The sequence below is a fragment of the Schistocerca piceifrons genome, chromosome 5 (genome assembly GCF_021461385.2).
Source record: "Schistocerca piceifrons isolate TAMUIC-IGC-003096 chromosome 5, iqSchPice1.1, whole genome shotgun sequence".
NCBI lineage: Eukaryota > Metazoa > Arthropoda > Insecta > Orthoptera > Acrididae > Schistocerca > Schistocerca piceifrons.
Window position 1 is genome coordinate 118,148,394 of NC_060142.1, and position 288,358 is coordinate 118,436,751.

At 43.3% G+C, this 288,358-nt stretch overlaps 1 protein-coding gene and 1 pseudogene across 1 annotated transcript; both read left to right on the plus strand.

The window, feature by feature from the left end:
* Window positions 1–3,530: 3,530 nt before the first annotated feature.
* On the plus strand, window positions 3,531–143,524 carry LOC124798783 (sodium/hydrogen exchanger 9B2-like). Its single transcript, XM_047262313.1, has 12 exons — window positions 3,531–3,683; window positions 3,765–3,978; window positions 39,032–39,131; window positions 55,330–55,541; window positions 62,526–62,700; window positions 79,121–79,303; window positions 98,370–98,545; window positions 105,590–105,696; window positions 128,539–128,703; window positions 131,444–131,587; window positions 138,586–138,687; window positions 143,132–143,524. The coding sequence occupies exons 1-12, from the start codon at window positions 3,531–3,533 to the stop codon at window positions 143,522–143,524; spliced, it is 2,124 nt and encodes a 707-aa protein (XP_047118269.1).
* A 56,610-nt stretch (window positions 143,525–200,134) lies between these two features.
* On the plus strand, window positions 200,135–200,252 carry LOC124799392 (annotated as a pseudogene).
* The last annotated feature ends 88,106 nt before the right edge of the window (window positions 200,253–288,358 follow it).

Here is a 288,358-nt window from a genome sequence, read left to right on the forward strand (position 1 = left end):
TCAGAATAAAATACAAAAAAGCAGCGCTCAGACGGAGAGCTGTAGGTGTTCTATCCCGCGCGAAATTCGAGAAAAGGAGACAAATAAGTTGAAAGTGGTTCGCTGAACCCTCAACTAAGCACTTGCGTGTGTCTTGCAGAGTAACCATGTACATGTAGATGAAGAATATATGCATTATCTTAGGAGCTTACCTTCAGCACACATCTGTCGTGGTGCTTGGTAAACTTCAATTTTTTCATCCTCGGTTAACTTTCTTAATGTGCGGTAGTTAGCCACCATAAACGTTGCAATTTTATGCAACATACTAACGCACATTTTCTGTTCTAGGAAGGCATCAGCGGCTTGTTTCAAAGGTTTCATGTCCTGAAAATACATTTTCTCAACATACATATTTCACAAGTGGTTCTATAATATTCAGATGGAATAAAATTACAAACCTCTTCATCGTTATCCCGTACGGTAGAGTGAGTTTTTAAGGCATAAAACCACGGTAGAACTAAATGTAGGGTTCGATCCTTGTCACTCTCTAGATCAACTGTGGCTTCTTTAAACGGCTTAAGAAATTCTATAAGCTGGCCAGTTATATGGTGGTCATAACCCAGCATCTTATCAGAGGCACCTTCATTATGTAAAACAGCCTTCACTGAACCAATCTGAGAATGGACTGATACAAGCATGTCAAAATAACTATTCCAACGAGTTGAAACCCACTGCTTTAAAGATGAGTTCAGTCTCACACAGAGACCTCTTCTCTTGAAGTACGAAACCGTAGCCCGCACTGTATTAAGAATGGCTAATATATTTGGAACATTTTCTTTCAAAAACTGTTCGCTCAGAACATGTTTCAAGACTGTGTTTATACTATGAGCCATGCATGGAAGACGCTGATATACTTCGAGAGCTTTGACAATGTTAGTGCCCTGGTCTGTGACAAACGTAATTTTGGCAATGTCTTCACGAGAAACACCCATAGTTTCTAAGCCATCTTCCAACTCGTTTCGAATATTCGAACCAGTTTTTGGGCAGTCAGGAAACGCAGAGCACATTAGTACATATTTATTCAAACGCCAGTCTGAATTTATGTAATGCATTGTCACGGACATGTAATGCACCCCTTTGTAATTGTCTGTCCATAGATCAATTGTACTGGCACATATACCAGAACGAATCGCATGCACTATATCTGGGAGCATTTTGCTGCGCACTTTATCAGCTAAGGTTTGAACTTTCCTAGCTACTGTCACTCGGGAAGGCATAACATTTTTAATATCAACTGAGCCATATTTTTTACCTATGTCGATCAGTGTCTGCCCTAAATTAAGAAATCCTTCTCCCTCTATACTGCTAAATGGTCTCAGGTCCTTAGCACACATTTCGACGCACTTTTCGGCCACTAAATCTTTGTCCTCTTTCAAGATATTTACGGAGTGAGGGAACTGCTTGTCAAATTTGCACACATGTCGTAACATACTCGAGGTTCCCGAATAAGTACTTAAGAGCTTTTTACATAGTTTGCATTGAGACACACCTACCGATTTATTTGAAGCGGCCTCATAAACACACGAAAACGTTTCCCATGCGGCACTTGTGCTCTGTTTCATTACCAGCATGTATTCGCCAGTTGTCAATTTTTTTTCAATCTCACTAAAGTTCGACCTATTCATTGTGCTGCCTCCACCGTTGCGATAAATGAACTGCGGCCTAACTACCTGGCTACAATAGTCACGGTAGCTTGACAGCGCAACCTGTTGTCAGGCGCAGCAAGCTGAGCGGGTCCCGTGAAGCTTGGCAGGCTTGCGGGAACCCAGGTAGCCCGGGCTTGCGGGAGCCCGTATCGCCCGCATTGCCCACTATGCCTCAGTACACGCGCACTCTTGTGTTTACACCTCGGCAGGCTGACCTGCATGAATGGTTGCAGAGGTGCTAGGGGCAAGCAGGCTGCAAGGGGAATTTGTACACCTCTGCAAACAACGCACAACCGCCAACGGCCACGCCGCCGACGGCCACGAAGTCGCAATCGATCACCATCACTACAGAACTTGTGCTGGTACCACAAGACATCTGGTAATGATGCACGAGAGTGTACGCCACCTTGCAAGTGGATACACGAGGCAGCGATAACTTCCAGTGCAAACACTCGCCGACTTTTTGTGACAGACCGCGAAACAAAACTACAGTTTCTCGTCGATACAGGCGCAGAAGTGTCCGTATATCCAGCAAACCGCCTATCATGCCGGAGTTGCGACGACTGTTATCTATTCGCCGCCAATGACTCCAAAATTAGAACATACGGTCGAGTAACATTATTCCTTAACTTGGGGCTACGCCTTGTGTTTGAATGGCAATTTACAGTGGCAGATATATCACAGCCTGTTATCGGAGCAGATTTTTTGTCCTTCTACGACTTACTGCCAGATCTGCGACGTCAGCGACTAATAAATTTGACTACTTGTCTGCATACGACAGGAAAAGTCCGTTGTATCACACCACTAGAGGTACGCACAGTCACGGGCGACACACCATATATACGATTACTGAAAGGATACCCCGAGATCACACAGCAATCGCCTACTCTCCCACCAGTCAAGCATACAACCGTCCACCACATTCTGACCACGCCAGGGCCGCCAACTCACGCTCGGCCTAGACGTTTAACGGCCGAAACGCTAAAAGTGGTGAAGCAGGAGTTTCGCAACATGCTGTCACATGGTATCTGCAGAGTTTCTAGTAGCAGTTGGGCATCCCAAATGCACATCGTGCCTAAAAAGAAGAATGAATGGCGCCCCTGGGGTGACTATCGCCAACTCAATGCAAGAACCATTCCAGACCGGTGCCCAGTTCCACATATAGAAGACTTTTCTGCAAATGTTCACGGTAAGACTATATTTTCTACCATTTATCTAGTTCGAGCTTATTATCAGATTCCTATAGCTGCAGAAGACATTCCTAAAACAGCGGTGACAACACCATTCGGTCTATCTGAATTCACCCGAATGCCATTCGGACTATGTAATGCCGTCCAGACCTTCCAACGTTTTATGGATGAGGTTACAAGACATTTAGATTTTTGCTATGTGTATATAGATGATGTATTGGTGATGTCTGCATCGGAAGAGGAGCACTTACACCATTTGGCACAAGTGTTTGACCGCCTACGCACACATGGACTAGTAATTAATCGTGCCAAGTGTGTTTTTGGTGAGAAAGAGGTCCACTTTCTAGGATATTTGGTGAATGCACAGGGTATTCGACCGCCACACAGTAAAGTAGAGGCCATAAACAAATACCCCCGCCCTGTCACAGTCGGAGAATTACGACGATTCATTGGAGTAGTGAATTTCTACCACCGCTTCATTCGCAATCATGCACTGATAACAGCACCATTGAATGAACTACTTAAAGGCGCACCTAAACCTAACCACAGAGTGTATTGGACTATCGAGGCGGACACCGCGTTTCACGCTATAAAAAAAGTTATAGCAGAGGCTGCACAATTATCGCACACAGTCGCGCATGCTCCACTCGCTCTCATGGTTGATGCTTCGTCCACTGCCATTGGTGCCGTACTTCAGCAACAAATCGATCAGTTACGGCAGCCCATTGCATTTTATAGTCATAAGTTGTCACCATCTCAGCAACGTTGGGCAACATATGACCGTGAGCTGTACGCCGCTAATGCGGCAGTAAAAAAATGCAGACACGCATTAGAAGGGCGACAGTTCACGGTTTGCACAGATCATAAACCGCTTACCTATGCCTTTAAGGTAAAGCCAGAGAAAGCATCGCCCAGGCAGCTGCGACACTTAGATTATATCAGCCAGTTTACGACCAGCATTGTGTATGTGGAAGGGAAGCTAAATGTTCCAGCTGATGCACTTTCTCGCATAGAAGCAGTGTCCACAGTAGCAGATGACATCGCACAGGTGGAAGCAGTGACAAAGGCCATTGATTACGACGCCCTCGCGCATGCGCAACAATGTGATAGTTGCGTGATGTATTGCAACAAGAGAAAGGATTGAAGCTACAGCTCGTGACATTTCCTGAAGCAAGCATTGAGTTGTACTGTGACGTAGCAAGAGGAAAGATACGTCCATTTGTGCCACAGCAATTCAGAACACAGGCAATTGCATCAATGCACAATCTGTCACACCCAGCAGTAAGAGCCACACTCAGATTGGTCAAACAAAAATTTGTATGGCCATGTATGCACACAGACTGTAAAACATTTGTGAAGCAATGCTTGGCGTGCCAGAGGAATAAAATCACACAGCACGTCAGGGCACCATTAGGCACATTCCGTCCACCAAATCAGCGTTTTGACCATGTGCATGTTGACATCATCGGCCCACTCTCGACATCGGAAGGCTACAGTTATTGCCTCACGGTGATTGACAGATTTACTAGGTGGCCTGAGGCATTTCCAATGAAGGACATCACTGCAGAAACTATAGCTCAAACATTTTTTCGTGGTTGGATTGCTCGGTTTGGAGCTCCACTCAGAATTACAACTGATCAAGGACGACAATTTGAAGCCTACGTTTTCAAAGCATTGGCTACGTCATTAGGTACGAAACGCATACGCACCACGGCATACCACCCCGCATCAAATGGCATGGTTGAGCGTCTTCATCGACAGTTAAAGGCAGCACTGAGATGTCACGCAACACCGCATTGGACAGAGACACTACCTATCGTACTTTTCGGTCTACGAACGTCATTCAAAAGTGATCTGAAAGCAACAGTAGCAGAACTGGTGTATGGACAAACGTTACGCCTACCTGGAGAATTTCTGCACAGCATGGCAGATGATACAATCACAGCCTCAGAATTCGCCACAAGATTAAGAGAGCATATACGCCAATTGAGACCAACAATGCCAAGAAACCAGCTTGGAAGACACTCGTTCGTTTTTGCGGAGCTAGACAAGTGCACGCATGTATTCTTACGCAATGATACTGTGCGTAAACCACTGCAGCCACCATATGACGGACCATATCTGGTAGTCAGTAGGGATACCAATACTTTCCGCATAATGGTTAACGGTACACCCACCACAGTTGCAGTGGACCGTATCAAGCCTGGATTTCTGGACGCAACAGACACCACAGCTACCACTAAACACAAACCAGAGACGACAGGAGAAGCTAAAAGATGTGTTCCTGCACCCCATGAACACCACAACGCTCAGCGAACACCAGTCACTGCAACACCAAGACCGACGTCGAGGACTACTACACCACTCCCTGACACAACCACTGACACACGTGACGCACCGCCCGGTTTCAAGAAAGAAGTAGTTACAAGAGCTGGACGGCGTGTGAAATTTAATCTGCGGTATCGTTAGCATTAAAGGGGGGGCTCATGTAGTGACCTATTTCTGACAATCGATCGCTACAAGTGTACAGTGCTTCATAAACATTCCGTGAAGTGTTAATTTACGTGCAGTGATATAGTTATTCTTTGACTTAGCTTCTGTTAGTTATTCCGTGCTGTTCATGTCTACACAATTCATTCATGTGTGTAGTGTTATTGCTAAATATATGTGGGAATAAAGGAATTGTTTTCTCCAACACCCACAGATTCTTTTCGGAGTATGCCGATGAAATAGCTTTGTTTCTAGCAATCACGTAGAACCACTTGCTCGATAGAAGCTCCGAACGTAAGGACTCAGAAGTTGTGGGGGTCAATGCGGATTCAGAAAATCTCGTTCTTGTAGATTTATTCGTGCCAAGTAATGAGTCCTATACGCAGAGGATCTCAAGTAGTATTTATTTGTCTAGATTTTGATACCATTCTTCACAAGTGACTTCTAATTGCGTGAGAGTAAATTCAGGATTTCCTGAGAGGATGCAAGAAATCTACGGAAAAGACTGCCTACACTACGCTTGTGCATCCTCTTCTGAAGTAGTGATGCGTAATATGGGATCCTTCCCAGGATAATGGAGGACATCTCCGGTTCTAGATGTACCCTTGTCCGGTTAGTGACTGACGCTACAGATCTTTATTTATGGAAATATAGAGTACAATCAGCTACAAATTTTACATATTCACATACACCTTTACCTTTAACCCAAATAAATACAGACTCATTTTGCTTGATTTTTCTCTTGCTACGAGTATACAAGATAAGTGGAGAGGTTGAGTCATAGGCTGATTTACCAAAATCTTTATTATCAATTTCAAACATATGGATAAGTACGATAGGCAATTACATCTCTATCGTTAAAACTTTCAAGACCAGGTACACTAGGAACTCCGCTACCACCTCTCACTATGGCAACAGTGAACCATCCATTTCCATGTGAGAATGCGTCGTTTATGTCCAAGCTACAACAGTGAACCATCCATTTCCATGTGAGAATGTGTCGTTTATGTCCAAGCTAAAATTAAGTGAACATCCAAGAAATACACAGGGTCTATCGAAGAGAGCATGAGCTGTGACACTCTTCACGGGAATGCGATTCTTCTTATCTCCTGATGTATACTATATAAGCGAGCGCTCTCTCGCGCTACGCTGTCTGTGTCTTGCTGCTGCACAGGCAACTGCAATGAACGCCGCCAACATGCCCTACAGGAGGTATCGTCGTACTCGCACAACAGTCTACAAAACCATAGAAAACATCGAACTTACAACAACATCAGGAGATAAGAAGAATCGCATTCCCGTGAAGAGTGTCACAGCTCATGTTCTCGTCGATGGACCCTGTGTATTTCTTGGATGTTCACTTAATTTTAGCTTGGACATAAACGACACATTCTCACATGGAAATGGATGGTTCACTGTTGCCATAGTTCGTATTGCATTAACGCGTAATTAGAGGAGAGAGTGTCACGAATATCATAAGCGAGTTAGGGCGACCATCATGAAACAAAGGCGTTACTCATTCTGGCGAGATATTTTCACGAGATTTCAATCACTAACTTTCTCCTCCGGGTCCCTAAATATTTTGTTGACCCCCACTTACACAGGACGAAATGACCATCGTAATAAAATAACAGAAATCAGAGCTCGTACGGAAAGATTTGAGTGTTCCTTTTTCCTCATCAACCACTATTTATAATACATTTTATTTTGTTTTAAATTTTTATGAATTTATTTTTATTGCATTTTATTTTATTTTATTTTTACAAATTTTATGATGGTTTATAAAATTAGTTTTTTTGAAATTTTATTTTACATAAATTTTGTAAATCTATGAATTTTATTTTTATTTTATAAAATAAAATCTATAGAAACCTATTTTTAAGTAGAAGATAAATGCACTGTTCATTCAATGTCGGTAATTTTAAGCATATTTCGATGGTTAATCTTTGCAAGAAAAGAATAGGCAGAAGCAATATATGAAACTCCCACTGAATGGCGTTTTCGGTCTAACGTTATTACGGGCGCTTATAGAACCTCATATGTTTTCGTTTAAATCGTTTTCGAATGAAAGCTCTTGTATTTATCTTACATGTATTAGGTATTTGATATCGTTTCCAGAACTGTTTTTGACAAAACCATGGGTGCCTAGAGGTTTTCGTGTCAGTAGGGGCAAAACATTTTATGTTTGAGTATAGAAACTAGGGCTCGCAGCTGCATATTTATGGTGCTCTGCTAGCGTAGAAATGGAAGTCAGTTTCAACATTTGCTACGACATACTCATGTTAATTTATTGGTGCCAAGTCTGTGTACAACAGAATACTCATTTTTCATTTACGTTGACCATTTTAGGACATAATGAAACATGGACAGGTGACTGTTTCCATTTCTGAAGAAGCGCTGTGTTGTTCGTCAGCTAAGCACGATATACGTGTCTGCGATGCTTTAAGTTTTTCTTGTTCTCATCGTGACGATTGATTACTCCAAACATTTTGTGCATGTACACATTTTCTTTGAATTATGCTCCCGTCAATATCTCAGATTTAAATTATGTTTATGTAGCGCTGAAAATATACTACTACGACCCCTACTTCCTATACTCAAATTCCTTTGTTTGATGCTGTCTTTCTGCACTACACTTCTGGTCAAACTGCTTTTCGCAGAATGTACAGAGTGAATCATGCAAGACGTAACAACCCTTTTATTTCGTGAACAGTGGCACATATCGAAACGCGGTTTTCGGCAAATGTTAGATCGTCAAGGGGCAATTGAAATATTGAAATAAGTAGTTTTTTTAGTGAAACCGTATACTTTTTATAACTGCATTTGATAGCTCGTGAGAAGACAGTTACAGTGATGTAATGTTGACGTTGAAATCAGTCGTAAAAAATTAGAGAAATATCCTGGAATGTGAGAACGCGGTGGCCGGAAACGGCATTTGCGGTGCGAACACTGCCAAACAGGAGTCTCGGATCAGGCTGCTTAGTTGCATACCGTAAAGTAGGCCTGCGGTACGAGAATATAGCTTTATTTCCCATTGAAACAACTTCAGAACTAGATGCAGGTTCATCAAAGAATGTTGTATATAGAAATGAAATGCGACATAGGCTAGAATCTAGCGTACCACAGAGAGTTCGTGAAAAAGTTTGTGTATCCACCCAGATTTACGTGAGCTGAAACAAGAGCCAACTGTTCATTGTTCAAAAATAGAGGTCTTATATGCTGCAAAAAGCAACTACTGTATTAAATATCTAAATGTTAGACGGAAGACGTGACGTATCTTCTTCTGTACGTAGTTGTGTGTTTCTTAGACGTAAAATACGTGCTATCGGACAACTGTCTCTACCTACACTGCTCTAAATTATATGATATGGGATACATTCATTGAACTAGACATTTTATTAACAGTACTTTGGTGTCCACCTGTACACCGCAGAATAAACACGAGGGTAATCCCAAAAGCAAGGTCTCCTATTTTTTTAAATTTTTCGACATAATCGCCATTTCTATCGATGCATTTTTGTAGACGCTGTGGCAGTTTTTGTATGCCCATGTCATACCACCTCGCCACCATGCTGTTCAGAATGTTATGAACCTCTTCTTTCACCTCGTCGTCGGAGCTGAATCGCTTTTCGGCCAAATGTTCTTTTAACCTAGGGAACAGGTGATAGTCACTGGGCGCCAAGTCAGGACTATAGGGTGTGTGTGTGTGGTTATGTTCCACTGAAACTGTTGCAGGAGAGCAACGGTTTGCCGAGCGATGTGTGGGCGAGCGTTGTCATGGAGAATGTGTACGCCATTACTCAACATTCATCTTCTCCGGTTCTGAATTGCCTGTTTGAGTTTTTTCAGAGTTCACAGTACCTGTCAGCATTAACTGTGGTCTCAGTGGGCATAAAGGCGACCAACAGTACACCTTTCCGATCCCAAACAACGGTTGTCATGACTTTACCGGCAGACTGTGTTTGTTTGAAATGCGCCGGCTTTGGCGAAGAAGGATGCCGCCACTGGTATGATTGTTGCTTGGCCACAGGTGTAAAGTGGTATGCCCAGGTTTCGTCACCCGTGACAATTGAGCGCAGAAAGTTGTCCTGTTCGGGTGCAAGGCGGTGAAGAAATGCGCGGTAAGCATCAACTCGTTGCCGCATGTGGTCCTGTCAGCATGCGTGGCACCCATCTTGCGCACACCTTCCGGTAGTTCAGTGTTTCCGTTAAAATTCTGTGAGCGGTGCTTCGGGAAACCTCAGGAACCAACGTGCAGAGATCATCCAGGGTGATCCGCCGATCTTCACGCATGCTTTGCTCAACCTTCAACACTGTCTCCTCAGAAATTGACGGTCTCCCACTCCTTTGTTCGTCGTGAATTTCGGTCCGACCAGCTGCAAACTCTCTACACCACTTACGAACCTTCTTGACATCCATTCACGACTCACGATACACTTCCGTCAATTGGTGATGGATTTCAATCGGTGCAGTGCCCTTTGCATTCAAAAACCGAATAACTGCGCGCAATTCTCACTTGGCTGTAACATCCAACGGGAGCTCCATTGTCAACGGCTGCCAAGCCAAGACTGAGCGCCTGATCGCGGTGTGCGAATGTTTACACACAGCGCGTGAATCACTCTTCATAACAGTGTCACCAACTGTCACACAAAAGAGTCCTGTACTTGTAAAAAAAGAGGAGACCTTACTTTTGGGATTACCCTCGTATTATTGTTAACGAAACGTTGTTTCGTGCTTAACTACCAGCGACGTGCAATACACGCTGTCGGCTTATTTGACATTGCAATGCAATTTCGTAGAGACATAAATGAAGTATACGATTTACTAATAATGATTTGGTAATCACCCAAATCACATAACATAACTTTTGTATTCCAAAACATAATATTATCATTTTTTAAGGAAGTGTTAAAACTATTGAACATGGACTGAAAGGCAAATTTCCAATTCCCGAGCGAAAGAACGGTGAACAGATGTAATTATAGTGGTTGATATGACAGAGCATGCACTGGCGATTCGACGACACGTATCGTCTGGCGTAGTCGGGGCTTTGCCATAAACTGGATCTTTGAATCCTCCCCAAACAAAGAAACCAAGAGGAGCCAAATCGAGGAACCTCCCAGACCATTCCACAACAGAATTTCGTCGTATACAACGTCCAGGAATGTTCTCATTCAGTGTTCGCATTGCAACACGGGACGAGTGAGCTGGGCAACCGTCGTGTTGCAGCCACATACACTATCGAATATCAGTGATACCTCTTATAGAAGAACCGGCAGATGTCCAAAAGTGGCGTACGAATGTCCATTTAGAACGCTTAAGATCAAATAAGATCTCACAATGTAATTTCATATGATGCCGCACCATACGTTACGCTCCTAGGCCGCAGATGCTGCACCTGACGAAGCCAGTGTGGATTTCAGCTGCCCAGTAGCCAGTAACGCATTTACATGAACGTGGTTAGTAGGCTCTGCTTCGTCGGCAAAGAGCACACGTTTGAAAAACGTAGGGTCGTATCTCAGTTGCTGAAGGGCAAACCGACAAAACTCTGTACGACGTTCGAAGCCACGGTCGTCGAGTACCCGATGTAGTGTCAGATGACAGGGATGGTAATTCTGTCGATGCAGGATGCGAATGACACTCGTCTGGCTGATTCTATATATATCATTAATGCAACATCTTTCGCGGCGTGTGCCCAGCCGGTGAGGCCCGCTGTCGTGGTATCAAGGCACGGATGACAGGAGGTCCGCGGTAAGTATATTAGGGTTTGTCACTTAAAAACAAAAGTAAATTACTGACGTTTGGTGAGCAAGGAGGTGCTGGCGCTGCCTCCCTTCGTTGTTCAAGCATTTGCCGCGAGGAGTGGCCGCACGGTTTGAGGCGCCATGCATGTCACGGATTGAGCGGCCCCTCCCGCCGGAGGTTCGAGTCCAAAAAAGAAAGTTCAAATGTGTGTGAAATCTTATGGGACTTAACTGCTAAGGTCATCAGTCCCTAAGCTTACACACTACTTAACCTAAATGATCCTAAGGACGAACACACACACCCATGCCCGAGGGAGGACTTGAGCCTCCGCCAGGACCAGCCGCACAGTCCATGACTGCAGCGCCTGAGACCGCTCGGCTAATACCGCGCGGCTGGTTCGAGTCCTCCCTCGCTTATGGGTATATGTGTTGTTCTTAACATAAGTTAGTTTAAGTAGTGTGTCAGACTAGGGACCGATGACCTCAGCAGTTTGGTGCCTTAGGAATTCACACACATTTGAACACTTTTTTAAGCATTTCTGACACCTGCTTAGGAAATTGCTTCTTAGACTATGCAGTTCCGTCCGAGAAATTGCAGCAGTTTCTACACAAATTTTAGTTTCACTTTCATCTAAAGGATAATGTCCATCGCCCCATCCCAAAGATAAAAGTCGCAGAGGGTTAGATCGCGAGAACGAGGAGGCCATATGTTGTTAGAGAATACTCCAGCTTGACACACTTCATGAATTTCCTGTAATGAGAAAATGGCTGCATGTGCTGTCGCAGAGTCCTGATGAAACGTCTCTAAAGCGTATTCTCTCTAACTGGCAAAAAAACTGCAGTAGTTTCTCGTTTTACATTAGACTTTTCGGGACTCCAGTAACGGTTATTTTCTAAATTAACGTATGCACATATGTGGAACCGTGATTAGTCCTAAAAGAATACTAGGTAAGGGTCAGTTTCTGCGTCATGCTCTCTATTCAAATTCCATTAACAAAACTGCAACGTTTTTGCAGCGTGTTATTTTATAGGACCGTGACTTCAGTAACTATACAGACCCACAATAGCCATAGGAAATACCCATTTGCTGTGAAAGACGTCAAACTGATTTTCTAGGAGGCCTTTCCAGAGCTTACCCAAAGTTATTGAGTATTTCTTCTGTGAGTACTGTACGCGGTTGTGTATGTTTCCTGTCAAAAGCACTTCCAGTTTTACTAAATTTACCAGTCGATGAATAGTGTTCCCATTAGGAACCTGAACATCAGGAAATTCGCATTGAAATAAACTCCTTATGAGACGTGTTGATTGTGTAAAGCCAGACGGTTGCGTTAAGGACTGACCACCCTAACTATAAAGATTGTAACGCATATAAGTCCAGATATTTCTGTTGGTGACAGAGGACGGTGTACTAAACAGCATTGCGTCAGTATTTACGACATTTGCCGGCCAGTAATTGTAGCTATTACAAGTACTGTGTTTTTAGATTGGGTGCTATTTCAAAGTACATGTGGCAAGAGCGAGCCATTAATGCTTATTTCCCTCAGGTAGAATGTCAGCTGTTAAAATGTGGACATGGGGACGCAAAATGATTAGCCTACTCTGACAGATGTAGTTCACTTAGTGGTGCAGCTACAACAATGCAGAAACATCAAGTTCTGAAGTTTGTGGCATGTTAGTGGGAAGACTGTTCGGTGCAGAGAAAAAACAACCAACACACTGATGTGTGTATATTCGAGGGTTGTCCAGAAAGTTCCGATCGGTCGCTAAATTGAAACCACACTGAAAATCAGAAACATTTTATTTGCAGGAGTTAGCTACACTTCCCAGATATTTCTCTACATAGTCCGACTTACACATTTGTCTGAGCGTTATACCAAATTTCCAACACCATCGTCATAGAAGGCAGCCGCCTGTGCTTTCCGATAATTCTCTACGCTGGTGTAAAGCGCGTAGCCTACGCCCAAGTGTTGTCTTCGTATCCAGCGTTTCATGTGAACACAGTTGATACTCAGGACGAGCCAGTTAGGGCTGTGTTGTGGGTGATCGAACACTCCCTATCGAAAAGATTGCAGGAGCGTCTTCACTGCTCCTGCAGAGTGTGGCTGAGAATTGCCATGAAGAAGGAAGTGCGTGGCAGTTGTGTTAGGTGGGCTGCGCTCATTAAGGCGAAGCCTCTCGGTGGGCCCTCCTACTTGGCGGGAGACATCGCTGTTCTAAGCACCTTTAATCGCTCACAGTGCGCTCACAACTGAAAAGAGCGTCTTGATGCGATCGACGGTCATACTAGAGACACTACCCAACACACCTGTGCAAAGCTTTACCGGATTTTCCCAGAGGTTTCCACTTTGCGCATTGTATCATCAGGAATTCCGTTTTACTATAGTTCATATTCCTGGCTCACAAAATGTTGTCGCAGACACTTTATTGAATGCACCCTCTGGCTTGGAAAAAAGTAATATAGGAACGAATCTTGGCAAAAACTTTAGTATACTATACAAACATAAATTTGCCTCTGCCAACTTCATTACAGCCTCTTTAAAAGATATTGCACAGGAATAGGATAAGGATCCCTTTCTGGAGAGACCCGAAAAATAAATGACATAACAAAAAAATCAGAAAGACAAGACAGTGTTACCTTGTACGCAAGGACATTCTCTTCAAGCGATGTACTACCAATGACTCACTTTGGGTCTTATGTATTCTAGATGATTTCGTAAACAAACTCATTTTGGACCACGTAGGTGCCTCGACAAACTCAGGGCATCATTTTATTTCAATGAGAATCAGAAAACTTTTAACTGTATGCCAATTGTGTGAAAGAGCAAATCCATCTGTCATTACACGCCATGCACCACTATTTTCCATCATCCCTCCAAAGTTATAAGAATTATTAGCTAAAGAACTTTTAGGCCATTCGTAAAAAACTCAGAATGGCTTTTCTTATGTTTTTGTTGTCGTGGAGCTATCTTCTTAATTTGTTTCACTCACGCTGTGGCGAAGAGCTACAAGAAAAACTGTATCACATGTATTCGTAAAGCATTCCCTACGTGATGTAAGAAACATTGACATGATAATCTAGGAATCTTGTCAAGAACTTCAAGAAATTAAACCCATACTCATATCTCTCTAGTGGCCACAAGCTAATCCTTCTGGACGCCTGGTGCGAGAAATCAACAAACTTTGGAGATAATACTGTCACTGACAACAGCAGAACTGAGATAGTCACATGTACATGTTTCAGAGCATTTTAAACGAATTGCAGCATGATTCTACTTCATTTCCTCCCTTACTTGCACTTAAGAACGAACAAACACCAAATCGAATCAGAGAGCTTGTACCATTTCCTAACTCATGCAAGCTACGTCACAAAGAGAATAGACTTAGCCATATGGAACATCAAGATACCTGCAGAGCGAAGGAAGAAGTCGCAACACGCTAAGGTAAATGTTGAAAAGCTGCACATAGGTCAGAAAGTACTTGTGAAATCCCATCCATTGTCACACAAAAATTAAGCGTATGAATCATAAGTTCTCCTTGGTGTACAATGTACCTTACAGAATTTGTCGAGTAGTCCATGACAACGCAGTAGAAGTGGAAACAATACACACTAATAAGAGTAAAGAACTGCATCACGTAATTTATAAAATAGTGAATTGTGTATTTTGCTCAGATATGAACATCTTGGCCGGCCGAAGTGACCGAGCGGTTCTAGGTGCTACAGTCTGGAACCGCGCGACCACTACGGTCGCTGATTCGATACCTGCCGCGGGCATGGATGTGTGTGATGTCCTTAGGTTAGTTAGGTTTAATTAGTTCTAAGTTCTAGGGGGCTGATGACCACAGAAGTTAAGTCCCTTACTGCTCACAGCCATTTGAATCATTTGATTATCTTGAAAACTGCCTTCAGGCCTTACTGGTGACATATATTTCTGACATATTGTGTTCCTTATGATGTTTGTAATTTTTTTTTTTTTTTTTACTTTGCTGTATATGGCATGTAAGAATATTATACTGTTGAAGTACATATTCTTTCTGTAACTAACTACACACCTTTCTAACTACACACCTTTCTGTCTATATGCTAGAATTTCCCTAGAGATGGAACATATGAGTGTTTAAACTAGATTTTTGACCACATTTGTTTTCTTTTTCACCTGTGAGTATTGAAATACAGATGTACTTTTGTGTAAAAAATGAGCGTTTAATGAATAATATGCTACCAATCCATAAAGTTTTTCCTCTTTTTTGCATATTAGCACTTATAATTTTGTTGCATAATGTGATTATTGCTTGACATAGCTATTGCTTTATGTGAACCTATGCGTTACACAATTACTGGTGCGCCAACATACCTTTTGACACTGATTTGTTATCGGGATTTTGTGATGACACTGGTATCTTGCATTTATCTGATGGCATATTTTGCTTTAGTTGCTACATTGCACGTTTTGTGTATGATATGCTTTAGCCTAAGAATGTGTACTGTATTTCATTTTATTTGTCACTTCACGATAATGATTTTTGCTACATATGTCTGTGATAAGAAACTTCGCTGCATTGCATTTCTGATGAAATATTTTTCATGTTCGTGTGTGTATGATAATGAATTTGGTTGGTTTGATTTTCTAATGAAATGTTTATGCGAATATAAGTGCATTACAGAGACCATTATTTTATGAGAGTTCAGTTAGGATAAATATTTACTGTTAGAAGTTATAAATATAGTACCATCAGTCCCCTAGAACTTAGAACTACTTAAACCTAACCAACCTAATGACATCACACACACCCACGCTCGAGGCAGGATTCGAACCTGCGACCGTAGCGGTCGCGCCATTCCAGATTGTAGCGCCTAGAAGGAAAGTTGAATAAAGTTGCATATATGCTATGGTAGAAGAAAGATGGTGTTTGGAATGTGGAAATATAAATGAGTAAAAGCAGGTTGAATAATGGTTATATTATGTGGTTATGGTGAAATATTTGAAGAAAGTATGGTCATGATGTTTTTATCAGGTAAATTCAGAGGGAAGGTGTTATGAGGAAAGTATGAGGTTTCAGTGATGGTATTAGTTAATGAAGTAGTTAATGACGTTAGAATGGTGATCAGCACGTTAAAGCAGTAAATGATGCTAGGATAAAATATCGCACAGCCTGACTGAGACTTAGACTCTCAAGTGCACTCATTTCCCTATCCTTTTTCCTTTCGTGAACCATGATATATTTGTTTGGTTACCTTTTCTTTCTAGACTATATACCTTCTTGCTCTTACATTATGTGCCGCGCATGGTAGCCGCGCGTTTTCAGGCGCCTTGTCACAGTTCGCGCGGCTGCCCCCGTCGGAGGTTCGAGTCCTTCCTCGGGGATCGGTCTGTGTGTCGTCCTCAGCGTAAGTTAGTTTAAGCTACATTACTTAGTGAGTAAGCCTAGCGACCGATGACCTCAGCAGTTTGGTCCCATTGAACCATACCACAAATTTCCAAATTTTTTCTTACATTATGTGTATGTTTTTCATGTATGTCAGTTCTGAACGGCGGTGTGTCTGAAATGTACTTCTCGACCAGCCGTGAGAAAACCTCCTGATACCAGCGCCCCACGCTGGCGCAGGGGAGAATTGTGGTGGAATTTGGTGTCAGCGTGGCAGCATTAACCCACCTTAAAGCTCACATGAACTTCTGAGCTGTGGCCTTCTCTCGGCACGTGACGACGCTTTGCTGTCTGAAGCGTCGCCAGGCCAGAGGATGACGCCGCAGGACACCATTCAGAGGAAGGTTGTCCGCACCTTTGTGCCAAATTTCAAAGTTACGCGTCGCAATGGAAGACAATGACGAAGTTTCAAAAACGTGATTCTGTAATTTTGTTGTGTACAGCGAGCAGATGATAAACTAATTCAGGAGAAACGTAGGCAGTGTCTTCAGTATTAATTTCATAAACTTCCGCTCATTTTTCATAAACTTACGATCATCCGTCAGCTTCTTTGTCTATTCTACTGACCGGGTGGGTTAGGTTGTAATGTATCTGACCTATGAGTCAGAGTTTCTTATCCAAGTAACAGACAGTTTACATCAAATTCAAATACAGAATTAACCGTATGCTAAATACGATTTATGTAATAATAAACTTTTTCTAGAAATTTTTTTTCTCAACTTTGTCATTCAGAACTTGTGGGGTACACATATCTCCAAAGGATTTTGGAATTTTTCTTTATTGGATGCGTCTTATGTATAGTGAAGAGCATACTAAACGACGACTGATCCTAAACTGAATTTTCCAGACCATGTCTCCTTATTTTGAATGTCACGATATTCATCGTTTTGGACTGGCGTGCTTATATGTATGTGTTAGTGCTGAGATGGACTGAAGCGCCAAAGGAACTGGTGTAGGCATGCGTACTCAAATGCAGAGATACGTAAACAGGCAGAGTACGGTGCTACCGCAGGCAACGTCTATATACGACAACTAGTGTCTAGCGCAGTTGTTAGATTGGTTACTGCTGCTACAATGGCAAGGTATCAAGGTTTAAGTGAGTTTGAACGTGGTGTTATAGTCGGCGCACGAGCGATGGGACACATCATCTAAGAGGAAGTGATGAAATGGGGATTTTCCCGTACGACCATCTCACGTGTGTACCGCGAATATCAGGAATCCGGTAAAATATCAAATCTCCGACATCGCTGCGGCCGGAAAAAGTCCTGCAAGAACGGTACCAAAGACGTCTGAAGAGATCGTTCAACGTGACAGAAGTCCAACAGCTTCGAAAATTACAACAAATTTCAGTGCTGGCCCATCAACAAAAGTCAGCGTGTGAACCATTCAAAGAAACATCATCGATATGGGCTTTCGGAGCCGAAGGCCCACTTGTGTACCCTTGATGACTGTACGACGCAAAGTTTTACGCCTCACCTGGGCCCGTCATCACCGACATTGGACTGGAAACGTGTTGCCTGGTCGGACGAGTCTCGTTTCAAATTGTATCGAGCGGATGGACGTGTACGGGTATGGAGACAACATCATGAATCCATGGACCCTGCATGTCAGCAGGAGACTGTTCAAGTTGGTGGAGGCTCTGTAATGGTATGGGGTGTGTGCAGTTGGTCATATGGGACCCCTGATACGTCTAGATACGAATCTGACATGTGACACGAACGTAACCATCCTGTCTGATTACCTGCATCCATTCATGTTCATTGTGCATTCCGACGGACTTGGGCAATTCCAGCAGGACGATACGACACAGTGCACGTCTAGAATTGCTACAGAATGGCTCCAGAAACGCTTTTCTCAGTTTCAACATTTCCGCTGGCCACCAAACTCCCCAGACATGAACATTACTGAGCATATCTGGCATGCATTGCAAGAGATCTCCACCCCCTTGTACCCTTACCGATGTATGGACAGCCCAGGATTCATGGTGTCTATTGCCTCCAGCGCTCCTTCAGACATTAGTCGACTCCATTCCACTTCGTGTTGGGACTTTTCTGCGTGCTCGGGGGAGGGGGGAGGGGGTGGTTATGCGATATTAGGCAGGTGTACCAGTTTCTTTGGCTCTTCACTATACTAAGTAACTAGGTATATCAAGTTTCGTGCTTCATAATCAGTGGTAATTTCGCTTCTGGCTGTAACTGGTAAAGATTAACACTCCGATATTATTTCGTAGTTATTTGACACATTCTATATGCCTTCATGTTATATCACGTTTATTGGTTTTGGCAGTATAAAAATTGCGGAGGCATGTTCAGTTTGCTTCACTGTCGTCGCAGTGTTGTCTCCACTATTTCTTTTTGTTGATGCCGAGTGTACAGAAGCAAGTAGATAGGTATACTACGGTTTATTGGACGTCAGAGTCAGCCTATTAGCTGATAAGCGAGAGATGTTACTCTGTGCAAGCTGGTTTGCTGTGTTACTCAGTACCAGACTGGAAACTGTTATGTCAAACCGGCAAACAAGCGGACAATGGAAGAAGCGAGCGAGATTACCGGCCCACTAACCTCACCTGGTTAACACGAGCCGGAGGCGGCGAGATGTGACGCGGGAGCAGCGCATGCGCCGTGGGGGCTGTTCGCACAGACCGCCCTGACAGTTGACTGCAGTCGTCATGGCGCCGCCGGCGGGAGCAGGTAGGTACATCTGCCAGTAAGCTACGCTCTCCGCAGGTACAGAAAACCGCTTTGAACTCTCTATGTCATACAAAAATACCTAAGAAAACTTCTGGAATTCACGAGTAACAAACATCCGTTTAGAATCCCTGTTCTTGTGAAAACGCGTTCTTCATTGTAATTACGGCCTGAGTTACGCTTATTGCTTTTTAAAACGATTCATATTTTATTCTGGGTAACAGTTCCAATCTTATCGCATCTCGAAAACTGTTGACATCACTGAACTACGTTTTTTTTTAGTTTATTACCGAAATACCTCACTCTGCAATGAATCGTTCCAGTGTTCCGTATCACATTGCGTTCGTCATTTATAAGCTTCGGAAAACGACCTTTCTTTTGAAATTTTGCCAACATCTAACTCGCAAAGTGTTCACTGAAATTGTATTGACCGCAACAATTACTAAAAGGTTGACATGTTTCAGCTACTAGGCAGTCATCATCAGAAAATCATTCAGTTTGTTACAGAGTAACGTGTCGCAGTAATGATAGCAGCATACAAAAACTCAATTTGTATGTTGTGACCATTACTATGTAATAAACAGAATAGCCGGCTGGAGTGGCGAGCGGTTCTAGGCGCTACAGTCTGGAACCACGCGACCGCCACGGTCGCAGGTTCAAATCCTGCCTCGGGCATGGATGTGTGTGATGTCCTTAGGTTAGTTAGGTTTAAGTAGTTCTAAGTTCTAGGGGACTGATGACCTCAGAAGCTAAGTCCCATAGTGGTCAGAGCCATTTGAACCATTTTTAAACAGAATAACTGTAGTGATGACTACTTAGCCGGCTGGAGTGGCCGAACGGTTCTAGGCGCTACAGTCTGGAAACGCGCGACCGCTACGGTCGCAGGTTCGAATCCTGCCTCCAGCATGGATGTGTGTGATGTCCTTAGGTTGGTTAGGTTTAAGTAGTTCTAAGTTCTACGGGACATGTGCGGCTGATCCCGGCGGAGGTTCGAGTCCTCCCTCTGGCATGGATGTGTGTGTTTGTCCTTAGGATAATTTAAGTTAAGTTGTGTGTAAGCTTAGGGACTGATGACCTTAGCAGTTAAGTCCCATAAGATTTCACAAACATTTAAACATTTATTTTCTACGGGACAGATGACCTCAGACGTTAAGTCCCATAGAGCCATTTGAACCATTTGACTACTTAGCAAGTAAAACCGGTCAGTCTTCTTACTGACTGTTGCGATTAATACAACTTCAGTAAAAAACTGTAAATATTATATCGCCTGTTCCACAGACAATATATCTAGTTTCCTTTAAGTCGTAACAAATAACGAAATTATGTGTCTCTGTCCCCTGAAAAAAATCCCATAGCAAATTTGAAATTCACCAGTGGTATCTCCACAGTGTCTCTATGCAGGTAAAAAAGTATTCTTAGTTTTAATTAGGGCCCCAGAATTACATTACTTTTATTTTTTTAAGGACTACATTTCGCGTCCAGAATGGTTTGCCACTTGAGAACTGGCAGGGACTATGCTTTGCTCAGCGGAAGTGACAACACAGCAGAAACCGGTGACTCGTGTAGTCCGGTCAAGGAAGGAAAATTAAAGGGAATAATTAGAGTAGTCGCAAACATATGTACGGCGGTAGGCGGGAGCGCCATTAACAACACACTAAAAGTGCTGACCGGTAGGATGTGTACGAGGGATGCAGGGGATCAAAGGTCACCTTTTTATGTTTTTCTTAACGATTTCAGAAACAGCCGCTTCTAGCCAAAATGTTTGACATAAAAAATTCTACGTCACATTTCCTTCAAAAAAATCTCTTATTCATTTTTACTCTAGGACTAATACACTACTGGCCATTAAAATTGCTACACCAAGAAGAAATGCAGATGATAAACGGGTACCCATTGGACGAATATATTACACTAGAACTGACATGTGATTACAAAAAAATGGTTCAAATGGCTCTGAGCACTATGGGACTTAACATCTCAGGTCATCAGCCCCCTAGAACTTAGAAACTTAGAACTACTTAAACTTAACTAACGTAAGGACATCACACACATCCATGCGCGAGGCAGGATTCGAACCTGCGACGTAGCGGTCGCGCGGTTCCAGACTGAAGCCCCTAGAACCGCTGGGCCACCTACGACCGGCATGTGATTACATTTTCACGCAATTTGGGTGCATAGATCCTGAGAAATCAATACCCAGAACAACCACCTCTGGACGTAATAACGGCCTTTATACGCATGGGCATTGAGTCAAACAGAAATTGGATGGCGTGTACAGGTACAGATACCCATGCAGCTTCAACAAGATACCACAGTTCGTCAGGAGTAGTGACTGGCGTATTGTGACGTGCAGTTACTCGGCCACCATTGATCAGACGTTTTCAATTGGTGAGAGATCTGGAGAATGTGCTGGCCAGGGCAGCAGTCGAACATTTTCTGTATCCAGAAAGGCCCGTACAGGACCTGCAACATGCGGTCGTGCATCATCCTACTGAAACGTAGGATTTCGCAGGGATCGAATGAAGGGTAGAGCCACGGGTCGTAACACATCCGAAATGTGACGTCCACTGTTCAAAGTGCCGTCAATGCGAACAAGAGGTGACCGAGACGTGTAACCAATGGCACCTCATACCATCACGCCGGGTGATACGCCAGTATGGCGATGACGAATACACGCTTCCAATGTGCGTTCGCGGCGATGTCGCCAAACACGGATGCGATCACCATGATGCTGTAAACAGAACCTGGATTCATCAGAAAAAATGACGTTTTGCCATTCGTGCTCCCAGGTTTGTCGTTGAGTACACCATCGCAGGCGCTCCTGTCTGTGTTGCAGCGTCAAGGGTAACCGCAGCCATGGTCTCCGAGCTGATAGTCCATGCTGCTGCAAACGTCGTCGAACTGTTCGTGCAGATGGTTGTTGTCTTGCAAACGTCTCCATCTGTTGACTCAGGGATCGAGACGTGGCTGCACGATCCGTTACAGCCATGCGGATAAGATGCCTGTCATCTCGACTGCTTGTGATACGAGGCCCTTGGGATCCAGCACGGCGTTCCGTATTACCCTCCTGAACCCACCGATTCCATATTCGGCTAACAGTCATTGGATCTCGCCCAACCCACCTATAGGAATTTCATGGAACTATAGGGGGTGCAACGGAAATATTTCACGATATTCCACAACAAATTATGCATTTTTTAGCTGGAATTAGGCGAGAAAAAAATGTGTTGCGTTACTTATTGGACTCCCGCCGTAGATTTTTTTTTACATGGAAACATTTTCGCTACAAACCGCGCCTTTCCAGTTATTCAAGAAAAACATGAAAAGTAACCTTCAAACGCCATCCACCTCCCCACACACACACGCACTCATCCTACTGATCAGGATTTTTGGTATGTTGGCTATTACACTCCCGCCTAACATTGTAAAAATATTTCCGGCTATGCGAATTTTTGCTTTCAGTCGTCATATTTTGGTCTTGGTTGACTGAGCTACAATACAGCCGCCATTGATAAGACCTGTTTAAGGCGCAAAGGACACAAGCGGCCACTTTGGGCGCCAGAGGCGCGCAAATGCGAAATTTATATACTGTATATTATATCTATATATTATATATTACATATAATTTATATGGAAATGAGCTTTTGGCGTCATTGGTCGGGAGGCCCCTTACGGGGCAAGTCCCGCCGTCCTGGTGCAGGCCTTATTACATTCGGCGCCACATTGGGCGACCTGTGCGCCGGATGGGGATGAAATGATGAAGACAACACAACACACAGTCCCTGAGCGGAGAAAATCCCCGATCCAGCCAGAAATCGAACCCGGGCCCCTTAGGACGGCAGTCCGTCACGCTGACCATTCAGCTTTCGGGGCGGACTACATATTATATAATTAGTAGCGAAAACCGACACCGACTAAAACACACGATAATAGAAGCAGATACTTGCAAGCCAACACGTATCTTCAAACGAACCGCCACAGACTTCCGAAGCATTGTTCCAGTTTGTATAAACGAAATTCAAATGTAAACTTTCCTATTAACTCCCCATTTAACTACGCTGACATTAAATCCATAGCCCACCATAGCAAGAAATACTATATTGCTTCAACAGTTAACGTATTAACGGTACAATTAACTGTACATTTGTATCTTTTATAGCCGTTCTACGTGTAGTCCTCGCATTTGGATGCAATACTACACTCCTCTTTGCACTGAGTTACGAAATACACTGACGGAAAAAAATCGCAACACCAAAAAAAAATTAACGTAGAGTAATGAAATTTCGGAAATACATATTTGGTGTAAGTAACATATTTAAGTGATTAATATTGTAAGAGGACACGTTAATGAAACCGCGAGATAAGCCATTGAAAACGTGAAATGCTGCTACTTTAACAACCGAATATCATAGTGAACACACTATAATGGTCAAGACAGGCACGAAACGTGTACCAATTAAATTTGTACAAGTTTGTATGACAACCAGCTCCGGAGACAATGAAGAGATTGACAGAATGTATGATGGGATGAAAGAAGTTATTCATATACTTAAGGGAGAGGAAAATTTAATTGTGGTGGGGGACTGGAATTCAATAGCACGGAAAGGACGATAAAAAAAGGAGAATATGAGCTGGGGGAAGAAACGAAAGAGGGACCCACCACGTAGTATTTTTCGCAGAACATCATAATTTAATCACGGCTGACACTTGGTTTAAGAATCTTGTAAGAATGATGTGTTCGTGGAAGAGAGCTGGAGCCACTGGAAGTTTTCATATTAATTATACAGTGTGGTCTATTGATCGTGACCGGGCCAAATATCTCACTAAATAAGCGTCCAACGAAAAAACTACAAATAACGAAACTTGTCTAGCTTGAAGGGGAAAGCCAGATGGCTCTATGGTTGGCCCGCTAGATGGCGCGGCATTAGGTCAAACGGATAATAACTGCGTTTTTCAAGATAGGAACCCCCATTCTTTATTACATATTCGTGTAGTACGTAAAGAAATATGAATGTTTTAGTTGGACTACTTTTTTCTCTTTGTGATAGATGGCGCTGTAATAGTCAAACACACGGCTCACAATTTTAGACGAACAGTTGGTAACAGGTAGGTTTTTTAAATTAAAATACAGAACGTAGGTACGTTTGAACATTTTATTTCGGTTGTTCCAATGTGATACATGTACTTTTGTGAACTTATCATTTCTGAGAACGCATGCTGTTACAGCGTGATTACCTGTAAATACCACATTAATGCAATAAATGCCCAAAATGATGACCGTCAACCTCAGTGCATTTGTCAATACGTGTAACGACATTCCTCTCAATAGCGAGTAGTTCGCCTTACGTAATGTTCGCACATGCATTGACAATGCGCTGACGCATGTTGTCAGACGTTGTCGGTGGATCACGATAGCAAATATCCTTCAACTCTCCCCACAGAAAGAAATCCGGGGACGTCAGGTCCGGTGAAGTGGGGGCCATGGTATGGCGCTTCGACGACCAGTCCACCTGTCATGAAATATGCTATTCAATACCGCTTCAACCGCATGCGAGCTACGTGCCGGACATCCATCATGTTCGAATTACATTGCCATTCTGTCATGCAGTGAAGTAACATCGGTAGAACATTACGTAGGAAATCAGCATACATTGCAGCATTTAGACTGTCATCGATAAAATGGGGGCCAATTATTCTTCCTCCCGTAATGCCGCACCATACGTTAACCCGCCAAGGTCGCTGATGTTCAACTTGTCGCAGCCATTGTGGATTTTCCGTTGTCCAGTAGTGCATATTATGCCGGTTTACGTTACCGCTGTTGGTGAATGACGCTTCGTCGCTAAATGGAACGCGAGCAAAAAATTTGTCATCATCCCGTAATCTCTCTTGTGCCCAGTGGCAGAACTGTAAACGACGTTCAGAGTCGTCGCCATGCAATTGATGGTGCATAAAAATATGGTACGGGTGCAATCGATGTTGATGTAGCATTCTCAACAATGTTTTTGAGATTCCCGATTCTCGCGCAATTTGTCTGCTACTGATGTGCGGATTAGCCGCGACAGCAGCTAAAACACGTACTTAGACATCATCATTTGTTGCAGGTCGTGGTTGACGTTTCACTTGTGGCTGAACACTTCCTGTCTCCTTAAATAACATAACTATCCGGCGAACGGTCCGGACACTTGGATGATGTCGTCCAGGGTACCGAGAAGCATACATAGCACATGCCCGTTGGGCATTTTGATCATACATCAAAACGATATCGACCTTTTCCGCAATTGGTAAACGGTCTATTTTAACACGGGTAATGTATCACGAAGCAAATACCTTCGGCACTGGGCCCGCATCTCGTGGTCGTGCGGTAGCGTTCTCGCTTCCCACGCCCGGGTTCCCGGGTTCGATTCCCGGCGGGGTCAGGGATTTTCTCTGCCTCGTGATGGCTGGGTGTTGTGTACTGTCCTTAGGTTAGTTAGGTTTAAGTAGTTCTAAGTTCTAGGGGACTGATGACCGTAACAGTTAAGTCCCATAGTGCTCAGAGCCATTTTGAACCTTCGGCACTGGTGGAATGTTACGTGTTACCACGTACTTATATGTTTGTGACTATTACAGCGCCATCTATCACAAAGCGAAAAAAATGGTCCAACTAAAACATTCATATTTCTTTACGTACTACACGAGTATGTAATAAACATGGGGGTTCCTATTTTAAAAAAACACAGTTGATATCCATTTGACCTATTGCCGCGCCATCTAGCGGGCCAACCATAGCGCCATCTGGTTTCCCCTTTCAAGCTAGACGAGTTTCGTTATTTGTAGTTTTTTCATTTGACGCTTATTTAGTGAGATATTTGCCCCGGTCACTATCAATGGACCACCCTGTATAATGATGTCAGAGATTTAGAAACCCTATTTTAAACTGTGATAAATTTCCAGGGGCAGGTGTGTATTCTCGGCTATGAACTGCAGTTTAACACTGAAGAAACTACAAAAAGATAGAAAGTTAAGGAGATGGGACCTGGACAAGTTGAAAGAACTCGAGATTATCGACCGTTTCAGAGCGAGCATTCGGCAGCGTTTGACTGAAACAAGGGAAAGGAATACAGTAGAAGGCAATTGGATAGCTCTGAGGGACTGAATAGTGAAAGCAGCGAAGGTTGCAGTAGGTTAAAGGACAAAGCTTAGTAGAAATCGTTGGATGAAGCAATAATATTGAATTTGACTGACGAAAGGAGAAATAATAAAAATGCAACAAATGAAGTAGGTCATAGCGAATACTGGTGTCTAAATATTGAAACAGGCAGAAAGAGAAATGACTAAGTAACAATGATTAGAGGACAAATGCAAAGCTGCAGAAGCACTTATAGCTGTATAAATATCAATAACTAAAATGGCAATCCATAACCAAGGAAAGAAGAAAATTTTGGTCGGTAGAGGGAATATACAGGGAGGACCAGTAAGAGCGTGCAAAAATTTAACGGGACATTGATTCTGCTCCACTGAACAATTTGAGGAAGGGAGCCTGGGGTCGGAAAAGCCAACTCAAGGACATAATAGGAATAAAGTCACGTTACTGTGTACTTTTTTATTTGCATCCGTCACTGCAAATACCACCACTGACGCAATGAACATACCGTTTGTACTGTATCTTATAAAATGTGCTGAAAATGACGGCCATCAATCTCAATGCAAGCATGATGTCGGCGAACAAGATTCTGGCGCACCCTGACAAGTATCCCTGGTGCGTATCGAATTACATCAGAGGCAGCGACAATTCTGGCAACTAATTCCATCTCTGTAGCCATTGGGATCTCATACACAAGTGACTTCAGATATCTCCATAGGAAATAATCAAGGGCATTCAGGTCAGGTGACCTCGCAGGCCATGGAATAGGACCTCCCATTCCAATCCAGTAAACAAAATCTGAGTCATGACTTCCTTGTAATCAGGCTCGTCCTTGTTTCCTTCCAGAAAGTAAAGAATGTACGTGTCAATAAACAGCACAGTACGTGTAAACTTGTACGCTTGTTAGTTGTAAATAAGGTGGAAGACAGTAATGCTAGACAAAGCGGTCAACAAGTTTATTACCTTATCTCCTTAGGCTCGCTTCTACGACACCAGGTTCCCTACCGCAAATTGTTCAGTGGAGCAGAATCTGTATCCCGTTAAATTTTTGCGCGCTCTTAGGGGTCCACCCTGTATAGAGGGGCTCTACAAGAGAAATGACCTTGAACACAACATTATAGAAAGGTAAGAAGAAGTAGATAAAAATGTTTTAAATATGGTACTTTGAGAAGAATTTGACACAACAGTAAAGGATCAAATGGAAACAAGGCACCTGGAGTAGACAAAATTTCTTCATATTTATTGAGATGCTTGGGAGAGTCAGCCTTGACAAAACTATTTCACCTGGTGTGCTGCATATACGGGACTTGCGAAATACTCTCAGTCTTCAAAAAGAAAGTAATGATTCGAATCCCAAAGAAAGGCAGTTCCTGACAGGTGTGAAAATTAGCGAAACATCAGTTTAGTAAGTCATGGTTGCAAAATACTCACACGAATTATTCCCAGAAGAATTGAAAATCATAAAAGGTCGAAGGACATGAACGAGAGCAGAAGTAGCGAAGGAAGTAAGACAGCGATCTAGCTTACCCCGGATGTTTTCAATCTGTACATTGATCAAGCAGTAAAGGAAACGAAAGAAAAATTTGGAAAATTAAAATTTCACGGAGAAGAAATAAAAACTTTGATGTTTTCCAATGATATTGTAATTCGGCCAGAGACGGCAAAGGACGTGGAAGAACAGCTGAACAGAGTTGATATTGCTGTGAAAAGTGGTCGTAAGACGTGCGTCAACGAAAGTGAAGCATGTGTAATGGAGTATAGTGGAATTATTTCAGGCGATGCTGAGGGAATTAGGTTAGGAGACGAGACATTACAAGTAATAGGTTTTGCTGTTTGGGCCGCAAAATAACTGATGAAGGCCCAAGTAGAGAGGACATAAAATGCAAACTGGCAATAGCACGAAAAGAATTTCTGAAAAAGAGACATTTGCTAATATCTAATATCTAATTTAAGTGTCGGGAAGTCTTTTCAGAAGGTATTTGCCTGGAGTGAATGGAAATGAGACGTGGACGATAAGTTCAGACAAGAAGAGAATAGATTCTTCTCAAATGAGGCACCGCAAAAAGAAACCTGATGAGTTGGTGAGTACATGAGTAGTTTGCGTCACTAATGAGGAAGTATTGTATCGAACTGGGGAGAAAAGAAATTTGTGGATCAACTTGGCTAAGAGAAGGCATCGGTTGTTTGGACACATTCTGAGGCATGAAAGAATTGTCAGTTCCATATTGGAGGAAAATATTGGGAGTAAAAACTTGTACAAGAAGACTGGAGGAGGAATGCATTAACTAGGTTGAAATGGATGTAGGTTGCAGTAGTTATTCACAGATGAAGAGGCTTGCACAGGATAGAGTAGCGTGGGGAGCTGCATGAACTCTGACATTGGACAGAAGATCACAGCAACATGGTCTGTTTTCGCTATTACTTTTGATACATCCTGGATATGTGAGAACAAAATTTATATTATGGTGTTTGTTGAAAAACAAATAGTAAATCTCATGTGGCTTAAAGCTCGGTGCAAATTTTTTCGTCTGAAGGCTTTTCAGTTTGATTTGATTCTTTCACCAGTTATCGAACCGAGTTCCACCGCGTGTAAAGCACGAATGCTACCACTTAGCTACGGTGGGCGATTACTGCATTTGTGACACGAGTGAAAATCGAAGCAAAGAAAGATGATGCGTGAATGTGTGAGGAGGGGTGCGAGGAAGGTGTGTCTGTCGTTTGCGTGAAAAAGTGTTCTCCATATGGCTCTGTCCGTAGATGTACTCCTGGTGGGCTCAGCTCTCTAAATCTACGTCTACATCTGAATCACTACTCTGCAATTCAGATCTAAGTGTATCATAGAGGGTATGCAGAAACATTTTCCCGACCGTTCCATTATCGAATAACACCTGGGGAAAACGAACACTTAAATCTTTCGTTTTGAGCTGTGATTTCGCTTACTTTATTACGGTGGTCATTTCTGACATTACAAATCAAACCTCTCCACCAAGAGCAACCCTCTGAGGAAACTGACTGATTCATAGCGGGGCAGTCAAGCTGTTTGGTATAAGTCAACCAATGTCGAACAGGTGGATACTGCCCCAAACGACACATGCAGAATCATAACCGGCTGTTTGAACTCTACTCCAGTCGAATGGTTCTACCACCTTTCAGGAATTGCACCAACTCCTGTTCGAAGAGAAATAGCAGCAAACAACGAAAGAACGAAACTGGTGGAGGTAAAAACGCATCCCATGCATGGGCAACAACTATACTCACAACGACTAAGGTCAAGGAAAAGTTTCCTCAGAACATAGGAAAAGCTAAAAGCCGCTGCAACTTTGGAGGGCTGAGACATCACACCTTCCTGGTTGGAATGGATTTTTGGAATCTTAACGCCATGGTCATGATGAGAATTGGCGAAGCTGGAAGTCCTTGAATAGGCTGAGGTCAGGAGTGGGCAGCTCACGGGTTAACCTGGCAAAATGGGGATACATCGAAAAAAATAAAACCCAATGTACCTGCGGGGAAGAACAGACTGTTCAACATATGCTTCAGTGTCGACTGTGTCCAGACACCTGCACAGAAGATGACCTTCACCAAGCAATGCAAAATGCACTGGATAATAATAATAATAGTTTCTGTTTACATAGGTGGAAGTAAACAAGATATTTTTGCATTTGTAGGAAAATTATGGTAGTTGAAATTTTATGAAAAGGTCTTGCCGAAACGGAAAACGCTTTTGTTGAAATGATTGCACCCTCAACTTGTTCGTCAAATCATTCTGAAATGCTACCTACTTTAAATAGGACTGTGAGAGCCTCCACATAGATGTCACATTAATCCCAGCTGCGAATGGGAAACCGTCATCAGCGCTAGGCAGGGAAATGGAGAGATATAAGAGTTATCCACATCGGCGTACTCTGTTAACAACCCTACAAGGTACATAGCAGAGAGAACCTAGTATTGCACTATGTAGGGTAGAGAAAAAGAGCCCGCTAGTAAGGTCAGAGCAGGGTAGGGGATGTCGAATCGAGCACAATTTTCCAAACATCACGGGTTTGAAGTACACTCTTGTTGGAGCTACGGTCATAAAACGAGATGCAATCAGTGAAGAGCGCGCGGAAGTGCGTGTATTTCAACAAACTTGTCCCATCTAACATTTTAATTTCCTGTTCTGAATTGCTTCATCCCATGAGTAATTCCACCATGGATGTACTTTTTTGACTAGAGGAATTTTCTCTTTCACCTTACTATTTATCTATTTATCTTCTTTATAGAATTTTTCCATTGTCGTGACTGTCTTGTCGCACCATTCGTCTTTGATCCTTGACTTTATTTCGTCATATCGAACTCTGATATCAGCGTGGACTTCTTCTTCATTCCACTTGGTGCCAGTTTCTTTTCGATTCTGTTGATATAGTGATCGCACTCTATGTCTGCCTATGTTCTGACTTCTACATTCATGATTTTTCTGTGGTTCTTGTGCGTAATTGCTACATGGTCGATTTGGTATCTTCTCAAGGATTTGAACAGTGACTTTCACGTCTTGCTTTTCTTGATCTCTTTCTTGAAGTGAGTTGACGTTATTCTCATATTGTGTTGGTAACATTGCTCGTCCAGTCTGCCAATTCTTGTTAATGAATCTGGCTCCTGAGTATTGTCCTATCTTTCCTCCGAAGCTCTTTACTCGGCCTAATTGTGAGTTTAAATCACCTAATAAAATTTTAACATTTCTCTTAGAGATTTTTCTCATGGTTTTCTCTAATTCATCCCAGCAATTATTGACTCCTTATTATCTTGAATAATTGCTGCATGTGTGTTGATTATAGTGTAAGACTTATAAGCGCATTTCAGCCTCGTCATCACTCTGTTGTTTGATGATTTCACTTCTATTACTGATGGGAAGATCCTTTTGTTGACCGCAAAGGTCATTCCCAGAAGTGGAACTCCTTTGTCTATTTTCCCGTTTCTTTTGCTCTTGAATAGACTGTAGCTGCCGAAGCCTAGAGTGTTGTCGTCTGTTATGCGAGACCCTTGAACTGACAATATCAGTATCTTTTGTTCGTCCAGCATCTATTACAATTTTATATTTTAAATATATTTCGTTTCGACCAACTAGGATCGCGTAACAACTTCAGCTCCTCTAATTTCCTTGTTGTTTTCTATTTTTCCATTACTCCATTATCATCTTCCCATGATGTGTTCTCCTTTCTTTTGTATACGTTGCTCCAGATTTCTTATTTCTTCTGCACTAAAAGCCTTCTAAATTTGATATTTTATTCTTGAAAAGATTTCTGTCTGTTATTTCCGGTTTTTTGGTGTTGTTTCTTTCTAGATGTTTCCTTACTTCTGTAATCCATGCTACTGTCGGTTTCTTCTTCCAGAAATACAGCAGCATTTGTTTTGTGAACCTGTTCTAGTTCATTCGGTAGAGGTATCCAAAAGAGATTAAATTTCTTTTAGCCATTACTTCTGACTTTTGTAGATCTCCTCATTGCTTCTCATTTTCCAGCCATCTGTAACTTGTATTACACCTATTATTTTTCTAACTATCCGTTTTTCAGGTACCTCTGTTCCGTCCAGCTTATAATTCATTGTTAGGCATTCACATCCATAGAAACAATCTGGTCGTACCACTGTAGTATAGTGTTTTAATTTGGTTTTTCTAGGTATGTATTTCTTGTTGTAAATATTCTCTGTCAAAACATAAGCTCTCTCCATTTTGTTAATTCTTACATCTGCTAAAATTTTTCAAGTGCATTCTGTTGTGCAATATCTTCAAGATATTTGAATTTACTTATTCGCACAATTTTACGAATCGGTGTTTCTGTGAATTTTGGTGCATGTTTTATGTTTGTCATGAATTTTGTTTTTTCAGCTGAATTTTGAGAACAGTTGCATTTGTTATTTCTGTTAGAAGATTTACCTGAATAACTGCGTCTGTCAGATTTCCTGACTGCAGAATCGTGTGCAAAAGCCAGGCAGTTTACCTTCATTCCATTTTTTCTCTTTCCTAGAATTATTGGTTCAATTTTGTAATTCTTTAGCTCCAAATACCAGATTCTTACAATTTTTTTCTAGAGCTATCCCCTTGTCTAACAACAGTTTTTATTTCAAATGGCTGAGATAGTTCTTCCATAAATTTAACTTTAGACATCGTCTTTGTTAGAGTTTCATGAATTATGTTGGCTAATTTTGCTTTAACACCAAATTCTCTATTGATGTTATCTATTGTCTCTATTGTCCAGCGAATGAAATGGTTTTTTTGAAATCAATAAATGATATTGTTATAAGTTTGCTGGCTAACATTCTGTGGCGAATTATTGATTTTAGATTAAAAATATGTTCTGTGCAGGATGTTCCCTTTCGATAACCTCCCTGATATTCTCCCAATTGGTTGTCTAAAGTTTCTACCACTCTGTCCTGGAGAATTTTTGATAGTATTTTGTATGGCACTGGCAGAAGTGCCACTCCTGTGTAATTGTTGACTTTTGTTTGTCTTCCTTTTTGAATAGCAGGTGGAATATTTTCCACTCTTCTGGAATCTTTCAGCTTTCAAAATGTTGTCTAAAGCAGCTGTAGATGATTTATAGTCTTTGGTTCTGATCATTTCAATAATTCTGCTGCAATGGATTATTATTATTATTATTATTATTATTATTACTATTGTCTCAGGAAACATGAGCTCCAAAAAGTTGTTTCTTAGCTAAAAATAAGAGACAATGAAAAGACTATAATATAGGAGTATATCTGCAAAAACATTATTTATATGCATACAACAAACATATATTACAAGGCTCTAAAAATGCTTCGCAAATAAAAAAGAAGCGATGCCTGTATTGCATAAAAACAAACAACCTTTTACTTAGCTGCATAGACGGACCGCTTCTCCAGAAAAATAATAATAACGGTTTCAGCTGAACAGTCTAAGTTAAGCAAACTATAAATTCACATCCTATCCATGTTACACGTGCATTTTCTCTGATGTTTACTGCGTAAAGCTTGACGATCAAAATAAGTACGCTGAATGCACCGCAATGCCATTAAATTGCTAACATAATAAACTATACTGCAGTACAGCAGTGCGCTAAAATAGAGGATAGCGGTTAGCTGCAGTTTTGTTAATAATGAAATTTAATTGCTACATGTATTTAATTTTGCTAATGTACAGAGAGCGTGAGTAAATTTTTATGCTAGCAAGTACAGTAAATCTGTGAGTGTCAACTAAGAAAATGATGGAAACAACTTAAATTTTAAACACTCCTTTTTTTGTAGATCACATTTTTACGGCAAAAACTGAAAATTACTGTTTGTAGCGTCGTTCAGGCAGCACAGTGACATCCTCGAAGAAATTACTGGCACATCCTCCCGAAAATTTCTGCCAAGTTGCGAACGAAGGTCGCGGCCTCAAAAATCCTAGCTTCCAGCTGTTTGCGGGTGTTGACTGGTGGCTGGTAGGTGCGGCCTTTCACAAAACCAAAAAGTTCGGTGGCGTTGAATTGGTAGACCTGGAAGACTACTCTCGTGGTACACCTGCGCCCCAACACTATTCGAATGAGGTCTTACTCTCAGAGTGGAATACCGCACTCCTGCACACACCCAAACACCTTCACTTCCTGTCGCGCTCTCGCTGCTGATTGGCTGTAGTTTTATGACGGTGTCCCCACAACGGTGCCCTGTCAACCCGTGGTTGCTTCGAATATTGTTCTTGTTTCTTCGTCCCCTACTCTGAGCTGATCCCACTATCAACTTGTTTTCCCTTACTCTGTATACTGTGGCTTCGTCCCGTCCCATACACGAATACACTGCGGAAAGATTATTCTCTGTTGGCTTTCGCAAACCTTTTAATTCGAGTGCCTGCCAATATAATTGTTTGGTATTTTCGGTTATCTCTCTTGTGGAGCAACTAAACTACGGCTGAATCCGTTGACTTGTCTTGTAGCCAGTCCTCGCTCTCTGTGGTCTGACCAGAGGTGGTACGTAATATTACACGTTTTAGCCACTATTTTCCAGTTAGCTTAGTAAGGGCGCTGACGACCACGCTGTCTAACGCATGCTATCACCTCGACCATGGCCACCATTACCACTAGCAGAAGTGGAGTCGACGCACTTAAACTACAGATGATACCCTACAATTGTTGTGTAAGAAATCTGTTTTGAGCAAACTACAGTTTATCCGTATCTTACTCGTCTGCCATTAATTTCATCTGTCACACAGGGTATGTGACCACATCGTTCATGTCTTTTTACAGGGATTTTGAAACATACACTGTATTCCCACGTTATGAAATGCCTGAAAAAAAAAAAACCGATCTAACGGCACTTAACCGAAATGGAATCAGAAGATATCGTTCTTGTGAAATGCAACTGGCTGTTTATTCACACGAAGTAATGAGTGTTACCTATTGGGGACCTCAAGTTGATTCAATATCACTAGATTTCGGGAAGACATTCGATACCGTTCCTCAAAAGTACCTTTGTCAAATTGCATACCTATGGAGTATCATCTCAGTTTTGCGACTGCGTCGCGGTTCGTATGCACATATTTGTCGTTAAGCGTGTAAGAGAGAAAAAGTTCAGAAAAGGTTTGAAGTTGCGTTTAAAGTTTATTGAAAGCCGCTAAGTGCTGTATTAATAACATACTGGACGAGTGTACTCTGGGTAATTTGCTCTCCGTCTTAAGTAAACCTATTTTATCACGCATCTCAGTATTTATGGCGTCATATATCTTGAACTATGTGTCAGACAAGATATAATTTTGCAGGTACACGCAGTTGTATATGTGGATACAGCTCGAAAATGTGTTTCGAATAGATTTAGTAGTAATGAAATAATAAATGAAAACGTCATACCTGATGGTTCAAAATGGCTCTGAGCACTATGGGACTTAATATCTTAGGTCATGAGTCCCCTAGAACTTAGAACTACCCAAACCTAACTAACCTAAGGACATCAAACACATCCATGCCCGAGGCAGGATTCGAACCTGCGACCGTAGCAGTCGCGCGGTTCCTGACTGAAGCGCCTAGAACCGCTCGGCCACCGTGGCCGGCCGTACCTGATGTTACAGGTAACATCGAAAATGTAGCAAGCGGTAAACTTTCTTCCTTTCATCATTTTGTGGGTCGGTGTCAGCGGGAAAATGTTCGTCGAAGGCTAGAAATTGTGTGTACACTATGGTACAAGTCGTTAAGTGTTGTCATTCTCAAATACTGGATGAGTTCAATCGTGGTACTTGTGAGCTGTACGTTACGCTCCTTTTGCACCGTCACCCCTGCCACTGTGAGAGGTAGCTCGTTCTAACCCCTACAGTTTTTCTTTCGAGGTAGCAAGTGTACAAAGTTTGGTTGAAATGGGTCCTGTAGTTTAGGAGTGGCTGTTGAACATACATACATGTATACACATCCACTGATGTGACGAAAGTCGTGGGATAACGATATGCACATTTACAGATGGCGGTCATATCGTGTACACAAGGTATAAAGCGGCAGTGCTTTGGCGGAGCTATCATCCGTGTTCAGGTGATTCACGTGGAAAGGTTCCCGGCTCGATTATGGCAGCACAACGGGAATTAACGGACTTTGAATGCGGAATGGCAGATGGAGCTAGACGCATGGGACATTCCATTTCGGAAGTCGTTAGGGAATTGATTATTCCGAGATCCACAGTGTCAAGAGTGAGCCGAGAATACCAAATTTCAGGCTTTACCTCTCAGCACGGGCACGGCCAACACAGTGGGCGACGGTTAACGACCGAGAGCAGCGGCGTTTGCGGAGAGTTGTCAGTGCTAACAGACAAGCAACTCTGCATGAAATAAGCGCAGAAAACAGTATGGGATGTACGAAGAACGTATTGACGAGGACAATGCGGCGAAATAATGGTCTGTGGTAGCAGACGACTGACGCGACTGCCTTTGCTAAAAGCAAGATATCGCCTGCAGTGGCACTGCTGGATTCGTGATCACATTGGTTGAAACAGAGGCGATTAGAAAACCGTGGCCTGGTCGGACGAGTGCCGATTTCAGTTGGTAAGAGCTGATAATACGGTTGGAGTCTGGCGCAGTCCCCACAAAGCCATGGACCCAAGTTGGCAACAATGCCAACAAGGCACTGTGCAAGCTGCTGGTGGCTCCATAATAGTGTGGGATGTGTTTACGTGGAATGGAATGAATCCTCTGATCATTGACTAGAAAGAATGGAGACCTTTTGCAGCCATTCATGGACTCGATGTTCACGCTGACAGTGCGCCATTTCACCGGGCAACAATTGTTCGTGATTGGTTTGAAGAACGTCCTGGACAATTGGAACGAATGACTTGGTCATCCGATAGCCCGACGTGAGAAGGAAGCTGGTGGTGGCTCCATAACGGTTTGGGATGTGTTTACGTGGAATGGAGTGAATCCTCTGATCATTGACTAGAAAGGTTGGAGACCATTTGCAGCCATTCATTGACTAGACGTTCACGATGACAGTGCGCCATGTCACCGGGCAACAGTTGTTCATGATTGGTTTGAAGAATATCCCGGACAATTGGAGCCAATGTCTTGGGCTCCCAGATATCCCGACGTGAGACGCATTGAACACTTATGAGACGTAATCGAAAGGCCAGTTCGTGCACAAACTCTTGCACTGGCAACACTTTCGCAACTGTGGATGGGTATAGGAAAAGCATGGGTCAATGTTTCTGCAGGGGACTTCCAACGACTTGTTGAGTCCATGCCACGTCCAGATGCTGCATTGCACCTGGCAAAAGGAGTGCCGGCCGCTGTGGCCGAGCGGTTCTACGCGCTTCAGTTTGGAACCGCGCTGCTGCTACGGTCGCAAGTTCGAATCCTGCCTAGGGCATGGATGTGTGTGATGTCCTTAGGTTAGTTAGATTTAAGTGGTTCTAAGTCTAGAGGACTGATGACCTCAGATGTTAAGTCCCATAGTGCTTAGAGTCATGTGTGTGCAAAAGGAGGTCCGACATGATATTGGGAGGTATCCCATGATATTTGTCTTCTCAGTGTATGGAGAAGAGGTATAGAGGTATCACAAAAAGATATCACAAAACGGACGGATGCCCTTTGCGTAAAAGCTATGGATGGATGTGAATGAGATAAGGCTGAGCCGTGGCGAAATTTGCTGTTTTGAAGAGCGCGCCGCAGCGTGTAGTGTGAAGCAGTCGCCCTCCGTTTCTGGCGGTGGCGCCGCTGTGGCAGTCACAGCTTTGGTGTCTCCCTCTGGTGGGAAAGGGGAAAAGTTGCCTGTTCACGTGCATTTAAGGGGCGCTATGAGCTCAGCAGGGGGTCAGTATGTCAGTCTCGGCGAGTCTGATCAGTTGGTCAGCCGGGTAAGTGTGGGGCAGTCAGTGTGTCTGTCGTCCGGAGTGCTATATGTGTTAGGCCGCCAGTCTGCTCGAGTTTGTTCAGGCAATGGTCATTGGCGGTTGGATCGATCGGTTGGTCGGTCGCGCACTGGGACACAAGATGACTTGTCCGCCTTGAGCGTCGGCGCATGTGAGGTCGCCACGTCAGTCCAGTGGGCCGCGCCGTATAGCGAGGGGTAGTGGCTTCGTGGCCAACACGAGAGCAACAGGAGTCAACCCACGACATCGGTCTGGCCGGTGCGAGCTGCGACGCCGTGAGGCGGGAGATCGGCGCGCCTTCTTGCGTCCGTTGAATCTGTAGTCAGCGGACGGTTCGGGAGAGCGTTTTGGGGGGTGCTGCGCCAGGCCTTCGCCAGACATTGCAGTTTTTAGAAATTAAGTGATTCGTGACATGTTGTTTCATTTACTTGTTAAATTCTACTTGTTTTCTTGGTCAGTCACTCGTCCCCATCTTGCTCGTCTGTCTCCCGTCCGCATTTGTTAGGCAGTTAGTGTCTGTCTGTCGGTCTGCCTTACGTTAATAGCTGCCTCTGTCATGTTTGTCGGATTTGGTGTTAACGAATTTACTGCTTAAGGTGTAAAGGCCGAATTCCTGAAAAATGTTTTTATCTTGCCTATCATCTTGAGAGGCGGTATATGTATAATGTAGAGCATTTTTGTACATTTTATATAAGACTGTATTTCATGGGTTTTTATTTAAATGGTCATTTTAGTATATAAAGTTGCCACCCTTCCACCAGAAGTGTTTTCTTTTAAAAGCAAGTTGCACTTTCGGTGGCAAGTAATTTTTTTTTTATGTGAGTGTTTTGTACCATTTCCATCCCTCCTATGGGGTGCATAGTTTATGTGTTTGTGTGAGTTGTTAAAATTTTTAGTTTAAAGTTATCAGGTGTGTTGCAGATTTGCACCAGTGTAATCTTTCAGAGGTTTTGTGAGCGGTCGTGACTACGGCCGTGTCAAAAGGGAGCGGCAAGGTTCTCAGCCCAAAAGCTCATACTGTCAAAAAAAAAAAAAAAAAAAAAAAAAAAAAAAAAAAAAAAAAAAATTCCGTCTCTGAATAAATTGTAACTTGATATTTAGAGGGTGCTCTCTAATTATAATTTTTAAATCTGTTCTTTTTTTAAAAAAAAACAGGGTTTTTAGGAATAAAATTTCCATTTGTTGAAATTTCATCAGTTACCCACTGGCAACTACTTCCTCGCTCACATAGTGTGATTAAATGTGTTAATGTTCTTGATGAATCGTTAGTAAATAAAGTAAATTCTTAAGAAAAGGTTTTGAAAGTAAATTCACGGTTCGAAGGCGTACGTGAGAGAAATATGTGTTTTTTGTGTTTCAGTGGAGGCGCACGAGCCGCCTAGCGACTGCAGGCGACAGCCACGAGGCTCGATCCAGGAGCCGCCGCTGCCACCGCCTCCGACGGAGGATCCTCCACGCAGGTGAGCCGAGTAGGCAGGTCACATGACGACGTAGAACGTGTTAACTGAACACACGGGGCTCGCGTTGTTTCCGTGCTGACGACAGTATCAGGAACGATGGAGAAGGGTTTCCGTATCAGTTTGCTTTATGGAATACTGGTCCGATAACAAGCCAACGGCCTTGCCGCAGTGATAACACCGGTTCCCGTCGGATCTCCGAAGTTAAGCGCTGTCGGGCTGGGCTAGCACTTGGATAGGTGACCATCGGGTCTGCAGAGTGTTGTTGGCAAGCGAGGTGCACTCAGCACTTGTGAGGCAAAATGAGGAGCTACTTGATTGAGGAGTAGCGGCTCCGGTCTCGTAAACTGACATGCGGCCGGGAGAGCAGTGTGCTGACCACATGCCTCTCCATACACGCATCCAGTGACGCCTGTGGACTGAGGATGACACGGCGGTCGGTCGGCACAATTGGGCCTCCGTGGCCTGTTCGGGCGGAGTTTTAATTGTGGTCTTATAACAAATGAGTTGTAAGTTGCAAGCGAAAATTTCAAATTTTTTCGTTGGTCTGCTAAAGAGGTCACGATTTCTGCAACATCTAGATTCTATCGACGAGAATATCCAGTTTACGGAGAAAGATGGCTACCTTCGTTTCTAGACGCCTTAGTCAGTCGGAAAGGGGATGGGTCACTAGGGCATTATGTTTAGCCCAAGCCTACACATACGGACTTATATTTGCACGCGTCTAGCTGACACCACCCTTCACAGACTGCGGGTACATGGCACGTATTGTGTGTGACAGAGGCGACCTTGCAAAGAGGCTGCAACATCTGTGTTTAAAAACGATGGATGTTCTTCTCATCAAATTAGTGAAATGTGGGAGGCAGCTGGTGTTAAGTGGAAAGACAATGTGCCATTATGAATTTGCTAACGTTTCTAAAAACACTAATGAATTTATTTTTAAAAAGCAAAAATCCAATATTAATATTGACAAAGTGCCGCAAGAACTGAGAAGACTAAATTTCAGTAACACAACTGATAACAAACACCTCAAAACGGCAACAGTATCAAATCACTACCTTTTAGTACAGAATATCAAATGTAGCAAAACATATGATCAAATGAATATGCCACAAATATCAACGATCGGCTACTGCCAGTGTTGATCAAAACGCCATTGCCTTCGAAGCAGCCAGAATGACCGGCAAATTTGGTTCAAATTTGTGATGGTAGAGGCGGTGGCAGAAACAACGCCAGTAGCAGTAATTCCTGCTCCTCTACTAACATAGGTCGGCGGTTACCACTACCACAGTACTTGATACCTTCATTAAAAATTTCAATCATGCTAAGCAGGCATCTTTAACTAGACGACAAACAAGAGACACAATCACCTATCCTGCAACACAGAGAAAAGTCCTTAATTATTTAGTGAAAATTAAACATACTAAAAATGCAGAAAGGTACGAACGTTATGCAGGAAAGTTTGACTTGACTACTGAGGCATAAAATTTTGCTTTCTGATTTTTTTTTGTAGTTGCAAACAATTTAGTAAAGAGCTCGAGCTCGTGATAGTAACCAACAGATAACTATAGCCATGCCTCAGAAATAAGGTAGACAGATTAAACAATTTTCACTGACCATAAAGTACTATTCGTAAATCATCTGCATTACATACCTATACATTCTTAAATCAGTTTGAAATAGTGACAGCCACAAACCCACACACACTGACTGAACTGAATCAAGTAGTACCAGGCAAAACCTTCATAAATAACACATGTATATTGTAACCTCCCCGTGATAATTGAAAGTCAATATTAGTGAAATTTTATCCTCCCACAAAACTGCATAATTAAAAATGAGCTAAGTGTAACCTCCCCGTGAAAATTTTAAAAGACAATAATTGAATAAAAATGCAAATAGTGCCAATGTTAGTTTCCCACAATAATAAAACTCAAGGATAATAAAAATGTGCAAAAATGTTAAGTCCCCACAAAATTAACGTTAACATGAACCTGATAAATTTTATAAGGCCAGCTGCGCTGACCTTCGGCCCTGTGCAATAATTAAACCTGAACACAAAAACCAAAATTCTTACCTCAGTAAACTGCATCTATATCTGCTCTTATTTTTCGGCACAGCTCAGTGCAATGCTGGCCCACATTTAATTTTGATTCTTGGAGGGAATGCATAGGAAATATTATTTAACTTGAAATGAATCTTTTTTGTTTAAAACAGTTACTTTAAAAGAAAAATTATTATTGGGGCAATTCTTGAACAAATTAATTACAATTAACATTAGCTGAACGCAATGCTGCTTCATTACCTTCGATAACAATATACCTCGTCCAGAACCGTGACCAGAGACCCATGTCGACACCCGCCTACTCCTCACACACAACTACCGACTGAGTCCATCTCACAACTGCAACTGCCTACTCGCTCTGCCGGCTCGCAACTCGCAACTGCTGACTCCACTGAGTCCAACTCGCAACTGAACCAACTGTCTACTCGCTCTGCCGGCTCGCAAGTGACTACTTGCAACTGAACTCTCGCGCGGTCAAGCGCAGACTAGCCACGATAAATAACTCTCTGGTCAGAGATTCTGTCATGCCTCGCCATCGCTGTTAATGAATACACTGAACACATACGTGTTTCAATATACAGGGTGGTCCACTGATAGTGACCGGGCCAAATATCTCACGAAATAAGCATCAAATGAAAAAACTACAAAGAACGAAACTCGTCTAGCTTGAAAGGGGACACCAGATGGTGCTATGGTCGGCCCGCTAGATGGCGCTGCCATACGTAAAACGGATATCAACAGCGTTTTTTTTAAATAGGAACCCCCAGTTTTTATTACATATTCGAGTAGTACGTAAAGAAATATGAATGTTTTAGTTGGACCACTTTTTGCGCTTTGTGATAGATGGCGCTGTAATAGTCACAAACGTATAAGTACGTGGTATCACGTAACATTCCACCAGTGCGGACGGTATTTGCTTCGTGATACATTACCCGTGTTAAAATGGACCATTTACGAATTGCGGAAAAGGTCGATATTTTGTTGATGTATGGCTATTGTGATCAAAGTGCCCAACGGTTGTTTGCTATGTATTCTGCTCGGTATCCTGGACGACATCATCCAAGTGTCCGGACCGTTCGCCGGATAGTTACGTTATTTAACGAATCAGGAAGTGTTCAGCCACATGTGAACAAATGATGATGCCCAAGTAGGTGTTTGAGCTGCTGTCGCGGCTTGTCTGCACATCAGTAGCAAACAAACTGCGCGAAAATCGAGAATCTCAAAAACGTCGGTGTTAGAATGCTACATCAACATCGACTGCACTCATACCATATTTCTATGCACCAGGAATTGCATGGCGACGATTTTGTACTGCGTGTACTGTTCTGCTACTGGGAACAAGAGAAATTACGGGACGATGACAGATTTTTTGCACGCGTTCTATGTAGCGACGAAGTATCATTCACCAACAGCGGTAACGTAAACCGGCGTAATATGCAGTATTGGGCAACTGAAAATCCACGATGGCTGCGACAAGTGGCACATCAGCGAACTTGGCGGGTTAATGAATGGTGCGGCATTATGGTTCAAATTGAAATGGCTCTGAGCACTATGGGACTTAACATCTGTGGTCATCAGTCCCCTAGAACTTAGAACTACTTAAACCTAACTAACCTAAGGACATCACACACATCCATGCCCGAGGCAGGATTCGAACCTGCGACCGTAGCAGTCGCGTGGTTCCGGACTGAGCGCCTAGAACCGCTAGACCACCGCGGCCGGCGCGGCATTATGGGAGCAAGGGTAATTGGCCCCCCATTTTATCTATGGTGCAAAGTATGCTGATTTCCTACGTAATATTCTATCGATGTTACGACAAGATGTTTCACTGCATGACAGAATGGCGATGTACTTCCAACATGATGGATGTCTGGCACATAGCTCCGTGCGGTTGAAGCGGTATTGAATAGCATATTTCATGACAGGTGGATTGGTCGTCGAAGCACCATACCATGACCCACACGTTCACCGGATCTGACGTCCCCGGATTTCTTTCTGTGGGGAAAGTTGAAGGACATTTGCTTTCGTGATCCATCGACAATGCCTGACAACATGCGTCAGCGCATTGTCAAAGAATGTGCGAACATTACGGAAGGTGAACTACTCGCTCTTGAGAGGAATGTCGTTACACGCATTGCCAAATGCATTGAGGTTGACAGACATAATTTTGAGCATTTATTGCATTAATTTGTAATTTACAGGTAATCACGCTATAAGAGCATGTGTTCTCAGAAATGATAAGTTGACAAAGGTACATGTATCACATTGGAACAACCGAAATAAAATGTTCAATGGTACCTACGTTCTGTATTTTAATTTAAAAAACGTACCTGTTATTAACTGTTCGTCTCAAATTGTGAGTCAAATGTTTGCGACTATTACAGCGCCATCTATCACAAAGCGAAAAAAGTGGTCCAACTAAAACATTCATATTTCTTGACGTACTACTCGAATATCTAATAAAAAATTGAGGTTCCTATTTTAAAAAAAACGCTGTTGATATCCGTTTGACCTATGGCAGCGCCATCTAGTGGGCCAACCATAGCGCCATCTGGCCAAACCAACAGTGAGCAAAGGCACCACTCCTGCCAATGGGCCACGGCAGACGCTTGGCCACAACACGCCGACTCACTCGCGCCCGTCGCCACTCGCGTCACACTCCCCATTTTTTCGAGGTCTCCGCAGCCCTTAACTACACTACTGGCCATTAAAATTGCTATACCACGAAGATGACGTGCTACAGACGCGAAATTTAACCGACAGGAAGAAGATGCTGCGATATGCAAATGATTAGCTTTTCAGAGCATTCACACAAAGTTGGCGCCGGTGGCGACACCTACAACGTGCTGACATGCGGAAAGTTTCCAACCGATTTCTCATACACAAACAGCTGTTGACCGGCGTTGCCTGGTGAAACGTTGTTGTGATTCCTCGTGTAAGGAGGAGAAATGCGTACCATCACGTTTCCGACTTTGATAAAGGTCGGATTGTAGCCTATCGCGATTGCGGTTTATCGTATCGCGACATTGCTGCCCGCGTTGGTGAGGATCCAATGACTGTTACCGGAATATGGAATCGGTGGGTTCGCATCAGTGTTTGGCGACATCGCGGTGAACGCACATTGGAAGCGTGTATTCGTCATCGCCATGCTGGCGTATCACCCGGCGTGATGGTATGGGGTGCCATCGGTTACGCGTCTCGGTCACCTCTTGTTCACATTGACGGCACTTTGAACATTGGACGTTACATTTCAGATGTGTTACGATCCGTGGCTCTACCCTCATTCTATGCCTCCGAAACCCTACATTTCAGCAGGATAATGTACGGCCGCATGTTGGAGGTCCTGTACGGGCCTTTCTGGATAGAGAAAATGTTCGACTGCTGCCATGGCCAGCACATTCTCCATATCTCTCACCAATTGAAAATGTGTGGTCAATGGTGGCCGAGCAACTGGCTCGTCACAACACGCCAGTCACTACTCTTGATGAACTGTGGTATCGTGTTGAAGCTGCATGGGCAGCTGTACCTGTACACGCCATCCAAGCTCTGACTCAATGCCGAGGCGTATCGAGGCCGTTATTACGGCCAGAGGTGGTTGTTCTGGGTACTGATTTCTCAGGATCTATGCACCCAAACTGCGTGAAAATGTAATCACATGTCAGTTCTAGTATAATATATTTGTGAAATGAATATCCGTTTATCATCTGCATTTCTTCTTGGTGTATCAATATTAATGGGCAGTAGTGTACCTTCGCCTCCGACCTGCCCTCTACCGACGATAGTAACGCTCTATGCGCTCTTGCGGCCAGAGGGATTTCCAAATCCGCACGCGAAATTAAACACGGGCGCACGGCACAATTTGAATAGCTTTAAAGAGGCATAAGCAGGACGATGGCGTTGCCTCCATAAGAGGGCGACATTTCTTGTAAATTAGGTAGACACGTAAAGAAACACTACGTCCAAGTGATCTTCCTGTCGCCTTTAGGAACCCGGCGCCCTTCTCGGTTCGGCAAAGGACGATTTCGGTTTGCGAAAGGCTGGGGTCACTGTTTACCAGGCGGCAAACCCACCGGTAGTGAAACTACACCTACAGTTCGTGAAATGTGCTTGGTACGTGATCGCCACACTTGCCAGACTGTAAATCACAGTCGAACATTTTATTTCCATAGGACGTTGTACGTATTATTCTGTTATGGAAATGTTGACCAAAACAAGCTCCTTCTGGGACTGAGTTATTGTTTTTTTTTCCTTTAGTGAGTTTCGATTCCCCCCCGAAGGGGGCGGGCTGGCAGCAGGTTAGTATGCCGCTCTTCAGCCTACAGACTTTGTTTAAAAAAGATGAAGATAATAAAAAATAAAAACAGGCGATAAAATCGGAGACTTAAATGGTAACATGGCGAAACAATCGTGGAACTTAAAACATATAACAAAGGGATGATGATGCTAATAAAATACGTATGAAGCAGACAGGTAAAATAATAGACAGACAATTAAAAAAAACATGGCGACAGTCTGTTTTCTCTTCGTAAAATACATAAAAGTCACACCCAGCGACAGCATGGTTTCTGTTCGCAACACTTTGGAAAGACGAAACAACACTGAACATTCACTTGAACACTGCACTAAAAAGTTGGCAAATATGACATACCACAGCCGAGAGCAGGTGGTGGGAAACTGGACAGATGATGGGAAAATAAAAGTGGGGCAAGGAGAGGAAAAACAGGGAGGGGGGGAAGGAGGTGATGGAGGATGACGACCCATAAGAGGGGTGGGGGTGCTGGGCAGACGCGACAGGGAGTGAGGAAGGCAGATGAGGGGAATACAAAAGGACTCGGGGGGGGGGGGGAGACAGGAGGTAGGGAGAGGCGGGGAGAAAACAGGATGGAAGGGGGGAGGGGGAAGAGGGAGCCCAGGGAAAAGGACGGAGAAAAGGAGGGGGGTGTAAGGATCAGAGGAGGGATAAATGGAGGGAGAGGGAGCATCATCTGGGAAGGGGAGTTGGTGGAAGCCACCTTGGGAAAGGAAATGAAGGGTGTAGAGATGAAGGGTAGGGGGGACACCACAGTGAAGGCATGGCAGGGGGCAGGGACAGGAGAGGAGAGGAGCAACCAGGGGGTGAGGGGGATCAAGGCGGCGGGAGGTGTAGAGTATGTGGATATGTTCGAGGAAGAGGAGCAGATGGGGGAAAGGAATGAGGTCATAGAGGATCCGTGTGGGGGACAGGAGGTGTATACGGAAGGCGAGGCGGAGTGCATAACACTCAAGGATCTGGTGGGACTTAAAGAATTTGGGGGGGGGGGGCAGATATCCAGGTGGGACTGGAATAACAGAGGATGGGATGGATTAAGGATTTGTAGGTGTGGAGGATGGTAGAGGGGTGCAACCCCCAAGGACTGAGTTACTAACGAAACTGTGGAAATACTTTCGGCACAAGATCTTACCAACAGCGGCTCTCAACTAGATAAGGCTTGTGACCTGGTGATGTCTCTGATGTGTTGAGAACGACAGCAACCTACTCCTAATGACACGTCCAGCAATAATTAATTTCACTATTTTGACAACTGAATTTTAACTCCGCAGGCCCAGAGTTGGACAGAAGGCGTGTGTGCTACATCACAGTTCCGAATGTGCCCGCACCTCAGACGGCACAATATGCGACAGAGGGTGCTGAACTCGGCAGAGGGCAGTCATTCAGCGAAAACCTGTTCGCACTCGGCACCCAACAATTTTCAGTAAAGGGTCTGCGACATGCACTGCCAGCCTCCAGTGCAAAACTCACCTCAAGACGGCTAAATGTTTCTCAGCCGAAATATCGTAGCCAGTTACTGACGTCATTCGGTTGCAAGTCCGAAACCTCATGGAACACTACGCTGAGAAAACATTACGAATCACATCCTGTCCTTTCTTCTTGTTATTGTCCCCCACATGTTCATTTCTTAACTTACCAGTATACGTAATTTTCCACGTTACGATTTAGCACCACAGTTCAAACTCTTCAATTCTCTTCTTTCCCGGTTTCCCTGCAGCCCACGATTCACTTGCATGCAGTGCTGTTCTCAAAAGTTTCATTCTTTGACATTTCTTTCTCAAATTGAGGCAGATGTTTGATACAACAGATTGCTTTGGCCAGGAATGCCCTCTTTGCCCGTACTAGTCTGCTTTTCATGCCCTTGCTTCGTCCGTCATGTGTTATCCGTTACCAAGGTAACACGATTCCTTCACTTCGTCCACTTCGCGGCCAACAATTTTGCTATTAAGTTTATCACTTATCTTGTTTCTGCTGCTCCTTTTTCGTCGGTCTCGAGCTTCCTCTCAACCCATTGTGTGCGCTGATTATGCCATTCCACTGTCAACGGACCTGCGGACGTGATTAAACCGGTTCCCGCCAGATCACCACAGTTAAACAACGTCGGGCGAGGTCAGTACTTGGATGGGTGACCGTCCGGACACGGCTCATGCTGTTGACAATCTTCGTGTTTACGGCAGAGGGGACAAGAGAGATAGTGGAGTAAGGTACCTGATCAGCAGTAATTGCGCCAAATGACCTGGATTAAATTCCAATTCTTTCCGCAGTGTGATCTGAAGGCATCTGATACTGTTAATGTAGTAAAGAACGTACACGTCTGTGCTACAGCTTCCATTGGAGTTCATGGGGATAGTGAGAAAATCAGAATGGAAAGAGGAGTCAGACAAGAGGATTCCTTATCGTCAAAACTTTTCTCTGTGGCGGTATAGGGACATTCCAGGTCCGTATCAAGGAAAACGGAGAAAGTATACAGTTTCATGGAACGTATGAGAACCACAATCTCGTTGTCTTTCTCGGCGACATAAATCTCTCCGGTATTTAGTGGGGTGTGTGTGTTGAAAATGATCTGTTTTGAACTGTAGGTCGTGTGAATGATACAAAATTGTAGAGGGTTTTGTGCCATCTTGTTGACAAACTGTCTGTTGGCTTCTGTCTCGGGCTCTTCGACCGAAGTTTGTTTGATGGTTTTTCTGACGTTTCGCTGCCACGAGTGAGTGGCATTGTCAAAGCTTCGTCCTTCATTGTTGGTAACGGACTGGAGTCGATCACGGGGCCGGAGGTTATATGTAACTTAACCGGTCACTTTTGCCTGATCATTCTCCCCTTGCCACCTGCAATGGTCGCTCGCTACATGACGGGAATCCAGGATGTTGAGGTTTTCCTCTTTCTTGTCAAACCTATTGTCATGTTTGTGTCTTTCTGTGGCTTCCGTCCACAGCAAGAACTTCCGTCTCGGCGTATTTTTCTTTAAGTGGTCGGTCTCACAAAGCACGTGCTCCGCCACTGCCGACTTCTCCACGTGAATCTGTAGTACCGTTTATGTTTGACGACCTTGTTGACACAGACTTTTCCATATGTACAGGATATATTCCCGACATTGCAGGTGGGTCCATTTCGTCCTTTGACGCTCTGACATAGTCTATTATCTTCTTTGTCGGTTTGCAAATAGCCTTTACTCCAGGATTGCGCCATCTACAGCCGATTCTGCCCGTCGCCCTGGGGATGTACGGGAGCATGGCTGTACCCAACTCTCTTCTTCCGAATTGTCACTTCGCCGAGTGTTCCATTGGGTGACACTGGTTGTGTACCTGGCGGCGTACCCCATTGGTCCTCAGATCGCTATCCAGGTGCAGCGATTCGCATATTCGTCTTGCGCGCGTTACGAGCGTATTAATCATTTCTCTTTTCGCGGCACGGGTGATGATTTAACAGTTCGTGCAGATATCGGTCTTTGTGTGCGGTATTTGATACAAGCTGTGTCCCTTGATTTCACCATTCCTCATAACGAGTACATCTGGAATGGGTCGCTGTTGTTCCTTTTGTGCTTCCATAGTAAATTTCATGTTCTCATGGGGACCGTTCAGATTACTTAGAAAGTCACCAAGCTCTTCTTCACCGTGGCTCAACAACAAAATGTCGTCGATCTACCTGTACTACAACCTTAGGATTACAAGGCGGCAAGTCCAGCGAGTGTTTCTCGAAAAGCTCCATGAAGAAATGGTCGCTACTGGACTAAGTGGACTACCCATAGCTACCCCTTCCAGCTGTTCGTACACAGAAGGTACCATTCCAAACGTAACACCTCGTGGTGACACCTGTGTGAAAGAGCTCGGTGATGTCACGCGGGAAAAGAGAACTGATGTACTCCAGAGAATCATTGAGTTGCACTTTGGTAAATAAAGAAACAACATTAAAGCTGACCAAAATGTCGTTTGCTCCAAGTTTTAATTTCTTCAGCTTCTCAATGAAATTTCCGGAGACTTCGATGTGTGTGTGTCGGTCTTTCCATCGTGTGGCTGATGCAGAGAGGGCAAGTGTTTCGCCAGTTTATACGTCGGCGAGCCAGGAGCGCGACAAGTAAATAATAATCCTCTGCTGCGATGCTCGACCTAGTCCACCACCGGGAATGGAGGGTGCAGTTTCAACGGTGCCAACTATTTGTGCGGCAGTAACGTCAGGAAAAGCGTCAAACAACACGAGGCACAAGCCAGCAGAATAGGTAGTATGATTGATGTTTAATATGTGTGGGTTTCTGCGTAAGTGGACTACAAGAAAGCCTAAAGGCATTAAAATAATACAGCACTACACACATCAAAAACATCATGTATAAATGCCACAATACACGGAAAAATGATCTTGAAAATATCACGAAACGACCTGCGCAAAAAAAGGAAAAAAGAAAAAATGAAAAAAAGGGAGAACCGTGATTGGTGGCAAAAGAGGTTATTTCACAGACAAACCCATTGTTAAGTTGAAATCCAAGTAATGTTGTGGAAGGAGCCGCCATAAGTATGTGTTTGGTGAAATTCAGTTTGTTAGAGTTAACAATTATGAAGCTACATTTATTAATTTGAACCATTATTTGTTGTAAAATAAAAATGAGTAATATACACAGAGTTTGTAACCTCCCCCTCACTTATCGACCTTAATGACAGTGAAAAATTAAACCGCGTGTACCTAATGGAAATTTGGGAAAAAGCAATCGTCACCGAAGTTAATCTGTCGGTAAAGAGGGAGGAAAGGGTTACATCTAAATGAAAGGAAAAATGCAAATGAAACTGGTGGAAATTAATTTTGAAAAGGGGTAAAGTTAATGAAGAAAGTAAATGTGCGCCGTTACGTTAACAATTAACTAGTGGTAATTAGATATTTGAGATTTGGGGGAAATTACGGTCGCCAGTCCTAAGGACAATTACTATAGTAACTGAAAAAGAAAGGTAATTACACATATAATTAGCACTAGAAGCGTGGCAACTGAAGGTTGACACGTGTAGTGTGAAAACTGAAAGTTTGTCAGAAGTAATAACTTTCGCTGCACTCTGACTTAATTTAGCAAAAGAATTAATAAAACCGGAAAACTGAAAGTTAATTTAGTGACTGAAATTAATAAGAAGCTTTCTTTCTTAAGCACATCGAAATTCAGTAAAATACGGTTAGTCTTGGACTACCTCAACAATCACTTCAAAAGCTTCTTGAATCTACGCAATTTAGAAATAAGAGATTTTACTTTGAACTTGAATTAAATGATTCTGAACAATTAACAATAGTAAAATTTAGTACGTACCAAGCTGAGCTGCAGTCACAGGTAAGCTAAAATACGGAAACAAAACTCGCACTCTTAATTTGTGCTTGTGTAATCTAAATATTGTAGCCAGCTATGAATACTTAAATTGAACTTTGAAATTAAAGCAGTGAAATGGAATTATGCTGGCGTTTGAATTTCAACGACACTCTGGTTCATTTCGGAAAAGGAAGGGACCCTGCTTGGCAATGCAATTGGGACAATGAGCAACAAGTTCAGGAACCTGCACAGAAAATGGGAATAGAGATGAACATAAACATCACATCCACTTTTTTTATTGCTCATGAAAACCACACATTTCATGTTGTACCACTACACAGCGAGACCTTCAGAGGTGGTGTTCCAGATTGCTGCAAACAGCCTTTTCTAATCTATCCCAGGCATGTTCGATAGGGTTCATGTCTGTAGAACATGTTGGCCACTCTAGTCGATCGATGTCTACATCTACATTCACACTCCGCAAGGCAGCTCACGCTGTGTGCGGAGGGTGCTTTGAGTGCCTCTATCGGTTCTTCCTTCTATTCCAGTCTCGTATTGTTCGTGGCAAGAAAGGTTGTCGGTATGCCTCTGTGTGGGCTCTAATATCTCTGATTTTATCCTCATGGTCTCTTCGCGAGATATACGTAGGAGGGAGCAATATACTGCTTGACTCGTCGGTGAAGGTATGTTCTCGAAACTTCAACAAAAGCCCGTACCGAGCTACAGAGCGTCTCTATTACAGAGTCTTCCACTGCAGTTTATCTATCATCTCCGTAACGCTTTCGCGATTACTAAATGATCCCGTAACGAAGCGCGCTGCTCTCCGTTGGATCTTCTCTATCTTTTCTATCAACCGTATCTGGTACGGATCCCACACCGGTGAGCAGTATTCAAGCAGTGGGCGAACAAGTGTACTGTAACCTACTTCCTTTGTTTTCTGACTGCATTTTCTTACGATTCTTCCAATGAATCTCAATCTGGCATCTGCTTTACCGACGATTAATTTTATATGGTCATTCCATTTTAAATCACTCCTAATGCCTACTCCCAGATAATTTATGGAATTAACTGCTTCCAGTTGCTGACCTGCTATATTGTAGCTAAATGATAAAGGATCTCTCTTTCTGTGTGTTCGCAACACATTACACTTTCTACATTGAGATTTAATTGCCATTCCCCGCACCATGGCGTTATTATGAAGGAAGTCATTCAAAAGATGTGCACGATGGGGACGCCAATTGTCGTCCATGAAGACGAATGCCTCGCAGACGATACCGTTGCAGTATCGGTCGGAGGATGGCATTCACGTATCGTACAGCCGTTATGGCGCTTCCATGAGCAACAGCGGCGTACGTCGGCCCCTCATAATACCACCCCAACAGCAGGGAACCTCCACCTTGCTGCACTCGCTGGACAGTGTGTCTAAGGCGTTCAGCCTGACAGGGTTGCCTCCAAACACGTCTCCGACGATTGTCTGGTTGAAGGCATATGCGACACTCATCGGTGAAGAGAACGTGATCCCAATCCTGAGCGGTCCATTCGGCATGTTGTTGGGCCCTTCTGTACCGCGCTGCATGGTTGCAAAGATGGACCTCGCCATGGACGTCGGGAGTGAAGTTGCGCATCATGCAGCCTATTGCGCACAGTTTGAGTCGTAACACGACGTCGTGTGGCTGCAGAAGGCATGGTGGCGTTGCTGTCAGGATTTCTCCGAGCCATAGTCCGTAGGTAGCGGTCATCCACTGCACTGGGCGGCCTGAGCGGGGCATATCATCGACAGCTCCTGTCTCTCTGTATCTTCTCCATGTCCGAACAACTTCGCTTTGATTCACTCCGAGACGCCTGGACACTTCCCGTATGAGAGCCCTTCCTGGCACGAAGTAACAATACGGACGCCATCGAACCGCGGTAGCCGGCCGGAGTGGCCGAGCGGTTCTAGGCGCTTCAGTCTGGAACCGCGCGACCGCTACGGTCGCAGGTTCGAATCCTACCTCGGGCATGGATGTGTGTGATGTCCTTGGTTATGTTTAAGTAGTTCTAAGTTCTAGGGGACTGATGACCTCAGAAGTTAAGTCCCGTAGTGCTCAGAGCCATTTGAACCGCGGTATTGACCGTCTAGGCTTTGTTGAACGACAGACAACACGAGCCGTTTACCTCTTTCCTGGTGGAATGTCTGGAACTGATCAACTGTCGGACTCCCTCCTTCCAATAGGCGCTGCTCATGTATGGTTGTTTACATCTTTGGGGGGTTTAGTAACATCTCTGAACAGTCAAAGGGACTCTGTCTGTGATGCAATATCACAGTTAACGTCTACCTTCAGAAGGTCTGGGAACAGGGCTAATGCAAAACTTTTTTTGGTGTGTGTATTAAGAGGTTGTGAATTTTACTAATATTAGCTTTGGCTCCATCACTGTCAATTGCCCGCACGCTTTAATAAAGTAGACTTCTGCATCTGCATACATATTCCGTAAGCCACCGTGTGGTGTGTGTGGCGGAGTGTACCTTCTACCACTACTAATCATTACCTTTCCCATCCCATTCGTCAAGGGACCGAAGGAAAATCGACTTCTATATCCCTCCCTACGAGATATAATTTCTCTCTTACCTTGTCTTCGCGGTTCTTACGCGAAATGTACGTTCGCGGTAGTAGAACCATTCTGCATAAGCTTTAAATGCCTGTTCTCTAAATTTTCTGAACAGTGGTTCGCGAGAAGAACGTCGTCTTCCTATTTGAGTTCAGAAACATCTCCATAATACTCACATGTTGATCGAACATGCCGGTAACAAATGCAGTAGTAAGCATCTGAACTGTTTTGATGTCTTCCTCTAATCTGGTCTGGTGGGGATCCTAAACATTCTGGCAGAACTCAGGAATGAGTCGCACAAGTGTTCCATAAGCGCTCTTCATTATAGGTGAGCAACGGTTTCCTGAAGTCCCCCAATAAACCGAAGTCGAGCATTCGCCTTCCCTTCTATCGTCCTTACGTCCTCGTTCCATTTCACGACGCTTTGCGACGTTACGTATACATATTTAACGTGCCAATCAGGACATCACTAATACTGTATTCGAGCATTATAAGATTGTTTTTCCTACCCATCTGCATTATCTTACATTTTTCTACGTTTAGAGCAAGGTGACATTCACCACACCAAATACAAGTGCTAAGTTCTACAGTCACTCAACGACGATACTTTCCCGTATACTACAGCGTCGACAGGAAAGTCGCAGACTGCTCCTCGCCCTGTCCATCAGAGCATTTATATGCATGAAGAACAACTTTGGTTCTATCGTGCTTCCTGGGGTACTGCAAACAGTACCCTTGTTTCTGAGGAGCACTTGTCACTAAGGACAACGTACTGGGTTCTGTTACTTAAAAAAGTCTTCGAGCCACTCATATATCTGGGGACGTAATTCGTATTCTCGGACCCTTGTTAACATTCTGCATTGGGCATCGTGCCAAATACTTCCCGAAAACTAGGTATATGGAATCTACCTTTTGCCCTGCATCCAAATATGAGTTCTTAGCAAAGTGTGATAATGTGAATGTCAGAAATTGATCGACAGTCTTTAGATCTGAACGTTGAAAATGTAGGATAGTTGGTATAGTCCAGCTACTGTTGGAACCTGTACTGAGGAAAATGCCTGTAAAACAAAAGAAGTGACTACAGCTGATAAAATCTCGTAGCTATTTACAACAATCCAGCCAAATTCAAGTACCTGGTCCTAGGTAAGACCCTTGCACTCAAGTTACAGTATAATGAACAGCTACAACAATGACTATTCGACTGTAGTGAGAAGACTGATAGGTTATATTATGTAAATTAGAGGGGAGGTCTGAGTCACATTTTCACCTAGCTCCACATATCTGGTCCCGTCAATTCCTCCATCTTCACTAATTTTAGATTTGAGGGAGTGTGCCGAGTTATCCATACATTTGCGAGAAACACTTTGTCCAGATGGTTCAGTGGTCCATGCAGCTGCCTAGTAAGAAGGCTATCCTGGTTTCGAATCCTGGTCAGACACACATTTTCACCCATCGCCACTGATTCTGCATTACGTGTCGATGCAGCAGGTATCATTAGTTGCTTCACTTTCCTTTACTTTCTCTCCTCTCTCCCTTCAATTAATGTAATACGTATCACAGCTTTGGATCCCACGTTAAGAACGGACACCACACATTCATATATCTGATAAGTTATAATTTGTTGTTCCATCTTTTCTGAAATTATTTTTAGCAAAGAACAAAAATATATATTTTATTATTTGACTAAAGTGCACTGAGAAACTTAAATTTTATTGTTAGGTGAGGATAGGCACTTACACATGAGAATGCAGGAGATTTCCCAGTAGGTGGCGGATCTAAATCAATAATTTTATTTAGCTTTTATTATATAATTCGAGATTGCATTTTCAGCTAATTCACTCCACTGAAGCTGCTCCAAACTCCTGTTAACGTCACTGTGACTGAGTAATCTAGTATCGCACATAACGATGAGTGACTGGCAGTGAGCAGAGCTAGCATGGCGGCTGACTGGACGCTTCCACAGGTGGCGGTGGTTCCCCCTACATGCGGCCACTCCACCTGCCCAGTCGCAGTCCTGCCACAACACGCCAGCGCGGACCCCGCCGCAGTGCTGCCAACAAGCCTGGGCCGGGCGTCCCTCGTACCGCCAGGTGGCCCGCTTCTTCGCGCTCTTCGTGCTGACGGTGCTTGCATGGGCCATCGCCTACAGCATCGCCGGACCACAGGCGGCTCCAGGTGACTAGCGACCACCCACAATGCCCATTGCCTCAAGTTATTTGTTGATATCTAGAGGTGATGTTTTACATGGCGAAGGGAGTATAATCTACACTACTGGCCATTAAAATTGCTTCACCACGAAGATGACGTGCTACAGACGCGAAATTTAAATTGACAGGAAGAAGATGCTGTGATATGCAAATGATTAGCTTTTCAGAGCATTCACACAAGGTGGGCGCCGGTGGCGACACCTTCAACGTGCTGGCATGAGGAAAGTTTCCAACCGATTTCTCATACACAAACAGCAGTTGACCGCCGTTGCCTGGTGATACGTTGTTGTGATGCCTCGCATAAGGAGGAGAATTGCGTACCATCACGTTTCCGACTTTGATAAAGGTCGGATTGTAGCCTATCGCCACTGCGGTTTATCGTATCGCGACATTGCTGATCGAGTTGGTAGAGATCCAATGACTGTTAGCAGAATATGGAATAGGTGGGTTCAGGAGGGTAATACGTAACACCGTGCTGGATCCCAATGGCCTCGTATCACTAGCAGTTGAGATGACAGGCATCTTATCTGCATGGCTGTAACGGATCGTGCAGCCAAATCTCGATCCCTGAGTTAACAGGTGGGGACGTTTGCAAGACAACAACCCTCTGCGCGAACAGTTCGACGACGTTTGCAGCAGCATGGACCATTAGCTCGGAGACCATGACTGCGGTTACCCTTGACGCTGCATCACAGACAGGAGCGCCTGCGATGGTGTAGTCAACGACGAACCTGGGTGCCCGAATGGCAAAACGTCATTTTTTCGGATGAATCCAGATTCTGTTTACAGTATCATGATGGTCGCATCCGTGGTTGGCGACATCACGGTGAACGCATATTGGAAGCCTGTATTCGTCATCGCCATACTGGCGTATCACCCAGCGTGATGGTAGGGTGTGCCATTGGTTACACGTCTCGGTCACCACTTTGAACAGTGGACGTTACATTTCAGGTGTGTTACGACCCGTGGCTCTACCCTTCATTCGATCCCTACGAAACCCTACATTTCAGCAGGACAATGCACGACTGAATGTTGCAGGTCCTGTACGGGCCTTTCTGGATACAGAAAATGTTCGACTGCTGCCCTGGCCAGCGCATTCTCCAGATCTCTCACCAACTGAAAACGTCTGGTCAATGGTGGCGGAGCAACTGGCTCGTCACTATACGCCAGTCACTACTCTTGATGAACTGTGGTATCGCGTTGAAGCTGCATCGGCAACTGTACCTGTCACGCCATCCGAGCTCTGTTTGACTCAATGCCCAGGCATATCAAGGCCGTTATTACGGCCAGAGGTGGTTATTGTGGGTACTGATTTCTCAGGATCTATGCACCCAAATTGCGTGAATATGTAATCACAAGTCAGTTCTAGTATGACATCTTTCTCCAATGAATACCCGTTCATCATCTGCATTTCTTCTTGGTGTAGCAATTTTGATGGGCAGTAGTGTACTTTTCATTCCTTTCATTGTATCACCTGTCGTTCATTTCTTCTTGGTGTAGCAATTTTGATGGGCAGTAGCGTACTTTTCATTCCTTTCATTGTATCACCTGTCATTACAGCATGCGTACGAGGTGTGATAAAAAGTAATGTGTATATTTTAATTTTGCGAGCCTTACGCATCTTATTTTCAATTATTTTTATCTTATTGGTACGCAAGTTCCTGATATATGTTTTTATCTTCAACCGTTTTATTTAGTTTATTGTTGACAGTCGAAAAGGTTATACTTGTTTTCGAGTGATCGACGAATGTTTACGTTCGAAAAAGATGGATCAAAGAATCTCCGTTAAATTTTGACTTAAAACTGGAATAAAGTGCAGCACCGCATTCAAAATGTCGAATGTGGCTTTTCAAGAATCTACTACGACTAACACAAGAGTTTACGAGCGGTATGAACGTTTGAAAGAGGGTCGAGAAGACGTTGAAGACGACGACCGTCCGGAACGCACTAGCACGTCAATTACTGACGACAGTGTGGAAGAAGTAAAGAAAATGTTCTGGAAAACCGCTGAATCACCAAGCAATCTTTCTCGGATGTTTTGGGCATGAAATGTGTAGCGACAAACCTTGTTCCGAAATTGTTGAATTTCGAACAAAACCGACGTTGCCTAGACGTCGCTAAGGTATTGCTGAGTAAAGTCGACAACGATCCAGAACTAGTAAAGAAGGTTATAATGGGTGATGGAACACGGGTATACTGTTATGACGTCTAAACTAAGGCCCAATCGTCCCAAAGGAAACTACCTGAAGAGCCAAGACAGAAAAAAAATTCGAGAAGTACGATCACATGTGAAGATTCTCGTCACTGTTTTCTTTGATTGCAGTGGGATAGAGCCTTATGATCGTACGATCAATGAGGAATGCTTCTGGAAGTTATAGGCGGTTTGCGTGAAGCAATCCGAAAAGAACGACCAAAATTGAGGAAACGGCATCCCGATAATGCTCCCGCTCACACCTCAATCCTTGTTCGTGATTTTTTCACAAAAAAACAAAACCGTTATGTTACCCCGGCCACCATATTCCCCGGATATGGCCCCCTGCTACTTCCTTCCACTCTCGAGGCTTAAGAGAAATAAGAGAGGACGTCGTATTTCCACCATTGACGAAATAAAAACAGAATCGCTGAAGGAGCTGAACACCATAACGAAAAGAGAGTTCCAGAAGTGCTTCCAAGATTGCAAAAATCGCCGGCACAAGAGTGTTACATCTGAGAGGATTAACTCTGAAGGCGACAAATTTAACGTTTATGAATAAATAAAGATTCGTTAAGAAAAACAAAATTTCCTGAATGAGATTTTCACTCTGCAGCGGAGTGTGCGCTGATATGAAACTTCCTGGCAGATCACGCCTGGTATATTAATGCTTGGGAGTTTCCTGCTCACTAAACGGTGTGGCAAATACACTGATGCCTCTAAACACTATGCCCATAACATGTTGTGAGACTGACTGCCAGCTAGTGACGTTGCAGGCATGTGATGCAGTAGGGTAAGCGTATACGTGAGGCAGAGCGCCACAGACGGTCATTCCAGGGCCGGCCGCGGTGGCTGAGCGGTTCTAGGCGCTTCAGTCCGGAACTGCGCTGCTGCTACGGTCGCAGTTTCGAATCCTGCCTCGGGCATGGATGTGTGTGATGTCCTTAGGTTAGTTAGGTTTAAGTAGTTCTAAGTTCTAGGGTACTGATGACCTCAGATGTTACGTCCCATAGTGCTTAGAGTCATTTGAACCATTTGAAGTCATTCCAGCGAAGATAAATGCTGCAGTTGGGGAGATTCACCGATTTCCACAAAGGATAGATTGTTATAGCTCTGTGCCTGGGAATGAGCTTACCAACAACCATGGAACCGATCAGCTGTTCAAATCGTACTATTATGAGCAACTGTGGAAAAAGGTTGAAGGAAGATGAAATAACAAGTAGGCAACAGGTTGATGGACGCTCGCGCCTCCTCACACAACGTGGAGAACACAGTCTTGCCCAGTCTGTAAAACAATGTAGTCTGCGATCTGTGGTAGATCTGACGACAGAGTGCAATGCAAGTGCAGGCAGAAGACTTTCAGAGCACAGCATTCAGTGCACATTGTTGAGCATGGGGCGCGCAGTCATGTTCACGAGTTGAACCTACGACATCATCTAATGCGATTGGAGTGAACACGAGGTTATCAAAATTGGACCCTGAATCAGAGGAAATATGTCGCCTCAACAGATCAGTCAGGTTTCTTGGTACACCAGATCAGCGATCGTGTCCGTATGCAGCGCCATCTGGGTGAAAAGCTACTTGAAAATAAATAAATAAATAAATATATGAAATCATGCTGACGGAGGCAATATTATGCTGTGAGGGACATTCAGCTGAGCTTCCATGGGACTCGTACTAGTAAACGAAGGCACCACGACAGCTACGGAGCATGTGAACATTGTCTGGGTGCAGAATTTCCCGGTAAATGATATCGATTAAAAGCACTCGGTTTCCCAACTGGGTGGCGGTGTTAAAATAGCGCGAAGTTTCGAAAGCTGTCATACTCACAGTCTTCAGGCGAAATGATGATTATTACACTTTTCAAAACGTCGTAATGTTTTGACACTACCAGCCATCTGGAAAACTGAGAGCTTTTCATCACTATGTAAACATTATTACGCACCACCTGCATCCCTTCATGCTTGATGTCGACTCCAACAGCAATGGCATCTTCCAACAGGATAACTGTCCGTGTCACAAGGCCATGTACATGACAGTGAAGCCATGTTGATGCCTTCGCCACAAAATTCGCTGTAACAGATGGAACACACCTAAGACCCATCCAGAGGCGAGCCCTATACTCACATATCAATGGCTCGTACTTTGCTGGAACTGCATGCCATATCCGTAAACATCTGGAAAATCTTGACTTGTACAATCCATGTCACTGCTGTACTGTATTCCATTGGAGTAACGACAGCTATTCAGCAGATGGTCACAATGGTTTCTGTCATCCCGTACATATCATTGTACACTCGAACATGCTAACTTCTTTGAATCGTAGGTCGCGCTAGTAATTTTGGCCGGCGGCTTTCCACTTGTGTCTGAATGGGTCTTTTCGTTTACTCCGGCCTAATTGAGCTCGCAAAGCCTGACATGCTAAGCGACAACGTGTTGTGGAGTTGTAAGTACTGTACACGGAGCTGCTTAACATTCTTCATTTTGTTGTTTCCAATTGGTCACAACAGGCACAAATCCCTATTAAGTTGAATTTCACTTTAAAATTTTTTTGAATCGAAAGATGATGCATTGCATACACTAAGGTGACAAAATTCATGGGACAGCGATATGCACATGTACAGATGGCGATAGTATAGCGTACACAAGGTATAAAAGGGCAGTACATTGGTGGAGCTGTCATTTGTACTCAGGTGAGTCATGTTAAAAGTTTTCAGTCGTGATTATGTCCGCACGACGGGAATTAACAGACATTGCCCGCAGAAAGGTCGCTGGAGCTAGACGCGCTGGACATACCATTTCGAAAATGTTTAGTGTTCCGAGATCCACAGTATTAAGAACGTGCCGAGAATATCAGATAGGAGGTATTACCTCTCACCACGGATAACGCAGTGGCCGTCGGCATTCACTTAAAGACCAAGTGCAGCGCTGTTTGCCTAGAGCTGTCAGTGCTAACAGACAAGCAGCACTGCACCAAACAACCGCAGAAAGCGGTGTGGGGCGTATGACGAACGTATCAGTTAGGACAATGCGGCGAAATTTGGCGTTAATGGGCTCTGGCAGCATATGACGGACGCGAGTGCCTTTTGTTGAGAGCACGACATCGTCGGCAATACCTCTTCTGGGCTCGTGACCATGTCAGTTGGATTCTAGACGACTGGAAAACCATGGCCTGGTCAGATGAATCCCGATAACAGTTGGTAAGAGCTAATGGGACGGTTCGAGTGTGGCGCAGTCTCCACAAAGTCACTGACCCAAGTTGTCAACAATGCACTGTGCAAGCTGGTGGTGGCTCCAAAATGGTGCAGGCTGTGTTTGCATGGAATGGGCTGGATCCTCTGATGCAACGGAATCCATCATAGACTGTAAATGGTTATGTTCGGCTGCTTGGAGACCTTTGCTGCCATTTATTGACTTCACAACCAACAATGGAATTTTTATGGATGCCAATGCGCCATGTCACTGAGCAACAGTTACTCGCGGTTGGTTTGAAGAATGTTCTGGACAATTCAAGCGAATGATCTGACCACTCATAACGCCCGACATGAACCCACGGAACATTTTTGGGACATAATCGAGAGGTCAGTTCGTGCACAAAATCCTGCACCGGAAACACTTCGGCAATTATGGACAGCTATAGAGGCAGAGATGTGGTGCTATAGACGAATGTTGAAAATTAGGTGGACTGATAAGGTAAGGAATGAGGACGTTCTACGCAGAATCGGAGAGGAAAGGAATGTGCGGAAAACACTGATAAGGAGAAGGGACAGGATGATAGGACATCTGCTAAGACATGAGGGAATGACTTCCATGGTACTAGAGGGAGCTGTAGAGGGCAAAAACTGTAGAGGAAGACAGAGATTGGAATGCGTCAAGCAAATAATTGAGGACGTAGGTTGCAAGTGCTACTCTGAGATGAAGAGGTTAGCACAGGAAAGGAATTCGTGGCGGGCCGCATCAAACCTGTCAAAAAAAAAAAAAAAAAAAAAAAAAAAGGAGGCAGCATTGCTCAGTATTTCTTCAGGCAATTCCCAACGAGCTGCTGAGTCCATGCTACATCGAGTTGCTGCACTACACCGGGCAAAAGGAGACCCAACACGATATTATGAGGTATCCCGCCACTTTTGTCACTTCAGTGTATACGATAATTTGTAAATCTAATAGAGCCACATAGGACAAGAGAGGTGGAAATCCATATGCATAGACGCTTTCACATCCTTGCCATCAATAGGACGTTAAACCTTATTTTTTCATCCTTCCTTTGTTCTGATATTGTGTTTTTGAATAATTGGTGAAAAAAGTAACTGGAATCAGTCAGAACTCTCATACAGGTTGACTTTTGATGTCTATGAAAAATCAAACGACATACAAATAACGCTGAAAACATTCAAAAATGATGCTTAATTTTTCATGGGAACCAAAATCTGCAGAGGTATCGCTGCTTTTCTGTACATCACAAACGACAAATTAGAAAACCTTAATAGTAGCTGATATGTATAATGATCACAGTCCAAAGATTTAAAAGAGATGGTTAGTGTAAACGAAACTCGTTAGTTGAGATGTCCACGAAAAAATTCAGTTGCGAACCAAACGAAAAGGGTTATAATGCGTTTCTTTGCTTCACACAGTTCAGTCGTTTGCAGAGGACAGGCGTCGATGTCTGGTGGTTACATACCTGCTCGGACACCAGCTGAGTGCCACTGACCCTGCCTGCTGTCTTGCAGCTCGCGTCGCCACCGAGTGAGTCGTGTCTCTGTTTAGGCGGACAACTGTTCGGGCTGGCGGTGCTGGTCCTGGGCGCTCACCTTGGCGGACAGTTGGCAGCCCTGCTGAGGTTGCCCAGTCTGCTCGGGATGATGCTCGTGGGCATGGCTCTGCAGAACCTTCACCTGATCGACCTGGGTGGATCTTACACATACGTCTGCGCCGTGCTCAGGTGAGCATATTCTCCTAGTAATGATAACCCACAGTTATCAGTTTACTAAAATAAGCAGGATAGTACACATTTATTAATAACTTATTAGTTGACCAAAGATTAAGCTCTATGGTGAACAATAGTTTGGGAAAATGAAGCCACCATTTCAGATGGCGCTTGATAATTAGCAACTATGAAACCTGCTATTGATTCTCTATTGAGTACCATACTGTATGTGCATTTGAATTTGGTTCTTGGCATGTTATGTTCTATAAGGCACTAGACAACTCGATGGTTACTATTAATCTCTGTTATACGACGTACTCCCAGCTATGAGATGTATTGTGGCTTAGAGTACATGTAACAGTTTGTTAGCGGTGTAAGTGCAGATGTTTCTGTTGATGACTGAGGACAGTATACCAAACAACATTACGTCAGTGTTTACTTCATTTGCAGACAAATAGCTACTGCTGTTGAGAGTAATATGCTTTTAGGTTGGTTAGTACCTCCAAGTATGAGTCGCACAAACAAGCCATTAATGATTATTTTTCCTGGGCCTTAGGTCAGGTATTGAACTCTGGACCCAGTTATGGTTGTGCAGAAAAGTCAGGTAGTAAATTATGTGACATGTTTGAGGGGAGACTGTTACACGCAGAGAAAAAAAAATGAGACCCTGATAAAAATGTCGGGTAGACCGTTCGCCGGGTGCAAGTCTTTCGATTTGACGCCACTTTGGCGACTTGCGCGTCTATGGGGATGAAATGATGATGATCAGGACAACACAGCACCCAGTCCCTGAGCGGACAAAATCTCCGACCCAGCCAGGGATCGAACCCGGGCCCTTACGATTGACATTCTGTCGCGCTGACCACTTTTTTTCTTTTTTACATGTAAGTAACAACGAATTTTGCAGAAAAATCTTAACTTAAACGAATAACAATGTCTCAGAACGTGTTGCATATATGAAGAGGAAAAAATTTTTTTGGCACCCATCCGTACATTTCGTATCGCGTTCCCGCTCAGCTACCGGGGGCGGAAGAGACCCTGATGTGGGTACGTAATTATTAAGGTATCGATTACCACAATATTTGTAACTATACTCCTAACACCTTATATAGACAAGATGAACATTAATAAAACCGACAACAGAAGGGACGGATTTCTGACTGGAAACGAAGGAAAAAAAGTCCTATGAACACATGTCAGGAAATGTGTTGTTGACATGGTAAATGGCGCTGACGAATGAAAGTTCCTGCTATGTGTTCTTTGTGTGTTGCATGCTGTATGATGCAGCGTACTGTTAGCAACAGAATAGTCTGCTATTCATGTAGGGAACAAGCCGAGATGGGGCTTGTGTACAACCAAGTTTGGAAATTGTCGAGAGGCAGCACGACTATATCAAAACAAGTACCCTCACAGACACCAATCACATCACGCAACATTTCAAGCCCTTTTTAGGCATCTGCGTGATCATGGGTCCTTCCAAACAGACGAACGTGCAGGGAAGCGGCGGACTGCGCATACAACAGTTTTGGAGGACCATGTTCTCCAGGATATTCAGATGAACCCTAGCACAAGCCGCAGGAAATGGCCCGCCAACATGGTGCAAGCCAAAGCACAACCGCTACCATCCCTATAGCCTCAGTGAGTGCAAGGATTGTCAGCTGTGGATTTCCATCTGTGAAAGGTATTTTGTCAATGGTTTTTGCACCAGTCCATCACAATTATGGGATTTCTGTTATCAGTGCTCTTTGCCACGAGTATTGGCATCGTCAGTCTGCATAATCGTCGTCTGTGGGCTGCGGACAACCATCGGGGAATGATTGAGGTGTCTAATCAGCATTAGTCCAGCATAAATGTGTGGGCAGGGGATCCTAGCGACCATATCTTGGACCAGTTATTATTCTAGACACGTCAATGGAGGAATGTACCTCTACTTCCTGCAGAATAATCTGCCTCAGCTGCTTGAGAATGTGATTTTGGTAATACAACAGATTATGCGGTTTCTGCATGACAGAGCACCAACCCACTTCCGCATTACAGTTCGCTGACGCCTCTACAAGAGCTTCCCTTGACGTTGGATAGGATTCGGAGGTCCTCTAGCATGGCCTGCTAAAGCACTGGACCTTTTTTTTTACCTCTGGGGGCATCTGAAAAACGTTGTTTATGCCTGATGTACAGACCCTTCAACATCGTGTTCACAACGCCTGTGACACTATATGGAGAGAGACTGGAATGTGGGAAAGAGTGCGGCAGTCCATGATGCGACGTGTGATCGCGTGCATTGCATCATGTGGAGGCCACTTCGAACATTTGCTGAGACGTGAATGAGATGCATCTCTATATTGTGTTCTGTGATGATTTGTTGTGATTGCACGCACACCATCCATAGGTCGAATCCCCAGATTGACATACAGATATGCAGTCAGGGTGCGTGGGATTACCACGAGATCGCTCCTGCTGTCACACGGAATCGAACCCCAGACCATAACTCCAGGTGTATGTCCAGTGTGTCTATCACGCAGAGTAGTATGTTGCAGGTCCTTCACTGGCCTCCTAATCAACACATGACCATCACTGGCACCGTGTTCCTATCCAGCTTTCATCAAAAACCACATTAGACCGCTACCATGACCTCCAATGAGCTCTCGCTTTACACCATGGAAGCCGCAAAGGACGGTCGTTTGTTGCCAGTGGAACGCACACTACAGGGAGTCTGTCTTGGAGCAGTCCTTGATGTACAGGATGGTCCATTGATCGTGACCGGGCTAAATATCTCACGAAATAATCGTCAAACGAAAAACCTATAAAGAACGAAACTTGTCTAGCTTGAAGGGGGAAACCAGATGGCGCTATGGTTGCCCCGCTAGATGGCGCTGCCGTAGGTCAAACGGATATCAACTGCGTTTTTTAAAATAGGAACCCTCATTTTTATTACATATTCGTGTAGTACGTAAAGAAATACACTCCTGGAAATTGAAATAAGAACACCGTGAATTCATTGTCCCAGGAAGGGGAAACTTTATTGACGCATTCCTGGGGTCAGATACATCACATGATCACACTGACAGAACCACAGGCACATAGACACAGGCAACAGAGCATGCACAATGTCGGCACTAGTACAGTGTATATCCACCTTTCGCAGCAATGCAGGCTCCTATTCTCCCATGGAGACGATCGTAGAGATGCTGGATGTAGTCCTGTGGAACGGCTTGCCATGCCATTTCCACCTGGCGCCTCAGTTGGACCAGCGTTCGTGCTGGACGTGCAGACCGCGTGAGACGACGCTTCATCCAGTCCCAAACATGCTCAATGGGGGACAGATCCGGAGATCTTGCTGGCCAGGGTAGTTGACTCACACCTTCTAGAGCACGTTGGGTGGCACGGGATACATGCGGACGTGCATTGTCCTGTTGGAACAGCAAGTTCCCTTGCCGGTCTAAGAATGGTAGAGCGATGGGTTCGATGACGGTTTGGATGTACCGTGCACTATTCAGTGTCCCCTCGACGATCACCAGTGGTGTACGGCCAGTGTAGGAGATCGCTCCCCACACCATGATGCCGGGTGTTGGCCCTGTGTGCCTCGGTCGTATGCAGTCCTGATTGTGGCGCTCACCTGCACGGCGCCAAACACGCATACGACCATCATTGGCACCAAGGCAGAAGCGACTCTCATCGCTGAAGACGACACGTCTCCATTCGTCCCTCCATTCACGCCTGTCGCGACACCACTGGAGGCGGGCTGCACGATGTTGGGGCGTGAGCGGAAGACGGCCTAATGGTGTGCGGGACCGTAGCCCAGCTTCGTGGAGACGGTTGCGAATGGTCCTCGCCGATACCCCAGGAGCAACAGTGTCCCTAATTTGCTGGGAAGTGGCGGTGCGGTCCCCTACGGCACTGTGTAGGATCCTACGGTCTTGGCGTGCATCCGTGCGTCGCTGCGGTCCGGTCCCAGGTCGACGGGCACGTGCACCTTCCGCCGACCACTGGCGACAACATCGATGTACTGTGGAGACCTCACGCCCCACGTGTTGAGCAATTCGGCGGTACGTCCACCCGGCCTACCGCATGCCCACTATACGCCCTCGTTCAAAGTCCGTCAACTGCACATACGGTTCACGTCCACGCTGTCGCGGCATGCTACCAGTGTTAAAGACTGCGATGGAGCTCCGTATGCCACGGCAAACTGGCTGACACTGACGGCGGCGGTGCACAAATGCTGCGCAGCTAGCGCCATTCGACGGCCAACACCGCGGTTCCTGGTGTGTCCGCTGTGCCGTGCGTGTGATCATTGCATGTACAGCCCTCTCGCAGTGTCCGGAGCAAGTATGGTGGGTCTGACACACCGGTGTCAATGTGTTCTTTTTTCCATTTCCAGGAGTGTATGAATGTTTTAGTCGGACCACTTTTTTTGCTTTGTGATAGATGGCGCTGTAATAGTCACAAACATACGGTTCACAATTTTAGACCAACAGTTGGTAACAGGTAGGCGTTTTAAATTAAAAAACAGAACGTAAGTACATTTGAACATTTTATTTCGGTTGTCCCAATGTGATACATGTACCCTTGTGAACTTATCATTTCTGAGAACGCATGCTGTTACAGCGTGATTACCTGTAAATACCACATTAATGCAATAAATGCTCAAAATGATGTCCGTCAACCGCAATGCATTTGGCAATATGTGTAACGACATTCCTCTCAACAGCGAGTAGTTCGCTTTCCGTAATGTTGGCACATGCATTGACAATGCGCTGACTCATGTTGTCATGCGTTGTCGGTGGAACCACGATAGCAAATATCCTTCAACTTTCCCCACAGAAAGAAATCCGGGGACGTCAGGTCTGGTGAACGTGCGGGCCATGGTATGGTGCTTCGACGACCAATCTAACTGTCATGAAATATGCTATTCAGTACCGCTTCATCCGCACGCGAGCTATGTGCCGGACATCCATCATGTTGGAAGTACATCTCCATTCGGTTTACGTTACCGCTGTTGGTAAATGACGCTAAATAGAGCGCGTGCAAAAAATCTGTCATCGTCCCGTAATTTCTCTTGTGCCCAGTGGCAGAACTGTACACGACGTTGAAAGTCGTCGCCATGCAATTCCTGCTGCATAGAAATATGGCACGGGTGCAATCGATGTTGATGTAGCATTTTCAACACCGACGTTTGTGAGATTCCCGATTCTCGCGCAATTTGTCTGCTCCTGACGTACGGATTAGCCTCGACAGCAGCTAAAACACCTACTTGGGCATCATCATTTGTTGCAGGTCGTGGTTGACGTTTCACATGTGGCTGAACACTTCCTGTTTCCTTAAACAATGTAACTATCCGGCGAACGATCCTGACATTTGGATGATGTCGTCCAGGATACCGAGTAGCATACATAGCACACGCCCGTAGGGCATTTTGATCACAATAGCCATACATCAACACGATATCGACCTTTTTCGCAATTGGTAAACGGTCCATTTTAACACGGGGAATGTATCACGAAGCAAATACCGTCCACACTGGCGGAATGTTACGTGATACCACGCACTTGTACGTTTGTGACTATTACAGCGCCAAATATCACAAAGCGGAGAAAGAGGCCCAACTAAAACATTCATATCTCTTTACGTACTACACGAATATGTAATAAAAATGGGGGTTCCTATTTAAAAAAAAACGCAGTTGATATCCGTTCGACCTACGGCTGCGCCATCTAGCGGGCCAACCATAGCGCCACCTGGTTTCCCCCTTCAAGCTAGACGAGTTTCGTTCTTTGTAGTTTTGTCGTTTGATGCTTATTTCGTGAGATATTTGGCCCGGTCACTATCAATGGACCGCCCTGTGTATGATCTGCTACAGTTGTTTGAGTCACTGTGATGCCAACTTCTGCTCAGATAAAGTACGATGCGCCACAGCCCTAGGCAAAACACGATGGTAGAGCCATGTGGTCGTCCAGAGCCAGGTCTTATTCCGACCTTACATTCTCGTGACTACTACTTCAGCAATCATTTAGAGTGGCTACATTCTTGCCAAGTCTTTCTGTAGTACCACAGCTTCTCGTAACTCTAATACACGACCTGCTTCCAACTCAGAGAGCAGTTGATAACTGCGCCTTTGTCGCCTGAAAGGTATTCTCGACTGACATCAACTAAGCACCTCCAGCCGCAAAGGTAACTAACGCGCACGACCGTTACAGCGTGTATTTAAAGCAAAAGTGATTCGCATCCTCATAGTGGCGTTACTAGCGCCACTCTTACGCGACCAGCGCGAAATCATTTTTCAGAAGTATGGACATGCCTACCACCTTTCATTTATGTCGCCATCTCCTTGACGTTGCGATTTTTTTTATCGATGTAAAAGCTAGCAGTTTGAGTCTTTTTTGTGTATATAGCGAAATGTGTGGCAAGCTTCCTACCTTGAAGTTACAGACTGGAACGATCTTGTCGCAGTTATTGAGCACAAAGAAACCAAGATGATTCCAGAATGATATTTTCACTCTGCAGTGGAGTGTGCCCTGAAATGAAACTTCCTGGCAGATTAAAACTGTGCGCCGGACCGAGACTCGAACACGGGACCTTTGCCATTCGCGGTGAAGTGCTCTACCAACTGAGCTACCCAAGCACGACTCACGCCCCGTCCTCACAGCTTTACTTCTGCCAGTACCTCGTCTCCTACCTTCCAAAGGTCCCGAGTTCGAGTCTCGGTCCGGCACACAGTTTTAATCTGCCAGGAAGCTTCAAACCAAGATGAAACTATTGCATATGCTTGGTCATTAGGTAGCAAATCATCTGTCGCTCTACAAGAGGTGGCCACTAATGAGTTGTTTAGTTACAGTTTTCTGTTTCAGCTATGACTGTGAATAACATTTTTAATTTTTATCTGTATGAAAAGAACGTTTTTATCCTTTGATGGTTTTTTGTTTTCGTTTGTGGAAAAGCATCATACAGAAATGGCGTTGTTAAGGAAAATATAAATTAGAAATGTGTTTGTAGCTAAATTTAATGGAAGTTCACTCTCTCCTGAGATGTTTGAAAGAGATTGAGCAGCTGTTTCTTAGTAGGAATTAACTAGGCCACAGTTTTGTTACAGGAAAGGAAGATCATGTACACAAGCTGTAGAGAGCTCTTAGTAAGAGACTTTTATCAGCATTCGAAGATTATGCTCATTCACAAGTAAGAGTGAAGCCTTCAACTGTGTTGATCTCCGTGTTCTGGTTTCCAAGCTATAATACTATATAATTTGTGGCGAAAGTCTAGAACTAAAGAAATCATGCCTTAATAAAAGAAAGCAGGTGGTGGGGTCAGGGGGTCAGTAATGGAACACACTTGAGTTTCAACATGCAGTACTGCAGGGATCACAATTAGGACCTCTTCTATTCCTCGTACAAATAAGTGACTTACTGGATAATACAGATGTAAAGACTCATATGTTCGCAAATGATACTACTTAGCTGTCTGCAAACTATATATTTGAAGACCTTGTCAAAAGAATAAATTTGGTGGAAGAAAGTGTAGCATTCTGGTTCAATGCAAATAGTATCCTGTTAAACATAAATGATACGCATAATATGTGATTCAGTCAGTCAAACACTGCGAGAATAGAAAAACAAAATGTAAAATATTTAGGCATTACACTTGACAACAAACTAACATGTAACACCATGTAGAACAAGTAACATTTTGGTTGTCAAGAGTAATATACTGGTTGAAGAGACTGATGTCATGTGTCACCTTTGAACACATATGGTGAGTGTATTTTGCCTTTTTTCAATCTGTTTTAAAATACAGATGAATATTCTGGGGAAAGAGCAAAAATATAAATGAGATTCTTGTGATTCAGAAGAAAGCAATTAGAGAAACGGCAAGAGCAGATGCTAGAGCTCATTGCAAGCTTTTTCTCACTAAGTAAATGATTTTAATGCTTATTAATTCACATATGCTAGAAAGTGTTAATTACATACTCGCTGAACTACCTCATTTCAGTGTAACAAATCAAAGACTTGGTTATAATACAAGAGCCAGTACTCCTCTGCTCTTACCAAAAAAATAAGAGTAGCAAAAACAAACAATGGTCATACCTACATGGCAATCAAAAGATATAACAAATTGTGTAAATGTGCCACAGATATGCCAATCAAACCATATAAGGAAAAACGGCACAGTTTCTTACTAGCTAACCCATTTTGTACTCTAGAAGCATTTCAGAAATGCCAAATACAACAATGTAAATAATGGAAATATATACATTGTAATATTAATAAGTAGATTTACTGAGGAAGTCTATTGCATGTTGTTGTTGTTGTTGTTGTTGTGGTCGTCAGTCCAGAGACTGGTTTGATGCAGCTCTCCATGCTACTCTATGCTGTGCAAGCTTCTTCATCTCCCAGTACCCACTACAACCTACATCCTTCTGAATCTGTTTAGTGTATTCATCTCTTGGTCTCACTCTACGATTTTTACCCACTAGGCAGCCCTCCAATACTAAATTGGTGATCCCTTGCTGCCTCAGAACATGTCCTACCAACTTGTGCCACAAATTTCTTTTCTCCCCGATACTATTCAATACCTCCTCATTAGTTATGTGACCTACCCATCTAATCTTCAGCATTCTTCTGTAGCACCACATTTCGAAAGCTTCTATTCTCTTTTTGTGTAAAGTATTTATCGCTCCATGTTTCACTTCCATACATGGCTACTCTCCATACAAATACTTTCAGAAACGACTTTCTAACACTTAAACCTGTACTCAATATTAACAAATTTCTCTTCTTCAGAAACGCTTTCCTTGCCGTGCCAGTCTACATTTTATATCCCCTCTACTTCGACCATCATCAGTTATTTTGCTCCCCAAATAGCAAAACTCCTTTACTACTTTAAGTATCTCATTTCCTAATCTAATTCCCTCAGCATCACCTGACTTAATTCGACTACATTCCATTATCCTCATTTTGCTTTTGTTGATTTTCATCTTATATTCTCCTTTCAAGACTCTGTCCATTCCGTTCAGCTGCTCTTTCAAGTCCTTTGCTGTCTCTGACAGAATTACAATGTCATCGGCAAACTTCAAAGTTATTATTTCTTCTCCATGGATTTCAATACCTACTCAAATTTTACTTTTGTTTCCTTTACTGCTTGCTCAATATACAGATTGGATAACATCGGGGAGAGGCTACAACCCTGTCTCACTCCCTTCCCAACCGCTGCTTCCCTTTCATGCCCCTCGACTCTTATAACTGCAATCTGGTTTCTGTATATATTGTATATAGCCTTTCACTGCCTGTATTTTACCCCTGCCATCTTCAGAATTTGAAAGAGAATATTCCAGTCAACATTGTCAAAAGTTTTCTCTAAGTCTACAAATGCTAGAAACGTGGGTTTGCCTTTCCTTAATCTATCTTCTAAGATAAGTCGTAGGGTCAGTATTGCCTCACGTGTTATAACATTTCTACGGAATCCAAACTGATCTTCCCCGAGGTCGGCTTCTACCAGTTTTTCCATTCGTCTGTAAATAATTCGCGTCAGTATTTTGCAGCTGTGACTTATTAAACGGATAGTTCGGTAATTTTCACATCTGTCAACTCCTGCTTTCTTTTGGATTGGAATTACTATATTCTTCTTGAAGTTTGAGGGAATTTCGCCTGTCTCATACATCTTGCTCACCAGATGGTAGACTTTTGGTAGGCCTGGCTCTCCCAAGGCTATCAGTAGTTCTAATGGAATGTTGTCTGCTCCTGGGGCCTTGTTTCGGCTTAGGTCTTTCAGTGCTCTGTCAAACTCTTCACGCAGTATCATATCTCCCATTTCATCTTCGTCTACCTCCTCTTCCATTTCCATAATATTGTCCTCAAGAACATCGCCCCTGTATAGACCCTCTATATACTCCTTCCACCTTTCTGCTTTCCCTTCTTTGCTTAGAACTGGGTTTCCAACTGAGCTCTTGATATTTATACAAGTGGTTCTCTTCTCTCCAAAGGTCTCTTTAATTTTCCTGTAGGCAGTATCTATCTTACCCCTAGTGAGACAAGCCTCTACATCCTTACATTTGTCCTCTAATCATCCCTGCTTAGACATATTGCACTTCCTGCCGATCTCATTTTTGAGACGTTTGTATTCCTTTTCGCCTGCTTCATTTACTGCATTTTTATATTTTCTCCTTTCGTGAATTAAATTCAATAGATTTTCTGTTACCCAAGGATTTCTACCAGCCCTCGTCTTTTTACCTACTTGCTCCTCTGGTGCCTTCACTATTTCATCTCCCAAAGCTACCCATTCTTCTTCTACTGTATTTCTTTCCCCCTTTCTTGTCAATCGTTCCCTAATGCTCTCCCTGAAACTCTCTACGGCCTCTGGTTCTGTCAGTTTATCCAGGTCCCATCTCCTTAAATTCCCACCTTTTTGCAGTTTCTTCAGTTTTAATCTACAGTTCATAACCAATAGATCGTTGTCAGAGTCAACATCGGCCCCTGGAAACGTCTTACAATTTAAAACCTGGTTCTTAAATCTCTGTCTTGTCCTATTGCGTGTACAAATGCTGAATGACTAATAAAAAACCTGAATCTGTATTTGTTGTGACCCATCTTAACTCATCTTCGAAAGTTTTTATAAGAGGAGAATAGTGCGGCTTTAAGTATTATGAATTTTGACTTAGGCAAAAAAAAATTAGATGAAATAGAAAGCATTTCAGAGATCTTACACAGCTATTGGGGACAACATCCAGCACACATTCAATGGTCAGTTGAGTTCTTACTAAGCACCGATATGGATTAATTCATTTGAGAGTTGTTCAAAGCCTTTTTCTCAATCGGATAGTAGAGGCATCTAAACACGATCCCCTGTAACCCACGTGTGCCGTGTCCAGCGGCACGGTTAATTTCCCTGCCGTTAGAGAGACATTTTCTGTGGGGTGTCACACAGTGAACGCGAAAGGGTGGATGACGCCTCATTGCTGTGAGCGTCGCCATAGCCGAAGTGATCACGAGGCTGTTCGGTGGAGTCATTTGCTGCACAGAGACGAACAAGTCAGTTCTGAGGCCCTATTCTGTATCGTTCATACCGATCGGTGTAGTAGGCTAGTCTCGGTAGTGACGTCATTTTCGGTTGTTTATCGAAATATCCTATTCAGTAAGCTTCTGAGACCGGTCCTCCCACCGTTTTACGACTATTCTACCAAGATGTTTTGGATTTCGGTGTGGCCCTGTCGATTGGTGAGCTGTGTTTTATGTACACCTGTAATTTGTTATTTTAAATATATTTAGCGGTTTTAGCTTTGGATTTAGTGATTGTGTTACTTAAGAATCACCAGAGGACGCATTCGGTTGGAAAGTGATTTCGTAATAGATTATTTTCCTTTGTTAGAAATATGGTTAGGTTAGGTTGTTACTGTGAATGATTACATCCCAAAAAAAAAAGTTTTCTGTCAATATTCTCTCAAAATACGTGTTATTTTTATGCGAATAAGAGTTTAAAGATCATTAAATATCATGACATTGGCTCTGCTTACGTATCTTATATGAGTGTGAACTGACGTTACTAGTGACTTTATGTACTTTTTCCCACAAATGGTTTAGTTAGTAATTACGAAACGTGTTCATAACTTTCAAGTAACAATGGAAGGCTATTATGTGAAGCCTGATATTGGAAACCTTCCAAACTATCTCGTATTTCTGACTTACGCAGCACTGTTTGGCAATGAAGTCAGCGTACGTTCCTCTGCACAGCAGTACCAGAATTGAGCCCTTTGTTTTTGTCGTTTGGCGTGGCCAAGTAGTTAGAGCGCGGGAATGGCATTCAAATGACACGGGTTCGCGCACGGTTGGGTGAAAAAACTTTTTTTTTCCTCTTCATATGTGCAACACATTCTGAGACATTGTTATTTGTGTAAGTTAAGATTTTTCTGCAGTATTCGTTATTGCTTACATATAAGAGCGCGCTTCCTCAGTATTGATTTCGTGATTTCTGTGTGTTTAAAAAACGAAATATGAAATTGCTGTGCATGAAACAACCGACAGTGACCTTTATATTTTTTCTTGTCAGAAATAATACACCACTTTTCCCGAATATGTAGCGATTTCTGAGTTGCGGTTAGACAGGAATCTAAGAGCACAACTTAAATTACTGGGAATGTAACTAGCAGCGGTCATCCTCATAATCTTGCTCGTCACAACTGTTTACCTGCGATCGAATCCTCAACATCAGTAGACAGAGCTTAAAGATCTCTGCCGTAATACTTTTACACTGTAGCATCATATTCGAAACATTTTCATTCGATGAACTACAGGAGCTCTTGAAAATGCATTTTTCCAATTTTGTTTTTAAGACCCAAATCGTTGACATATCATATAAGAAAGTGGACTACTTAATCATTTGGATCTCTAGGAGCGAGTTATAACCACATTCTGTTTATCTTCTTATTCTTTGAAACTCTTAGAATCAATTTTTCGGGTGTTTTGATAGATGTGTTAATACAATGTGGTACCCCACACTATTCTTAACTCATTCTCCGAAATGTGAAATCCAAAACACGATGTCAGTGTGTGTGACAATAAGATGACATAAAGCGGCATTTACGACAATCTTCAAAATACAGTCAAATACGCTATTGTTATTGTGCATGCATGGAAACATGCGGTCAGGGAAACTGTAAAAATTTCTATGCATTTCAGGTGAGAATCATGGAAATGGATATACTGCGCCTGATACTGTCAAGGAGGAGGCAATGGCGATGAAGGCGGGCGAGTCAGCTCGATGGAATGCGGCGTCATGCGTTATGGCAACGTAGACGCAATTTTCGGTACTTGGAAGAATAGCGCGCCTGTGTCGTCTGCTGGCCGCTTTGTGTTCGTGGCGCTGTGCGCGCTGCAATGCGCATGCGCGGATCTGTGGCCGCTTGCTTTTGATTGGCTTGCGCGACGCGACCCGACGACTGTGCTTCAGTTCTCTAGACCCGAACGGTATCGCTACCAAAATGCATACTGAATAATGAAAGGGCTCTAATTCGAGTACTAGACCGTTCAGTGTTCTTGAGTACCGAAACGATCCGCACAATGGAGGAAAGTTACAGAATAGGCACCCAGGGCAGAGGTGAGAGCGAGGGCTCCATGAAACTGGTGCGCTGCAGTTCTGTCAGCTGGACGTTACTACAGTTTGTGTGCGACACGACTGCTGTGTGGGCACAACAGCCCAATGAAGCAGTTAGTGTCTCATGACTGGACAGACAGCAGTCCCTGTGTAGGGGAAGAGAGGAGTTCTGTATGTCAAAAGAGCACTGGCTGAGTTCTCTAGCAGCTGGCGGTTGCACGCTGGTGGGTTTATAGTTGATACAGTGCCCTATGTGGTATATGTGCAGTGCATTTGGCGTATTTGTTAGCGGCAAGAGTCTTCATGGAAGTCTGTGGTTGCTGAATAACAAGTTGTGGTTGTTTATTGATGGCACCCAGGATTACAGACGCCTGTAACTGCGAGTGAGAGCATTGCTGCTTGCGCTGTGAGTGTCATCACCTGTATTAATTCTAAACTACACGCTTTAAACTGCGCCATGAGACTGCTGAGAATTCATCTTGCTACGTGTCCAGTGTGAATAGTCAATTGACCGTATTATTGTATAAGAGTTATTTAGATATATGCATAGGTAATTTTGTAGAACGTTGGGTATGGCTTGTTGTAGTAGCTATCCAGTGAAATTGGTAGACGTAGATCTATGTGTAGTGTTTTATGATCCTAGTTAACACATGTCTTCCCATCTTATGTTTTACTGCTGAAGTTGCCTCAGATATTATGACTGATTAAAGCCTAGGGGCAGGCATTGTAAATCGCTAATGTTGTTGTCCGGTTATGTACACTACTGGCCATTAAAATTGCTACACCAAGAAGAAGTACAGATGATAAACGGGTATTCATTGGACAAATATATTATTCTAGAACTGACATGTGATTACATTTTCATGCAATTTGGGTGCATGCATCGATCCTGAGAAATCAGTACCCAGAACAACCACCTCTGGCCGTAATGACGGCCTTGATACGCCTGGGCATTGAGTCAAAAAGAGCTTGGTTGGCGTGTACAGGTACAGCTGCCCATGCAGCTCTTCAACACGATACCACAGTTCATCAAGAGTAGTGACTGGCGTATTGTGACGAGTCAGTTGCTCGGCCACCATTGACAAGACGTTTTCAATTGGTGAGAGATCTGGAGAATGTGCTGTCCAGGGCAGCAGTCGAACATTTTCTGTATCCAGAAAGGCCCGTACAGGACCTGCAACATGCGGTCGTCCATTATCCTGCTGAAACGTAGGGTTTCACAGGGATCGAATGAAGGGTAGAGCCACGGGTCGTAACACATCTGAAATGTAACGTCCACTGTTCAAAGTGCCGTCAATGCGAACAAGAGGTGACCGAGACGTGTAACCAATGGCACCTCATACCATCACGCCGGGTGATACGCCAGTATGGCGATGACGAATACACGCTTCCAATGTGCGTTCACCGCAATGTTGTCAAACACGGATGCGACCATCATGATGCTGTAAACAGAACCTAGATTCTTTCGAAAAAAATGATGTTTTGCCATTCGTGCACCCAGGTTCGTCGTTGAGTACATCATCGCAGGCGCTCCTGTCTGTGATGCAGCGTCAAGGTTCAAAAATGGTTCAAAATGGCTCTGAGCACTATGGGACTTAACATCTGCGGTCATCAGTCCCCGAGAACTTAGAGGTACTTAAACCTATCTAACCTAAGGACATCACACACATCCATGCCCGAGGCAGGCTTCGAACCTGCGACCGTAGCAGCAGCGTCAAGGGTAGCCGCAGCCATGGTCTCCCAGCTGATTGTCTATGTTGCTGCAAACGTCGTCGATCTGTTCGTGCAGATGATTGTTGTCTTGCAAACGTCCCCATCTGTTGACAGGGGGTTGGGGCGTGGCTGCACGATCCTTTACAACATGCGCTTAAGATGCCTGTCAGCTCGACTGCTAGTGATACGAGGCCGTTGGGATCCAGCACGACGTGCGGTATTATCCTCATGAACCCACCGATTCCATATTCTGCTAACATTCATTGGATCTCGACCAACGCGAGCAGGAATGTCGCGATACGATAAACAGCAATCGCGATAGGCAACAATCCGACCTTTATCAAAGTCGGTTCAAAAAATGTGTGTGAAATCTTATGGGACTTAACTGCTAAGGTCATCAATCCCTACGCTTACACACTACTTAACCTAAATTACCCTAAGGACGAACACACACACCCATGCCCGAGGGAGGACTCGAAGCTCCACCGGGACCAGCCGTTTATCAAAGTCGGAAACGTGATGGTAAGCATTTCTCCTCCTTACACGAGGCGTCACAGCAACATTTCACAAGGCAACACCGGTCAACTGCTGTTTGTGTATGAGAAATCGGTTGGTAACTTTCCTCATATCAGCACGTTGTAGGTGTTGCCATCGGCGCCAGCCTTGTGTGAATGCTCTGAAAAGCTAATCACTTATATATCACAGCATCTTCTTCCTGTCGGTTAAATTTCGCGTCTGTAGCACGTCATCTTCGTGGTGTAGCAATTTTAATGGCCAGTAGTGTAGTTAAAATTAAAATTTAAAACAGTCGTGATCGCAATCTTGTTAAAATATTTTTTTTATTGGAGTGAGTGACCGGTTTCGACTCTATGAAAGAGTCATCTTCAGACTCCAGAGCGGTTGATGGACACTGCTGGATAAGTTACACGAGCGTCGAGGGTTGACGGAACTCACCTTGCAGTGTTCATGCACCGCTCTGGAGTCTGAAGATGACTCTTTCATAGAGTCGAAACCGGTCACTCGCTCCAATGAAAATATATTTTAACAAGTTTGCGATCAAAACTGTTTTAAATTTTAGTTTTAATCATTCTGGTGCCCAAACTAACAGTAGATTTCTGTACAATGTGACTGTTATGTACAGTATACAACTGAAGCCCCAATACATGTTTTGAAAGACTTGAGTCTGCTTGACTGTGCCGACCTATGACTGCTGCCGTGTTGACCACAGATTTAGACTTGACCTAGACTTGGCGCTAGTGATGGGTACTAATAATAATAATGTCATGTGACTAGGGCCTCCCATCGGGTAGATCGTTCGCCTGGTGCAAGTCTTTCGTTTTGACACCACTTCGGCGACTTGATTATTAGGACAACACAACACCCAGTCCCTGAGTGGAGAAAATCTCTGACCCAGCTGGGAATCGAACCCGGGCCCATAGGATTGACAGTCTGTCACGTTGACCACTCAGCTACCGGGAGCAGACAGTGATGGGTACTGGGTTTACCTGACTCTGACGACCTGTGACTACTTCCCACACACAGTCAATTGGTGCCAATGGTGGGTACTGCCTGACTGTGCTGACATGTGAATGCTGCCAGCAGTCACTTGGCGCTGGTGATGATACCGATTTTGTCTGACTGCTGCCCACAGGCACTTGGCGCTGGTGATGATATTGGTCCGCGCTGGTCTAGATTTGGAGGCGCCAGCGCTGCGCCGGCTGGCGCCACACGTGGTCAAGTTGGCAGCCCTGCCCTGGGCTGTGGAGTGCACGGCTGTCGCTGCCACGACGCACTTCCTGCTGGGCCTGCCCTGGATGTGGGGATTCCTCGTGGGGTGCGTTTGCCATATTCATATAGACCTAGCAGATATATATACATATATACTTAATTCGGCAGAGAATTCAATTACGAGGGTCAGTCTGAAAACCGTAAATTTGTAATAACAAATCGAAATTTCGCGCCGTTATCCTGTAACTTGGTAAGCGTGCTAAAAACAGCGTGCAGGATGGCCTGTAGGTGGCAGCATAGTGCAGATGCACACATACCGTCGCAGTATCAGTATAAAGATGGCCGCTCCACTTGCGTCTTGCACCAGGGAAGAACAGCGTTCTGTTATTCGGTTTTTGCGTAGTGAAGGTCTAAAACCAATTGAAATTCATCGACGAATGAAGGTTCAGTACGATGATGCATATTTGTCACAGCAGGAAGTCTACAAATGGAGTAGGAAGTTAGCAAATGGTGTGGCTTCAGTGGAAGATGCTCCTCGTCCAGGTCAGGCACAACGAGCTGTGACTCCACAGAACACTGCAGCAGTTGAAGTCATAGTGAAGGAAAACCGCCGGGTGACACTGAATGGCATTGCAACATGTTTACAGGTTAGTCATGGGTCAGCACAGGACAATATGCATGACGTGCTCCAGTTTCACAAACTGTCTGCAAGATGGGTGCCACGGCAGCTGACTCCTGAAATGAGAGAACGACGCGTTGATGCCTGTGAAAAACTTCTTCGGCGCTTTGAACGAAGTGATGGCTTCCTTGCAAAAATCTTTACTGGAGACGAAAACTGGGTTCACTTCCACCAACCGGAAACGAAGAGAGCGAGCAAGGAATGGCGCCATTCCTCCTCACCAAAACCAAAGAAGTTTCGAACCATCAGCAGGGAAGGTTATGCTGACTCTCTTTTGGGACGAAAAAGGCGTCATTTTGGAGAATTACATGCCTAGAGGGACCACTGTCACCAGTACATTATACACAGATCTCCTAAAAAATCATCTGCAGCCTGCAATCGTATCAAAGCGACGTGGATTGCTGTCAGCAGGTGTCCTTTTGCAACATGACAATGCAAGGCCCCACACTGCCCGTACAACAGTTGCAACAATCACAGACTTGCATTTTGAGTGTCTTCCGTATCCACCATACTTACCAGACCTTGCCCTAAGTGATTTCAACATGCTTGTACCAAAGACGCAATGGGAGGAAAGAAGTTCCGTTCTGATGAAGAGGTACACCACGCGATGCATGAGTGGTTGCGCGGACTACCAAAAGAATTTTTTTTTGAAGGAATTTATGCACTTAGTAAGTGCTGGAGGACTTGCATTGAGCGTGGGGGAGATTATGTTGAAAATTGATACAGCTTTGACCCGCTTCTGCTAATGAATAATTTAAAAAAAAATTTAAGGTTTCATTTGACTCACTCTCGTATAACTTCATTCTGCAGAGAATTCAATTACATTAACTGCCGCAGTCTTCGCCGTCACAGAACACTGGATTATGCACTCTTCTAAGACAACGTGTTGTACCAATGAGACTACTATTTCAGGGAATGTTTCGGTACTTTTGTCTTAAAGGTTTGTGTGTGTATGTCCACAGTGTCTAAAGGCCGGTTTTCTCGACGTCGCGAGTTTGCATATCGAAGTTTGGAATCTGCGCAGCGGCCATTGTACATGTGCTCAGCGCAGTTGCTCAAGCCGCTGTCGAAAAGAAATAGTTTCAGCTAGGGCTGTTTATAAATTATCGATTTATCGATAATTTTCCCAAAAAATTCGATTTGTACTTCGGTGTAAGTTTTCACAGATATGTAGGTATATCGATTTCGAAATGCCAATATCGAGTGCCGATATTTTTATTTTACATTATACTTTTTCGCAATATTAGGTAAATATTTAAAATTGTTCTTTTGAAATTGCAATAGAACGTAATTTTACTTTCACTTTGTGAAATAATCTTACTACTTTTTGAGATTTCATCACTTCCAGTCTTTCTCTTTGACTGTGGGAAACAATTATAGATAGCACAAAGAAGTCCGATTACAGCGGGGGCTGGCGATGCGAATAGAATAAGATTAAAATATGAAGAGATAGCTCTGCGTTATTTCTTTACATTGGCATTCTTCAAAACGGTTGCTGAAAATGATGAACAAAATTCTAAATGACAAGACTGGTCTTTGTGGCCGGTTGTCCCATGTGATGGGAAATGCTGACGTAATCGGCGCCCGGCGCTACCATTAGAAACTGCAACGTTCATGACGCAATTTTGATATTACAGCTGCTAGGTCACTGGCGTTTGCAGAAATGATAAAACTGGAAGTCGAAGTGTTCTAGACAAATCCGATACGTGACGAAACCATACAACGGACCCATCGGACACCTTTTATTGTGCCACTTACATGCAGTTACCATTGTTAGCAAAGTGGTTATTGCCAAGCGTGAACGTGCATCATTCTCCTTTCAATTCTTGCTCTAAGGGGGAAAAGTAGACTACGAGCTTGTTGATGTACAGAATATCTAGTAATAAAACAATACTTAAGTACACAGCTGTAAAACTAGCAGTATTTTTACAATGTGCTGCCGAAATTTTTATAGGCCGATACGTCCTTATTTTTTCCTTCGACATATCGGTAAGGCGATACTTCTTTCAACGTATCGATACTTCTCCTCGCTTTACCGAAGACCGATAATGGTATTATTTTAAATATCGATATTCCGGATTCCCAATATTTTTGAAAATATCATCAGCCTTAGTTTCAGCTTGTTCCAAATTTGGTAGGCTTAAATTAAAATAATGGTTATCATATAAAAAAGAGACTATATGGTTTCACTGCACTGAACTGTGCATATTTCCTACACAGCAAAACAGGAGAATGTATATAATTTCGACTCTATTAGTACTTCACTACTTTGCATTCAGTTCAGTATAGGACATAGTCGAAAGAGATTAGATGCAGTGTAAAAGACATTAATAACACACGACTGGTAACAACGCCTTCACATTCAACCACGCATTACTGCACTGCTATTTATACAGGCTTACTCAGTTACTAGGCGTAAATAGTGAACGAGTGTAGAACTCCAATATCCCTTTAAAGTAGTAAATCTTCGAACTGTCTCAAGTACCTCGCTGGCGCCGTTTTTCTTGAACATCTGACATTACGTTATCTGGGTCTGAAATACTACGCAAACGCAGAACAGATGAAGAAATGAACTCTTTATCCTGAGGTCAACCGTCACCGCTAGCGAAGTATATGTCCACAAAACGTTTCCGCGAAAACTTTTAACAAAGAAAACTCCTCAACGCATCCCCCTCAGATGGCCCAGTCGATAGCTCGTCGAAAACTGAACACGGGTCACGAATGAACACAGGAAGAAGGTCTACCGAACTGTGAAAAAAGAAGCAAAATAGAAACAGCGAACAGTGCAAGCTCCAGATGTGCGACAAAGAGCAACATACACGAATCCTACCGTCGTGGTTCTGTGGTTACGCTGTTGGACTACAGAATAAGAGACCAGTGCTCAATTCTCCCTCATGGCCCCTTCTTTTTTTTTTTTTCACAAAATTATGTACTGGCCGTCCGGTCATTGAAGTGGCTGTTCGCTGTATTCAAATTTATGTCTGTGTCGTGGTGTCACGTCCGTTTGTAACAGCGAAGTGTAACAAAGGGACATTCAGACGTGCGACCTCCTATTTCTTCTGCCCACGTAACACGTTTAATGACTCTTGCGTTTTGTTTTGGAAGTTTTGACGCTTGAATTCCTTTGTTGTAACGTAATTCACATTATTCGTTATTTTGATTTCTCTGATTGGTCTATGCTTTCACTATTCGTCACATTTAGCTGCGAAGGTAATATATTCCTACCACATGACTCATAGTGTATAAGTCTGCAGCTCGTGGTCTCGCGGTCGCGTTCTCGCTTCCCGAGCACAGGGTCCCGGGTTCGATTCCCGGCGGGGTCAGGGATTTTCACCTGCCTCGAGATGACTGGGTGTTTGTGTTGTCCTCATCATTTCATCTTCATGAAAGTGGCGAGATTGGACTGAGCAAAGGTTGGGACTTTGTACGGGTGCTGATAGCCGCGCAGTTGAGCGCCCCACAAACCAAACATCAACATCATCATCATCATATTCTATAACCAGTGTATAGTATGACAACTGCCAAGACTAGAGAAGGATAAAAGACACGTGAATAATCGGACGGATAGTGCATACATTTGTGAAAAATAAATAAATAGAACGCGAAGGAGATTCGAACACAGTCCATCACCGTAACCACATAACCACTACGTCGTCGCGTTTGTGATTCGATGTTGCACATCTTAAGCTTTTCTTATTTTGCTTCTTTTTTCACAGTTCAGTTCTTCCTATTTTCATGCTTGATTGTGTTCAGTTTTTGACAGGATATCCACTGGGCCACTTTACCACTAAATCTGAAAGGGTTGCAATGGGATGTTTCTCTTGTAAGTAATCAAGTCAAGACAGTCGAAGTTACATCAGCCGCAATGTTCTCAGGGAATGCTCGTCCTCGCAGATCAAATATTGAAAAGGTTAATATGACATTAGGAAATAACAGGAGCATGCAATGGAAGAGTTGTAATGCCCAGATTCTTATCAGATTGAAGACGCAAGTGAACAGCTACGAAATCCTGATCTCTGATTGGAATAGTTACAGTAAGGATAGGTCAAACGGTAGTGGCTCAGTTATACAGAGTATCGTTTGCAATTTTCGTGGGGTGAGGCGGGGGGTGGGGGGTGGACACTCACTTCAAATTGCCACATATAGATTGGAAGAGTCATGCTATCAAAAGTAGTGCCAGGGACAGGCATTTGCGTGACATTGTTCTGAATGTCTTGTCCGATAAATTACTTTGAGCAGATAATTAGAGAATGAGAGAATCTTAACCAACAGAAAACAAGTAGCAAATATACGTAACAACCATTTCTTAAGTGTAGGCGAAAAAACTGGTGAGAATAGTTTAAAAGAAAAAGCCAAGCAGTACATTTTTTTTATTTTTATTTATTTATTTATTTATTGTTCCGTGGGACCACATTTAGGAGAAGTCTCCATGGTCATGGAACGAGTCAATACATGAAATTATAACACGATTGTAGAAACAGATAAAATGAAAAATAAGAAACATATTCAGGCGACAAGTCGTTAGTTTAAATAAAGAAAATCAAGAATGTAACACTGGAATTTGCTTAATTTTTTAGCTCTTCCAGGAGCTCCTCGACAGAATAGAAGGAGTGAGCCATGAGGAAACTCTTCAGTTTAGACTTAAAAGTGTTTGGGCTACTGCTAAGATTTTTGAGTTCTTGTGGTAGCTTATTGAAAATGGATGCAGCAGAATACTGCACTCCTTTCTGCACAAGAGTCAAGGAAGTGCATTCCACATGCAGATTTGATTTCTGCCTAGTATTAACTGAGTGAAAGCTGCTAACTCTTGGGAATAAGCTAATATTGCTAACAACAAACGACATTAAAGAAAATACATACTGTGAGGGCAATGTCAAAATTCCCAGACTATTGAATAGGGGTCGACAAGAGGTTTTCGAACTTACACCATACATAGCTCGAACAGCCCGTTTTTGAGCCAAAAATACCCTTTTTGAATCAGAAGAATTACTCCAAAAAATAACACCATATGACATAAGCGTATGAAAATATGCGAAGTATACTACTTTTCGTGTTGAAATGTCACTTATTTCAGATACTGTTCTAATGGTAAATAAAGCGGCATTTAGTTTCTGAACAAGATCCTCAACATGGGCTTTCCACAACAGCTTACTATCTATCCGTACGCCTAGGAACTTGAACTGTTCCGTCTCGCTTATAACATGCCCATTCTGTCGGATTAAATGTCAGTTCTTGTTGAATTGTGGGTTAGAAACTGTAAAAACTGAGTCTTACTGTGATTTAGCATCAAATTATTTTCCACAAGCCACGAACTTATATCATGAACTACATTATTTGATAATGTTTCAATATTACGCACAAGATCCTTCACTACCAAGGTGGTGTCATCAGCAAACAGAAATATTTTTGAATCACCTGTAACACTAGAAGGCATATCATTTACATAAATAAGAAACAGCAGTGGCCCCAGCACCGACCCTTGGGGAACGCCCCATTTAACAGTGCCCCATTGGGACTGAACATCATTACCACTCTCAATATTGCGGAGGATTACCTTCTGCTTTCTGTTCTTAAAGTAGGAGGCGAACCAATTGTAAGCTACTCCCCTTACTCCATAATGTTCCAACTTCTGCAGTAATATTTTGTGGTCAACACAGTCAAAATCCTTCGTTAAATCAAAGAAAACACATAACGTTCGCAACCTTTTATTTAATCCGCCCAAAACCTCACAGAGAAAAGAGACTATAGCATTTTCAGTTGTTAAGCCATTTCTAAAACCAAACTGTACATTTGACAGCAAATTATGTGAATTTAAATGCTGCAGTAACCTTGTATATACAACCCTCTCGATAACTTTAGCAAACACCGATGGCATAGAAATAGGTCTATAATTGTCAATATTATCCCTGTCTCCCTTTTTATAAAGTGGCTTCACTACCGAGTACTTTAATCGGTCAGGAAACCGACCACTCCTAAAGGAAAAGTTACAGATATGGCTAAGTACTGAGCTAACATACGTGGAACAATACTTCAGTATTCTGCTAGATACCCCGTCATATCCATGAGAGTTCTTGGTCTTTAGTGATTTAATTATTAACTCAATCTCCCTCTTGTCAGTATCATGGAGGAGCATTTCAGGTAACAGTCTCGGAACACTTTTTTCTAAGAGCGCTATATGATTCCCTATTGGGACTAGGTTTCTATTTAGTTCACCTGCTATATTCAGAAAGTGATTATTAAGTACTGTACATATACGCGACTTATCAGTAACATGGACATCCCCACTACGCACTGATTCTATATTCTCGACCTGTCTCTGCAGACCAGCCACTTCCTTTACGACTGACCATATGGTCAATTTTGAGAAATCCTAGACAGATTAATTTTCATCTAACAAACTCTTATGAAATAAGGAAAATGATTAAATCTTTGAATAATAAATGTTCTGTTCTAATAGATGACATCTCTAGCAAAATATTAAAACAATGTGGAGCAGTTACAGCTGTTGTTCTGAGTCATATCTGTAATGCATCACTAACTCAAGGTATTTCCCAGACAGGTTAAAATATTCCACTGTCAAGCCTCTCTACAAAAAGGGGTACACCACAGATGTCAATAATTACCGGCCAGTATCCTTGCTTACAGCATTTTCTAAAATCCTCAAGAAAGTAATGTACTCAAGAGTAGTTAGCCATTTCAACAGTAATGGGAAACTTAGTAAATCACAGTTTGGATTTCAAAAACGGTGTTACACTGAGACAGCAATATACAGTTTCACTGCCAACATAATAGAGTCTTTAAATAGTAATATTTCACGAATAGGAATTTTATGTAACTTATCCAAAGCGTTTTAATGTTCGAACAACGACATTATGTTACAGAAATTACAATATGGTATAAATGGAACAGCATATGAGTGGTTTAAGTCATATCTTCAGAACGGTAAGCAAAAAGGTTCTTTATATGGTTTAAGTGATTTAAGGAAGTTTCCCAGTTCATCTAACAGGGGTGAAATTACATTAGGTGCTCTACAGGGTTCGATCATGGGTACCCTTCTGTGCTTGATATATATGAATGACCTCCCTTCTTATCTGAAACAGAAGCTAAACTGACACTGTTTGCTGATGATACAAGAATAATTACTAATCCAATCAAAGAAAGTGCAATAAGAAATGATAAAGATAATGTCTTTGGAAAAGTTATTGATTGGTTTTCTGCGAGTGGGCTTCTTCTGAACTTTGAAAAAACACAGTACATCCAATTTTATACTGCAGGGAGTACAGTTCCTTCAATAAGTATAACACATCAACAGACGTCAGTATCTAGGGTAGAGCATACTATGGTAAGTTTTTGGACGTACATGTAGATAAGAATCTTAATTGGAAAATTCATATTTTGGATCTCCTAAAGCGACTATAAGTTCAGTGACTTTTGCAATCAGAATAATTGCTAATTTTGAGGGTATAGAAATTAGCAAGCTAACATACTTTGCATACTTTCACTCTCTAATGTCATAAGGAATTATATTTTTGGGGTAACTCAACACTTAGGCAAAAAGTATTCATTACTCAAAAGAAAGTGGTTAGAATACTGTGGGGGGCTCATAGTCGCACATCTTGCAGGCATCTGTTTAAAAGGTTAGGAATTCTTGTAACAGCCTCACAGTACATTCACTCAGTAATGAAACTGGTTCTCTACAACGTTAACCAGTTTAAAAACAACAGTGACATTCATGATAATAATATCAGAAGAAAGAAAGACTTACATTGTCGTTTACTTACCTATCTTTGGCAAAAAGGGGTAAAATATGCTGCTGTAAAACTTCTCAATAAATTACCAGATGAAATAAAATGTCTGACAGATAGCAGTAATAGCTCTAAAAATAAATTGAAATCATATCTCCTTGACAACTCCTTCTATACCATAGATGAATTCTTGAATAGGAATAAGTAAATATTTAGGTATAAATTATGCATTTTGTGCCATTTGAGGGAATGAGGCAGGCAATAAAAATTTTAAGCTTTTTAAAAAGTCCTTTGACTGATGTGTGCCTTTCGTGTGCACTTGACATGTTCCACATCATAACGGTTACCGTGAGATTGATCAGTCGAACACGTAACTAACTAACCAATACGTGAATGTTAACGTCTTACACCTCCTAGCAACAAACATACCTGAACTTATCAAGTTAGTTTACGTTTAGGAAGGCATCTGTGATCATAAAAGTGTGATAGCAACTGCGACTACGAGCATTACAAGGAATATTAAGAAAGGTAGGTAGACATTTTTGCTTAGCAAGATTGACAGGACACAAATTGCAGAGTAGCCGAGTAGTCAGCAGCAAATATTCAGTGAAGAGGAAGAAGATGTGGAGCACAAGTGAAAAGAATTAAAATCATGCTCCAATATGCCCTAGACAAGTATGTTCCTAGCAAGGCCTTAAGGAATGGGAAAAACTCACCGTGGTTTCATTGTCGTGTTGGAAAACTGCGCCGTAAAGGAAGAGTCCTGCATCACAAGTCGAAATCTAGCTGAGAAACAAAAGCAGAACGAAGTGAAAATTGGCATAAGGAGAGCAATGAAAGAAAAGTTCAATGACTTTGAAAGCAAAATTTTGTCAACCAATCTGAGTAAAAACCCTAGGAGGTTTGGATCGTATGTAAAAATCAGTAAGTGGGTCAGAATCATTCTATTCATTCGGTCGGAGACCATAGTGGCACCGGAACGGAAGATAACAGAGCGAAGGCCGAAATAATGAATTCGGTCTTCCGAAACAGTTTCACAGTCATTTTAATAATCGTACGAACGTCGAAATGGCAGATACTGAGATAACCGACCGCGGAACAGAAAAGCAGCTACAGTCGCTTAGTAGTGGAAAGGTACCAGGACCAGATGAGATACCTGTAAGATTCTACAGATATTATGCTAAAGAACCTGCTCCCCTTCCAGCAGCAGTTTATTGTAGATCGCTGGAGCAACGAAGGGTACCTAGCGAGTGGAGGAAAACACAGGTTATTCCTGTTTTCAAGAAGGACCGCAGGACAGATACACACAATTACAGATGTCTGCCTGTTGTAGAACTATGGAACATGTTTCATGGTCAAGAATTGTGACGTTTTTTGAGGACGAAAATCTCCTCTACAAAAATCAACATAGATTCCGCAGACAGATATCTTTCGAAGCTCAGCACGCTTTGTTACTGTGTGAGGTCCATAGCGCTGTAGACAATGACGATCTGGTTTATGCGGTGTTCCTTGACTTCAAGAAGGCATTTCACACCACCCCGCACTGCCGCCTAGTGAAAAAAAAAGAATCCGAATGTTGTGGACTGACAAGACAGCCAGTCCACAGTGACGGGTAACCGAAAGGCACGCGCTTAAACTCACGCAGGCTGGCGTGAGGTCTGAAACAGGATACGTAATGAATGCTATAAAGAAAAGTACGTAGCTGCTGGAATACTTAACTTTAATCCACAATTGGTGAACATTGGTCTTGTTACTGTACATGCTTCATTAGATACATAGCAAAGGGTAAATGGCGCCTTGCTAGGTCTTAGCAATTGACTTAGCTGAAGGCTATGCTAACTATCGTCTCGGCAAATGAGAGCGTAATTCTCAATGAACCTTTCCTAGCAAAGTCGGCTGTACAACTGGGACGAGTGCTAGGAAGTCTCTCTAGACCTGCCGTGTGGTGGCGCTCGGTCTGCGATCACTGACAGTGGCGACACGCGGGTCCGGCGTACACTAATGGACCGCGGCCGATTTAAAGGCTACCACCTAGCAAGTGTGGTGTCTGGCGGTGACACCACAACGAACTTATCGAGTATCGGACCAGATCTGTCACTATATTCGGGACTTCCTTGCAAGCAGAAATCAGTACATCGCTCTTAATGAAACAACATCCACAGATGTGAAGGCAATTTCCGGAGCACCCACAAGAAGTGTGATAGGACCTTCATTGTCTATAAGGTGTTTAAATGATCTAATAGAAAGCGTCAGAAGTTCCGTAAGACTGTTCGCATATGGTACGGTTTTCTATAACAAAGTAGCAGTACTAGAAGACGGTATCGATTTGCAGAATGACCTGCAAAAGATTGGATGGTGCAGGCTCTGACTCTTGACCCAGAACGTTAATAAATGTCACATACTGTACGTACATAGGTAAAGAATCCAACCACTGGACAACTACACTGTTGATGAGAAACAAATCGAAACAGTATCATTCGTAAAATATCTAGGAGTAACTATCCAGAGCGACCTTAAGTGGAATGACTACACAAAACAAGTAGTAGGAAAAGCAGATACCAGATTGAGATTCACAGGAAGAATCGTAAGGAAACGTAACTCATCCACGAAGGCAGTGGTCTATAAGGCGCTTATTCGAGCGATTCTTGAGTATTGTACATCAGCATACTATGATTACGAGGTGGGCTGATAGAAGAGATGGAGAAGATCCAACGAAGAGCGGCGCGTTTAGTCACGGGCCGTTTAGTCGGCACGACAGCGTTACGGAGGTGCTCAACGATTTCCACTGGCAGAAGTTACGCAAGAGAGGGGTTGCGGATATCGGAGATGTTTACTATTGAAATTTCGAGAGAGCACTACCCAGGAAGAGTGGGGAAATATACTACTTCCTGCCACATACATCTTGCGTAATGACGACGAGGAGAAAATTCGAGAAATTAGAGTCAATACAGAGCCTTACCGACAGTCACTCTTCTCGGGCGCCATTCGCGACTGGAATGATGTAGCGGGTAGGGGGTATCAGTTAGTGATTCTAGAGGTACACTCCGCTGCACACCGTTAGCTGACTTACGGTGTTTGCTGTAGATGCAGAACTGATTACAATACTTTTTCGCTGAATTAATCATTTTCTTCTTATATGAAAATGTGTATAACTGTTCAGTGAAAGGAAAAGATCGTGTAAAAAGTTCAGGAAAACGTCTCAAGAGTTTGTGACTTTAAATCTTAATTTCACCAACTTGAATCAAAATAATTTAAGAAAATGTATAACATAGCTATTTACCTGATCCACTGATCTCGTACACTACCCTCCATAAGTTTGGAAACATCTAGTAGTTATAGACAATGAAAAGGAAATAAAGTATAAAAATGCATTTTGTTGCTTTCCAAATGTTTATTAAGCTGAAATAACACACAGAAAGCTGCAACAATTAAATTTTCGATTCCTCAAAATAGTCCCCATTGCTTTCACTTCCTTGCCCACTCTCGGCATGCGCTGCGTCAGTTTTGCCAAGGTTTCAGTTGGAATTAATCTCCATTCTTGCTGCAGGACCTCCCACAATTGTGACCCACTCACGATTTCCCGTTTTCGGATCCTCCTGTCCAATTCATCCCACAGCCGTTCGATTGGGTTGCAATCAGGGGAATGTCTTTCAATATTTTACGAACCTCTAGAGACTTCACGTAGTTCTGACACAAGCGAGACGTATGTTTCGGGTCGTTGTCTTCCTGCAAGACAAACCCTTTCCCAATCAGACGCAAACCAGATGTCTTAGCATGTCGCTGGAGAATGGCATGAAAATCCTTTTGGTTCATTTTTCCATCTATTTTCACCAAATCTCCGACTTTATTCCCTCCAAAGGATCCCCATACCATCACAGAACCTTCATGCTTTGCAGTTGGAATTACGGACTGAGGATTCAAGTGTTCATGGGGTAAACGGCGTACAAATTGACGGCGTTTACTTCCAAATATTTCGAACGTGGATTCATCAGTGAATAAGACTTTCCCAACCCTCCGCTGTCCAATGTTGGTGTGTCTTAGCCCACTGGAGCCTTTTCTTCTTGTTAACAGGGCGCAACAGTGATTTCCTTGTTACTGCGTAACGTCGGAGGTTGTTGTCTACCAGGCGTCGTCCTACTGTTGACTCACTCACCGGCGTGTCCCTTGTTGCGTTTAGTTCAACAGTCAATTCACGGACAGTTTTTAACCCTAGGATGCATGGTGCCGAAAACACACGTGAATGCATATGCAGGGCCTCCAAGGCCTTGCCCTAATTTAAAGTTTTCCTCTTTTTATATAATCATTCTTTGGAGTTAAATTTATTTCTGTCAAATTTATTGTCATATTGAAAGATTCCTAAGATACAATAACAGGATCTCGTGGGCCTGATAAACATTTTATTAATTTTGTAAAATAACTCTAAGAGTGAATTTTTATTAGTTACATCCATTTACATACAACATATACAAATAATTTTATTAATTCACCTATAAATTGCAGTTTACATTTTATAACATTTATTACAACCAATTTCTTCAGTTAAAACATACTCATTATTCACAATATTATGTATATAGGCAATATTGTGACCAAATTTTGTATTCATTGTTCACATAAAGTTGCATTTTTCTTAGTTTTCAACATATGACAAACAAGAAGCACAAAGAGCGCCACTATGTTCCTTACAAATGTTGGTTTTACACTTCATGCATGTCATAGCACTTTTCCTGTGTATAGTATATGGACAATAACAGAATCTTCTTTTATCTGAAACAGGTAGTTGGTTCGGCAATATGACATCTTTTTGAACACCACATCTTTGCATGGCATCAACGATTTTCTTTGGAAGATTAGGGATCTGAATACGAAGTTCCATTAGTGGTCTTACCATTTCCTCTGCTAAATCTCTTAGGAAAAAACGCCTTTTATCACTTCTTCCACTATGGTATGTCAGATGTTGGGCGGAAAATAAAATTTCACTGTTCATTGCTGCGAGTCCATCATATTCATCCATAATGCAAATGGCCATCTTCTTGTTTCTCTCTTGCAAGTGTAATAACGAATTTTCTGGTCCATTTGATCTACTCCACCCTTAGTAGCGTTATAGAACTTTATTATATCTGGTTTCTTTTTTGCATGAGTTTTATCAATGTTTCTATCGTGATGCATTGTGCTAATGAGAACTACAGACTTTTTCTTTTTGGGAACATAACTCACCATTGTAATGTCGCCTCTAAATGCAAACAAAGAGGAATGAATCGCTCTTGAGGCAGATGGTTTCATCTAATTAGGAATTTCTGGTTTATTTTGTTTGATTGTTCCCACCACTGTAATTTGCTTCTGAAGCATCTCTTCTGCCAGCTGCACACTAGTAAAGAAGTTGTCAACAGTAATATTTTTTGATGATCCTTCAATGCTTTTAGCAAGATCTTTCACAACATTCAATCCAAGACTTTTATGAATAGGTTCATGGGACTTCCTTCCCGTGTAAACAATTCCGTCTAAAGCAAATACAGATGTACCATCACATAATCAAAATTTTTTTATGCCCTACTTGACTGGTTTAGAGGGCATATACTGGGTGAAGCTGCATCTTCCACGGAATGGAACTAGCTATTGGTCAACTGTGAGCGAAGCGAATCATTGGGATTCAATCTATTTCTACACTTGTCAAGAAATAGTTCCCATACATAGTGAACAGCTGCAAGTTTGTCATCTGCAGGTTGAGCTTCACGGGTACGCGTGTCATCAAATCTAATCATTCTCCTTATATCCTCGAATCTATTTACTCATATGGTGGCCTTATATGTTGGATTTGCCTTTTCATCCAAGAATAATTCTCTAATAGGGCCATCCCAACTCTTCTCAACACCAGAAAGCAGTAAAAGACCAAGAAAATTTCAGCAAGCGAAACGTTCTTCCACGTTTTACCACGTAAAGCAGCCACTCTTTTGCCTTTAATATTTGTGCAGTTGATGATTTCCTCTAGTAGTTCCTTGGAGATGAAATAGTCCCAGGCATCCTTAGGTTTACAGGTTTTAAAACCACGGGCTGGACCAGGTGCCTTCTTTACGATATTATGGACAGACGTACGAAAAGTTGCAGGAGGATCTAATTTCCAAATCTTTCCATTCCGACTAATGTATTTGTGGTCTTCTATACCTTTTTGTGGTGGTTCTTCATTTTCAGACTGTGATGAAGTAATATTATCGGAAGGACTGTCATCTGCCTCAATATTCTCATCTGCAGGTTCATTGGCTGATTCTTCACTACTTGCATCTTCAAAAATATTTCCTTCCTCACAAGAATTATCTTCTTCAAACCACTGAGCCACAACAGTTTCAAAATTAGCTGCATTTGCACGTACTGACTCTCTTGCTTTGCGTGTCGAAGCCATAGCAAAAGGCGTGTCTCTCGAACAGCAGCTTGTGAAGCACTAAACGAGTCATACTCGTAACAATATGGGCCTTGCAGCAACAAACAAACTACAGTAACAATGAGGCTGACAAGAGCAGCACAGGATAACAATACTATGCAATAATAAAACATTTGATAGCAAAACCATCGATAATACACCGACATCGCCAATATGTGAAAGTAGTGTGTATTATTTTTTAGTTATACTATTACTACTACAGCTACTGATGCTGTTGGCACTCCTGTTGCTCGAAATACCACTACAGTTATTGTTGAATTAATAACTGCTCCCAAACAAATGTTGGAGACAATATAGGCTAAAGAACATTTATAAATATGTGAGGGCTTCTGAAGCCCTGCTTATGCATTCACGGTGTATGGGTAAACGTATTGAATTATACAAAAAACTTAAAAAGGTATCTCATTCAGACTTGATAGGAGGAATGTCATAGTGTTAGTGAAAGAGTACTGGAAAGCAGTTTGAAATCAAACAAAAAATTACAGAATTTAAAAAAAAATAAAGACATACAAGGGCCTCGGAGGCCCTGTATATGTATCCTAGAGTTAATCTGTTACGTTTACTGGTCACTGCCAAATACTTTTCCTGGCGTTCTGATATTTTCGTGCCGCCCGCGGTGGCTAGCGGTTCTAGGCGTTTCAGTCCGGAACCGCGCGACTGCTACGGTCGAAGGTTCGAATCCTGCCTCGGGCATGGATGCGTGTGGTGTCCTTAGGTTAGTTGGGTTTAAGTAGTCCTAAGTTCTAGGGGACTGATGACCTCAGATGTAAAGTCCCGTAGTCCTCAGAGCCATTTGAACCATTTGTTTACCGAGCGAGGTGGCGCAGTGGTTAGACACTGGACTCGCATTCGGGAGGACGACGGTTCAATCCCGCGTCCGGCCATCCTTATTTAGGTTTTCAGTGATTTCCCTAAATCGCTCCAGGCAAATGCCGGGATGGTTCCTTTCAAAGGGCACGGCCGACTTCCTTCCCCATCCTTCCCTAATCCGATGAGACCGATGACCTCGCTGTCTGGTCTCCTTCCCCAAACCAACCAACCAACCAACCATTTGTTATTTTCCTGGGTGCTCCAGAGCGAGGACCATAGGAGCCTGTTTCTCGATGCCGGTGTATGGTTTAGACAACTCCGCCGATGGAAATCATCAGTTTCTTTGCTATTTGTCGGACACTAATGCCTTCTTGGTGCAAAGTGATTATCATTACCCGTGATTCATAAGGAATCCGGCACTTGGGGCCATTTTCAGTTACTTTCGCGGCGTGTTATACCTTTATGCAAACGCAGCTACAAGTGAACAGAAATGTAAACAACGTACCTCTACATAGTCATGCGGTGTATTCGCGCCACCTGGCGTGTTTAATAGAACTGCTTGGGCAGGTAACTTCGGTTGACGTCAAACGTAGCAATACTAGTATCTTCCAATATGTATGTATATGTACAATAATTAAGTGTGCGACACTGCACGTGTCATTGCTATTCCGTGCTCTAACCAATAACTCACACAGATCACCTCCATCATGCTCCGTTGTAATACGCAGCATGGTGTTTCCTAACTTATGGAGGGCGGTGTACATGTCACTGTCAGATAGTTTCTGTTACGACAGAGTCACTAGCATGATGATTCTAACTTTATCTCACACTGTGCTGCACATTTCTCCGTTGTTTGGCGCAAATAATACTTGTCATTGTAATTAGAAATTCACACATGAATCCACTTTAAACTGACATGGTCTCCTTGGGCCATAGACTAAAGCAAACCAGATGAAGGCTGCAGTGCCTAACAAGGAAGAACACAGGAGAAGGAGCTAATGAACCAAGTACCAACATGCCGAAGCCATATTTCACCGTCTACTAGGTATCTTTTTTAAATTCCATTGATGGGAAAATAGAGAACGTTTCTCATCTAAAATATTTAGGAGAAACTATTCAGGAAAATGGTCTGGTAAATGTTAGATACAAAATGGAAGCAGCCTTCAGTCTATCTATCTATCTATCTATATCCGAATCCCGCTGCAGCTACTTCCGGGTCTGGCTGCTGACGAGTCATTTCCATTGGCTCGGTCCTCCCACCACTTTTCTTCCTCCACTTGCTGCCGGGTCACACCTCTCCTTTCACTCCCATTTTCCACCGTGTTCTTGGGCGCCCTCTAGGTCTTTTCCCATCCATCTTTAGTTCTTCCATAATTTTGGGGAGTCTCTGTTCATGCATCCTCTTAACATGCCCATACCATCTTAATCTCTTTTTTTCAATTTCTTCTCTCATACTTTCTTGTTTAATGTCCTTTCTAATCTCTACATTCCTTACTCTGTCCATTCTTGTTTTTCCCTTAACTGCTCTGAGAAATTTCATTTCGCCTGCTTGCAGTCTGCTCCAGTCCCTTTCTGTCATTGTCCATGTTTCTCCACCATAGGTGACAATAGGGAAGTAATAATTTTTATACATAAGGAGTTTTGCTTTTTCTGAAACTTCAAGTGTTTCATTGCTTGGTAGAAATTGCCTCTCTTCTGTAACCACATTGAGGGGTTCTCCATCAATGGTAATATTTGCGTTTATCCCTTTCTCTCTTCCAAATACCATTACTTCACTCTCATCTTTATTTAATTTTAATTCATATCTTTTCATTATTTCCTTCCAAGCATCAAGCTGTAATTGTACATCTACCTCTTTATCATCTTACAAAAGATACCTACAGCAAAAAGTGCTTGTCAGATTACACAGAACTGAGACACTACAAGACAAACTAGAGTTTCTTTGTGGGATTCGAGGACTCACTTTAAACAGAAATAGAGACATTGAAGGAATTCGTACTGGACAAGAAAAAGTAGTCACAAAATCTTTTTGGTCCAAATTGTAGTGAAGAAGGAAGATACAGTTGAAGAGCAAATAAAGAAATTGAAAAGTGTACTAACGCTTTCAAGGATATGAAAAACTTATGTCAGCATGTATTAGGAGATGACAGTGGAGCACTCTTGAGGCACGACAATATTTATTGCACCTTCTTTCTTTTTAGTACCTCAGCATGCTTTTCGCCATCTCAGTTTAGCATCGATGGCAGCGGTGGTGTAAGCGCCATACTGCGAGCTGGCTAGCACAGTGTGTGGAGTAGTGATGGGGAGCTCGTGAATGAGTCGTTCAAACGAACGCTTCACTTCCGTGAAGTGTGAACCAACCACTCAATTTCAATGAACTGGTACTTCAAACTCTTCACAGATAGCACACTCCACACTTTTTTCTAGTTCACTCCCTCTCTTCCCCTCTCCCTCTCCCATTACATCGGCGCTACGTCACTCATCCTCCCTTCACTTCAGTCCTCCCTCTGCTGCCAGTCGACGAATCGCGCGGGGTTTGTGGGGAACGATAGGTTTACATGGGGTTGGGCGGTGAGGGGCGAGGGGAAGGCAGCGTCAGCTGTTACCTGCAGTGCTGACATCATTACCCCTGACTATTTGTGCAGTTATACTTCGCGTCTACGGGTAGCCTACCGTTGGCAGCGCTTGCAGACAAATGAATATTAAAGATATAAACGAAGGGGCTTGCTGTGTGAGCACGCACAGCCAACATGAAAATAAAAGGTTTGTTAATAACACTGAAAGAGGGATTTTACCTGAAGTCGTACCAATGACTACAGGTGACAGTTTACGTTTTGAATCTGGAGGGTTATTATTCTCAACAAAAATAAAATCTAAAGGAAAACGTCTGAATAATTACTTAACGTAGGTATATAGACTGTGACAGTGGTAAACGTACTCATTCTATTTTGGATTAAATTTTACAAGGAACATAAAATTGGACTGCATTTCGTTGGTAGCCCTATTTTTCAGTTCATGAATACAACAAATAATATTTCATTTGGCAGATAAAGACTTTTTTGGACGCTTCATGAGGAAATTTCGAGCAAGATTAAATGTAATACCTTCTTTATATGTGACAGGCTTCTGTGTTTATCTTTCCTTTGTCCACTTCGACCATGCTCTATTAAAGTTAACTCAGACGCTGTAAGAGCGCAAAACGTTGCGTGCACGTTACTGCATAGTTCGGCCATCTGTTGGTAAAATTATGAAGTATTACGAAGCTTGATTGTACGAGCGAGGCGAAGCGAGCGTAGCAGCGGCTGAGCGGCGAACTGGGCAACTTTGACAGGCTTCCGTACTTCACGAATGAACTACTTCATTTGAACGCTTCACGGCAAAGGGTGAAATGAATGAAGTAGTTCACTGGAATGAACGAGTTCGACCCATCTCTAGTGTGGAGTGTACAGTAGCGGACACCTGCGCGTTCTGCGGTGGTGACGTGTGGCGCCCCTGTTGACAGGAGCGCTGTGTCGGCGGTGGCGCCTGCCGTGGTGGTGCCCAGCCTGCTGCGACTCCGTGCTCGCGGCTACGGGGCCGCCAAGGCCATCCCCACGCTCATCATCGCCGTCTCCGCCATCGACGACGGCGCCTCTGTCGCCATCTTCGGCGTCATCCTCAGCGTCATCTTTTCGGAAGGTACGCCGGTGATTCTGTATCTTTATCCAGGTCGCTCGTATACTCCGTCCATCATAAGCGCAACTCTCATGTAAACATTACTCTACGACTCAGGACTTAACAACTGGCCGGTTTTGAGCGCGAGTACTCGCGTCTGCTCAGGCACGTGCTCGCGAGCAGGTGCAAGGTCGCGGAGTAGGGAGGGAGGGGAGGGAGGGGAAATGCGCGCGCACGTTTGAATGTGATCTCGCGTTCTTAGCGGATTTAACTAGCCATCTGGATGCTTTGAACATTTTACTACAAGGTAAAGATCTGCTAATCACTCATTTCATAGATCGAATACGAGCTTTTAAAATGAAATTGACACTTTGGGTGAGTCAGCTGGAAACAGGAAACCTAGCTCATTTTCCTAAATTATCATCCATGCAAGATGTCCACAAAGACTGTGAACGTCATTCACATAGTTTAGTTGATCAGCGCTTTCAAGATCTGACAGCACTAGACAGTGATTTTGATCTGTTCTCTCCATATTTAAGAGATTCGTCCTGAGCTGCAGCAAGAAATTATTGACCTGCAGTGTGACAGAGAATACAGAGACAACTTTCAGAACAAGAAAAACATTTTGGAATTCTACAGACACTTCCCTCAGGATAGATTTCCTCGTTTCGCACAAACTGGCGGCTACAATGATATCAATGTTCGGTTCCACGTATGTTTGTGAACAACTGTTCTCTGCAATGAAATGTGACAAGACGCGCCTGAGAAACGCGGGGGACTTATGACCACAGCAGTTGAATCCCATGGTGCTCAGAGCCATTTGAGAAACGCATTGTCTGATCGAAATTTAAACTGCACGCTGTGCCTAAAATGCACAAGAACAATTACTCTGAACATACACGCAATTGTAAAGGGCAAAAAGTGCAAGATAACCGAGAATCCCACACTTCAGTGTCACCTTTTATTGTGTAACAGTTCGCAAATTAATGCGAATGTAGAGGCATACACTAAGCTAATAAAATTATGTGGCATGTGTACATTCTCCTTTATTTGTTTCATTTGTCGCAGTAATAATTCGTGAGTGACATCCCTGCAGGTGGCCGCGGATTTGCATTGACTGGCGGCAGCTGTTGTGTGCCCCACGTGACTTTCCCCACTCTCCGCTCTGGTCTGGTAGTGGGGGTAGCGTGCACGCGCTGCTTCTTGCTCGCGCCTTGCTGCTCACAGCTTGCTCTGCGAGCACGTATGTTGTGAAGCCCTGCTCTACGTATTCTTCCATGTTTGCTGGAACAACATTGGATTTTGTTTCACGTGGGTCAAAAGAAAAGCTGTCTCGAGTATAGTCAGGTACGATAAAGAGGGTACGTTTTATGCTGTGCATTGAGCGAATCTCGACTCAGCGATGATAGGGGGCAACAGCTTTACCGGCACATTTAACCTGGAAAGCACTCGCTGTGGCGCTAATCTGTATCGTTCATACCGATCGGTGCAGTAGGTTAGCCTTGGTAGTGATGTCATTTTCGGTTCTTTATCCGAAGTTGCTATTCTGTAAGCTTCTCAGGCCTGTTAACGATCGTACTCGCGCAGATTTTTCGACAACTGTACCGAGAGGAACTTCGTGGCAGATTAAAACTGTGTGCCGGACTGAGATTCGAACTCGGGACCTTCGCCTTTCGCGGGCAAGTGCTCTACCATCTGAGCTACCCAAGCACGACTCACCACCCGTCCTCACAGCTTCACTTCTCTCAGTACCTTATCTCCTACCATACAAACTTCACAGAAACTTCTGTGAAGATGTGAGTACGTGTCTTGAGTCGTGCTTGGGTAGCTCAGATGGTAGAGCACTTGCCCGCGAAAGGCGAAGGTCCCGAGTTAGAGTCTCGCGCGAAAGGCAAAGGTCCCGAGTTCGAGTCTCGGTCCGGCACATAGTTTAAATCTGCCAGGAAGTTTCATATCAGCGCACACTCCGCTGCAGAGTGAAAATCTCATTCGGTACCGAGATGTTTTAGATTTCGGTATGGCCCTCTCGTTCGGTTCGGGGTGATTTATTTACATCTAGAATTCCTTATCTTAGACATATTGAGCGGTTTTAGCTTCAGATTTAGTGATTGTGTTACTGAAGAATCACCAGGATGCGCCTGGGAGTTCATAACCTACAATTTTCCTTTGTTAGAAACATGGTTTTGTATTGTTGTTACTGTGAATGATTGTAACATAAAACAACAGTTTTGGTCAATATTCTTACAAAATACTGTTGTTACTGTGAATGATTGTAACATAAAAAAACAGTTACGGTCAATATTCTTACAAAATACTTGTTATTATTATGTAAATATGTATTGTTATGTAGTTAGGAGTTTAAAAAATCATTAAATTTCAAAAGGTCGGCTCTGTGTACATATATAGCATGAGTGTGAGCTGAAATTACTAGTGACTTCGCATACTTTTTTCCGCAAATAGTTTATGTATTAATTATCGCAACGCGTTTAAAACTTTAAAGTAACAATGCAAAGCAATTTTGTGTAGCATGAAAGAGGAAATCTTTCAAAATTTCAGGCATTTACGGCTTACTGCCGCATCACTTGGCAATGAAGTCAGTCTGCGTCTCTGTTGACTGGAATTATGTGGAATAAAGTGCAGAAGGCTCTCTGGCTCTGAGCACTATGGGACTCAACTGCTGTGGTCATCAGTCCCCTAGAACTTAGAACTACTTAAACCTAACTAACCTAAGGACATCACAGACATCCATGCCCGAGGCAGGATTCGAACCTGCGACCGTAGCAGTCGCACGGTTCCGGACTGCGCGCCTAGAACCGCGAGACCACCGCGGCCGGCAAAGTGCAGAAGGCATGCGAGTTCTAGTAGCCCAGTGGAAGCCGGTACGGTAGCTCAGCGTGTTCGGTCACAGGGTTAGGTGCCGTGTGTTATAAAAAGAAAACTGACTGAATGTATCAAAGACGAACTTCAATGGCTGTCGTGGGACATCCACCCCAAACAAATACAACAAAAAATTGAGATCAACGAAAAAAAGTGGGTAAGGCAACAGACTGCTGTGTGAAAGGTCGTAGGTTCGCATACCGCTGGGTACGAAAATATTTTTTCCACTTTCTGTTTGTAGCACATTCTGAGACTCCGTTAATCGTCGAAGTTAAGCATTTTTCTGAAATATTCGTTGTTATTTACACGTAAGAGCGTGCTTTGCTCAGTAATGAGTATCTTCGATTTCGTGACTTCCATATGTTTAACAAATGAAAGATGAAATTGCTGTGCATGAACCAACTGACAGTGACTTTTGTACTTTTTCTTGTTACAAATAATTCACCATTTTTTCTGAAATGTAGAGATTTCCGAGCGTGTGGTCTGACAGGAATCTAAGAGCACAACTTAAAGAATGGCAGGATCGCAGGATTCGAAACTGCGAGCGTAGCAGCAGCGCGGTTCCGGACTGAAGCGCCTAGAACCGCTCGGCCACAGCTGCCGGCGGCGTGTGCTTGTTGCCGTATGTACAGGGTGTTTCAAAATCGATCGGTATATTTGAAACGGCAATAAAAACTAAACGAGCAGCGATAGAAATACATATGCTTGGGACAACAGTACATTTTCAGGCAGACAAACTTTCGAAATTACAGTAGTTACAATTTTCAACAACAGATGGCGCTGCAAGTGATGTGAAAGATATAGAAGACAACGCAGTCTGTGGGTGCGCCATTCTGTACGTCGTCTTTCTGCTGTAAGCGTGTGCTGTTCACAACGTGCAAGTGTGCTGTAGACAACATGGTTTATTCCTTAGAACAGAGGATTTTTCTGGTGTTGAAATTCCAGCGCCTAGAACACAGTGTTGTTGCAACAAGACGAAGTTTTCAACTGAGGTTTAATGTAACCAAAGGACCGAAAAGCGATACAATAAAGGATCTGTTTGAAAAATTTCAACGGACTGGGAACGTGACGGATGAACGTGCTGGAAAGGTAGGGCGACCGCGTACGGCAACCACAGAGGGCAACGCGCAGCTAGTGCAGCAGGTGATCCAACAGCGGCCTCGGGTTTCCGTTCGCCGTGTTGCAGCTGTGGTCCAAATGACGCCAACGTCCACGTATCGTCTCATGCGCCAGAGTTTACACCTCTATCCACACAAAATTCAAACGTGGCAACACCTCAGCGCCGCTACCATTGCTGCACGAGAGACATTCGCTAACGATATAGTGCACAGGATTGATGACGGCGATATGCATGTGGGCAGCATTTGGTTTACTGACGAAGCTTATTTTTACCTGGACAGCTTCGTCAGTAAACAGAACTGGCGCATATGGGGAACCGAAAAGCCCCATGTTGCAGTCCCATCGTCCCTGCATCCTCAAAAAGTACTGGTCTGGGCTGCCATTTCTTCCAAAGGAATCATTGGCCCATTTTTCAGATCCGAAACGATTACTGCATCACGCTATCTGGACATTCTTCGTGAATTTGTGGCGGTACAAACTGCCTTAGACGACACTGCGAACACCTCGTGGTTTATGCAAGATGGTGCCCGGCCCCATCGCACGGCCGACGTCTTTAATTTCCTGAATGAATATTTCGATGATCGTGTGATTGCTTTGGGCTATCCGAAACATACAGGAGGCGGCGTGGATTGGCCTCCCTGTTCGCCAGACATGAACCCCTGTGACTTCTTTCTGTGGGGACATTTGAAAGACCAGGTGTACCGCCAGAATCCAGAAACAATTGAACAGCTGAAGCAGTACATCTCATCTGCATGTGAAGCCATTTCGTCAGACACGTTGTCAAAGGTTTCGGGTAATTTCATTCAGAAACTACGCCATATTATTGCTACACATGGTGGATATGTGGAAAATATCGTACTATAGAGTTTCCCAGACCGCAGCGCCATCTGTTGTTGAAAATTGTAACTACTGTAATTTCGAAAGTTTGTCTGCCTGAAAATGTACTGTTGTCCCAAGCATATTGCAACAAACGGTGTATTTCTATCGCTGCTCGTTTAGTTTTTATTGCCGTTTCAAATATACCGGTCATTTTTGAAACACCCTGTATATCTCCCATGTTTTTTCCCGTATTAGTGAAGGTTTGTAAATGGTTAACCATTTTAACCACACTTACCACCAGATTTTCAACGTCGTCGTCCATGCACTCATGTGACAATTATCGTTATCCACAATGAAGAATATTGTATACCAATAATCAATAATTACACCGCTTTTTAAGTGATAGACCTCCTAACGAAAATCTGTAGATTCAAACCGTACAGTGCAATTGTCAACGAAGTTAAGAAAGGTTATGCTAATTAGTTTGAGAAACAAGAGTCTGGTAAAGAGAAATGACTGCATGTAGAGAAGGAAAAGTGCTTTCATCCCAATGGAATAACAAAAAAAACTACCCATAGTGATGGTATGCAAATATACACTGAAGAGCGAAAGAAAGTGGTACACCTGTTTAATATCGTGTAGGGCCCCCGTGAGCACGCAGATGTGCCGCAACACGACCTGGCATGCACTCGTTTAATGTCTGAGTGGTGGAGGGAACTGACACCATGAATCCTGCAAGGGCTGTCTAAGAGTACGAGGGGGTGGAGATCTCTTCTGAAGAGCACGTTGCAAGGCGTCCCAGATATGCTCAATGATGTTCACGTCTGTGGACTTTGGCGGCCAGCGGAAGTGTTTACGCTCAGAAGAGTATTCCTGGAGCCACTCTGTAGCAATTCTGGATGTGTGGGGTGTCGCATTGTCCTGCTGGAATTGCCGAAGTCTGTCGGAGTGCACAGTGGACATGAATGGATACAGGTGACCAGACAGGATGCTTATGTACGTGTCACCTGTCGGAGTCGTATCTAGACTATCAGCGGTTCCATATCACTCAAAATGCACACGCCCTACACCATTACAGAGCCTCCACCAGCTTCATCAGTCCCCTGTTGACACGCAGGGTCCACGGATTCATGAGGTTGTCTCAATACCCGTACACGTCCATCCACTCGATACAACATGAAACGAGACTCGTTCGACCAGGCAACATGTTTGCAGCCATCAGTACTCCAATGTCGGTGTTGACGGGCCTAGGCGAGGCGTAAAGCTTTGTGTCGTGCAGTCATCAAGTGTACACGAGTGGGTCTTCGGCTCCGAAAGCCCATATCGATGATGTTTCTTTGAATGGTACGCGCGCTGACACTTGATGACGCAGCAATGAAATCTGCAGCAATTTGCGGAAGGGTTGCACTTCTGCCACACTGAATGATGCTCTTCAGTCATCGCTGCAGGATGTTTTTCCGGCCGCAGCCATGTCGGAGATTTGATGTTTTACCGGATTCCTGACATTCACGGTACACCCGTGAGACAGTCGTACGGGAAAATCCCCTTTTCATCGCTACCCCGGAGATGCTGTGTCCCATTGCTCGTGCGCCAACTATAACACGACGTTCAAACTGACTTAAGTCTTGATAACCTGCACTTGTTTGAGCAGTAACCGATCTAACAACTGCCCAGACACTTGTCTCATATAGGCGTTTCCTACCGCAGCGCCGTATTCTGCCTGTTTACATATCTCTGTAGTTGAATATGCATGCCTATATCAGTATCTTTGGCGCTTCAGTGTATAACTACAACAACTAATTTTCATATTCTATACTGCTGCGATGAATTGGTTTGAAATTGACAATCAGGCGGATGGATAGCCAATTAGTGGATTCTAATTTCGATTACAGATGAAATAGGTTTAAGTGTTCTTGTTTGTCGCTCCCAGACGTGAAAACAACTTTTATTTTATTTTATGAGGTTTAGGAATTGCAGCCGGATCATGTTGACTGCTTGCCACAATATTTCGGCTGGCAACCGTCCAGCCATCTTCAGGTGAGTATCCTTGGCTGACACTCACCTGAAGATGCCTGGACGGTTGCCAGCCGAAATATTGTGGCAAGAAGTCAACATGATCCGGCTGCAATCCCGAAACCTCGTAGAATATTCGGTACGCCGGCAAAACTTGAAGAATCACAACTTTTCCTTTCTTACACGACATTCGTCGGACTGTATTCTGCCAAGTACAGGTGTACGGACGCCATGTTGCAGGTGGTCTGGCGTTCCGCATCACACAGGGCCCCGCCTCCATTCTCGGTGGTGTTGGCTTCGGCGTGCTGTGGGGGCTGTTGGCCCGATGGGTCCCAGAGAAGGACGACGTGAGTACCACATGTACCTGTAACTGCTGTCACACTCATACTGGGAGGCTGTAATGAAGGTGCACCTAACCACAGACGCCCATTGCGGACTGTAATTTTCGTTTTTGTTGTTGTGGTCTTCAGTCCAGAGACTGGTTTGATGCAGCTCTCCATACTACTCTATTCTGTGCAAGCTTTGAAAGGTATGTGCTGAGATTCGATCAGGATAGAGCCAGTGAAAAATGTCGATAGTTCCCAACCTCAAGGTTGGACGAGTAGTACATCTTCGAGTAGTAAGATCTTTGACAGCTAACAGAGCTAGGTGCACGCGGTAAAAGTTTGAGTAGTGGTGAGGAGATGCGCAGAGACAGTAGACGTGTTTCGAGTCGGAGCTAGATGCCTGCAGGAGGCAGCCGGGTCGTGACAGCATCAAAGTAAGAATTGGCACTACGCACATAATAAGCTATATATTGAGCGAAACTCGACACATACCTGGGGAAACTAGAAAGAATAATTAATAAAATAGGTTTTCTTTGGTTAAATAGTGTCTAAAAGCTAGATAGAAATCCCATTGTTGATGCAATAAGCGTTTTGTGAATCTTTCTCGTAAATCCATGCTATAGAAGGTTTTTTTTTTTTTTTAGTTTTTCACATGTGCCTTAAAAGTTTGAACAATAAATATTTTTTAGATAAAATTAGAGTTTCATCTCACACCTTATGTCGTTCTCCGCACCCTGTGCTTGCATTTTGAACCAAAAGGTACATTAAAGTAAAGTTCCCATGAGTAAAGCTAATAATTTCATTTATCAGAGTAAAATAATCTATATGCCATTGCACAGTTGGCAAATTACTCAGATCAGGACAGAATTTTTATTAAGTAACAAACAGGGTCAAAATGAGTAAAGTTATCTAGAATGACAATTTTATGCCATTGCACTACGGCTGAGTTGAATATATGTTTTATTATCGGCTAAACGGGAAGGAGTGCACGAGCTAAGTCCATAGACACAGTCAGATGCAGGTTGGTGATTTTCATTTATTTTTACCACTAAACTTTCATGCAGTCAGATGTGTATTTTGAGTATTAATTTTCCAACAATATTTTCATGCAGTCAGATAAAGTTCAGTTCAGTTAAATACGCAGTCAGATGCAAGTTTTATTAAAGACTAAAGCAGTCACATGCAGTTCAGTCTAGTTTAAATAGAGAATTTTTATTAACAACACTTTCAGCTTCTTCATCTCCCAATACCTACTACAACCTACATCCGTCTGACTCTGTTTGGTATATTCATCTCTTCGTCTCCCTCTGCGATTTTTATCCTCAAATGGTTCAAATGGTTCAAATGGCTCTGAGCACTATGGGACTTAACAGCTGTGGTCATCAGTCCCCTAGAACTTAGAACTACTTGAACCTAACTAACCTAAGGACAGCACACACATCCATGCCCGAGGCAGGATTTGAACCTGCGACCGTAGCAGTCGCGCGGCTCCGGACTGCGCGCCTAGAACCGCGAGACCACCGCGGCCGGCTTTTTATCCTCCACGCTGCCCTCCAGTACTAAACTGGTGATCCCTTGATGCCTCAGAATATATCCGACCAACCGATCCCTCCTTCTGGTCAAGTTGTGCCAGAAATTTCTCTTCTCCCCAATTCTATTCAATACTTCCTCATTAGTTATGCGATCTACCCATATAATCTTCAGCATTCTTCTGTAGCACCACATTTCGAAAGCTTCTATTCCCCTCTTGTCTAAACTATTTATCTTCACATTTAACTTTCATACGTGGCTACACTCCATGCAAATACAGAAACGACTTCCTGACACTTAATTCTATACTCGATGATAACAAACTTCCCGTACAGCATCTCGTCGACGCCTCCGGTGTAAGGTGTAAGGTGTGGTTCATAATAAAATCAACATAATGCCTGTGTCACTCGCTTGACTTTTTTCCCCACATCCCGTTCCTAATAAATTACACATGGAAACATTTCTATACGTCTTCTTTTTGCATTCACGACACGGTATCTGCATCTGATGGCCATGATCGAAAATAATTTTTTTCCAGCGTAAATCGCTTTCACGGTTTGTTAGAATATCTGTCAAATCCGCAGCCATACGAAAAAAAAAAAAAAAAAGATATTGTGGAGGGTGTCTTGAGGAAGTCACGCCCTGAAACGTCATCCGACACACTGATGAGCGCATAACTTATACGGGTTAAAGTCAGCAGACTGCAGGTGCAGACCCCATCCGCGTATTGTTCACTCACAAGGGTAAACTCTCCATCGCTCCCCCTCCGCCCTCCGCCCCTCTCAGATTTCGTTGTAAGACAGCCCAGTGGATAGCCCATCAAAAACTGAACACAGATCAGGCATGAAACCAGGAAGAAGGTGTACTAAACTGTAAAAAAAGCAAAATATAAGTAGAAACAGTGAACAATCCAAGAAAAAGAAGTGTAATAAACAGCAGCCCGAAACAGCAGCGGCGTCGTGGTAAAGTGGTCATGGTGTAGAACTGCTAACCGGGCGAGCCGTGTTCGAAATTTCTTTGTGCTATTTATTTATTTTTTTCACAGCATTATGAACTGGCCATCCGCTTATTGAAATGTTTGTTCTCATTCTGTAGTCTTGCCAGTTGTCATACTATACATTGGTTGTAGAATATGAGTCATACGGTAAGAATACATTACCGTTGCAAGTAAATATAATGAACAGGGAGCCCAGGCGGGATACCACATGGAGGTCTTGCAGAAATGAAAACAACAAATAAACCGGTATGAACTGCGTTACAACAAAGGAATTCAAGAGACAAGACTTCCAAACGGAACGCCACTTCAAAAACATTAAAAACGTTTTGACAGAGCACAGAAAAACCGTGTGATTGTGAAACTGTTGCGTTCATTTGTCGTAGCTTATGTGACAAACTATTGTGTGTTCATCATTTCGTTGGGAGTGATCGCATTCATATTCATACGTACACCTTAATCGAGCAAAGAGACATATCTCACTCACTTACTAGTCGTACAAATTAGGTGCATCGATAAGTGCTTCCTGTCATACGACACACGTGCTGTCACTAATGCCGTGTATGACACACCAGACGTGTTTTCCGGTGGAGGATTTGGTTGACTTGTCGCCTTGTCTTCAAACATTTGCGTTTCCCATTCGAAAGCCTCTTCCTTTCGGCTGCTAACAAAGTAGTCGTACAGATTCAACCCTCATTATACCTTACATCTCGCACAGGCTTGAATGCTTCTGCCCCGGTTGGTACTCCAACACCGTAATCAGTTAATCACGACCCCACTTTGCTTCCTGATTGCTCTCTATTGCTCATCTTGTGCTTGGACAGTTCACTGCTTCTACTTTTGCTTTTTTTTTTTAGAGTCTACTACACCTTCTTCCCGTTTTCATGCTTGACCGATGTTCAGTTTTTTAACAAGCTGTCCACAGTGGCCTCTTACCACTAAATCTGAGAGGGATGCGATGGGGAATTTCCCCTGTAAGCTGCACTGTGCGAGAGAGCTAGAGTCGGAGAGAGGTAGGGGGGAAGGAGGGAGATAGAGAGAGAGAGAGAGAATGAGCTTAGCGGAAGTTGACGAAGATGACCGTTACTACGTCGCCTAATTACACACCGCCTAATTACACATCGCCCGCTGAAGGGGAGTGAGGCACGACCGTGTGGAAAACGTGTGACAGGGAACGAATGCCTGTCACTACATTTCCCCGCACGGATGCAGTGCTCCAATTAGCACCTGTCACTAGACCAGCACTTCGGCAGCAAACGTGGGTTGAAACGCTGTCACTTCTGCCGTGACTGCGCTGTTCGGTCTCTGCAGTGATGTGGTACCACGTGTGGACGCATTAGACGCCGCGAATGCCGTCAAGTCTGTTCGGTTCACAACTCAACGTCTGCAGCTGGAAGGGTGCCCTAGCAGCAGGCATTTCCCACTGTAGCGTTGTTGGGCGACATTTCCAGAAATGGGTTTCCACTCTCAGTTTGTCCCTGACGCTGCCTTCTGTAGACTCTCGTCGCTTGTTGGTGTATTTTTGGTATGCTCTCTGAGGCGAGTAAAATCAGATGTTAAAATATGTCACATTGACGAGGATTTTTTTTTAATGTCTTACATTCTAGTAGGAGGTAACATTGGTCAAATTAGGAGAAAGGTTTCCATAGCGATACATTCAGAAACCAGTAACTGGCCGGCCGCGGTGGCCGTGCGGTTCTAGGCGCTCCAGTCCGGAACCGCGTGACTGCTACGGTCGCAGGTTCGAATCCTGCCTCGGGCATGGATGTGTGTGATGTGTTTAGGTTAGTTTGGTTTAAGTAGTTCTAAGTTCTAGGGGAATGATGACCTAAGATGTTAAGTCCCATAGTGCTCAGAGCCATTTGAACCAGTAACTGTTGACATCTGAGCAAATCTGTTATGTAGAAGCAGACACTATAGGCATTTCTGCATATGTTCAGCACTCATTCTACCACATACCTCAGCCCTTCTACGCAGTGAACCATGCACTCTTTGAAATACACCCCGCCTTGCTCGAACTGCATCGCATGAGCTGGTCACAGCCTCCTAACGAGGCACATTGTAAATGGTTTGAGCGTACACCAACGGCTTTAATTCTCGTTTCACACTGGGACACTGGTGATGGTCGCCAGTGATGGTCACCGGTGACTTGTAAACACTCCTGGATCACTGGTGCCCGACACCGCAGGTGTTGCCAACTGATTAGTTAGTGAAATGGACTCGTACAGGGGTAGCAACTAAATTTTGCTAGCCCTTTATGGTCCGAAAAATAAGGTATTCAATTTGAAAAAAGAACATACAACTTACCAACTTTGATTTTCTCAATCATGCTCGTCTCATTGAAATCAGGCACAAAATTTGTTATAATTTCTTGCCACGCATTCGTTTTCATCACTCTGTTGCTATAGTCATCGCTTTTCACATTCCAAATAGCAGGACGACTTTCTGCTTCACTTGCAAAATCTTTCATGTTAATCAAATCTGAACTCACGGCTACAATGTGTACAATATAAAATACAATGAAAGTTTCGCGCTACCGTCTCAGAAATGACTGCCTGTCGGTTGGCAAATCTGCAGCTCTGTGTCTGTGATCTGTGTTCCAGTGTGAACACTCCAATCAGACCAATGCATGTCTGGCGGTGACTGCTGTGAACATAGTGACCTTGTCCGTCACATGTGGCGAGGGTGAGTCACTGCTGGGTCACAGTGGCTCGGTGAGGCAGTGTAGTGTCCCGGTGTGAATGCTCCACTTCAAACGAATGTATCTCTGTCGGTGACCGTCGCTGGTGGCCGTCACCAGTATACTAGTGTGAAATGAGCCTAAATGTACCCATAGCCAGAAATCACGGCCAATAGCGAGGTCATCCTGCCAATCCTCATCGATCAATCCATGGACATGAAACGTTCAGGTAAGATACTGTCTCGCGATGTATAGAAAACGGCCTCATACCGTGCCATATACAGGGTGGTCCACTGATCGTGACCGGGCCAAATATCTCACGAAATAAGCGTCAAACGAAAAAACTACAAAGAACAAAACTCGTCTAGCTTGAAGGGGAAAGCCAGATGGCGCTGTGGTTGGTCCGCTAGATGGCGCTGCCATAGGTCAAACGGATATCAACCGCGTTTTTTAAAAAATAGAACCCCCATTTTTTATTACATATTGGTGTAGTACGTAAAGAAATATGAATGTTTTAGTTGGAACACTTTTTTCGCTTTGTGATAGATGGCGCTGTAATAGTCACAAACGTATAAGTACGTGGTATCATGCAACATTCCGCCAGTGCGGACGGTATTTTCTTCGTGATACATTACCCGTGTTAAAATGGACCGTTCACCAATAGCAGGAAAGGTCGATATCGTGTTGATGTATGGCTATTGTGATCAAAATGCCCAACGGGCGCGTGCTATGTATGCTGCTCGGTATCCTGCACGACATCATCCAAGTGTCCGGACCGTTCGCCGGATAGTTACGTTATTTAAGGAAATAGGAAGCGTTCAACCACATGTGAAACGTCAACCACGACCTGCAACAAATGATGATGCCCAAGTAGGTGTTTTAGCTGGTGTCGCGGCTAATCCGCACATCAGTAGCAGAGAAATTGCGCGAGAATAGGGAATCTCAAAAACGTAGGTGTTGAAAATGCTACATCAACATCGATTGCACCCGTACCATATTTCTATGCACCAGCAATTCACATTTAAGTGCTTGGCAGAGGGTTCATCGAACCACAATCATACTATCTCTCTACCATTCCACTCCCGAACAGCGCGTGGGAAAAACGAACACCTAAACCATTCTGTTCGAGCTCTGATTTCTCTTATTTTATTTTGATGATCATTCCTACCTATGTAGGTTGGGCTCAACAAAATATTTTCGCATTCTTAAGAGAAAGTTGATGACTGAAATTTCGTAAATAGATCTCGCCGCGACGAAAAACATCTTTGCTTTAATGACTTCCATCCCAACTCGCGTATCATATCTGCCACACTCTCTCCTCTATTACGCGATAATACAAAACGAGCTGCCCTTTTTTGCACCCTTCCGATGTCCTCCGTCAATCCCACCTGGTAAGGATCCCACACCGCGCAGCAATATTCTAACAGAGGACGAACGAGTGTAGTGTAAGCTGTCTCTTTAGTGGAATTGTTGCATCTTCTAAGTGTCCTGCCAATGAAACGCAACATTTGGCTCGCCTTCCCCACAATATCATCTATGTGGTCTTTCCAACTGAAGTTCGTAATTTTAACACCCAGGTACTTAGTTGAATTGACAGCCTTGAGAACTGTATTATTTATCGAGTAATCGAATTCCAACGGATTTCTTTTGGAACTCATGTGGATAGCCTCACACTTTTCGTTATTTAGCGTCAACTGCCACCTGCCACACCATACAGCAATCTTTTCTAAATCGCTTTGCAACTGATACTGGTCTTTGGATGAGCTTACTAGACGGTAAATTACAGCATCATCTGCGAACAACCTAAGAGAACTGCTCAGATTGTCGCCCAGGTCATTAATATAGATCAGGAACAGCAGAGGTCCCAGGACGCTTCCCTGGGGAACACCTGATATCACTTCAGTTTTACTCGATGATTTGCCGTCTGTTACTACGAACTGCGACCTTCCTGACAGGAAGTCACGAATCCAGTCGCACAACTGAGACGATATCCCATATGCCCGCAGCTTGATTAGAAGTCGCTTGTGAGGAACGGTGTCCAAAGCTTTCTGGAAATCTAGAAATACGGAATCAACTTGAGATCCCCTGTCGATAGCGGCCATTACTTCGTGCGAATAAAGAGCTAGCTGCTTTGCACAAGAACGATGTTTTCTGAAGCCATGCTGATTACGTATCAAAAATGGCTCTGAGCACTATGGGACTTAACATCTTAGGTCATCAGTCCCCTAGAACTTAGAACTACTTAAACCTAACTAACCTAAGGACATCACACACATCCATGCCCGAGGCAGGATTCGAACCTGCGACCGTAGCACTCCCGCGGTTCCGGACTGAAGCGCCTAGAACCGCACGGCCACCGCGGCCGGCGATTACGTATCAATAGATCGTTCCCTTCGAGGTGATTCGTAATGTTTGAATACAGTATATGCTCCAAAACCCTACTGCAAACCGACATCAATGATATAGGTCTGTAGTTCGATGGATTGCTCCTACTACCCTTCTTAAACACTGGTGCGACCTGCGCAATTTTCCAATCTGTAGGTACAGATGTATCGGTGAGCGAGCGGTTGTATATGATTGCTAAGTAGGGAGCTATTGTATCAGCGTAATCTGAAAGGAACCTAATCGGTATACAATCTGGACCTGAAGACTTGCCCGTATCAAGCGATTTGAGTTGCTTCGCAACCCCTAAGGTATCTACCTCTAAGAAACTCATGCTAGCAGCTGTTCGTGTTTCAAATTCTGGATTATTCCATTCGTCTTCCCTGGTGAAGGAATTTCGGAAAACTGCGTTCAACAACTCCGCTTTAGCGGCACAGTCGTCGGTAACAGTACCATCGGCACTGCGCAGCGAAGGTATTGACTGCGTCTTGCCGCTTGTGTACTTTAGATACGACCAGAATTTCTTTGGATTTTCTACCAAATTTCGAGACAATGTTTCGTTGTAGAACCTATTAAAGGCATCTCGCTTTGAAGTCCGTGCCAAATTTCGTGCGTGCGTAAATTATAGCCAATTATCGGGATTTCGCGTTGTTCTGAACTTCGCATGCTTTTTCCGTTGCCTCTGCAACAGCGTTCGGACCTGTTTTGTGTACCGTGGGGGATCAGTTCCATCTCTTACCAATTTATGAGGTATGAATCTCTCAATGGCTGTTGCTACTATATCTTTGAATTTGAGCCACATCTCGTCTACATTTGCATAGTCAGTTCGGAAGGAATGGAGATTGTCTCTTAGGAAGGCTTCTAGTGACACTTTATCCGCTTTTTTAAATAAAATTATTTTGCGTTTGTTTCTGGTGGATTTGGAAGAAACGGTATTGAGCCTAGCTACAGCGACCTTGTGATCACTAATCCCTGTGTCAGTCATGATGCTCTCTATTAGCTCTGAATCGTTTGTGGCTAAGAGGTCAAGTGTGTTTTCGCAACCATTTACAATTCGCGTGGGTTCGTGGACTAACTACTCGAAATCGTTTTCGGAGAAAGCATTTAGGACAATCTCGGAAGATGTTTTCTGCCTACCACCGGTTTTGAACAAGTATTTTTGCCAACATATCGTGGGAAGATTGAATTCCCCACCAACTATAACCGTGTGAGTGGGGTATTTATTTGTTACAAGACTCAAATTTTCTCTGAAATGTTCAGCAACTATATCATCGGTGTCTGAGGGTCGGTTGAAGGAGCCAATTATTAACTTAGTTCGGCTGTTGGGTATAACCTCCAACCATACCATTTCCCACGGAGTATCTACTTCGACTTCACTACAAGATAAACCACTACTGACAGACACAAACACTCCACCACCAATTCTGGCTAATCTATCTTTCCCGAAGACTGTCTGAGACTTCATTAAAATTTCTGCAGAACTTATTTCAGGCTTTAGCCAGCTTTCTGTACCTATAACGACTTCAGCTTCTGTGCTTTCTATTATCGCTTGAAGCTCAAGGACTTTCCCAGCACAACTATAACAATTTACAACTACAATTCCGACTGTTCCTTGATCCAAGCACGTCCTGTATTTGCCATGCTCCCTTTGAGATTGCAGCCCACTCCGTACTTTCCCGAGGGCTTCTAACCTAAAAAACCGCCCAGTTCACGCCACACAGCCTCCGCTACCCGTGTAGCCGCCAGCTGAGAGTAGTCAACCCCTGACCTATTCAGTGGAACCCGAAACCCCACCACCCTATGGCGCAAGTCAAGGAATCTGCAGCCAACACGGTCGCAAAACCGTCTGACCCTCTGATTCAGACCCTCCACCCGGCTTTGCACCAAAGGTCCGTAGTCGGTTCTGTCAACGATGCTGCAGATGGTGAGCTCTGTCTTCATCTCGTAAGCAAGACCGGCAGCATTCACCAAATCAGATAGCCGCTGGAATCCAGAGAGAATTTCCTCAGATCCAAAGCGACACACGTCATTAGTGCCGACATGTGCCACCACCTGCAGCTGGCTGCACCCTGTGCTCTTATGGCATCCGGAAGAACCCTTTCCACATCAGGAATGACTCCACCCAGAATTCACACGGAGTGCACACTGGATTTCTTCCCCTCCTTAGCCGCCATATCCCTAAGGGCCCCATTACGCGCCTAACATTGGAGCTCCCAACTACCAATAAGCCCGGACCTTGAAGACTGAGAATCATCCTCTGAAACAGGGCAGGCAGTTGCATCTTGCTCAGCCGGAGACAGTGCCTGAAACCTGTTTGTCAGATGCACCGGGGAGGCTTTCTGATCAGCCTCCGGGGACGTCTTTCGCTGTCTGCCACGCCTTGGAACGACCTCCCAATCAACCACAGGCGAGGGCTCAGCCTCACTGCGAGACAGCAACCGGGGCAACCACAGCGGCAGACCGATCTGGGAACAGACGGGACGAGGTTGACATTCCCGTGATACACAAGTCCGGCTCCCCACAGTGGTGCCCATTGGCAAGAGCCTCTAGCTGCACGACCGAAGTCAGCGCCGCTTGCAGCTGTGAGCGAAGGAATGCCAACTCAGCCCTCATCCGAACACAGCAATCACAGTCCCAACGTAAACCGGCATAATATGGACTATTGGGCAACGGAAAATCCACGATGGCTGCGACAAGTGGAACATCAGCGAAATTGGCGGGTTAATGTATGGTGCGGCATTATGGGAGGAAGGAGAATTGGCCCCATTTTATCGACGGCAATCTAAATGGTGCAATGTATGCGGATTTCCTACGTAATGCTCTACCGATGTTACTACAAGATGTTTCACTGCATGATAGAATGGCGATGTACTTCCAACATGATGGGTGTCCGGCACATAGCTCGCGTGCGGTTGAAGCGGTATTGAATAGCATATTTAATAACAGGTGTATTGGTCGTCGAAGCACCATACCATGGCCCGCACGTTCACAGGATCTGACGTCCCCGGATTTCTTTCTGTGCGGAAAGTTGAAGTATATTTGCTATCGTGATCCACCGACAACGCCTGACAACATGCGTCAGCGCATTGTCAATGCATGTGCGAACATTACGGACGGCGAACTACTCGCTGTTGAGAGGAATGTCGTTACACGTATTGCCAAATGCACTGAGGTTGACGGACATCATTTTGAGCATTTATTGCATTAATGTGGTATTTACAGGTAATCACGCTGTAACAGAATGCGTTCTCAGAAATGGTAAGTTCACATAGGTACATGTGTCACATTGGAAGAACCGAATTAAAATGTTCAAACGTACCTACGTTCTGTATTTTAATTTAAAAATCCTACCTGTTACGAACTGTCCGTCTGAAATTGTGAGCCATGTGTTTGTGACTATTACAAAGCGAAAAAAGCAGTCCAATTAAAACATTCATATTTCTTTACGTACTACACGAATATGTAATAAAAATGGGGGTTCCTATTTTAAAAAAACGCAGTTGATATCCGTTTGACCTATGGCAGCGCCATCTAGCGGGCCAACAATAGCGCCATCTGGTTTCCCCCTTCAAGCTAGAAAAGTTTCGTTGTTTGTAGTTTTTTCGTTTGACGCTTATTTTGTGAGATATTTGGCCCGGTCGCGATGAATGGACCACCCTGTACAAACCAGGCGCTGTCTTTCTGCTAGTGTAACGCTGTCCCGGAAGCGCTCCTATTTCATGGTGCGGAACAGCAGCTTTTAATGCGTTTGGTAAACCGCATGGCCCCGTGAGTGTGTGACAGGAAGTCCCGCCCATACATTGCTTCTGAAGCGAGCCTGATGTCTCAGCTCCATGATTGCTGGACAATTTTCGTCTGCCCACATGCGCGCATTGTGGTAATTCATTATGCCGTTTCTTGTGGACCCTTCTTCCTCTGCAAATAAATTGCAGGCTGTGAGCTGAGGATCTCCAGCAATCTTTTGTATAAGCAATTTGCAGAACTCTAATCAGGCAATGTGGTCTCTTGGGTGGAGAGGTTGGATGAATTGCATATGGTAGGGATGAAAGAACACTGTCCATGCAGAACTGACCACTAGAACTAGAGTGTGTTGGTTTGATGTGGTCCACGTCGGCTCGAAGTGGCAAAAATTGATGTCCAGGTAGAATGTGAATAACAACTTCTTTGGAATGAAAGAAACCTAAATTCTCCTTCTGGAAAGCGAAACGACCCATCGCAGCCTCCTCAGATTTAGTGGTAAGATTGCCGAGTGCATACCCCTTCAAAAACTGAACACAGATCAATCAAGAACGCGAAGAAGGTATACTGATCTGTAAAAAAAAAAAAGAAAAGCAAAGTAGATCTAATGAACGGTCCAAGAACAACGAGTGCAATAAACAGCACATCGAAACAGCACCTTTGTCGTGTTTAAAGTGGTCATGGTGTTAGACTGCCAAGGAGACGAGCTGTGTTCAAAACTCCCTCGTATCGCTTTTTTTTTATTGCACTACGAACTGTCCGTCCGGTCATTGAAAAGTTTGTTTTCGTTCTGTTGTCTTGGAAATTGTCATACGATACATTGCTTATAGAATATGAGTTATGTGTAAGAATACGTTACCGCCACAAGTAAATGTGATGAATAGTGAGAGCAGGCGAAATTCACATAGACGTCTGACAGAAATGAAAATAATAAGTAAACGGACGTGAACTGTGTTACAACAAAAGAATTCATTAGCCCAGACTTCCAAAACGGAACACAACTGCGAAGTCTCGAGTAGATTTCCCCACCATGTTATAGTTCTGGGTGGAGATTTTAATTTGCCGGATATAGACTGGGAGACTCAGACGTTCATAACGGGTGGCAGGGACAAAGAATCCAGTGAAATTTTTTTTTAAGTGCTTTATCTGAAAACTACCTTGAGCAGTTAAACAGAGAACCGACTCGTGGCGATAACATATTAGACCTTCTGGTGACAAACAGACCCGAACTATTTGAAAAAGTTAACGCAGAACAGGGAATCAGCGATCATAAAGCGATTACGGCATCGATGATTTCAGCCGTAAATAGGAATATTAAAAAGGGTGGGAAGATTTTTCTGTTTAGAAAAAGTGACAAAAAGCAGATTTCAGAGTACCTGTTGGCTCAACACAAAAGTTTTGTCTCAAGTACAGATAGTGTTGAGGATCAGTGGACAAAGTTCAAAACCGTCGTACATAATGCGTTAGATGAGTATGTGCCAAGCAAGATCGTAAGAGATGGAAAAGAGCCACCGTGGTACAACAACCGAGTTAGAAAACTGCTGCGGAAGCAAAGGGAACTTCACATCAAACATAAACATAGCCAAAGCCTTGCAGACAAACAAAAATTACGCAAAGCGAAATGTAGTGTGAGGAGGGCTATGCGAGAGGCGTTCAATGAATTCGAAAGTAAAGTTCTATGTACTGACTTGGCAGAAAATCCTAAGAAATTTTGGTCTTATGTCAAAGCGGTAGGTGGATCAAAACAAAATGTCCAGACACTCTGTGACCAAAATGGTACTGAAACAGAGGATGACAGACTAAATGTCTTTTTCCAAAGCTGTTTCACAGAGGAAGACTGCAATGTAGTTCCTTCTCTAGATTGTCGCACAGATGACAAAATGGTAGATATCGAAATAGACGACAGAGGGATAGAGAAACAACTAAAATCGCTCAAAAGAGGAAAGGCCTCTGGACCTGATGGGATACCAGTTCAATTTTACACAGAGTACGCGAAGGAACTTGCCCCCCTTCTTGCAGCGGTGTACCGTAGGTCTCTAGAAGAGCGTAGCGTTCCAAAGGATTGGAAAAGGGCACAGGTCATCCCCGTTTTCAAGAAGGGACGTCGAGCAGATGTGCAGAACTATAGACCTATATCTCTAACGTCGATCAGTTGTAGAATTTTGGAACACGTATTGTGTTCGAGTATAATGACTTTTCTGGAGACTAGAAATCTACTCTGTAGGAATCAGCATGGGTTTCGAAAAAGACGGTCATGTGAAACCCAGCTCGCGCTATTCGTCCACGAGACTCAGAGGGCCATAGATACGGGTTCACAGGTAGATGCCGTGTTTCTTGACTTCCGCAAGGCGTTCGATACAGTTCCCCACAGTCGTTTAATGAACAAAGTAAGAGCATATGGACTATCAGACCAATTGTGTGATTGGATTGAGGAGTTCCTAGATAACAGGACGCAGCATGTCATTCTCAATGGAGAGAAGTCTTCCGAAGTAAGAGTGATTTCAGGTGTGCCGCAGGGGAGTGTCATAGGACCGTTGCTATTCACAATATACATAAATGACCTTGTGGATGACATCGGAAGTTCACTGAGGCTTTTTGCGGATGGTGCTGTGGTGTATCGAGAGGTTGTAACAATGGAAAATTGTACTGAAATGCAGGAGGATCTGCAGCGAATTGACGCATGGTGCAGGGAATGGCAATTGAATCTCAATGTAGACAAGTGTAATGTGCTGCGAATACACAGGAAGATAGATCCTTTATCATTTAGCTACAAAATAGCAGGTCAGCAACTGGAAGCAGTTAATACCATAAATTATCTGGGAGTACGCATTAGGAGTGATTTAAAATGGAATAATCATATAATGTTGATCGTCGGTAAAGCAGATGCCAGACTGAGATTCATTGGAAGAATCCTAAGGAAGTGCAATCCGAAAACAAAGGAAGTAGGTTACAGTACGCTTGTTCGCCCACTGCTTGAATACTGCTCAGCAGTGTGGGATCCGTACCAGATAGGGTTGATAGAAGATATAGAGAAGATCCAACGGAGAGCAGCGCGCTTCGTTACAGGATCATTTAGTAATCGCGAAAGCGTTACGGAGATGATAGATAAACTCCAGTGGAAGACTCTGCAGGAGAGACGCTCAATAGCTCGGTACGGGCTTTTGTCAAAGTTTCGAGAACATACCTTCACCGAAGAGTCAAGCAGTATATTGCTCCCTCCTACGCATATCTCGCGAAGAGACCATGAGAATAAAATCAGAGAGATTAGAGCCCACACAGAGGCATACCGACAATCCTTCTTTCCACGAACAATACGAGACTGGAATAGAAGGGAGAACCGATAGAGGTACTCAAGGTACCCTCCGCCACACACCGTCAGGTGGCTTGCGGAGTATGGATGTAGATGTAGATGTAGAGAAACTGTGATTCTGTAACTGTTGTGTTTATTTATCGCAGCTTATGTGACGAACTACTATGTTTTCATCATTTCCGTGGGAGTTATCTCATTCACAATCACACGAACACCTAAACCGGGCGAGGAGGCATATGCGTCTCACTCACTCACCAGCCGTACAAGTTAGGTGCGTCGATAGGAGATTACTGTCATATGACACACGTACTGTCACTAGTGCCGTGCCGGCCGAAGTGGCCGAGCGGTTCTAGACGCAGCAATCTGGAACCGCTCGACCGCTACGGTTCAAATGGTTCAAATGGCTCTGAGCACTATGGGACTTAACTTCTGAGGTCATCAGTCCCCTAGAACTTAGAACTACTTAAACCTAAGGACATCACACACATCCATGCCCGAGGCAGGATTCGAACCTGCGACCGTAGCGGTCTCGCGGTTCCAGACTGTAGCGTCTAGAACCGCTCGGCCACTCCGGCCGGCCTGCGCCGAATGAACTGTCATTATAGGTCCCTGCCTTGCACCTCGCTGTTGCAAACGGACGTGACACCACTACACAAACAAAAATTTGAATAAAGAGAACAGCGAAAAAAAAAAATAATGGTGCGAGGCAGCCGGCCGCTGTGGCCGAGCGGTTCTAGGCGCTTCAGTTTGGAAAAGCGCGACCGCTACGCTGGCAGGTTCGAATCCTGCCTCGGGTATGGATGTGTGTGATGTCCTTAGGTTAGTTGAGTTTAATTAGTTCTAAGTTCTAGGGGACTGATGATCTCAGAAGTTAAGTCCAATAGTGCTCAGAGCCATTTGAAACATTTTTGGTGCGAGGCAGGTTTGTATACTCCTTTGTAACCGCTTAACCACGACGCCATTTTACTACACTTCTTGTTCTTGGACCGTTCCCTGTTTCTATTTTGCTTTTTTTTTCATGGTCCAGTACGCTTTCTTCCTGTTGTCGTGCTTGATCTGTATTCAATATTTGAAGGGCTATCCACTGCACCCTTTTACCACTAAGTGTGATGGGGGTGCTATGGGGAGTTTCCCTCGTGAGCAGCGAAATAGGGACTTATTTGTGATTTGTCTTCGATGTGAATAAGGGAAACAAGTCCAGTGGACTCTCAGCGACGGAAGCCTATAACACGTCAGTTCTGGAGCGCCCCAATGCTGAGAGCACGTCTTGTTGTTAGCAAGCTCGCAGCTCCATGTAACGTTGACCGGGGAAATCCGAGTGACTGGCCAGACTTCGGTCGGCCTGCAACCCAAACACGTCTCACGCGTGGAGTTTGGCACGCCGTGACTGGCCCTGTATTTAGGGAATAGAAGGCCTCCACTGCGCTAACAGTACAGTTTCTTGACACAGTACGGAACGACTGACCCTGTTATCTTGACGTAGTGCAACTGATTCATAGAGTTGTTGGATGTCCTCCTGAGCAATATAGTGCCAAATTCTGTCCAATTATGCCGTCAGAAATTCGCGCTGATTGGAGGACTCTACTTATAATGCTCCAAATGTCCTCCTTTGGCGAGAGATGCAGCAACCACGCTGACGGAGGCAGTTTTCGGAAAGCACGAAGACAAGCGATAGAAACTGCCGCTGTTTGCGGGCGAGCATTGCCTTGCTGCGGTTTAAGCCCAGGATGGCTTGCCACCACGGAGGAGAACAAAAGAGAGTGTAGAATATCGGCGACGTACGGCTGTGCTGTAAGGGTGCCGCAGATGACATCCAAAGGGGCCCTACTATGAAAAGAAATGGTACTTACGTCATCAATCCTGGTTGTCGCGCCGTGTAGTGGGCAACTGCATCTACATCTACATGGATACTCTGCAATTCACACTTAAGTGCCTGGCAGAGGGTTTCGAACCTTTTTCATACTACTTCTCTACCATCCCACTCTCGAATGGCGTGTGGAAAAAAAGGAACACCTAAATCTTTCCGTTCGAGCTCTTATTTCTCTTATTTTATTATGATGATCATTTCTCCCTACGTAGGTGGGTGTCAACAAAGTACCGAGTGATCAAAAAGTCAGTATAAATTTGAAAACAATAAATCACGGAATAATGTAGATAGAGAGGTACAAATTGACACACATGCTTGGAATGACATGGGGTTTTATTAGAACCAAAAAAATACAAAAGTTCAAAAAATGTCCGAGAGATGGCGCTTCATCTGATCAGAATAGCAATAATTAGCATAACAAAGTAAGACAAAGCAAAGATGACGTTCTTTACAGGAAATGCTCAATATGTCCACCATCATTCCTCAACAGTAGCTGTAATCGAGGAATAAGGTTGTGAACAGCACTGTAAAGCATGTCCGGAGTTATGGTGAGGCATTGGCGTCGGATGTTGTCTTTCAGCATCCCTTGCGACTTCAGGTAACCCCAAAGCCAATAATCGCACGGACTGAGGTCTGGGGACCTCGGAGGCCAAGCATGACGAAAGTGGCGGCTGAGAACACGATCATCACCAAACGACGGACATTTTGTGAACTTTGTTTTTTTTTTTGGTTCTAATAAAACCCCATGTCATTCCAAGCATGTGTCAATTTTTACCTCTCTATCTACATTATTCTGTGGTTTATTAAGTTTTCAAATTTATACTGACTTTTTGATCACCCGGTATTTTTGCATTAGGAAGAGAAACTTGGTGATTGAAATTTCGCAAATAGATCTGGCCGCAAAGAAAACCGCCTTTGTTTCAGTGACTGCCACGTCAACTCGCGTAGCATATCAGTAACACTCTCACTCCTATTGCGCGATAGCACGAAACGAGCTACCCTCCTTTGCACTTTTTAGATGTCCTCCGTCAATCCTACCTGGTAAGGATCCCACACCGCGCAGCAATATTCCAGCAGAAGACGGACAAGTGTAATGTGGGCCGTCTCTTTATTGGGTTTGTCGCATCTTCTAAGTGTCCTGCCAACAAAGCGCAGTCTTTGTTTCACCTTCCCCACAATATTATCTATGTGGTCTTTCCAAATTAAATTGCTCGTAATTTTAATTCCTACGTATTTGGTCGAATTGACAGTCCTTAGATTTGTGCGATTTATCGTATGCCCAAAATTTATCGGATTTCTTTTAGTACCTATGTGGATGACCTCGCACTTTTCTTTGTTTAGTGCTAACAGTCACTTCTCGCACCATACATAAATTCTCCCTAGATCATTTTGTAATTGGAATTAATCGCCTGATGATTTTACTAGACGGTAAATTACAGCGTCATCTGCAAACAATCTAAGGGGGCTGCTCAGATTATCACCTACATCGTTTATGTAAATCAGAAACAGCAGAGGGCCTATGACACTACCTTGCGGAACGCCAGATACCAGTTCCGTTCTACTCGATGATTTACCAAAAATGGTTCAAATGGCTCTGAGCACTATGGGACTTAACTACTGTGGTCATCAGTCCCCTAGAGCGTAGAACTACTTAAACCTAATTAACCTAAGGACATCACACACATCCATGCCCGAGGCAGGATTCGAACCTACGACCGTAGCGGTCGCGCGGTTCCAGACTGTAGCGCCTGGAACCGCTCGGCCACCTCGGCCGGCTGATGATTTACCGTCTATCACTCTGAACTGTGACCTGTCTGAGAGGAAATCACGAATCCAGTCACACAACTGAGACGATACTTCATATCCACGCGATTTGATTAATAGTCGCTTGTGAGGAACAGTATCGAAAGCCTTCTGGAAATCTAGGAATATGGAATCGATCTGAGATCCCTTGTCGACAGCACTCATTACTTCATGGGAATACAGAGCTAGCTGTGTTGCACAAGAACGATATTTTCTGAATCCGTGTTGGTTATGTATCAATAAGTGATTTTCTTCAAGACGATTCATATGTTCGGGTACAGTACATGTTCCAAAATTCTATTGCAAATTGAGGTCAGTGATGTGTGTCAGTAATTCAATGGGTTACTCTTATTTCCTTTCTTGAATATTGGTGTGACCTGTGCTACTTTCCAGTCTTTAGGAACAGACCTCTCGTCAAGTGAGAGGTTGTATGTGATTGCTAAGAAAGGCACTATTGTGTTTGCATACTCTGAAAGGAACCTGATTAGTATATCATCTGGACCGGAAGACTAGCGTTTCTTAACTGATTTGAGTTGTTTCGCAACACCTAAGATATCTACTTTTATGCCACACATGCTAACAGCTGTTCTGGTTTCGAATTATGGAATATTTATTTCGTCTTCTTTCGTGAAGGAATTACGGAAAACTGTATTTAGTAACTCCGCTTTAGTGGCACCAGCATCGGTAACATTTCCATCGATATCGCGCATTGACGGTATTGACTGTTTTTGGCGCTGGTGTACTTTACATACGACCAGAACAGTCAGGTTGGTATCCCGCTACTGCTCACGACACCTCCAGACACCACTTCGGTGGGCATCGACGCCCAAGTCGAAGCTGGGCTCATCACTGAAGGCAATTCTACTCCACGTCTATGAGATTCCAGGCCGAAGACTTCTCTGCAGATGCCCAGGATGGCAGTCCCATACCAACCTGACTGTCGCCCACCATACTCCCCGACAACCAGTAGTGGTGGTCTGGATGCCACTACTTTTGTAGCACGCCCACATTGGTTGTCACGGGTGGTACACTTACACAGTGGTACGTTGAAACTATTATACGCCCTGTTTTCACAGATAAAACTTCCGGGCTAAGAGGCCGTGATCGAACAGTACAAATCCTTCCTCCTAACGTTTCGTTACCAACTTTGGGCAACATCTTCGGAGGTGGTGGCTCACTTTGGAAGACGTTGCCTGCAGTTGGCAGGAGTTCAATTAATGAAGACGCAGGCCTTGAAGGGCTACACGTTACGATTAGAGGTCCTGTTTTCTTGCTCTTCATGGCAAACCATCCTGGTCCTACATTTCAGCAGAGATTTTCATGCTTGTCTTCGTGTTTGCCAATTCCTACCTCGGCCAGCAAGATCGCTGGATCTTTTCCCATTTGTGAACATTTGGAGCCCTGTTTGACAATCTAAAGCGCCAATTGGACAGCATTTGGCACGATATGCCCCAGGAGGACATCCAGGAACCCTATCATTGCCGAGCGGAATAACTGCTTGCCTTGGGGCCAGATGTGGAGCAACGCATTGTTGACTTTCTCAACCTGTGAAGCACTTTCTCTTGTATATCTCATCCTATTGTTCTGCAATTGTAACCATTTGTTTGTCTCTACATGTACATCACATCTACCGAATTTCATCCTATTAACTTCTAGTTTTGACTAGTAACCCATCCTATAGCAGTATTTGAGACCTTTTAACGCCCTGTATACACGAATGGCCCGACACACTGAAGCGCCAAAGAAACTGGTAAATTGGATTGTTTGGGGGAAGAGACCAAACAGCGAGGTCACCGGTCTTATCGGATTAGGGAAGGAAGGGGAAGGAAATCGGCCGTGCCCTTTCAAAGGAACCATCCCGGCATTTACCTGGAGCGATCAGGATGGCCGGACGCGGGATTGAACCGTCGTCCTCCCGAATGTGAGTCCAGTGTCCTAACCACTGCGCCACCTCGCTCGGTGAAACTGACAGAATACGGCGCTGCGATCGGCAACGCTTATATAAGACAAGAAGTGTCTGGTGCAATTGTTAGATCGGTTACTGCTGCTGCAATGGCAGGTTATGAAGATTTAAGTGAGTTTGAGATAGGTGTTATAGTCGGTGTACGAGCGATGAGACACAGCATCTCTGAGGTACCGATCAAATGGGAGTTTTCCCGTATCACCATTTCATGTGTGTACCGTGAATATCAGGAATCTGGTAGAACATCAAATGTCCGACACCAATGCGGCTGTAAAAAGAGCCTGCAAGAACGGGACCAACTACGACTGAAGAGAATCATTCAACGTGACAGATGTGCAATCCTTCAGCAAATTGCTGCAGATTTAAATGCTGGGCCATCAACAAGAGTCAGCGTGCGAACCATCCAACGAAACATGATCGACATGGGCTTTCAGAGGAAACGGCCCACTCGTGTATCATTGATTACTGCACGATTCTAAGTTTTACGCCTCGTCTGTGCCCGTCAACACCAGCGTTGGACTGTTGATGACTGGAAACATGTTGCATGGTCGGACTAGTCTCGCTTCAAATTGTATCGAGCAGATGGACGTGTACGGGTATGAATCCATGGACCCGGCATATCGGCACGAGACTGTTCAAGCTGGTGGAAGCCCTGTAATGGTGTTAACCGTGAGCAGTTGGAGTGATATGAGACCTCTGATATGTCTAGATTCGAGTCTGATAGGTGACACGTACGTAAGCATCCTGTCTGATCACCTGCGTCCATTCATGTTCATTGTGCATTCTGACGAACTCCAGCAGGACAGTGCGACACCCCACACATCCAGAATTGCTACAGAGTGGCTCCAGAACACTCTTCTGAGACTAAATATTTCCGCTGGCCACCAAATTCCCCAGACATGAACATTATTGAACATACCTGGGATGCCTTGAAACCTGCTGTTCAGAAGGGATCTCCACCCTCTCGTACAGATTTATAGACAGCTCTGAAGGATTCATGGTGTCACTTCCCTCCAGCACTACTTCAGACATTAGTCGAGTACGTCGTGTTGTGTCATTACTGCGTGCTCGCGGGGCCCTACACGACATTCGGCAGGTTTACCAGTTTCTATGGCTCTTCAGTATACAATATACACTACTGGCCATTAAAATTGCTACACCACGAAGATGACGTGCTACAGACGCGAAATTTGACCGACAGGAAGAAAATGCTGTGATATGCAAATGATTTGCTTTTCAGTGCATTCACACAAGGTTGGCGCCGGTGGCGACACCTACAACGTGCTGACATGAGGAAAGTTTCCAACCGATTTCTCATACACAAACAGCAGCTGACCGGCGTTAGCCCGGTGAAACGTTGTCGCGATACGTCGTGTAAGGAGGAGAGATGCTTACAATCACGTCCCCGACTTTGACAATGGTCGGATTGTAGCTTATCGCGATTGCTGTTTATCGTATCACGACACTGTTGCTCACGTTGTTCGAGATCCAATGACTGTTAGCAGAATTTGGAATTGGTGGGTTCAGGAGGGTAATACGGAACGCTGTGCTGGATCCCAACGGCCTCGTATCACTAGCAGTCGGGATGACAGGCATCTTATCCGCATGACTGTAACGGATCGTGCAACCACGTCTCGATCCCCGAGTCAACAGATTGGGGACGTTTGCAAGACAACAAGCATCTGCACGAACAGTTCGACGAAATTTGCAGCAGCATGGACTATCAGCTCGGAGACTATGGCTGCGATTACCCTTGACGCTGCATAACAGACAGGAGTGCCTGCGATAGTGTACTCAACGACGAACCTGGGTGCACGAATGGCAAAACGTCATTTTTTCGGATGAATCCAGGTTCTGTTTACAGCATCATGATGGTCGCATCCGTGTTTGGCGACATCGCGGTGAACGCACATTGGAAGCGTGTATTCGTCATCGCCATCCGGCGTGATGGTATGGGGTGTCATTGGTTACACGTCTCGGCCACCTCTTGTTCGCATTGACGGCACTTCGAACAGTGGACGTTACATTTCAGATGTGTTACGACCCGTGGCTCTACCCTTCATTCGATCCCTGCGAAAACCATACATTTCAGCAGGATACTCCACGACCGTATGTTGCAGGTCCTGTATGGGTCTTTCTGGATGCAGAAAATGTTCGACTGCTGCCCTGGCCGGCACATTCTCCAGATCTCTCACCAATTGAAAACGTCTGGTCAATGGTTGTCGAGCAGCTGACTCGTCACAATACGCCAGTCACTACTCGTGATGAACTGTGTTATCGTGTTGAAGCTGCGTGAGCAGCTGTACTTGTACACGCCATCCAAGCTCTGTTTGACTCAATGCCCAGGCGTATCAAGGCCGTTATTACGGCCAGAAGTGGTTGTTCTGGGTACTGATTTCTCAGGATCTATGGACCCTAATTGCGTGAAAATGTAATCACATGTCATTTCTAGTATAACATATTTGTCCAATGAATACCCGTTTATCATCTGCATTTCTTCTTGGTATAGCAATGTTTTTGGCCAGTAGTGTATGGTAGGCTATGAACGCAGTCGGCGGTGGAGGTGGGTGCGAGTGTTGGTGGTGTGTTGCCGCAGCCGCTGGTGGTGCCTCTGCGGGTGCTGCTGCTGCTGTGTGGGGGCGTGGCCGCGGTGTTCGGCAGCGAAGCGCTGGGGGTGCCCGGCGCCGGGTCGCTGGGCTGCCTCACCGCCGCCTTCGTGTCGGGCATCTCCTGGGAGGCGCTCGGCACGCGACCGGAGGATGTGAGTGGCTGCTGCCGGCGCTGCCGCAAATTCTGCCATCCTCTCTGAGAACTACTTTCCGTCAATGAGAACACTACCGAGCAAAGGAGTTTCAGGCATTTTTCCCACACCTTTCGCACTCCAGAGCGTGACACAGCCCTGGCTGGCTCCAGATTGGTCACAGTTGTGTTCCATCGTTTTACCTGTAAGTTGTACTGACACCGCCGGAGAATTACCTTGTTGGACACGTCAGTCAGGGAGTTACTGTGTGGATGAAGCACTTACTTCCACACAATATTGGACTGGCCTTCGTAACACATAAAGTGTGTAACGTTCCCTGTTGTTAAACATGTCGTGAGAATAAATTATTAAAATACAAAATTTTCAGTTCATTGATCTCGTATGATTCAGTGAGTAGTAGTGTGTAAGCTTAGGGACTGATGACCTTAGCAGTGTGTAAGCTTAGGGACTGATGACCTTAGCAGTTCAGCCCCATAAGATTTCACACAAATCTGAATTTGAATTTTGATGTTTATGGAGCCAATAACGATAACTATTATTCGTCTTTGGAACAGAATTTTTGTTATTCTTTTTAACCAAACGTGTTCCACCTAATTGTGCTAGGAAACTTCGCTATTATTCTAATAAATGAAACAAATAATTGTATACTTTTGCATTTAATTACTCCTTGGGGACACTTTTAGGTTACCTAAATATTCGCATTATTGACAAGTGGGTCCTTGCGATTTTGCACTTACTTTCGCATTTACTAAGGTTTACGTGAGACTAATATCTTCTTTTGCTAATGCCTGAGTCCCGCATGATGCGCAGGGTCGGCATGGTTAAGTCAGATGTGGCATGATTAATTTGAAGGGATGGCCCTTCCTGCCGCCACTCCATACGCCCCGGGACGGAAGCAGTGTACCCCAGCTGCCTGCGTCTAGTGTAAACCATGAAATAGTGCGAACGTGTTTCAAATGTCTGCAAGGCGTGTAACTGAGGCGGGGCTTGGGGAACAGCCCGGTGTCTATTTAGGGGCATGTTGAAAACCGCCTAAAACCACATCCATGCTGACCGGCACCCGGCCCACGTTGTTAATCCGCCGGGCGGGTTCGATTCAGGGCCGGCGCACCTACACGAGTCCAGCAAGCAGCGCATTAGCGCTCTCGGCAAACCTGGCGAGTCGTTACGTGAGTCTAATAACTGTTAGTGAGTAATTCAATACAAGCAAACATCACTGTAAAGATTCCAGTCAACTGCCTGTCACAGCCTTATTGTTCTGCAGTGGTCGCTTCTGTAACAACTTTATTGCTAGGTTATCTGACTAAAGCAAAGTGACTATTAGATCAACAGCACTGATTCTGAGTTATACATTGTTTTAAACCTTAACATCATTTATTATACTTACACTGAAGGGCCTAAGAAACTGATATAGGCATCCGTATTCAAATACAGAGATATGTAAACGGGCAGCACAAGGCGCTGTGGTCGGCAAGGCCTATATAAGACAACAAGTGTCTGGTGCAGTTGTTAAATCGGTTACTGCTGCGACAACGGCAGGTTATCAAGATTTCAGTGACTCTGAACGTGCTGTTATAGTCGGCGCACGAGCAGTGGGACACAGCATCTCCGAGGTAGCGATGAAATGGCCATTTTCCCGTACGAATATTTTATGATTGTACCGTGGACATCAGGAATGCGCTAAAAACATCATATCTCCGATATCGCTGCGGCCGGAAAAAGATCTAGCGAAAACTGGACCAACGACGACTGAAGAGAATCGTTCAACGTGACAGAAGTGCAAACCTTCTACAAATTTCAATGCTGGACCATCAACAAATGTCAGCGTGCGCACCATTGAACGAAACTTCATTGATATGGGCTTTCGGAGCCGAAGGCCCAGGCACAACACAAAGCCTTACGCCTCGCATGGGCCCGTCAACACCGACACTGGACTGTTGACGACTGGAAGCATGTTGCCTGGTCGGGCCAATCTCGTTTCAAATTGTATCGAGTGACATGGACGTTTACGGGTATAGAGACAACGTCATGAATACATGGACTCTGCATGTCAGCAGGGGACTGTTCAAGCTGGTGGAGGCTCTGTAATGGTGTGGAGCGTGTGCAGTTGGGGTGATACGGGACCCCTGATAGTCTAGATACGACTCTTACACGTGACACATACGTAAGCATCCTTTGCATCCGTTCATGTCCATTGTACATTTCGACGGACTTGGGCAATTCCAGCGGGACAATGCGATACCCCATACCTCCAGAGTTCCTACAGAGTGGCTCCAGGAACACTCTTCTAAGTTTAAACACTTTCGCTGGCCACCAATCTCCCCAGATATGAAAATTATTGAGCACATATGGGATGCCTTGCAACGTGGTGTACAGAAGACATCTCCAGTTCCTCATGCCCTGACGGCTTTATTGACAGCTCTGTATAATTCATTGTCAGTTCCCTCCAGCATTACTTCAGACGTTAGTCGAGTCCATGACACGTCGTGTTATCGCACTTCTGCGTGTTCGTGGTGACCCTGCACGATATTAGGCAGGTGTACCACTTTCTTTGGCTCTTCAGTGTACAATACAACAATTAATTAGAAGCTGCTTTGCCCTTCGCATTACATTATCATTTCTAAAATGGGGAACGGACTTCATAAAAATATCCGAATAATGGAATCTGTGTATAAACTAATTTATCATAGTATCTTCTGGGTGCTTTGTTGTTAGCTCATCAGTTTTTTGTGTGTTTCAGAACCCAGTTGCTACAGCCTTTGAAATATTTTGGATAATATTCGAACCGGTGCTGTTTGGAATAACAGGTACCCAGATAAAATTTGAGGAATTAACGGGAAACCTCGTTTCACTGTGCGTTGCCTGTATCATCACAGCTATGGTGGTGAGTACACAAATCAGCCACATTTAGTATTTAAGTGTCTATGTAGTAAAACAGTGACAAAATACTATTATATGGCCAGCATAAACAGAAGAAATCACACTGGAGACTCGACTACTTGATTTCGGAAGTAAGAATGTCTTCATCAATCGTCTGGGCTAACGGAAGAATAGGTTGGAGCAATAGAAACTTTGTACGAATTACTTAAGCAAGTTTGACAGGACATCGAGTCAAGAGGGATACTATTGGAAAATATGAGAGGAAAGTCAGCATTGGAAGCCAGCAATAAACATTACGTTCACATCTGCCAAGTACAGAGTGCACAATCAAAAAGTCAGAAACAAGAAAAAGTAAGACTGAAAACAAACCATAAAAGTAACTAATGATGAAACACATATCTCCAGTCGCTATAGCTGATCCACCTAACCAGTTTTAAAACTGTTCAGAATCGTTGTTAGGAAACAATAGAGAATGACAGGCTGAATAAGAAAACAGAAAAAAGTATAGGTTGCGTAAAACCACTCAAAAAATGTCAAAAACCGTATTATGATGAGAAAGGTAAAAAGCAACTGGAGGTTGTATCTGTATGTTGAGACAACAAAAAAAAAGTTGCAAACCAAAATAGAGTTTGATTTAACTGTGACAATGATTATTTTAAGAGAAAAAAGTTATAATAAAATCTCACATATCTATCATAATTACGCTTATGACAGTAGTGCGAGAGAAAGCGATGCGTCGGTGTATTTACGGCTGATTTATGCCAACAGTCCTCTGACTGGCTTGATGTGGCGCCCACTATTCCCCCTCTTACGTCAGTCTTTTCATCCAGTGTCCTGAACTATATGTTGCGCATATCCCAGTCTTCCTGTTCCTCTACAAGTTTAGCCTGATGTGGCTCCTTCCATCAAGTGATATGTGTACTTAAGTTTGGTTGAAATCGGTCCAGTGGTTTAGGGGGAGATGAGGAACATACATACATTTTTATAATGTGCATGGATGAGAAGTCAGTCTATATTACTAAACCGCTAAAACGATCAATCACCCTATCCCGGTTGCAGGTTGTCTATGTAACAGACTCCACGCGCAACAAAAATTTGGTTTTCATTATTTAAAACAGTAATTGACTGAATATACTGTCATAGCCGACTCGTTAAGAGATATAACCTTACGTTAAAGGGGTAACACAATGAGTCAAGTACTTAAGTCAGGAAGTGTGTACGTATACGACTTGGGGCAGTGTAAGTCACAGCGCGCAAATTCTCCGAAGTCTTTGAGAACAGTTTAACGACTTTCGTCAACAAAAACCTTTTCGAAGCTATTCCTCACTGGCATCGTCCACAAAATAATGAAAGGAAAAAAACTGTCGTTATTACATTTTTGCTGTTCAAGCACTAAAACCTCAGCGTCAGGAATGACACTTTACTTTATTACTTCTTTTCTGTTAATTCCATTCGCGACCCTTGTTGAAGAGAGAATCCACAAATACACTACTGGCCATTAAAATTGCTACACCAGGAAGAAATGCAGATGATAAACGGGTATTCATTGGACAAATATATTATACTAGAACTGACATGTGATTACATTTTCACGAAATTTGGGTGTAAAGATCCTGAGAAATCAATACCCAGAACAACCACCTCTGGCCGTAATGACAGCCTTGATATGCCTGGGCATTGAGTCAAACAGAGCTTGGATGGCGTGTACAGGTACAGCTGCCCATGCAGCTTCAGCACGAAATCAGTTCATCAAGAGTAGTGACTGGCGTATTGTGACGAGCCAGTTGCTCGGCCATCATTGACCAGACGTTTTCAATTGGTGAGAGATCTGGAGAATGTGGCGGCCAGGGCAGCAGTCGAACATTTTCGGTATGCAGAAAGACCCATACAGGACCTGCAACATACGGTCGTGGATTATCCTGCTGAAATGTAGGGTTTTGCAGGGATCGAATGAAGGGTAGAGCCACGGGTCGTAACACATCTGAAATGTAACGTCCACTGTTCAAAGTGCCGTCAATGCGAACAAGAGGTGGCCGAGACGTGTAACCAATGGCACCCCATACCATCACGACGGGTGATACGCCAGTATGGCGATGACGAATACACGCTTGCAATGTGCGGTCTCCACGATGTCGCCAGATACGGATGCGACCATCTTGTTGCTGTAAATAGAACCTGGATTCACCCGAAAAAATGACGTCTTGTCATTCGTGCACCCAGGTTCGTCGTTGAGTACACCATCGCAGGCGCTCCTGTCTGTGATGCAGCGTCAAGGGTAACCGCAACCGTGGTCTCCGAGCTGATAGTCCATGCTGCTGCAAACGTCGTCCAACTGTTCGTGCAGATGGTTGTTGTCTTGCAAACGTCCCCATCCGTTGACTCAGGGATCGAGATGTGGCTGCACGATCCGCTACAGCCATGCGGATAAGATGCCTGTCATCTCGACTGCTAGTGATACGAGGCCGTTGGGATCCAGCACGGCGTTCCGTATTACCCTCTTGAACCCACCGATTCCATATAATGCTAACAGTCATTGGATCTCGACCAACGCGAGGAGCAATGTCGCGATACGATTAACCGCAATCGCGATAGGCTACAATCCCACCTTTATCAAAGCCGGAAACGTGACGGTACGCATTTTTCCTCCTGACATGAGGCATCACAACAACGTTTCACCAGGCAATGCTGGTCAACTGCTGTTTGTATATGAGAAATCGGTTGGAAACTTTCCTCATGCCAGTACGTCGTAGGTGTCACCACCGGCGCCAACCTTGTGTGAATGCTCTGAAAAACGAATCATTTGCATATCACAGCATCTCCTTCCTGTCGGTTAAATTTCGCGTCGGCAGCACGTCGTCTTTGTGGTTTAGCAATTTTAATGGCCAGTAATGTACTACTAAGTGTACCTGAAAGTTATATAATTGTGCGCCACATAGGTCAGGATACATGACGTCATAAACATTCAGATATTTGAAAAACCAACTTTCCTTATAATGAGGTGGAAATTATCAAGACCGCACTCATATAGTGTCTGAATTTATTCTGTGCAGGGGACTTCGACTTATTAAAGAATCTGATGTGGAGGAGTTATTGGTACCCCGATGTTCCAGAATGCGGCAAGTGTCCCTCGCCCACTTACCCTCATTCCTCTGTCCCATACCCTCTTGCTAGCGTCTGTGATCTGCAGTACTGTGCAGTGTAAATGTAATTTAACTAGAGAGCTTCATTAAGTCTAGTGTGTATTTCTTCCACTTGAAGTTGTGGTCTCTTTATTGTAATCTAATTACTGTGTTCCAGTAATTCCATTAACTGAATCGAGTACAGCTATGGACTATGTCATATTGTGATAAGCACTGGGCCCCGTGGTTGTAATTAAAGTGCAGCTGCTCATAAGGGTCCAGTGTCGGCTGTAATTATCATACGGCAGACACGCTAATGCGTTAATGCGAAACCAATCTACGCTGAAAACAAATTAGTTCCACCTTTGGGCACCAGCTAAGAATCTGGTGCTGTAGGGCATCTCGTTGACGTCTACAGCGCTCATACTGAACAAATTATGTAAGTGGCGGTTAAAAAGTCATCATTATGCGTTTCTCACTTGTTCGAACTTTTTTGCCCATGTTCCATTTGTAATCCATTACGTATCAAAATATTTCTATATGGCTTTCTTGCATTCGGAGCGCCGGGTTTGCATCTGATGGCCAAAACTGGAAATAATCTTTTCCAGTATAAATCGGTTCTGCATTACAATATGTACCACGTTTCGCTGCTGTATTCCTCTGTTATGCCAGTCCCACCTGGATATCTCCTTCCCCCCCCCCCAAATACTATAAGTCCCTCCAGAACCTCAAGCACCATGCACTCCGCCTCGCCTTCCGTATACGCCTCCCCACCCCCACGTGGATCCTCTACGACCAGATTCCTTTCCCCCACCTGTTCCTATTCCTCGAACATATCCATATACTCTACACTTCCCCCCACCTTGATCCCCCTCACCCCTTGGTTGCTCCTCTCCTCTCCAACCCACGCCCTCTGCCGCGCCTTCACTGTTGTGTCCCCCCTACCCTCCATCTCTACACCCTTCATCTCCTTTCCCAAGGTGGCTTCTGTCAACTCCCTCTCCTGGATGATGCCCTCTCTCCCTCCATTCATCCCTCCTATCACATCTGATCCTCACCTCCCACTCTTTTCCTCTGTGCTTTCCCCAAACTCCCTCTTCCCCCCCTTCCATCCTGATTTTTCCCCGTGTACCCTCTCTCTGTCTCCCTTCTCGCTCCTGAGTCCTTTCTGCTCTCCCCTCCACTGCCTTTCCCACTCCTTCTCGTGTCTCCCCAGCCCCCCCTTTTCTATGTCCCCTTCCACCATCGGCGCCCCCTTTTCTTTTCCTCTCCTTCCCCATCATAGGTCCGGGTCCTCCCCCTGCCTGCCCCCCCCCCACCCCACCCCCCCATCTGCCGCTGTATCACCTGTATAGTGCTGTTATAAGTGTGTGTTCAGTGTTGGGCATACCCTGTCAGTGTTGTGAACAGCCGCTATACTGTCACTAGTTGTGTTTTATATCTTGGGCGAACGGAACCAGACTGTCGCCATGTTTTTTAATTGTGCCTGTTTACTTCTTCATCCGCATCGTCACCATCACTGCAGTGTTGTTATAGTTTAAATCCCACAACTTACCACCATTTTACAGTTTTTTTACAATGCCAGCGTTTTCTCATTGTCTTTTTTAACTTTTCTGTAGGCTGTAGAGCAGCATATTACGCTGCTACCCTCTTTGGGGTGCGGGGGAATTGAAAACCAATAAACAAAAAGAAAAGCTGCTGTATGAGAATGACAGCCGACAATGGACCTCCATGAGTAGTTACACTTTCATTATAATCACCCAGTACATGTCTTGTGAAAATTCACTGAATGTCCTAAAGATATTCTTGTAGCTTCTGCATTTAGGTTGGCTGGTTCAAATGGCTCTGAGCACTATGGGACTCAACTGCTGAGGTCATTAGTCCCCCAGAACTTAGAACTAGTTAAACCTAACTAACCTAAGGACATCACAAACATCCATGCCCGAGGCAGGATTCGAACCTGCGACCGTAGCGGTCTTGCGGTTCCAGACTGCAGCGCCTTTAACCGCACGGCCACTTCGGCCAGCTGCATTTAGGTGAAAGTCACAGTAACTACTAGGAAAAAATACAAGCACTAACTTGGAAATAGACACACACATGAAACAAAGAAGTCTCGGTAAGGAATCTATTGGTAATACATATTTTCTTCTTGTACGAGGGTGAGTCAAATGAAAACCTTCAATATTTTTTTAAAATATTTTTTATTGTGCATAAGTGGTACAAAGCTGTATCGCTTGTCGACATAATCTCCCCCACGCTCAATGCAAGTCCTCCAGCGCTTACAAAGTGCATAAATTCCTTTAGAAAAAAATTCTTTTGGTTGTCCGCACAAGCACTCATGCACCGCGTGGCGTACCTCTTTATCAGAACGGAAGTTCTTTCCTCCCATTGCGTCTTTGAGTGGTCCAGACATATGGAAATCATTTGGGGCAAGATTTGGTGAGTATGGTAGATGAGGAAGACACTCAAAATACAGGTCTGTGATTGTTGCAACTATTGTACAGGCAGTGTGGGGCCTTGCATTGTCCTGTTGCAAAAGGACGCCTGTGACAGCAATCCACGTCTCCTTGATTTAATTGGAGGCCGTAGATGATTTTTTAGGAGACCTGTGTATCATGCACTGGTGACAGTGGTCCCTCTAGGCATATAATGCTCCAAAATGACGCCTTTTTCGTCCAAAAAGAGAGTCAGCACAACCTTCCTTACTGATGGTTCTGTTTGAAACTTCTTTGGTTTTCGTTACGAGGAATGGCGCCATTCCTTGGTCGCTCTCTTCGTTTCCGGTTGGTGGAAGTGAACCCAGGTTTCGTCCCCAGTAACGATTCTTGCAAGGAAGTCATCACCTCGTTCAAACTGCAGAAGAAGTTTTTCACAAGCATCAACACATCGTTCTCTCATTTCTAGAGTCAGCTGCCGTGGCACCCATCTTGCAAACACTTCGTGAAACAGGAGCACATCATGCACAATGTGGTTTGCTAACCCATGACTAATTTGTAAACATGCTGCAATGTCATTCAGTGTCACTCGGCGGTTTTCCTTCACTATGGCTTCAACTGCTGCAATGTTCTGTGGAGTCACAACTCGTTGTGTCTGACCTGGACGAGGTGCATCGTCCACTGCAGTTACACCATTTGCGAAATTCCTACTCCATTCGTAGACTTGCTGCTGTGACAAACATGCATCACCATACTGAACCTTCATTCGTCGATGAATTTCAATAGGTTTCACACCTTCACTACGCAAAAACCGATTAAGAGAACGCTGTTCTTCCCTGGTGCAAGTCGGAAGTGGGGCAGCCATCTTTATACTGATACTGCGACGGTACGTGTGCATCTGCACTATGCTGCCACCTACAGGCCATTCTGCACGCTCTTTGTAGCACGCTAACCAACTTACAGGACAACAGGGTGGAATTTCGATTTGTTATTACAAATTTATGGTTTTCATTTGACTCACCCTCGTACATTCATTCTATTTGATCCAGTGTGTGGCTAAAATTATCTAGCTTAACAGCCACTGTGCCCATTTTTCTGTATGTCCATGGAAACCGTAACAAAATTAATATTTGATTGATGTCAGCATCTCTGAAATTTTTGCTTTACATTTTTAAACTGTGTGTGAAAATACTTCATGTTATGGAAAGTGTAAATTCTTAGATGGAGGTAGGAACTAGTAATTCAAGTGTTCTGGAGTGTCTATAGCAGTACGATGATGCAACAGGTTCATTATAAAAATTCGGATTGAATGAGTCTTAGCTTTTTATGTAAAGTGTTATGATATATGACTGCATTAATAAATTTAGTTTTGTTTCGGAATGAGTTCGTGAAAGTCGACCAGAAACAAATGACATTCGGTTTAAAAAGTATTTCTCTCTTTTTTTTAGGTACGAATACTGGCAACAATGCTCTTGGGAATTGGCAGTAAACTAAACCTCAAGGAAAAAATTTTTGTCTCTTTGTCCTGGATGGCGAAGGCTGCTGGTCAGGTATGTATATTACCAAAACTAATTTTGGGTGAGTACTGGCAGCAAAAGTTACATGAAACACAGTACGTTAACGATGTTAGAAATGGAGTGTTTAAATCCACAAAACCCTTCAATAGAAATTCTATTGTCAGTAGACTGTTCCGTCGACTCAGCATATCCTGTGACTCTTCACTCTCAATGAGGACAGTAATATCATCTGTAAATCGTATCTTGACTTCTTCTGACCCTGAATCTTACCCCACTCTTGAATCTTCTTTTCTTTCTGCAGTTGCTTTTTCGGTGTACAGCCTGAACATTACGGACTGCATCTCTGTCTTAGGCCCTCCTGAATCCGAGCACTTCGTTCTTGGTCTACTTTTCTTACTGTTCCCACTTGGTTCTTGTAGACATTAAATATTATCCGTCTTTCCCAGTCGGTTATTCCTGTTCTCTCAGCATTTCAGACATCCTGCACAATTTTACATTATTGAATGCTTTTTACAGGTCAGCAAGTCCTACGAACAGGTCTTGATTTTTTGCGCAAGTTTTCCATTCTTAATCGCAACGTCGGAACTGCTTCTCCGGTGTCCTTACCATCTCAAAAACCAAACTGATGGTCGTAACTCCATCTTCTGGTGGAGCATAGGACTATGGCTGTTCACTGTTCAATAAAATCAATACCAGTCGCCGTTATATAGGTTTATTTCTAGCCAACCAGTTTCGACGTTACACTACGTCATCTTCAAGCCAAAACTGCTCCAATTCAGTAACCTTCGTGTTGCAAATATAGCAGTGGGTTGCTGACTATTGTCCAACGAACACGTATACCCGTAATACCTATTACGAGACCAGTTAAAGGCACTGCTATATTTGTAACACGAAGGTTACTGGATTGGAGCAGTTTTGGCCTGAAGATGACGTAGTGTAACGTCGAAACTGGTTGCCTAGAAATAAACCTATATAACGGTGATTGGTATTATTTTTATTGAAAATTGATGATCATCTATCAGACCCTTAATTTTCTTTTACATTTTTCTGCATTTTTTTTTGAACAGGTTGGATGCATGAGCAGTCAAGTTCATTGCGCGATAGTTCTCACACTCATATGCCCTTGCTGTCTTCGGGATTGTGTGGATGATATTTTTCCGAAAGACTGATGGTACGGGAGTTGCACAAAAATATGGAAACAGCGTGAGAAACGAATGACTGCAATAAATGCAGATCTTAGCGAAGCCTACAGGTGTTGTTGTTTTTGACCGCGAATGAACACCTGTGTTTTATCCTCAATACATTGCAAGAGTCAATCGTTGTCGGAATATTGTTTTGTGAAGCTGTGAGTGCGTTATGTTGGGGCTAAGTGAATTTGAACGTGGGGAAATCGTTTCTACTCTTATGCCGGGTGCTTCCGTAACAACAGCAGCCGAAGGGTTTGATGTTTCAAGAGGCACAGTATCAAAGATTTATATCGCATGCAGGGAAGGCGGATAAACATCATGCACTAAGTCTCAATGCGAACTAAATTGTATGTTGGGTGATCGTGAAGGAGGTCATTGAAGAGGATTATGACAAAAAATAAGAGGACGACAGCCGGAAAAGTCACTGCAGAACTGAATGTCACTCTCCCGAACACTTTCAGCACCAAAACAATGCGAAGGGAGCTCCATAGGTTGGGAATTGGAGGGCGAGCTGGAAATCCAAAACTGCTCATCAGTGATGCCAGGAACAGTAAAAAGTAGTGCTGAAGTAATAAAACGTGGACTAGGGAGCAATGGAAGAATGACGTTTAGTCGAATGAGTCTTGTTTCATATTGTTTCCAACATCTGGCTGAGATTACATCTCAAGAGTGATACATGGCGGGCGTTCGGTGATGATTAGGGCAGTGATATCATGGTATTCCACGAATCCCTTGTTTACTCTTCTAGGTCTACTGCCGTAGATTATGTGACGATTTTCGCTGATCAGGTCCATCCCATGGTACAATGTTTGTTCCAAATTTATGATGTTCTCTTCCAAGACGACAACACCCCAGTTCACCCAACTCATTATCGAGGACCGATTTCGTGAGTGACCACGAGAATGAATTTTTGCATCTCTCCCGGCCACCACGCTCGCCAGGTCTCAATGTTATCAAACCTCTGGGGTCTACCTTGGAGGGAACGGTGCATGATCACTTTCTACCTCCAGCATCGTTACTGAACCAGCTAATCTTTTGCAGGAAGAATGGTATAAGATTCCCTTGAAAACTGCACAGGACAGGTATTTATCCATTCTCGGACGACAAAAAACTGTTTTGAATGGTTCAAATGGCTCTAAGCACTATGGAACTTAGCATCTGAGGTCATCAGTCGCGTAGAGTTAGAACTACTTAAACCTAACTAACCTAAGGACAGCACACACATTCACGCCTGCCTGCGACCGTAGCAGCCGCGTGGTTCGGGACTGAAGCGCCAACAACCGCTCGGCCACATTAGCCGGTTGTTCTGAATGCCTACATTGTATTAGATGTGCTAATCCTTTGTGTTTTTGGTGCTTCTGTATTTTTGTCCAACCCCTGTACGGCTCCAGTCCCGCAGAGTCTACACACCAACTTGAACAGTCCCTTGGTTGCCACTTCGCCTTCGATTTCAGAAATTGCAATGGAGTGTTATCCGTTCTGCCTTACTCGATCGCAATTCCATATGCATAGTGAACGAATTGAGACCTGAAAGTTTTTATCAATTTGTTGCCTGTGAATGTGCCTGTGGAGTATCTACAGGGTGTTTCAAAAATGACCGGTATATTTGAAACGGCAATAAAAACTAAACGAGCAGCGATAGAAATACACCGTTTGTTGCAATATGCTTGGGACAACAGTACATTTTCAGGCGGACAAACTTTCGAAATTACAGTAGTTACAATTTTCAACAACAGATGGCGCTGCACGTGATGTGAAAGATATAGAAGACAACGCAGTCTGTGGGTGCGCCATTCTGTACATCGTCTTTCTGCTGTAAGCGTGTGCTGTTCACAACGTGCAAGCGTGCTGTAGACAACATAGTTTATTCCTTAGAACAGAGGATTTTTCTGGTGTTAGAATTCCACCGCCTAGAACACAGTGTTGTTGCAACAAGACGAAGTTTTCAACGGAGGTTTAATGTAACGAAAGGACCGAAAAGCGATACAATAAAGGATCTGTTTGAAAAATTTCAACGGACTGGGAACGTGACGGATGAACGTGCTGGAAAGGTAGGGCGACCGCGTACGGCAACCACAGAGGGCAACGCGCAGCTAGTGCAGCAGGTGATCCAACAGCGGCCTCGGGTTTCCGTTCGCCGTGTTGCAGCTGCGGTCCAAATGACGCCAACGTCCACGTATCGTCTCATGCGCCAGTGTTTACACCTCTATCCATACAAAATTCAAACGCGGCAACCCCTCAGCGCCGCTACCATTGCTGCACGAGAGACATTCGCTAACGATATAGTGCACAGGATTGATGACGGCGGTATGCATGTGGGCAGCATTTGGTTTACTGACGAAGCTTATTTTTACCTGGACGGCTTCGTCAATAAACAGAACTGGCGCATATGGGGAACCGAAAAGCCCCATGTTGCAGTCCCATCGTCCCTGCATCCTCAAAAAGTACTGGTCTGGACCGCCATTTCTTCCAAAGGAATCAGTGGCCCATTTTTGAGATCCGAAACGATTACTGCATCACGCTATCTGGACATTCTTCGTGAATTTGTGGCGGTACAAACTGCCTTAGACGACACTGCGAACACCTCGTGGTTTATGCAAGATGGTGCCCGGCCACATCGCACGGCCGACGTCTTTAATTTTCGGAATGAATATTTCGATGATCGTGTGATTGCTTTGGGCTATCCGAAACATACAGGAGGCGGCGTGGATTGGCCTCCCTATTCGCCAGACATGAACCCCTGTGACTTCTTTCTGTGGGGACACTTGAAAGACCAGGTGTACCGCCAGAATCCAGAAACAATTGAACAGCTGAAGCAGTACATCGCATCTGCATGTGAAGCCATTCCGCCAGACACGTTGTCAAAGGTTTCGGGTAATTTCATTCAGAGACTACGCCATATTATTGCTACGCATGGTGGATATGTGGAAAATATCGTACTATAGTGTTTCCCAGACCGCAGCGCCATCTGTTGTTGAAAATTGTAACTACTGTAATTTCGAAAGTTTGTCTGCCTGAAAATGTACTGTTGTCCCAAGCATAGTTGTCCCAAGCATATTGCAACAAACGGTGTATTTCCATCGCTGCTCGTTTAGTTTTTATTGCCGTTTCAAATATACCGGTTATTTTTGAAACACCCTGTATCATTTCACTGCAGTTGAGGTATTGTCAAGCCTCATTTTCGTTAATTGATAAATCCACTCATTTTGTTCAGTGTAGATCATGGCATTATTTTTTCTGCTTGTTTTAAAAAGATTAAAGTTGAATATGATTTTTATTTGCTTCCACAGGCCGCTCTGTGTTCACAAGCACTTCTCAAGGCAAAGGGTCCCGGAGGCTCAGAAGAGGAAGTTCGCTACGGGAAGTTAACTGAGCTCTTGTGCGTGCTGTCCATCATAATTGCGGCACCACTGTGTGCCATCAGCATCATCGTCTCTGGCCCACACCTTCTGAAGAAGATGGACACAACACCTCCAGAAACCTGGAGTAAGAGTGCACGGCCTTCAATAATGATTATGTCAATAGCTGAAAGTGAAGAGGTACCACGTCCAGAATCTTGGAGTAAGAGTGCTAGGCCATCAATAATGATTGTGCCTATAGCTGAAAATCTGGAAGAGCAACAAGAAGAAGGGAAAGTTAGGAAGAGGGTGTCAATAGACAGCAGTGCCACATCTGTGACCTAGAAGTTGATCATATACACAAACTAGAGAGAGAGAGGGGGATGATATGCCTCTTAGAAGTAACAACCGTTCTGTAGAAAAAGTTCTGTTCCTATCACACATTCAAATATCACTGGAAAATCTTTTTACTTCTGTGGATATCAAAATTCTTAAAGTACATCTAAAATGTGATACGTACAACAATTTCAGTTATCATTGTTACCTAGTAATTTCACTTTGGTTTTGTAATAAAGCTGTATGTATTTGTTAAGAAGCGAGATGAATCCTGTACAATTACACAATCTAACAGGTTCACAGAAAGAAACAGACATCAGCATCATCGTGAACAAAGAACTGTGATGGAACGAGGACCTGTCTGCATGTTACGTGGGAATAACACATTGCTTACTTATTTTGAATTTTGCAAGCGAACTCTGCATACATGAAATATTCTTTGGTGACTTATAAAATGTGAAGCCTCAGATACCAAAAATGTCATTGGAAGTAAAATACTGGTGTGTAAAGACAGAGTGAAATACAGACTGCACCTGCGTTGAACAGTGCGCTAAGCCATCTATTTCAGTTTTAGATACTACCTTTACAAATCCAGATAATGCATTTAACCCTATAAGCTCTACTATAAACTGTCACTGTGACCTCATGTTTTGCATATGTGCAACCTGAAATGAACACAAAAACAGTGTGTCTAGAAATACACATGCAGTGACAAAATTAGGTACATACTTTTTCACTATCTTAAGCATCCAGTCAGTGGACTTATACTGATTAGCTTAGAAATGTATATTTATTTATGTTGTTGTTTTAATGTTTTAATTTATATTATAGAATATATTATTTTTATGAAATAAATAAGTTTTCAACTGTGCGGCTGGTACCGGCGGAGGTTCGAGTCCTCCCTCGGGCATGGGTGTCCTTACGATAATTTAGGTTAATTAGTGTGTAAGCTTAGGGACTGATGACCTTAGCAGTTAAGTCCCATTTCACACATATTTGGACATTTTTGGACTTGGTTGCATTGTATGTCTGCTGGTAGTTTCTGTAAGACATTGGATTGTGACTTACTTGCATGGGCATGTTTGTTACGAACATGCGGATGTCCATGTAACATTCCTGAAGGAAGTGTAAGGAATTTATTTCATACAATACTGACCATTAAAATTGCTACACTACGAAGATGACGTGCTACAGACGCGAAAATTAACCGTCAGGAAGAAGATGCTGTGATATGCAAATGATTAGCTTTTCAGATCATTCACACGAGGTTGGCGCCTTTTTTCCTACAACGTTCTGACATGAGGAAAGTTTCCAACCGATTTCTCATACACAAACAGCATTTAACAGACGTTGCCCGTAGAAACGTTGTCGTGATGCCTCTTAAGGCGGAGAAATGCGTACCATCACGTTTCCGACTTTGATAAAGGTCGGATATAAGCCTATCGCATTTCGGTTTATCGTATCGCGACATTGCTGCTCGCGTTGGTCGAGATCCAATGACTGTTAGCATAATATGGAATCGGTGGGTTCAAGAAGGTAATACGGAACGCCGTGCTGGATCCCAACGGCCTCGTATCACTAGCAGTCGAGATGACAGGCATCTTATCCGCATGGCTGTAACGGATCGTGCAGCCACGTCTCAATCCCTGAGTCAACAGATGGGGACGTTTGCAAGACAACAACGACCTTCACGACAGTTCGACGACGTTTCCAGCAGCATGGACTATCAGCTTGGAGATCATGGCTACGGTTACCGTTGACGCTGCATCACAGACAGGAGCGCCTGCGATGGTGTACTCAACGACGAACCTGGGTGCACGAATGGCAAAACGTCATTTTTTCTGATGAATCCAGGTTCTGTTTACAGCAGCATGATGGTCGCATCCGTGTTTGGCGACATCGCAGTGAACGCACATTGGAAGCGTGTATTCGTCATCGCCATACTGGCGTATCACCCGGCGTGATGGTATGGGGTGCCATTGGTTACACATCTCGGTCACCTCTTGTTCACACAGACGGCACTCTGAACAGTGAAGGTTACTTTTCAGATGTGTTACGACCCGTGGCTCTACCCTTCATTCGATCCCTGCGAAATCGTACATTTCAGCAGGATAATGCACGACTGCATGTTGCAGGTCCTGTACGGGCCTTTCTGGATACAGAAAATGTTCTATTGCTGCCCTGGCCAGCACATTCTTCAGACCCCTGACCAACTGAAAACGTCTGGTCAATGGTGGCCGAACAGCTGGCTCGTCGCAATACGCCAGTCACTACTCTTGATTAACTGTGGTGTCGTGTTGAAGCTGCATGAGCAGCTGTACCTGTACACGCCATCCAAGCTCTGTTTGACTCAATGCCCAGGCGTATCAAGGCTGTTATTACGGCCAGAGGTGGTTGTTCTGGGTACTGATTTCTGAGGATCTATGCACCCAAATTTCGTGAAAATGTAATCACATGTCAGTTCTAGTATAATATATTTGTCCAATGGATACCCGTTTATCATCTGCATTCCTTCTTGGTGTAGCAATTTTAATGGCCAGTAGTGTATATACTAATAATGAGATAATGGTGTGTTAGATTGTCATTCCTTTGTTGATGTGACATATTACTGTATGCACGTCTTGTATACAAAATTTACTATTTTCATTGTTGAGCTCTGCTTTCTTTACATTTTATGAGATTTTATTTGTATAGTGAAATATTCCCTTTCACATTTTACGATAAAAAGAGGAAAGAGAAATACCACACAGACTTACAATTTAAAAAGTTCTATGAGAACAGGAGAGCTATGATGTGAGTGAAGGTGGAGCTGATGACTTAGAATTGCTGATTATTCCACCCAATGCAGACGAAATAAAAGATGAAGAAGTCATAGAAGAAAATGCACTGAACAATGACTGTGTTGTATAAGACGTAGCAGGTGCTTCAGAACTGAGAGCAAGGATGAAGTTCATGTTACTTATTTATGTTCAGAAGCTAAGCAAAGAAAAGCATTAAGACATAGAACGTGTGGTAACACGTATCGATCACACCCTAGAGGCAACAAAGTTGGCAATGGAATTGCAAGTTTCCATCAGAAGCGCATAGCGGCCGTGTGGGACCGGGTAGACCCATTGGTACACGTCCACTGGGCTATGTCTCCAGGGGCTCTGGACTCTAAGCGCCCTCTGTCGCCACAATGTGCCTTGGCCAGTGACAGCCACTCACCCCACTTGTGCTCGGCGCGACTTCGTTACGTGCAGCTATCCAGTCGCCGCACGGTCATGCCTCTGACGCCATCACTTGTGCTTTTGTTCTGACAGCCCCTCCCTTTTTCACATTGAGACCTGGACTCTCTTTCTTGCTTCATTATTTGTAATGAGTCTGTAACGTCCCTCTTACTGAGCGGCCTATCCTACTTGTGATATAAAATATGATCGTGGATCACGTGTACGCCTAATTGGATTTTTTTCTAATTGATAAGGCTATCTTTCCCGAAGAAGTGATACCGATAAGTAGGAGGAAAGTGTACAATCGACCTTTCTGATGGGACGTCTACTAAAAATAAAAAGTAATTAAACAGAACAGGGCTATAATTTGGAAAATGAAAGTTTTTTTTTGCATTCACTGACTAACAACACTGGACAGAAAAGGCGTACCACTGATCAAGAATCCAAAAGTTACACTAATGAACTAAAAGGAAATAGCTAACGGTCGCCAGCCCACTAGTGCAATTTACATCCAAAATCCTGTACAAGATGATGGGAAAGAAAAACATGTATTATTAAACACTGACTTCACTGCCTCGTGATGACTGGGTGTTGTGTGATGTCCTTAGGTTAGTTAGGTTTAAGTAGTTCTACGTTCTAGGGGACTGATGACCATAGATGTTAAGTCCCATAGTGCTCAAAGCCATTTGAACCATTAAACACTGACATGGCAACTGAAGGTTGTAACGTTTTTTGAGACTAATTTTAAGTGAGTATGTAATGATAAAGAAAACTGAGAAGTCACTCTTACGTTATGTTTGGCAATAAATTTTGAAAAAGGCGATCGAGTAATGATTTGAAAATATGTAATTAAACTGGATGTTAGTATTGAACTTCGTTACGAGAACAATGACTTTCAGTGACCTCAACATAACGTCATCAAATAAATTTAGAAAAAAACACTTTTTACTTTGCCATTACTTATTTTGCAAATTGGATTTCATATTATTGTCTGAACAACTGAGCCTTTTTTACTGATATGAACAGAATTAAACACTAGAATACGTACCAAACCAAACAGCCATGTGCTCCAAGCTATATGTAAAATAAATAAAACTTCTACCCTCTTAATTTGTGCATTCCTTTAGATTTGGATTTTTTCCAGTGATTGATTCTCAAACTCGAAAAATGAAATTGCTTTACTTTAGTCATATACTGAAACCTCTGTTGTACAACAGTTAATTGAAAGTTGACTGAAGCCAAAATTCTTGAAAGTGAAGTTATTCATTAATAAACTGGCTGTAACTATTCATTTTGTTTCTTATAACACTGAGTTAGCATATAAGGAAACAAAAGGGACAAGGATCCTGCTTGGTAATAACGTCTGGGGGCAATGAGGACACAATCGCCCTGAGTTTAACTGATTATTATTTAAATAAATTTTATCAATCTGATCACATTCAGTTGTGCTGCTGGGTTAGCCGTTAATACTTTCTACCAATGACCAGTCTTACATCAGTGCTGTGCATACGACGAAACTCGGAGCCGACGACGAAACTGTTGCTGGAACTGCTGCTGTTGTTGAAGACGGTAGCATCTTGTGGAGCCACGGCTAATTACAGGAACGGGCAATCGTAATTAATATAGCCTCTTCTGCCCGTCCACTGTCCGTACTCTAGCTACTAGACATCTGGCCGGCGCGCGTACATGATGTCGCCGAAAATGGTACTCTCTTCTGCAAGAGCGGTAACACCACACTTCCGCACACTACAAGCGCTGGAACCCGTCTCCCACTCTCTCGGCGAGCTCCGCGCAACAACTCCCTACCCAAAGATCTTACAACGCACAAGCAGTGCTATTATCGTTGCTAGTCGATGAAAATAACAATTCCTTTGGCTTTTTCCCAGAGCTTAAAAGTTTCACAGTAAGACACAGATAAATAGAATGAAACATCAACAGATTTCTACCTAAATTTACACACACAGTGAAGCCATGTCCTTACTTTTTAAAAGAAAGCATTTAAATTACAAATATTTAGATACAATTCAGAAAAAAAAATATATCGGTAACAGGTGCTATGCATCTTGTATTTTCGGTGTTACAAGTCTTCGCTCCTTTGGAGAACTATAACTTAATCTTCTGTTTACTGAGTTATCTTGTTCGCTAATCATCTCTGCTCCAGTCCAGCTTTCGTATGATGCACCGCTCTATAGCCCACCTCTCCTTGCTACTGTGTAGAAAGTCGTATGCAACAGAGTGGAAAGTGAAGCACTGTCAAAACAAGAAACAAAACTTGAGTAGTAGAAATGTGGACCAATGTACGTAACCGCTAATGAACCAGGTAAGTGCAATGAAAATTATCTTGCAGAATGCCTAGCAAATACGATGCTCGAAACAAATTTTTCGAGGAATTAGTGAATACTGTTATAGAACAAAGCAGAATCTATGGTTACCAACAAAAATTATAAATTTTCTTCCAACCAATTGTAAAGATGTCTGCCAAGCTATCAGCAGGAAACAACCCACAGCAAGAAAATGCCGCATTTCACTGAAAAATACAATGCCCATATTGTTGGCATTGATCTACTGGACAAGCAGATTGCACTTTGTAGGATGAGGATAATATCAAAGAAATGCTGATGGGCATTATTCGCCTATATGATTGATATACGCGTAGCAAACACATGGTGTATTTACCAAATTGTTAACCTCAGTGAGAAGCTCTCACTTTTGGATGATCTAAGCAGAATAGAAGCCAAACAATATCAACACCGAAACGCAGAGGACAACAAGGCAGCGATCTATTGGGAGGATGGGTGGGCACAACAGATGTGTCACTCCGCCTCGGAGACAACTTATTGTGCCAAGTAAAACACAAAAGATTCGTACATACCTGTACTGCAAGAAAAAACAGCAAAATCATGCGGAGGACGCAATGTTATGTACAGGGCAAATGTTTTGTTTCTTCTCATACTGAATAAACATTCATTAATATTGCAAATAGTTTTATTTTGTTCACAATATTTCTTATAGTTTTCTGCGTTGACAATAACACTGTACGTTTTGACAGCTGATTTCATCAGGTTCCCAAAAATGGGACAGTCTTCAGGTTCTGCACTAGTATACTGAGTTTTTTCAAATCGGCTTTTTCTTACGTTTATCATTCAGGACATCACTTTAAAGTGAAGAAATGTTGAAAAATCAAATAATAAAATTTTGGCAAGTAATGGGTTAAATTTAACTAGCAGAAGACGGTTCAAGTATCCACATTAAATCACATTATATTTTTTCTCTCACCCATAATATAGTGTGACAGTTCTATGTCTTATGGACAATGTTGGTGTAAGACAATATATTGCCAGTTCGTCTACAATAGGTTTCTGTATTAGCTGACAAAGAACCTTCCATTCTTGTTTCTGCTGCGTGACCTGTCTTGAGGACCCGTTCAATATTGGTGAGCAGCCATAACATTGGATGATATGTTGGTGTTGTTTTCGACACTACGCAGTGCTTCAGCCAACTGCCTCAACACTGTCCAGAAGCTATTAAGGTGCTAGGAGGAACGTAACAGAGAATCATTAAAAAAATATGACCTATTTCTAATGGCTTGTGATACTCAATTACAGAAACAACTCAAAACTGAGTTGAGAACACGTCAATAAAATTTCAAGCAGGCGATTCCACAGCTTTTTATGTGCCACCTATAAGTAACAAAAATATTTAATGCCAGCTAAACAGAGTGAGGCCGCAGCTGGTGGTCTTGCGGCAGCGTTCTCGCTTCCCGCGCACGGGGTCCCGGATTCGATTCCCGGCGGGGTCAGGGATTTTTCGTGCCTCGCGATGACTGGGTGTGGTTCTGTCGTCTTCATCATTATCATTGATCCCTATTACGGTTGGAGGAAGGCAATAGCAAGCCACCTTCACTAGGACCTTGCCTAGTACAGCATTGCGGGTTTCGCGCATTGTCCCCTACGCTCCTCGGAGTATGGGACCACCTCATCATCAAACAGATTGAGCGTAACGTAATTTAAGAGGTATAAGTGTTGCAGGAAAATTTTGGTAGAGTGAAAATAGTTTTGGATTAAAAGATCTCTCACCGGAAAGCAGAAGCACTGAATCATCGATAGGCACACACAAAAGAAAGAAAACTTGCTAGCTTTCAGAGCAATCCTTTTTCGAACTAGAGTAAAATACACCCAGAGAACACACATGCATACACAGACGTGCCTATGCCCATATATGGTGCCATCTCGATGCATAGTCCCAGTGCTGCATTTTGGCAGGTGGCTACACTGTGGTTGGGGTTGTTTGGGGGGGTTCGGTGGAAGGAGAGAAAGGAACAGGTGGCAGGGAGAGGAAGCGAGAATGGACACAACACGGAGTTTTGCACTATCCCCATCAAGTCGTCCCAGATCTAGCCAAGCGACCAATCAAAAGTCAAAACTGGAAAGCCAATCGGCACTGGTTTTACCAGCGGGCCGCGAGTGGGTTTATATTAGTTTTCTTACTAAATATATTTTTGGTGCATTGAAGATTTATCACAAAAATATCACCATCGGTAGGAATTCCTATAATTAAATATAACTTTGATACCTCTGTAGACAGTGCACTGTGGCTACGTGGTTAAGGACTTTGTAGTGCTACGTTGCTGGTCACAGTTACACTTCTCGTTGTATCGAGCTTTTTTTTTATCTGCTTTTGTAACGGATTCTGAGATCAGCTGTGATATTTGTACTCTTACTTGTCACAAATATTTGACGGTCTTTTTCGACTACGTCGCGATTTACAGAGGTATGGTTTGGCAGCATCCTAAGACCACAGCTCAAATTGTTGCGAGTGAACGAGAGCAATGACATGTAAATGATGAAAGTGCCTAAAAACCGATCTCAGTTTCATTTTTATTTAACAAATAGAAAAGAGTAAAAATGTTTTGAAAGCGTGCAGTATTTACTTTATAATGTTTTGCGCCATTTACATTTTAGTAATAGCAAATGAACGAAAAGTTATTATGAAATATTTTTAAAAACTTTACGATTAGCTAGTTTCAAAAATAGCTGCCAGAACCGAATTCTAAGCACAAATAATTAGACTAGCATTAAGAAAGATGAGAAGACATATTAAATTAGAGATAACATAATATAGTTGCAAAGAAGTTATATTATAACATCTTCCAGAAACTTATAGAATTGCTGTGTGTTTTCTGTAAGATTAATTTCTGATTTGTGTAGTTTAAGAACTAGCCACATTTTCCCAGCAGTTTCGTCTTTGAAAGGCTGTTCAGTGTTATTTCTCTCTGCTAGTTGTATAGCCATCGTCCACAAGTCATTGCTCGTAAGCATAAAGAAAGAAGGCTTCCATAGCAAGACCATGTTGACCTAGCTCTTCTTCAAGATCTTTACCAAAATGTGGTTTTGATGCTTCCTTCATTTTTCACACATAAGTACGCAAATTTTCAAAGAAGCAGCAGTGCCTTAGATGATCAACAAAAATCAGCTGTTTCAGTCTGGAAATTAACTCAGTTAGCATGCGCACGGTTTAAACATAGCGCTTTCTCATTGGCCTTCCAGGTCTGACTTTTCACTGGTCGCTTGGTTAGAGCTGGTACGACATGGTGGGGATAGTACAAAATTCTCGAGGGAGAGGAATTGGGGTGGATGGCCAACGGCGGGGACGGAGGCAACCGGTTTGTCTGCAAGGAATACGGCAGGTACACAGGCTAGGCATGTGATGTACGCTTGTCGGAGACGGCGGGGAGCAGCGCATGCTGAAGGTGATAGATAGAACATCAATTGTGAGGAAGGGGGGGGGGAGGGGGGGGGGTGACAGGACGGAGGAAGGGGAAACTGCTGAGTAGAGGCTTGGGGACAGTCGGTTACCGGAGATTGAGCCCAATACGTAGTTTAATAGCACATGTCATTTAAGGGTGTACCATTAACAATCAATGGTTTTGATCGGCAACCGTTCTCTTGCAAGTCGCACTCTGAACCACGTCAAAATGGCTGTCGTGCCTTCCATTCAGAGACGTAGTTTCACGTCAGTACAATAGGTGGCAGCACTGTACATTGTGTAAGAACAGCACGGTCCCCCTGTGGCCCGCTATCCCTCCATGTCGCGAGTTGCCCTGTATGTCACAACACGGCGCGCTCGTATTACCTAAACAATATTTAATCACTTTTTGAGAATGACAGCACTTATAGACTTCCAAAAAACTTTAAATATTATTTCAAACTTTTCCAAAGTTTTTCGTTAGTCTGTGGATGAATAAACCGAACTGTGGGCTACTACAGACCATATTCTCTTCTGTTATCCATTTGGAGCCTGTGGAGCACGTCAGAAACGAAAAATAAAAGTTTTTACACGCTTTTTTCATTACTCTGTGAGTGAATAATGTGAACTAGTAAAACCAGCCATGTAAGATTTTAATAAAGGAAACCTTCGTCTGTAGTAGTAGCCTACTACGGATCATGTTTATTTAAAGGCTGTGGATAAAAAAAAAAAAAAAAAAAAAAGCTGGCCAATGTGAGTATGACCAGCCCACTGTGAGTACTGTACAAACTTAATTACCGCATGAACATAGACGGTTTATCCATCCTGGGAATCGAGGCTATTGAAAATTTTTCCCTGTTATCGAAATTGATACTGGCGGTGTCAGGGATTCCAAGACTTTCGAGAATATTTCAATTTCAAGTCTAAAGTCGTATAACAAATGACAAAAGAAATATAATTTTCTTGTGGTACACTTAGAAATTAACAGTTTCTGATTTTTCTCTCTACTTGTGCTGTGAAATATTGCTTCCTGCCAAATTTTATGATTCTAAATCAACAGGAACTACCCAGTAGGTTTTGATGAGTGAATTTTCGGGTATCAAAACATGTAAAATAAAGGGCTGAAAATTTTTGATTGAACGAACTTAGAAGCTTAAAAGTTTTACACTGACAAGGTGCCACAGATCTTAGTAAGTGCCATAAATTCGTACTTGATATGCCCGTCTATTCCAGAGAAAAGGAGCCTGAAAGTTGGATAGACAAATAGACGGATAAAAAAATAACAAAAATATTTTTTCGTGTCATACAATTATACACTCCTGGAAATGGAAAAAAAGAACACATTGACACCGGTGTGTCAGACCCACCATACTTGCTCCGGGCACTGCGAGAGGGCTGTACAAGCAATGATCACACGCACGGCACAGCGGACATACCAGGAACCGCGGTGTTGGCCGTCGAATGGCGCTAGCTGCGCAGCATTTGTGCACCGCCGCCGTCAGTGTCAGCCAGTTTGCCGTGGCATACGGAGCTCCATCGCAGTCTTTAACACTGGTAGCATGCCGCGACAGCGTGGGCGTGAACCGTATGTGCATTTGACGGACTTTGAGCGAGGGCGTATAGTGGGAATGCGGGAGGCCGGGTGGACGTACCGCCGAATTGCTCAACACGTGGGGCGTGAGGTCTCCACAGTACATCAATGTTGTCGCCAGTGGTCGGCGGAAGGTGCACGTGCCCGTCGACCTGGGACCGGACCGCAGCGACGCACGGATGCACGCCAAGACCGTAGGATCCTACGCAGTGCCGTAGGGGACCGCACCGCCACTTCCCAGCAAATTAGGGACACTGTTGCTCCTGGGGTATTGGCGAGGACCATTCGCAACCGTCTCCATGAAGCTGCGCTACGGTCCCGCACACCGTTAGGCCGTCTTCCGCTCACGCCCCAACATCGTGCAGCCCGCCTCCAGTGGTGTCGCGACAGGCGTGAATGGAGGGACGAATGGAGACGTGTCGTCTTCAGCGATGAGAGTCGCTTCTGCCTTGGTGCCAATGATGGTCGTATGCGTGTTTGGCGCCGTGCAGGTGAGCGCCACAATCAGAACTGCATACGACCGAGGCACACAGGGCCAACACCCGGCATCATGGTGTGGGGAGCGATCTCCTACACTGGCCGTACACCACTGGTGATCGTCGAGGGGACACTGAATAGTGCACGGTACATCCAAACCGTCATCGAACCCATCGTTCTACCATTCCTAGACCGGCAAGGGAACTTGCTGTTCCAACAGGACAATGCACGTCCGCATGTATCCCGTGCCACCCAACGTGCTCTAGAAGGTGTAAGTCAACTACCCTGGCCAGCAAGATCTCCGGATCTGTCCCCCATTGAGCATGTTTGGGACTGGATGAAGCGTCGTCTCACGCGGTCTGCACGTCCAGCACGAACGCTGGTCCAACTGAGGCGCCAGGTGGAAATGGCATGGCAAGCCGTTCCACAGGACTACATCCAGCATCTCTACGATCGTCTCCATGGGAGAATAGCAGCCTGCATTGCTGCGAAAGGTGGAGATACACTGTACTAGTGCCGACATTGTGCATGCTCTGTTGCCTGTGTCTATGTGCCTGTGGTTCTGTCAGTGTGATCATGTGATGTATCTGACCCCAGGAATGTGTCAATAAAGTTTCCCCTTCCTGGGACAATGAATTCACGGTGTTCTTATTTCAATTTCCAGGAGTGTAAATTAACAATTTCCGGGTTTTTTACTATACTTGTACTGTGAAACCTTGTTTCTCGCCAAACTGCATGATTCTAGGTCAGCGGGAAGTATCCTTTAGTTTTCGATGAGTGAATTTTCGTGTATCAAAGCATCTGACGTATTTGGACGGATTTTTTTGTTGCGATGACTTAGAAGCTTAAAAATTTTACAACGCTATGGACCATAGGCCTCAACACGTGACTCAAATTTGAGCTTGACACGTCTACACGTTCCTGATAAAAAGTGCTTTTAAGGTCACTTGCTAGTGAATCTGCTTCAAAAATTCGAATTTTTTCCATCTTAAATCAAAATTTAGAGTTTTGTGAACGAAATGGTAGTTAAATCAATCGATTCGGACATCGGGAACATCTTTAAAAACAAATTTAAATATATGTCGGTATGCGGCAATGACCATGTTTCCGCTGCGGTCGGATGTCAAATGGTGTAATTATTGTTTCCGTTGATCTATAAGCGTGAGACGCGGAAAGAAACAAGGTTTCACAGTACAACTGAAGGAAAGTAACGGAAAGCGTTTAATTTGTAATTACATATGACGAAAAAACAGTTTTTCTCTGAGTTCCTTTAATCCGTTTTTCGGTTTGTATTTCCGTCTTTGAGAGCGTTTTTCTCTGAGAAAGTAAGCGCGTATCGAGTTGAAATTGATATCACGTACTAAGGTCGGTGGTCGCTTGGTGGTGTCAAAGTCTGAAGCTTGTAAGTGAAGGCAGCGAGGAGTTAGGGTAATTTATGCGATTCTCTCACTATCACTTGTTTGGACTTGTCCCGTTATAACGGGTCAGCTAGCAAGCGGATCTCAGCGGGCTCGCATGCAAAGTGCAAAGTCGGGATGGAAACAGGGAAGCTGTGAAACGAAAAATTCTGCACGTAAAATGGGTTCGTGAGGCAACTACAGAGCTCAGAAAAAGTCGGGAAGCAACACACAGGGAAGTCGTGAACCAAAGATTCCGCACGAAAAATGGGTTCTTGAGGCAACTAAGGAGGATAGAAAAAGTCGGAAAGGAAACAGGGAAGCCGTGAAACGAAAAATTCCGCACGAAAAATGGGTCCTTGGGGCAACTAAAGAGGACAGAATAGCACAGAGGAGCAAGAAAAGGAGAAGAGAAGATGAGGAACACACAAAACCAAGAATATCATGCAACTGGAGGGTTTTAAGAACAACAGAGGTAACAGATGAAATGTATCCTTAAACTGAATTTCCAAGAATCAAATTTTCTGACATGTTTATTTTATGCAAAAGAAACTATTTGAGCTAGAGTTCTGAAATTTTTTGTGAAATTTCTGGCTACCATTTGGAGAAAAATATGCTACAGACACCAGCTTACTATTACCATGAGGAAAAATACACCCTTATTAATTATAAAAAATTACATTAATTTTGATTTTCTAATGTATGTATTTATAGTATAAAAACTATTGATTGAAATCATTTGATTTTCGTCTGCTTTTTAGATAACAATGTCATAAATGTGTGCACAAAGTTTCAAGCATCTAGGAAAAGTGTTTAATAGGCCTATAGACTTTAAACATGGAAAAATTTTAAATTACTGCCCGACCTATATAACGAAGTTTATATCCAAGCTATTCTTCGTCCAAAAATTTTTTTGTCTTCAGAGTTCACATTACGTAGTTAGACCCTCATAAGCTTTATGAAAATTATTACTATTTCTCCAGCCGTTCACTGGCAAGTTAGCTTAACAGTCGGACATACAGGCAATGAGATGGACAACAAAGGGATGCTACAAGGGTTCAGTATTAACAGATTGAGGCGCTATAAATTAAGGCTTTTGCATGGTTAACGTCAAATGTTTAACACAGTCAGTCACTTGTAAAGTAATTATACGCCTGGAGCTGTTTCACACATAGGAGATCGATTCTTTATAGATTTGGGGACTGGGGGTTACTCGTGCGGGCTACCAGTTCTGCGTTCAGACGTTTAAATTCTCTTGTTCAGCAGTACGGAAGAGTTGGTTCAAAAGGCACTGTACGAGGAGCTATTAAGCTGTGAAATTCTGTGCGTTCACGTCACGTTAATGTGTAACTGTGTCAAGCGTGCTTCCTCTTCTTTACTAAAAGATACATAGACAAAAATCCTCTCTCTCAGCACTAGGCATACATGTAGATAACAGGCGTCGCGGAAGAATGGCAGCTTGTCAGACAACTGACGGACGCAAAAGTACAACTGGTCACACACACTGAGAATTCTCAAATCTGGATGTTCGGGTCTGTGCATTCTGCTTGAAAAGTCTTTCCTAAACTCTTGACTCATTAGATAAAGTATCACGAGGCAACATTGTGAACTAATGATTAAAAGGAAATCATTTGTTAAAGAGCACGAAGTTCATTTCTTATATTTCCCAGTACGTACTGCCATGACTGTGCTTAATCTAAACTGGGGCTTCGAGGGGATCCTGTTTTTCAGTCTTCATCTTTTCTCTGTGTTATTCCTTCCGTCCTCTACCCACTTTGGTTCCATTGCACAAAACAAAGGAGTTCTGTGTAATTTGTGCTCAACAAATAGGAGGGGAATGTATGCCTCTTGGCCCCTACTTACGAAAAAACCGAAGACTAAAAGCCTTACTTATTTTTTTCTCAAAAAATGTTGTTTCGAAGTATCCGATTAACCATTAACTGTATTATTTTTAAGTTTATTATTAATATAGCTGTATCAACTTTAGTAGCGCAGTCTGTGAAGCTGTTACATACAACGTTTATGAGGCAAAAATAACGAGGAAATCACATTTTAATTTTAAAAATTTTAATGTAAGGTAAAATATTTTTTCTTATTCCCTGGGGAAACGTGGCAATACTCAGGTACTAACCGAATTGCACATTCTGCTTCAGTTTCTCGTTCTTTTAAAAAATTGTTGTAGTGCTGCATGACTTTGTCGCTCCTCTTAGGCGGATAATTTAAGAGTTTCAGTTTAATAACAAAGGTTAAAGTTCTGACGACGTTTTCATTATTTTCATGCCACAGCAAAGCATCTGTCTTGAAAAAATTTTCACTCATTTCTATCGAGCAAAAATACAGTTTTTTTCGGAAAGCTAATTAGGATCAGAGGTAGCCAAAGATAAGGAACAGGATGCAGGTACCGTAAATCATGTTTCAGGTTTGTAGAGTTATGTAAGAGAAATCAAAATCGCCAACCTGATATTTTTAATTTAAAGAATACTGAAACTCAAGTACGTTGCTTTCCCTTCAGACATACACATGCTTCGATATACACAGTGGCAAGGCAAATAAAAATTTCATTCTCTTACTGTGGTGATAGTTCAAAGTCATCACAGTTCATAAATATTTTCAGGTAATAATTAATTTTCGTTATATACGTTGTATGATGGATAGCTCCTGGAAGTGCAGAAAGATTCTCCACAATATGGTGCTCCTCCAAGGGAGATCACTGTTAATTTTAAAAGTTCAATATAATCCTCTCTAAGCTGCTGTTCTCTCAACGACTCTGTAATAAAACAGAGGATTCATTACAAAGTGCGTTGAACCAAGTTGTCCTTAAAATTTCCCCACTGAATTCCAGTTCGGAGTATACGAACATCTACTCTGGACGAAGCGTCCTGAACCGTTTTCGAGATTGACGGAGGTGGACCTGGGATTCTAGAGCTGATCATTTTCATTAAAATTGCTTCTGACAGTCTGCAAGGAAAATGCAAGAGGGTTTTTCCCGAACCATTATCAATCAAAATACACGCATATCTAAAAGTTCTCATATTTTTATTTTATCGAGCCAAAAACTAGTGCTTAACGTGGGACTGAATCTCGTATGCAGCGAGAGTTTCATAGATAACAGAGGAAGACAAAGAACTTTCGGTTGTATATAAATCTGAAAATGTTCAGGAAACTGTGGCGAAATATCTCGGCAGCAGGTTACTGATCAGCAGTTCGCCTCAAATTTCATGGAACAATCTACACGCCAGGAAAGCTTTAAATCACATAATTTTTGCTCTTTTCTTTAGCAAGATAAAAAATACGAGCATTGAAAATGTAGTCGATCGTTCTTTTCGTTTCAGGTATACTTGTAAGTAAAATTTGTATTATAAGTACGCAAATACAAAACTTACTGAATTGTTGAATGTCATCTTGGTCTCACTCTGTCGTGTATCCTGCACAGTGTGACCTCTGAAGTGAGAAAGCATTCAGGCATGTAAACTGACGTAGACAACCTGCTTAAATTAAGTGGTATATGAACTTATCATGTAGGACAGCGAGAGTAATACTATGCGAAGTTGTTTTTATTTTTTCCTGACTTTTTTTTTTGAACGCCTAAGCACACTTTCGGCTTTCCCACTACCCCACAGACAACTCTTTTTTACATGAAATAGAAGTAAACTAGCGCTAGCCCAAGAAAATGTGCGAGTAATTTTAAAATGTTCTACATAAGAGCCACCCCTGTAGGTCTCCGTTCACTGCTCTCGTTTACTAATACTAGTGGAGAACACATGGTTACAAATAATGTCCCTTCTCGCACGAAACTAGTTCAGATCACAAATTTCCAGAATAAACCACGGCCTGCGAAAATTTGACATGAACAATGACAATCATTTACATGCGCATCTTAAATGATTCTTATCTTACAAATGAAACAACGTAATGGAAGATAGTTTCAAATGTCTTTTACGCATTTACTCACTAATAGATCGTAACATAGTCTTTCAACGGCGTGAGGTTTCTTTGAAGAAACTTTAAAAGACTTTAACACATTCGTTTGGTAAAATCGTGGAAAATTAATGTTCAGGAATTGCTTCTGTTCCGGCGAGATTCAAATCAGCATCCTCACCATTTACTTCAAATGGTTGCACTTGTCTCGGTAGGGCGGCGCTGCAGTCACGTCAGTTTGGACAGCGGCCGCTAGATGGATTACTTGTCCGTTTTGTCGGTGAAACCGCTGGAAACTGTTGGTTCGCTCACGTTCGCAACATTGACAATCGAAATCACTGCATTACCAGTAACAACATTTAACCCTACAAGCAATATATCGTTCCGCGCCTTCCTTCCCATGCTCCCCCGCCGTCCCCCAGCACCTTCACCGAAAGTCCGTAAGTTACAGTTCCTTGGCTTTTAAAATTAAATCTAAATCTGGTCTTTGTGGAAGCGGGACTTTTTTGTTTTAAAATGAATACTACTGAGACACTTCACAGTAACGGAAATTAATTTCCATATCTTACTGCAGTGCTTAACATTAAGAAACGGAACAGGTAATTCTTTAAAAGCTTTTAGTGAAAAAGTTTTGTTGTTATATATACAGAGTGCACCACAGTTAACAACGAAAATTGACAGGGGTGAAAGTACAGAATGGTTCAAATGGTTCAAATGGCTCTGAGCACTATGGAACTTAACTTCTGAGGTCATCAGTCCCCTAGAACTTAGAACTAATTAAACCTAACCAACCTACGGACATCACACACATCCATGCCCGAGGCAGGATTCGAACCTGCGACAGTAGCTTAACGCGGTTTCAGATTGTAGCGCCTAGAACCGCTCAGCCACTCCGGCCGGCGAAAGTACAGAATAACTGAAGCAAAAACGTTGCAGTAAAGATGGGGGTGGCAAATAAGTAGTTTGGGACATAACTGCGAATGTATGGCTGCGAGCCCGCCACTGACTTCAATGACAGATATTGTCCTAGTTAGTGCCAAAGTATTCGAAACGTTAACTTTTCCACTAAGTCTCCATCTAATTGGGCTCAAGATGAAGTGTTGGCAGAAGAGTCAACACCGTGTTGCTAGAGGAGGCCGAAATGCACGCGTTTCATTACACGCAGACTGGCGTGTGGTCTGGAACAGGTCAGAGAAATAAGACTAGCAAAACAGGAGGTAACTGGTATAATACTTAACTTTAATCCACAATTGGTGAACATCGGTCTGACGGTACAGGCATCACAAGTTAAATATCTATTGATAATGGCGCCTTGCTAGGTCGTAGCAAATGACGTAGGTGAAGGCTATGCTAACTATCGTCTCGGAAAATGAGAGCGTATTTATCAGTTAACCGTCGCTAGCAAAGTCGGTTGTACAACTGGGGCGAGTGCCAAGACGTCTCTCTAGACCTGCCGTGTGGTGGCGCTCGGTCTGCAATCCTGACAGTGGCGACACGCGGGTCCGACGTATACTCGTAATGGGCCGCGGCCGATTTAAAGGCTACCACCTAGCAAGTGTGGTGTCTGGCGGTGACACCACACAAGAACCCGGACGTTCATATTCACAGGAAATGTACATTAGTATGTTCTGCAGAAACGGTTAGCACTTCGGTCAATTCTGTCCAGCATGTGTCCTGTTCCCTAGTAGGCACAGGGTCCACCACGGGCCCTCCCACACCATAAGGCGTTTAGTTGGTACTGTGTGTCTCGTGCGAATGCAGTCACTGTGATGCCGCTTCCTCTGTCTGCGGCAGACCAAAATGCGGCCATCATTTTCAAACAAACAGAACCTGGATTCGACCGAAAACAGTATCTGATGCCATTCCTGTCGCCAGCTGACGTCGTTCCATACACCATTGCCGTCTGGCGTGTTTCTGCAGATTCGCCAAAGGTAGACGGAGAAGTGGACAACGCGCTCGTAACCGACGCCGCTGTAGACGTCGACAGACCGTCACCCCTGATAGTGTACTATTTATTACACTGGTCCACTGTTGCGCCAGAGTTGAGGACGCAGATCTGTCCTACAATGCCATTCGGATGAGGTGTCGATCCTCTCAGGGGATGGTCTGGGTGGTGCGATCTGACCCATCTCGTCATGTTCTACGGGCTTCCGTGAACCATTCTGCACACGCCCGTTGCACTGTCGACCACTTCGTCCCACACGAGCAGCAATTTCCGGGATGGATGCATCACATTCTCTTATGCCAATAACGTGCCCTATTTCAAACTCAATGATCTGACGGTACGGTTCTCGCATGCGTATACGAGGCATCCTGCACGTCTGTTCAAGTCACGCTGATCCATTATCTTCGGTTTAGAGCGACAACGGGAGATGCAAGCGCATTTAACAGGTAGGTCGTGTTGTTTCCTCGATGTCGATGTTGATCTTGAACCGGCGGGCCGATATGGTTCAAATGCTAATTATTTCTGCAGAGCATGCTAATGTATATGTCCTGTGGATATGAACGTTCTGTCTCCAGTCGTTCAAGGCGTTCTGTTCCTTTTTTTTCTGAACATGAGTGTATATTAACACCAAAAAGGCCCAAGATGAAAAGGTCAAACATAGTCTTTTTCTTGATGTCCAAAGACATGACATGTGAAGTCAAGCCCCTGGATTTTTATGTCGGGGGTCATCCAAAAAGTGAATTGGACAGCACTTCCGCTTGTACGGCTAAAGAATTGGGCTAGTGAACTGCAGTGTCTTGCAATATTTTCAAACTAATCGGACGGTGTATGAGAGTGCGGAAGGCGAATGATCAATATCGGTTTTTTTGGGACTATTTTAGGAAAGTGAGGTTGATCTGTAAAGGAGAGTGCAACCTATTCTTGAATACTGCTCGAGTGTTTGGGATCCGTATCAGGTCGGGTTGAAGGAGGACATCGAAGTAATTCAGAGGCGGGCTGCTAGATGTGTTGACAGTAGGTTCAAACAATACGTAAGCGTTAGGGGATGCTTCGCGAACTCAGATGAGAATCCCCGGAAGAAAGGCGACTTTCTTTTCGAGGAACACTATTGAGAAAATTTAGAGAACCGCCATTTGAAGACGACGGCCGAATGATTCTATTGCAATCAACATACATTGCGCTAAGGACCACGAAGATACTGTAAGAGAAATTAGGACTGACGTGGAGGCTTATAGTGTTTTTTCTCTCGTTTTATTTGCGAGTGGAACTGGATAGGGAATAACTAGCAGTGGTACAGGATACCTTCCGCTCGCACCGTACAGTTGCTTGCGGAGTATTTATGTCGATGTAGATGCAGATGTAGATGAAAGAATCCGTAACTCACTGTAGAGAGGAAGACATGTGGAACATCTCATTTAACATGTACAGGCGTACAATAATTTGTAGCGTGTAGCACGCTGAAGAAGTGTTGGATATCTTGTTAAGGTAGCCCTTAGGGCCGGCTGCTGTAGCCGAGCGGTTCTAGGCGCTTCAGTCCGGAACCACGAGGCTGATACGGTCGCAGGTTCGAATCCTGCCTGGGGCATGGCTGTGTGTGATGTCCTTAGGCTAGTCGTGTTTAAGTAGTACTAAGTCTAGGGGACTCATGACCTCAGATGTTAAATCCCATAGCACTCAGAGCCATTTCTAAGACCTTAGGTAAAATTTGAGTCCATTTATATAGGGACTTAATGCAAAAGTTTACACTTCAAATAAGTGTGTAAATATTTTATACTGAACTTGGTAGCGGCTCGGGACCACTCATTCGGATTTTTCTCGCGAATGGCTCATCTGGGGACCCAAGTTTAGTGGAAATGTTTACCTTGTACTGGTATTATCGTGTACTTTCATCCGCTTCTGTTTCAACTGTTCATAATACCGAGTGAGGTGGCGTAGTGGTGAGCACACGGACACGCATTCGGGAGGACGACGGTTCAAAGCAGGGTCCAATTTTAGTTTTCCGTGATTTTCCGAAATCGCTCCAGGTAGATGCCAGGATGGTCCCTTTGAAAGAGCACGGCTGACTTCCTTCCCCATCCCTCCCTAACCCGATGGGACCAATGACCTCGTTGTTTGATCCCCTCCCCCAAACCAACCAACCAACCAGCTGTTAATAATGATGCAACCTGCATACAAACTTTACACTTGTGCACCTTTGGTACATGAGACAGATTTTTGGTCGAAGTGTTGTCAAAATGGTACTAACACCAAGAGTTAATGCCGTATAGGGAAACATCACGAACTGCATCTCATACATTAAGCAGAAGAAACACTTGCAGAATGTCAGTCCTAGCAATCGAGTCCGAGCGAAAATTTGGGCTACAGTTGTGACAGAACGCAGTTATGACCTTCTAAATGTACAGATTTTAAACTTTGCTAGCACTGGTTGTTTGTCACTCACTCCGTCCCAGTGCAGTCGCTGAACGCCCTAGCGCATAGTACTTGTCATTGCTCAAGTTCTTTAATGTATTATTGAATTCTTGACCTGGTGATTGGTGGCCCTATGAATTCATTTTCCACTTCTTTCGTTCTTCTTATGTAATCGGAATCGTCTCTGACATCTTCTCCATCATATAGTTTTTCATTGTCTTCTTTCCACCTATCTGCTATTTTTATCTTTAACTACATATGTAGCCAAGAGGTCTCCATTTAAACTATAGTTATCCAACTTTTGATTACGTCTTGTCTGTGTTTGGTTTTGCTGAGTCTTCTTATATATCCCTGGTGAGCTGTGCTGGCTCGTATCGATTAATCGATCGCTAAATCGCAGTAGCAGGTTTAACGAAATCGGTCGTAATGAATGGGATTGATTTGATATTTCGTTAAAGAAGAATAATAAATTTTATCTTTTGCTTTTAAGTTAATTTTCTTTCGTGCGAACTTTGTTGTAGAACCACTCTCTTATTTTCGTGTGGTAATAAAAATTTTTACTTTCTTAAGAATTACGTATATTTAAAGAAAAAATAATATTTACGTGAACTCATATGAACTGGTTAAGAATATTAGGTTGAGAATTGGGTCCTTTAAATCATTCGGCCTTGGCATACACTTTCCTGATGCAGTGGATTTTTGTTAAATATTTTTACTGAATTTTATCCCGGCACTAGCCATAGAACACAAGATTAGCAGAAAATGTTTTAATTATTGCCAAGCCGACATTTATCACTGATCAAACCTACTTCATTACACATTTAAGATATTTTGAAAGAACCAAACTGTTTAAATTTCAATGTTAACTAACATTAGCTATCCGCCTACGAATGCACAAACGTATAATTAATTCAAATTTTATCAGCCACAGGATCACTGAAAAAGAAGAACAATTTCTTAATTCACCATTGATTTTTATGCATCTGTTCCCGATTTACGGGTTTGCTATTGTTGGTCGCGGCACAGCCCAGCAACACCGCTAAAAATGCTGAAAAATTCTTAAAGAAATTTTATAGATGACGTGGGCAAGCTAATTTACATAAATAATTCACACTTTTGATAAACTCTAATATATTTAGATCAAACAACAATACAACTCACATTAATTCGTAACGCATCGTCTAATGGCGGCTAAGTCCAGACAGAGACAAAAGAAGTCTACCCATTCGTAAAAAACTCTTTCACAGTGTCCTACCGCAATGACTTCTGAACAGAGAAGACCAAAGAATACATAATGCATTGTGCTTAAATAGTATTGCTGACTATTAACATTTCTTTGCAAATTGACGATATTATTCTCTTCTGGCAACATATCTCTGCTATCGCAAATACTGACACATTTTACAATCACATAATAAATACAGAAAAAATTCCTATCCTAAATACAGACAAATATTACAACAAAAAATATAAGGAGAATAACAAATGTCTTTTACACCACATTCAGTAATATTTTTGTTCAATAATTACGATATATACAACTTGCCCAGAGCGGCGTATATGGTACAAATAAACTCTTGTTTAATAATGTGAGTTTGCCAGGGAACGTTACACAGGGGAAGATCTTTGGTGGTTCTCAGTGCGAGGAGCTAGGATTGGCATGAGGGCGACAGTTGGAATTTCCGATCTGAATTGGAAGAAGCTCTTGCGGGGTGCAAGGTGATTTTACTTCCACTGTCTGGTGGCGATAGTAAAGGAGTTTTGCGGAGCACAGACCTCATCCTGCGAAGATGGTGTTTTGAGTTGGTCATGGTGACGATGGAACTCTGGAAATTTGGCTGTGCCAAGCGTGTGGAAATTCTGAGTGACACTTCGCTACCGCGTTTTTGGTGAGACTCTTTCTGTACCTTCTGCTCTTTGTTTTGATAAAGTCATAGTGCTGCGACTAGTTTTCCCTTCAAGGAAGGTCTGCAGTGTTTGGCGTTTGTGTGGATTTGCTCAGTAGGTACTCAAGTTTACCTCAATGGAAGCAATTCTGTCAATCGCAACTGTTTCTGAAATGCGTGAAAGTTGCGTGGTCTGTGTTCAAGAGCTAGTGGAATTACGTTGATCAGAACTGTCTGATCAAATTGGTTATATTTCGAGTAGCTTACCATGGGCCATGTTGAGGGTTGAACTGAGTGTTGTTCTTCCTTTTAAATACAGTGTAGCATAATTTAATCAGAGTGTCTTTTCACTGTAATCATTGTGATTAAGCGTTTGCAAAACATTTTAGTTGGTTTAATCTAATGTAATCAGAGTGCCTTTTCATGGTAATCATTTGAGTCAAGCATCTGTAAAACATTCAGTGGGGTGAGCCTCATTCTATCGGAGTGCCTTTCACTGTAATCCTTGAGAAGCCCAACACAGGAGGGAACCTCCACAATGCTGCACTCGCTGGCCAGTGCGCCTACGCTGTTCACCTGACAGGGTTGCCTGCAAACACGTCTCTGACGATTGCCTGGCTGAAGGAATATGCGACACTCATCGTTGAAGAGAACGTGACGCCAGTCCTGAGTGGGCCATTCGGCATGTTGTTGGGTCCATCTGTACTGTGCTGCAGAGGCGCCATGTCACGGATTGCGCGGCCCTCCCGCCCGAGGTTCGAGTCCTCCCTCGTGCATGGGTGTGTGTGTGTTGTTCGTAGCATAAGTTAGTTTAAGATACTTTAAGTAATATTTTATTTCTAGCGACCAATGATCTCAGCAGTTTGGTCCCTTCGGAATTCACATACATTTGAACATTTTTGAAGTTGCGCATCACGCAGCCTATTGAGCGTAACACGACGTCGTGTGGCTGCACGAAAAGCATTATTCAACACGGTGGCGTTGCTGTCAGGGTTCCTCCGAGCCATAATTCGTAGGTGGCGGTCATCCACTGCTGTAGGAGCCCTTGAGCGGCCTGAACGAGGCATGTCATCGACAGCTGCTGTCTCCTGTACGCCCTCCATGTCCGAACAACATCGCTTTGGTTCACTCAGAGACGCCTGGACGCCTCCGTTGTTGAGAGCCCTTTGTGGCACAAACAATGCGGACGCGGTTTGAACTACAGACAACAGGAGCTGTGTACCTTCTTCTTGGTGGAATATCAGGAACTGATCGGCTGTCGGACCCCCTCCGTCTAATAGGCGCTGCTCATGCATGGTTGCTTACATCTTTGGGCGGTTTAGTGACATATCTGCATATTCAAAGGGACTGTGTCTGTGATACAATATCCACAGTCAATGTCTGTCTTTCGATGTTCTGGGAACCGGGGTGATGCAAACATTTTTTTATGTGTGTATTTAAAAACTAACTGAAAATTTTTGTAAATGTTAAGTTTTTACAGGGTGTTTCAAAAATGACCGGTATATTTGAAACGGCAATAAAAACTAAACGAGCAGCGATAGAAATACACCGTTTGCAATATGCTTGGGACAACAGTACATTTTCAGGCAGACAAACTTTCGAAATTACAGTAGTTACAATTTTCAACAACAGATGGCGCTGCGGTCTGGGAAACTCTATAGTACGATATTTTCCACATATCCACCATGCGTAGCAATAATATGGCGTAGTCTTTGAATGAAATTACCCGAAACCTTTGACAACGTGTCTGGCGGAATGTCTTCACATGCAGATGAGATGTACTGCTTCAGCTGTTCAATTGTTTCTGGATTCTGGCGGTACACCTGGTCTTTCAAGTGTCCCCACAGAAAGAAGTCACAGGGGTTCATGTCTGGCGAATAGGGAGGCCAATCCACGCCGCCTCCTGTATGTTTCGGATAGCCCAAAGCAATCACACGATCATCGAAATATTCATTCAGGAAATTAAAGACGTCGGCCGCGCGATGTGGCCGGGCACCATCTTGCATAAACCACGAGGTGTTCGCAGTGTCGTCTAAGGCAGTTTGTACCGCCACAAATTCACGAAGAATGTCCAGATAGCGTGATGCAGTAATCGTTTCGGATCTGAAAAATGGGCCAATGATGCCTTTGGAAGAAATGGCGGCCCAGACCCGTACTTTTTGAGGATGCAGGGACGATGGGACTGCAACATGGGGCTTTACGGTTCCCCATATGCGCCAGTTCTGTTTATTGACGAAGCCGTCCAGGTAAAAATAAGCTTCGTCAGTAAACCAAATGCTGCCCACATGCATATCGCCGTCATCAGTCCTGTGCACTATATCGTTAGCGAATGTCTCTCGTGTAGCAATGGTAGCAGCGCTGAGGGGTTGCCGCGTTTGAATTTTGTATGGATAGAGGTGTAAACTCTGGCGCATGAGACGATAAGTGGACGTTGGCGTCAATTGGACCGCAGCTGCAACACGGCGAACGGAAACCCGAGGCCGCTGTTGGATCACCTGCTGCACTAGCTGCGCGTTGCCCTCTGTAGTTGCCGTACGCGGTCGCCCTACCTTTCCAGCACGTTCATCCGTCACGTTCCCAGTCCGTTGAAATTTTTCAAACAGATCCTTTATTGTATCGGTTTTCGGTCGTTTGGTTACATTAAACCTCCGTTGAAAACTTCGTCTTGTTGCAACAACACTGTGTTCTAGGCGGTGGAATTCCAACACCAGAAAAATCCTCTGTTCTAAGGAATAAACCATGTTGTCTACAGCACACTTGCACGTTGTGAACAGCACATGCTTACAGCAGAAAGACGACTGCGTTGTCTTCTATATCTTTCACATCACTTGCAGCGCCATCTGTTGTTGAAAATTGTAACTACTGTAATTTCGAAAGTTTGTCCGCCTGAAAATGTACTGTTCTCCCAAGCATATTGCAACAAACGGTGTATTTCTATCGCTGCTCGTTTAGTTCTTATTGCCGTTTCAAATATACCGGTCATTTTTGAAACACCCTGTATATAGCTTGGTTGACTTCAGATACCTGTTAATGTTTGACAGATTGCTTAGTTTCGTAACTGATTAGAAGATCTTTTGCTGACGTCAATTGCTAATCTCATTTCCTCGTTAATATTCGACAAGTTGTTTAATTTCTTACCAGTATTTAAAAGGTATTTTACTGACGTCGTGAGGCTGTAGGCTTTTATTTGAATAAAAGATTATTCATGTTTTCAACTGTAAACGCTGATATCTTCCCTTATTGCCCGGTCCTACAGCGTATTAAGGTACACCTACTCCACCTACTTCTTTGTCTCATCCATTTATTTTTTCCTATGCAGAGCTTTTAGAAACACGGGTACAAATTCTTTGCAGACACCTCAAAAATACCAGGAGTTACAGTCATGGATGAGGTAGTTGGGCATGGCCGATGCTTCTTGCTGCCCAAAGAAACGTCCGTTCTGACAGATGGGTTACTTCCTGACTTACAGGCCATACTATATACAACAGAGCTTAAAGTCCAGAGAGTGTTGTTCTAAAGATTGCTTTGTTGTCCCTTGCGAGGGTAGTCACTGGGAAAACCATAAACAGTCTAGTGCAGGATATCATATTAAAATGAAAAGATCTCCTAAAAAGGGCCTGGATTTAACGGATATCGCACCACATTAACGAAAGTACCAAAAAGAAAAGAAAAGACAAGTTGCATTCACTTTGATCAAGTATCTTTCTTGCGCTTGCGACTACCATCGATTGCTTGCAGTTAAGTCAGAAGCAGAGTGATGAGTGTTATTTAAAGTGGTCATTAACGTCAAACGAACTTGGTACTTGTATTACATTCTACAGAAGCAGTATTTACTATCTAATCTGACACATCGTGCTGGACCGACAAAAAGGGCCGAAGGAAAGATTAGAGCCGTCTGAAGAAATGTGTCTTATCGCAAGAGACTGTCAAGGGTCTTAACTCTTATTGTGCTGTCCTCCCTAACTTATACGGCCTTCTGGAGACTCACAAGGAAGGAATTAGATTAGATTAATTATTCATTCCATAGACCCACAAAAGAGGGGATCCTCCTGGGTGTGGAATATGCCAGATATACAAGTTACAAAAATGTAATTAGAAAAACTTGAGTTTCATTAATTTTAATGATCCTCAGTAAAATTATGTACATGAATTAAAATTAAACTTCTAATATTCACAGGTTTAATACTTACATCTGCTTTCCATACATCCATCTTCAGTAGGTAGTTACTTGGCTGTTACAACTAAGCACTGTCACAAATTAAAGTGTAATGAATTTCCATTAAAATGGTCTACTGCACTTGTTGAGAAATTCATGGGTGGAATAGAAGGAGTTGGCCACCAAAAATTCTTTTAAATTATGTTTAAATTGTGCCTTGTCTCAAACTAAACTCTTATGGTTGCTGGTAACTTATTGAAAATATGCGTTGCTGAATACTGGACTCCTTTATCGGCAAGAGTAAGTGATTTTAAATCTTTAAGTATATTGTTCTTATTCCTTGTATTGATACAGTGTACTAAGCAGTTATCTAGAAAAAGAGATGTATTATTTACAACAAACTTCATTAAGGAATAAATATACTGATAAGCCGTGGTTAATATGCCCAATTCTTTGAATAGGTTTCGACATGATTTCACCTACGTTCCGACATACAGTGTAGAAAAACACCTTGGTACTCAGTCAAGCCCAATAATAAGTCTACGTGTACATCACATTAAGACTAGAGGGATTTAGTTTGCATGACGCTGAAACACGCATCAAAAAAGTTTTGCATCACTCCAGTTCCCAGAACTCCTGAAGATACACGTTGACTGTGGATACTGTATCACAGACACAGTCCCTTTGAATGTTTAGAGGTGCCACTAAACCCGGCCAAGGATGTAAACAACCATACATGTGCAGCCTCTATTAGACGGAGGGGGCCCGATAGCCGATCAGTTCCAGTCATTTCACCAGGAAGGAGGTACAGGGCTCATGTTGTCTGTAGTTCAATCATGCTTAGACGGTAATTACCCTGGTTCGATCGCGTCCGCATTGTTTGTGCCAGGAAGGGCTCTCAACAAGGGAAGTGTCCAGGCGTCTCGGAATGAACCAAAGCGATATTGTTCGGACAAGGAACAGATACAGAGAGACAGGAACCGTCGATGACATGCCTCGTTCAGGCCGCCCAGGGGCTGCTACAGCAGTGGATAACCGCTAACTACGGATTACGGCTTGGAGGAACCCTGACAGCAACGCCACCACGTTGAATAATGCTTTTAGTGCAGCCACAGGACGTCGTGTTAAGACTCAAACTGTGCACAATAGGCTGCATGATGCAAAACTTCCTACTCGACGTCCATAGCGAAGTCCATCTATGCAACCACGACACCATGCAGTGCAGTACAGATGGACCCAATAACATGCTGAATGGACCGCTCACGTTCTATTCATCGATGAGGTCACCTCAACAATAGTCGTAGACGTGTTTGCAGGCAACTCAGTCAGGCTGAACGCCTTAGACACAATGTCCAGCGAGTGCAGCAAGGTGGAGGTTCCCTGCTGATTTGAGGTGGCATTATGTGGGGCCGATGTACGTCGGTGGTGGTCATGGAAGGTGCTGTAACAGCTGTAAGATACATGAATGCCATACGCCGACCCATAGTGGAACCATATCGGCAGCGTATTGGCGAGGCATTCGTCTTGATGGACGACAATTTGCCCCCACATCGTGCACATCTTGTGAATGACTTCCTTCAGGGTAAAGGCATCAAAAAATGGCTCTGAGTACTATGGGACTCAACACCTGGCGTCATCGGTAACGACATCGTTCGATTAGAATGACCAGCATGTTCTCTAGACATGAACCCTGTCGAATGTGCCTGGGATGGATTGAAAAGGGCTGTTTTTGGATGATGTGACCCACCAACTACTCTGACGAATCTACGCCGAATCGCCGTTTAGGAGTGGAACAATCTGGACCAAAAGTGCCTTGATGACCGTGTGGATAGTATTCCACGATGAACACAGGCATGCATCAGTGCAAGAGGACGAGCTACTTGGTATGAGAGGTACCGGTGCGTACAGCAATCTGGACCACCACCTCGAAGATCTCGCTGTCTGTAATGTGTGGTTTTCATGAGCAATAAGAAGGGCTGAAATGATGCTTATGTTGATCCCTATTCCAATTATCTGCACAGGTTCCGGAACTTTCGGAACCGAGGTGATGCAAACCTTTTTATGTTAGTATTTTGGTGTGCTTTGATGTGATCTCTCTCTTTATTCGAGTTCTTCTGTCTGATTAGTTACGATTAACTGAGATGTTGGATTAACGAATCTATGTCGATATGTATCGATTTTCGCTTACTTTGTGTTCAGTGGCTAGTTCTGTGAACAGACAGACGGAGTTGCGATGGGGAGACATTTGCCACCTGTTATTGCCATCCTGGGAGATAGTGAAGAACGTGCCCTGGAGTCGGCAATATTTAAAGTTGCGCGATTTTTCAGATATGTATACGGTACTTTTGTCGTTTGGCCTCATGGAAGTCAGAATTTAAACAGCTATTTAAAACATCTGATTTCAATTCACCTGAATATCCCCTTCACATTGGAGGTGCAAAAGGATGGCTGCCTTCCCTTCCTTGGAGGAAGGTTGATGACGCGTTGAGATATGCCATTCATAGGAAGCCGACTCACACTGGTTTGCAGCCTTTAGGTAATCCCTCTCAACGTGAAGGGGTACTTCCCTCTATGGTTCACAGGGCATACGTCTTCTCAAACCCTGAGCTGAGTTAGCTCACCTTGAAGACACATTTCAGCAGGATGGTTATTATGGAAGACAGACCAGACTTGCGTTGCGCTGTCGACCAATCGTGAATCGGTGAGTGGCCAAAAAAATGTGCTGGCACCTATGTTTTCGGCCTTTTTACGTTACGCCTGCAGGACTGGTCATATTGTGCGGAAACACGGTGTGAAGTGCGTTTTTTGACTGCCGTCCAAGATTAGTGCCCCTTTCGGGCCTTTAAAGGATGAAGTCAGTTTGCGTAAAGCGTATTTCTTGCAATTATGGCTTGTTATATTTTGGTCACTTTATCATGAGCCTAAGCGTCACACACACTTACAAAAGTTGAGCAAGTCTGCTATTGCATAACACTGCGTTTGCACCAGTCATCCTATGGAATGTAAAAATACAGAGATTGTAGCGTGAAATCTGAGCTACATGGATAGTATTATTGAGGAAGCAGTTGATGTTAAATAAGAAAGATATCTTATAAATAGGGACGAAGATTTTTGCATCAATTTTGATCGCAATCCTGAACTCTCCCTGATCAAACAACGGACGGACGGAGTTAATACTACTTTCTCACCCGTTGATAATTAATATTCACTATTGATTAGTTCTGACGTTGTTCATCGTTGGTTATATGGTTGCGGAAAGTGTTTACGGCGTAGACTTCAAATATTCTAGAAACTCTTCGAGCTTCTTCGTCCCATGTGGCCACACCAGAAATGTATCGTCGGCGTACCGATGGTGCCACGTTGGCTTGAACGTGGCGGATTCTAGTTTCTTTGTATCGAAGTGATCCACGTATAGGTTCGCCATGACAGGCGATGGACTATCCATCGCTACGCCATAGGTTTGCTGCAGAATCCTTGAACATGTTCTCAGTTCGAATAAAATAAACTTTCCTGACACTGAGAAGCTTATGTGCACGAACCAGCATGGTTTCAGAAAGCATCGCTTGTGCGCAACTAAGCTTGCCCTTTACTCACTGTTGATAAAAGGTAACAGGCAGATTCCATATTTTTAGATCTCCGGAAAGTATTAGACACTGTGCCCCATTGCAGGCTGTTAACGAAGGGACGACCATGTGGAGTGAGTTCACAGATGTGTGAGTGGCTCGAAGATTTCACAATTAATAGAACCCAGTATGTTGTCATCGACGGAGAGTGTTTATCAGAGACACGTGTATCGTCAAGAGTGTCCCAGGGTGTAATAGGACCGCTATTGTTCTCAGTATACATAAATGATTTGGCTGATAATGTGGGCAGCAATCTGCGGTTGTTTGCTGATCATGCCATGGTGTACAGTAACGCGTCGAAGTTGAGTGATTGTGGGAAGATACAAGACGACTTAGACATAATTTCCAGTTGTTGTGATGAATGGCATCTAGCCCTATATGTGGAAATTGTAAGTTACTACGGATGAGCAGGAAGATCAAACCTACAACGTTCGGATACAGTTTTAAGTGCGTTCTTCTTGAGACAGTCAAGTCGTTTAAATATCTATCGTAACGTTGCAAAGTTGTACAAGATACAACGAACATGTGACAACTGTGGTAGGGAAGGCGAAAGGTCGACTTCGGTTTATTGGGATAATTTTAGAAAAGAGTGGTTCACCAGGAAAGGAGACCGCATATAGGACGCTGGTGCGACCTATTCTTGAGTACTGTTCGCATGTTTGGGATCCGTACTGGGTCGGATTGAAGGAAGACATCGAAACTACGAGGGTTATTCGGAAAGTAAGGAACGATCGGTCGCGAAATGGAAACCACAGTGAAAATCCGATGAAGTTTTGCACAGGTATGTTGGGCAGTGTCTCTAGTATGTCTGTCGATCGCGTTACGTAGTTCTTTTTAGTCCTGGGCACACAGGGAGCACATTAAGATACCTGGAACTACAGTGTCTCCTGCCAAGTACGAGGGCCTGGTGAGAAATTTCGCCTGAAGCTATGCAGCCAACGTTACATAACTGCCGTGCGTTTTCTTCTTCAAGACAATTATCAGACGCATTCTGCAGGGGCGATGAAGATTCTCCTGCATCGTTTTCAATTGGAAATGTTTGATTACCCACAACACAGCCCGTAATTGTCTCACTATGAGTTCCGTCAGACAACGAGCTGTAGGCCAGCGTAGAGAATTGGCGGAAAGCACTGGCGACTGCCTTCTATAACGAGGGTATTGGAAAGTTGGTACAACGCTACTACAGATGTCTAAGTCTGAGCGGCAACTGTGTAGAGCAGTAGTCGGAACGTGTAGCTAACGGTTGCTAGTAAAACAGTTTTGAATTTCACTGTGGTTTCCATTATGCGACCAATCGTTCCTCACTTTCCGAATAGCCCTCGTAACTTCGATGTCTTCCTTCAATCCGACCCGGTACGGATCCCAAACACTCGAGCAATACTCAAGAATAGGTCGCACCAGCGTCCTATAAGCGGGCTACTATATTGGTTACCAGCATGTTCGAGCAACACGCAAGTGTTATGGAGATGACTCGGGAACTCAAATGGAAATCCCTGGAGGGAAGGAGACGTTGTTTTCGAGAAACACTCTTGAGAAAGTTTAGAGAACCGTCATTTGAAGCTGACTGCCGAACGATTCTACTGCCACCAACATACGTTGCACATAAGGACTACGAAGATAAGATACGAGAAGTTAGGGCTCATACGGAGGCAGTCGTTTCTCTCTCGCTCTATTTGCGAGTTGAACGGGAAAGGAAATGGCAAGTAGTGGTACAAGGTACCCTCCTCCACGAATGGTACTGTGGCTTGCGGAGTAACTATGTAGACGTAGATGTAGATGGATGAAGCATGTCAATATGACAGATCGTGATATGGAGATCAGGCTGGTTCTTCCTATTGCAGGGTGAGGCCGTGTGTAGAAGGACAGTGCCTTATTCTGAGGTAAAGACCATATTGTCTGTTCAGAGCGACAGCTCAGCCGGATAACTGGCTTCACCCACCACGGTTTGTCGTGCTCCACTGCAAGGTCGCACTCTTACCACATTTTCTTGACACACTGACTCACCAGTGTGGTGACAGCCTGTAGGGAATGGGGCATTATATAACGTTATGTTCCCCAACGGCATCCTCGGCTGCTTCGCTTGTTTGCTCTTTTCTCAAGGCTCCCCATCATGTGCAAATTCCCAGCATAATCACACCCGTCACGTAAGTCATATTCTCGTTAAAGTATACCTGTTGTAGAGCTGACAGGGCACTAAGGGTAGTTGATTTTGGTGACATCTCATCTTGTGATTTTGGTAACACCTAATCTGTGCCAGCGACGTCAGATTTAAATAAGTTTCAGTGCAGCAGACAGTAAAAGTATTAGGCCTGATTTACACTGGAGTGAACACAAGCGAACACCGGTGAACGAGCATTCTCTCCTGTGTAAAGGGAGAGACGACGAGCAAACTGCATTTGGTGGTGTTCCGCCCGCATTCGGTAATATTTGCTCGTGTTCCTCTGGCCGTCGATCTTTTAGCGAACCATCAAAGGAAGTTGGCGCTCTCCCCGCATCGGCGCTAACAGCACAGGAAGCTTTCCTCCTCTGCCTCGTCGAAGACGTAAGTTGCGTGAGCGATGCAGTGGTCTGGAGAGAACGTAATTTTGCCAACAGAAGAATATTGATATCACACGTGCGTCTGGGATCCAAGACATTGACGGTATAGATGCCGAAGGAAAAGAAATATGACTGCTGAAAAGTTGCCGAAGACCTCAAATATCCAAGTGTGGACACGAGAAAGACTATAAATTCATTAGGTGGTTGGATCAGCGGGAAACAGAGTGAATTAGCACAATTTATGTTTTTGTTATTATTATTATTTCTTTTCTTTCTCAGAGGTTATATCTGGTTAAAAATGGAAAGTGACGCTGATCTTGATCAAGGGTGACTTCCTTTTAACTGTATGGTATATGTTACATTACATTTAGGAACTTTCGGGTAATTGAACAGGTATCAATAATTACATATTTCTGTAGTTGTATATATAAGTTTGGATGTAGCTGTATTGCGTTGATGTACTGGTGGATATTGTGTGGTATGACTCCTGTAGTTGATAGTATAACTTTATCCTGATGCCACATGTCCTTGACTTCCTCAGCCAGTTGGATGTATTTTTCAATTTTTTCTCCTGCTTTCTTCTGTATATTTGTTGTATTGGGTATGGATATTTCGATTAGTTGTGTTAATTTCATCTTTTTATTGGTGAGTATGATGTCAGGTTTGTTATGTGGTGTTTTGCTGTAATATCTGGTGTTTATTGTTTGATCCTGTATTGCAATCATGAATCCTTCCGTCTCACCATATATATTGCCTTTTCTTAGCCATGTGTTGGATGTGTCTTGATCTATGTGTGGCTGTGTTAGATGATATGGGTGCTTGCCATGTAGTGTTTTCTTTTTCCAATTTACTTTCTTCGTATCTGTTGATGTTATGTGATCTAAAGGGTTGTAGAGGTGGCTATGAAATTGTAGTGGTGTAGCCGATGTATTTATATGAGTGATTGCTTTGTATGTTTTGCTAGTTTCTGCTCGTTCTATAAAGAATTTTCTTAAATTGTCTACCTGTCCATAATGTAGGTTTTTTATGTCGATAAATCCCCTTCCTCCTTCCTTTCTGCGTAATGTGAATCTTTCTGTTGCTAAATGTATGTGATGTATTTTATATTTGTGGCATTGTGATCGTGTAAGTGTATTGAGGTCTTCTAGGTCTGTGTTACTCCATTTCACTACTCCAAATGAGTAGGTCAATATTGGTATAGCATAAGTATTTATAGCTTTTGTCTTGTTTCTTGCTGTCAATTCTGTTTTCAGCATATTTGTTAGTCTTTGTCTATATTTTTCTTTTAGTTCTTCTTTAATATTTGTATTATCTATTCCTATTTTTTGTCTGTATCCTAGATATTTATAGGCCTCTGTTTTTCCCATCGCTTCTATGCAGTCGCTGTGATTATCCAATATGTAATCTTCTTGTTTAGTGTGTTTTCCCTTGACTATGCTATTTTTCTTACATTTGTCTGTTCCAAAAGCCATATTTATATCTTTGCTGAATACTTCTGTTATCTTTAGTAATTGGTTGAGTTGTTGATTTGTTGCTGCCAGTAGTTTTAGATCATCCATGTATAGCAAATGTGTGATTTTGTGTGGGTATGTTCCAGTAATATTGTATCCATAATTTGTATTATTTAGCATGTTGGATAGTGGGTTCAGAGCAAGGCAGAACGAGAAAGGACTTAATGAGTCTCCTTGGTATATTCCACGCTTAATCTGTATTGGCTGTGATGTGATATTATTTGAATTTGTTTGGATATTAAGTGTGGTTTTCCAATTTTTCATTACTATGTTTAGGAACTGTATCAATTTAGGATCTACTTTGTATATTTTCAATATTTGTAGTAACCATGAGTGGGGTACACTATCAAAAACTTTTCGGTAATCAATGTATGCGTCGTGTAGCGACCTTTGTTTAGTTTTAGCTTGATATGTCACCTCTGCATCTATTATCAGTCGCTCTTTACATCCTCGTGCTCCTTTGCAACAGCCTTTTTGTTCTTCATTTATAATTTTGTTCTATGTTGTATGTGTCATTAACTTCTGTGTAATGACTGAAGTTAATATTTTGTATATTGTTGGTAGGCACGTTATGGGGCAATATTTAGCTGGGTTTGGTGTGTCTGCGTGATCTTTAGGTTTCAGGTAAGTTATTCCATGTGTAAGTGTATCAGTGAATGTGTATGGGTCTGCAATGTAACTGTTAAATAATTTAGTTAGATGTGAATGTGTTGAGGTGAACTTTTTTAGCCAGAAATTTGCTATTTTACCTTTTCCAGGGGCTTTCCAATTGTGAGTAGAATTAATTGCTTGGGTGACTTCATGTTGCAAAATTATCACTTCAGGCATTTGTGGTATCATCTTGTATGTGTCTGTTTCTGCTTGTATCCACCGTGCATGCCTGTTATGCTGTACCGGGTTTGACCATATGTTGCTCCAGAAGTGTTCCATGTCTGTTATGTTTGGAGGATTGTCTATTTTAATGTGTGGGTTATCTATTGTCTGGTAAAATTTCTTTTGGTTTGTGTTGAATGTTTGGTTTTGTTTCCTTCTATTTTCACTTTTTTTGTATCTTCTAAGTCTTTTGGCGAATGCTTGTAATTTCTGCTTCTTTTCATCTAATTGCTCTATCGCTTCTTGTTGTGAGATTTTACCTAACCTTTTTTGTTTTGCCGGCTGCGGTGGTCTCGCGGTTCTAGGCGCGCAGTCCGGAACCGTGTGACTGCTATGGTCGCAGGTTCGAATCGTGCCTCGGGCATGGATGTGTGTGATGTCCTTAGGTTAGTTAGGTTTAAGTAGTTCTAAGTTCTAGGGGACTGATGACCACAGCAGTTGAGTCCCATAGTGCTCAGAGCCATTTTTGTTTTTTGTTTTTTGTCTGATATTTCATTTCTTATAAATTGTGTTAGCTGTCCGATGTCTTTTCTCAGTTTTTCTATTCTGATCTGTAGCCTGTGTTGCCACGCTGGTTTTGTGGGTTTCTTCTGTGTGTTGGTATGTTCTGATCTCTGCCTAGTGTGTATATTATTATTATTATTATTCACGTATGTTTTTCTCTTTGTAGCGCCTGTCTAAATTATACCGTCTACTTAAGATTCTCCTTAATCTCAGCGATCTATTTAATTGGCTCAGTTTTCGCCTTACTTCTGTCTTCGTAGAATTTTACTTTAGTCAACCTAGTGGGTGCCATTCTTTTAATGAGCCCATAAAATTTAAGTCTTCGTTTTCTCATGTCACCATGTACGTTTGTGTATTCTTCTAGTTCCTTATTACTTCTCAGCCTATAAGTTTCTCCATCAGTAATTTTGGTGCCTAACATTTTCCTAACAATTTTTCTTTCATTCGTATTTCATCACTATCCCTCTTCCTATTTAAAGATAAAGTTTTTGTTCCATAAAGACATTCAGGTTTGATTACAGTGCTGTAATGTCTAAGTTCACTGACTTTAGAAAGTGAATTTTCATTATCAATATTTTGTTTTAATCTGTATGCAGTTCCCATTTTTTGACAGCAAACTCCGTTTGCAGCTTTTTTCAAACCGTTTTCTTGTATGATTTCCCCCAGCTGTTCATACTAAGAAACAATTTTTATTTTTCTATACTTCGTATTCAAAGACTTTGGTGCCTGTTTCTTGCATGTCAAATATTCCCCGTTTGTTCGAATGATGTTTGTAGTCATACTTTTTCCACAACTTCCTTAAGAACTGTAGTTTGTTTTTGAGCTGTGATAATATTCCTAGTTAAAAATGTCAGATCATCTGCAAAGGCAGGGTAGTCTACTCTAACATTACTTCTGCCTAACTTGATTGATTGATCTATATCTTGACCCTACTCTTGCTCTCGCCATTCCGTTACTACATTTTCCGAAACACAGTTAAACATTAATGGAGAGAGTCCATCTCTCTGTCTAACACCAGTCTTTATACCAAAAAATGTTCAAATGTGTGTGAAATCTTATGAGACTTAACTACTAAAGTCATCAGTTCCTAAGCTTACATACTACTTAACCTAAATTACCCTAAGGACAAACACACACATCCATGCCCGAGGGAGGGTCGAACCTCCGCCGAGACCAGCCGCACAGTCCATGACTGCAGCGCCTTAGACCGCTCGGCTCTTTATACTAAATTGTTCGGAAATTTCTCCAACGAATTTAACTTTAGAGCTAGTGTCGGTTAACGTTTCCTTAATCAGTGTCAGAGTTTTGCTACAAAGTCCTTATTCCTTTAAAATTTGCAAAAGAGATTCACGATCAACTGCATCGTAGGCCTTTTTAAAATCCACATATGTACATACAATATTGTTACTAGAAATCCTTTGGTGCCTAAGGGCTAATTTTAAATTAAGGATTTGTTCCGGGCAGGATCTGTTTGGTCTAAATCCTGCTTGGAATTCATCAGTTATAAGTTCTAACTGTTCTTGAGCCCGATCAAGTAAACATTGCGAGAGAATTTTGTCTGTGAGAGGCAGAAGAGAATTTCCTTGGTAATAATTAACGTCTGTTCTACACCCTTTTTTAAGCAATGGTAGAATTACAGCAGTTTTCCAGTCCTTAGGTACTTTCAGTTTGCTGGGTATGTTCTATTAGTTGAGCGATCTCCTTTATAGTTTTAGGGGCAGCTGATTTTAATAGTTCTACAATTATAGCGTCTTCTCCGAAATTTTTATTGTTTTTAAGTCTCTTAATTTGCTTAGTTATTTCGGTTTCGTCAGGCTGTTTAGGGTTAAGGGTTGGTGTTGTTGGTCTGTTGTGGTTGGAATTTAGACGCTGGGTTTAAACAGTTTAATAGTTTTTCAAAATAATTAGCAAGTGCAGGCAGTTGTGGCCGAGCGGTTCTAGGCGCTTCAATCCGGAATCGCGCGACTGCTACGGTCGCAGGTTCGAATCCTGCTTCGGGTATGCATGTGTGTGATGTCCTTGGGCTGGTTCGGTTTAAGTAGTTCTTAGTTCTAGGGGACTGATGACCTCAGATGTTAAGTCCCATAGTGCTCAGAGCCATTTGAACCATTTAATTAGCAAGTACCTTACAATTTTCCTGGTTGTTAACAGCCAAACTGCCATTTTCATTTTTGAAGTAAAGACTTTGAGATTCGTAATCGGTTAGTAATGTTTTGAATGTTTTATAAAAGTTTCTTGTATAGCTATTTTGGAAGCCTTTTTCGATTTCTAAAAGTTGGACATTTTCGCAGTTTCTTTTAGTCTGTCGGATTTATTTAGATGTTTCTTTTTTTTACAGTTAGAAAGGTGTTGTATGTATTTTCAGTTGTTACTGTACCAATTTTTAAATGCCTTTTGCCTAGACTTAACTACTGTTTCACAATCCGCGTTCCAGCAAGGGCGTTTTTGGTTCTTTTGATGCGGAATTAAATTTTCTGCTGTCTTGTTTAACTTTCCTTTTAGGCTTTGCCAATTATTGAATAGTTTTTTTGTCAAGTTCCCTTGTTGGAGTTATTTTAGCAGTGTCAAATTTTGGGCTAATATTTTTTGTTTTGAAGAGTTATTGAGGTTGACGTTTTACTTTTATTCGCGTTAAAAAATAGTCAGAATCAATATTATCTCTGTCCTAACTTGGTCATTTAAAATTTCTCTGTAGTTAGGGTATGAAATTGCTACATGATCGATTTGAAATTCCCTAATATAGGTACTGAGTGCCTAACAAGTTTTCATTGAGAAGGGTTCTTTTTAGAATGTGCTGACATGATTTGAAGGTTAAAAGTTTTGCCTGTTCGAACAAGTCTTTGACCATTTTGGTTTGTCCATTTATGTGCAGAAAATCAACCCAATGTATTCTTATATTTTTTTCTCTTTACCTAATTGAGCATTAAAATCACCAATTAAAGTTTTAACATTGTTTGAGGGAATTTTCGAGATGATGCTTTCTAACGTTTCCCAAGCTACATTAACGTCTTCAGGTTTTTTACGGTTATCCTCACTGACTGGCATAATGACATAAATTAAAGTGTATGCTTTATTTGCGCATTTAAGAGAAATTGTCATTAGTCTATTACTAATGGGTTTCACCAACGTTATTGAATTTAAAATATTTTTGGATACTGCAAAAGCAACTCCCAGATGTGGTGTATTATGAAGCATTCTTTTATCAGTTTTGCTTTTACGAAGACGATAGTTGCCGAAATCCATGATATTAGCTTCCGTCATTCGTGTTTTTTGAAGTGTCAGAATTTGAATCGTTGTTCTTTTTAACTATTTTTTCTTTTTATTAAAAAGAAAAAGCACATTAAATTTGGCTGAATGTAAATAAGTGTGAATATTTGTCTGTTTCTGCAATTAAAAGTAAAAGTATACGAAATATATTATGAAACTCGTTGTTGAAGTTAGTAGTAGATGTAATTAAGTGGCTGATGTGTCACTGTTACGTCAGAGATTTTTGAGGGTAAAAACTATTTATTCTGGATAACGGCATCTGCGCTTTAACAAATTGTATGGAGCGATAAAAACAGTTTCTGTTCGAAGGCCGTACAGTCCACGACAGGTATGCCAGTCAGGCAAAATCGCCGTGAGTATTTAGTCAATCACCCAACCGGCGCACAGGGTTGAACATACTCGTTTGGGAAAGCGCCATGTCCTGCTGCGTGAAGAAGTCCTGAATTGTCTGCTGCACATCCTCTTCCGACAGGAATCGTCGACCTTTCAACGCCTTTTTTAAGGGACCGCAGGCGCGATAACCACATGGGGAGAGATCAGGACTCTAGGGCGGGGGTGGAGTGTCTCCAACATTAGTTGGCGTAACTTCTGTGTTACGATATTTGCGATGTGGTGACGTGCGTTATTCTGATGCAGCAGTAGCCCTCGGGGTGCCATTCCACAACGGTGATTTTCGATATACATGCTGCCCCATACACATTCTCCGTTCTCAGATTGATGTCTACAGGTGTTTGTCCTTCGGTAGCCAAGAAAAGAATGGCAGCACCTTGGTTCTGTTTGGTAATAACGTCGCCATATTTCACGTTTCCACATTTACCGCTCAGACGTCGGACGGACACGAATATCACACTAATCCCTTGTTCACATGTCGGTGCTTATATACCCGCATCGGAGTCGCGCTACTTCGCGTATACGCTGCAGCTGCACCCTCGAAAGGAAACTTTTTGATCGCCTCTTGCATATAGCACATTATATGAAGTATCGTATGTGATAGGCCATATACATTCCGCATTTCACTAACAATATTTTGTTTGCATCATAGTCCTTACAGATTGTTAGGAAAACCCTTGAAGTACGTTGCATATTTCACTGCAGAGATCAGAAACTAACTGACCTTAGCAGCTATCGAAATGTGAAATAATCTCTGTAGTTACATAAATGCCTCCAGTTGGTAATATCCAGAATGTTAATGTTAGTCTTTCTTCAGGTTGTGTAGGTCGTCGCCAGTTGGTGCTCTGCTTTTAAATTTCCACCATAGTTGTGATGAGGAGCCAGTGAAAAGCCTCAAGGGACATACGTGAAAAGTTTTGGAATAATACTAACGAAAGATGTAGCTGCAATTCAGTATTATGTATCTATGTACAAACTGAGACACCTAAATTCTTCTTTTCCTACGCAATCTTGCCTAGTTCGTCAAAACAAGTGCGCTTGCCATATAAAATAATCCTTTCCAAATATCAAAGTTTCGCATCTTGCAACTAACTATTTACTGCTGTATCCCGTGTGCCGACTATTAGCGCCAAAACCCGATAACACGGCGTTCATAGGCCACCTTCGTTGCCCGTGATCTCTTCCGTTGACTCTGGTATAAACGCTTGTTTACAGTTACAAGCGAATGGTTGTCAACAACATAAAATTGTGAGTAACTGCTAGTTCGTTGTTTTTTCGATTCCATTCGCTCCGATGTAAATCAGACTTCAGGAGGACAAATAATGTAGACACTACTGCGAAGAGGATAAAGAAGAAAAGGGTGAAACCCTTGCATTCAACCATACGTGTGTATCGGCGTATTTTACTTAACTGTCCTAAACTGAAAACGTAAAAGATGTATTCCATGTGCATCACTCTTCCCTTATTATTAAAAACTGAAAAACAGCCGAAGAGGTGCTTTGCTGCTACATTGCTATGATGAAAGTTCTTTCCATTCGCTAGTTATCGTAAGTAAATTTCATGGGAAATGAATGTTTTACGAAAATGTCACCGAGATTCCTGAACGAATGGGCACCGCAGTGATATAGTATTATACATTTACCGTAGAGATATGAGATACTGGGATTGGATTTTCCACTTTTCGTTGTCTATGGTGTGGACTATAGCTGATAGGATTGCTGCACCATGGGGAGTTGCCACCTGGCGTATAACAGCGGCTCACCATTCTCTGAACAGAAGCTGTGATTAGGATCGACTTTTGAAAGGTCCAGCACCAGCTGAATTCCTTCATGCTGCACAGTACCCAATATTTACTTGTTGTCTAGCAGATCAACAAACTGTGCGGCGATAATGAAGCAGGAAGGCTTTGCAAAACTAGTGCAGACAGTATTTAGAGGTCACAATTCAAGAAATTTAACCCCTTTCAGTTATAATGGAATAAGAAACCTATCCTAGAGAGAGTCATAGGAAAAGTATGCATTAGAGACATTATGCTCTCGTTGCTGGCAGGAAGTATACCCAGTATTCTGGTTTATGTATTCGGCTCGAAAGTGCTGACGAAAGGGAAGCTGTTGTGGGAACTTATTGAGTTGATAGAGGACGCGATTTGTTGAAGGCAGCAGGATGCACATGTCTCTAGAGGATTTCAAGGCATGTTTAAAGTTCATGAGGAGCTAAGTGAGGCTGTCTGATCAACGTAAATAATAATAATAATACAATAATAAATCAACTACAAAGTCATTTCACTTTTGCCAGTCACTTACAAAATTTTATTGTCGTGTCTTTTTTAGAGATCACAAGAACAACTACAACATACAATTTCAGATTACCAAGCAGGTTTTCGACCTAATAGATCGTGCCTGAATTTTAGAAACTAAAGCAATCAGGTCAAAACCAATAGTCTCCACATTAATTGATTTTAAAAAAGTACACGATTCTATAGATAGACAATATCTATGCAATATTCTAGAAGAACCCGGACTAAGCACCAAAACTCGAAAACTGATCGGACAAACGCTGATAGAAACCAAATCAAAAATTAAATTCATAGATGAAATTTGTGAACCATTTTTAGTTAAAACAAGGGCAAGACAAGGAGACGGGATTTCGCCACTATTACTCAGCATAGTTTTGGACAAAGTAGTGAAAGAATGGGAAACGGAACTAAGTAAACAAAACTTTTGGAAGCGAGTTGAACTGGGAAGAGGACAAGGAAAATTGAACTTTGCATATTTAGCATTTGCATATGACTTGGCGATTCTAACCGACAATGAAGAAAGAACAGTAAAACAAATCGAGACCCTCAAATAATGTGCAGTGAAGGTTGTACTGCAAATCTCCTTTGAGAAGACTGAATTCATATGATCCAAGTTAGATATTCCAAAGTCAAAATAAACTGTGGTGAAATCAACAGAGCCAAACACTTTAAGTATCTCGGTGAAGTTATTAAACCAACAGGAGTTGAAAAAGCAGCACAAAAAACACATAGCAGAAAAGGAATAACGCTTCTGGACTTGTTTCAAATTTATGTAACAAAAAATGCCTGTCAAAAGGCACTAAAATCAGACACTACAACACGGTAATGAAACCGACAGTCACATATGCAATACTCTCATTGAATAGAAAACTAGGTTTACAAGAAATTATGAAAGTAGAGAGAAAGGTTATTAGAAAAATTCTGGGAGCACGATACACACAAGATGGTTACAGACTGCAAACCATCGAAACTAACATTGGAAAGAGACGAATGAAGTTCTGTGGACACCTAGACAGATTACCTAGAAACATACTAACTAAACATCTATTGAGCTATGTGACATGACTTAAAGCATCAAAATCCTGGGTAATTGAAGTTAAGAAGGGTCTGACAAAAGCAAAAATTGACATAACAAACACATCAGACAGGGATACATTCAGAAGCAAAACTGATAAGCAGAAGTTTACACCAGTGATGGAACTAAAAACAGACCAACCAAAGTGGACCGAAGAAGGAAAGAAAGCTTTCTGGGAGAAAATTAAGAAATATTGGCAAAATAAGAAGACCCCTTAGAGGTTCCATTCCCTCTTTTGCGTGTCGCCTCTCATTTTCACCGATTTTATTAATGTTTTATGTCATTTCACGGTGGTAACAGGCTGAATAAGGATATTGTAATGAGAGTGTTTGTACTGGGAGCTCAAAATGCTTTTCACTTGATTCCTATGCATGTTGGGTTACTTCCCTGGATGGCCTGTGCGAGGCGAGAACTGGGGAACGCGGCACACTGCGTTTTCGGTTGGGGGCTGCACTTCCCCGAATTCTGAGAGGGTCATACATCATTGGGCTTAAGCGCCTGGTGCGAACGACTGACGTCGGTCGAGCTTCACCTATTATATGCAGGGCGAAACGACCTGAGAGACGTCTGAGTGTCGCCACAGTTTATGTGTTCACCGTTCTGGCACGTCCGGCACGAAGACTGCTGGCACCGACTGACTGCATTGTCCTCTTGATCCTGAGAATACTTGAAGATCGTGTCCTGCTGGGCGCGGCTGTCTGGCGCCGTATGACCGGTGGTCTAGGCAGGTTGCTTCTGTAGCCGGTCAAACGGCAACTTCAGTGCCCTCAGCTGAATAGCAGAGGCATGAGTGGCCAACTTAAGCTGAGGCTAGTTGACGTCATAAAGCCCTGCTCGAAATTGCGAAATTGGAGGGAATGGTCTCTATTGGTGAGAATGATGTTCTAAGACAGTGTGGGGGTATTTTGGTATCGGCACTGAAGGCTGATTCGCGGTTTTCGAGGTTGGCAGGGAGTTGAGCAATGTTGGCTTTGCTCTGGTACAGCGCGGGGATTCGGGATCTGATCTTCATCGGAGTCAACGGTCTAGCGACTTAGTGGCACGTTTTTGTCAGAACTTAGAATTCTCGGACAGCTTTCGAGAACAGGGGTTGAAACAGAGTTGCTGCATAACAGATATCGGCGCCTACATCATCAGAACGCTGCCTACCGACGCCATGCCGCAGATTTCAGTACTGGCACAGTATTTTGCGGCTCCGGCATTGTAAGACCTATCATTTTTGTTCTAAATCCCTCAGCAGCTCGTCCGCTTGCTTTGCCAAAAGTCCACCTTACTTGTTTGTCCATGTTATACTATTTGAGCTCTCACTAACTGCGTACTGCAATATAGTTGCTACAGTAATATTTGATTCATTAGGACCTGCAGTCATTATCATCAATCTATTGCATCACAGAGAGTAGGGACCCATTTTTCTCGAGCCAACTCTTATTCTCATAATAGATCAGTATATCCTATCCTTCAACCTACTGTTTGTGTCAATAATCATGTGTCTTTATTTTATGATGTATAATAAATCTCATTGTAATATTTAATCCGCATATCATTTCGTAGATATATGCAGAATCCCATTTCACGTTGTTTATTATGATAAAGTTCGGTACCGTTGTGTGCATAATTAATTAGGTGGTAGGTAAGGAGGGGGTCGAGTGCATGTCTCGTTCTCATGCAAAATTCGTCAGAATTAAAGAGGTACAAACTCTTCTCCACCCTGGCACCTCGCAACCCTAAGAAAGATTGAAAATAACCTGCCTATCGTTTTCAAGTGGGAAATTCGCTAATAGTAATAACAATAATAATAATAAAAGGAAGCAAGCATGCATACAAAATTTTTGAGGCTCTCCTGGCCACTTTTTGTCTGACATATTGCCTGGTGGCTTCTGTCTCGGGTTCTTCTGCCGACTTTTGTTTAACGGTTATCTTGGCGTTTCGCCAGTGCGAATCGCTGGCATTGTCAAAGGTTCACTCCTCACTCCTGGTGGAGGAGTGGATTTGAGCCCACAGTCAGAGATTATACATCATCCAGTCACACGTTAACATGACCACCACCTATGTTCGGCACCAACGTGCGGTAACCACTCACAGACAATAGTTGGCAGCATTAGCAGTGATATATACAGCGTGTCCGATATGCGGAGAGAGAGCGATTTATCTTACATCCAAAAGGGCACGATCATTGGCTTTCGGGGCAAGGATAGAAGCATTTCCGAAATGGCTAAGTCTGGAAACTGTTCGCGTACCATCGTGGTTAAACTTTACCATGCGTGGCAAAATGGCCCAATCTCAAACTGCCGCCGAGGTAACTGTGGTGCACCAAGGGATATAGATTACAGGGGTGAATGATGGCTGCAGAGATGTGTATGGGCGAACAGACTTATAACTGTTGAGCAAGCGACCACCCAGATGAACCAAGGGGCTGCCATCAGTGTGTCTTCAACGTCCGTTTAGCGAACCTTGCTGGGTATGGAGCTTTGCAGCATGCACCTGGTTTGCGCACCCACACTGCTGCTGTTCAGTGGCGACGAAGGCTGGAGTTTGCACGCCAGTACTGCCACTGGACCGTGCACTGAGTGACAACAGGTGGCTTTTTCAGATGAATCATGTTTTATGCTCCACTTGGCAGATGGCTTTTGGCGTGCACAGCCCTACAATGATTGTCGGAAAGGTCCAGGACGGAGGTGGGAGAGTTGTGGTATGGTGAACGTTTTCGCGGAATTTACTGGCTGATCTCGCTATTCTCGTTGCATAGTGGACCAGCACATGTATGTAACTATCCTTGGGGACCATGCCCTACCATCCACGCAGTTTGTTTTCCCTCGGCAGGATGGCATCTACCAGCAGGTCAATACAAAGTGTCACACAGCTCACAGTCTACGTGCGTGGTTCGAAGAGCACCAGGATGAGATCACCTCACTCTCCTGGCCACGAGACACCCCGGATTCAAACCCAGTCGGTACTCTGCAGGACCAACTCGATCGAGCTGTTCGTGCCATGGATCCTCAACCGAAAAACCTAGCGCAGCTGGCCACAGCACTTAAGTCGGCGTGGCTCCATATCCCTGTCGGTATGTTCCAGAAACTCATTGCTCACTGACACTCTTCCTGCATGTCCGCACTGTGGGTAGAAGGAGAGAACCACAGCGGTAACTACCAGGTGGAGGACCCTCACATGGTGGCGTGAAGATAAGTCTGGCTCAGAAAATATTTACAGTGACACTGGCGCGGGAGAGACCCTTTTTAGTGAAACTTACGGAAGGTGATGCAAACAGCGCTGAATCCAAATCTAGCCTTAGTGATGCAAACAGAGCTGAATCCAAATCTAGCCTTAGTTTTGTTTAGATCACTCATAGTTTTCATGCAAAATGCTTTTCATTATCATATATAAAAATCCTATGCTATATGGTTAATGGGGAAATTAATGAAACGCTTTGTTACAACATAAGAATGGTCTGTTTTTACAGTAGGCTACTTAAAACAATTATATGTGTTTATAGAGGTTTCACTTGTCAGCTGGAATTGGTTTGTATTTTCTTTCTCTTTTTTGTTTGAAGCTATTGTGTAGCTTTTTCTGCGATGAGTCACTTCTGAATTTCTCGGTGAAGTGACCAACATTAGTCAGTCCCCCACCATGCTGGTGTTCCAGCGGCCTTAGTACCATTTCTCCATCACTTTAATGTCTTGGTGAAAACGCTCTCTCACTAACATCTCACACATTGTCTGGCAAGTAATCAAGGTGACTGTTCAAAAAGTGAACTTTCAGGATCGTTAAACATTCTATAGCTTTAAACTTCTTTAACATTGTAGCTATAATAGAAACATATTCTGGGTCTTTTTCATGTCCTAAAAACTTTGTAACGACTTGCTTGAATGATACCCATGCTTCTTTTTCATTTAAGGTCATTATGGATTCAAAGTTAATATCAAACATCAATTTTCAAATGTCAGTCCAGACAAAGACGCCTTCTGTTAGTTTAGCTTCTGAAAGGTGTGGAAAGTTTTGGCAGAGATACTTAAAACATGGTCCACCTATAGGTAAAGCCATTACAAACTGTTTCATTAGGCCTAACTTTATGTGTAGAGCTGGTAGGAGTACGTTTTTGGATCTACAAGGTTTTTGCGTAGAATGTTCTTCTCACCAGGTTTTAAAGACTCCCTCACAGGCCAGTTCCTTCTGCACCAGTGTTGATCCCAATTTCTACTGTCCCATTCACGCAAGAAACATAGAAATTAGGTAAAGCCCCCTTGCTGACCAAGGAGCAGGCATATTACTTTTAGATCGCCACATATCATTCAACTGTGAGCAGAATAGCCTATTTGATTTAGCACTATTTCTAGGTTTTCGCAGGTTTATTTCATATGTACAGAATGTCCAACAGGTATAGATGCATACATGTTACCATTGTGTAATAAAAGAGCCTTTAAACTAGTTTTGGATGAGTCAATAGATAGCCTCCAGTCTTCCTTTTTGTATTCAATAACAAACTCATCCATGAAACCGTGAATGTCTGAGCAGTACAGTAAATCACCTTCTTGTTGAAAAAAACTTGGAAAATTACTGCTCTCTCTTTCTATACATGTATATGTTGGTTCCAACTGTCAATAAGTTCTTTTCTTTTAATCTAGAGCCAAGCAATTCAGCTTCTTCTTTCGGTAATCCAGATCCCTAACCAAATTGTTAAGCTCGGTCTGAGTAAGCAATTTGGACTCTAGACTTTCTGTATTACAACGGAATTCATCATCATCTGGTTCATCTAAATCCCATTTTACATCAGAAAATACTTCTGTTGCAATATGATTCAAATCATCTGGCGGTTCAGGAACCGGTAAATCTACACCATACCCTACTGGTCGGATGGCGGACGGAAGGTTAGGGTAGCTTATTACCTTCTTTTTTTTTTCGAATTATGACCAGTAATATCAACACTGCAAACGTAGCAATCATCGGAATGATTTCTTGGCTCCCTCCGTTTCATAGGAACAGAAAATCAAAAGGCTTTTTTTCTCCTTTTTTGGACCATTTTCTCAGTTCTTTATTACACACATAACATACCTGATGCGGCGCCCAAGTTTTATCTTGGTTACCAAGTTTAGATCCAAAGTATGATAGATAATTCTTTTTCACAAAGTCTGTAATATTTCTTTAGTGTTTTTAATCACTAATTCACCACAAATATAACGAAAACTGTCAGCAGAGTTTTTACAATCACGATTAGACATTGTACCGAGCACATGTACAGGAAATGGGAAAGTGACGTTAGGCTGACAGTAAACAAAACACCATTTGTTAACAGAAAAATAGAATCGACCTTTTTTTTGCCAGAAAAAGTTTTTCAGCAGTGCTACCAACATCATCTACATTCATTACAGCTACATTTTAAATTATTTTAACCACATAACAGCTGTTAAATTCTTTAAAAAATCGCTTAATTTAATAAATTTAACTGTAAAATGTGAAGAAATGGTGGGAGATACAGTTTTTTAAGTATCATATTTGGATTTCAAATGGCTCTGAGCACTTCTGAGGTCATCAGTCCCCTAGAACGTAGAACTACTTAAACCTAGCTAACCTAAGGACATCACACACATCCATGCCAGAGGCAGGATTCGAACCTGTGACCGTAGCGGTCTCGCGGTTCCAGACTGTAGCGCCTAGAACCGCTCGGCCACACCTGCCGGCTATTTGGATTTCCCACCCTAAAAAACATAAGAATAAGGTATTTTTAGCAGAAAAGTTTTTCCATCATTGGCCTGTGTTATTTGAGTAAAGCTGTCCGGTCATTTTGCCCCACAGGCAAAAACAACAGAAGAGAGAAATCAGGCGATAGGGTTGGCCAGGAGGTTGCACTGCCTCTGCTGACTGTCCTCTCCTCATCGAACACCTTACGGCACACGAGACACGGTTGCCAAGACAATATGTGCTGTAGCTCCGTTGTACTGAAAATATCCATACCGTCGTTCATCTTCCGTGAACTGATCCACGCAGGGATTGAGAGGGAACGATTGGGTGACGGACGAAAATATTGCTCAAATTCAGTATCTTTTTCTCTGTACTGGACTGCAGTGGACAAATGGAGTTTCCTGCAACGAATAAAGCTTACATTAAAGATTTTATTCGTATTTTTATTGAAAAATATTAGTATCTTCACTGTATAGTTGGGACTTTCCCGAGGCAGCTCTGAAAGCTGGTAGATCGACGGTTGACGCTGTGATTACCTGCAACAGGTAATTAATATATCACCCTGATCCTTACGGAAGTAATTTTAGTTTATCGTAGGGATTTGCAAAGAAATTTCTTGTCGGTGAAATTATTTGAAAAAATGGCCATTTCGGACACCTCCTTTTAGCCCGAAAAAAATACTAAATATCAAAATAAAAAAAGTCGGCTACAATGAACTGAAGAGAACTCAGTTTGCTTGAAGCTACACCAAAAATCATTAAAATCGAATGAAACTGTAACGTGAGCGACGGAAACCATGTTTTGAGAAAAACGCGTTTAAAGTTTGAGAAGCATTCATCATATAACAAAAAGGGACATAGCTTGAAACTTACGGCATATCATCGATGTATGGTCCCTAATAACTATCTCCCCGGATAGTGGGGGGCCGCTTTCTCCTACTCTGACTTGATGAGCACTCTTTTTCGTCGCTGAGCGCATCGCTGCTCCCGTCTCTGTCTTCAGAGAATCGGCGCCTTTCCTCGCCGATTTGGATTTTAAGGATATTTGCCACGTGCGTTAATGCAGTATGCCCCACATTTAATAGATATGCGGCCAAATGCGAAGCAATGTTCACAATTTCGCTTCGACTGGGTGTTATTTTTGGTGCGTTTTATTTCCATATGAGACTATTGAACCTTTCGTTCACATTTTGAGTGAAACCACCCAAACAGCGCTCTACCGAACCATGTTTACTCGGATCGGTATAAATAGGGGCATTACGACAGATGCACATGCGCTAGCAACAAACAGCAAAATCACGGCGGCCTGTTCTGTGATGGGATATTCTCCTGAAATTGTTTAAGAGGGAACGACATGGTGACAGTCGAAAAACTCGATCTTTTAACTACGGAATTCTAATGTACACTACTATTTACACCAAGAAGGAATGCAGATGATAAACGGGTATTCATTGGACAGATATACTAGAACTGACATGTGATTACATTTTCACGCAATTTGGGTGAATAGATACTGAGAAATCAGTACCCTGAACAACCACCTCTGGTCGTAGTAACGGCCTTGATACGAGTGGGCATTGAGTCAAACAGAGCTTGGATGGCGTGTACAGGTACAGCTGCCCATTCAGCTTCAACATGATACCACAGTTCATCAGGAGCAGTGACTGGCGTATTGTGACGAGCCAGTTGCTCGGCCACCATTGACCGGACGTTTTCAATTGGTGAAAAATCTGGAGAATGTGCTGGCCAGGGCAGCAGTTGAACATTTTCTGTATCCAGAAAGGCCCGTACAGGACCTGCAACATGCGGTCGTGCACTATCCTGCTGAAATGTAGGGTTTCGCAGGGATCGAATGAAGGGTAGAGCCACGGGTCGTAACACATCCGAAATGTAACTTCCACTGTTCAAAGTGCCGTCAATGCGAACAAGAGGTGACCGAGACATGTAACCAATGGCGCCCCATACCATCACGCCGGATGATACGCCAGTGTGGCGATGACGAATACTCGCTTCCAATGTGCGTTCACTGCGATGGTGCCAAACACGGATGTGACCATCATGCTGCTGTAAACAGAACCTGAGTTCATCTGAAAAATGACGTTTTGCCATTCGTGCACCCAGGTTCGTCGTTGAGTACACCATCGCAGGCGCTCCTGTCTGTGAAGCAGCGTCAAGTGTAACCGCAGCCACGGTCTCCGAGCTGATAGTCCATGCTGCTGCAAACCTCGTCGAACTGTTCGTGCAGATGGTTGTTGTCTTGCAAACGTCCCCATATGTTGACTCAGCGGTCGAGACGTCGCTGCACGATCCGTTACAGCCATGCGGTTAAGATGCCTGTCATTTCGATTGCTAGTGATACGAGGCCGTTGGGATCCAGCACGGTGTTCCGTATTACCCTCCTGAAGCCACTGATTCCATACTCTGCTAACAGTCATTGGATCTCGACCAACGCAAGCAGCAATGTTGCGATACTATAAACCGCAATCGCGATAGGCTTTATCAAAGTCGGAAACGTGATGGTACGCATTTCTCCTCCTGACAAGACGGATCACAACAACTTTTCACCAGGCAACGCCCGTCAATTGCTGTTTGTGTTTGAGAAATCGGTTGGAAACGTTCCTCATGTCAGCACGTTGTAGGTGTCGCCACCGGCGCCAACCTTGTGTGAATGCTCTGGAAAGCTAATCATTTGCATATCACAGCATCTTCTAACTGTCGGTTAAATTTCTCGTCTGTAGCACGCCATCTTCGTGGTGTAGCAATTTTAATGGCCAGTAGCGTACATTTGTCTAGGTAACGTATTTAAGTGATTACCATTGGAAGACCACAGGGTAATGTAAGGGCGAGATAAACCATTGCAGTTGTGAAATGGTGGTACATTAATAATCGGTGTAACCACCAGAATGTTAAATCCAAGCTCGCAAACGTGCATGCATTGTGTTGTAAAGGTGCCGGATATCAATCTGTGGGATTGAATTCCATGACTGTTGCAGTTGGTCGGTCTATATAGGGACAGTTAATGCTGTATATGGATAACGCCGGAATTGTCGTCCAATAATGTCCCATGTGTCCTCGATTGGAGACAAATCTGGTGATCGAGCAGGGCAAGGCAACATGACAATACTCTGTACCGCAGCCGGCCGATGTGGCCTAGCGGTTCTAGGCGCTTCAGTCTGGAACCGCGCGACCGCTACGGTCGCAGGTTCGAATCCTGCTTCGGGCATGGATGTGTGTGATGTCCTTATGTTAGTTCGGTTTAAGTAGTTCTAGGGGACTGATGACCTCAGAAGTTAAGTCCCATAGTGCTCAGAGCCATTTGAGCCTTTGTACCGCATGTTGAGCTGCAACAGCAGTACGTGGGCGAGCGTTATCCGGTTGGAAAACACCCCCTGGAATGCTGTTCATGAACGGCAGCACAGCAGGTTGAATCACCAGAGTGACATACAAATTTGCAGTCGGTGAGTGTGGAATAACCGCGGTGGGTACATTCCTGTCAAGTCATTCCGCAAAATTGCAGAAGGAACATCCAGCTTCTCGTAGCCCTACTTCACGAACTCTTTCAAAGTCAGTGAGTTGTTGATAGTCGCATCTTTGTCGCCTTAAAGGCGTTCTTGACCAACATCAACTCACCACGTCCAATCTCAAAGGTAACCAACTGTGACGAGCAGTACGGCCTGTATTGAAGCCAAGCCTTATTTGCTTCTTCACATTGGCGCTACTAACGACACTCTTATGCGACTGTCGCAAACTTTGAATAGACATCATATCTTAGATTTAGAAACAAGGCTACGAACTTTCGTTCATGTCGCACAACACCTTCTTGAGGTCGAGAATTTTTTTACCGTCTGTGTGTTTTCCGGGCCGGATTTTTCTTACCGCGAAAAATCTCCGGCTGCAGGCACGACATTAGTCCATCACCAGCAATGTTGCAAGTGGGCTTTTGACAATACCAGCCACTTCCGCTGGCGAAACATCAGGATAATCCGACATAAAAGTTTTCTGGTTATAGTACGGCACGAGCACTACCAGCGAGTAACTGCCGCCGCGCGGCCGACGTCCAGCAGTTGGTAAACAGCAGCAAACTTCTCATTCGACGGTGACCACCAATCATGGTACATAACACAAGAGCCAATAGACAACAGAGGTGACGTTCTCCCTCCACCGCAATAACCTATTAAAATAAAGCTCCCTCTCCTTCTTCCTTGTGACCAATGAAACTAACTACCTTTTTGAAATTATAACGTAATGGCATGAGCAGTGAACATTAACAACAAAATATAAAGGACACTGCATACCTAGAACGCATCATTAGACCCAAAACGTTGGTTTTTCTCCAGCAGCAGTAGTTTTTACATTATGACGCGGTACTATACCCAGAAAACTTTTATGTCGACTGACTCTGGCAGCGGAGGCCTACGCAATTATATCAGGATAATCATTAGCCTGCAAGATCCGGACAATCACAGAGGGTGGGGCTATTGGTAACTGGAAGCTCCTGTTCAGGATCGCTGGAGCGGCTAAGGCGGTGGGCAGAAATAAATCATTTGGACGATTTTTGTGACGAGGCCACTTGTTGGCAGAAAATGCATTCCAATGGGCAACATGAGTCAGGCCTCGGGAGGCGAGGGTGAGCCAGAGTGTAGTGGTAGGCGATGCTTAGTTCACATCAAACCTGGGCAAAGTTAATGAATAGTGGTGTCTGCCATTCGGACAAGTCTGAATGGCGTGGCAGCTACAGAGACGAAGTCCACAGCGCTGTAGCACTGGGAGAGGCACTGGGAGAGGCAGGTGGTGTTCATAGCTACAGAGTGCGCGGCAGAGAGAGCGTCTCGCCGACGGGCGGCAGGGTACATCCAGCATGGCCACGCGGCTTCCTCCGCCCTGACTGGTCAGAAGCCGAGAAACCCATGGGGGCGGCATGGAAAGTTCCGAAACTTGGCCTGACCAGCATCGCCTAGGCGGCGTTACCGCGTCAGCAGACGTGGGATGCAGTTGATCGGGATTGCCCACCCTGGAGGCTGACTTGCTGTTGCCAGACCGTGGAACGAGAAAATTACAGGCAGCCGAAGCTGCTGGCTAATGCTTGACCATAACGAGAGAATGAAATTAACCTTTCGAAATAAATTAACGATAGAATCCCCTACTATATGGCTCAGCCTTCAATGATAGGCGTATTATGGGGCCTCTTAGGGACATGGGTGCTAAGGAGGGGAAGAAAGCCAGTGTGCACACTGTGTGCATACCAGGACGTGGAAAGGGTCCTTCCGAATGTCTTGAAGGACACAGGTAGCAGCCAACTGCAGTTGATGTTTGTCACTTTGGATCGGAATAGATTATCTCTGGGTTAGAGTGGCTAACAGAAACGGATAGACTGCCAATCTTGCTTGCGAGATGAAAGCAGAGCTCTTCATTTGCAGCATAGTCGACAGGACAGATTGTGGATCTCTGGTACAGAGCCGAGTGGAGGGTGTGAATCAGAGGCTCAGCTGATTCCGGGACAGTGTAGACTGCAGATTCCTTGACTTGCGCCTTAGGGTGCTTGCCTTTCGGATTCGCTGAACAGGTCAGGAATCCACTACACGCAGGAGGTGGCTACACGGGTAGCAAGGGCTGTGTGGCGTGGAATAAGCAGTTTTTTAGGTTCGAGGGTCTCGGGAAAACACAAAAAGGGCTTCAGTCTCAAAGGGTGCAGGCCGAAGACAGGAAGAACATAGATACAGGAACCATCGGTATAACAGTTGTAAATTATCGTAGCTATGTTGGGAAAGTACCAGAGCTCCAAGCAGTGATAGAAAGCACTGATGCTCAAATCGTTACAGGCACTGAAAGCTGGCTAAAGCCGGATATAAGCTCTGCCGAAATTTTTGCGAAGAACCTAACGGTTTTCAGAAAGTATAGGCTGAACACAGTTGGTGATGGCGTGTTTGTTGCTGTTAGAAGTAGTTTATCTTGTCGAGAAATTGAAGCAGATACTTCCTGTGAGTTAACATGGGCAGAGGTCCTTGTTTGTAACAGCAATAAAATTGAAATTGGATCCTTTTACCGACCTCCCAGCTCAGATGATACAATTCCTGAGAGGTTCAAAGAAACCTTGAGTATAATTTCAAATACGTGCTCGACTCATACACTTACAGTTAGTGGTGACTGTAATTTACCCTAGATATGTTGGCAAAAATGCATGTTTAAATCCGGAGGTACCCATAAAACAGCATTCGAAGTTCTGCTAAACGCATTCTCCGAAAATTATTTCGAGCTGTTAGCTCATGAGCCCACGGGAATAGTAAACGGTTGTGGAAACGTGCTTGACATCTTAGCAACAAATAATCCTGAGCTAATAACGAGCACCAAAACGGATACAGGGATTAGTCAACACAGGATTGTCGTGGCGAGACTGAATATTGCAACCCTCAAATCGTCCAAAAATAAACGAAAAATTTACCTATTCAAAAAAGCAGATAAAAATTCACTTGACGCCTTGTTAAGAGACAATCACCACTCCTTCCAAGTTGACAATGTAAGCGTAGTCCTGATGTGGCTTGAATCAAAAGAAATACTATCGACATCAATGGAGAGGTTTATACCAAATACATTAACAAACGACGGAGCTGATCAGCCTTGGTACACAAAACGTGCCAGAACACTGTTGCAGAAACAACGAAAGAAGCATGCCAAATTTAAACCATCATAAATTCTCCAAGATTGGCGATCTTTTACAGAAGCTCGAAATTTAGAGCGGACTTCAATGCGAGACGCTTATAATAGTTTCCACAACGAAAATATTTTTCGATACGTTGCAGAAATTCCAAAGAGATTCTGATCGTATGTAAAGTATGCTAGCAACAAGATACAGCGAATCCCTACTCTGCACGATATGTATGGAAATACCATCGACGACAGTACTGCGAACGTAGAGATACTGAAAACAGCCTTTCGAAATTCCTTCACCAAAGAAGAAGAAAAAAATATTCCACGTTTAGAATCAAGAATAGCTACCAACATGAGTAACTTAGAAGTAAATATCCTCGGAGCAATGAAGCAATTTAAACCACTTAATAAAACCAAGCCTTGCGGTGCAAGACCATTTAGGTTAGTTTCAGAGTATGCTGATGCAATAGCTTCATATTAAAAGTCATATTAACAAGCAATTTCAAACTGATTCCGTATTTCTAGATTTACAAAAGGATTCTGACAATACCACACAAGCGGCTTGTAGTGAAATTGCGTGCTTATGGAATATCGTCTCAGCTATGTGACTGTATTCGTGATTTCGTGTCAGAGAGGTCACAGTTCGTAGCAATTGACGGAAAGTCATCGAGTAAAACAGAAGTGATTTCTGGCGTTCTCCAAGGTAGTGTTATAGGCGCTCTGCTGTTCCCTATCCATATACACGATTTAGGAGACAATCTGAGTATACGTCTTAGGTTGTTTGAAGATGATGCTGTCGTTTATTGTTTAATAAACTCGTCGGAGGACCTAAAGAAATTGCTAAACGGTTTAGAAAAGATATGCGAATAGTGAGAAAATTGGAAATTGACACTAAATAATGACAAGTGTGGCGTCATCCACATGAGTGCTAAAAGGAATCCGTTAAACTTCGGTTACACGATAAATTGATCAAATCAAAAGGTCGTAAATTAACTAAATACCTAGGAATTACAATTGCGAACAATTTAAATTAGAAAGAACACGCAGAAGGCAAACCAAAGACTGCGTTTTAACGGCAGAACAGTTAGAAAATGTAACAGATCTACTAAAGCGACTGCCTACAGTACGCTTGTCCGTCCTTTTTTGGATTACTGCTGCGCGATGCGGGATGCTTACCAGATAGGATTAACGGAGTACATCGAGAAAGTTCAAAGAAGGGCAGCATGTTTTGTGTTATCGCGAAATAAGGGAGAGAGTGTCACAGAGATGATACAGAATTTGGGATGGACATCATTAAAACAAAGTCGGTTTTCGTTGCGGCGGAATCTTCTGACGGAATTTCAGTCACCTACTTTTTCCTCCGAATGCGAAAACATTTTGTTGACACCGACCTACACGAAGAGAAGTGATCATCATAATAAAATAAGGAAAATCAGAGCTCGTACGGAAAGATATAGGTGTTCGTTTTTCCGCGCGCTGTGCGAGACTGGAAGCCAACGGTCTTGCCGCAGTGGTAACACCGGTTCCCATCAGATCACCGAAGTTAAGCGCTGTCGGGCTGGGCTAGCACTTGGATGGGTGACCATCCGGTCTGCCGGGCGCTGTTGGCACGCGGGGTGCACTCAGCCCTTGTGAGGCAAACTGAGGAGATACTTGGTTGAGAAGTAGCGGCTCCGGTCTCGGAAACTGACTTGCGGCTGGGAGAGCGGTGTGCTGACCACATGCTCTTCCATATCCGCATCCAGTGACGCCTGTGGGCTGAGGATGACAAGGCGGCCGGTCGGTACCGTTGTGCCTTCATGGCCTGTTTGGGAGGAGTTTAGTTTTAGTTTAGCTCGAGACTGGAATAATAGAGAATGACTTTAAAGGCGGTTCGATGAACCCTCTGCCAGGCAGTAAGTGTGATTTGCAGAGTGTCCATGTACATGTAGATGTAGATATAGGTGTGGTATCAACTTTCGATACCACGCTTGTTAGGTGTTGCTGATATCGACCGCGGTCCATAACAGATATCGCTGGACCCCCGAGTCGCGACTAGAGCCGCTCCGCGGCTTGTGACAAGTATCTAGCGAGCTCTCGTCCACTCTTGCTCGGGACGCCACTAGGTATGTAGCGTAGCCTTCAGCTGATAGGAAGGAACCTCTAACAAAGCGCTTAGTCAAGCATGGCAGAAGTAATGCCTCTCTAGATAGGTTTGTAATTATATGTATGCAGCATATGAAGAAGCCTGTAACACAAGTTAAGTAGAATATACATTATTTTTTTACCAACGACGACTAATTATTTCAGTCGTTGCAGATACAGACTATGCAGCCAGCTCCTCACCGACTTCACCACCAAAACTGCAATATACGAGGGTCACTCCAAAAGAAATGCTCAACATTTTTGTTTAAAAACCCATCTTTTATTCTGCATGTTTGGAAGTTTTACAGTGTGTAGATACATCCCTTAGGAACAATATTTTCATTTCTCCACATAATTTCCATCCCTCTCAACTGCCTTACGCCATCTTGGAATCAGCGCTTGTATACCCACACGGTAAAATTCTGTTTGGCAGCGTGCACAAGGGAGTCATCATCTTCAAAACCTTGTTCCACGAAGACAGCCTTTCAGTTTCCCGAAGAGATGATAGTCACATGGAGGCGAGTGTTTCAGCGTTGTTCATCCGAGTTTTGTGATCGCTCCCATGATTTTTTGACTGACATGTGTCCGTGCATTGTCGTGCAATCGAACACGACTCAATCGAGCTTGAAGTTTCTTCAGTGTCGTCACATACGCATCGGAACTTATGGTGGTTCCACTTGGCACGATGTCCACAAGCAAGAGTCCTTCGGAATCGAAAAACACCATAGCCATAACTTTTCCAGCAGAGGGTGGGGTTTCGAATTTTTTTTTCTTGGGTGAATTTGCATGTTGCCACTCCATTGATTGCCTCTTCGTCTGTAGTGAAAAATGAAGGAGCCATGTTCCATCACCAGTCACTGTTCTTCCAAGAAATTCATCTCCACCATTCTCGTGGTGTCCCAAAAGTTCGCTGCATACCGTTTTTCTTGTTTCTTTGTGAAACCACTGTCAACATCCTGGGAACCCACCTGGCACAAACCTTGTGTAACACCAACACTTTCAGTATTCTGCAAACACTTCCTTCCCCTATCCCAACGTAGCGTGACAATTCGTTCACTGTGATGCGTGTGTCAGCAGTCACCAATTCGTTAACTCTCTGCACATTGTCTGGAGTGTGTGCAGTACGAGGCCTGCCGCTTCGAGGACAATCCTCAATATTCCCGTGCCCGCTTTCATCACGTAACCTGCTTGCCCACCGACTAACTGTACTGCGATCGACAGCAGCATCTCCATACACCTTTTTCAACCTCTTGTGGATGTTTCCAACTGTCTCGTTTTCACAGCACAGGAATTCTATGACAGCTCGTTGCTTCTGACGAACGTCAAGTGTAGCAGCCATCTTGAAGACATACTGTGACGGCGCCACTCACGGGAACAGGTTGAACCAAGTTTGAAAGCAACCGGGAAGGATGTATCTACACACTGCAAAACTTTCACACATGGAGAATGAAAACTGTATTTTTACAAAAGTAGTGAGCATTTCTTTTGGAGTGACCCTCGTATGTTTCTATTTAGCATTAGCCACCCGTCATCATAAAAACTGACGACGAAAAACATAACAAAAGGAACTAGCGTCGGCCGAAACTCCTGAGACAAAAGACAATATGCAAGCCTCTTCATCGGAGGGCACGACCCGGTAAGCAGACCGTTCTGAGGGCTCCCACCGCAGCACCCCCCCCCCCCTGCCGCCCACGCGTGCAGGACAGGCGGCGCGTGACCCCTGCGACCTGCGGCCGGCCTCTGGTCACGCGCGGGTCGTTACTCACGGCCCAGCCTGCTGCATCGCGCCCTCTCGCCGTAATATTGGCAGCACCACCTGCCACGGCCTACCGCAGGGAGGCGGCCGCTGCGGGAACACCATTACTTTCTCCAACAGCGTACGCGTGACAGGAAAACAGAAGCGCCTCCGACGATTTTGACAACGCGTCTCTGCTCGAAATATCGCTCGAAATATGGAAATGGAGGCATTTGTACTTACGGTTCTAGAAGACAGACCGGGAAATGAACGCCCTTATACACTGACAGAATAAAATGACAAGACCAAGAGGGAGTTTTGCGATATAAACGAAAGTTGGTAAGGCGTATTTCTGCATCCGATAGATAATATTTATTCAGACACTCATAAATTAAGGAGAATGCTGGAGAAAATAGGATCCAGATCTTCACTAGAAGAGGCAAGGCTACTAATAGAAGAGGCCATACCTGTGCAGTTTGAAACAACTGTAATTCCACCAACCTCTCCCTCTGAAATCAGTAAAATAATAAACTCACTGAAAAGTAAAAGCTCTTACGGAATTGATGGCATTTCCAGCAAGGTACTTAAAGCTTGCTCCCTACAGATAAGTAGGGTTCTCAGCCACGTATGTAATAGCTCTTTGGAGCAGGGTGTTTTCCCCGATAGACTGAAATATGCCATTGTAAAAAGTAAGTAAAAAAGTACTCCGTCTTCAGGCCACAAGCGGCCCATCGGGACCATCCGACCGCCGTATCATCTTCAGCTGAGGATGCGGTTAGGAGGGGCGTGTGGTCAGCACACCGCTCTCCCGGTCGTTATGATGGTTTCCTTTGACCGGAGCCGCTACTATTCGGTCGAGTAGCTCCTCAATTGGCGTCACGACGCTGAGTGCACCACGAAAAATGGCAACAGCGCATTGCGGCCTGGATGGTCACCCATCCAAGTGCCGGCCACGCCCGACAGCGCTTAACTTCGGCGATCTCACGGGAAACGGTGTATCCACTGCGGCAAGGCCGTTGCCGCCGTTGTAAAACCATTGCGTAAAAAGAGGGATACGACGGGTGTCAACACCTACTGCCCAATCTCGCTGACAGCTCTATCAAAATTTTTTGAGAAAGTAATGTATTCAAGAGTAAATATATTTGTAAATATAAAGTACTAACAAAATGTCAGTTTGGTTTTCAGAAAGGTTTTTCAACAGAAAATGCTATATACACTTTCACTGATCAAATATTAAATGCTCTGAATAATCGGACATCACCCATTGGTATTTTTTGTGATCTCTCAAAGGCCTTTGATTGTGTAAATCATGGAATTCTTTTAGATAAGCTAAGTCATTATGGTTTGAGGGGGGCAGTGCACAAATGGTTTAATTCATACTTAACTGGAAGAATGCAGAAAGTTGAAATAAGTGGTTCATGTAATGTTAAAACATCAGCTGATTCCTCAAACTGGGGGCTATAAAGTACGGGGTCCCACAGGGTTCAGTCTTAGGTCCTTTACTGTTCTTGATATACATTAATGACTTACCATTCCACATTGATGAAGATGCAAAGTTAGTTCTTTTTGCTGATGATACAAGTATAGTAACAACATCCAAAAACCAAGAACTAAGTGATGTAATTGTATATGATGTTTTTCACAAAATTATTCAGTGGTTCTCAGCAAACGGACTCTCTTTAAATTTTGATAAAACGCAGTATATACACTTCCGTACAGTAAATGGCACAACTCAAGTAATAAATATAGACTTTGAACAGAAGTCTGTAGCTAAAGTAGAATTTCCAAAATTTTTAGGTGTGTCCATTGATGAGAGGTTAAACTGGAAGCAACACATTGATGGTCTGCTGAAACGTCTGAGTTCAGCTACGTATGCTATTAGGGTTATTGCAAATTTTGGTGATAAGAATCTCAGTAAATTAGCTTACTATGCCTACTTTCATTCACTGCTTTCGTATGGCATCATATTCTGGGGTAATTCATCGTTGAGTAGAAAAGTATTCATTGCTCGAAAACGTGTAATCAGAATAATTGCTGAAGCCCACCCATGGTCATCCTGCAGACATCTATTTAAGGATCTAGGGATCCTCACAGTAACCTCACAGTATATGTATTCACTTACGAAATTTGTTGTTAATAACCCAGCCAAGTTCAAAAGTAATAGCAGCGTGCATAGCTATAACACCAGGAGCAAGGATGATCTTCACTATGCAGGGTTAAATCTGACTTTGGCACAGAAAGGGGTAAATTATGCTGCCACAAAAGTCTTTGGTCACCTACCAAACAGCATCAAAAGCCTGACAGATAGCCAACTAACATTTAAAAATAAATTAAAAGAATTTCTAGATGACAACTCCTTCTACTCATTGGCTGAATTTTTAGATATAAATTAAGGGGGCCAAAAAAAAAAAAAAAAAAAAAAAAGACTTAAACATAGTGTCATGCAATATTTTGTGTAATGTAATATCTTGTACAGACATCTTTTATTAACCTGACACGTTCCACATAATTACAAAGTGTCGTATTCATGATCTATGGAACAAGTATTAATCTAATCTAATCTACATGATGAAACAGCGCTCTTGTGGGCGGTTTGCGGGTTTAAATCACCTCGGGGTATGACCGTGCAGTGCATTTGACCTGCGGCTGTCGCACGGTGGCGCTAGCAGCAGTCCACATACGCAGAGGTGTGTTGGTGCATGTCAGAGTACGGTGCAGTGAGTGAGTGTGCAGACGTTTTCAGACGTGCTAGTGGTGACTGTGTGTTGAAAATGGCCCAAAGAAAAAATATTGATGACGTTATGAGGGGTAGAATACTAGGGCGACTGGAGGCTGGTCAAACACAGCAGGTCGTCTGCCACAAAGTGTGATCTCAAGATTATGGCGACGATTCCAGCAGACAGGAAACATGCCCAGGTGCTACAGTACGGTACGTTCAGAATGTACAACACCACAAGAAGACCGATATCTCACCATCAGTGCCCGCAGACAGCCACGGAGTACTGCAGGTAGCCTCGCTCGGGACCTTACTGCAGCCACTGGAACAGTTGTCTCCAGACACACAGTCTACAAACGACTGAAGAGACATGGTTTATTCGCTCGGAGACCTGCAAGGTACATTCCACTGACCCCTGGTCACAGGAGAGACCGTAAAGCCTGGTGTCAAGAACACAGGACATAGTCATTGGAACAGTGGTCCCAGCTTATGTTCATGGACGAATCCACGTATAGTCCGAAGAGTGATTCTCGCCGGGTTTTCATCTGGCGTGCACCAGGAACCAGATACCAACTCCTTAATGTCCTTGAAAGGGACCTGTAGGGAGGTCGTGGTTTGATGGTGTGGGGTGGGATTATGATTGATGCACGTACACCGCTGCATGTCTTTGACAGAGGAACTGTAACAGGTCAGGTGTATCGGGACGTCATTTTGCACCAGTATGTCCGCCTTTTCAGGGGTGCAGTGGGTCCCACCTTCCTCCTGATGTATGATAACGCACGGCCCCACCGAGCCGCCATCGTGGAGGAGTACCTTGAAACAGAAGATATCAGGCGAATGGAGTGGCCTGCCTGTTCTCCAGACCTAAACCCCATCGAGCACGTCTGCGATGCTCTCGGTCGACGTATCGCTGCACGTGTTCAAACCCCTACGACACTTCAGGAGCTCCGACAGGCACTGGTGCAAGAATGGGAGGCTGTACCCCAGCAGCTGCTCGGCTACTTGATCCAGAGTATGCCAACCCGTTGTGCGGTCTGTGTATGTGTGAATGGAGATCATATCCCATGTTGATGTCGGGGTACTTGCGCAGGAAACAGTGGCGTTTTGTAGCACATGTGTTTCGGGACGGTTTTCTCAGCTTATCACCATACGGTGTGTGGCACCAAAATCTGCAATCTCCTTAATTTATGAGCATGAGTCTATTGCACACCAGTCGCATAAGAGTTTAAATACACGTTGTAACGATTGTGAGTGTTAGGTTACCTTGCAGACTGGACGTGCTGAGTTCATGTTAGTCAAGAATACCTTTAAGGCGAAAAAGGCGCCATTATCAATCCCTCACTGATTTGAGCGAGGTGTTGTAATTGGGGTACGAGAAGCTGCATGTTCCTTCCGCCATACTGTAGAAACATTTGGCAGGAATGTAGCCACTGTACATGATTGCTGGCAACGGTTGTCATGAGAATGTACAATCATAAGATGATTCAGCCACGTGCCATTACCGAGCGGGAATAATATAGTGTTCGACGTATGGCTCTGGCGCATCGTATTGCATCTGCAGCAGCAACCTGAGTGGCAGTTGGCACAACAGTGATACAATAAACAGTTACAAATCCTTAAGACAGCTCCGGACCAGACGTGTTTCACTGATTCCACACCGCCACCATTTGCGACTTTGGTGAAGTCAAGCGAGAGCTGTTTGGAGGGCAAGGTGGGTGTCTGTTGTGTTTTTTGATGAAAGCTTGGTCTGCCTAGGTGCCAGTGATGGGCGTGTGTTGGTTAGAAGGTGCCCATTTGACAGCTTACACCGAGCCTGTCTGCGTCCAAGTCGCACTGGAGCTACGCCTGAAATGGTATGGGCTGAGGTTTCGCATGACAGTAGGAGCACCCTCGTGGTTATTCCACGCACCCTCACTGCAAATCTGGACGTCACTCTGGTGATTCGATTTGTTGTGCTGCCATTCACGGACAGTATTCCAGGGGGTCTTTTCGAAGAGGATAACGTTCGCCCACATACTGCTGTTGTAACCCAACGTGCTCTGCATAGTGTTGGTATGTTCCCTCGGCCTGCTCGATCACCATATCTGTCTCTAATCGAGCACATGAGGGATGTCATCGGACGACAAGTTCAGCGTCATTCACAAACAGTACTAACCGTAGCTGTACTGACCGACCAAGTGGAGCAGACATGGAACTTTGTCACACAAAATGAGAACCGGCACCCTTACGACATAATGCATTCAATATTCTGCGGTTACATCGTTTATCAGTGCACCAACACATCACATTTTCAATGTCTTATCTCGCGCTTACATTGACCTGTGATCTTGCAATGTTAATCACTTAAATATGTTGAAAGGGTCCTGTAGTCCCCTTTCATTATCATTGTATTTGCTTTCCAATGATACAGAACTCTCTGGCATACGTGAGTGAATGAATGTGGGTGTGTTTCATTTTGCTGTACAGTGGTTTAGTCTGCTGCAGAGAATCAGCGGTAGTCGAACAGAATGGCCAACCCTTGTAGTTTTCAGGTAGGCAAAGAGGTTTGCTCCCCTTGTGTGAAAGTTACCGCTGTTAGGTTGGTGGTGGAAGCCTCGTCTCTGGGTTTTCCTGGCCAAGGGGTCGCGTGGGTGACGTTGGGGCCTGTGAGACGGCCAGTCTGCTTCCAGCTCGCCGAGGGTCTGCAGCCGAAGTCTCTTCGAAGAGGGGTGAGTTGTCTCAACCGCGTGGCGCGTTGTTTCATAGCAAGAGGGGAGCTGTTAGTTTTTGGCTTCGCGTTTCTTCTTATAAAGATTGTTTTGCTGGGTTGCGGCAAGGAATACAAGGCTTCTGTAGACTTTCAGTTTGATTCCTAATGCAGACTTTGATCCGTAAGAAGAACGTAGCACAAAGGTGTTGTATATGTTGAAGCGCCCTCGGTTCAGTCCGAATGTTTGTGTGCCTGCAAGTGCGTGTATGTTCATTCTAGTCTTTTCCGAATCTTGGTAATTTTAGCTTCTTTGTGAATTTTCTGTGTCTCATTACCATATGTCTGGTGGAAACCATCCACACGGGTTAACATTAGAGTTTGTTGGCCCTCTGCCATTATCATTTGTCTATTCAAATGTGTCCTCTGTAAAATGTTAATTGTTCGCGACTGCGTGGTTTGATTTTGGTAAAATTTGGCTACAGTACATAGAAGTTGTGTCTCCGCGAACCACGTGAGCACACGAGGCAACTGTACTTACTTACCAGGCAACAGCAGTTCTATAGATGCATTACATCAATGTTTTAAGGAATAAATAATTTTGCCTCCAATCTTATCCAGTGTACCGATGTCACGTCTCCGTTACCTATGCCATTTACCTTGTAGTTTTCCTTGTTAGTCCTTCCATAACGTTTCCATACGCACAGGTCGAATAATTAGTGTCCCTTTTTTATTTAAAACAAATGCTTTGGAATAGATCTTGTTTTCAGGAATGTTGCTGCAAGCTGCACTTATGCACAGTGTTCACTTTACTTTATTAAATATCTGATTCACGTGAACAATGCCTAGATCATATTAATAATTACATCCTATTCTTTATCAGTGACTTTACAATGAATGTTCTTTTGTGAGTTTTTCTTATGAATAAATTAAGTAATTTTCCGACTGAGCGCAACCTCTTATTTGTCGTGTGGCTTGAGTTGGGGGCGATCCAATCTTTTAGACATCAGGATACATTAAAAGTGCTCTTCACGCTTCTTACTCATAGCTTACATTTACACTTACGGTGTTACCTACACAAATGCATTCCTAGAATTTCATTACTCTACGTTAATTATTTTGTAGCACTGCGATTTTTTTCCGTCACTGTACATTCCAGATTCTCGTAGAACGCTATAAATTTAGTCAGCTCTTGTTGCTGCCATGTCCATTCACTGTTAAACTAGCTTGTATGCATACACATCTCAAGGTGAAAGTTCACTTTTTCTGTCAGTGTTTGCTTCCAAACAATAAGAAAAACATGGAATGATTGATCAATATAATATTTTCTGCTATACGGAGAAAAATGCATTTGTTCAAAGCGACTAGGATACATTTACTACAAGTACAATTACCGCACATTTATCATAATATTCCGAACTGAATTGTCCTCTATTTTGTTTCTTTTTTGAAAATTTATCGGCTGTAAGTGTTTTCACTGCAGGGTGCCATGACATTCAAGGCATTCATCAGCAAATTAACGGCTCGCCCTATAAAACAATATAGCCATCTGATGATGAGCAAAATGATTGAAACTGGTAGTGCCCGGAAACAATTAGACATATTACAGAAAAATGTCGTCAAGTTACCGGTTGTTGAGCTGCTTTTATCGTGTAGCTTTCGTTTGTAGTACAGCTAGTAATTCGGTACACTCCATTTTTTTTAAAATATCTGCATTGTGCTTGTAAACACGCGCTGTATCACTGTTTATGAAATGTTAAACAGTTGCGCCATTTTAAATTAAGAAAAAGAAAGAAAAGAGAATAAAATTGTATTCGTTAAAAACAGAATCCTTTCAGGAGATACTTGCAGGTCAAATAGGTAAGTACCGTTTCTCAGTGATAACGCTGGTAATTTTCTTTCGGGCTTCCAGTTGCGTCAAGTGGTGTAACGTCCACCTGATTTCGACCGAGTACTCCTCGGCCATTCTCATGCGGTGACTGTAGCGTGGTTGCTGCTGCTCTGCTTGTACGGGGCGTCTCTCCTGAAAGTTGTTGGGCGCGTTTTCTCTCGTGTTTCAGCAGATATTTCCAATTTCGTTTTTGCTTTGTGTAGCTGGAGGCAGCTCAGACAGACTGTGCCCATCACGTCTTTAAAGTGATATCCAGCATTGGGTTCTTTCCCATTGAAAAAAATTAAATCGGAATTTTTCCGTGCCTATTCGATAGAACGTTCCAAAAGTAGCCTAGTCTGATATTCGTTCCACCTATACTTGTGAACAACGACTGGGAGAGCGGTATGGTGACCACAAGCCCTTCCTATCCGCATCCTCCAAGAATGACACGGCGGTCGGATGGTCCCAATGGGCCACTTGTGGCCTAACGACAGAGTGCTATACATGAGTCCTGTATGTATGAACAGGAACAATAAAACACGAAGCGTAACAGTACTCGAGCAACAACGGCTCCGTCCTGGCCCACACTGACTGCTACCGCTAAGCATGCAGCGCTAGTCAGTCGCTCCTCGACTGCTGTTTATTCACGGTGTTTAACTGTCGCTGTTGATACATATCGATGCAACGAATATCGGACTAGAGTAATCTGGGAGCGTTCTATCGAATAGATACGTAAAATTCCGATTACAAATTTGTTTGTAAAGCCCCTATTACATTATGAGCGTAAACTGTACATCTATGCACCAGCGCCCCTAACGTGCATACCTGTCACTACAGACTGGTTTACTTCCGACCTGTTACACCATCCACGCGGGATGTACCTAGCGCGCATGCTCAGCAGCAGACGATACGCGCGAAAAGAAAATAGAACTGTCTGATGTCTTGTAAAGTCGTTCCGTCTACCGCGCGCAAGTCAAGAGCAACTGTATCATATACTGGAACGTCACACGTTCAAATTATTTCTGTGAGCTCAAGGTTCCCATTTAATAAGAAGTTGAAACATCCTGGCAGATTAAAACTCACAGTTTTAATCTGCCAGGAAGTTTCATATCAGCGCACACTCCGCTGCAGAGTGAAAATCTCATTCTGGTAAGAAGAAGTTGTTTTTCTCTTATGCACTGTCCTGAATTACAGACTCAGTAGTTTCATATTACGACACTTGGTTACACAGGCATATGCATATATAAATTTACATTTATACAGCATATTGCCCATAGAGGATCCACTCGTTTTTGAGGATATTGCCCCGGCAGTGACAGTAAGTCTTCGGATTAGGGCAGAACGGTGACGGAAACGAAAAGTCAGACATTGTTGGGTTCGACCCTGGCTGAAAGAAGAGATGAAGGCAAGCGAATATATTCACTGTTGAAAAAAGAACTGAGGCCCGAAGATCCGCAAGAATTCCGGAACTTCGTTAGTATGGACATGGCATGTTTCGAGAAGCTGCTGTCTATGATAGAAGACGGAATCAGAAAGTGTGCACACTCGTCAGGGAGGCTATCTCACCTCCTCGAAAGTAACAATTAAATATTATGTTTATATGTTTTGTGATCATACCAGCGTGGATCGCTGATAAAATACCGATAAACGCGCCCTTACGTTGCAGGCCGGTTGTAACATTACGTTTTCAGCCGAATGAGGAATCTTTTAAGAGTCTGGCTTTTAGCCACAGTATAGCACAGCCCGATTAGGGGGACTAAGTATGTACCAGGACACGCTGCATTGTTGGAAAATTTATTCAAGATGGCGGCGATGACGTAATCCAAGATGGTGGCATGTAGACTTGGCAACATTGCATGACGTCATCCAAGATGGCGGATTTTGGCGGTAGAATAGTCCAATTGTGCTATGTCCGCTAACCTAACCTCAAGAAAAAATGGCGGGAAGTTTGAATTTTGGCGAGAAAATAGTCCAATTGTGCTATGTCCACTAACCAAAGCCACCAAAAATAAAAAATTTCGGGAAGTTTGGATTCCAACAGGATAATGCATGCAAAGACCGTACTTGTCTTTATTATTATTATTAATGATTATCATTCATGAACATTCATTAATTATCATTTATTAACATTCATTATCATTCATTGTCATTCATTCAACAGAACAATCTACATCCCATCTAATAACACTCCAACCCAAATCAATCATCGTCTCAAATTCTGACTTGATCACCAAAGCCGCCCAACACGTAATATTACTTCGCTATTCGCTCGTCTAGAGGATTCAAATTCCAACATGATAATGGCTGCAAAATCTTACTTTTGTTTATTGTTCATTATCATTCATTATCACTTATTAACATCCATTACCATTCATTGTCATTCATTGTCATTCATTGTCATTCATTATCATTTATTATCATTCATTATCATTTATTAACATTCATTATCATTCATTATCACTTATTATCATTCATTATCATTCATTATTATAGGCCTACCTCCACTAGAAAATTGCGCCAAATTCAAATTCCAACACGATATTCTCTCGAAAACTGTACTTCTATGTATTATTATCATTTATTATTTATTCAAGATGTCCGATTTTTTTCGGTGAGAAAGCCATTCTCCTTACATCCATAACAAAAATCTATCACAAGTTCAAACCCCCAACACCATAATTGATCACATGTAACAGCTTTCTCTGTCACTTATCTTTTTTCACTGGTAGCGTATCATAATCGCGTCAAATAATGAACTGCACTTATAGTAACGTAATTCACGTCCTTTGATTTTGCAGGGGGGAAGGGACTGAAGAGTTTATTTCAAGCAGTACGGTCATCACTTGTTCTCCAACACAGTCAGCACACACATATTTGATATCGCAGTGCAGTCACCACGATTTCCGCACTCCAGCTGAATTAGTTCACAACCTCGCCACCCCCTGGCCAGCACGCGGAGACACTGCCCACGCCTGTCACGTGAGGCGCCCGGCAACTAGCGTGGGGTGTGAACTCAGCGATCGCTCCCATGTTGTAAACATGTTTTCGCTTGACACACTGGAACTTGTCCAGTTTGACATCACAGCAGCCCCTTGTCCGCTCACCACGTGCATTCGTCGCCTCCACACGTTTCCCGCCAAAATTGACTCCCTCGGAGCTGAATCACACAACGGTCGACCTTTTCTCTGTAACACTTCTGGCACCATGTTCAAACCTGTCGATGCCGACCTCACACAGCCGTTCGTTCGCCACGTGTCCCTGTGCGAGCAAGAAAGCAGTGCTACACATTTGGCGGCAAAGTTTGCTCGCCAGTGGAATCCGCCATGACTATATAACAGCACGTTTGGACCGCACTAGAACGCCCGCGAATTGACTCGCTCTAATGCGCGCGCGTAATAACTGTACAATCGCTGCGCCACCGCCCTGCTTACGTCACACACCCTCCACACACGCGACGGACATAACCTTCTGTAAATACCTGGAAAATGAGTCTTCATTTCAGACATTACGGTTATGCAGGTGTGTTCCAACTGACTTCTCCATGCTTACACAGCCAAACTCCAGAGCGTGGCTGACGTACACGCGGCCATCTGAGCCCTCTCCCTGGCCGGCTGACGTCAAGCAGTTTACGGTGCCCACACAGCCGCCATGGCCCACGCACCAGGTAGCGGCGGCGAGCGGCGCCACAAACGGTCGGCAGCGAGCACTTAACACCGGACATGATGTTTCCTGTCGACCGCGTGACTTGCACGTTTGCTCGTCGCGAGAACGCTCGCTAATTCACTCTCACCACCCCGCTATATTAAATAATTCCATGCGGCGGCGAGCGGCGCCTGAGGGTCCCCCCATAAACGGTCGGCAGCGAGCACTTAACACTGGACACGATGTTTCCTGTCGACCGCGTGCCGTACAAAGGATACGTTTGGCACCAGTGTTTGACCGACAGTGGAATCCACCATGACCATATAACAGCGCGTTTGCTCGTCGCGAGAACGCTCGCTAATTCACTCTAACCATCCCGCTATATTAAATAATTCCATTTACAATTTCATATACATATTCAAACGTGTTCAACTCCCTAATAACAACTACTTTTTGAGGACCAGAACGCCTCCTCCTCCTCCTCCTAGGAACCAGCGCCAAGTTTGAAATCTGCCAGTAAACAAAGCTCACTTGCGCTTCCGCCACCAACCTAAGAAAATTGTTTCAAACTAAGCCACCAGCACTCAAACTCTTCCTACACGTTTCTGGTAAACGGAATGTTTTTTCTACCGAGTTGGAAACTTCCTTGACGTCACAACGCGCAATCGACCACGTGGCCCTGTCAGACAAAGAACGCTCTCACTAAGTTAATTGATCACCTGATTCTCATTATTCAGCCCACATGCTTCGTTTATCTAATCCAGGATCTTGGCGAAAACACACGTCCGTACACATGACCCATCGCGCACACCTTGCTTAGTACCTCCGCAAGTGAATGTAACAAAGTCCACATGACTATTTCATTAATCTGATCAATTAATTAACCTCTCTGATGTGGAAAACTGCCACGTCCACCTAGACTTGGACTCAATTTTTGCCACTGCCACACCCACCTGGACTTGAAACGAAATAGTCAAAGTTCCTACCGAGCACCCCATATTTAGTTAACCGCTGAGAGACGGAGATATGCTGCAATCACATCCCTCGCGCTCTCGTAGCTACTCACCTCAGCAATTCCATCTAACAAACCCCCCAGGTAGAAAAAATAACAACCAACTCGAACTCTCTCATATTCTGTATCGTCCCACAAATACTTAACGTACATTTTATTTATGCATCGAGTATACCTATCACTCTCATACAAAAAACACTCGTCCTGGTGTCATGTTGCACAGTCGGCAGACACGCAAACAGCTCCTAATTTCAGAGCACAATATCAAACTGCTCCTAAATAATACAGTACACATAACCGTAAACACCATCAGTACCCGTAATCTGTCTAAATAACGCACGGAAAAGTAACTCAACAGACACGCGCAATCATCCTATCCCACATTAAGTCACACGTCCGACAGCTCTCAATTCGCTCAAAGACGGATCGTGCAGCCACGTCTCGATCCCTGAGTCAACAGATGGGCACGTTTGCAAGACAACAACCATCTGTACGAACAGTTCGACGTGGTTTGCAGCAGCGTGGACTGTAAGAATCATGGCTGCGATTACCCTTGACGCTGCGTCTCAGACAGGAGCGCCAGAAATGGTGTACTCAACGACGAACCTGGGTGCACGAATGGCAAAACGTCATTTTTTCGGATGAATCCAGGTTCCGTTTACAGCATCAGGATGGTCGCATCCGTTTTTGGCGACATCCCGGTGAACGCACATTGGGAGCGTCTATTCGTCATCGCCATACTGGCGTATCACCCGGCGTGATGGTATGGGGTGCCATTGGTTACACGACTCGGTCACCTCTTGTTCGCATTGACGGCACTTTGAACAAAAATTGGTTCAAATGGCTCTGAGCACTATGGGACTTAACAGCTGTGGTCATCAGTCCCCTAGAACTTAGAAATACTTAAACCTAACTAACCTAAGGACATCACACACATCCATGCCCGAGACAGGATTCGAACCTGCGACCGTAGCAGTCGCCCGCACTTTGAACAGTGGACGTTACATTTCAGATGTGTTACGACCCGTGGCTCTACCCTTCATTCGATCCCTGTGAAACCCTACATTTCAGCAGGATAACGAACGCATGTTGCAAGTCCTGTACGGGTCTTTCTGGATACAGAAAACGTTCGACTGCTGTCCTGGCCAGCACATTCTCCAGATCTCTCACCAACTGAAAACGTCTGTTCAATGGTGGCCGAGCAACTGGCTCGTCACAATACGCCAGTCACTACGCTTGATGAACTATGGTATCGTGTTGAAGCTACATGGGCAGCTGTACCTGTACACGCCATCCAAGCTCTGTTTGACTCAATGCCCAGTCGTATCAATGCCGTTATTATGGCCAGAGGTGGTTGTTTTGGGTACTGATTTCTCAGGAACTACGCATCCAAATTGCGTGAAAACGCAATCACATGTCAGTTCTAGTATAATATAGTTCTCCAATGAATACCCGTTTATTATCTGCGTTTCTTCCTTAGTGTAGCAATTTTAATGACCAGTAGTGTAATTTTAAACAGTACAAAGTCTCTTAGGCTTTCATGAGATCCAAATACTAGAGAAATGTCCTTGAAATTATTTACAGCCCCCTATTAACCCTTTATTGCTTGGTAATATGTTTTCTTTCACGTTTGAAGATAGTAAACCTCTCTCTGTCGGGTAACGTTACCAGGTGGTACTAGTGCAAAATCTTCGCCGAGAAGGAATTGTACTCGGTGGGAAGGTCATATTTAGACACAAGTATACAAAATCTGCCCAGGAAAATATACTGGGGTCTATTCTAAAGAGTTCAAATGGTTCAAATGGCTCTGAGCACTATGGGACTTAACATCTGTGGTCATCAGTCCCCTAGAACTTAGAACTACTTAAACCTAACTAACCTAATGACATCACACACATCCATGCCCGAGGCAGGATTCGAACCTGCGACCGTAGCAGTCGCGCGGTTCCGGACTGCGCGCCTAGAACCGCTAGACCACCGCGGCCGGCTCTAAAGAGTTGTCGCCGTTTATCGCTATAGGAAACTTCGGTTTGGAACTGACGCCGTGTGGTCGATAACTTACTTCTGATTTCCCTTTTTTGTTACGAAATTTATTCCCCTCAAGTTAGTCTAAGTTACTATGTCTGTTTCTTTTCTTTACTTACGAGTTTCAGCAAACACGTGAAGCTTATACTGATTTTTCGGTATTTCGGTCTTGATTATGTTGGTCGTAATTTACTGAGATGTGGGAAGTGTTGATAAACAAATGGTTGTGCGATGAAGATTTTACTGTTGAACAGAGCGATTGGGATCCTCTGACAGTATTTTAAGCGTCATGACCCCACCAGAAGTGGTAGTATCAACGAAAATCTAGCAAAACGTGGCTGTTAGCTTCGTTTTATAATTACAATTGTTGCGCACAAGCATTAACTGGCGAACAGTATCGCCAAAAATGCGTGCAATAATCATTTCTCGCCTGCGGAGTACAGTGCTGTTCGAGTCGACCAGCAAATGGATGACTATAGCAACTTCCGAGAGTGCTTTGTGCGACAACAGAGAAAGCGGAGACCGCGAATGTGTAACACGTGGAGTTGGGACTCACAAAGGAGGAGACTGACCCTGACGGTGTCTTAATCTCTTTCCTTTTTGGTGAGGCCTAATCGTACTTTATGTGAAGTACAGTGCTGAAGCTAATTATTGCCGTCATTCCTAATAAGTTATTGCTTTATTCCAGCAGTTCTACGCTGGATCTGTGTACGTATTACTTGCAATTTACATGGAGTAGGAGCTTTGAGATTCTGTGAATAGTTTTGGCTCGAGGTGGCCATCTGAGGGAGCGGATCCATTAGTTATTTGTCCATTCGCACCCACATCAAGTCTAACTAGCATTTCTTAAAAACGAAATGAGAATAAACTCTCATACGCAAAAGATATTTTGTGAGATAACTCGTAGAATTTAGTCCAGGACGCTTTACGAGATTCTTTTGTTCGCTGTGGCCAGATACCACTTGGATTGCAAGTTTGTTTCCCTTGGTAAACCACCCAACAAATTTGCTTGGAAGTGTTAGTCAATATGTATTAAAAAAAAAAAATGGCTCTGAGCACTATGGGACTTAACAGCTGTGGTCATCAGTCCCCTAGAACTTAGAACTACTTAAACCTAACTAACCTAAGGACATCACACACATCCATGCCCGAGGCAGGATTCGAACCTGCGACCGAAGCAGTCGCACGGTTCCCGACTGCGCGCCTAGAACCGCGAGACCACCGCGGCCGGCAATATGTATTCCTCACGTACTTTTCTTAATGTTTTACTTGTCATTTCTCTGGGAGAGACTAAATTACTATTTATACTGTGAATTCTGGTTAGAGTAACTACGTGAAGTTAATGATTTCCTATGGTGGTGTTATCAGTACCAACACGTGTAAATTTTTGTATAAGTAAACAGAAGTGTGCAAATTAATTTGAGTCTCGCAGGTGATTTTCCCAATATCGTATTACTGTCTCCACATTATCCTACCAGAGACCATCATAAGCCTAAGCCAGATCCTGAGTATTATAAAAACTTGAATTTATCGTGCAATTCTCTCTCTGCTACACAAAGCGATATTACTTTTTTCTGTAATTTACCGTATCGTTAACAAGTTTAGCTAGCTCTAACCTCGTGCACGTGTAACCTTTGAGAGTCAGAAGTGGAATGCAACTGATCCTGTTGAGGCAGCCCATAATGGATCAATGGTTCCAGTTTTTGGGCTTGAACATAAACCTCTGCTGACATTATTATTGTACTCAGACGCATCTCTCATTTAGATTATTGTACTCAGACGCATCTCTCATTGAGACACTTTCGTCCTGATATGGGCGGACTGAACGCCTGCTTTGCATGGATTGTCTCTGCGAGAAATGTCCTGTCTCTGCTACTAAAATAGTCACCTGGTCAGCCACACCTAGATGCAGGTCGCCTACCTAATGGCTTACAAGAGCAACGATGATTTGGCTGTCAGTGTATCACATAATTATTGAACGAATTTAAAACTTTAAAATGCTATCATGACCCGCTCATTAAGAGGTGTAATCCTGCGCTGAAGGTTTAAAGCAATAAGACAACTAGAACAGTCAGAAACTGTGTGTCTGTCTTGTGGCTGCACAACTATGTTATAGTGGCAATGGAAGTTTCAGAAAAAGTATACCATCGCTGGTGATAGGGCACCTTCACCATTTATTGAAAGTGGATTATTGATTCCAGTTCTGTCAAACAATACATATTGATTAAGGATAGTGCGCTGTCACTAGTGAATGGATACCTTCACTGCCAAGAAGCAAGCGATATGAACCATGGCTGTAATAACAAAAGAGACGTACATCGAAAGCTGCATTTATCACCTGTAGTTTGAAAACATAGTCAAATTGTGTAAAATTCACTTATTGCAGCAAGGACGTGCTCCATGGTACTTTGAGCTGCAGAACACATTTTTGTTTTTGAAAAAGCATCTAAAAGTGACGTTTTTGCTGGCAGTTGCATTTGAAGAATCCCTGGCCGCTTCCCATCTACTGAGACGCCGCGACTGTCCCAACGGCAACACTTTCCTCTGTTGGAACTTCCTCCTCTGAGATTATTGGTTCAAATGGCTCTGAGCACTACGGGACTCAACTGCTGAGGTCATAAGTCCCCTAGAACTTAGAACTACTTAAACCTAACTAACCTAAGGACAACACACACATCCATGCCCGAGGCAGGATTCGAACCTGCGACCGTAGCGGTCGCGCGGTTCCAGACTGTAGCGCTCGGCCACCAGCTGCCGGCTCTGAGATTATTCTCGGAGGGTAAGTACTGAACTGAGACCCGAAACAAAATTTTGTAGTTGTAGCCGCAGTGGCATGTCGTATCGTCCCTTTCATAGTTTAAAAACAAACAATTTATTATCGTGCGTATATTTAGCTGAGCACACCATCTCTCGTCCCAATTCGGTAGAAGCCATCGGCCGTTGTCTAGAGGACGACACCCAAGGTCGAGTTGGCATCTTCTCTTCCTCTATCGAAGTCGAGAACTGGAAGTCCCACAGTGCAGCCCTTTTCCACTGTTGGAAAGCAGCGATCTGAGCATTGCAGCATTCTTTGCGATTGTTGTTCTAAGCTTGCACTCGTCAGCTCTGTTTTTTTTAATAGCACGAGTTGACTCGTCTAAATCAGTCAGGCAGTAGTAGTTATTGTAAGTAATACTTTCTGTTTCCCTGTTCTCAACCTCTGTTCCTGTTGGCATGTTATCCTCTTGCAATGGAAATTTACTGTGATTATTACCCTGCAACGTCCAAGTCCCTGTCTCACTGCTAACACTCATTTGATTGATTGTATTTTCAAGGTCCTCCTCAGAGTGAACGTTTATCAATGCTTCAGGAGGTAAACTTTTTGAAGACAAACCATGTTTAGGAGGGCAGCAAAACATAGCATCGTACGGAGATCTTTATTTCCAAAGTGTACAGCGCTATTCTTCATTAGCTGCACAAACTTTAAAGCATGGCTCCAGTCCGTGGTGTTGTCCTCTTGCATCCATGTAGTTAGCATATTTTCTAGGTCTTGATTTGCTCGCTCTACGCCGCCTTGGCTCTGACTGTGGATAATATGCTACTGTACACTTTCCCTAGGCGAGCCCAATGATGGTCCATCTTCACTACTGGATGTGTTTTTTTCAGTTTATGGTAAGCTCTCACTGATCATTTTAGTCATGGTGTGCATCCTCTAGAGAAGGTTTACCTTCCCTAATCTTCCACTTCCACTACAAAATATATAGCGAAAAAACTCCTCCCGCACAGGCCATCAAGGCCCAAAGGTACCGACTGACCGCCGTATCATCCTGAGCCCATAGGCGTCACTGGATGCGGATATGGAGGGGCATGTGGTCAGCACACCGCACTCCCGGCCGTTGGTCAGTTTCCGGGACCGGAGCCGCTACTTCTCAATTAAGTAGCTCCTCAGTTTGAACCCCGCGTGTTAACAGCGCTCGGCAGGCCGGATGGTGACCCATCCAAGTGCTTAACAGCGCTTAACTTGGGTGATCTGACGCGAATCGGTGTTACCACTGCGGCAAGGTCACTGATGTACTGAGAAATCTGTGTTAGTTCCTACATGGTGTACACATTTTTAAAATGAAATGCTGGTGTCCTGATAAGTACTTACGTAAAACTATAGTTTGTTAATAAATGTGGTAAGTTTTTACTGTAGTGCTGGTATTCTGTTAAATGTTTATAGATATATACACACTAAAAAAAAGGAAATGACATATCACGAAGGATTTATCAGAATGGGACTGAAATCGGTGGATGTGTTGTAGATGTTCAGACAAGCAAATGATTACAGTTTCAGAAAAAATGGATGATTTACACGAGAGAAGGTCCTTCACAAACTGAACAAGTCAATAACGCGTCGGTCCAATGGCTTGGTGGTATTCATTGACAGAGTTGTCGCATGTCCTCATGTCGTATATCGTGCCATATTCTGTCCAACCGGCACCTTAGATCATGAAAATCCCTACCTGGCTGGAGAGCACATCCAATAAATGTTCTAATTTACGCAGAGATCTGGCGACCTTGCTGATCAAGATGGTGTTGGACAAGCACGAAGACAGTCATTAGCAACTCTCCTCGCCCTGTGCGTGCTGGCATTATCTTGCTGAAATGTAAGCCCAGGTTGACTTGTAATGAAGGGCAACAAAACGGGGCGTATTATATCGCGGACGTGCGCTGTGCTGCAAGGGTGCCGCGAATGACAACAAAAGGGGTCGTGCTATGAAATGAAATGGCAGCCCAGATCAGCACTCTTGATTATCAGGTCGTATGGCGGGCGACAGTCGCGCTACATCCCACCATTGTGCACTGCATCTGCCAGGTTAGCCGTGAGCACTAATGCGCTGCTTCCTGGACTCGGGTAGGCGCGCCTGCCCCAGATCGAATCCGCCCGTCGGATTAACGACGAGGACCGGTGTGCTGGCCAGCCTCGATGTGGATTTTAGTCTGTTTTCCACATCCCTATTGGTGAATACCGGGCTGGTCGCCACGTCCCGCCTCAGTTACACGATTCACAGACCTTTGGAACACATCCACACTTTTCCATGATTTACGCTGGATGCAGACAGATGGAGTACTCTGATTCTGTCCCGGGGGGGGGGGGGGGGGGTGGTATGGGGTGGCGGCAGGAAGGGCATCCGGTCACATTAACATGCCAAATCCGATGTAACCCTGCCAACCCAGCGCAAAATGCGGGACACAGGCGCAAGCGATAGATAGTTTGCGCAGTGCATGTCCAGGGGCGTCTTTGCTGGTCATCAGGGCTCAGTTCGAAGTGGGGCGCATCACTGAATATAGGTCTACAACAGTCAATGAGATTGCAGGGCGAATGTGTTCGACACCACACCTGTTGCTGGTGTACAGAGGTCCATGGTAGTCGGCGCCAGGATCGCCATGAACTCAGCCCCCTTTCTGTGAGCCACCTATTAATGGTCCTTATGGTCACTAAAGCACTACTAGCACCATGATTTTCAAGTGCACTTTGGTATTTTGTGGTAATCTCTTGCCAAATAAAGTATTGTTAAGTCTTCACGTGACACAATCCACATAGAGGGCGTTCCAAGACCCTGTCACACCGATGTCTGCTGTATAGGTGAATGTAAACAGCGGCTTCAGTTATTGTGATCGTTTCTCAGTTTTGGTTACTGATAATAACTTGATACCAGTGCCTATGAGTTTAATTTATACACCACAGGTATGTTCTTTCCAACAGTTGGTATATACTCAGGTGTATTTGTGGTTATTGTTTTTTATTCACTGATCGCTGTGTTAACTTCCGGCACTGAAGATGATCACTATGTGACTGAAAACCGATTTTGCTATCAATATTACGCCCAACGCTGACCTTCCTTTTAATTTAACATATATGGTCATTGTGCACACAGCACTCCATGGAGTCACCAATCAATACCACTGGCAACGTCGGATCGACGATGAATGTGAATCCGAGGCTCTGAGTGCCTCTGACAATTGCTCCGTCCTCACGTTCTTTCATCTCTCTAGGTCGACCGTTTCCTTCTTGACATTATGTTCGGACATGTTCACCCATTCCTACCAACATCGTCGAATAGTCGCATCGCTCCTATTCAGATGTCGAGCGATTCGCCGTTTATTCTAACAGGCTTCCTTGATCACTCCGTGTTGTGTACATAGTTCCGCGTAGTCAGCGCGTTCACAACTTTCCCACTAGAGCGCGCCCCGCAAAGCACAACAGCGCAGGCGCAGCGCTCGTTCGTCTCCGCACTACGAGATGGCGCTGTCTTAGAGACGGACCAAATTCTGCTTCCGCCGATCCGCGTATTAATATGTAAGGCAGCCAATGAGATTGCTGCTAACGTAGAACCTTTTCTCCTCGCGCATCACACTCGTGCAGTGATACCTGAACCCGCGAGGTATTGTAACTGTGGTGTCACCGCCAGACACCACACTTGCTAGGTGGTGGCCTTTAAATCGGCCGCGGTCCGTTAGTATACGTCGGACCCGCGTGTCGCCACTATCAGTGATTGCAGACCGACCGCCGCCACACGGCAGGTCTAGAGAGACGTTCTAGCACTCGCCCCAGTTAGACAGCCGACTTTGCTAGCGATGGTTCACTGACAAATTACGCTCTCATTTGCCGAGACGATAGTTAGCATAGCATTCAGCTACGTCATTTGCTACGACCTAGCAAGGCGCCATTACCAGTTACTATTGATGCTCTAAAACATGTAACGTCAAGAGCGATGTTCACCAATTATGGATTAAAGTTAAGTATTCCAGAAGCTACGTACGTTTTTTGCTAGTCTCAATCCCTTGTCCTGTTCCAGACCTCACGCCAGACTGCGTGAGATTAAACGCGTGCCTTTCGGCTTCCTCATAGTGGATTGGCTGTCTTGCCAATCCACAACAATAACGAGTGTACAGACCTCCGATTAGTCAGTCTACATTAGTCTGCATTAGTCTGCATTTGTCTGTACCAGTCTATAGTCAAGTTTCAGTCTGCACCTAATAAGATTATCGTACTCCTGTACATAGCCATGAAGATAAATGTATAGACACTTTGCCAAGTATCAGAGATATGTGAGAATAAGATTAACGTACCAAGACCAAAGGAACTTCAGATTGTCAATTGTAAATAGCATCCAGAATCACGTTAAGTAGGGTTTATGATTTTTATTATTTTAATAAATGTGTGTGAAAATTAATCAAGTTCTGTTTAAAGTTGGTCACCGTCAATCTGCTACTCTAAGCGTGCAAATGGCATTTCTATCGTCTGACCTAACGGCAGAAGATAAACACGCCACGATAAGACCACGAGACATATTGCTGACACTCGCCTACTTCGTTAGAGCGACAAGTAAAATAATCTGATGGTGTGTGTACCGCAGGTCTTACAGTACGCACACCACACACCTACACGTCCTCTCTCAGATGCTGACATCTGCTAATGTTGATCACCAGCCTGTCTGCGAGGCATAGTTACTGTCTAACTAAGTACACAGAATGAAATTCGCAAAGACTTTATGCCTTGGTATCGATATGTCTCCTGTTTACTATCCTTGCCAGCTATGCGGTGAAATTGCGTTGCAACGTCGCGCATTCATCCATCGGCCGCAGAAGCTTACAGATTTGCATTTACCTTCGTTACCCGTATGAATATCAGTTTATGATCAATTTGCATAACTGAAATTTCCTGGAAGGTTAAAACTGTGTCCCGGACCGATACTCGAAATCGGGACCTTTGCCTTTCGCGGGCAAGTGCTCCACCATTTGCGCTACCCAAGCACTACGCAAGAACCGTCATCACATTTTTTTTTCGTCTTAGAATATACAGGGTGATCCATCGATCACGACCGAGCCAAATATCTCACGAAATAAGCATGAAACGAAAAAACTAAAAAGTACGAAACTTGTCTAGCTTGAAGGGGGAAACCAGATGGCGCTATGGTTGGCCCGCTAGATGGCGCTGCCATTGGTCAAACGGATATCAACTGCGTTTTTAAAAATAGGAACCCCCATTTGTTATTACAGATTCGTGTAGTATGTAAAGAAATATGAATGGTTCAGTTGGACCACTTTTTTCGCTTTGCGATAGATGGCGCTGTAATAGTCACAAACATATGGTTCACAATTTTAGACGAACAGTTGGTAACAGGTAGGTTTTTTAAATTAAAATACAGAACGTAGATACGTTAGAACATTTCATTTTGATTGTTCCAATGCGATACATGTACCTTTGCGAACTTATCATTTCTGAGAACGCATGTTGTTGCAGCGTGATTACCTGTAAATATCACATTAATGCAATAAATGCTCAAAATGATGCCCGTCAGACTCACTGCATTTGGCAATACTTGTAACGACGTTCCTCTCAACAGCGAGTAGTTTGCCTTCAGTAATGTTCGCCCATGCATTGACAATGCGCTGACGCATGTTGTCAGGCGTTGTCGGTGGATCACGATACCAAATATCCTTCAACTTTCCCCACAAAAAGAAATCCGGGGACGTCAGATCCAGTGAACGTGCGGGCCATGGTATGACGCTTCGACGATCAATCCACCTGTCATGAAATATGCTATTGAATACCGCTTCAACCGCACGCGAGCTATGTGCCGGACATCCATCATGTTGGAAGTACATCGCCATTCTGTCATGCAGTGAAGCATCTTGGCGTATCATCGGTAGAACATTACGTAGGAAATCAGCATACATTCATTTAGATTGGCATAGATAAAATGGGGGCCAATTATCCTTCCTCTCATAATGCGGCACCATACATTAAACCGCCAAGGTCGCTGATGTTCCACTTTTCGCTGCCATCGTGGATTTTCTGTTGCCCAATAGTGCATATTATGACGGTTATGTTACCGCTATTGGTGAATGACGCTTCGACGCTAAACAGAACGCGTGCAAAAAATCTGGCATCGTCCCGTAATTTCTCTTGTGCCCAGTGGCAGAACTGTATACGACATTCAAAGTCGTCGCCATGCAATTCCTGGTGCATAGAAATATGGTACGGTTGTAATCGATGTTGATGTAGCATTCTCAACACCGACGTTATTGAGATTTCCGATTCTCGCGTAATTTGTCTGCTACTGATGTGCGGATTAGCCGCGACAACAGCTAAAACACCTACTTGGCCATCATAATTTGTTGCAGGTCGTGGTTGACGTTTCACATGTGGCTGAACACTTTCTGTTTTCTTAAATAACGTAACTATCCGGCGAACGGTCCGAACACTTGGATGATGTCCAGGATACCGAGCAGCATACATAGCACACGCCCGTTGGGCATTTTGATCACAATAGCCATAGATCAACACGATATCGACCTATTCCGCAATTGGGAAACGCTCCATTTTAACACGGGTAATGTATCACGAAGCAAATACCGTCCGCACTGGCGGAATGTTACGTGATACCATGTACTTATACTTGTACGTTTGTGACTATTACAACGCCATCTATCACAAAGCGAAAAAAGTGGTCCAACTAAAACATTCATATTTATTTACGTACTACACGAATATGAAATAAAAAATGGGAATTCCTATTTTAAAAAACGCAGCTGATATCCGTTTGACCTATGGCAGCGCCATCTAGCGGGCCAACCACAGCGGCCATCTGGTTTTGTCCTTCAAGCTAGACGAGTTTCGTTCTTTGTAGCTTTTTCGTTTGATGCTTATTTCGTGAGATATATGGCCCGGTCACTATCAATGGACCACCCTGCATACTCACGCAGTATTTGAGAATGCGAGTACTTAGCAACTTCCAACAAACCTTACACGTAATTTCAAATATTGTGCAAATTTTTCTCCATAACACCTCCAAATAATGATAAAAGAAAAAAAAAATCATTTACGAGATCGTCGCTGTTTATGTGGTACACTATAAACACTAAGCATGATGTTTTAATTTATTACCCACTTACTACCAACTCGACCTGCAAAACAATTTTCAGGCAGTATCCACATAAACCACTGAACGTACCTTCAAAACTACATTACTGTGTGACACAAAATTCAGGAGGTATGACGTCATAAGTATTGAGATGCTTGAAAAACTAACTTTCTTTGAATGGAGTGTCCGAATGAAACTGTAGGGAAGCAGCCTACTCACACTGTAGTAAATTCACATCAGTTTCCATTGTGTGCCAGCCAGTCTGCTGTAACTAGCTCTGACGTCATAAATGTTGCGCAATACCTTAAAAATCAAGCAAATGAACTAAAACTTTTCTAGCATGTCAGAAATAATACTAAATTAATGTGTGCTAAATATCAGTTCGATAACTTCAGCCATTTTCGAAATTTGGACGTTTTTCTGAAAAAATCATTGGCGCAACAGAAAAGAGCTAGAGACTTCAAAATTTATATTTAGATTGATCTTTCATAATGATTTAATAATAACAGTACTTTGGATTTCACAAATTAAGACTTTAGTGGAAATTCATGATTTTGTGGTTTTCGTCTCAAAACTGAAGGAAGCAAGATAGATTAAGTAGGTTAATAAATAAGGCTAGGATGTTTAGATTTAAATAGGTTGGAGGTCCGCTATGACTATGAAGATGTGAAAAGTTTCTTTTGAATACCTATAAAATTATAGCGATAGCGGATCTCAAAAGGGCCAGTTCAGAGCTCATCTACTGCGTACAGTGTAATTTAATTAACTCTCTCGCCCAGAATATTTAACTTAGCCACGTCAAAATTTTATTATCAATACTTACCTGCGTGCTGAATGCACGTTTAAATTAAGAGCTTCTTCGGCCATCAGCAAAAGAAGCTATAAATTATTATGTAACTTGAAGTGGTGCGTTACTAGCCCAGCGGCTAGTCGAGAGAGCCGAAAAGATCAGGCGTTCCCTTCGCCGTCCGCACCGCGGGTTTATATATAAGGACGCTGCGCGAGGAAAGAAGGCCCCAGTTCTCTCCAGACGCTGAATGACACGCCATCTGTGTCGGTAGTCGCGTCGCATCAGTGTATCTGCTACAAACAGCCTCGGGTGCCGTATTAAGTTACTAGAGATACGCGGAACCATGAAAACATTTCATGTGAAGTGTTAATTCTGGAATGATTTTCATTATCTAGCTTCAGTTTGCGTATTGTTGTATTTTCACGCGCCGTCGCGGGACAGACATTCTACCAAATATTTAGCGTGGCGTTTGATGAAATATTTTCATCAAATTATGGCGAGCATTCTTTTTAATATTTAATTCGGACATTTATAGTTGCATCAGCGCATTAGACTCTGAACTGCTCTGTTAGTTAGGTTGTAGGGATACTTGTGTTTTTTATCAGTGAATTTCAGAATATACTCAACTATTTTGGAAAACCGTTTTTGATTAGAAATCCCGGACAATCTCCTAATTGCTCAGAGCTATAAGCTGCAGCTATAATGGTATCTCAATTGAAGTGGGCACTAGGATCTCTAAATACTGGCTCCATGTTTTATTAAATCACTTTCTGGGTGCCAAGAAGTAAATAGAGAGCCAGTGTTGAGAACGGCGAAAGACAGCATTAACAACATTCTAAAAGCCAGAAACTGATTCAACTTGCAAGCATTTATACAGTAAAAGATTATACCAACAAACTCACTCGCCGCCCCACATATGGTGCATCGGCCGGGAAATCAACTAAGTGAAAGTGATTTTTAACTATTCGGATTCGCAAGTGAAATGCGACACGCAACTGAGTATAAAACAGTGAAAGTGTTACGTGTGTATGTGGACGACGCAATTGGATTAACAACGCATCTGGATTGACGGAGCTGGCACTGAGTCTAGCGGTGCTGCCGGCATCGCGAGAAGCCAGTTTCGCCTCACCGCAGTCGTCCGCTGGAGCAGCCGGCGCAGCGCCTGCAATTGCGGGCCACGCAAACACACAACAGCCGTCGGAGAGCCGTCTGCAGTTCAACGTGCCACGTCGCATCAGGAATCCTGGTACGCCGAGCCGGCAACGCCATACGTCGTGCAGAAGGAACTAAGTTAAGTGGAAAGCTGTTAAAAATTTTACTAATCTGCACTAAAAGACTGTCGGCGATGGAACCGCCAAAAGAAACTGAAGTTAAACTTATATCAGAACCCATGTCTGTTGAAGGAACTGTAAATCCAGACAATGGTTCAAGTGTAAATATGCATGAAAGTAGTAATGTTAAAGTGAAAAATGAAGTATTGTCTCCTGACAGTAGTGTGGGAAGGGGCAATGATTCAATAATAGAGACCCCTGTAGTAAAGCGGAAAGTAGAAATTGTAAATTTATGGGATGATAGTTTCTCTGATGAATTAAAAATGAAACAGTCATCAGAGATGGTAGAGTTTAAGAAGGAGCAGTTGGATATGACTAATCAATCAGAAGTTTCATGTAGTTTTGATGATTCTGGTATTGGAGCTAGTTTTTCGTCACCTGGGTGTGATAAAAAGCCAGCTCGTGAGCAACCCAAAGATGCTGGGGCTGTTGATTTAAATGTTATATTACAAGCAATAGCTGCCAGCAATGCTGAATTAAAGTCTGAAATAACTGAGGTCAAAAGCAGTAATGCTGAATTAAAGTATGAGATTATGGCCAGCCAAACTAATTTTAATAAACGATTGGAGGTAATGGACGATACTTTCAAGGCTGGTTGCAATAAGTTGAAAGAGGATCTAAACAGTTTGAATTGTAAAATTGATTACAGTCATGAGGATATTAAGAAAAAGGTTGCTCAACAGTTTTCTGAAATGTATAAAACAGTTAAAACCGAAGTTGCTGAGGTTCGCAAAGACTTCCAAATGGAAGATGCGAAGCTGGAGCACGAGTTAACAGAAAAGATCGAGGCGGAGTCTGAACTGTGCTCAGATAGATTTAAAGATGTTAATATAAAAGTAAACATATGTCAAGCAGAAGTAGAAGCAATCAAAACTGACACTACTCATATTGTGCAAAGAGTAGATAATGTTGAAATGAAAGTAGAAAATATAAGTACTAACATTGCTAACATTGAGAGTAAAATAGCTTCAGTAACTTCTGGTAATGGTAATATACAACAAGTTGTAGCTGCAAACGCCGCTTTTATCGGGTGTCGGCAGTTCTTGCGGTTCGATCCAGATAAAAATATCCACCCGCTAGATTTCTGGAACGATTTTGAAGATGTGATTCCACCAACTTGGTCTGAACGAGAGAAAATCTCGTTTATTAGAAGCCATTTAGCAGGTGACGCCATGCGTTGGTCAGCTGATGTTATGTTAATGTGTAAAACATTAGCGGAATTTAAAACAGCTTTCATTAATGAGTATTGGTCTAGCAATAAGCAAAATGAAGTGTTGAGAGAATTTTGGAGTGGAAAACGCTTCAATGCAGGCAAGGAATCAATTAAAGAGTTTGATAGGTCATGGATTTCACGTTTGTCACATTTGGCGGAAAAGCTAAAACGAGAAATGATTATACTAGGTCTTGAAGCCAAACTGCCATGGTATTGGCAAACTAGAATTATATCAGCCCCTAGAGACAATCTGGATCGTTTCATTGAGTATTTGGAACGTGTAGAACGTGTTGCTGCCAATGAGGAGCAAGCACGTAATAACCGAAATGCCAATAACAATAATAGTAATTTTAGGAACGAGCAAAATGACAATGTAAATATCAGAACAGTAGGTGTTCGTAATCCTAAGAGAGGTAGGAATTGGGGAAATAATTATCAGAACCAACAATGGCGTCCAAGGGATAATAATGTTGTTCCAAACAGAAATATGCATGTAAACAACAGTACGGAAAGTAATGCTGTGCCAGTTAACTATAATGAAACTAAAGGAAACGGCACTAGGCCGAGGCAGGAAAACTAGTTCCCGTCTATGAGGACACTGGCGCTCACCAGGCGGTTACTTTTCCTAAGCCAGTAGTTACGGGAATTGGTAAGACAGATCAGAATACTCAAACTGAACAGGTGGATGAAGTGTCGGTAGCATCTAAGGATACAACAGAAATATTAGATCACTCACAGTATTTGATAGATACCGTGTTAGAGACGCTTTCTAAGTGGGAAGAGAAAGAGAAGGCGCAGCAGTGTAACGATAGGGACGAGCTACAAAATATTGAATTGTCAGGTGAAGAAGCAGAAGAAATTCATGCTTATATTTACGATGAGGATGATGTGCTCTTATCTAAAGTGCCTGTGCAGGATGTTGATAATGTACTAATAGATTTAGGACAGGAGATAAGTGGGAATGTAGAGGGTAGGCTGTTTGGGGTCGATGAACCCAGTAGCTGTGACCAGTTGTCACTTGAGAAGGAAACCGACGATAATGGTGAAAGTGGTTTAGCTGTAACTAATGTTATGCCCGGTCTGGAGGCGCAGAATAGCTCAGACTACAGTAATTTGAGTCATGTTCAGCAAACTAAATGTAATGAAGTCGTGCGGTGTTTCGATTTAAAATTAATAGACCGACTGGAAAAGGCAGCTGAAAATGTAATTCAGGAAACCCCTACACACTGTGACCTAAATGTAATGAAGACAGATGTCGATCACTTTAGTTGGAGACAAATCCAAAAGGAACTACTAGATGAATTTGAGGAATCACCTGTACAACCTAGAATAAGCCACCCTATAATAATAGTGAATATGTTGGGTATCAATGTACGTTGTCTCTTAGACAGTGGAAGTGAGGTGAGTGCAATATCTCAGTCCTTCTTTGATGCATTACCTGGTAAAGACAAGCTTACAGTAATGAGGGTATCAGGACTAAGAATAATTGGTGCTACTGGCAAGGTTTCAAAAACGGTAAAGCAAGAAGCTTTACTACCCTTTAACATTAATGGTAATTTAATTGATCATCCATGTTTAATTGTAAACAATCTCAGTATTGAGGTTTTAATTGGCATAGATTTCTTGTCAAAATATCAGAGTGTTGTTGACTTTGAAAGAAGCCAGTTAAAAATGGTCTTGCCAATAACCGGAGTAATTATAGTACCTTTTAGTGGTAAACATGTAGTAACGGATGATGGAACTTGGGAGCTGCCTATACGAGTTCTGAAAAATAGGAGGTATTGGGACGAAGGTGTTAATCTTAGTAACAGTAAGCTGGACACAGGAGAAGAAGAAGAAGCAATTATTTTAGACAAGATAGAAGCTAAATTGCAGGAAATCGATAAGATTTCAGCCAATCAGAAGGAAGAACTGAGACAGGTTCTAAAAACGCATCATAAGGTATTTTCAGATCGACCTGGCAGATTCATAGGTAGCCAATGAATACTGTAGGGAGGAGGTTTTTCTGTAACCTCTACACAGTGTGGCAGCTGTGCAGTCCCAGCTGTGTGAGATCTTCCTTCCCTTTCAGGTCTCACTCATTCTTCCTCTTTCCTGTCCTCAAAAATTTCGACCTCTTCTTTCATACATTAAATTTTCCAGTATGGTTATCAATACAGCATTAAACCAATGAATGCTGTAGGGAGGAGGTTGTTCTGTAACCTCTACACAGTGTGGCAGCTGTGCAGTCCCAGCTGTGTGAGATCTTCTTTCCCTTTCAGGTCTCACTCACTCTTCATCTTTCCTATCCACTAAAATTTTCGACCTTTTCCTTCCAGACATGAAAATTTTCTGTCATGGCTATCAAGCCATGAGTTATGTAACCATTCTATCTACCGATTAGTGAAGAAAAATACCTAATGTGACATACCTAATAGTGACAAACAATAGAGAAGTATGACGTAATTAAGATACAAATGTATTTGAGTAACAATTATGTATAGTACCCTGGTAATGTAGTAACTACAAAGTGTTGTTTTATTGGAAATGGTCCACCAACAGTAATTTAAAAAAGATATATGAATTCATGTACAAGCAGGATCTGAAGTGGTAGTGAAACCTAGTGTATGCATTAGAGCTAAATAAGAAATAGTAAGAAGAGATTGCTTAGTGTTAGGAAAAATATGCAGATAAGTTGTAAGATTAAACTCACCTGGTGTAGCAAGGAAAGGCAGTGTAATAGAATTGAGCAGTGTTTGTGGTTGAGACGTGAAGGACACGTCCCTGAAGTATTTATAAGGTTGGAGCTGGCCATTATTTTAGTGTAGTGTGTGACAGGATACACCTACACGTATTGAGGTTATGAGTTGGAGGCGTGAATGCGACCATAGGTACCCTTATGTTAGATGAGACAGAGCAGCTCATGGTGTCCTATAGGTTTAAGGAATTTAGCATTACGCTCGTCCATATTTACTTGATGCACTTTAGTGGTAGGTCCGAGAGAGACTACCTGAGGTTTCAGCGTCCGATCGAGTGGAAATGGATTGCCACGTGAGCAAACTAATCAGCTGCAATACACTATGAATATGAAGTAAATATGCTATCCTATGCTTTAAATGTTAATACAGTGAGTGTTAAATAAGTTCATACACTAGCAAAGTAAATAAATAACATACTGACAGATGTGAAACATTAATTTTAGCTCAGCATAAATACACTTCTAAGTAAGTAAGTACCTAATTGCAGATGTGGGACTGACAACAGCAGAGGACCAATAAGTGGATTTAGTAGTCAACTAAACGTAGTGTGTTTTGAACACTCACAACTGTACTATTACCAAAAGTTACTCACATGTACAAAGAAACTGAGATAACAACCACTAATCATACTCATACTATCTCTAAGAATAAGGTAATCAAAGATGAGTCAGTTAAGTACTTAAAATGCAAATGTGTCAGGAATGTACCGAGCATTGGTTCAGTGTTCCGGCCCAGAAATAAGAAATTCAGATTAAATATGATTTATGATTGTATGCCTAAGGAGCATAAATTTTCTCCAGTACGTGACTAACGGCGTTTTGAGCCATTTATTTACCGATTTTATGACAGTTAAGTAACCGTAAGAGTAAAATTAAAAAGGTTCTGTTAACTTTGTTCCAGCAACATACTGAAGGATAAAATGTATATATCCCCATTTCATTGTGACCCACCCTTAGGTATTAAGTGAACAGAGTCTGAGGCACTCTTTTTGTTGTTCTACAGGACAAACCAGATAATGGCAGCCTGGTAGCTGCGTGAAAGCGTGGAGTGACGTGGACACAACTCACAGTGACCCCTCCCCTTTCCCCCATGTAATTTAGAGAGAACGTGAAGGACGCACACCATAGCAACTTCCCCTCCTCTACCCTTGTGAATGGAAGTGTAGGACGCCAGCCAAAGCGGCTACAACCACGTGTGTAAAAATTATTTGTGGAATTTTCTTTCAGGTTGAGAAATGACTGCTAAGAGATAATCATCTGTTTATGTATCATGTTATTTTCTTTGAATTTGTGTATGTAAAAATGTATTTAATGTATTTAATGGATCTAAGATTTTCATAATTTTTCAATTTGTATGTGTTTGTTTGTCTAAGGCAATATGTATGCCAAAATATTTCATTGACTTTGCTTAAAATTTTGAGTAATGACATTGTTTGAAAGGCAGTGAAAAGGCCCACAATTTAAATAATTAATGTAGGTAATCAGTTTTCTTTAATGTTTCTACAGGTTTATATTTCAATTTTGATTTTCATAGGGAGTTAAACTGTACTCTTGCTTCCCTTTTTGTAATTAAATGTTTTTTTTTTATTCATTAACATTCATAAACAAAAAATTTAAGTAGAGGGTGATGTAGGGAAGTAGCCTACTCACACTGTAGTAAATTCACATCAGTTTCCATTGTGTGCCAGCCAGTCTGCTGTAACTAGCTCTGACGTCATAAATGTTGCGCAATACCTTAAAAATCAAGCAAATGAACTAAAACTTTTCTAGCATGTCAGAAATAATACTAAATTAATGTGTGCTAAATATCAGTTCGATAACTTCAGCCATTTTCGAAATTTGGACGTTTTTCTGAAAAAATCATTGGCGCAACAGAAAAGAGCTAGAGACTTCAAAATTTATATTTAGATTGATCTTTCATAATGATTTAATAATAACAGTACTTTGGATTTCACAAATTAAGACTTTAGTGGAAATTCATGATTTTGTGGTTTTCGTCTCAAAACTGAAGGAAGCAAGATAGATTAAGTAGGTTAATAAATAAGGCTAGGATGTTTAGATTTAAATAGGTTGGAGGTCCGCTATGACTATGAAGATGTGAAAAGTTTCTTTTGAATACCTATAAAATTATAGCGATAGCGGATCTCAAAAGGGCCAGTTCAGAGCTCATCTACTGCGTACAGTGTAATTTAATTAACTCTCTCGTCCAGAATATTTAACTTAGCCACGTCAAAATTTTATTATCAATACTTACCTGCGTGCTGAATGCACGTTTAAATTAAGAGCTTCTTCGGCCATCAGCAAAAGAAGCTATAAATTATTATGTAACTTGAAGTGGTGCGTTACTAGCCCAGCGGCTAGTCGAGAGAGCCGAAAAGATCAGGCGTTCCCTTCGCCGTCCGCACCGCGGGTTTATATATAAGGACGCTGCGCGAGGAAAGAAGGCCCCAGTTCTCTCCAGACGCTGAATGACACGCCATCTGTGTCGGTAGTCGCGTCGCATCAGTGTATCTGCTACAAACAGCCTCGGGTGCCGTATTAAGTTACTAGAGATACGCGGAACCATGAAAACATTTCATGTGAAGTGTTAATTCTGGAATGATTTTCATTATCTAGCTTCAGTTTGCGTATTGTCGTATTTTCACGCGCCGTCGCGGGACAGACATTCTACCAAATATTTAGCGTGGCGTTTGATGAAATATTTTCATCAAATTATGGCGAGCATTCTTTTTAATATTTAATTCGGACATTTATAGTTGCATCAGCGCATTAGACTCTGAACTGCTCTGTTAGTTAGGTTGTAGGGATACTTGTGTTTTTTATCAGTGAATTTCAGAATATACTCAACTATTTTGGAAAACCGTTTTTGATTAGAAATCCCGGACAATCTCCTAATTGCTCAGAGCTATAAGCTGCAGCTATAATGGTATCTCAATTGAAGTGGGCACTAGGATCTCTAAATACTGGCTCCATGTTTTATTAAATCACTTTCTGGGTGCCAAGAAGTAAATAGAGAGCCAGTGTCGAGAACGGCGAAAGACAGCATTAACAACATTCTAAAAGCCAGAAACTGATTCAACTTGCAAGCATTTATACAGTAAAAGATTATACCAACAAACTCACTCGCCGCCCCACAAAACGTCAGAGATTTAACACATAAGCTCATTTGTAAAGTAATTAGACGTTGAAGCTTTTTAGGGCTGCGTGCCCTCAGTCTGTAAAAATGTAACCATTACACCATCCCTTTGTTGTTCGTCTGTCTGTCCAAGTAACTGTTACTTTTTCTGAGGAACAGTTTGCCCTATCAAATTGATATTAATGTCACATACTGAGGTCTATGGTCCCTTGACGTTACATTGAATGTTAGCTTCTAAATCAGTATAATCAAAAGATACGGCCATTTATGTAACATATTTTAATACTCGGAAACACAGTCATCAAAACAGATACGATGCTTCCCGTTGGCCTAGAATCAGAAAACTTGGTAAGAAGGTAGGTTTCTCAATACAATTAAAGGAAAAACCGAAAATGTTACTTTTGAATTGTTGTTGTTGTTGTGGTCTTCAGTCCTAGGACTGGTTTGATGCAGCTCTCCATGCTCCCCTATCCTGTGCAAGTTTCTTCATCTCCCTGTACCTACTGCAACCTACATTCTTCTGAATCTGCTTAGTGTATTCATCTCTTGGTCTCCCTCTACGATTTTTACCCTCCACGCTGCCCTCCAACGCTAAGTTTGTGATCCCTTGATGCCTCAGAACAAGTCCTACCAACCGGTCCCTTCTTCTAGTCAAGGTGTGCCACAAACTCCTCTTCTCCCCAGTTCTATTCAATACCTCCTCATTAGTTATGTGATCTACCTATCTAATCTTCAGCATTCTTCTGTAGCACCACATTTCGAAAGCTTCTATTCTCTTCCTGTCCAAACTATTTGTGGTCCATGTTTCACTTCCATACATGGCTACACTCCATACAAATACTTTCAGAAACGACTTCCTGACACTTAAATCTATACTCGATGTTAACAAATTTCTCTTCTTGAGAAACGCTTTCCTTACCATTGCGAGTCTACATTTTATATCCTCTCTACTTTGACCATCATCAGTTATTTTACTCCCCAAATAGCAAAACTCCTTTATTACTTTAAGTGTCTCATTTCCTAATCTAATACCCTCAGCACCACCCGACTTAATTCGACTACATTCCATTATCCTCGCTTTGCTTTTGTTGATGTTCATCTTATATCCTCCTTTCAAGACACTGTCCATTCCATTCAACTGCTCTCCCAAGTCCTTTGCTGTCTCTGACAGAATTACAATGTCATCGGCAAACCTCAAAGATTTTAATTCTTCTCCTTGGATTTTAGTACTTACTCCGAATTTTTCTTTTGTTTCCTTTACTGCTTGCTCAATATACAGATTGAATAACATTGGGGAGAGGCTACAACCCTGTCTCACTCCCTTCCCAACCACTGCTTCTCTTTCATGCCCCTCGACTCTTATAATTTCCATCTGGTTTCTGTTCAAATTGTAAATAGCCTTTTGCTCCCTGTATTTTACCCCTGCCACCTTTAGAATTTGAAAGAGAGTGTTCCAGTCAACATTGGCAAAATCTTTCTCTAAGTCTACAAATGCTAGAAACGTAGGTTTGCCTTTCCTTAATCTTTCTTCTGAGATAAGTCGTAAGGTCAGTATTGCCTCACGTGTTCCAATATTACTACGGAATCCAAACTGATCTTCCATGATGTGGGCTTCTGCCAGTTTTTCCATTCGTCTGTAAAGAATTCGAGTTAGTATTTCGCAGCTGTGACTTATTAAACTGATAGTTCGGTAATTTTGGCATCTGTCAACACCTGCTTTCTGTGGGATTCGAAATATTATATTCTTCTTGAAGTCTGAGGGTACTTCGCCTGTCTCATACATCTTGCTCACCAGATGGTAGAGTTTTGTCAGGACTGGCTCTTCCAAGGCTGTCAGTAGTTCTAATTGAATGTTGTCTACTCCCGGGGCCTTGTTTCGGCTCAGGTCTTTCAGTGCTCTGTCAAACTCTTCACGCAGTATCGTATCTCCCATTTCCTCTTCATCTACATTCTCTTCCATTTCTATAATATTGTCCTCAGGTACATCGCCCTTGTATGGATACTCCATATACTCCTTCCATCTTTCTGCTTTCACTTCTTTGGTTAGAACTGGGTTTCGATCTGAGCTCTTGATATTCATACAAGTGGTTCTCTTTTCTCCAAGGTCTCTTTAATTTTCCTGTAGGCAGTATCTATCTTACCCCTAGTGAGATAAGCCTCTACATCCTTACATTTGTCCTCTAGTCATCCCTGCTTAGCCATTTTGCACTTCCTGTCGATCTCATTTTTGAGACGTTTGTATTCGTTTTTGCCTACTTCATTTACTGAATTTTTATATTTTCTCCTTTCATCAGTTAAATTCAATATTTCTTCTGTTACCCAAGGATTTCTACTAGCCCTCGTCTTGTTACCTACTTGATGCTCTGCTGCCTTCACTACTTCATCCCTCAGAGCTACCATTCTTCTTCTACTGTACTTCTTTCCCCCACTGCTGTCAATTGTTCCCTTATGCTCTCCCTGAAACTCTGTACAACCTCTGGTTCTTTCAGTTTATCCAGGTTCCATCTCCTTAAATTCCCACCTTTTTGCAGTTTCTTCAATTTTAATCTGCAATTCATAATCAATAGATTGTGGTCAGAGTCCACGTCTGCTCATGGAAATGTCTTACAATTTAAAACCTGGTTCCTAAATCTCAGTCTTACCATTATATAATCTATCTGATACCTTTTAGTATCTCCGGGATTCTTCCATGTATACAACCTTCTTTTATGATTCTTGAACCAAGTGTTAGCTATGATTAAGTTATGCTCTGTGCAAAATTCTACCAGACGGCTTCCTCTTTCATTTCTTACCCCCAATACATATTCACCTACTATATTTCCTTCTCTCCCTTTTCCTACACTCGAATTCCAGTCACCCATGACTATTAAATTTTCGTCTCCCTTCACTATCTGAATAATTTCTTTTATCTCATCATACAAATCATCAAGTTCATCATCATCTGTAGAGCTAGTTGGCATATAAACTTGTACTACTGTAGTAGGCGTGGGCTTCGTGTCTATCTTGGCCACAATAATGCGTTCACTATGCTGTTTGTAGTAGCTTGCCCGCACACCTATTGGTTTATCCATTAATAAACCTACTCCTGCACTACCTCTATTTGATTTTGTATTTATAACCCTGTGTTCACCTGACCAAAAGTCTTGTCCCTCCTGCCACCGAACTTCAGTAATTCCCACTATATCTAACTTTAACCTATCCATCTCCCGTTTTAAATTTTCTAACCTACCTGCTCGATTAAGGGATTTGACATTCCACGCTCCGACCTGTAGAACGCCAGTTTTCTTTCTCCTGATAACAACGTCCTCTTGAGTAGTCCCCGCCCGGAGATCCGAATGGGGGACTATTTTACCATACAGTAAAGCTGCATGCCCTCGGGAAAAATTACGGCTGTAGTTTCCCCTTGCTTTCAGCCGTTCGCAGTACCAGCACAGCAAGGCCGTTTTGGTTATTGTTACAAGGCCAGATCAGTCAATCAGACTGTTGCCCCTGCAACTACTGAAAAGGCTACTGCTCCTCTTCAGGAACCACACGTTTGTCTGTCCCCTCCACAGATACCCCTCCGTTGTGGCTGCACCTACGGTACTGCCATCTGTATCACTGAGGCACTCAAGCCTCCCCACCAACGGCAAGGTCCATGGTTCATGGGGGGGGGGGGTTCAATTGTTTAATACGAAAAAAATGTTTTTGAACATTTTTTATACTTCTGCCTGTTTATCTGTCCGTCAGTTTAAGACCATTATTCTGTGTAACATTTTGATGCATCAAGTTCAAATTTATGTCGCGTATTGAGGACTATGATCCCTTGGCGGTGTAAAAATTGAGGACTATGATACCTTGGCGGTGTAAAATTTTGAGCTTATAAGTCTATTTAGTCAAATGATAAGGTAATTTATGTCGCGTGTTTTGATACTCGAAAGTTCATTCATCAAATCTTGTACGGGACTTCCCGTTGACCTAGAATCATGAAATGTGGTGAGCAGCTAGATTTTACAGTACAAGTAAAGTAAAAAATATGAAAATTGTTCATTTGCAGCTATATAACACAAAAAATAGTTTTTTGTCAATTTTTCATTCGTATGTCTGTTTTCCGTCAGTCTTTTAATGCCCCTTTTTTCCAGGGACGGGTGTACGTATCAAGTTGAAATTTATGTCACATACTGAGCTTTATAGTCCTCTGGTGGTAAAAAAATATTAAGCTTCTAAGTCGATGCAACCCAAAGATATGGCACACATTTTGGAATGCGCAAACTCACTCATTAAAACCTATAGGGCACTTCTCCTTGACGCAGAACCATGAAATTTGGCGAGAAGAAAGGTTCCACGGTATAAGTAAATGAAAAAAATTCATAAAATTGTTACTCTGTAATTATATCACACAAAAAATATTTCTTTTGTCATTTGTAACCGACTTCAAGCTTGAAACTGAAACATTCTCGAAAGTCTTGGAATCCCTGAGACCTACATCTTGCTAATATCAATGTCGATAAAAGACAAGATCGTCAATGTGCGGAATTGATGAGCTGTCTGTATACATAATTAAGTTTGTACGGAACTCCCACTGCGCGTGTCCTACTTACACCTGGCCAATTTTTTATACATGGGATTTCGCTTCATTAAAGAATTGGCGGTGGGGAACGGGTGTTACTGGTTTCCAGTATTGTTATGTATTACATGCTTCCAGTGTGTTAAATTTTTAATTAATTATTTTTTAATCTCCCTTCCGCTGTATTCACAGCTGGTTCTCTTTCAGACAGGCGACGTAATTGGAAGATTATTCTCGTATCTACGGGCCGCGGTGCAGATTCTGGTTTTTAAACAGAGATTCAAAGTAAACACGGTGACTCCATTAACGAACAGCTTATCCGGGCCATGCTCTTAAACGCATGTGCCAATTAAAGTTAATGGAGGCCCGTTATATCTGTATTACGCAACAGAGACTATTCGGTCCCTCGGATTTTGGTTATTGGTACTGCGTACAATAGGTGCTCATCAGTCTTGTGTGTACTTGTGTGTCTTTGTATGTGTGTGCGTACATTCAAATAAATGTAACAGGGTGCAGTCTCCGAAACTGGAGGATCGTGAAACGAAAACAGATAACAATGATGACAACTCGGGATTCCATGAACAGTTCGGCAATCGTCTATTTGAATTAAAGAGAAATGGGATCAACACGAGTATTAAACGGATAATGCATGTACACCATATTTGCAGCCAGCTACGGTAAACACTTAGAGACACCAGAATTCCGAAAAGATCGAGCTGACTCAGTGGTTAAGACGCTGGATTCGTTTCCGGTTGGACCATGGTTCATGTTACGATACTAGTGTTATGATAAACACCATTAGAGAGGAAGCGATAGAAGAGACAAAAAATAGTGTTTTACAAAGAGTTATTAAGTGCTCCTCAGAAAATGGACTCCTCGTAATTAAAAAAAAGAACACTACATTCAGTTATTTACAACAAATAAGAGTGATACCAACAACTGATGTAGCATGTGAGCAGGAGAAATAGGGTAGAACGGCCAAATTTTTAGGTGTACATTTTGACGAAAACTTGAAATGGAAGAAGTATATTACTAAGCTTCTAAGTCAATTAAGTTGAGCTACGTTCGCTCTTCATATAATTGCTAATCTGATGTCATACGGTGTCATATTTTGGGGTAACTCCAAAAACCGAGAAAAAATTTTTAGAGTACGGAAGCGTTTAATAAGAGTAATGTGTAGCGTAAATCCAAGAACATCATGTCGAAACCTATTCAAAGACTTGGGCATACTAACCATAGCTTCTCAGTATATTTATTCCCTAATGAAGTCTGTTGTAAATTATACATCTCTTTCCCAACTAACATCTTAGTACATCATGTACATAATTTTACTGCTTATTGTCTGATGATCATTAAAATTTATTAAACTCAAATTTTTCTAGTTACATTTTTGTAATCTGTTTATCTGACATGATCCACACCCAGGAAGATCCCCTCTTTTGTGGGTCTGTGGAACGAATTATTAATCTAATCTAATCTAATCTCTTGGAAATAAACGAATTAATGTCCTGACATATTTTGTATGTTCCACTCAACAATGTCTTACGGAATACTTTTCTGAGGAAACTCACCACTTACAAAGGAAACATTGATCGCACAAAGGTGCCCAATAAGAATAATATGTGGTATTCACCCACCGACGCCGTTTGGGTATCTCTTCAAGAAGCTAGGCGTTAACTGCGCCGTCATACATCATATATTCGCTACTGAAATTCCTTATAAATGGTCCATCACAATTTGAGGAGAACGATGAGATCCTTACTTATAACTCTAGAAGGAAAATGACCTTTATTACCTATTGTTAAAGTTGTCAGTCGCTTAGAAATGAGTTCCATATCCAGCAACATTTTCCCATTAACACAAAATGTCTGACAGATAGCAAAGCAAGTTTTAAATCTAACCTATAATCATTTGTCATGGACAACTATTTCTATTCTATGGACAAATTTCTATTCAAAAACTGTTAGCCTGTATATACAGGGTATTTCAGAAATACTTTTACAAACTTTGGGGACGGATTCCTAGCACCAAAACGAGAAAAAATGACCGATATTGTGGAACACATCTCTTTTACTGCGAGCTCCTTGCTCTCTGTGTTTTGGGAAGAGGTACTATGGACCAAAAGAAGAAAAAAGGTCCAGTAAACATGGGCTCTAAAATGCATATCTTAAGAGCTATGAGCCCTTGTTCACCATTGTTACTGTGAAACACACTTCTTTCATTGAAGAAGTGCTCATAGCTTTTACGGTATGCATTCCGGCGGCCGTGGGGACATATTTTTCTTGTTTTGGTGCATAGTACCTCTTCCCAAAATTCTGAAAGCAAGGAGCTTGCAATAGAAGAGATGTGTTCCACAATATCGAAGATGGACAAGTGCTCTTAGATTTCAAGGTACCTAATTTTGAGCATATGTTTACTTGATATTTTTTCTGTTTTGGTGTAAGAAAATCGTCCACAAAGTTTGTAAAAATATTTTCGGTCGGTCGGTCGATCACGTATACATAGTGTTCTTGTTTCAACTTGAGGCAGCTAAATATCTCGAAAACGACGCATGGTACGAAAAAAATGTTCAAGGTGAAAAGTTATTATCAGTAAAGGGGACATCTGTCTGGTCTACAACGGGCCACCTCCTAACCACCCCTTCTGCGTATGCGAGGTCGACTTTATATTCTGAAATGGGAAACACCCACTTTCACTCCATATTACGATTCTATGGCAAAAAATGCGTGCGGTCTACTCAAACCAATATTTCCCACTCGCGGTAGATGGACCAGTAATCGACAAATGTCAGGTATGTCTGTTTTTGCAATTAAGAATCGACGCAGTAAATGATAATCGTACAATAAGATATTGGGATGTAATACTAGCACATGTGATTACTTGAACTGACAATTCGAAGGATGGAGTTTTACTATGAAGATAAGCTTACTTATTAACTCCAACCTGTTGATGTAGCATTGTAACATTGATCAAAAAATTCAAACTTTGGTGGCTCGTGTCCTGTCTTTATCATATTTTTGTCGCATTTTGGTATATTGCTCCCAATGCCATCACAAAGAAAAATGTATATGTAATTTTAATGATACTTAGGGATCAAATACACTTTTAGGAAGTTGTTGTGGTCATATAAGGTATTGTTCTGTAATATTGTAAAAACCTGGACGCAAAGAAAAGAAACATAGAACTGTGTATGACCAAACTAATTTCGTGAAGCCATCCATTCACAAAAGGATAATGATTTCTTTACTATTTCATTTTGCAATAATGACAGAAAAACGAAATTTCGTGTTTAAGGGGTTACATATGCTATGAGGTCCGCCTCTGTCATGGTCTAACCTAAGCCATTGCAATTTTATATGTTGCACATTATGAATTTTGCCATCACAAAGAAAAATGCATATGTTATTTTAATGATACTGAAGGATCAAATACACTAAGAGAAAGTTATTGTAGTCATTCACGGTATTGTTCTGTAATCTTGAAAGAACCCGTATGCAAAGAAAAGAAACAAAGAACTGTGTAGGACCAAACGAATTTCGTGAAGCCATCCGTTCGCAAAAGGATAGTGAGTTCTTTAATTTTTCGTTTTGCAGCAATGACAGAAAAATGAAATTTCGTGTTTAGGAGCTTACATTTGCTGTGACATCCGCCTCTGTCATGGTCTAACCTAAGCCATTGCAATTCTATATGTTGCTCATATGATTTTTCCCATCACAAAGAAAAATGAATATAAAATTAATACTGAAGGATCCAATACACTAAGAGGAAGTTATTGTGGTCATTCGCGTAATTGTTCTGTAATCTTGAAAGAACCCGAACGCAAAAAATACAAAAAACAAAAAAGAATCAAAGAACTGTGTAGGACCAAACGAATTTCGTGAAGCCATTAGCTAGCAAAAGGATAATGATGTCTTTAATTCTTCATTTTTCAGTAGTGAAAGAAAAACGAAATTTCGCGTATAAGCGTTTACATTTGCTGTGACATCCGCCTCTGCTGTGGTCTAACGTAAGCCAAGTTCACTCGCATTAGCAGCGGAAGGCATCATAATTAAATGGAATTCGAAACGACGGTCGAGACCGGCGTTTGCGCTTGATTTTGGCGGAGGTAAAGGACGTCTTTTGGTACTTGTTAAAATTTGTGGTTCTGGTGAGAATCGACGACGAGACCTTCAGACAACGTGCGAGAACCAGTTAATCAGACCAACCGAACGCGTACAGCTGGTGTTGAGAAGCATACACGTGTGCACGATCGACTTTTACTGAAATTAGTCTAGCGTTCGAGCTCACTAATTCTTTTGTTTTTTGAACCACGTTTCGTCTGCTGAAAGTATAAGGGTATTGGAATCAGAGAGCTAATTTACTTCTCTTTCTAACCAGTCCTGAATAGTAAAATTAGCCGAAAACAGTCCCTGTCCTGATCAGAATCGCTGTTGTTCAGGAGTTTCCTCTCGATGCCACCAAACGCCGGCCTCCTGTCGGCAGCCAGCAGCCGTGCAGGTGGTCGTGGTGCTTCAGTCCTTGAGCCTGTCATCTACAGCGCATGTCGTAGCATTCGGGCTAATAAGCACAAACTTATTACTGCAATTTGATTTTCCACGTTGAATAAACGGAGTGAGGACCGTGCAGTAACAACCGCTGTGCGACCGTTGCTAATGACGCGAGGAATATTGATCTACGCTGTTGGCCATTAAAGTTGCTACACCAAGAAGAAATGCAGACGATAAACGGGTATTCATTGGACAAATATATTATACTACAACTGACATGTGATTACATTTTGACGCAGTTTGGGTGCATAGATCCTGAGAAATCAGTAACCAGAACAACAAACTCTGGTCGTAATAACGGCCTTGATACGCCTCGGCATTAGGTCAAACAGAGGTTGGATGACTTGTACTTGTATAGTTGCCCATGCAGCTTCAACACAATACCACAGTTCATCAAGAGTAGTGACTAGCGTATTGTGACGATCCAGTTGCTCGGCCACCATTGACCAGACATTTTCAGTTGGTGAGAGATCTGGAGAATGTGCTGGCCAGGGCGGCAGTCGAACATTTTCTGCATCCAGAAAGGAACGTACAGGGCTGCAACATGCAGTCGTGCATTATCCTGCTGAAATGTGGGGTTTCGCAGGGATCGAATGAAGGGTAGAGCCACGGGTCGTAACATGACGAATACACGCTTCCAATGTACGTTCACCGCGATGTCGCCAAACACGGATGCGGCCATCATGATGCTGTAAACAGAACCTGGATACATCCGAAAAAATGACGTTTTGTCATTCGCGCACCCAGGTTCGTCGTTGAGTACACCATTTTAGGCGCTTCAGTGTGTGAAGCAGCGTCAAGGGTAACCGCAGCCATGGTTTCCGTGCTGATAGTCCATGCAGCTGTAAAAGTCGTCGAACTGTTCGTGCAGATGGTTGTTGCCCTGCCATCGTCCCCATGTGTTGACTCAGGGATCGAAACGTGGCTGCACAATCCGTTGCAGCCATGCGAATAAGATGCCTGTCATCTCGACTGCTAGTGATACGAAGCCGTTGGGATCCAGCACGTCGTTCCGTATTACCCTTCTGAACCCATCGATTCCATATTCTGCTAACAGTCATTGGATCTCGACCAACGCGAGCAGCAATGTCGCGATACGATAAACCGCAATAGCGATAGGCTACAATCTGACCTTTATGAAAGTCGGAAACGTGATGGTACGCATTTCTCCTGCTTACACGAGGCATCACAACAACGTTTCACCAGGCAACGCCGGTCAACTGCTGTTTGTGTATGAGAAATCGGTTGGAAACTTTCCTTATGTCAGCACGTTGTAGGTGTCGCCACTGGCGCCAACCTTGTGTGAATGCTCTGAAAAGCTAATCATTTGCAAATCACAGCATTTTCTTGCTGTCGGTTAAATTGCGCGTCTGTAGCATGTCATCTTTGTGGTGTAGCAATTTTAATGACCAGTAGTGTATGTAATCTCCTACTGAAGACAAATTTGATCTTAAAAATTAGGCTGCTGCGTATCTTCGTCGTGTTTTATTTGTCAGGTGGGTTGCTGTACGTGTATTTATTAATTTTCTTTTTTTTTAGGAGGGCTGGAACTTTAATATTGGCAACGATTTATTTACAGCTCGTACAAAATAGATACGTGTGTCAAAGTCTTACTGATCTCCAAAGTAGTCACCAGCATTGTGTATAAAGCTGGCAGCGGGTTATACACAATGCTGGTGACTACTTAGAAGCTCAGTAAAACTTTGAAACACGTATCTATTTTGTACTAGCTGTAAATAAATAGTTGTCAGTGTTAAAGTTCCAGCCCTCGTGTTTGAGGTTCTAGTATTTTTCTTGTGATGATATCGTGTATGTCGTACTTTTGTTGGTTAGGAAGGCTATTGCTTAAGCGTAGAAAACCGCGTGCCAAATGTTGAAAATTTAACATTGTGCCATTTTGTTCGCTTCGGGTACTTGTCACGGAGGCGGTGAGGACGTCGAGTTGTGGTTGCTGCTCGTAACATTTGTGCTGTTTCAAAGAGTCTGTTTTTGACGTGAATTATTCGTCTTATGCAATGGGTAAGTCGAAAAATTCAAGGAAAAAAGGAAGGAATAAAGATTAGCGTTTAACGTCTCGTTGGCAACGAGGGAGCTGGAGACGGGGGAGGAGGGATACGGAAGTAACAGTATCATATATTGACGACATAATGACTTGTACGTTCTTTCGCTTAAGGCTGTTTGGATCCATTAAGGGCACTCCAAGGTAGGAAATCAGAGACACAATACAGAGAGCAAGCAAAAATGGTAGCATTTACGTAACCGGAGATAAATAGTAACGCTAGAATCGTGCAAATTGTAGACGTTCTGGGCAGCTGTCCCAGGAGAGAAGTTCCTGTTCAGAGAATTAACGGGTAACTCCATCCACCACCTAGACGCTGTAGTAAGGAGTCGCTGTAGAATATGACCACGAAAATGCATGTCTTAGCAGAGGCAGCAAGCTTCATACTTGCTCCCGAGAACTGCAACGTCAGTGGGTTTACACAGGTTAGATTGCTAATACAGCAGTCCCCACACAAATCAGGATGATGATGACGATGATGTTTGGTTTGTGGGGCGCTCAACTGCGTGGTTATCAGCGCCCGTACAATTACCCAATCTTTGCTCAGTCCAATTTCGCCACTTTCCTGGATGATGATGAAATGATGAGGACAACACAAACACCCAGTCATCTCGAGGCAGGTGAAAATCCCTGACCCCGCCGGGAATCGAACCCGGGACCCCGTGCTCGGGAAGCGAGAACGCTACCGCGAGACCACGAGCGGCGGACCACAAATCAGGAGGAAGGGGGGAGGGGGACAACTGACGTATAAACTGTGGTTGCTGGCCATAATAGGAGTGGCAGTGAAATTTAGCTATTGACACCACACTTGGAGTTTGTTAATGTAAAATCCAGGAGCATGCCTAAATACCGAGTAGGAGTAGAGGATAAATCTGAATCGGCAAAAAGCCGCTAGTAATGAGTGTAATGGGCTGGTGCACTATGAATATAGTGGGGGACAATAAGTTGGGAATGTGGGTCTCACGGTAGGTGTGCCAGAGATAAGTCCCTGCAAAAAAAAATAGCTCTCAGCTCTATGGTACTCAACTGCTGTGGTCATAAGTCCCCTAGAACGTAGAACTACTTAAACCTAATTAACCTAAGGACATCACACACATCCATGCCTGAGGCAGGATTCGAACCTGCGACCGTAGCGATCGTGCGGTTCCAGACTGTAGCGCCTTTAAGTCCCTGCAGTCGCACTATCTTCTGTGTCATCGGTGGCTCAGATGAACGCCGGTTAGCTACCCTCTGTAACAAAAAAACTGAGTGAATGGATCAACGTAGAACCTAAACGCGTGTCATCGGACGTACGCCCCGAACAAATTCAACAAACAATATAGAACAAAATGAGATTTTAAAAAAACGGATAGAGCGTAAGCAAGAGATCCCGGGTTCGAGTCCCGGTCCGGGAACACATTTTTAACTGTCCCCGTTGACTTAGATCAACGCCTGTATGCCGGTAGAGGCAGTCATTTCATTGTAAAATCTGAATGTGATTGGCTAGAGGCGCCCTGGAGGTGCAGAACGAGCCGCCAGATTGGCCGAAGATTGTTAAGTGGCGGTGGATTGGTGGGTCGACTATAGGAAGGGAGAAATGGTGCGCCTCCACGATACTTAAAAAAAAGCCATGTTTTTGCATTCAGAGGAGATTTGTCAGTCAGATGGGTGGAGCGCGACCGTGTCTCTCGCGGCCCGTCTCGGTATGCCCCATCCTGCCTGTTTTCGTCACTTGGAGTGCTGCTCTCGAGTTCGTACTTAACGTGCTGCTAGTGTTCGCTACTTCTGTTAGCACCCACACACGTGGCTACAGGCACTGACTTCTGTTGTGAAACCAACTGCCTCCTTTCCTTTGTCTAATATTTAGAATTAGCCTTCAGTGTAGTAGTTTGAACGCAAGTAAATAGTGCTAATCGGACCCATGAATTCCATGAGACTCCTGCTGCAAGTGTCCGAGAATACGCATCTCTCGTAGGTGCCCTGTGATAGTGTCTGGGGCTGATCCAAGTCATCAACCTGCCTTCATTGCAAATTTGTGTTTCTGCACTTGTTCCTCATCGCTCGGAAAATGCAGACTGACCACAAACCCCCTAACGTCCCCCTATCTGTGCCGACAAACGACAACAGGCCGGGCCCTCTCAAAGGAACAATCCCTGAATTTACACCGAGCGAGGTGGCGCAGTGGTTAATACACTGGACTCGCTTTCGGGAGGACAACGGTTCAGTCCCGCGTCCGGCCAGCCTGATTTAGGTTTTCCGTGATTTCCCTAAATCATTCCAGGATGGTTCCTTTGAAAGGGCACGGCCGACTTCCTTCCCTAATCCGCTGACGCCGATGACCTCGCTGTTTGGTCTCCTCCCCCAAATGCAACCCAACCCAACCCTGAATTTACCTTAAGAATTTTACGGAAGTCATGGTAAATACGAATTACGATGGCCGGATGGTCATTACAACCCCTGGAGTCTACGAACGTGGCTATAGCGATAATGTGTGCTCTCATTCAAATCAATAGGTGATATGCATTTGCCGGCCGAAGTGGCCATGCGGTTAAAGGCGCTGCAGTCTGGAACCGCAAGACCGCTACGGTCGCAGGTTCGAATCCTGCCTCGGGCATGGATATTTGTGATGTCCTTAGGTTAGTTAGGTTTAACTAGTTCTAAGTTCTAGGGGACTAATGACCTCAGCAGTTGAGTCCCATAGTGCTCAGAGCCATTTGAACCATTTTGATATGCATTTTTCCTTCAGTTTTAACACTTGTCTCATCGAACGTGTTTACCGATGAGAATATATGATGGCTTTTCCATCTTTTAAGAGATGGTTGTGGGACTCGGCTGTTCGATACTGGATGTCAGATTGAACACCTTTGAACCGTCTAGTTTCTAAACTTGTTTCATTTTGCTAGCAGTTTCAGCGTTCTACTACACCATCTTTACAGTTGGCAGATGATGGCTGAAGTGACCGCTATAGTAAAAATCTAGTAATACCGGTATTGCTGGCCCCTGTTTTGATCAGAATCGAGGTAGAATCTTTCTACATGTCGGTCATGGGCCTGAAGATGGCACAGTAAGTCGCTGGAACTGGAAGCCAAATAAAACAAGTTTGGAAACTAGGCGGCTGAGAGGTGTTTAATTTCACGTCCACGATCGCTTTATGTTAATTGTATGGAAGGAACTTATTGGTTCATCCCTAACAATATTTTAACAACATACGTGAGCCCACAAAGATAATTTTATGTATCTCGTGACAGAAAGGAAATGTGTGTACTACGAACTGCTTCCATAGGTATGTCCAGCCCAACTGACATTTGTTGTCAACGGTTGAGTCGCCTTGCGGTAGCAATAAAAAAAATAAATCAAGAAGACTGCGTCAAATGTTGCCACCGCATGATAACTTCCGCCAGAACTCTGCTATTCTTCTGATCTTCCACGGTATTACGGTCCTTATTAGCCAACAGTGAAGAAAATGAGCTTCAAATTTGGGTTGACGAAATCTTCAACTCCAAACTAACAGGACGGGCGGTTTGAATATGTCTAGAGAGAAGGTACCCCAGTAAGTGAATATCCGAGAAGGCAGTCAGTTGGCGAGACGGAGAAGGTAGCTGGTATCGGAAGAGATTTTGTTCGAGGCAGAACTTCAGTTGCATAAACGCCTGTATCAGGCTCGGTTTAGTTTAAGTTGCGTAAGTTATTACACAGGGTGGTCAGAAAGTCTGAAAAACTTGTGAGGGTAGGTTGTGTCGAGAAAGAACTGTGAAGAAAAAAAATTGATACTTTGAGCGCAAAAATTCAAGCGACCCGCCAGCTACAATTAGTGTCAGGTGTTCACATAACATTTCCAAGGATGATAGCGCACGACACTGCTCAGCCTTTGGCTCGGGTTCGGTCATTATCATCGTCCCACGTTTAATTATTGTTCTGTTGTGGAAAACCGAACGAGAACACGTTTGGCGACATCGTCTGTGGCGCGTGCAATGGTCTGATTGGCTAACTTCTGTGCTAACTAAGTCGGAAACGGGCTAACGTATCGACTTTTTCTTAACAATTATTTCCCAGCACAAAAAACCCTGCAATACCTTTACAAACATTTCAAATGGTTCAAATGGCTCTGAGCGCTATGGGACTCAACTGCTGAGGTCATCAGTCCCCTAGAACTTAGAACTACTTAAACCTAACTAACCTAAGGACAGCACGCAACACCCAGTCATCACCTGGCAGAGAAAATCCCTGACCCCGCCGGGAATCGAACCCGGGAACCCGGGCGTGGGAAGCGAGAACGCTACCGCACGACCACGAGCTGCGGACCTACAAACATTTCAGACTGTTTATGACCACCTGTGTTGTCATAACAGTAAGGCCACAGTGCAGCCTAGTGTGTTAAACGCTGAGGAATCTGTATTCTGTTACTAGCTGTGTTCAACAAATCGTCTGTCCTGTCTGTACTGCCGGTGTCGATTGAATTATCATATACATTATTTTTTGTCGTTGGTTGGTTGATTGGTTTGGAGGAAGGGACCAGACAGCGAGGTCATCGGTCCCATCGGATTAGGGAAGGATGGGAAAGGAAATCGGCCGTACCCTTTCAAAGAAACCATTCCAGCATATGCCTGAGGTGATTTAGGGAAATCGTCCGCCCCCGGTAGCTGAATGGTCAGAGCAACAGAATGTCATATCTAACGGCCCGAGTTCGATTCCCGGCTGGGTCGTGGATTTTCTCCGCTCAGGGACTGGGTGTTGTGTTGTCCTTATCATCATCATTTCATCCCCATCGACACGCAAGTCGCCGAAGTGCCGTCAACTCTAAATACTTGCACCAGGCGAACGGTCTACCCGACGAGAGGCCCTAGCCACACGGCATTTCCATATTCAGGGAAATCATGAAAAACCTAAATCAGGATTGCCGGATGCGGGTCTGAACCGTCATCCACCCGAACGCGAGTCCAGTGTGCTAACCACTGCGCCACCTCGCTCGGTTTTTCTGTCGTTGTGTCATTTTTCCCGTATTACTTTGTAAGGCGTATGCTTCGCCGGCGATGGGCGAGGCATGACAGAATCTCTGAGCAGAGATTAGTTTATTGTTAGTTGTTGCTTATCGCGAGTCTGCGCTAGTCTGCGCGAGTCGACAGTAGTAGTCAGTCGGATACAGTAGTAGCGAGTGGAGAGTAGTAGTCTGCGCGCGGGAGTCGGCATGCGTCGGCTGTGTGCTCTGCTCGCGACTCTGGTCAGGACTCTGGAGGATGAGTATTGTTGTAGAAGGTAAAGAAGCAGCCTTGCGCATATTTAATAATGTATGTTAATTGTAATTAATTTGTTCAAAAAAATTGCCCCAATAATAATTTTTTTATAAAGTAACTCTTTTAAAGAAAAACATCCATTTCAATTTAAAGAACATTTCCAACTCCTTTCAAGAATCAAAAAAAAAAAATATATATATAGGCCAGCTCTTTTAAAGAAAAGTATTCATTTCAATTCAAAGAATTTTTCCAATGCATTATCATTGCTTCCAAGAATCCAAAAAAAATATACGCCAGCATTGCACGAAGCTGTGTCGAAGAATGTATAATTAAGAGCGGATATAATTGCAGTTTTTATTGAGGTAAGAATTTTTGCTTTTTCATTCAGAATATAGGGCCGAAGGTCAGCGCTGCTGTCCTTATAAAATTTACCAGAGATTATTATTTCTGTTGGGAGGTTACATTTGGTTCATGGTTCATTATTTAATCAATATTATTGTGGGTTTTTGGTCAATTTTCATTTATCAATATTTTGCGGGGAGTTTACGCTTGGCTCCATTTCCATTTTTTATCTAACATATTTTTTGCGGGGAGGTTACAACTTAATCAAAATTAGTGACTGATATATCATTTTCACGATTTTGTTCACCACTGATGACGAAAAAAACACAAACTGTTTAAAGTTATTGTTTTTGTTAAAAATTTTGTTTTGAGAGTATTGTGGCTGTTCGCCATCATTTGCATATTCTGTCCTCCTGTCAATATTAGTGAGTTGTCGACAACATTTCAGGACGCACTTTCAGGAGGTTTTCAGAGACAGCACTCGCCAAGAGCAGTGTTCAACCTCACACTGCTAGAACTAGAGAATGTCATTAAATATAATGACAAATCTTGCCAACAGTTCAACCTGCCGACATCTGTTTTGATTGTCGCGCACATCACATAACAGAAGCCTACGACGTAGGGACGGCAAAAACCGATCGGTTATAGTCGATAAAGGGATTTTAACTGTGCATAACCCATATTTTACAGTATTTCTCTGGTCTCGGTTGTAGCAGGTGTTTTTATTTTCAACTAATAACCGGGTAAATTAACCAAAATATATATTAGCCAGAGCAGCAGTGCTAAAATTTTTCGTTTTTAAACAAACCTTTTTGATACGTCCGCTAAACACGCTGGGCAGACCAGGTAATTAGGACTGTGGAAAGGGCCAAATAGGTTGGGGTCAGTTTCATCTTCTAATTGTGATTTATTGTAATCTAATAACACTTTTACAATCCAGGTGGAATATAGCTGGACGTTTACCGAATGCAACTCTTTCACGGCTGAATGCCTCTGTTGTGTTGGCAGAAGAGCCAACACCGTGTTACGAATGGAGGCCGAAATGCACGCGCTTTAGCTCAAGCAGGCTAGCGTGAGGAGGGAAGAACTATAGTGACGTGAAGTATGGAACATGACAAGGAATTAGAATTCAGAAAGCGGACGTAATTAGTCTGATACTTAACTTTAATCCATTAATGATGAACGTCGCTCTTGACGGTACATGATTCACAATATTATCTGTTCAGAATACATTCATAGTAACTGAATATGGCGCCTTGCTAGGTCGTAGCAAACGACGTAGCTGAAGGCTATGGTAAACTGTCGTCTCTGCAACTAAGAGCGTCTGTAGACAGTGAACCATCGCTGGCAATGTCGGCTGTACAAGTGGGGCGAATGCTGGGGAGTCTCTCTAGACCTGCCGTGTGGCGGCGCTCGGTCTGCAATCACTGATAGTGGCGACACGCGGGTCCGACGTATACTAACGGACCGCGGCCGGTTTAAAGGCTACCACCTAGCAAGTGTGGTATCTGGCGGTGACACCACAGCCTCCAAACAAGAAATCTTAACAAATCAACAAGATAAAATCCAATTAAGACAGCAATAAAATAATTAAAAAAAGAACAAAAATCACAGCAAAGTAGATAGAACCAACATATGTAAGGTGTAATATAAATGGCTAAAGGCCACAATTAAGTTTCAAATTTTAGAATATATTACCATAGACTTTTAAAGGCAGAAGGCCAGCAATATTTAAGCTTGAAAGATAATTTTAAAGATAAGACTGAAAGCCCACAATTAATTTTGCAAAATTTTTAAGAAAAAAATGACCATAAGCCTTAAATTTTAAGTAGCTGAAAACAGATAATTAAACACTGGTGATAAAGACAGTAAAGACAACGGCACTCAGACGCCTCCAGGGAGGTCGGTCTGCCCTCGTTCACTTAGGTGAGACAGGTGGTGAGCCCAACTACACTTGATCCATTGGAACCCAACCATGGAACAGCCACGGACAGACCGACACAAAGACTTGCTTCCCATCAATCAGTACATGAGAACACAAACAGGAAAGGTTACAAAAGTGATAATCCACAATGGAGTATGTATTAGCTGTCTAAATTACACACCATGTTGGACAGCGACGTTAAGTCCCATAGTGCTCAGAGCCATTTGAACCATTTGCTAAGTCCCATAGTGCTTAGAGCCATTTGAACCATTTGAGGAACATGTCGCTCACATGAAAACACATTAGCTTCGATTTGGTAATTATTGTAGAGGTATGATTTGGTTGTGTGTTTTAAATTATTGGGGTTTTGTAAATTTCTTTTATCCTCAATATGGCAGTATTCGTGACTTTAACATTTTTTTCTTTTTTTTTTTTTGCCTGGTAAGTTGTGTACGATATCGCCAAGACCCTTTCTTTAGTTATTTGGAGTCCACCAGTTTACACATCTTATTGGGGCACATCTTGTTGCATGTATATTGGTGGGTTATACGAGGTGTGATTGGAAAGTTTTAAGAATGGATCCACTACTGCTTACTGGTTTGGTGGGCAGGTACACGGAGGGTGGGGAGTGAGTCACTGCCTTCTCCTTGAACGCCCTCTGACAGGAAACTGCGTTTCCTTTATTCAGTTCGTTGTGGGAGCCGGTTGAATGCGGGTATGTTAGGGCTTGTGCCGGATTCTGTCTGCGTGAAAATGGACGTAATAACGGAGCAACGAGTTTGTGTGAAATTTTGTTTTAAAATCGGGAAATCAGCTTCTGAGACTTAAAAACTATTAAAAACTGCGTTTAGAGATATTGTATGAGCCAATCAAATGTTTTTGCCTGGTTCAACAGATTTAAAAATGGCTGTGAATCATTTGAAAATCAACCAAGGTCCGGCCGCTCTTCCACCTCAAAACGAATGAAAATGTTGTGGAAGTTCACGACTTAGTGCGCTCTGATTGTAGACTTACAATTAGGGATATGGCTGATGAACTTAATTTAAGTTTCTATGCAGTTCAGTAAATTTTAAATGAAGAACTGAACATGCATCATGTGACCGCAAAATTCTTTCCAATATGACCAGAGACAATACCTACTTCAAGTGTGCCAAGAACTGATTAATCGGACTAAAAATGACTCAGATTTGTTAAAAAAAAATGGTTCAAATGGCTCTGAGCACTATGGGACTTAACATCTATGGTCATCAGTCCCCTAGAACTTAGAACTACTTAAACCTAATTAACCTAAGGACAGCACACAACACCCAGCCATCACGAGGCAGAGAAAATCCCTGACCCCGCCGGGAATCGAACCCGGGAACCCGGGCGTTGGAAGCGAGAACGCTACCGCACGACCACGAGATGCGGGCTCAGATTTGTTACATAGGGTAATTACAGCTGACGAATCGTCGGTATATGGATATGATCCTGAAACCAAAGTGCAGTCTTCGCAGTGGAAAACTCCAGATTCACCATGACCGAAAAAAGCACGGCAAAGTCGGTCGAAGATGAAGACAATGTTGGTGATTTTTTTCGATTCTACCGGTATTGTGCAACATGAATTTACCACTGGAGGACAGACAGTTAACTATGAATACTACAAATGTGTCCCTGAGCGTTTTCGCGAAACGGTGCGGAAGAAAAGGCCTGCATTGTGGAAAGACAGGAGGTGGGTGCTACACCATGACAATGCTCCAGCTCATCGTGCCTTCTCCACCGTTGAATTTTTGACCGAATTCAAAATTCCTGTGCGTCCACAACCACCATATTCACCTGATTTGACCCCTACGGACTTCTATCTGTTTCCTAAACTGAAATTTTCACTGAAAGGGAAGCGATTTGACTCGACTGAAGACATCCAGGCAAATACGGAGAACGTCCTTAACATACTTCAGAAAAAATTTTCAGGAATGTTTCCAAAAGTGGAAACACAGTTGGAGTCGGTGTGTTCAGTCGGAAGGGGATTATTTTGAAGGAGATGCATCACAGTAGCACGTAAGTACCACCATTGTACAATTACAAGCCCATTCTTAAAACTTACCAATCACACCTCGTACTTCCAAGCCAGGCCCGTGTGTAACATATGCGAGGTTCACCAGCCAACATTTCGCATCTTCCTTCCACCTATGTTTTTCGTCCTGAGCGACTGTTAAGTATTCACCGTTTCCACCATGTGGCACGACTTGAAACTGAATCTCGGTTGGTCGCTAAACTTGTTCACAATCAAGTGTAAGTGGTGGTCGTTGCCTTGGCCCGTTACCTTATTGTCTTTTAGCGACTTATCACAACTGTTTTGTCTACACATGCCAGCCCATACTCCAATGACTTAAGTCTTTACTCGCTCGTCAGGCTACCATTGTATGTTTGTGCCTTGGGACGTGTACCCACTGGTTGCTTAGGAAAGGAGGAATGTTTTGTGAAGCGTATCGGGCCTGTCCTAGGTAATTTCTGAGGTGTTCGTCCAGACCACATTGCCTGAGCCATGGTGGTTTCATATCAAGCAGCTTTAATTGTTTTTCTTTCCTTTCAATGAACTCCTTTTAGGTAAATCCGAATTATTTGTTGTATTTTAAACAAACACAATATAAAGATGTTTATTGCCTTCCTGTTTGAAAATTGTTTTCCTATCATGTTATACTTGTTGTAAAACACTTTTAGGGGCATTCTTGAGTTTTGTTTTAAATCGGTTTTTTGAAGGGATTTTCAGTAGTTGTGCTTAAAATGGTTTATCTAATTGGACGATTATATCTTAATATGTCAAAGTCGTATTGACCTTACTTTTCCTGAGGAGTGTTACTAAAAATCTTGATAAGAATGATGTTCAATCCTTAGTTTGTCCTGTCCTCCCAATTCCAGGCAACCTTATGCCAGTAGTGCGTACCAGTCAATTTTCAACCTTTGCAGCTGGCCCGAGTGGCCGAGCGGTTCTAGGCGCTACAGTGTGGAACCGCGCGACCGCTACGGTCGCAGGTTTGAATCCTGCTTCGGGCATAGATGTGTGTGATGTCCTTCGGTTAGTTAGGTTTAAGTAGTTCTACGTTCTAGGGGGCTGATGACCTCAGAAGTTAAGTCCCATAGTGCTCACAGCCACTTGGACCATTTGAACCATCAACCTTTGCAACACACTATTCGTAATATCCAGATAGTGGTATGATCCTGATTAAAACATGATTTTGGAGCACAGTTTCATAATATTAGTATCTATAAGAGAATACAGTTGATTTTGTTGTAGTAGTCAACCACTTAGCACTGATTTAATATTTTGATTCTATATAGCTTGAAACTAAGGGAGCAAAGTTTTCCAGTCATTGTTCGATTTCTGCGTTTATTACAGGAAACAACAGGAATAAAAAAATCTAAAATCGGTTATTTCAGAACCGGTTATTCTGGTCGGTTTTAACAGTCTGGTTAAACTGGCATTGGAAAAAACCGACATAACCGAGAACCGGTTGTTTCTGCAAGAACCGCCGTCCCTACTACGACGCAGAGTTCTTGAACGGGATGGCAGCCTTAGAAGCTAAACGAAGATCACAAGGCAATAGCTTAGGAAGTCTTACATTCAGTGCGAAACACGACTCCCAGTTGTTACCTCACTGAATGACTGGAGGGCTCCAGTAAAACATTTGTCCGCAAAACTTTGTCGCATTTTACGAGATAAAAATAAGGTTGCTATAACAGCTGCATGGACAGGAATTATTGCCAATCTCCTACCAGGACGACGCACATCACATACAATTTTCATACTACGTGCACCCACCATGAACACATCGGTATCATTGCTTGTCATTGACACCTAGGATGCACAGCTTCCCCGTGGGTCTGACCTCATCGTTTAGGACGAAATTTCAGTGGTTCCCAAAAATGAGTTAACCATGTAGATCAACTTTTAAGGGACATCATGAGTAACAGTCTCTCTTATGGGGGCAAAGTAATTCAGTTTCTGGAAATTTCCGCCAAGTATTAACCGTTGGTAGACATGCCAATAAAACAGCCAGCCAATTTCGAAAGTATAGTTAAACGATCACCCTTACGACGTCATGATAATATTCGTAATAGGCAAATAAAGTCAAATGTTGATTCCGTTTTCACTGAACTTTTACTTACATTGGGTAACGGTGATTTAGAAAATCAAACAGGTTACTTCAATGAAAATTCCTAAACATTCTGTCCTTTTTTTTTGGTCATCAGTCTTCTGACTGGTTTGATTGGTTTGATGCGGCCCGCCACGAATTGCTCTCCTGTGCTAACCTCTTCATCTCTGAGTAGCACTTGCAACATACGTCCTCAATTATTTGGTGGATGTATTCCAATCTCTGTCTTCCTCTAGAGTTTTTGCCCTCTACGGCTCCCTCTAGTACCATGGAAGTCATTCCCTTATGTCTTAACAGATGTTCTATCATCCCGTTCCTTCTCCTTATCAGTGTTTTCCGCATATTCCTTTCCTCTCCGATTCTGCGTAGAACCTCCTCATTCCTTACCTTATGAGTCCATCTAATTTTCAACATTCGTCTGTAGCACCACTTCTCATATGCGTCGATTCGCTTCTGTTCCTGTTTTCCCACAGTCCATGTTTCACTACCATACAATGCTGTGCTCCAGACGTACTTTCTCAGAAATTTCTTCCTCAAATTAAGGCCGGTATTTGATATTAGTAGGAATGTCTTTTTTGCCGTAGTTGGTATGCTTTTGATGACCTCCTTGCTCCGTCCGTCATCAGTTATTGTGCTCTCTAGGAAGCAGAATTCCGTAACTTCATCTACTTCGTGACGATCAGTCCTGATGTTAAGTTTCTCGCTGTTCTCATTTCTGCTACTTCTCATTACCTCCGTCTTTCTGCGATTCACTCTCAATCTATACTGTTCATTCCGTTCAGCAGAACATGTAATTCTTCTTCACTTTTACTCGGGATAGCAATCTTATCAGCGAAACGTATCATTGATATCCTTTCACCTTGAATTTTAATTCCACTCCTGAACTTTTCTTTTACTTCCATCATTGCTCCCTCGTTGAATAGATTGAACAGTAGGGAGAAAGGCTGCATCCTTGTCTTACACCCTTTTTAATACCAGCACTCTGTTGTACATATTGTATATGACCCGTATCTCACTATAGTTTACCCCTACTTTTCTCAGAATTTCGAATATCTTGCACCATTTTACATTGTCGAACGCTTTTTCCAGTTCGACAAGTCCTATGTACGAACCTTGAGTTTTCTTTAGTCTTGCTTCCATTATTGACTGCAACATCAGAGTTGCCTCCCTCGTGCCTTTACTTCTCCTAAAGCCAAACTGATCGTCATCTAGCGCATCCTCAGTTTCTTTTCCATTCTTCTGTATATTATTCCATTAAGCAATTTGGACGTATGAGCTGTTAAGCTGATTGTGCGATAATTCTCGCACCTGTCAGCTTTTGCCGTCTTCGGAATTGTGCGGATAATGCTTTTCCAAAAGTCAGATGGTATGTCGCCAGACTAATACAATCTACACACCAACGTGAATAGTCGTTTCGTTGCCACCTCCCCCAATGACTTTAGAAGTTCTGATGGAATGTTATCTGTCCCTTCTGCCTTGCATGACCTTAAGTCATCCAAAGCTCTTTTAACTTCTGGTTCTAATAATGGATCCCCTATCTTTTCTAAAACAACTCCTGTTTCTTTTTCTATGACATCAGACAAATCTGCCCCGTCATAGAGGCTTTCAGTGTATTCTTTCCATCTATCAGCTCTCTCCTCTGCATTTAACAGTGGAATTCCCGTTGCACTCTTAATGTTGTCATCTTTGCTTCTAATGTCACTGAAGGTTGTTTTGACTTTCCTGTATGCTGAGTCTGTCCTTCCGACAATCATATCTTTTTCGATGTCTTCACATTTTTCCTGCAGCCATATCGTCATAGCTTCCCTGCAATTCCTATTTATTTCATTCCTCAGCGACTTGTATTTCTGTATACATGAGTTTCCCAGAACATTTTTGTACTTCCTCATTCCATCAATCAGCTGAAGCACTTCTTCTGTTATTCATGGTTTCTTCGCAGTTACCTATGTTTTCCTTATCAACTTCTGTGATGGCCCTTTTTAGAGATATCCTTTCCTGCCTACTGAGATATTTCTTATTTCTGTATCTATAGCCCTAGAGAACTTCAAGCGTATCTCGTCATTCCCTAGTACTTCCGTATCTCACTTCTTTGTGTATTGATTCTTCCTGACTAATCTCTTAAACTTCAGCCTACTCTTCATCACTACTATATTGTGATCTGAGTCTATTATCTGCTCTTGAGTACGCCTTACAATTCAGAATCTGATTTCAGAATCTCCGTCTCGGTATGATGTAATCTAACTGAAATCTTCCCCTATCACCTGGCCTTTTCAAAGTATACCTCCTCCTCTTGTGATTCTTGAACAGAGCACTCGCTATTACTAGCTGAAACTTGTTACAGAACTCAATTAGTCTTTCTCCTCTCTCATTCCTTGTCCCAAGCCCATAATCCCCTGTAACCTTTTGTTCTACTCCTTCCCCTACAACTGCATTCCAGTCCTTCCTGACTACTAGATTTTCATCTCCCTTCACATACTGTATTACACTTTCAATATCCTCATACACTTTTTCTATTTCTTCATCTTCAGCTTGTAGCGTCAGTTGCAAAGCGATTTAGTAAAGATTGCTGTATGGTGTGGCAGGTGACAGTTGACGCTAAATGACGAAAAGTATGAGGTGATCCACATGAGTTCCAAAATAAATCCGTTGGAATTCGATTACTCGATAAATAGTACAATTCTCAAGGCTGTCAATTCAACTAAGTACCTGGGTGTAAAAATTACGAACAACTTCAGTTGGAAAGACCACATAGACAATATTGTGGGGAAGGCGAGCCAAAGGTTGCGTTTCATTGGCAGGACACTTAGAAGATGCAACAAGTCCACTAAAGAGATAGCTTACACTACACTCGTTCGTCCTCTGTTAGAATATTGCTGCGCGGTGTGGGATCCTTACCAGGTGGGATTGACGGAGGACATCGAAAGGGTGCAAAAAAGGGCAGCTCGTTTTGTATTATGACGTAATAGGGGAGAGAGTGTGGCAGATATGATACGCGAGTTGGGATGGAAGTCATTAAAGCAAAGACGTTTTTCGTCGCGGCGAGATCTATTTACGAATTTTCAGTCACCAACTTTCTCTTCCGAATGCGAAAATATTTTGTTGAGCCCAACCTACATAGGTAGGAATGATCATGAAAATAAAATAAGATAAATTAGAGCTCGAAGAGAAAGGTTTAGGTGTTCGTTTTTCCCGCGCGCTGTTCGGGAGTGGATTGGTAGGGAGATAGTATGATTGTGGTTCGATGAACCCTCTGCCAAGCACTTAAATGTGAATGGCAGAGTAATCATGTAGATGTAGATGTATAGCTGAAGTATCGTTGTCGGTGTTGGTTTGTTGTCGATTATGATAAGAAAGACCCTGTCATTGAACTGTTCACAGAAACACACTCTCTGCCCTACCTTCCTATTCATAACGAATCCTACTCCCATTATATCATTTTCTGCTGCTGTTGATATTACCCTATACTCATCTGACCAGAAATCGTTGTCTTGTTTCCACTTCACTTCACTGACCCCTACTATATCTACATTGAGTTTTTGCATTTCCCTTTTATATTTTCTAGTTTCCCTACCACGTTGAAACGTCTGACATTCCACGCCCTGACTCGTAGAACGTTATCCTTCCGTTGATTACCCAATCTTTTTCTCATGGTAACCTCCCCCTTGGCAGTCCCCTCCTGGAGATGCTAATTGGTACTTTTCCGGAATCTTTTGCCAATGGAGAGATCATCATGTACACTTTTTCAAGTACAGGCCACATGCCCTGTGGATACACGTTACGTGTCTTTAAAGCAGTGGTTTCCGTTGCCTTCTGCATCCTCATTCCGTTGATCATTGCTGATTCTTCCGCCCTTACGGGCCTTTTCTCACCCCTAGCACAACAGAGTGTCCTGAACCTCTGTCCGCTCCTCCACCCTCTTTGACAAGGCCGTTGGCAGAATGAGGGTGACTTTTAATGCCGGAAGTGTTCTGTCGACAATGCTGTTTATTAATCAAAATTTAAGCAACGGCGGGAATCTAACCCGGGAGCGCAGATGTTTTCATAAAAGACGCAACCCCCCCCCCCCCTTTTTATCTCATTTTTACTCGTAATTAGCCGTTGTATTCGCTCGGGGTGGGCGTCCTATGACACTTGTTCAAGTTCATTATTGATCCATAAACTCAGTTTTTTTTATTACAGAGGGTAGCTAACCCTCTGACCGAACACGATGAGCTACCGTGCCGGCATCCCTAGATGCCACGGGTGCCTGGTTAACATTGTTATTGTACTTTTATTACCACCATCTTCGGTGCGACAGAAATCAATGAACAAAATGCTTTTCAATGCCATTCAATGGCGATTCTATGCCTAAAATATGATTTTTGTACGTTCAACAATTAATGAATATGTCATTTCCAATTTGTTACCTGGAAAGGCAAAGGTCTACCTCAGTTCTGATACTGTATAACTTGAAGAAATAAACAACGATCAGTTTACCCCATAGAATTCTTGAACACTTCCAATCCGTCCGGTTTACTACTGAAGGCCTTTTTTAAATTATTCATACTTGCAGTGTATTTAACAGTCACATTTACAAATGAAAAATGTGGTTAAAATTAACTTCACGTAACTCTGTTTCTTTCTCTTGTAAATTAATTTCAATGTTGGACAACAGTAAGTCGAAAGATGCTACAGACGTAAGAAGGTAATAATCAAAGAATTTCTTCGGACTATCCAAATGTTTCTTGTGTAACAACAAATGCTTTACTTTTCTTTGGTGATTAATAATAATTGTATCAACCAGCCGATTTCATAGGCGGTTACGTATTCTGCAACGACGAATGACATGTAATGCTACTACAACTAAATATTTAAGTTTAGAATGACGTATCGGCCTCTAAGACTCGTCTCGTACGCTGGCTGCAGAACAACTGCAAAAGCCACATATTTTTGTCGTTAGTGTGACACTCTGTTTTTATTCTGGCACGACCTCATCCGCTGTGGTGTCATGGTTATAATCGTTTCAAGTGTGGCATCCTTCGTAAACTATTCCAGTCGTGGATATCGCCGAATGGAGAAAATCGCCTACTATGGCATAAGGGTAGCGGATTAAAAGCGTTCCACTAAATACGGCCAGGATGCAAAATCACCTTTAACTTTTCCTGTGATCAAAGCAACGTTCTGTAGGCTCCACTTCGTGTGTATTGACTACGATGCCGCGACGAGAGACTGTTTAATAATTCCGACGGGGAAATGCGTGTGGCATTCCTTTAATGGAGCGAAGGACGGGATTCTAGAAGCTCGTCGACTGTGAAAACCCCGCGCGTATGAGTGTGTCCGTTAGCGCACTCTCTTCTAATGAGGCGCCTTTGATCTTGCTTCATTGCTTCATTACTGACTTTGCAAAGAACCGTCTTTGAAACGGACGGCCTGTTATATAGCGGCATCAAAGCACACGCTTAGGACGTTCAAACACGATGAAACTAGTTTTTAATCTATAAGCTCTGCATAAAACAGTAAAACAGCGAAAGACTCTCTGTATATTGGTTTTGAAAAGAATTATTCTTACGCTGTTGTATTTATAAATAAGGCGGTAGCCTGCTGATAGAATAATTTATTGTCAGGTAGCCAACCTACCGTTTCCTGTCTTTGTTGGTTCCTGTTTCTTGTCAGTCTTTCTTACGTCAAAGCCTGTTAAAGACCTGCCAATTTAGATTCATACCAAACCTACCCGCACAACTTAACGTCCAAGAAGCTTACTTTGGAGACAACCAGTTGCGTCGGGGATGGTTGGAAACGGTGTTCCCCATAACTGTCGATGTTTCGCTAGTGGCCTTCAGCATCGCCTTATAAACACAAAGCACTATCAGTTAAAAGACAAAAACTCACAGGACGAAGTGTACTCGATTTGTAAACTAGCGTACTATCGCTGCTGTTATGAGCTACAATGACGACGTAAGGACTTGGATTGTTGATATTTTTAAAAATATCGGAAATAACCTAGATTGATATTTTAAAAAAAATATCATAATCGGCTGTCGCTATATCGGAAAATATTATCGATATATCGACAGAAAATGTATCGACGTACCGGTATATCAAAATATGAGCTGCACATTGTAAATATATAGCTGGTTTAGTGCTGTATATTTAAGTGTTGATCTGTTATTAGATATTCTGTACATCAACAAGCTAGCAGTCTGCTTATTCTCATTAGAGCGAGAACTGAAAGGAAAACGATGCACGGTCACGCTTGGCGATAACCACTTTGCTAACAATGGTAACAATATGTAAGTGGCACAATAATAGGTGTCCGATGGGTCCGTCATTCGGTTTCCGTCACATATCGGATTTGTCCGGAACACTTCATGTCTACTTCCCTGTTTCCTTCATTTTTACCAAAGCCGGTGACCTTTAGCGTCAAAATTGCGTGGCGAAATTAAACGTTGCAGTTTCTGTTGGTAGCGCCCAGCTCCGCTTACGTCAGCATTTCCCCGCACACGACTCCGCCCACTGCAAATACCATTCCCGTCATTTGGATTTTTAACTCATCATTTTCAGCAACTGCTTTTGAAGAATGTCGATGTGAAGAAATATAGCACACTAGTTGTGTTAAAAATTGTTTTTCAACGACAAAAATGGTTCAAATGGCTCTGAGCACTATGGGACTCAACTACTGTGGTCATAAGTCCCCTAGAACTTAGAACTACTTAAACCTAACTAACCTAAGGACAGCACACAACACCCAGCCATCACGAGGCAGAGAAAATCCCTGACCCCGCCGGGAATCGAACCCGGGAACCCGGGCTTACAACGACACTGGTGTGCTATTTTTTCATACCGGAAATCTTGTTATTCCATTCACAGCGTCACCCCCAAGTACAGTCGGACTGTACAGTCAACTAAACACCTATACTTGCTTCACACAGTCAAAGAGAAATATTGGACGTGATGAAGGATCAAAAAGTAGTTAGACTCCTTCACACAGTGAAAGTAAAATTATGCTCAACTACAGTTTCAAAAGAACAAATATTTACCGAAAATTGTGACAAAATATAAAATAAAAATTTCGTTACTCGATATTGCCAGTTTGATATCGATATATTTATGTATCGAGAGGAAAAATAATGCTTTATATACTGGCATATATTGGAAAAATATCGATATATCAATATTTTGTCGACAGCCCTAGTAAGGACACTATACAGAATGATTCCGTGGTGCAGTTACAAATTTTCATGGGTGATGAAGAAGGATAAATGTGTCAGTTTGAGGTAAGTAACCCTTCAAAGATAGTAGTATTGACCAAAACAAGAAATAAATGCCTAGTAAACATGGGCTTTAAAATGCATATCTTTCATCTGTAGGCCGTCCGCCCCGGTAGCTGAGTGGTCAGCGTGACAGACTGTCAATCCCAAGGGCCCGGGTTCGATTCCCGGCTGGGTCGGAAATTTTCTCCGCTCAGGGACTGGGTGTTGTGTTGTCCTAATCATCATCATTTCATCCCCATCGACGCGCAGGTCGCCGAAGTGGCGTCAAATCGAAAGACCTGCACCAGGCGAACGGTCTACCCGACGGGAGGCCCTAGCCACACGACATTTCCATTATCTGTAGGCTAGAGTTGTAAAACTACAACAGGCTGCAGTAGATAGTCGTAAATAAGCGTAGACTACAATAGCTCTCCTAATAGCTTTGGACAGATCGCAACTGCGCTGCCTGTACGTGAGTGTCCTCATCTCGTTCCCTTACTTCGCGTATGCGATCAGTGTCTTACTAGATTCACCTAGAAACCGGAAGCCGTGAACCGTCTAGAAACAATGAGGATATATGAAGCTCTGAAGAACATGTTTGTTGTATGTAGTTATCCTCCTGTCCGGTACTTAAAATAAACAGTATTTGTTGCAAAATTGAAATTGTCGATGTTTAGTTGAGGTTTTATTCGAAAATTGGTGATTTGTAACGCAAAACTGATGGAAGTTCTAATAAAAATAATATTAAAGTACAGGTTTATCACATAGCGCTAGAAAACACGATTTCCTAAGAAAGGTAACTTAGGAAAAAAAAATGCGAAAGGAAAACATATCAAACATGGCTTCAGTACTTCGTCGAGCTTATACAAAATATGTTTCTGTTATTGCTAAACAGCTTTCGCACTTATCAGTAATAAGAGGAATCTCTTGCCTTTGATCATGGTGAAGAGCACTCTAATGAGTACAAAATAATAATAATTGCATAGATTTTATGTTTGTGCATATAAACTGTAGCTACTTGCGTGAAAATTAATTGCTTTAATTACATAAAAGCACATAAGCTACGTGGTCAGCTAATTATTATTACTTACAAAATGCAATAATTATTACTTACAAAATGCAATTAACATTTTGTATGCATGTAAAATACACAATAGAATATCACTGAGCGCTGGGCGGTTCTAATTATGTGCAAAACAAACAGGAAACAGAGAAAAATAGTCGGCTCCCAGTTCCTCTCTTACACATTCACTTATGTTTCTCTCCCTACCAATGCTGCCAACACTACCGGGAATCCTACCATTTAGTAATTCGTTTATGTACTGTACCAAATCTACCGAACAGTAGTTTTAGTAGACCGCAGTTATACTATAGGCACTTGTTCATCTTCGCTACTGTGGAACACGCCTCTTATACTGAAAAAGTGCCCATAGCTCTTAAGGTATGCATTTCAGGAACTGTGTTTAGGGAGACATTTTGTTCTTGTTTTGGTCCGTACTACCTCCTCCAAAAATATGGCAAAACAAAGAGCTTGCAGTAGAAGAGATGTGTTTCACAATATCAAGGATGTACAGTGCTCATACCCCGTATGTACTTTAGAACTCATGCTTATCAAACATTTTTTTCCCGTTTGGGTCCATTCGACCACCCATGAACATTGCTTACTCTATAATCATAACGATAACGGATAGCGGTACATGTACGGAGATGCCCTGGAAAATAATCCCTCCGAATATTTTATGCGAAAACTCTTAAGGCTTTTTAAATAAAACAATCGTTATTAACATTCTACAATCCATTCCGCGTGCCTACATATACTGACAGAAAAAATCGCAACACCAAGAGAAAGCTGTGGAACATAAGGAAAAGTTTGTAGGGGTGTTCCTACATCTAAAAGAGGATGTCTATGCAGACTGACAGGAATGTAGCCACTGTACGTGATTGCTGGCAATGGAGGTCACGAGAATGTATGGTCACAAGAAGACCGGGCTCCGGACGACGACGTGGGACTACCGCGACGATCTACATCTACATCTACATAGATACTCTGCAAATCACATTTAAGTGCCTGGCATAGGGTTCATCAAACCACCTTCAAATTCTCTATTATTCCAATCACGTATAGCGCGCGGAAAGATTGAACACCTATATCTTTCCGTACGAGCTCTGATTTCACTTATTTTATATTTATGATCGTTCCTCCCTATATAGGTCGGTGTCAACAAAATATTTACGCAATCGGAGGAGAAAGTTGGTGATTGGAATTTCTTGAGAAGATTCCGTCGCAACGAAAAACGTCTTTCTTTTAATGATGTCCAGACGAAATCCTGTATCATTTCTGCGACACTCTCTCCCACATTTCACGATAATACAATGCCTCTGTCGCATTGTATAGCATCTCCAGCAGCAGTTTGAGCACAAGTTGGCACCACAGTGGCACAAAAAACTGTTAGAAACCGATTACTTCAAGGACAGCCCCGAGCCAGACGCCCTGTAGTGTATGTTCCACTGACCCCAAACCACAGCCATTTGTGACTTCAGAGGCGTCAAGCGCGAGCTCATTGGAGGGCAGGGTGGAGATCTGCTGTGTTTTCCGAATAAAGCTGGTTCTGCCTCGGTGCCAGTGATGGTCATGTGTTGGCTAGAGGGAGGCCCATTGAGGGCCGTCAACCAACCTGTCTGCATGATAGACTCACTGGATCTACACCTGGAGTTACCATCTGGGGTGCGATTTAGTGTGACAGCAGCAGTACTTTCGCGGTTATCTCATGCAAGATGCAGAGTTGTACGTCAGTCTGGTGAGTCGTTGTGTTGTGCTGCCATTCATGGACAGCATTCGACGGAGTGTTTTCCAACAGGATAATGCGCACCCACATACCGCTGTTGTAGCCCAGCATGCTGTACAATGTCGGCGTATTGCCTTGGCCTGCTCGATCACCAGATCTGCCTCCAATCTAGCACATATGGGACATCATCAGACGACATTTACATATGTATCTACATACATAGTCCAAAACCCACTGTACTGTGCGTGGCAGAGTGTGCCCTATGCCACAAAGAGTCCTTTCCTTTTCTGTTACACTCGCAGACAGAGTGAGGGAAAAATGACTGTCTATATGTCTCCGTATGAGCCCTAATTTCTCGTAGCTTATCCTCGTGGTCCCTAAGCAAAATGTGTCTTGGCGGCAGTAGGATCGTCCAGCTGTCAGCTTCAAATGCCGGTTCTCTAAACTTTCTCAGTTGTATTCTTCGAAATGAATGTCTTCTTTCCTCCAGGGATTCCCGTTTGAGTTCCCAAAGCATATCTGTAACACTTGCATGCTGATCGAACCTACCTGTAACATACCAAGCAGTCGCCACTGCATTACTTCAGTCTTCTTTCAAGCCGACATATTGCGGATCCCAAACACTCGTGCAGTTCTCAAGAATAGGTCGCACCAGCGTCCTATATGCATTTTCATTACAGACGAACTACACTTTCTCAAAATTCTCCCAAAAAACCGAATTCGACATCTCCAGTATCATCCACAAACCACCTTAATCATCCCTGTATTGACCGACCAAGCGCAACCGGGACAGAACTCCATCCCACCAAATGAAATCCGGCAACTGTACAACTGCAGTGCATGCACGTTTGCATGCTTGTGTGCAATCTTCTGGAGGTTACACCGTTTATTAATGTACCCACATTTCATATTTGCAGTGGCTTATCTTGAGCTTACATTAACCTGTGATTTTACAATCTTAGTTACATTTGTTACCTAAACAAATGCAATCATGAAATTTCGCCACACTATTGATAACTTTTTGGTATTGCAGTTTCCTTACTGTCAATATATATTTTTCTCAACATTGTCAGCCTGGCGACGGACACACACTTCTGCCAACGAGAGACAAGTTTGTTGATGTTTGACTTTGTTGACGGGGTCACAACCTCATTTTCGCTTGCACCGCTTCATTGCTATTAAAGTGGAGTTCTCGAAGGTATTCCTTAAAAATTTTGGAAACAGATCAAAATCAGATGGGGCCCAGTCGGGACTGTTCGGAAGATAATCTATTACAGTGAACCGAAGACGTCGGAACGCTGCATATATCGCACTCAGGTGTGGCTAGGTATTGTCATGCTGAAGTGTGGACGAATTCTTCGAATTCGAAACTTGAATACAGCACTCTCTTTCACACGCACCGATATAACTGATTTACACACTGCCATGTTACGTGCTACAGTTTGGACACCTCTAGCGGGAGAGATCAGGAATAAAGAGGTAGAGTGTTAATAGCATTTGCCCTATATAAAAAGCTTAAACAGTTTTGACATAAAAAAATTCTAAAGTGTTATTTTTCAGGACGCTCTCATACTTGTTCCATTGTCAGTGTTATCAGAACGATTTTCACTTATAGCTTTCAACTCAGTCGTTTCCGGACCTGGATCACTGACTTCAGATTGGTATGAGGGTCATCCAGTATGTAAGTTTCCCCTGTTTTATTTATCTACAGAATAAACTGTGCCCATGACACGTGAAGACTGGCGAGTTCGACCGGCATGTGTTGATAATGGTTGCACCAGCTTATGATGCCTACTGCAGTATCTTGCCAGTATGCTGCTATTAAGCACAAAGTTCTCTGCAAAGGGTGACCACATGTGAGCTGCACATTGTCATTCTATTCGCTACCAATACGCATCTGGATGAACATGTGTCTACAGGGAAGGTCGTATGACCATTTCAATGGGCATGAGACCTGGGTCCATCATTCGACCCCTAAGACAAAACGTCAGAGGACAGTGCGGGAGAAACGAGGCGAAAGAGCCCCAAAAACGGCAAAGATCGCACATTTGGCAGGTAAAATTGTGTAACCATCTTTTTGGTCAATCTGCCTTGCAACACCACAATGAACGCAGAGAGGTTGTGGAACGTCTTGAGAAATTAGCGAGTTGCCTTTAAAAGAAAAGTTCTTGGTCTATTTTTACAATGGTCTCTTCCTTCATAACAGTGCTCGACCGCATGGAGGTCGAAAGACCCAGGTGGAACTCATATGTTCAAATCAGAAGCGTTCCCACGTCCTCAATATTCATCAGATCTCGCCACAAATAATTTTTACATGCTTTTGCCCAACTCAGAGTGCACTTTGGAAGCAGGTACTTCAGCAACGATGATGAAGTCACATAAACAGTAAACAGTTGGTTACGAGCACGACCTGGTTTGGGAATAATTGTGTAACGTTACCAAAAATGCTTGAAAAAACATGGCAACAATGTGTAAAAGTAGCAGAAGCATTGTACAATCTCATTAATTTCAACATGTGAATTGTATGTAATCTTTTTTACAAAATAGGGAAACTTTTCGACTGATTGTAATTTCTTGCTGTCCGACCAATGAATTGGGGTCTGTCATCTGCCTAGGTACAGGCGAGACTTGCATCCACTTGACTTCCCCGTCCTCATTCACGATGGAATCGTGTCTATCTCTCCATTCTGCCTTCCCCCAACGCTTTCACTCTAACGAAGGACTTGATGATGCTACCACAGGCTAGTTGTAATCTCAAGTGGCAAAATTTTATACAGAGGGAATTTGGCAATCATTAAGAGGTGTGATAAACTTGGAATCTCTAGAGAAATAGTAAAAAGGCGGAGGTCTTTAAGATATTTCTTCGAATAAATTTCCCGCAGAGTATTCTTAACGGTTCTCATTCCCCGGGTAGCCCTCGTGTGGTTTCGGGTCTCTGCAACTGCGGCGTGCAGTGCAGCGAGACGTTTCGGCCGCGAGAGAATCCTAACGACCTGCCGCTTATTACTTCCGGCCCGGCCTTCGCGTTCTCCACGGCAGCCCGGTACCGCAGCTGGGTCGTATGGAAATTGTTCCGAGGAAGTCCGCCGTACAAATCGGCTCACGCTTCCGGATGGCCCCTTTCTTCCGGAATGCTCGTTAGTTTTTATTGCTACAGTAAACACGGCCGGGCGGATGGAATCTAATGACAATACAGACCCTAGCAGGAATATCTGGCACTTTATGTTTGCTCCCGCAAAAACAGAAAAAAACCGAAACACTCGACGTAACGTCCAGTCCTACTGGTGACGATTATACTGTTAGGAGAAGCTATATACGCTGTGACTTACCGAACATTACCACAGATGTGACTATGCGTTTATTGTTTAATCGCCCAACAAAATAAGATGCTTGCGCCGTTTCGTTATTCAGACTTTAACAACGACGTGTAATATCAACAGATCAGATTTCATTTCTTAGTGCATTTTCGTTAGTCACACTTCATCGTCCGTCGACAGAGACACGAAGAAAAAACTCCAGACCCTCAAACATAAAAAAGGGGTAGGGGTAGCGTACATGGTCGATAATTATGTGAAGAGGAGGTCGTGGGTTCGATTCCTGGTTGTTCTTTAGCACGCCTTTTTCTTTGCCAATCATCGCTGGGGCGCCGTCAGTTGAAAGCGACACTATTTTATCATAACGAATGTTGGAATTATTAATAAATTCAATAGCTCTGAGTAAATCTTCTCCTCGAGTGTTAACTTTCAAAGGCAATATTGGAGCAACTCTTCCCTCAATATCTTATTTTAAATGTAGAAAAATCTCACGAAAATAGATATTTGTTCATCATCAACAATGTCACATGATTAGTCAAGTGCAATCGCGTAGCATGGTGCCTTTTCCAAAACTTCAAGCAGAGTGTTTTCATTATCAGTAGCTAAAATTTCCGTTCTTCTTGTATTACTTGTTGCAGACATTGGAATACTCTGAATTGCAGCGACAACATCCTTTTCTTCTTCAAAAAATGGCGAGGCTACTTCCAACATACATTCCTTCATTATTTCAGAATCTGAAAATGGTTTTTGGTGTTTACTAAGTGTCCAGCACACACGTAACGCTGCTTCTGCCGACTTTTATTGCTCACTCATGCAACGAACCACCAATTTCGTGCTTTTTTCGTAAGAAGTGAGATATTCCTGTAATTTAAATTTAAATTTTATCGTGATAGGTTTACAAAGTAGTTATAAATATCTCATTTATACATTATCTAATAGAATTATATTACCTGTAGTTTTTCTTTACGAGCCTCACTGCCAAGAGGAAAGTTTTTGTGGAATTGCTGATGAGTTGTACCATAGTGCCGCTTTAAATTGCCACTTTTAATAACAGCGACAGTTTTATTGCGTATTAAGCAAACTGGAACCGCTTGAGGCCTATCAGGCAGCCTAAAACAATATTGTTCAGTCCATTCAGTCAAAAATCTCCTATTTTCAGTGTCCACTTTTCGCTTTTTAGGACCCAGGACTCGTAACTAACAAATGAATCAGCGAACGGTAAACTACATTGATTTCGGATAAACATTTCGCTTATTCTTAGTGAGTATAATCTTTTTCATGATTTCGCGTGTATTCGTAAATTACTCCACTTTTTCTTCTTTTGCATATTGACCACGTCCTCTTTTTCTCCACTCTTCAGTCATTTGCATAACATAAATTCGCAAAACTGAAATGCTACAAGACTCTACAACACAACTGTACACTAGCATCGGAGCAACTGTAATAATTGGCAAACAAAAGGGGCAGACGGGTTTTATAACACGAATACCCTTGTTATCATCTGGCTTATCTCTTGACCTTAAGACGACTGCAATTTCCGGTTAAATTAGCATACAGCAGAACCATCATCAAAGCCCATGTAAACCTCGCGAAACGACTATGACGGGATAGTCAGAGAAATTAGAGCTGATGCCGAAGCTCACCGGCAGTCATTCTCATTCAGGAGAGCTAATTCGAAATGGTACACGGAAAGGTGAACTGACAAAAGAATATGGTGTTACATAACTCGAGAGAGCTGAGTGTAGTGGGATAGACTCTCATTTTTAGACTGTGGTGCAAAAGTAAACAAGAAACGTTAACAAACGTTAGATGAGACCATATGCATATGTACACACCCTGTTACTGCTTTTTTGACTTAGCAAACATTGGTTGGTGTGAGAATGGGCGTAGCCCGAAATTGCTCACCGATTAAATAAATATCCGTTTTATTTGCAACTTCGGCTATCTCTCTTTCGTAACATGTGTTCTGTCACAGTACCCACAGCAGTTTGTATCCTAGCCTTCAGTTTGTCGACATCAGCAAGTGGTGTGACAAAGACTCGTCCTTGATATAGCCCCAGAAAAAAAAGTCTGGATAGCGGGGTGGCCAGGATGTTGGACCGTTCCTTCCAATCCATCAATCCAGACGTTACTCCCCTCTCCAGACATTACTCCCCATGACTTTTTTTTTCTGGGGGAATATAAAGGACAGAGACTTCGTCACACCACTTGCTGACGTCGACGAACAGAGGCTAGGGCACAAGCTGCTGAGGGTACTGTGACAGAACATACGTTACGAAACACCTGGCAGGAACTGGAATACAGCCTCGACATTCTCCGAGCTACCAAGTGACCACACGTTGAGGTTTACTAACGTAAGTGGTCTTAAAAAAACTAGTAACACTAACCCATGTAAAGGCATCAAATGTAAATTAATATGTCAAACTGTTATTCTGTAACAAATTACTATAATCCGGACAAGACTCTGTGCTCAGCCTGTTTATAAAAGGTTACAATATCGCATAAAGAACTCCGTCTTCAAGCCACGAGTGGCCTACCGGGACCATCCGACCCCTGTGTCATCTTTGGTGGAGTATGCGGATAGTAGGGGTGTGGGGTCAGTACACCGCTCTCCTGGTAGTAAGATGGTATTCGCGACCGATGCCGCTAGTATTCGGTTGTGTAGTTTCTCAATTGGCATCAAGAGGCTGAGTGCAGCCCGAAAAATGACAACAGTGCATGGCGGCCTGCATGGTCACCCCTCCAAGCGCCGACCACACCTGACAGCGCTTAACTGCGGTAATCTCACGGGAACCGGTGTATCCACTGCGGCAAGGCAGTTGCCACAATATTGCATGATATAGTACAAAATGTATAGGTGGTCGATACTGATGATTTGTACATAAAAACCAGTGACAATAAACGAGTATTTTGTAAAATACACATAGACGGAAAGTACTGATGGTTTTTAAAACTCGTTGGACGATTTTATATCACAGATAAACTAAAGCCATCGATGAATTTGACTGAAGCTAGTGGACACATGAAAAAACTGTCACGATGAAGGTGTGATGATGAGTATGACTGTGGGGCCGTTTAGAACCGCAGGTGGCGACTAGAAGTAAGGGAGGTGGATGTAGAGGAAAGGAGAAAAAGGGGGATGGCGTCAAGTAGAGCGTTGTGATTAGGGTTGGAAAGAGGGGAATATCTCGACACGCATTTCATTGGTGTGGAATGGAAGTTGGTTAAAATTTCGGCGGTAAAGGATGGAAAAAGAATGGAGGCTCAAGGAAGGTGGAAGCATATGTATGTAATGGCGCAACAGGGTACGTGGATTCTGTATTAGTAGGTGGGAAAACTGTGTGCTGGGAGTGGCTTTTGCGACTGATGTATCAGATCCAAAAGTGCTCTAGGAAGAGGATAAGATGTGGGAAGTGGATAAGTTGGTACAGGATGCGAATTGGGAAAGGTAGGAGGATGCCGAAGGCAAGGCAGCGTGCATTTCTTTCCAGGATTAGAAGGAAGTTACGGAATTTAGGCGAGATAGAGATCCAGGAAATGTAGGCATAGATTAGGATTGCGCAGATGAGTGATTCTTAGGTGACGATAATGGTAGAAAGATGTATACTCCAGGTTCAGCCTGTTAGTAGTTTGAGTCGGCTTCGAGCTTTGTGTTGGATGGTAAGGAGATGTGCGTTCCACGATACTTTTCTGTCGAGAGCTAGTCCTAAGTGCTTTACTGTGTCAGTCAGAGAGATGGGTTGGTTGTAGACGGAGACATAAAAATCTGAACGACGAAAAACGTGAGTGGTGCGGCCAAAAACGGTGGTTTTGCTTTTCTGTAGATTTTCTTGAAATTTACACATATTACACCACCTGACTAGGGGATTCAAATGGCGTTGGAGGGAAACATGGGAGAGTTGAAAGGCATGATGAGTGGCTAGGTAGTCGGTGTCGTCAGCATATCGCAGGAGGTGGCCGTTTGGTAATGTCTGCAGTGTACAGGGTGTAGAGGAGGGGTCAACGGACAGAGCCTTGAGACACACCTACAGTGGGATGAAAGATTCAGCAGTAGGCTTGTTTGACTGTGACAGATGTAGGACGGTATTGAATGGAGGGTGCTATCTGGTGGACATACTTAACAGGGAGTGCATAGATCTGTAGCTTAAAGAGCAGTCCTGGTCCAAGGCTTTTTGGATATCGAAGGAGACAAATATGGAAAACTTCCGTTTATTCAGTTGATGAGAGATTAAGTGGGTATCATAAAGAAGTTGGTCATCGAAGGAATAGCTGGGGCGAAAGCCATATTGGGTATTGGGAATGGATAGGTGGTTTGCAAGATGCTGATGGATTCGTTGGTTAAAAATTGTTTCAAAGATTTTGCTGAAAACTGATGTGTGGCTGATAGGTCAATATGACGAGGTCTGTGAAAGTGGTTTATCAGATTTCAAGAAGAGAACAACTTTTGACATTTTCCACTATGCTGCGTACAAGCAGTGTACTGGGTGGTATTGTAAGAGATAACAAGGGTTTCATGATAGGCTCTGAGGCATTCCTTGAGATGGCGGTAGATAATTGTGTCGTGATCGGGCATAGTATTTTGCTTTTTGTCGAGTGATTGCTTAATGTTATCAGCTGTTATTGGCGTGCTTAGTCCTTTTCGTGGAGTTCTGTATAAGTACTGGAAGTTTGGTGCGAATAATGGGATAGTGTAATGGGACGCGAAATTAAAGCGTCACCCATCCACGAGGATCAGTTCAGTTTGCAGGTAAATGTAACTTTAATTTAGTGTTTTATTTATGTATTTGTAATATTTTGTTATGTTTGTAAAATATTTAAAGTTTTGTATTTTTGTTTTGTATGTTTCGTGTTTGGAGAGAGCAGCGCAACTCGCGGAAACAGCATCTTCACTGCCGGAACCAGAAAGAAAATTGCTGGCCACTAGACGTCGCGGGTCAACGGCCAAAGAGCAGCAGAAGATCCTGTGACCGGGTTGTTGCGTCGAACCCCCAACATTCAAATAAATAAAAATTTGTAATTTTCCGTTGTAATGACGTCACAGAATGTTTAGTTCATGTTGCATTTTGTTTAGTTCTGTTTTGTCGAGTCTGATGTTCACATCTGTATGTAGCATATACGAAGACAATAAAACAGTGTATGCTCTAAAGCTTAAATACATGTTCGAGAATCATTTATGAAGAGTTATATTGAGGAAGAATTATTACTGAATTTTTCCAAGATATTAATTTTCAGAAGAGTTTGATTTCGATTTTTGAATCTTAAAGATTTTACAGTCTGATTTTAATATGGGAAAATAAAATAACTTGCAAGAATATAATTTCCAAGAAGAAACAAACGACATCTAAATTTCAAAAGTTTTCGCAAACCAGTCGGACTAAGTGACGTAATTTTGCACAAACGACTCAACTGAAGGTGTTTTAATTACAGTTTTGTTCGAGAATCTTTTACAGAGAACTTTAAAAGAATTTAAATAATTTTTTGAAGTGTTTTGTAAACGACGTAGGTGACAAAGTCTGCACATGGTCATATTTCAAACAAAAATCATTGAGTCATACGCTTCGTTACACTACAATAGTTGTGTTGGTATGTTCATACCCATAACTATCCAATGTCTAATAAGAGTTGGGATCATGTGGGATGGTGACTGTGTCTTGCAGGTAGAATGTGATGTGGTTGGCTTTGGTGAGGTTGTCTGGAAGTGGTCTGTTGTTATGTAGTATGGGATAGGTGGGTGTGGGCTTGTTTCCAGAGTGTCTGCGGAATGCTTTCCAATACTTTCTACAGTTTTTAAGTGTTTCATTTAGTTTAGTACATGCTGTGTTTCACTCCCAACATTATTTGGCTTGCAAGTAACTGCAAACATGTCGCTGGAGCTGTTGGTGGCGTGTGAGCATGTCCCAGTCCGGAGTACAGAGGAATTATCTGTATGCACGACAGGACTTTTGGAACAGGGTAAGAGTACTTGGAGGTCAGAGTGAGATATGGTGGAAAATGTCATCCAAGATGCCGTGCTGTAGAAAGTCAGCCTGACTTTGGATGTCATCAGGATTTTAAAGGTTGGAATCATGGCTTTCGATTATGGTACGATTTTGGACAATGTAAGCATTCCATTCTGCATGGGAATAATCCTGGTTATGTCGAAGTGGATGATTATGAGTGGTGCAGGTAGGTGATGACTTCAACTTAAATCTAGGACTTCTACTGTGAGGCATCTCAAGAGGTTACTGGAGACAGTGATGGCATTGGGCGTGGTATCTGTGTCATGATGGATGTGGGTATGGATCTGGATATCATGGTCATTGAGGCTGTTGATAAACTGACTTCACCGCCGTTTTCTGGCGTGTGTGCGGGAGTGAAGGTTAAGGTCTTCTGTGATTATGTATGTTGTAAAGGTTCAGTGTACATGGGTCAGGAAATCGTTAGGGATGAGATGGATAGGACGAATGTACATAGTAGCAAGGATTAATGTGAGTTTTGGGAGAAAGATGGTGATGATGAGGTGCTCAGTTGGATCACTTAGGAGCGGTTGTGGGGTAGAGGGGATATTTCGGATTTTGGTGGTGACTACTCCGCCACAGGCAGTAGGATGGCGATTATCAGTGCAATGTAGAATGTAAGGAGACATTTGTAGGGGATGGTGTGGGTTGGAGAAAGGTTTCATTGAGGAAAAGTGTGGATTACATGTTATTGTAGCGTAAGGATAACAGGATGTTTATTGGAGGAGAGGGAACAGATATTTTGGAGAAAGATGTGAGCCATATTCAGTAAAACAAGGGGTAGGTTGAGAGGCAGGTTATACAAGTGTTTCCAAACGATCGAAACTAAAATGGGTTTGATTTTGGGAATATGAGATATAGGTATTGAGATGGAAGATGGTGTGGGTGGTGAGGGTTATTTGTCATAGGATGAAATAGATTATATTTTCAACAGTAGGTGGAAGACAGTGGGAGATTTTTGTGTGGAGTAGTTGATCAGCTGTGTGATGGGGATGGTGAATTCAAGTGTTTGGGGAGAGGGTTTGGATTTGCAATTGTGGGAGTAAGTCTTGTGAGGTTGGTCGTAGGGGTTGCAGGTAGGTGAGGAGTTTAGGGTTGGGCATTGTTGGTGAAGGTGGTTTTGCTTGCAGTGAGGACAGATAGATGGTATCCAGCAATACCCTGTCTGGTGGTCATTGTGTTGGAGGCACTGCTGGCATCTACTCATTTGTGTTGTGGATCGAGGCGCTTCTAGAGGACGCTTTTTGCAGTAAATCAAGGCCCCATGTTTGATAAGTGTGTCTATTGTGTTTGGTGTTTCTTAGAAAAATCGCACTAAGAAGCAAGATCCGTTATCTGTTTGAATGTGGAGTGCCTTGTGCACATTGATTCCTGGTTGCGAATTGAGTTCACTTTCGATCTCTTCATCAGTGTACTGTAAGTTAACGTTTTTGATCACTGCTGTGAACGTGGGGGGTCGGCATGGAAGTTGGGCTTGTTTAGACAGGGGTTTTTTAAGGGTTGTAATGGTAGAAATTCCTCCAACAGAGGGGATAATTTGGAGGAGGGATGAATGGGAATGAGGATCGTTAATTTTAATAATGATGGAATCTCTCCCAGGGGTGACTTGGTGGATTTGCATCGTTGGTATGTAGCACTGAATGTGAGATAGTATTGTCTTTGGATTGAGAAATTTGGGATCACATCTGTCGAGCAAACAGGAAGAGGAATGTACTAGGTGTCCCTGTTCTGGGATGATTTCGACCTGTGTGTCGCCAGTATCTGGAAGAGCTTGCTGTGTCCTTTTAGTTTCACCCTGACGTACACCAATACCTAGCCTCTGGCTAGTTTAGTTTTTGCTCCATCGTGGAAGGGAGGTTGTAGGATAGCTAGCAGATATGGTTACCTGTTGTTATCATTGTTGTAGCTGGCAGTGTTACGGCTGGTCCTAATGATAGTGGTGGTTGCTGCTGTTGCTGACGATGCTGCAGCTGATGATGCTGCTGGCGATAATGTGGTTGGTGCTGGAATTGCTGGCGGTGATAGTGCCTTTGGTGGTACTGGAGCGTCGTTATAAGGTCCTGCGAACGTTCGACAGGTAGTTGTTGCCCATGTTGTCCAGGTAGCAGGCGGTGTTGTGTAGATCGTAACAGTTTTTGTGGGGGCAGCAGTTCCGGGCAGTGTTTTCATTCTGAAGCCTTGGTCGTCCAATAGCAATCTGACGATGGAGTAGTGGCTGTCCGCAACAGAAGATGCTGACCAATTGGCGATGATTTTGTGAACTCCGCTGGCCACAGGCGACGCGGCGATGATTACATTCCAATGCGATAACAAAGCGGTTGTGACTAATAGATCCCAGCTAACCCAGTTAACCGTGCGGTATAACGCACGGCTCTCTGTATTGGGAAGGAGTGCCTGGTCCCTGGCACGAATCCGCCTAGCGGACTTGTGTCGAGGTCCAGTGAGGCGGTCAGTCTGTGGGTGGTTTTTAGGCGGTTTTCCATCTGCGTCAGCGAATGTGGGCTGGTTCCCCTTATTCCGCCTCAGCTACACTATGTCAGCCATTGCTGAGCAAACAAGTTCTCCACGTACGCGTTGTTTGTTGTTGTTGTGGTCTTCAGTCCTGAGACTGGTTTGATGCAGCTCTCCATGCTACTCTATCCTGTGCAAGCTTTTTCATCTCCCAGTACCTACTGCAACCTACATCCTTCTGAATCTGCTTAGTGTATTCATCTCTTGGTATCCCTCTACGATTTTTACCCTCCACGCTGCCCTCCAATACTAAATTGGTGATCCCTTGATGCCTCAGAACATGTCCTACCAACCGATCCCTTCTTCTGGTCAAGTTGTGCCACAAACTTCTCTTCTCCCCAATCCTATTCAATACTTCCTCATTAGTTATGTGATCTACCCATCTAATCTTCAGCATTCTTCTGTAGCACCACATTTCGAAAGCTTCTATTCTCTTCTTGTCCAAACTATTTATCGTCCATGTTTCACTTCCATACATGGCTACACTCCATACGAATACTTTCAGAAATGACTTCCTGACACTTAAATCGATACTGGATGTTAACAACTTTCTCTTCTTCAGAAACGCTTTCCTTGCCATTGCCAGCCTACATTTTATATCCTCTCTACTTCGACCATCATCAGTTATTTTGCTCCCCAAATAGCAAAACTCCTTTACTACTTTAAGTGCCTCATTTCCTAATCTAATTCCCTCAGCATCACCCGACTTAATTAGACTACATTCCATTATCCTTGTTTTGCTTTTGTTGATGTCCATCTTATATCCTCCTTTCAAGACACTGTCCATTCCGTTCAACTGCTCTTCCAAGTCCTTTGCTGTCTCTGACAGAATTACAATGTCATAGGCGAACCTCAAAGTTTTTATTTCTTCTCCATGAATTTTAATACCTACTCCGAATTTTTCTTTTGTTGTTGCTTTACTGCTTGCTCAATATACAGATTGAACAACATCGGAGAGAGGCTACAACCCTGTCTTACTCCCTTCCAAACCACTGCTTCCCTTTCATGTCCCTCGACTCTTATAACTGCCATCTGGTTTCTGTACAAATTGTGAATAGCCTTTCGCTCCCTGTATTTTACCCCTGCCACACAACCATAACTTTACTATTCAAACATAGGGGTTACACTCGTCTCGTGTGAGACGTTCCCGGGGGTGGGGGCGGGGGGGGGGGGGGCGGCGGAAGAGTGAAGTGGACTGTGATAGTCGTCGAGGGGTTGTGGACCACTGTGGCTGCAGCGAGGACAGAACCTCTCCGTCGTTTCTAGGCTCCCTGTTAACATAGAATACAAGAGATCCCAAATTTGGAAGAGTAGCTTCTAATGATTCGATCAGTGTTAGTTACGGGACTCCAATGCTTCCACAGTAGTCGTTGGGTTTCTTTAAATAGCTGTTCCTAGGAAGAGAACTATTGCTCCCTATTAACTTGTGATCAGATTAGGCGTGGTCTTGCTATGCGGCTGGCTACTTCTTCCTGTTGCCTGGCGAGATACCTGGTGGTCTGTGGCTCTAGGCGCACCTCGGGGCGGTCTGGGGGCATACTTGAATATACCGCGTGGCTGTTACGGACCGCAGGGTTGCAAATAAAACGCTGTCGGAGCTGCCTCTAGTGTATGATTAGGCCCTGAACCCACTTATATTAAGAAAGGACAGAATATGGCTCCTTAAGTCTTTCGATACGAATCTGATACCTTTACCAACGTTAATGCATTCGTTTCTAGTCCAACGTTCTGCAGAAACTACATAAGCAGTAGCTATATAGACCAGTAATTCCTTGACACTACCATCGTTTATTTAAAATGGCATGTTGTGAACTTCAACCAGTCTAAGATCTAATAAAACAAAGGAGATTTGAAAGTTACTCATCTCACCTCACTGCCACTGCTCCGGAAGTCAGCTGATTCTTTGGTCAGATTCATTGCTCTCTGCAACAATTCATGAGTTACTATCGTGACGTTAAACGTATTAATCAAGAAGTCACACTAGAGCACCTCAAGTTCCTCGTCACGAAACTAAATTTGTTCACACAGATGCGCAGCAAAAACTTACCTTTTGGGGCCATAAACATTGAAACTGAATTTCGGTATATATTTTAAAACACACGATTGTATTATCCTATTCATTTCCGGAGAAAAAACACGACTACTAATAAATGCATTGAGCTGTAAACGCACTCATTTTTCCGATCGGAAGAAAACTCGAAATAACATCTCAGATACGTAAAAAGTCTTTAGAGAAATTCAAGACTCGATTTCTGCTAGGACGACAGTTGCTGGGTGCTGCGTCTTGTTTCCGTGTGTCTACCTAAAGCCAAGGAATACAAGACGCATCCGCGGAGGTGGGGGATTGGCGAGTGTGGCGAGGAAGTGGTCGTGGCCAGAGTTCAGCAAATAGAAGACTTTGCTAGTATGGGGAGGGACAAATTTAAGTGGTCCAGAGAACCAGGGCACAAAGAAACGCAGTAGGCGAAAGTGAGTACAGTAAAAACCTGCACTCCGTCTTCAAGCCACAAGTGGCCCATCGGGACCATCCGACCGCCGTGTCATCCTCAGCTGAGGATGCGGATAGGAGGGGCGTGTGGTCAGCACATTGATCTCCCAGTCGTTATGATGGTTTTCTGTGATCGGAGCCGCTACTATTCGCTCGAGTAGCTTCCCAATTGGCATCACGAGGCTGAGTGCACCCCGAAAAACGGCAACAGCGAACGGCGGCCGGAATGGTCACCCATCCAAGTGGCGGCCACACCCAACAGCACTTAACTTCGGCGATCTGACGGGAACCGATGTATTGACTGCGGCAACGCCATTGCCCACAGTACAAACCTGACTACAACAGATATTGAAAGTGGCAGTTTCGTGCCCTGGTCAGCAAGGTGTTGAAGGTGGGTCGAAGCTGGACAAATGTAATCGGTGCTGTCTCATCTGAAATGTTATACTGCCGTTCTTTCAGACTATGACAATTGTTGAGATACACATTAGACTTGAGGGCTCTCCTTGCAAAGTAATCGCACACTGATGTATTAGGTGACACGGCTGGGCAGCTAGGGCCACGACTAAACTGCAGGTTCATGTGGACTATTCGTCTGCACGATCGACATGATATGCTAGTCTCTTGCGAGAGGCATCAGCTTGATTTAGTGGGACTCTGAAGCATTTTCTGGTGAACTGCAGCCAATTTTTTTTTCTGGTCTGCGGGCACGTTTTGACTCGTTCAGCCGGTCGGTGTGGCCGAGCGGCTCTAGGCGCTTCAGTCTGGAACTGCGCGACCGCTATCCTTAGGTTAGTCATGTTTAAGTAGATCTAAGTTCTAGGGGACTGATGACCACAGATGTTAAGTCCCTTAGTGCTCAGAGCCATTTGAACCATGACGGAGAGCTTGAAGGGCTCCAGTGTGACTTCTTGAATAATGCGTTTAACATCAAGTAGTAGGTCATGAATTGTTTCAGAGAGCAACGAATCTGACCAAAGAATCTGCTGAGTTCCGGAGCAGTGGCAGTGAGGTGAGATGAGTAAGGTTCAGATCTCCTTTGTTGTATTGGTTCTTAGACTGGTTAAAGTTCACAATATGCCATTTTAAATAGACGATGGTAGTGTCAAGGAATTACTGGCCCATATAGATACCGCTTGAGAAGTTTCTGCAGAACGTTGGACTAGAAACGAATATTTTAACGTTGGTAAAGGTATCAGATTCGTACGGATAGAACTAAGGAGCCATATTCTGTCCTTTGTGAATGTAAATGGGTTCAGGGGCAGCTCCGACTGCGTTTTATTTGCAACTCTGTGGACCACACTCGTTCAAAACAGAGCCTGTCTGACGCCATTTTCGTACTAAACGTTGCATGGCACACTTCGCTGGCACTTTGACACCAGTAAACCTCCAAGCAAACAACTGACCGCACAATTTTTTCGAGTTTGTTGCCACGTAACTTTCCACTAGGAACACCCGTTGCTCCACCGTGAGTACCGTCATCTCCTTTGCACTGGCTCCTTTCACACTGACACAGCCAAGACTACGCTCTGAACCGGCGTCGATCACGTGGCAGGCGTACACGTGGTGTGCGCTTCATGGGGTTACATGCATACATTCATGTCCACTAGTATCCACTCGCCCGGCCCACTTTCAATTGCCCACCCTGTACGAGGAAGACAGCTGTAGTTTGTGCTAGTAGTATCTCCGTAGTGAAAAAGCCCGCGGCCGAGCTTTCCGTAGCGTCAGCTCCGTGCGCTAGGAACAGTTGGTGGCCTGCTTCCATAGCCAGCCTGAATGGAGATGGCGATGTGCGGCGGTATGGCGCGTTCTATGTCACTCATTATTTTACGGCTGTATGGTGTCGCGGTGTCAACATTCTGATGTGGGCAACTGCCAGGCAGCTCTACTGGAACTGTGAACATGAGGGTAAGTGTCTCTGTGAAACGTGTTTCTTATCCAGCCTAGCACAGTGTTTGGATTGTAGTCTCCTTAACTGCTCTTCATCGTGTAACGGCAGCTGTTTCAAATCGGCTGTACTATACTGATCTTGGGCTAGATTGCTGTTGGTAGTGTGTTGGAATCGTGCCTAAAGCTGTCCTCATGCGGGACATGAAAACGACGCACTTGGACGAAAAGCTGGTGACGTCACTGCATGAAATTCCTCGTTCCACTACACTGCTGAGCGTGAAATAAAGAATCTGGTACGTTAGATTTTTGCTTCGTGGGAAGGAAGGTGCGACATCGTCTTAGGTCACAAGCAGAACATAGGAGGCGGCATGATGGATGGCGTTAAACATCGTATTTGGTGGTTTTGTTTCTCGTAGAACGCCTGGTATGAATATAAGCTGCTCCAAGCATCAGTAAATTGAGGATCTCTCGAAAACACGTCGTTTTAGTTACGATTTGTTATAATAAAGTGACAGGAAACTACATATCGGTTGGTAAAGGCTTGGTGTTACAACTTGTGTGCTACGAAAGTATACTGTTTCAATGCAAAGCGCATTGAATTGCCTGGTATAGCAGGCCAGAGCGGGTTAGGTTGTGGAAAGGGGCCAAAATGAGGTTTCTGTCAGTTGAACTCAACATACAAACTTTATTTGCCCACACACGTTATTACACAAGAATGCAAACATTCAAAGTTGTAATGGAACGCTGCAGCTGCTGCTGCTGTCTGGCTGGCTGGCTAGCTGGCTGGCTGGTTGGTTGGCTGGACCGCTGCCGGCTGGCGGGACGGCTGCTGGGTGGCTGGACTGCTGCTGGCTGGCTGGACCCTGCAAAAGCACTAAGGCTTCGATGAGAGGTGAATGCCACTATCGAAGGGCGGTACTCATTACGAGGTACCGCCGGAGATGCCTGTTTATGTATTTTTTTTAATTTTTTTTCTTTATTGTTATTTTTAAACCTGTGACAGGCAGGCCATCAGCTGCATAGTACGCCACTCTTTGGCCACAGAGAATACAAAAGATACAAATGAAGACAATTAGAGAAAAAATACGGTGGATATATAAATGGAGACATACACTTTTCAAATACATGGAGCCGTTCACAGGCGTAGAGTCCAAGATAAAATTTGTTCAGGCACGTGGACACACACAGAGACGAAAATTGTCACATGCGAACGGAGGAGCACACAACGAATAACACTGGAACACTTGAGCACAAACGACGTCACACACAGAAGCACGAGGCTACGATCTCCGGCGCGCGAATATTCACTGAGTGTGTATGAGTCCGGGGACCTGCCAAGAGAGGAGGACGGGGTGGGAGAGGGAGAGGGGATACCAGAGATGCCAAGGGCAGGGGAGATATGGGGAGGAAGGAAGGGAGGAGGGGGGGTAGGGGAAGCCCGGGGGAAGAGGGGTGGAGGAAGGGGGGATGGAGGGAAAAGGAGAGAGAAGGGAGGGAGGGTGCCCAAAAGGAAAGACACAGGAAGGGGGGGAGGATCAAAGTTGATGGGAGGGGTAGATGGAGGGCAGGAGGACATCATCAGGGAGGGGGAGCTGGCGGAAGCTACCTCGGGAGAGGGTAAGGAGGGTGGAGAGATGGAGAGCAGGTGGGACGTGGGAATACAGGCACGCGTGGCGGGTGGGGGTGGGAGAGGATGGGTGATACAAGCGGGTGAGGAGGATCGAGTTTAAAGGAAGTGCAAAGGATCCATATCCGTTCGAGGAAAAGGAGGAGGTGGGGGAACGGAATGATGTCGTACAGGATCTACATGGGGGAGGGGAGACAGATACGATAGGCGAGGCGGAGAGCATGGCGTTCAAGGATCTGAAGGGATTTGTAAAAGTTAGGGGGGGTGGAGATCCAGGCAGGGTGGGCATAGTAGAGGATAGGGTGGATGAGGGATTTATAGGTGTGGAGTATGGTGTAGGGGTCCAGACCCTACGTACGACCGGAAAGGAGCTTGTAGAGACGGAGTCGGGAGTGTGCCTTGTCTTGGATTGTCCAGAGATGGGGGGTCCTGGAGAGGCGACGGTCGAGGGTGACGCCAAGGTACTTAAGGGTGGGGGTGAGGGCGATAGGACGACCATAGATGGTTAGATAGAAATCAAGGAGGCGGAAGGAAGGGGTGGTTTTGCTAACAATGATCGCCTGGGTTTTGGAGGGATTGACCTTAAGCAACCACTGGTGGCACCAAGCGGTGAACTGGTTAAGATGGGATTGGAGTAAGTGTTGGGAACGCTGCAGGGATGGGGCAAGGGCAAGGAAGGCGGTGTCATCGGCAAACTGGAGAAGGTGGACGGGGGGTGACGGCGGCGGCATGTCTGCCGTATACAAAAGGTACAGAAGAGGGGAGAGGACGGAGCCTTGGGGCACACTGGTGGAGGGAAAAAAGGTGTAGGAATCCTTGTTATGGATGGTGATGTAGGAAGGACGTTGGGAGAGAAAGGAGCCGATCAGACGGCCATAGTTAATGGGAAGGGCGAAGGTTTGAAGCTTGAAGAGGAGACCAAAATGCCATACGCAGTCATAGGCACGTTCGAGGTCCAGGGAAAGGAAGATAGTGGAGTGACGGGAATTAAGCTGTTCATAAAGGAGATGAGTGAGGTGAAGGAGAAGGTCATCAGAAGAGAAGGACGGTCGAAAGCCACACTGGGTAACAGGAAGGAGGTGGTGCAGGTGGAGATGCTGGTGTATGCGGCACGTGAGCATGGATTCCAGGACCTTGCTGGGACGGTAGGAGAAGACAGCAGATGGCGGTTTACCAGGCAAAAGGAACATCAGGATACGGGAGATTTTCCACAGGTTGGGGTAGTAGCCAGTGGACAGAACTACATTGTAGAGCCTGGCCACGTTGGAGAGGAAAGAGACAGGAGGTTCATGAAGGTGGTGGTAGGTGACACGATCGTGACAAGGAGCGGTGTTGCTTTTCGTGCGGAGTGTAGGAATGAGATCCTGTGTAGTGATAAGGGCATTGAGTCCTGTGTGGGCAATGTTGTCCAAGTACTGGAAACCAGGTGTGAGGGGAGGGACAGAGGTGTCAGTTCGATCGTGGACATCTGGGAAGAGGGAGTAATCGAACTGGGGATCGTCAGGAATGGTAAAGACATTGGAGAGGTAGGAGGCAAAGTGATTGGCTTTACTAAGGGTGTCAGGGAAGGGATGATCATCATGGAGAAGAGGACAGTAGGGGGATGGTTTAGTTCCGGTAAGGCGACGGAAGGCTGACCGGAACTTCGACGAGTTTATAGGGAGGGTAGCATTTAAACGGGTGCATGTCTGTCGTCAGTCCCGACATTTCTTAGCCGCGAGCAAGTTTCGGATGTGGCGCTGGAGTTGCCGGTGGCATCATAGTGTGTCCGGGTCATGCATGTGGAGGAAGGCACGGGAGAGATGGCGGGATTCCCAGAGGAGGAGGATGGCCTGTGGGGGTAAGGTAGGACGGTGGGGGTGGGTGGCGACAGTAGGGACGTGGGCCTCCATGGCCTCAGACAAGGTGTGCTGGAGAAAGGAGGTGGCATGGGTAACATCGTCAGGGTGGTGGTAGGTGAAGGGGTGGCTATCGACCTGGGTGGAGAGGGTGTCCCAGTAGACATTCCAGTCAGCACAGGAATAATCATGGACGTACTTTGGGGGAGGGTCATTACGGGGGTTGGGGCAAGGGCGACGACCGTCTGATACGGTGAGGGGGACAGGGAGATGGTCACTACCAATGGGGTCCAGGACATCCACCACTATGCAGTCAAGGAGGTTAGGAGAGGAGAGGATGACATCGGGAGTGGAGTTGGGGAATGT

What these genes read in the sequence shown, in the direction of transcription:
- LOC124798783 (XM_047262313.1), top strand. Translation starts at nt 3,531, where the DNA reads ATGGTTGATGCTTCGTCCACTGCCATTGGTGCCGTACTTCAGCAACAA. An exon ending in CGGACCACAGGCGGCTCCAG is followed by an intron (nt 55,542 to 62,525) that starts GTGACTAGCGAC and finishes GTCTCTGTTTAG; the next exon opens with GCGGACAACTGTTCGGGCTG. An exon ending in TGGCGAAGGCTGCTGGTCAG is followed by an intron (nt 138,688 to 143,131) that starts GTATGTATATTA and finishes TTGCTTCCACAG; the next exon opens with GCCGCTCTGTGTTCACAAGC.